This window comes from Bos taurus, chromosome 29 (assembly GCF_002263795.3).
Source record: "Bos taurus isolate L1 Dominette 01449 registration number 42190680 breed Hereford chromosome 29, ARS-UCD2.0, whole genome shotgun sequence".
NCBI lineage: Eukaryota > Metazoa > Chordata > Mammalia > Artiodactyla > Bovidae > Bos > Bos taurus.
The window spans coordinates 24374037-24648787 of NC_037356.1; the positions used below are offsets into that span (position 1 = coordinate 24374037).

Consider the following 274751-nt stretch of genomic DNA (forward strand, 5'->3'; position numbering starts at 1 on the left):
ATAAATCATTACCCCCTTGGATTCGAGTTTTAAAGGGACATCAGCTGAGAGTACACTGGCCAGTTGTCACTCAGGCGGGAGGGGGCTGCGTGTTCGGCGTGACTCATGTGGGTCTGATTACTAAACCGAAGCCGGCGGGAGGGGATGACAGTTTTCCTCCTCCTAATTAACGGAAACATGGGAGGGACACGTCCCACTGCACCCAAGCCGAGGCGCAGCCACCAATGGATCGGATTGGGCTGCCGAGGTGGGTGTAGGGGAAGGAGTTAAATCACTGTCGTGTTTCCTTCTTTCTCCTCGGCTAGATCCCCTTGCCACCTCTCGAAACCTGCAGGAAGAAGATCCCGCAGTATTACGCTACAGAGATCGAAGGTCTGCATGAAGCACCACAGACCTGCAATGGCTGTGCACAGGGCCCCTGCATTTAAAAGGCTGTACCAACCTTGTCTGTACCTGACTTCAGATTCCCAACCTCCCTGTCAATTGGTGTTGGGGGGATCCTTAAAAAATAGGTCTTCGCTTAAAAAATTGAGGTCTAGTGTTTGCATTTCTACGTTATCTCCATGAACACAATGAAGAGACATTCCTAAATAAAATTAGGATTATTCTCATTGCATGTTTTAAGCTCTTCTGACAATATTATAGAGAAATAAAAAAGAAATTATTCCCAGCACTGATCTGGTTCTTAGGTTACTTTCAAAGTCAAAGGAACTCCATTCTTTCTTCCTGTCCCTGTTGATAAAAATCCACCACAGGCAGGGAATGACGCACAAAGTGTAATAGACCCTCCAAATCACCATCCTCGGCAGCTGGGCAGCAGGGCTGGCCCTCCGGGTGCCAGCAGAGGACGTTCTACCATACTGAGGCTAGGGTGGCCGCGGTGAGAAAAAAAGACGGGCTTTCCTGTTGGTATAAAGCAATGACTGCAGTCATAAGACAGGAAAGACACCTTTACAAAAGGGATAGTTTGGAGACTGGCAGGGGGATCGTAGCAAACGCTCCCCCTCTGGCCGAACCGGTTCTGGGAGCTCCAGGCCTTGGAAACGGGGAGCTCCGCAAAGCATTCTGTCCCTACCCTGCTGCCCGCAGCCGTGCCCACTGCCTCGGGGTCGGCGGCGTCGCAGTCGACTGGGCTGTCCCCACGCGGCGTGAGGACAATGCCGCGGCGCCCGCTGGCGAGGCTGCGGCGGCAGATTGCGGTGGGCGCCCAGGGCCTTCCTGCCGGGTCCCTCCCGCCTCCTTCCGAGCCGCGCCAGTGCACGCGGATGCCTCAGCTCACTGGCTCTGCCCCTCCAAGAGCAGCCGGCTAGGGACCCACGGTCTGCAGGATGATGGAAGGGGGAGAGGTTCCCTGAAGTGCCATTCCTCCCCAAGTTTCCTGGGGGTGGGGGGAGCTTCAGGCCTCTTTCCATTGTAGTTTTGATTGAACATTTATTAAGATCTCAACATTGAACAACCGTTCAAGGGCTTTCCATGAATGGGCTTTTCCATTTAGCTTCAAAAACAGTTTTGGGGAAACTCCCAGTTAGAAAGCGGGAGACAGAGGTTCAGAAAGTCACCTTCGAATCCTGGAGAGTCTTCCCAACCCTCCCACAAGGCCGTCTGGGGGCCCGACAGCGCTTTCCAGGAGGGAAACCCAGCTAGGTGGCAGAGAGGGGAAGAAGGCAAGTGGAGTGGGACTGTGGTGGGCTCTCGTTGCAGGAGGGTGAGAAGAGCAGGTGAGGCCAGGAATCCCACATGGGGCGCTTGCTTCGACCCTGGCGGGATCGTGGAAACACCCTGGACTCCCGGAGCCACGGGGAAATCCAATGGGCTCTGCCAGGCGCTTCTTCCCAAACAGTCCGCAAAGAGTCAAAGCAGGATTCGAGAACTTAGGTAAACGGCAGGCAAGGCAGCCCTGAATTTCTGCGCCAGGATGCGCACCCTTAGATCCGGGTAGGCCTTGCCCTCCCGGCCCTGGGCTGACTTCCAAAAGACAGTCACGACTTCTAAGTCAGTTTTCGCAATTTGCATTCGAGCCGCCCCCGCCAAGTGCCAGGTGCCAACGCATCGACGCTCCGGGGCGCACGGACGTCCCGGCCCGGGCGGGAGAGAGCAAAGTGCGCAGAGGCGGCGGCGTGCTGCTGTCCTGCCGCCCCGAGCCCTGGCTCAGCCCCCCACCCCCGGGTCTGACGTTTCCTCCGCAGGCCCTCCCCGGCCAAGTGCGCACTCGGTTCCCCCGCGTGGGGCCCGACGTGCGTCAGGCCCTTTGGAGATGATTGAAGCGGAGGCTGCAGGGCGTTAGCGGAGGCGCTGCTTTGGCTTCCCACCTCCTCCCCTTCCAGTGGCTAGATCCTGCAGAGGAGGGGCCGCGTGGAGAGGGCAGCGGGAGTGCGGAGCGGGGAGACCTAGATGGGTCGATCTGAAGTCGACTGGGGTGTGGAGGGGCGGGCATCAGCCTAGCAGCAGGGCAGGGGTGCAAGGGCTGGGGAGAGCGCGGGGCGGTGGAGGGGAGGCGAGGGAGAGGCGGGCAGCGCCGAGGAGGGAGCCGCAGTATTAAAATACGAGAAGGCTCCGGTCCTGCCATTGCAGGCCTCCATCCCCCGCCCTCTGCCGCCGCCTGTTTGGAGTGATAATCTGGCTCTGAGCACCGCCGCCGAGCAGGCCGTAAATCCGCATCCATCAACGCGCAGCCATTCGGTCGGAATTAGCCAGTCACTACGGCCTTAATTACTTTGTCAAAGATGAAAAATAGTAATTGATTTTGCCCTGGATCGCTCTGCTCCCCCTCCTCCTCTTGCAGTTAAGCAAATAAATAGCTATTTTTGAAAACTCGTGTCTCCCCGGCGGGATGTGGAGGTGGGGAAGGGGCAGAATTTAGTGAAAAAGAGGCCATCCAGTGGCAGCCCTGACGCCAGCGCTTGTATCAGTCGCAGGGGGCAAACTGGGACCCAGGCAGGGGAGGACTAGGACCTCAGCCTTGCGCCTTCAGGATGCTGCCTTCAACCGCGCTAGAGGAGGAAAGAAACGGCAGAGGAAGCGGCGTGTAACAAGCCCTGGCTCTGGTGTTAGCCCGGCGCTTGCGGTGCCAGATTCCTCGCGTCCGCAGGGCAGCAGGTGACAAACAGCTGCCCGGCCAGTTTGACAGAATGGCGAAGAAACTTGCCTAAGGTCAGAGCGCAGAGCCAGAATTTGAGCCCACGTCAGTGCTGACTCTGGTCCATTGTCTGTATCTATGTTCAGATGATTTTGCTGTGAGCCACAAAGACCTAAAACTTCTATAGATGACAGGTGCATGGACTCGATGTGGGTTTCAGGTGACAGTGACAAAACAGTAGGAAAGCCATGCAGTATTTTTGTCCCTCTTGTCTGCTACCGCGTGGTTCTACTGGAGTGCTGTTCTCTGTTAAGAATGTGGGTTCTGCCAGACACACTACAGCACCTCCTGGCTCTGTGACCTTGGGGAGAAATTCTCAATCTGTAAAATGAGGATAATAAGAATATGTATTAACCTCCCTAAAGGGTTGTTTGTGGATTAAATGGAAGTATGCCTGTGAAGTACCTACACTGAGGCTGGATGCCTGGTATTCTTTCAATAAGCAATGGTTATTTTCCAGACTTCAAGAATTATCTGTTTGAAGCCCCTTAGATTTAACAAATAAATCTTTCTTTGTTTGAAGCCCCTTAGATTTAGCAAATAAATCCAGTTCTTTCTCCCTGGTCCAGAAGATTCACTGTTGGTAGACACGCACAGAATAGAAAGCCTAACAAGGGAGATAATCACTGTGCAACACTTGGCCGCCTCAGTCAGTGCTGTGGTCACGTGACAATCAAGTATTTGCCTCATTAAAAGACAATTGAGAGCATCCTGAGAAAGTACTCAAACACAGTGCCTGCTCTGCCAGGAGTGTGTCCTGCTTAGGTGAAGGCACATCTCAACGTACTCAGCAGAGCCTTAGATCTCTGTAATCAGCTTCACCGTCCAGTTCTCCCTTGAACCTTGGGTATCAGGGGGACACCAACTAATCAGGGCATGCCTCCCTCACCATAGCATTTCAGAGGAGTCTGTAAGTAACAAGTCTGTGTGTAAAATGTACGTCCAAAATAACGAGACTCAGACAGGCAGGACGCTTGTTCCTGAGTCAGCAACAGTCGTCGTTTTCAGTTCACTGCCGCAAAACGCAGGACAGTGGGCGCAGGCGCAGAGGCAGAGGAGTTTAAAACGAGATGCAGAGGACGTTCAAGGTCATCTGTAGTCCCATATGTCTGCTTTACAGTGAGGAAACGGAGGCCCAGGGAGAAGTGAGTGTTCAAGGTCACTTGCAAATTAAGAAACAAAGTCTAGCATCATCTCTTTTTTTTTAAAGGATAAAAAAAATCCACATTAGATCAAAAGTATGTCTAAGGCATGAAATGATTTTGTAGCCTTGAAAAGAATGGTTTAGAGCCATACAGTTGGTTTGGACAGATTCTCATGAGGTATTAAATAAGAATGGCAGATGCACTAAAGTGTGTATATCATTCCTGTGTGTGTGTGTGTCTGTCTGTCTGTCTATCTGTCTGTCTTCCAGTGAAATGCAGAAGCACACACACTATGTAGAACCTAGGATTACTGGTGGGCAGTGTGGGCATTGATGTGAACAGAGAGGAGAGGGCGAGAGGTGAAAAAAAAGGAAGAAAAGGAAAAGCCTATACTTTGGAAAAAATGGTTGTAATGATCACATGTGTAAATTTATGTTAAAATGTACATAAACAAGTTTTAAAAGAAAAAATTCAGTACTAAAACCTACTGCTTTAATTAATGAGACTATTCACCAGGCTACTTTCATTAGGAAGTATTAAGCCTACATCTATTTGACTGTCTTTCTCTGAGGAGCAGAACTCAGAAAAATGGATTCAGTTAATTAAGGATCTCAGCTACCGATATTTGGCTAATCCTCCTTCCTAAAGTCCTGCTGTTTGTCTCCTAGCTCTGCTGGGCTGGAACCAGGGTCTAATCAAAACCTTTAGGGGACATAGTTTTGGAAAATATGATGATTTTCTGCTCACCTACCCCCATTCTTGCAATGTCCATTAAGCTATAAGATAATTTAAACTCAAACAACACTAAACTGAAATTTTCTGATTTCTTATTCCATAGTGACATTGATATTTTCTGAACAACATATTCACTCCTTTCCCCTGCCTCCCCACACCCCCCGTCCTTTTTTAAATCATTCTTTTGGTAGACCTGCTTTGTGAAAAGCATGAAAGTGTTAGTCGTTCAGTCATGTCCAACTCTGTTCGATCCCATGGACTGTAGCCCACCAAGCTCTACTGTCCATGGGATTTCCCAGGAAAGAATACCGGAGTGGGTAGCCATTCCCTTCTCCAGGGGATCTTCCTGACCCAGGGATCAAACCTGGGTCTCCTACATTGCAGGCAGATATTTTACTTTCTGAGCCACCAGGGAAGCCCTAAGACCTACTTTAACAGTTGCATATGTTTGGGATAACTACTTAGTAATCAATATCCAAGTTTAAGTCTTCTGTGTTTATTCTGCTTTAAGTTCCCAACCAAAGTTGGGGAAACACGTTTTGAAAGAGATCAGGTCTCAAATATATTCACTATTAAAAAAAAGAAATTTTCTAATACATGCGGTGGGCTTCTCCGGTGGCTCAGACAGTAAAGAATCTGCCTGCAATGTGGGAGACTCAGGTTCAATTCCTGGGTCAGGAAGATCTCCTACTAAGGAAATGGAAACCCACTCTAGTATTCTTGCCTGGAGAATTCCATGGACAGAGGTGTCTGGGGGGCTACAGTCCATGGGTCGCAAAGAGTCAAACATGACTGAGCAACTTCACTTCAATGCATGGGACAAGATTGCATAGGATTTATTAAATCGTAGTAAATAAGAGTCTTTTTTCTTTCTCTCCTGAATGTCCCTATTTCCCCTGGCCTTCTGTTGCTGTCCTAATTAGTGGGGATTGGGGGGGTGGTGAGATTTGAGTTCAATGTCAGGCAAACCTAGCAGGAATTCCCACAAGTAGAGCAGAACAGATGTTGGGAAGCTTTACTGTATAGTCAGTTGATGGAGTTAACTCAAGGCTATTGAGTCAAATCTGAGCAAGGTTCAGAAAGACACAGTGGTGAGGACAGTGGCCCAGAAAGTGGGACGTTGAAAATTCAAGATCTTTTATACCAGTGGGAGCTGCCAGGCAGCATAGATAGGTTTCTGAACCTTAGATTTTGTCATTTGGTAGTGCCCTTGTAAATCAGGCCTAGGGGACATGGACATTGGCACTAAATTTGGTTCTATTGGTTCTAGTAATCTACAGCATTTGATATGGTATGAGATCATATCGAACAATGGCCTAGAAGAGTTCAGCTCAAAGAGTTCAGCTTTGATAGACAACTCAGAGTTCGTTAATCATGATGGTAGCTGTCCCCTGGGATGTCACCATTAGGGCTTAGAAATGAACCATGATATGTTTAAAACTAAACTCATGGAGTCTGCATTCCACTACAGAATGTTTCTATGTTCTATTTAAGCCTGTTTCTGGGTGGGTTAACATGATATGCTCAGTGGTGTCCGACTCTTTGCGACCCCATGGACTGTAGCCTAGCTGGCTCCTCCGTCCGTCCATGGGATTTTCCAGGCAAGAGTACTGGAATGGGTTGCCATTTCCTTCCCCAACAGTGAAAACAGGGCTTTAGAATTAGCTGAGTCAGAAGTTTGAATCCAAGCTAAGCTACTTACTAGCTGTGTGTTCTTGGGCAGTTACTTATCCTTCAAGTCTTGCTTTCCTTTTTAGTAAAATGTAGTAATTAAATGAGATTAAACATATGAAAGCTTGAGCTCTTCCTACCTTGAGGTTGTGGGTTTTGATTGACACTATTCCCCAAGAGATGTAACAAAAAGACTCCTTCCTCTAGAGCTAAACGTTACTGGATTTTTTGGCCAAATTGTATTTTCCCCATCCTTCTTAAGGAGACATGAGTTTTTTCTGGTGTCTTTTTCTGTTTTGCTTTGTTGTTTGTTTTCTGAGCTTTTTCTGGTATCCTTTTTTATTTGCTTTTTGTTTTGTCTTTCTCAAAAATGCCAGGCACAGTCATGACTCTATGCCTTTGCATCTGCAATATCCTTTGTCTGAAATTCTCTTCCCTTCAGAGTGAAATCCTAACTACACCTTTAGACTCATTGCCCAAAATGTATCTCCCCTCAGAGGCTGTTTATGAACAGAATATCTCCATGCTCTGTGCTTCTCTAGCACTAGTGTATTATAATTATTTCCAAATATGCCTTTTCTTCTATAGATGCCACTAGCCACATGTGGCTACATGCATTTAAATTAAAATTAAATATAAGATTCTATACCTCATTCACACTATCTATATTCTTGGTGCCCAATAGCTAATGTCCAATTGCATTGGACATTTCCATCATTTCAGAACATTCTATTGGACAGTGCTGTTCCAAATTGTAAAGCCTTCCAAGGCAGAAGAGCTTGATTTTTTCAAAGCCTCTATACTTCTACTTGTATGACATAGAGTAGGCCCTTAGTATTTTCGAATGAGTGACTTAAAAATCACAGGATAACCTCTTGATTTCTTATGTCACCTTACTGCATTTTCAAAATCATATTATTCTACCTATTTGCTTTTTCATTTTGTTTTTCAGGTTATAAAGATAACATAGGCTTATTACAGAGAATCTGAAAAAACCCAAAGAAGAACATGAAAGTATATATTCCCAACACCCCAAAATATAGCCTATTAATATTTTGGTATAAGGCCTTCTAGACTTTCATATTATGAAGTTTTTGTTTTCAGAAAATTGAGATCATGCTGTTTGTGGCAAATAGGTGGAGAAAAATGGAAACAGTGACAGACTTTATTTTGGGGGCTCCAAAATCACTGTGGATGGTGACTGCAGCCATGAAATTAAAAGATGCTTACTTCTTGGGAGAAAAGCTATGACAAACCCAGAGAGTGTATTAAAAAAGCAGAGACAGCATTTTGCAACTAAGGTTGGTCCATATAGTCAAAACTATGTTTTTTCCAGTATTCATGTATGGATATGAGAGTTGGACCATAAGGAAGGCTGAGCACCGAGGAACTGGTGCTTTCCAACTGTGGTGTTGGAAGGACAGATGCTGAAACTCCAATACTTTGGCCACCTGATCCAAAGAACTGACTCACTGGAAAAGACCCAGATGCTGGGAAAGATTGAGGGCAGGAGGAGAAGGGGGAGACAGAGGATGAGATGGTTGGATGGCATCACTGAGTCAACAGACATGAGTTTGCACAAACTCTGGCAGATGATGAAGGACAGGGAAGCCTGGTGTGCTGCACTCCATGGGGTTGCAAAGAGTAGGACACAACTTAGCAACTGCCTTTTCTTTCACTTATATTGTAGATTTAGCTCTGCCCCATTGCCATGAAATCTACATTATTTTTAATCGCTGCACAGATTTTCATGATATGAATACACTATAATTTAACTAAAAAGTAATTATTGTACATTTGAATTTTTTCCAGTATTTATTATAAATACTACTGCATCATGTATCTATCTATATATCTTTGCTCACAGCTCTAATCTGGATTCTTAGCACAGATTTCTAAATATGGAATTATAGTTTAAAGGAATTACACATTTTTGAGAAGCAGAACCATCTTATTTGGGCCAGTTTTGTTTCACTGATGCTTGCCTCAAGATACAGACATGGATCTGTGTATGAAAATGTAACCATGCTCTGAGTGGAGGGCGACAGTGCTCTGTGTTTTTCTCCATTCCTCTTCCCAGCAATACCCAGCAATCTGTGAACGCTTCTGGCTATAAAAAAGCCATAAGAACATAAAGCCTTAGTATGTTTCTGTAAAGACTAAACCAGCTTTCTCTTTAGCATAAAGGAATTTTTAAATGGAAAGAATATTACTTGGTAAATATAAATATTTGTAATTATCAGTATGCACAATATCCAGATTTTATTAATATAACTATTAGGACCAAACAAATAAGCCCATCTGTTTACACAGGATTTATAATGACTAAATAGTTGTGAGAAATAACACAAACATTGTTAAAACGTGCAGGATCAGTGAATGCTTGCTCTGCAGTGGAAATGCCTAGTTCAGGGCTCTCCCTGGATTCTGCAGATTTCATGGATGATGACATGGTTTTCCAAGTCATTAACTAGGGCACAGCTTTGGGGCCAAATGAGAAGTAACATCCAAATCATTCTAAGAGTTGGGGCGATTGGTGGAGCTGACAAAGGAAATACCCTCTGTCATTCAGCACTGTGGGAGCATTTGGGGAGTGTGCTTGCCTGTGAAGACTCATGGTTCACTGAGTCCATTGTTTCACAAAGGCCTGGTTTCGCTGATACTAAGAGAAGAGGGTGAACTCTGCCCACACATGGGCTATTTAGGTGACACTGTCAAAGACATTTCCATTTTTTTTTTTTTTCCTTAGAACCTTATTCTGCCGTTTTTTGGCATACCACACAACTTGAAGGATATCAGTTCCCCAATCAGGGACTGAACCCAAACCATGGTAGTGAAAGTGCTGAATCCTAACCACTAGACCACCAAGGAGCTCCCCTATTCTGCCCACTTTCTTTTTTTTTTTTTTTTAATAAAAAGCTTTTGTGTATTGCATTAAAGAAAAACATAAGCAAAAAGAAGAAAATAAACATCACCCCACCAGGACTCTTTTGCTGGCAAGAGATAGAAACTCAATTCAAAACTAGTTGAAATTCAAGATAATTTATTGACTATGCCAAAGCCTCTGACTGTGTGGATCGCAATAAACTGTGGAAAATTCTGAAAGAGATGGGAATACCAGACCACCTGATCTGACTCTTGAGAAATCTGTATGCAGGTCAGGAAGCAACAGTTAGAACTGGACATGGAACAACAGACTGGTTCCAAATAGGAAAAGGAGTTCATTAAGGCTGTGTATTGTCACCCTGTTTATTTAATTTATATGCAGAGTACATCATGAGAAACGCTGGACTGGAAGAAACACAAGCTGGAATCAAGATTGCCCAAAGAAATATCAATAACCTCAGATATGCAGATGACACCACCCTTATGGCAGAAAGTGAAGAGGAACTCAAAAGCCTCTTGATGAAAGTGAAAGAGGAGAGTGAAAAAGTTGGTTTAAAGCTCAACACTCAGAAAACGAAGATCATGGCATCCGGTCCCACCACTTCATGGGAAATAGATGGGGAAACAGTGGAAACAGTGTCAGACTTTATTTTTCTGGGCTCCAAAATCATTACAGATGGTGATTGCAGCCATGAAATTAAAAGACGCTTACTCCTTAAAAGGAAAGTTATGACCAACCTAGACAGCATATTGAAAAGCAGAAACATTACTTTGCCAACAAAGGTTCGTCTAGTCAAGGCTATGGTTTTTCCAGTGGTCATGTATGGATGTGAGAGTTGGACTGTGAAGAAGGCTGAGCGCCGAAGAATTGATGCTTTTGAACTGTGGTGTTGGAGAAGACTCTTGAGAGTCCCTTGGACTGCAAGGAGATCCAACCAGTCCATTCTGAAGGAGATCAGCCCTGGGATTTCTTTGGAAGGAATGATGCTACAGCTGAAACTCCAGTACTTTGGCCACCTCATGTGAAGAGTTGACTCATTGGAAAAGACTCTGACTCTGGGAGGGATTGGGGGCAGGAGGAGAAGGGGACGACAGAGGATGAGATGGCTGGATGGCATCACTGACTTGATGGATGTGAGTCTCAGTGAACTCCGGGAGTTGGTGATGGACAGGGAGGCCTGGCATGCTGCAATTCATGGGGTCGCAAAGAGTTGGACACGACTGAGCGACTGATCTGATCTGATCTGAATGTCTAGGTCAAGGTCAGAGTGGAGTTGACCTCAAGGTGGGCTGAATCCCGGGATGCTCACAGCATGAGAATTCTCTCTCTAAGTCTTGGACTCTGTTGGTCCATCTGTCACATGTTTTCAGACTCTCAGATTGCAGAAGTCATGCCACCAGAATTCTAGATTTCATGCTCATGGATTATCATCCAAGGGGAAAGAGATAGCTACATCTGTACCTCAGTTTGGGAAGTTTTGGGAACAGACCCTAATAGATTAGACCCTGAGACAAGGCTTTTGGTGCAGGTAGAGTATTTGGGAAAGGGTACAAGGGAGCACAGATGAGGGGGCAAAGAAAGTTCACCAGATGGGAGAAGAGTCAACAGGGTGTTAATGAGTGAGTTACCACTGTGGGCAACTGGAGTGCAGGCCTGGTGGGTCCCTCAGGGGCACCATGTGGAACGTAGGTCAGAATTCTCCCACCAGGGGACAGGGAAGCCAGGAGGCGATTTGTACACAGACTCTCACCCCTAATTGGCTGAGGATGGTCTCTGAGGGTGTCAATCCCCAGCACTTGTGAACACTCTGCATTTGGGTTGAGCCAGGTTTCTATAGCACTGGAAAAATGTCTGAGATAGAGAAACAGAGAGACATGGGTGTTGGAGGTGGGAAGCTGTCAGTATCCTGGGAATGCCCAGCACTGCTGCAGGTGAGTTCCGAGAAGGGACAGAGCAGTGAGGGTGGGATATCAAGAGCACTTCAGTTTGCTGCACACTGAGACCATCACGCCAGACACTGATTGGCCCAGGCTTGGTCACATGTCCATTTCTTGGGTACAGTGAGGCAGCATGCTGCTAATGGAAGCTCCATCCTGACCTCATGGAGAGGGAAGAAATTTCCCACCCAAAAAAGGAGGACAGTCAATTACAGTTATCAATATAAGTGCAGGAGAGATGATGGACATCATTATAATTATAAAAGATATTCACTTCCAAATTTTAATTCTATTATAGGATTATAGCCATTGAATATCTTAGTAAATATCCTTCTAGATTGTATCTGTTTATGCATTTTTCTTTCTAAACTGGAAACATGTCATCTATGTACACCTTCGCTTTTTCTTAATAGGATGTAATCCTTTCAATATATAGTGAACACTTTTCTCTATATGAAGATATTGTAGAAATATAAAAAACATATCAGTCAATATATTAAAAAAAATTTTGTACTAAATTATTTGATTAAAAGTGGAGTTGAAGGATGAATATATGAAATCCCATCCCCAGTAACCTCTCTGCCCAGATGAAGAAGTGTTAGTGAACTGAGGGTATCAGAGGAAGCAATGCTAAAAAAGCACTAATTTTGGAATTATAGGGCTTGGGGTTTGAAGTCTAATTTTTAATATGGCCTTGGTCAATGTATTTAACCTTACAAAACCTCATATCTTAATTTACACATAGTAAAGGCTAAGTATTTAGCCTTTATTAACTTCCCTAACTTTACTAACTTGGGGCTTCCCTGGTGGCTCAGAGAGTAAAGCATCTGCCTGCAGTGCAGGAGATCTGGGTTCGATCCCCAGGTCAGGAAGATCCCCTGGAGAAGGAAGTAGAAACCCACTCTAATACCCTTGCCTGGAAAATTCCATGGATGGAGGAACCTGGTAGGCTACAGTCCATCGGATCACAGAGTCGCATACAACTGAGCAACTTCACTTCTCAAAGGCTAAACAAAATGGCAGCTCTTACTATTATCCTCTGTAATATAAGGTCCATTACTTCTTACTGATAGCATTGTTCTAAGGCTTGAATTAGGTCATTCAAATAATATGCCCAGGAGAGAGCTAGAGACATAGTGGGTCTTAATTAATGATAAAATGTTGCTGTGATCCCTTGATCTTACTTTAAGGCAGACTTTCCTGCCAGGAAAAAATTTTGGGCACCATAGCAATCAAAGGAGTTGTTGTTCAGTTGCTAAGTTGTGTCCGACTCTTTGTGACCCCATGGACTGCAGCACACCAGAGTTCCCTGTCCTTCACTATCTCCTGGCATTTGATCAGACTCACGTCCATTGAGTTGATAATGCCATCCAACCATCTCATCCTCTGTCACCCTCTTCTCCTCATGCCGTCAGTCTTTCTCAGCATCAGGGTCTTTTCCAATGAGTCAACCCTTCACATCAGGTGGCCAAAGTATTAGAGCTTCAGCTTCAGCATCGGTCTTTCCAATAAATATTCAGGTTTGATTTCTTTTAGGATAGACTGGTTTGACCTCCTTGCAGTCCAAGAGCCTCTCAAGTCTTATCCAGCACCATAGTTTGAGAGCATCATTCTTTGGTGCTCAGCTTTCTTTATGGTCCATCTCTCACATCCGTACATGACCACTGGAAAAACCATAGCTTTGACTATACAGACCCTTATCGGTAAAAGGAGTGTGTTATGCCTAAAGAACCTTCCAAACTCAAAGATTGTTTACTTGGCTACTGACTCCCCTGAAATTCTACCAATTCAAAGTTCATTTAGGAGCATAACCAAGTTTTTTTTAAAAAACTTTAACATACTCCATGAACAACTAATTACACATTCACATCCCGGTGTAAACTTTATTATATGGCTTTCCTCCTTACAGCTAGTTGACACCTTCTGTATCCATAAACAAAACCCTTGTTAACAAAGATAGGAGTGGACAGACAGTGTTGTACCTAAGCTATCGTAGTGGAGGCCCCAAACAGTAGGCATAGTTGTGCTGTCAGAAGAGAACATGATGTTTCTGATCCTGGTAGCTTTTGGAAGAGAGGTATCAGGAGGTGCAAAGATGCCTTAGAAAGGTTAAGTTTCTCTCTGGTTTTTCAACTACTTTCAATGTGAGAAAGGTAAACTTTCTGTCTTGTTTTTCAACTATTGTCAATCCCCTAAAATTACTAATAAGAATGAATGAATTTGTTCCAATTGACTTGAGTTCCAATTTTCCATCTTTTCCCCTAGCTGTAGATGGAAATGCTCTAAATTAGGTATCAGATGCCCTGAGTCTAGCACCAATGAATTGTGCTGCCTTGGATAAATTACACATTTCTCTGAGACTCACTTTCTGCAGTTGGAAGGAGATAATAAATCTTGTTGTGCCTAACTCTCAAAGCTGAGGTAAAGATCAAATAAGATAATAGAATGGAGCAAGCTAGGTGATTATAAACTACCTTGCGATTGTGGGAATCTGAAGCTCTATATTCCAATATTTAAGGGCCTAATGCCCACACCTCTGGGCTGAATCACAAGGGTGTGTGTGTGTGTGTGTGTGTGTGTGTGTGTTTTGCAGGAGAAGAAAGTGAAGGTAAAAGTTGCTCAGTCATGTCTGATTGTTTGCGACCTCATAGACTTTATAATCTGTAGAATTCTCCAGGCCAGAATACTGGAGTTAGGCACAACAAGATTTATTATCTCCTTCCAACTGCAGAAAGTGAGTCTCAGAGAAATGTGTAATTTATCCCAGTGGGTAGCCTTTCCCTTCTCCAGGGGGTCTTCCCAACTCAGGGATCGAACCCAGGTCTCCCACACTGCAGGTGCATTCTTTACCAGCTGAGCCACAAGGGAAGCCCAAGAATACTGGAGTGGGTAGCCTATCCCTTCTCCTGTGGACCTTCCCAACCCAGGAATTGAACTAGGGTCTCCTGCATTGCAGGTAGATCCTTTACCAACTGAGCTATGAGGGAAGCAGGAGAAGCGTGTTTCTTAAAAAGGAGCATAATCAAGGTTACTTACCAAGGAATGGACCGTTGTCAGGCCCAGAATGAGAAAAAGATGCCATGAGCTGCATGAGGCAGTCTGCTAGCTGTATTCCTCACTCTTCTTTTCCCATAATAGTTAAGTTTAGCTGGGCACATGGCAACCCAGCTAAAGATGACATATCTGAGGGACTTCCCTGGTGGTCCACTGGTTAAGAGTTTGCACTTCCAATGCAGAGAGCACGGGGAATTGGTCAGGGAACTAAGATCCCACACACCATGCAGTACAGCCAGAAAAACAACAACAACAAAAAGCCAACTGTATCATGTGTTTGTATGACTGAATCCCTTTGCTGTCCACCTTAAACTGTCAGAACATTGTTAATAAGCTATACTCCAATAAAAAACAAAAAGTTAAAAATAAAAGAAATCCACCTGCCCCCCACCCAAACACAACAGCAACAACAAAAAAAGGATGTATCTACGCCTTCCTTATACTCGGTGGGCCCTTGTCACTAACTTCTGGCCAAATGAGATATAAGCTAATGATGGGTGAACTCAGGGTCTTAACTTAAACCCTTGAGCATACGCTCTCTGTTCCTGCGAGATAAGAGACGATGACCACCACTTTGCGCCTACAAGGAAGAAAGCCACATGTCAAGAACAGCAGGGCTGCCTATCAACTTAGCACCCCTTCTCTCATGTCTCTACTATGACATAAAGACAAATTCTTATCTAGTTTAAGGTACTGATATTTGGGGTCTGTTGGTTACAGCAGCTCAGACTTTACCCTAGCACACTGGACATTCCATACAACATCAACAGGCCCCTGCTCCCAGTGGGAGCAAAAGTCTTTTGTCAAATTGAGGCAGTGTCCATGCAACTGACTGAAGGATTCTTTGCCTCCTTGATTTACTGGAAGACTGATGAGACATTTTTCTTGAAAGCAATATCTGTCAGGATGGCCTGCCAAGGTCACATCCACGAGGCGAGCAGCATCTGCCTCAGATTGAAAGCAGAGCCTGAGTCGCCGCCTCTGCTCCTTTATTCTGTGCTGCTGTTGAGCTGGACTCCCAGGGGCAGAGTGGAGTATGTGTTCATTAATTGTATCCACCCATAATGATAATGCATCTCTGCATGCCTGCTAGCATCCAGACAGAGTTTGGTACTTTATATCCATATCATTCCCGGGTAGCTCAGCTGGTAAAGAATCCACCTGCAATGTAGGAGACCCTGGTTTGATTCCTGGGTTGGGATGATCCCCTGGAGAAGGGATAGGCTACCCACTGCAGAATTCTTGGGCTTCCCTGGTAGCTTAGACCATAAAGAATCTGCAATGCAGGAGACATGGGTTTGATCCCTGGGTTGGGAAGATCCCCTGGAGAAGGGAACAGCTACCCACTCCAGTATTCTGGTCTAGAGAATCCCATGGACTGTAATTCATCATCATTTAAGCTTCCCTGGAGGCTCAGATGATAAAGAGTCTGCCTGCAATGCGGGAGATCCAAGTTCAATCTCTGGGTGGAGAAGATCCATAGAGAAGGAAATGGCAACCCACTCCAGTACTGTTGCCTGGAGAATTCCATGGACAGAGAAGCCTGGTGGGCTGCAGTCCATCAGGTCACAAAGAGTCAGACACAACTGAGTGACTAACACTTTTACTTTCATCCATAGCCTTAAGGTAAGTGATATTTTTTGGACCAAGAAACAGTCTCAGAGACGCTGAGTGAGTTCCCTGAGGCAACACAGAGCCTAGATGATGTCAAGGCAGATTGGACTCATTCTATAGCCTCTGCTTCTTCCACTCCATGGACTGCCTTCAGACAAGCTGTCTACTTCAAAACATGGTTTAAGGGTTGCTGAGCAAAGCTGGCCTCTTCCTATTGGGATAAGAATCCAGGGGTCTGGACGCCTTTTCTCACCATCATTCACTACCTGCTGCCCACAGTTTGGGCTTTGACCTTTTCAGAGGGTTTTAATCTTTGTGAGCATGTGTGCCTGGACATGCATGAATGTGTATGCTGGACACTTCTGGAATCTGATGAAAGCTCTGAAAATATCCACAGCGTTATGGATTGAATTGTGTCCCTCATCTCCCAAATATGTTGGAGTCCTAAGCCTCAGAACCGCAGAATGTGGTCTTACTGGAAGACAGGGTCTTGAACAGAAGTGATCAAGTTAAAATGAGGGTGGCCCTAACTTGATACGATCTGTATCCTTGTAAAATGGGGACATTTGGACACAGAGATAGACACACATAGAGGGATGGTGCTGTGAGAGATGCAGCAAAGACAGCCATCTACAAGGAGGGCGGCCCAGGACAGACTCTTCCTACCCCACCGGCAGTGCTGTGCTGCTGCTGTCCTGGCAAATGAATGCATCACTCAGTTTATGTACATACACACCAAATATCACACACAAATTCTGGGGATTCATAATTCACCCCAGAATATCCACAGACCCTTATTGAAGGACCCTAGCAGAGTTCTCGGAGAAGGCGATGGCACCCCACTCCAGTACTCTTGCCTGGAAAATCCCATGGATGGAGGAGCCTGGTGGGCTGCAGTCCATGGGGTCACGAAGAGTTGGACACAACTGAGCGACTTCAATTTCACTTTTCACTTTCATGCATTGGAGAACGAAATGGCAACCCACTCCAGTGTTCTTGCCTGGAGAATCCCAGGGACAGGGGAGCCTGGTGGGCTGCTGTCTATGGGGTCGCACAGAGTCAGAAACGACTGAAGCGACTTAGCAGCAGCAGCAGCAGAGTCCTATTTCCTGAAAACCTTCCAATGCCTACAATGATAATACTATCAAAAACAAACAAAAAGCATTTAGGCCTACCTTGATAATCCAGGATAATCTTTCCATCTCAAAACTCTCAATCATATCTGCAAAGTTCTCTGTCTCTCTCTCTCTCATCATATGATAACATTCACAGTTTCCAGGAATTAGACAAGGGCATCTTTTAGGGGAACACCATTCAGTCTACTGTGATCTGTCTTCTGGGCTCCAAAGATGCATGCCTGTCCCACACAGGCAAAAGGCATTGACCCCCATCCCTACATTCCCCCAAATTTCAACCCATTAAAGCATCAGTGCATTGAAACTCCCATCTAAATATCATCAACTCTGACTTCCCTGGTGGGCCAGTGATTAAGAATCTGCCTGCCTGTGCAGCTAACATGAATTTGGTCCCTGATTCAGGTGGATCCCACATACTGTGGGGCAAGTGAGCCATGCACCATACATAACTATTGGGCCCCCATGCTCTAGAGCCTGTACTCTGCAACAAGTGACACCACGAGAAGCCACCGTGATGAGAAGCCCTCACACTGCAACTAGAGTAGCTCCTGCTCACTACAACCACAGAAAGTCCACATGCAGTCGCAGCAAAGACCCAGCGCAGCCAAAACTAAATACATACATAAGTTAATTAAAAAATAAATATCATCAGCTCAAAATCCCCAAATCTCATCGTTTAAATCATCTAAATCAAGCATGAGACTCTGTATGATAACATCCTAGGCCAGAATTCCCCTCTACCTGTGAACCTATGAAATTAGAAAGCCAGTCACCTGCTCCCAAAATGCTGGGGTGGGCAGTGACGGACATTCCCATTCCAAAGGGAGAAAAGGCAAAGAAGAAAGAGTCAAAACCCAGCAGGGCAAATTCCATTAGGTTTCAAGGCTTGGGGATGATCCTCTGGGTTGGAAGCTCTGTTCTCAGGGCCCATGACTTGAGGCAGGTGCTATTATTATGTTCACTTTACAGATAAGAGCAAGGAGGTGAGGAACCTGGAGAAGATCCTACAGCTAGGGACAGCGGACAGAGGAGATGTTACCAGCAGTCTGAGGACAGGGCCTCGGTCCACAGAGGTTCTCTGCGTTTACAGAGGGCCCCAGAAAGGCATGGGGGGTTTGGCTGTTGCAACTTACAAACATTTGCCTAGACATAGAAAATAGACTTGTGGGTGCAGTGGGGGAAGGAGAGGGTGGGACAAATTAAAAGAGTAGAGTGGAAACAGATACACTACCATATGTATGGAGAAGAGCCAGCCAGTGGGAATTTGCTATAGGGTGGGAAGTGGGAGGGAGTTTCAAGAGGGAGGGGACAAGTTTATACCTATGGCTGACTCATGCTGATGTGTGGCAGAAATCAACACAATATTGTGAAGCAATTATCCTTCAATTAAAAATATTTTTTTTAAACTTAAAAAAAAAAGCCCTGCCCAATTACATAGTCTTTAAAAATGTTTCTGAACTCAGCAAAGCATATGCGGAGCTGTACTTTGCCCTCTCTGCCTAAACACTTTCTTTGCGGCTATCATTTTGACCAAAACCAGGCTTCTCAAACCATGAGAACTTGAATGGGAGACCCCTGACAAAATGGAAGCAGTTTTGCAATCGTCCAGAAAACCTTCCCATACTGGTCATGCATGTTTTGAGTTTTCAGGCTGGTTGATATTGTAGGCTTTCGAGTCAGACCTAGTTTGGGGGTCTTAGCTCGTCTACTTTTTAGTTCCATGACCATAGGTAAGTTATTCTTAACCTCTCTCGGCTTTAGTTTCATTTTTGAAAGTGAGGTAATAATGGAACCTACTTCTGGGTTTGCTGGCAATGAATAATGTAATGACATATGCAGTACTTAGCATGATCCTTAATAAACATGATCAATTGCTAATATTATTACTGCCGCTGTTGTTATTTCTCTGTTATGGAATGATCTCTGGAGCTGACATCCTTCCAGAAGGATAGTTCAAAGTCTCTGGTCCAGAGACTAAAAATCTTTTTTAAATACTTTTTTTTTTTTCCTTTTTTCTGGCCATGCTGCACACGTGGCATGGAAGATCTTAGTTCCCTGACCAAGGATGAACCCAAGCCCCTGCAGTGGAAGAGTAGAGTTTTAATTGACATGGACCTTGAGGGAAATCTCTAAAACAGATTTTTGAAAAAAACTCCCTCATGTAGCTTTAGCAGTGTATTATTCAAAATATCAAATCCCTGTGCCCTTTTCACATTCTTCCTGAAAAACAGCAACTAGAAATATTAAATAAATTCAATTTTCATACTTTTAGATTTCACGAAAATGTGTACTTTCCCCCTTCCTCTTCTCTTTCCCCCCTTCCTCTTCTCTTTTCCTTGGTTCTATGTGTGATAAGGAAAAACACTTTTAGTGAATAAAAAGTTAGCAGACTGGTAAACAGGTTTTCCAATTACTGAGCTTCTATAATAACAACCAAAAAAGAAGCCATAATAGCTCAAGGTGAATGGAAAAGAGATAAGAAAGTAAATTATCATGAAGATCGATGATAGCAGCTTTATAAAGACCCAGCTAGTACTTTTCCCATCTTACTTGTCAGCAGACATGAGGGAATAAAACTGCACACTCACCACAAAATACACACATGCAATCATTCTTGCGCTAGATCTTCCTTCACTGCTTTTACACAAACACACATACATGCAAACACACACTACAAAGAATAGCTTGGTCAGGTGGTTCCAGCACAGGTGAAGGTTAAGGATGAACTGAAAGTCCTGAGAGTGGAAATGGCCCTGCTAACAGTGTGAGTGGCAAGAGGAAGCATCCTGAGTCAAAATGAAAGATGGAAGATCCTGGGGGAGTGATTATCTGGAATCAGCATGCTTTGATTCATTGGTATTTCCCCCGTTCCGTCTTTGATTACAGACTCCATCTTCAGAAGGCCAGATCTGGACAAGGACAGGGAGAACGGCTAAGGCTCAGCACTGACTGCTGAATAGCTCTTGGCGGCTCTACTGATTATCTTCTTGACTGAGTGAAGTTGGATAGCCAGGGGCTTTACGAGTACACGGGTATTTGTCCTTTGAGCCAACTATGGAAATTTTCCTGCAGTAGCCCTCTAGACTAGGTATGACCTAAATCAAATCCTTTATGATTATACACTAGAGGTTAGAAATAGATTAAAGGGACTAGATCTGATAGAGTGCCTGATGAACTATGGACGGAGGTTTGTGACATTGTACCGGAAACAGGGATCAAGACCATCCCCATGGAAAAGACATGCAAAAAAGCAAATTGGCTGTCTGAGGAAGCCTTACAAATAGCTGTGAAGAGAAGTGAAAAGCAAAGGAGAAAAGGAAAGATATAAGCATCTGAAGGCAGAGTTCCAAAGAATAGCAAGGAGAGATAAGAAAGCCTCCCTCAGCAATCAATGCAAAGAAATAGAGGAAAACAACAGAATGGGAAAGACTAGAGATCTCTTCAAGAAAATTAGAGATATCAAGGGAACATTTCATGCAAAGATGGGCTCGATAAAGGACAGAAGTGGTATGGACCTAACAGAAGCAGAAGATATTAAGAAGAGGTGGCAAGAATACGCAGAAAAACTGTACAAAAAGAGCTTCACGTCCCAGATAATCACGATGGTGTGATCACTGACCTAGAGCCAGACATCCTGGAATGTGAAGTCAAGTGGGCCTTAGGAAGCATCACTACGAACAAAGCTAGTGGAGGTGATGGAATTCCAGTTGAGCTCTTTCAAATCCTGAAAGATAATGCTGTGAAAGTGCTGCACTCAATATGCCAGCAAATTTGGAAAACTCAGCAGTGGCCACAGGACTGGAAAAGGTCAGTTTTCGTTCCAGTCTCAAAGAATGCTCAAACTACCACACAATTGCACTCATCTCACACGCTAGTAAAGTAATGCTCAAAATTCTCCAAGCCAGGCTTCAGCAATACATGAACCGTGAACTTCCTGATGTTCAAGCTGGTTTTAGAAAAGGCAGAGGAACCAGAGATCAAATTGCCAACATCCGCTGGATCATCAAAAAAGCAGGAGAGTTCCAGAAAAACATCTATTTCTGCTGTATTGACTATGCCAAAGCCTTTGACTGTGTGGATCACAATAAACTGTGGAAAATTCTGAAAGAGATGGGAATACCAGAACACCTGACCTGACTCTTGAGAAATTTGTTTGCAGGTCAGGAAGCGACAGTTAGAACTGGACATGGAACAACAGACTGGTTCCAAAAAGGAAAAGGAGTACGTCAAGGCTGTATATTGTCACCCTGCTTATTTAACTTATATGCAGAGTACATCATGAGAAACACTGGGCTGGAAGAAGCACAAGCTGGAATCAAGATTGCCGGGAGAAATATCAATAACCTCAGATATGCAGATGACACCACCCTTATGGAAGAAAGTGAAGAGGAACTAAAAAGCCTCTTGATGAAAGTGAAAGAGGAGAGTGAAAAAGTTGGCTTAAAGTTCAACATTCAGAAAACGAAGATCATGGCATCTGGTCCCATCACTTCATGGGAAATAGATGGGGAAACAGTGTCAGACTTTATTTTGGGGGGCTCCAAAATCACTGCAGATGGTGACTGCAGTCATGAAATTAAAAGATGTTTACTTCTTGCAAGGAAAGTTATGACCTACCTAGATAGCATATTAAAAAGCAGAGACATTACTTTGCCAACAAAGTACCATCTAGTCAAGGCTATGGTTTTTCCAGTGGTCATGTATGGATGTGAGAGTTGGACTGTGAAGAAAGGTGAGCACCAAAGAATTGATGCTTTTGAACTGTGGTGTTGGAGAAGACTCTTGAGAGTCCCTTGGACTGCAAGGATATACAACCAGTCCATCCTAAAGGATATCAGTCCTGGGTTTTCATTGGAAGGGCTGATGCTAAAGCTGAAACTCCAATATTTTGGAAAGGACTGGGGGCAGGACAAGAGGATGACAGAGGATGAGATGGCTGGATGGCATCATCGACTCGATGGACATGAGTTTGAGTAGGCTCTGGGATTTGGTGATGGACAGGGAGGCCTGGAGTGCTGTGATTCATGGGGTCGCAAAGAGCTGGACACGATTGAGCGACTGAACTGAACTGAACTGAACTGAACTCCTCTCCTGGCCTCATGTTAAAAAGTGAAAGTGAAAGTGAAGTCACTCAGTCGTGTCCGACTCTTAGTGACCCCATGGACTGCAGCCAACCAGGCTCCTCTGTCCATGGGATTTTCCAGGCAAGAGTACTGGAGTGGGGTGCCATTGCCTTCACATGTTAAAAAAACCCATCCCAACTGGATTAATACTGCCCTCTTTTTTAAAATAGAAGATAAGTGTTTCACAGTGTTGTGTTGTGTTGGTTTCTGGTGTACAACAAGGTGAATCAGCCATAAGTATATATACATTCCGTCCCTGTTGAGCCTCCCTGCCATTGAGGGAGTCAATTCCTAGGCAGGTTGATAAGAAGTCCAAGGTCCCTGAGGTGGAGAAAGGGGTCTGGGGCTCTTGAAGTGGAGATAGGGGTCTGGGGTTTTCAAGGAGAAGGAAAGGACAAACTTTTTTTTTCCTTTACATTCCTTAGTCTTAGCCACATTTTCTTTAAGCCTGGAACTGATGATTATACAACAAACAACTCAGTTTAAACTCTGTACTAGGGATTATGTAACAACAGTGTATCCTACTTGAGGACAGTTTCTCCTTCCTGAAAACCTTCTGGCTAATCCTGTTACCTTAAAATGTATATTATGGGAGTGGGTCTAGTAAGATCTTTACAACCTTGAGACATTCTTTTGATTTATTGTAATAACTAATTAAAACAGTATGTAACTCCCTTACTAACACTAGTGAGGGGGCACTCTGCACCCCACTTCTGATGTCTGTGTCAGAAGCTTTCTCTGTCCCTTTTTATACTTTAATAAAACTCTGCTACACAGAAGCTCTTGAGTGATCAATCCTGGTCCCTGGTCCTGAAGTTAAACCTTCTTCAGAAGTCACAAACCCAATGCCATTCACCGTAAGCTGCCACCACCCTGCCTCATCTCACGCCTCTTTGACTTGGTTTACCTTCATACACAGTTCACTTTGTGTGACACATATTTATTCAGTAAATGTTACTGAATGCAGTGTTCCAGAGAATAGTAAGGAGAGATAAGGAAGCCTTCTTAAGTGAACAATGCAAAAAAAAAAAAAAAAGAAAACAATAGAATGGGAAAGACTAGAGATCTCTTCAAGAAAACTGGAGATACCAAGGGAATATTTCATGCAAAGATGGGCACAATAAAGGACAGGAATGGCAAGACCTAACATAAGCAGAACTATACAAAAAAGGTCTTTATGACCCAGATGACCATGGTGGTGTGATCACTCACCTAGAGCCAGACATCCTGGAGTGTGAAGTCAAGTGGGCCTTAGGAAGTATTACTATGAATAAAGCTAGTGGAGGTGATGGAATTCTAGCTGTGCTATTTCAAACCCTACATGATGATGCTGTTAAAGTGCTGCACTCACATGTCAGCAAATTCAGAAAACTCAGCAGTGGCCACAGGACTGGAGAAAGTCAGTTTTCTTTCCAATCTCAAAGGAGGCCAAGGCCAAAGAATGTTCAAACTACTATACAACTGTGCTCATTTTACATGCTAGCAAGATAACGCTCAAAATCCTTCAAGCCAGGCTTCAACAGTACGTGAACCAAGCACTTCCAGATGTATAAGCTGGATGTAGAAAAGGCATAAGAACCAGAGATCAAATTGCCAACATTCACTGGACCATAAACAAAGCATGGGAATTCCAGAAAAAAATCTACTTCTGCTTCATTGACCACACTAAAGCCTTTCGTTGTTTGGATTGCAACAGACTGCAAAACTCTTAAAGCGATGGGAATACTAGACAACCTTACCTGCCTTCTGAGAAACCTGTATGCAGGTCAAGAAGCAGTAGTTAGAACTGGACATGGAACAATGGATTGGTTCAAAATTGGGAAAGGAGTACGTCCAGGCTGTATACTGTCACCCTGCTTATTTAACTAATATGCAGGACATCATGCAAAATGCTGGGCTCAATGAATCACAAGCTAGAAGCAAGACTGCCAGGAGAAATAGCAACAACCTTAGATATGCAGATGATACTCGCTCTAGTGACAAAAAGGGAAGAGGAACTAAAGAGCCTCTCGATAAGGGTGAAAGAGGAGAGTGAAAAATATAGCTTTGAACTCAACATTCAAAAAACCAAGATCATGGCATCCAGTCCCATCACTTGATGGCAAATAAAAGGGGGAAAAGAGGAAACAGTGACAGATTTTATTTTCTTGGGCTCCAAAATCACTGCAGATGGTAACTGCAGCTATGAAACAAAAAGATGCTTGCTCCTTGGAAGGAAAGCTTAGACAAACATAGGCAGCATATTAAAAGCAGACATTACTTTGACAACAAAGGTCTGTATAGTTAAAGCTATGGTTTTTCCAGTAGTCATGTACAGATGTGAGAGCTGGACAATAAAAAGGCTGAGTGCCAAAGAATTGATGCCTTTGAACTGTGGTGCTGGAGAAGACTCTTGAGAGTCCCTTGGGCTGCAAGGGGGTCAAACCAGTCAATCCTAAGGGAAATCAGTCCTGAATAGTCATTGGAAGGATTGATGCTGAAGCTGAAGCTCCAATAATTTGGTCATCTGATGAGAAGAGCCAACTCATTGGAAAAGACCCTGATACTTAGAAAGACTGAGGGTAGGAGGAGAAGTGGGGGGTGGCAGAAGATGAGATGGTTGGATGGCATCACTGACTCAACGGACAAGAGTTTAAGCAAACTCCGGGAGATGGTGAAGGACAGGGAAGTCTGATGTGCTGCAGTCCGTGGGGTGGCAAAGAGTTGGACACAACTGAGCAACTGAACAACTCCTTTGATTGCTGTGGTGCCCAAAATCTTTTCCTGGCAGGAAAGTCTGCCTTAAAGTAAGATCAAGGGATCACATCAACATATTATCATTAATTAAGCACCTACTATGCTACAGTCCATGGGGTCTTGAAGAGTCAGACACAACTTAGCAACTGAACAAGAAAATATTACTGGGCAGTATCTCTAGGCAAAGTACCCCTGGGAATACAATAAACGTGACAGATGCCTCTCTTCATTCATTAACCTTATTCATACACTGAATAAAATTCACTCATTAATCTCAGGGAAGATGACTCTTAGGCTATTGTAATACAGTATGATGAAGCTTGTATTAAAAACAAGAAACATTAATTGAATGATTATCCGGAGCCAGATACGAAGTATATTACATACATTAACTCATTTAACCCCTATGACAATTAGATGAAGTTAGTAACATTCTCACCCCTATTAAATAGATAAGGAAACTGAGGCACAGAGAAGGCAAATAACTTGTCCAAGGTGACCAACTAGTAGGTAGGAGAGCTGGGCTCTGAACCTAGACAGCATGGCTTCAGAGCTGGTGCTTTTTCCATTATGTTGGTACATAGAGAAGCTCTAGGCGCACAGGGTCAGGGGACAGAGTGTTTCAATCTGGTTCAGGTGGTAACTTTGCTGAGTATGGTAGGATGAGCAAGATTTAGTTTGGGAAGGTAGGTATATCCAGAATAAATGCTTTAGGCTTTAAGAAATGCCCAGTGAACAGTGTCCTAAACAAAGAGGAGGTTATTTTTCAACATAACAAAATGTCTGGCAGTCAGGGGTCTCTGACATTGATGCGGAAGCTCTATGAAGTCTGGGTTCTAGTCACCTTCCCTCTCCTTTCTCCCACTGGTCAACAGCAGGTCCAGTTTCCAGGGAAGAGAGCTAAGAGAGCACGGAGTTGAGTTTTGACTGACATACCTTCCTCTTAGCAGGAAAGGAAAATCTTTCCATGTGTTCCACAGTGACTTCCTCTAATAAACATTGAGAATTAGCCAGAACGAGGTTACATGCCCACCCCTAGACCAGGGCTAAGGCTCGCCTTCAAGGGGTCTTCAGGATTCTGTAGGCAAAAATCAAAGAGTTTTGATTAGGCAACCAACAAAGTCTGCCAGAGGGAATCCAACATGCAAAAACTTGACAGAAAAGCAGAGCATGGCAAAAATGAGAGGTGGGAAGAGGCTCACTATCTGGAGGTGAGCTTGACAGTGGGCAAGAGGTGAGTCTGGAAAGGTGAGAGCCCAGAGCATGAGGGACCACATGTGCCATCCTATGGAGCTTACCCTTTGTCCTGTAGACAAAGGAGAATCAATAACTGATTTTAGACAGGGCCACGACCTCAGATGACTTGTTTAGAAAGATCATTCTGGGATCTCAGTGAAGATTAATGGAGGGGAAGAAGGAAGATGAGAGGCAGGGAAACTAGTTCAGAAGATGCTGCAGTGGTTCCGAAGAGCGACGGCATCCTGTGCTCTTGCAGGGGCATGGTGGTGGAGAGAGGTGGACTGCCGTGGTTAGGAAGTAGAATCAAAGATGACGACTGGATTTGGGAATGAGGGCCCAAGCAGCATGATGAGAGCTACTGATGAATACTGCTCCATTTCCACCAGTGAAAACAGCAGTCATGAAAAGACGAGATTGCTGAAACCAAGCCTGAGGATGCAAGTCCAGGATCGTGAGTTGGCAGTCACCACAGAAGGAAATCCAAAAGGTCCATTCATTTTTGTAAATCTGAATTTTATTTCTGTTACCCATACCCACAGCTCACATCGAGTATTTTCACCAGGTTTACAATAAGAAGCCTCAAGCCTTTGTCCCAACTCACCCCACTGCCTTCAGAAGAACGCATTAGCTTCTTTAATGATATCACTATTCTTGAATACATCTGGTCCTTCTGGTCCAGTGTGGAGTGGTTATTCTCTCAGTCTGTGGATCAGTTAGCTGTTTCTACATACTAAATCATCCTGACATTTAGTGGTTAAAAACAATAATCATTTGTTTAGCTCACAGTTCTGCAGGTTGGATTTAGGCCTGAATTCAGCTGGATGGTCCTCCTGATCTCAGAAGGAGCTGAACTCCTTCAGGCATCCGTAGTTAACTGCAACTCTGCCCGGGGAAAGGCTGGGTAGCTGGCTATTGGACGGCATTCCTCATGGTCTCTTATCCTCCAGTAGGTTAGGCAACACTTCATGGAGGAAATAAGGATCCAAGACAGAGAAAGGAAATATGCACGCCTTCTCGAGCGCAGGATTGCTCCTGGCTCACCACAACTCCTATCACATTTCATTGGCCAAACAAGTCACAAGATCAGAATCAAGAACAGAAATAGATGCCCCATCTTGATGGAAGAATCTGAAAAGCCACTCTGCAAAGAAGATGGATACAGGAAGGTCATGAACTGGAGCCCTCAACTCAAGCGACCCACCAGCCTGATGCATAGCTATTGCCCTGGAATCTCCTGTCACTAGTATCCTTGGAGTTCTTATTTTTTATTGTTGGATCCACCATATATCAGTCAGGCTTCAGAAGCCATACCAGTTATTTTATCTGTGGGTATGGGACGTGAAGGAGGTGGCTTAGCCAGTGCTGGTATCTCTAAAGGGCCATAGTAAAGTTGCTTCTGCAAGTGTTGGGAAAGCTGCAAACTGGACTCAACTGTTGCTACAGGAAGGAACTGGTTCTGCCGGGGTGAGGCCAGTGTGATTCTCTCAGGAACTACAAGCACACAGGAAGCAAACAGGAAGGAGCAAGTTCCTTCTTCCTTCTCCAGTCTCCCTCTAGTAACCGCTCCCCATTATCTAGTTTAACAGGGGGCTAGCTGGCCAAGGCAAAGAGGTTTTTAGAGCCTTGGCCTCAGCACCACACAACACAGTATAGAAGTGGGGTTGAAACTAAGGGTCAGTAAGCTAATACCTGGTACACCTGTTCTCAGATTTCTAGGTCTTCCTCATTTCTTGTAACTCTGTTAAGAAAGCATGCATGTAAGGTATATTTCCTCACATCTTTAATGTCTAAAATATGCTTAGTCTACCATCACAATTCTGGTTTGGCTAAGTATGGCACTCCAGTGTGCAAATTATTTCCACTCCTTATTTTGAAGGCATTGCTCCATTATTTTCCAGCATCTCCTGTGGCCACCAAGTCTGATGCCATGTGGATTTCTGAACTTTTGTATGTCACCGGTTTTCCTTCTTGTCTCTTGGATCTTTTCTCTGTGGAAGCTTTCAGGATTTTCTCTTTATCCTATCCCTGGTATCCTAATACCCTGGTATCCACTTCACAATGATTTGCCTTAGTTCTGTTCATGTTTTTTTTTTTTTTTTTTAATTCATCTGCAAAGTGCACTAGGTCTTTTCCAACTCATTTCCTTAAGTTCTGGAAATTTTTATTGAAATGTATTCAAGTCTTTGATAACCTCTTCACCTCCTTTTTTTCTGTTTTCTTGTTCTTTGGAATTACTATTAATCAGTTGTTGCTGCTGCTGCTGCTGCTGCTAAGTCGTTTCAGTCGTGTCCGACTCTGTGCGACCCCATAGACAGCAGCCCACCAGGCTCCGCCTTCCCTGGGATTCTCCAGGCAAGAATACTGGAATGGGTTGCCATTTCCTTCTCCAATGCATGAAAGTGAAAAGTGAAAGTGAAGTCGTTCAGTCATGTCTGACTCTTCGCGACCCCACGGACTGCAGCCTACCATGGGATTTTCCAGGCAAGAGTACTGGAGTGGGGTGCCATTGCCTTCTCCGTTAATCAGTTGTGGAATCATCTAATTTTCTCAGTGTCATCTGGCTTATCTCCCTGTTTTCAGTATGGTCCCCCTACCTTTAGCAATGCCTGATATCCCAATATAAGAATCTTTCCATTTTTACCTCTCCAGACTATCCCTCAATCCTGGGATATGGAAGAGTATTCAGTTGATCGTGTGGGGGCAGCAATAAAGAAGGTCAAGACACTACCTCTTACATAGACTTTCAGCTTATTCTTCTGTTTTTAGTCACACTTGCACTCTGAATTTCAGATGCATTTGGTGCCTTCAATTTCTGAGTCTTTAGGATTCTATAGAATGAACCGGTCAGGCTTTGGTTTCCATTTTCTCTGATCTGCTAAGTTGGTCTTTCTTGCCCAACTTTTTTCTACTTTTCATCTCTTTTAATCTAGCTTTGACTGTCAGAAACACTGGGTAGCATCACCATTAAAAAGAAACAAGAGACATGATCATCTCAATTGGGGAAGATGGTATATGTGGTTCATAGCTTGTGGTAGACTGCTGCAGTAATGAACCAGAGAATCTGTGACCTTGTGTAGATCCCTCCCATATTGAGTCTGGGCTTGTTCCCTGAATCTGTGACTTGCTAATGGGATATTAGCAAATGTGAGGCATGCAGAGGCTAGTATACTGAGTTTTATCCTCTGGTGAACTGGGTGGAGAAGCAAAAGCCAGCATCCTGGATGGTGAGACCACATGGAGGGAGAAGTCAAATCATCCCAGCAGAGCCCAGCACTCAGTCATACCAGCTCCCAGCTGACTGCAAATGAGTGAGCTAGTTAACTCCAACAGAAGATCCACTTACTTGAGCCTAGCCCAAATCACTGACTCACACATTTGTGAGCAAATAAAATGATACTTATTTTAAACTATTAAGTTTTGGGGTGGTTTGTTACAGACGTGATACTGAATCAGAGGTGTTACACTGAGGTTCTCTTTGGGTCCCTTTGCATTTGTAGGCATCACATATCAAGGCTGTGCTGCTTTTGTTCTATGGGTCCTTGCAGGTTAAGCCTTTTTTTAGCTCTGTAATACCACTTTAGTGTGGTTTGCTAAAGGAGTGGGCTTCTCCGATAGCTCAGTTGGTAAAGAATCCACCTGCAATGCAGAAGACCCCAGTCCATTTCCTGGGCTGGGAAGATCCCCTGGAGAAGGGATTACTCATATATGTAAATTATACCACATTTAATTGGAAGTCTCCACTCCTACTTCATCAGCACAACAGGTTATTTATTGAGCATCTAGTAGGTATCAGCAGCAACAGGCACTTGTAATGTGACTCTCACTTAATCTTTACAATAACATTCATTCGTCTCTGGTTTCTTCCTTAAACTGTTATGACCACATCTCAAAATTAAGTGGCTTGCTGGAAGTCAACAATTAGAAAGAAGCAGTTAGGATTTGTGCCCTCGGCTGAGTGTTGACAGAACTCCAATAGTTGCAGTAAACTCTGTTGATCTAGGAAATACACATTAGCAATGCACAGAGTGGGATGAACAGAAGACCCATCACTGAGTAGACCTGACCCACAGCTCATTAGATATCCTGGCTTCCCTTATAGCTCAGTTGGTAAAGAATCTGCCTGCAGTGCAGGAGACCTGGGTTCAATTCCTAGGTAGGGAAGATTCCCCAGAGAAGGAAATGGCAACCTACTCCAGTATTCTTGCCTGGAGAATCCCATGGACATATAAGACCCATCGTTGAGTAGACCTGACCCATAGCCAACTAGATATGAGAGATGATAGTAACAATGTCTGTGATTCCAGCTCCTACAGATCTGCCTTTAACCCCATGATTGCTCAGGGACAGCACCACCAACAAAATGTAACAACAGAGGCATGGACATCTTAATTGGGGAAGATGGGGGAATTTGCTTCTAAGGGGCTTTCTTGGGTCTTTCTCTCTGTTCTCCTCGGCATGTTCAGATGAAGGCCCCTCTGAGCATTGTCAGCATTGCTTGCGGTCTGCCCTTATTGGGGGAAGATTGGTTGGTGATACTTACAGGGCATTTTCCCAGGGTAAATGGTAGTTTCCGATCGAGCTCCTCAGTGGTGGGTGGGGAGCTAAGCCCTGTGAGGCTCAATATGGTTAATAGCTGTCGAATGGTTAAAACCCCAGGCGTTGCCTGGGAAGTATTCCCAGAAGGCCGCCAAAATGCCTTCAGTGCTCCATGTAAGGGAAATTAAGTGCCGAGAAAAGAGTGTTCAATTTAGATCCATCTGGTTTGTGTTGTTTCTTTTCCTTCTTTTTCTCCAGGAAAGAGACCTATTCAAAGATACTTGTGATCACTCTAATCTGCTAGGAAGCTAGGGTATTGCCAGCCCAGCAAAATGAAGAGCAGAGAGAGAAACTGCTCTGATTCCAGATTAGCAAGGAGACCTCTCTGAGTCGTAGGGGTGGGGTTTGAGCAGAGGGCAGTATCAAGCCTGTCTTGCTCACCACTCTAACCTAGTATCTAGCACCAGGTCTGGTCACATAATAGGAACTCCTAGGGGTTGATGTGGACTTCTGTAAGGGCATTTTTCAGTGTCACAGTGATTAGAGGCTGCTTCTGGAATTTAGTGGGCAGGGCACAAGAATGTTAGATATCCTACAGTGTCCAGGAAAGTCCCTCACAGTGAAGAATTATCCCATACCCAACACAGCTGTCATAGGTGCTACTGGACACAGGGAGCTGAAGAACTTATTCATAGTTATCTGACTCTGGAATGTAGCTCTGCTTTAAATATGAACGCAGGACTTCCCTCTCCCAATGCAGGGGACGCGGGTTTGATCCCTGGTCTGGGAAGATTCTACATGCTGCCAGGCAACTAAGTCCATGTGCCACGATTACTGAGCCCACGCCCTAAAGCTCACCAGCTACCAAAGCCCAAGCACCCTAGCGCCTAGGCACTGCCAGAAGCCACCGCAGTCAGAAGCCCGTGCACCATGAGGGAGCAGCCCCGGCTCGCCACAACCAGAGGAAAGCTCGAGCGTGGCAACAGAGACCCAGTGCAGCCGAAAACCAACAAAAATAACCGCTGGGATTTAAAAATGAATCCATCTTTGAAAAATTAGGAACACAATTCATTTTTTCACAACCTGTACACACTGAATTTTTAAAAAACAGAATTACCATGTAAATCAAGGATAAAGTACACTTACAGTATGTAAATCATAACTATTTTTCTTTCTAATTGAAACTATATTTCAATTAGAAAGAAAAATTAGAGAAACACAAAAGACTACATACTGTATGATTCTATGTGAAACTCTAAAAAATAAAAGAGAAGACAACTAAATTCATTCATTTTACATACTATAAAATCCACTCATTTTTAAAGAGTTAACAATTCAGGCAAGTTTTTAATCAATTCAGTGATTTGGTAAAGTTGATAAGTTGGGCTACCATCACCAAAAGGCGATTTCAGAACATTTCCATCCTCCTAAAATGTTCTCTTTGGTCTCTTTACAGTTAATTTTCATGCCCACCTTCAGCCCCAGGAAGTCACTGATCTGATTACTGTCTCTATAGAGTTGTCTTTTTTTTTTTCCCCAAGTCGTCTTTTCTAAAATTTCACATAAATAGAATCATACAGTATATATGGTCTTTTGCATTTCTCTTCTTTTACTGAGCATATTTTTTTGAGGTTCATCCATACTGTGCCATGGATCATTATATATAACTAAGGATATAATAGTGATTTTTTAAGAATTATGTACACAGGTGAGTTTCACTTCAGGATTGTAAGGAGGGTATTATAAAGAAAGAGTTTCAGGACTGGTGATTTTAAGGACTTTGATACCTGTGAATTTTTAAATCCTGTCCTCAGAAAGGCTTAATTAGAAGGGTAACTGGTAATCCAAATTTGAAGCAAACAACAAATCTAAGCAATTGTCTTGCACCAGTTGCTTTGATCATCAGACTGTGGCCTAGATTCAGATTCAGGCCAGAGTCAGAGAGACTGAGAGGGATAAGCAAACCCATGAGAACCATCATGAAACTTACAGAAAGAGCTTCAGATTCTATAACTCAACCTGGGTTTCAGCGTGAATAACAGCTCAGACAGGCTGGTGCAAGAAGTCCAACCCTGAGAGACCCCTGTGGAGGTCTATATTCCACACATCAGAAAGGGAGGGCTGGAAGAGGAGTGGGGTTGGGGGGATGGACCAGCCCCACAGCCAGACCAGGTCTGGGGGCTCCAGGGGGGCCTGGTAATTAGATGCCTCTTCAGTCAGACATTCTGTAGTCATTTAGAGAAGAGTCTGGGCAGGAGACCCAGGTTTGATCCCTGGGTCGGGACGATCTCCAGGAGAAAGAAATGACCATCCACTCCAGTATTCTTGCCTGAAAAAGAAGCCCGGTGGGCTATACTCCATGAGGTCACAAAGAGTCGGACATGACTTAGCAACAAAACCACTAACACTGATCCATGTGGGGGATGGCTGAGATGGAGAACGCGGAGAGCAGAGCTGTATCCCCTTCCTTCCTCAAGCAGCCCCGGCTCAGGCTTGCATCTCCTCCAGTTAACCTGACCCACCTTTCCAGCCCAGAAGGCAACACTTATCTGCTGTTACTCTGGAAATGGTGTTAAGGTCTCCCCACCTGCACCCACTCTTGGTGATTTATCAGAGTATGCCTGTGTTCCTTTACCTCCATGGAGTCCTGGAAGAATATACAGAATGTTCTCCGTTCCCTTAGGTTTACTGCTGCTTTCTGGGCACTCCTTGTTGCAGGGACTGGAGACAGTAGATTTGCCTTTTGACCTGGCTCTGTGCCCAGTCAGGCTCTTCTCTCTCCCGGCAGCCTCTATAGTTAAAGCAGAGATGAGCATTCATTAGAACAGTAAATCTGACTCTGAGGAGATCAGGCCATGCAACAAGGTAGGTCAAGGGTAGCCCTGGAACCCTCTCTCGACCACCCCTTAAATCTGTGGTAGACAAGGAGTCCCAGGGCTGGGCTCAGCCCTTCCCGGGGGGGCCCTCACTGGAAGTGAGGTGTGTGGAGGGGCTGAAATCCAGTGCTCCAGGCTGTTTTGACATCCCAGATGACATCATCATGTAACTTCAGTTGTGGGGTTTTGGAATTTTTAGAAAACACAGACCTTGGCACTTCGTTCACATAACCCGCAGCTATCTTCAAAGGAGGCATCATTCCGAAGAGACCTCTGGTACCCAGAGCAGTCCATGGAGAGCCTGTGACTGCGGCTGCACAGAGATGCAGGCGAGGATGGGACAGGATGGCAGACTCATCTCACCTGACAGACCGCCCACTGGGTGCAGACCCAGATACCTGTATGGAGCTGGCAGTTCCTGCCCAGGCTTGGGCACCGACCTTCCATATAGCCACAGCAAGCTCCAAAGCTGGACTGGAGTTAAAAGCAGACATGCAAGTCCTTTTGTGGGTTTAAGTCCTTTGTTGGGTTTAAGCTTTGGCCTGGGCCTCCTGGGTGAGCAGCAAGAGGTGGGCGGAGAGGCAAGTGCCCTGCAGCCTGGGCTCTGATGCCAGGACAGCCCACGGCAAGGGCTGGCAGCACAATTCCTGTCTCCTGCTGCTCACCACATTCCCAGAGTCATTTTCCATGTGTTTATGATGGAGGAATCACTGGCTGTGGAACAGTCACTGTCTTGCAAACAAAGCATTATGTTTGGAGGTGAGAGGCAAAACAAATAGCAGGCACTTTAAAATCTGGCTCTTGTAATGCATCTGTAGCAAACTTCCCAGGTATGGGGCGATTGGAGTTTCTGGAGCCCAGCAGGAAGCTGCTGGATTAAAGACATTTGCACAGGAAAGAGAATAGTCATCCTGGTTTAGATGAGCAGCACACATCTAGCTCTGGGAAGCCTGGAGCGTGTGCCTTGCAAGCAAACAGCAGTGCCTGTTTGAGCACCGAGAAAGCTGAATACAGGGCTTTTAAAAATGAAATGATCATACCCACTGCTTTCAAGAACTAGAGCAAGAAACGATAAGGTTATTTTTAACTCAGTTATTTGCTCACTGCTGATGAAGCACACGCCTCCTTGCACCCAGGTGGATGTAGACAGAAAGCAGTAGAGAGAAAGCTGGGCAGGATGGAGGGAGATTAGGACCATAGGCCTTGGACCACAGGTCAAGCTGTCTGCATTTGCATCTGACCCCTCAACTTTCTATCTTTGCAATCCTCTGATATTGTTTCTGATCTGAAGCCCCAAAGGGCTTTCGTGAAGATTAAATGAGATCCACAGAAAATGCTTGTGTGTGTTAGTCGCTCAGTCATGTCTGACCCTTTGCAACCCCACAGATTGTAGCCCGCCAGTCTCCTCTGTCCATCAGAGTCTCCAGGCAAGAATACTGGAGTGGGTTGCCATGCCTCCACGAGGGGATCTTCCCAACCCAGGGATTGAACCTGGGTCTCCAGCATTGCAGGCAGATTCTTTACCATATGAGCGACCAGAAAATGCTTCAGTTCATTTCAGTCGCTCAGTCGTGTCTGACTCTTTGGGACCCCATGAACTGCAGCAGGCCAGGCCTTCCCATCCATCACCAACTCCTGGAGTCCACCCAAACCTATGGCCGTTGAGTCGGTGATGCCATCCAACCATCACATCCTCTGTCGTCCCCTTCTCCTCCTGCCTTCAATCTTTCCCAGCATCAGGGTCTTTTCAAATGAGTCAGCTCCATCAAGTGGCCAAAGTATTGGAGTTTCAGCTTCAGCATCATTCCTTCCAATGAACACCCAGGACTGATCTCCTTTAGGATTGACTGGTTGGATCTCCTTGCAGTCCAAGGGATTCTCAAGAGTCTTCTCCAACACCACAGTTCAAAAGCATCAGTTCTTTGACGCTTAGCTTTCTTCACAGTCCAACTCTCACATCCATACATGACCACTGGAAAAACCATAGCCTTGACTAGACAGACCTTTGTTGGCAAAGTAACGTCTCTGCTTTTTAATATGATGTCTAGATTGGTCAAAACTTTCCTTCCAAGGAGTAAGCGTCTTTTAATTTCATGGCTGCAGTCACCATCTGCAGTGATTTTGGAGCCCAAAAAAATAAAGTCTGACACTGTTTCCACTGTTTCCCCATCTATTTCCATGAAGTGATGGGCCTGGATGCCATGATCTTCGTTTTCTGAATGTTGAGCTTTAAGCCAGCTTTTTCACTCTCCTCTTTCACTTTCATCAAGAGGCTTTTGAGTTCCTCTTCACTTTCTGCCATAAGGGTGGTGTCATCTGCATATCTGAGGTTATTGATATTTCTCCCAGCAATCTTGATTCCAGCTTGTGCTTCTTCCAGTCCAGCGTTTTTCATGATGTACTCTGCATATAAGTTAAATAAGCAGGGTGACAATATACAGCCTTGACGTACTCCTTTTCCTATTTGGAACCAGTCTGTTTTTCCATGTCCAGTTCTAACTGTTGCTTCCTGACCTGCATACAGATTTCTCAAGAGGCAGATCAGGTGTTCTGGTATTCCCATCTCTTTCAGAATTTTCCACAGTTTATTGTGATCCACACAGTCAAAGGCTTTGGCATAGTCAATAAAGCAGAAATAGATGTTTTTCTGGAACTCTCTTGCTTTTTCCATGTTCCAGCAGATGTTGGCAATTTGATCTCTGGTTCCTCTGCCTTTTCTAAAACCAGCTTGAACATCAGGAAGTTCACGGTTCATGTATTGCTGAAGCCTGGCTTGGAGAATTTTGTGCATTACTTTACTAGCATGTGAGATGAGTGCAATTGTGCAGTAGTTTGAGCATTCTTTGGCATAGTCAATAAAGCATTCCAATCCCCTTTATTTGGGGTTGGAATGAAAACTGACCTTTTCCAGTCCTTTGCCCACTGCTGAGTTTTCAAAATTTGCTGGCATATTGAGTGCAGCACTTTCACAGCATCATCTTTCAGGATTTGAAAGAGTTCAACTGGAATTCCATCACCTCCACTAGCTTTGTTCGTAGTGATGCTTCCTAAGGCCCACTTGACTTCACATTCTAGGATGTCTGACTCTAGGTAAGTGATCACATCATCGTGATTATCTGGGTCGTGAAGCTCTTTTTTGTACAGTTCTTCTGTGTATTCTTGCCACCTCTTCTTAATATCTTCTGCTTCTGTTAGGTCCATACCATTTCTGTCCTTTATTGAGCCCATCTTTGCATGAAATGTTCCCTTGGTATCTCTGATTTTCTTGAAGAGATCTCTAGTCTTTCCCATTCTGTTGTTTTCCTCTATTTCTTTGCATTGAACTCTGAGGAAGGCTTTCTTATCTCTTCTTGCTATTCTTTGGAACTCTGCATTCAGATGTTTATATCTTTCCTTTTCTCCTTTGCTTTTCTCTTCTCTTCTTTTCACAGCTATTTGTAAGGCCTCCCCAGACAGCCATTTTGCTATTTTTGCATTTCTTTTCCATGGGGATGGTCTTGATCCCTGTCTCATGTACAATGTCATGAACCTCATTCCATTGTTCACCAGGCACTCTATCTATCAAATCTAGGCCCTTAAATCTATTTCTCACTTCCACTGTATAATCATAAGGGATTTGATTTAGGTCATACCTGAATGGTCTAGTCACCATGAAGCATTGGTGACTGTCAATCACGTGACCACTAATTTGTATACTTGGCAGCTAGCTTGTGAATTATCTAATGCTTACAGAGGTGGCATCCTGTCATGTACGCAGGTGAAGTTACCCACCCCTTCTCCCTTCTTGATGCACTCACATGGCCAGGGTCATTCTTTTCCAGTAGGGCCTGGCTCCATTCTAAGATGTGCTTCTCATCCAGAAAATGTTAAATTGGGCAAGATCCAAATGAATCATCATGTCCAGACCATTTAGTTTTTTAAATGTACAATTCAGTGGTTTTAGTATATTTTCAGAGTTGATCAACTATTACCATAATCTAATTTTGAAACATTTTCATCACACCACCCCACAAAAATGGTACCTGGGAGCAGTCATTCTCTAGTTCCTCTCCTCGCCAGCCCCCAGCCCTGGGCAACCACCCATCTACTTCTGTCCCTATAGATTTGCCTATTCTGAACACTTGATAAAAATAGAATCATATAATATGTAGTTTTTTGTCACTGACTTCTTCACTTAGCCTAATGCTTTCAAGAGTCATCATCACTTTATACCCATCGGTTCAGTTCAGTTCAGTCACTCAGTCGTGTCTGACTCTTTGCGACCCCATGAATCGCAATAAAAAAGACAATAACAAGTGTTGGTGATGATGTGGAGAAATTGGGACATTCATACATTGCCAGTGTTAAGTAAAATGTCTCAGCCACTTTTGGAAAAGTTTGGAAGTTCCTCAAAGGATGAACGTAGAGTTACTATAAGCCCTAGTAGTTCCAATCCTGGTACCTAAGAGAAATGAAGACATACGTCCACACAGAATCTTGTACATGAATATTCACAGCAGCAATATTCATAATAGCCAAAAAGTAGAAACAACCAAATGTCCGTTGACGGACGACTACTCTTTTATTTTCTTGATGGTGTCCTTTGAAGCACAAAATTTTCAATTCAGATATAGTCCCAACTTCTCTTTTATCACTTACACACTTTTTGTCATATCTAAGAAATCATTGCCTAATCCAAGATCATGAAAATTTACTCCATTGTTTTCTTCTACGAATTTATAGTTTTAGCTTCAACTATTTAATTTAAACCAACAGGGAAACTAAGACCAAGCGAAGGTATAATTTGCTCCAAATTACATTGCCGCTGCTGCTGCTGCTGCTGCTAAGTCACTTCAGTCGTGTCCGACTCTGTGCGACCCCATAGACGGCAGCCCACCAGGCTCCCCCGTCCCTGGGATTCTCCAGGCAAGAACACTGGAGTGGGTTGCCATTTCCTTCTCCAATGCATGAAAGTGAAAAGTGAAAGTGAAGTCGCTCAGTCGTGTCCGACTCTGAGCGACCCCATAGACTGCAGCCTACCAGGCTCCTCCATCCATGGGATTTTCCAGGCAAGGGTACTGGAGTGGGGTGCCATTGCCTTCTCCAAATTACATTGCTAATAAGTGTCAGATAAGTAATTTTAAAAAATAGTTTAATTTTGTACAATCTTAAATCAATATAACTTTAAGACCAAAGAGGGTCTCAAGTCATGTGAAAAAAAAAAAAAAAAATCAGAGTCTAAAACCCAATTTATATTCACCCTTAAATAGAATCAACCTTTTATTTGAGGCCAATAATGATAAGAACACAACCCATTTCTTGAGCAATCAGTCTGGGTCAGGCACTGTGCAACATGTATTCTCTAATTCTCAAAGCCACATAGTATGTAAATCCTATTATTATCCTTATTTTAAAGATGGGGAAATGCATGCTCAGAAAGCTTTTAAGTAAGCTTTCTTAAAGTTCCCACAGTTAATAAGAGGCAGAGCTGGGTTTTAAACTCACGGCTCCTGCTCTTCTTGTAGGGTGTCCTTTTAGAAAAACTAATGATGGTTGCTGAAACCCTAATAAGTGGCTTCTAACAAGATAGGAATCTCCTGATGACTTGAACTGGGCCCCAACTGTCATGCCCATTCTTTGTCACATCTGTGGTAATTTCTCTTGGTGGGGTTGTGTTGATTTGTGGAGGCGAAAACCCAGACACAACAAGCATTTGGGTTGCCATGAAGTCTTGATCCTTTTCCTTTAAATCCAATTTTCCACTTGGTTTGGCCAGGGCAGGAGGATGTCAAATTCTGTGGCAGAGGTCAGTCCTATAAGGTGTTTATCTCTATTTACATAATTCATTAGAACATTTCATGAGGGGAAAATCCATCTTCCCTGACATGAGTCTTAGGATGGAGAGAAGCAATCCTAGGCTTAGCCATGCACAGAGGTCTAGGTTTGCAGTTTCAATCAGGCATATTATTTACATGTGGAAATTCCCAGTGGGAAGCTGAAGAACACAACTTAGGAGTGGTCCCCAAGTGAGAAATTGAACAGTACACTGAGCTCCTTTTATTTCCATTTAATTTACCATCGGTATCATTACCATTATTTTCTTAATCATTTCACTAGCAATGCTGTAACTTGGGACCAAGGTAATTGCAGTCAAATGGGGAAGATGCTTATCTGCAGTATTTAGTTAGCAAAGGCTTTCACTCACCTTTTTAGGGATGGGTATTAGTTCTTTCCTTTATTCATGGAGCATAGAGCTGCCTGGAAATGCCAAAGATATTAAGAGCTCCCTGCAGCTTAATGAACTCTATATTTGGTAGAAGAGAGATTTCTGTAATTTTTAGCTCACTGCTGCCTGAAAATGTATCACAATACACAGGAAGTGGCTTCCTGAGACTCTAAGAAGCCTGTGTGAAACAGGCCAGGCCTGCCACACGGTCAGAGCAACGTGGAGTCAATGATCATAACGTTGCCTTCAGTGACCTGACTCTACTATTTGACCGCTGTGTGACTTTGGGCAAGTGACTTGTGCTCTCTGAGTCTTGGTACTACTTTTCTTGGTACTACTACTTATCTCACAGATTGTTGGGCAGTAAATGAAGTAAGATGGGTAAAGACTCAGAGCATTCCTTGGCCCATAACAGGTGTCCATTAAATGCTCTTTCTTTCCTGAGAAAGTGCTGGTGTGGAGGACTTTTCTGCTGAGTCTCAGAATTCTTTGAGAGCCAAAGGCAAGAAAAGTTTTGAGGACTGACTAGATAGGAGGTACCTTTTGGTTGGCAAGAATGAAGACCTTGGCAGGGCGACAGATGTGTTGGTGAGGGGACTTGGTCTCCATACTCACCATTAGACTCCAGGGATCATCTTGGCTGGGGAGCTGGAAACCCCATGGGACCCAGCCCCACCCACCTCTGCATGTCACCCTTGACGTCTCCCCCACTTGCTCCACGCATTCCCCTCACTGTCCACGCCCCCCCCTATTTCCTCTGATGTGTTAGACATCCCTTCTCAGGGTCTTTGCATACATAGGCTCTCCCTCAGCCTGGTCTATTCTCTTCCTTCACTCCCTCCACTTGGCTGGAGCCTCCTCATCCCCTTGGTCTTGTCTTCTTTGTCATTTTCTTTGTCATGTCCTCATTGAACAAGCCCCTGATGGGCTCTCAGAGATCACCCTGTGCTTCTCAACAGGGCACAGATTGGGTTTGTAGCTAAATGGCTTCTGTTTGTCTGGGATTTTTCATTTGAAACCCCTTCACCACCACCTAGCACTCCATTACGAGGCATATACCCTGAGCAAATCATAACAGAAAAGGACACATATACCCCAACGTTCACTGAAGCAATATTTACAGTATCCAAGACATGGAAGTAACCTAGATGTCCAATGACAGATGAATAGATAAAGTTATGGTACATATACACAATGGAATATTACTCAGCCATAAAAGGAACAAATCTGAGTCAGTTCTAAAAAGGTAGGTGGACCTACAGCCTGTTCTACAGAGTGAAATAAGTCAGAAGAGAAAAACCAATATCATATAGTAACACATATATATGGAATTTAGAAAAATGGTACCGATGAACCTATTTGCAGGGCAGGAATAGAAACTCAGACGGAGAGAACAGACTTATGGACACAGCAGGGGAAGGTGGGGTGAACTGAGAGAGTAGCATTGAAACATATACATTCCCACATGTAAAACAGATAGCTAGTGGTTATATAGCTAGTAGCACATATAGCTACATAACACAGAGACCTCCGCCTGGGGCTCTGTGACAGCCTAAAGGAGTGGGATGGCAGGGGGTAGGAGGGAGGTTCAGGAGGGAGGGAACATATGTATACCTATGGTTGATTCATGTTACTGTGTGGCAGAAACCAACACAATACTGTAAGGCAATTATTCTCCAATTAAAAATAGACAAATTTAAAGTAAAAAAATACCTTCACCACTAGCCAGTTTGTTCCTTGAAGGGTGGGTCTGGGAGGATTTTCCTTACAACATCTCCCTTAGAGGTGTTCAGTCATACTCCTTGAATGGATGAGTTCAATATTGGGGAAAATGACAAGGGGCCTTTGATGCTGTTGAACCCTCACAGTCTTGGGCTAAGACTTTTAAGCAAAGGCAGAATGAAATGATTGATGTTAACGGACACAGTGCACTTTCTATCCAGCCAGGACTCTTCTAAGTACTTCTGTGCGTTATCTTTGTCGATCTTCATAACCATCCCATTGTTACTAGTGCCCCCACTGTGAAGATGAGGAAGCTGAGCACAGACGTCTTTCTCAGGTAATAAGTGGCTGAGCCATGACTTAGACCTGGACACTCTGGCTGCCCAATGCACGCGCTTCACCCCTACATTCTACTGCTCAACAGGCATTCCTTCTCCCCTAGAATATGTTCTCCTTCTCCAATTCTCCCCTTCCCACCACACCCACACATTTTAGGCCTCGGGTTTGAGGTGAAATAGCCCTTCCTCAGGGAGACATTCTCACCTCCTGAATTTCCCATCCACAAATCCTGACTGGTTATTTCCTTGCTGATGTCAGGGCATGTCTTGTTTATCTTTGGACTCTCTGTAGCGCCTAGAACAAGGCTCAGCACACAGTAGGTACTCAAAAACTTGCTGTCAATGTGCAATGCTCCAGTGTTCCCAGAAACCAGCTGTTAATAATACTGTACCCACTTTTGGTGATATGTCAATACATGTTAAATATGTGTAGGTTTGACCCAGCGAGCCCACATCTAGGAATTTATCCTAAGGGGATAATCAAGCAAGTTCAAAAGGATGTGGATGCAGGAATTGTTGACACTGGGAAAAAACCAGGAACAATCTAAGACGGTGATCAATGGGGGACTAGTTGAATAAATTATGTTCTCGCCATATAATGAAAGCATATGCAGCTATTGAAAAGGATAATATAATACAGGTGATAACACAGAACTTTACCCATGTTATACTGGTGTTTTAAAAAAAGCAGACTAACAACTCATGCTGAAAGATTACTGCCAGGCGCCATGCTAAGCCCTTTTATATACATTAGCTCATTCAATCCTCACATTGGTCCTGTGAAGTAGGTTTGTTCTATTATGATCCCTAATTTATAAACCAGTGAACTGAAAAGTAACTGGTGAAGCCAGATTTCAGTCCATAGTCATCTTCAGAGCCTGTAATCTATATTATACTGTCTCTGTGATCCTGTTAAATAATATTGCATAAACAGTATGACAAAGACTGCAAGATACCCCTTCATATCCCACTTGCTGGGCACATGGCTGTCAGAATAAGGACTACATTTCCCAAAGTCCCTTGCAGCTGGGTATAACCATGTAACTTAGTTCTGGCCAATGGGATATAAACAGAAATATTATGTATTCCTTTGGCATTTTTCCCTCTCTCTCTCTCTCAATCTCTCTTTTGTTGCTTCCTCTTCCTGCTTTCTAGAATGCAGATGCTGTCCTTTGGACCATGAGGTGGAGGCCATAAACAGTATAATAAGAAGATGGCACAAGCCTGTACAACCAACATCAGGGAGAACCTTGCCATCCTGAACCACCCACCGAGAGCTGCGTGTGAGAGAGGAATGAGCTGCTATCCCATTTCCATCATCAATATTCTGGTTATCCATCATTTGTAGCCAAGCATAACCTAACGTGTGCACACGCCTAAAAACACGCCTGCAAGGATGTCCATCATCATGTTGACAGTGACTGCCATAGGAGTGCAGGGTTTGTAGTGATTTTTATGTTATCTTTATCGTTCTCTGGGTACATGGGCCACTTCTTACAAAAGCACTACATCAAAGAAAAATATAGCATAATAACCTCTACCTTCTGCCCTACAGTTTTGGTTCAGTGGCCAAATTCTCACCTGCCCTCAGCCCATCCGTAGCATTGTGACTCTGGCTGACAGCTCACTGTGACTCTGGGTGACAGCTCACCGTGACTCTGGCTGACAGCTCACCATGACTCCGGGTGACAGCTCACCATCACGCTGGGTGACAGCTCTCTGGGGCACACTTCTGTCTTGCCTCCACTGAGGTTCAAGCTCACATCTGCAAAAATACATTTGCAGTACACCATCATTTTAGGAGGGAGAAGAAATATTAGTTCCATGCCCTCCTCCCCAAGGAGGGGAAGAAAACCAGAAAATCAAGCTAGTGTCTCCAAAGAGAAGACAGATGGAAATATGCTTGGAGTTCATTCATTTATTCAATAAATATTGAAGGAGGGCCTATATCTGTCCCAAGCTCTGCTCTAGATGTGGGGATACAGCAGTAAGCAGGAAGGAGTTTTTGTTGTCATGAGTGCACAGCCTAGAGAAAGGGACAAATGTCACTCAGCGCACACTGAGAGGCCTCCATGTTACCCTGCCACGTCGAGCTGGTCTGTGTTTGAACCCATCTGTTGGTGACAGTTCTGCTTTCCAGAAGATCTCAATGTCTCATTGCCTCCTTCAATCACTGGAAAAACCTTTTCTGTGTGCCTAGAAGCTCCAGGTTGTAAACTGGGAATTTAAAAGGCAAGCAGGATAATCTGTTCTCAAGATGCAGCCAGTCTGATGGGAGTGGCAGCACTAAAAATGCAGCAGCTGGGACTTTCCTGGTGGTCCAGTGGTTAAGAATCCACCTTGCAATTCAGGGGACAAGGGTTTGATACCTGATCGGGGAACTAAGATCCCACATGCTGTGGAGCAACTAAGCCTGAGCACCACAACTACCGAGCCCCCGAGTCACAACTAGAGTCTGTGCGCTGCAACATTTAACATCCCACATTATGCAGTGAAGACAATTAATTTAAAAATTAAAACATGAGTGGCTGCCACCAAGTCAGACAGGAGTCAGATCCCCCACAGGCCTCTGTCTGAAGATCAAAAGGAGCCCTCCACTCGTCTGGAGAAGGGGTGCCAAAAAGGCTTTGGGGCCACAGGGGCTGAGCTAAGTTCTGAGAGTGAATGAAAGCCACTGGGCTATGTCTCAGGGCCAGTGAAAATGATTCCACCTGAAGCACAGGCATCAGCAGTTGTAAAATTCCTGGGGACCCTTTATCAGTCAGGTATGCCAAAGCCTTTGACTGTGTGGATCACAATAAACTGGAAAATTCTGAAAGAGATGGGAATACCAGACCACCTGACCTGACTCTTGAGAAATTTGTATGCAGGTCAGGAAGCAACAGTTAAAACTGGACATGGAACAACAGACTGGTTCCAAATAGGAAAAGGAGTACGTCAAGGCTGTATATTGTCACCATGCTTATTTAACTTATATGCAGAGTACATCATGAGAAACGCTGGGCTGGAAGAAACACAAGCTGGAATCAAGATTGCCGGGAGAAATATCAATAACCTCAGATATGCAGATGATACCACCCTTATGGCAGAAAGTGAAGAGGAACTAAAAAGCCTCTTGATGAAAGTGAAAGAGGAGAGTGAAAAAGTTGGCTTAAAGCTCAACATTCAGAAAACAAAGATCATGGCATCTGGTCCCATCACTTCATGGGAAATAGATGGGGAAACAGTGGAAACAGTGTCAGACTTTATTTTTTGGGGCTTCAAAATCACTGCAGATGGTGACTACAGCCATGGAATTAAAAGACGCTTACTCCTTAAAAGGAAAGTTATGACCAACCTGGATAGCATATTCAAAAGCAGAGACATTACTTTGCCAACAAAGGTCCGTCTAGTCAAGGCTATGGTTTTTCCAGTGGTCATGTATGGCTGTGAGAGTTGGACTGTGAAGAAAGCTGAGTGCCGAAGAATTGATGCTTTTGAACTGTGGTGTTGGAGAAGACTCTTGAGAGTCCCTTGGACTGCAAGGAGATCCAACCAGTCCATTCTGAAGGAGATCAGCCCTGGGATTTCTTTGGAAGGAATGATGCTACAGCTGAAACTCCAGTACTTTGGCCACCTCATGCGAAGAGTTGACTCATTGGAAAAGACCCTGATGCTGGGAGAGATTGGGGGCAGGAGGAGAAGGGGATGACAGAGGATGAGATGGGTGGATGGCATCACTGACTCAATGGACGTGAGTCTGAGTGAACTCCGGGAGTTGGTGATGGACAGGGAGGCCTGGCGTACTGCGATTCATGGGGTCACAAAGAGTCGGACACGACTGAGCGACTGAACTGAACTGATACCAGAAGACTCAGCTGAAGTCTAAAGATAGGATTCTGCCATCCATGAGATGAACAGATGAGCTGGGCTTCCTAATCCTGAAATGTGGCTGGAGTTAAGGGGGAAAAACAGGGTTGGGGGAGGGGGTCTGCTCAGCTGCTTGTCCCCGCCTGGTCCCGCAGACTCACGTGTGAGCCCTACAGGACAGGCAGAGGCTGGAGGAGTGGTTTTCCTGGGGCTGCGTGAAACCTGGGGAAAGAGGAGCTTGCTGAATGGACAAGCAGTGACCCCGCTGGTGGGAGGGGGAGACAGTTTGGCAGTAGCTGTTAAAATGTAAAACCTTCAAATATCGGGACTCAGTGGTTCTGTTTCTCAATATGTCCCTTGGAGGAGCACCCACACTAGCCTATAGGGATGCCCATAAAGCACGGTGACTCCAGCATTGTTTGTCATTTCTACACAAACAAGACAAAACAGCAACAAATATAGAAGGACAGGAAGCTGCTTCAAGGCTGGTCTATAAATAAACCTGTGTTTGATATTATGCAGTAATATGCAAAACAAGAAGAGTGTGAAACTAACATTGTAAAGTAACTATACTCCAGCAGGAAAAAAAAAAAAATTAAAAACCTTCATGAAACATAAAATAAGTTGCATATGTTACTACATTTCAAAAAAAAAGAAAAGTGTGGTGGTGTTATGTACTGACATGGAAAAATCCATAACACACACCCATGGGTAAAAAAAAGGGTAAGTTGTAGAATAAAAGAGTATGATACCGTCACAGGAAACAGTAATCAATTGTTCCCATAGAAACTGTATAGAAGAGAGCCTGGAAACATAAATGCCAAATTGACAGCATAAATTTGTGCTGGGGAAAGGGAGACAAGAATCACTGCTGGGGAACCCCTGTCTTTACTGCTCTGGCTTGTTTAGAAAGGCAGTGTATTTGTGCATGACTTGTGTAGCCTTAAAGATTTTTTTTTCAAATATTAAAATATATTAGCAGTCGATGGCTGGCAGTCTCCCCTTTTCCTAGGCTCCAAAGAACAGAATTCCTACTCCAGGATCACCCCAGACCACCCGCTCCCCACAGCATGGGCCTCGCCTGGCTCTGCACTCAGGCCTCTGCCTCCCACGCCCATCCCAGAGGCCAGGCCCTCACCATCCCCTTTCAAAGATTCCATTACATTTGTTGGCAGTGCCTTGACATTTGTTCACCCAGAGCTAACTGCAGGGCAATTCTACAATTACAGTGGAGTCTTATTTTTTCAATCAAGAGAAAGGTTGAACTTGTAATGTTAACATTCAAGCTGGTGTAAAAACATTTCAACCCAAAGACTTTGGAAATTGATTTTCGTGGTAAGCAACCTGGGAAACATTTGTTAAAAAGTTGCTCGTGTTTTGAACTATGAACTGGTAAGAGGTGGTGTGGGTGTTCATTGAGAGCAGTGGTTCTCAAAGGGTGGCCCCCAGATCAGCAGTATCTGGGAATCTGTTAGATATGCACATAGTCAGGCCCCACCCAGACATACGGAATCAGAAACTCAGAGAGGGACGGTCCAGCAGTCGGTGTATTAACAGGCCCTCCTGGATGATTCAAGGGCACACCAAGTTTGAGAATCTCTGATTTATACAGCGAGATATAAATGGCCTCTGGGACAGCTGATCTGTGCATCTACGGAGTAATAGCCTGAGCTAAACTCTGGTCACATTTCTACTCTCCTTCAGATCTCAGCTGAATCATCACTTTCCCAGGAAACATTTTCCAGTTCTATGCTTCCATCACCTCCTGTATCACAGGCATATGTTACATTTATTTGTATGCACATTAGATTCATATTTGTCCGTCACTAAGTCACACACACACACCCTAATCTACTTGAGGAGACTAGCGTGCCAGGCACATGGCAAGCACTTCACACATTTGTGAATAAATGAATGAATGAACAAATGCTTCATAGAGAGTTTTCTCCTGACTTTTCAATACATTTCAACAAACAGATAATGAAGATCATCACTATTTTGCCTGACCAGCATTCCCACTGCCGGCCGTGAGCCAAGCTTGTCACTACACTCACAGGTCAGGCGAGCAGGCTTTCAGTCGACTCCAATCTCATGTCAGCCTACTTGGTGAATTTCCTTTAACTACTGTATTCACTCAAATTACAGATCACAACGATTAGTATCTGATTAGCATTTTACAATGGCACCCAACTCCAGTACCCTTGCCTGGAAAATCCCATGGACAGAGGAGCCTGGTAGGCTGCAGTCCACGGGGTCACTAAGAGTCGGACATGCCTGAGCAACTTCACTCTGACTTTTCACTTTCATGCATTGGAGAAGGAAATGGCAACCCACTCCAGTGTTCTTGCCTAGAGAATCCCAGGGATGGGGGAGCCTGGTGGGCTGCCGTCTATGGGGTTGCACAGGGTGGGACACGACTGAAGTGACTTAGCAGCAGCAGCAGCATTTTACAGTTTCCAGAGTGCCTCTACTTAAATGAAAATATTAGCAATCATCTATTGGTGTCTTTCGTGCCAGGTGCTGAAGTGATTCCTATGAGTATGACAGAGATATTTGTTATTTACTCTATGTCTTCATGAAAGGAGAAAGCCAGAGGTGGAGGGGCTGAAGTAACTGGAGGTGCACAATTTCTCAGCTCCTAAGTGCAGGTGTAGGATTTGACCCCTGATTCTGGCTGATTCTGTGACCTATGCCCTGTGCTCTAATGCTCTCTACTTATCTCTTATTCACAGACCCTCAGGTATTTGGATTCTATAACTGCTGCTTCCAGGTCACTTCTCCATGTCACTCCTTCTTCTCACAGCATGCAATGAGAAAAAGTGTGTATTCCAGAGAGAAGATGAGCTCTGGACACAGACTGGGTTTAAATCCAAGCTGTGTGAAAGTACAAGTCGCTCAGTCATGTCCGACTCTTTGCAACCCACAGATAATAGTCCATGGAATTCTCCAGGCCAGAATACTGGAGTGGGTAGCCTTTCCCTTCTCCAGGGGATCTTCACAACCCAGGGATTGAAGCAGGGTCTCCCACATTACAGGAAGATTCTTTACCAGCTGAGACATAAGAGGAGCCCGAGAATACTGGAGTGGGTAACCTATCCCTTTTCCAGAGGATCTTCTGAACCTAGGAATTGAACTGGGGTCTCCTGCATTGCAGGCAGATTTTTTACCACTGAGTCACCAGGGAGTCCCCTCAAATGGTTGCTATGAGAACCAAATGTGGCTGTGTATGTACTGGCATACTTGGCATAAGCAATAATCAATGCTAACTATATTACTGTATCTATTTTGAGTTCTTTATACATCAACTCTGATCTCTAGACACCTTTCAAGGTTGCATGTAATCTAGGCTCCTCTTTTCCTAACATTTCTCTTTATTCTACAAAGGTTCATCTTTTTGTTCTCCCAGGACAGGACATATGATAATCATTGCCATTGCCCTATTTCCAACTATAAAATGGGTGGATGCACTTTGAGAAATAAAATCAAACAACACACAAAACTACAGAGGAAAGGAAAAAATTTCCAGATTCCAGCCCCTCACCCACCTAAGAAATAACCACTATAAAACATCCTTTCTTACTTCTGTGTGTGTATGTTTGTGTGTGTAATTGTGCCTAGATAGTGTTCTGAAATCTGGTTTCTTTCACTTAATAATATTGAATAGACATCTTTTTATGTCAGTAAATATTGATCATATCACCATTTATAACAGTTGCATAGTATGGTTTACTAAACTATGTTCTACTGATAGACTGTATTGGATAACAGTGTGCTACATAACCATCCTCAAACTCAGTGACTTAAAACAATTATAAGCAATATACATATTTGTATAAATTATACACATTCTATGTAAATTTCATTTATATATCACATGTCTGCAGGTTGGCTGGAGTTTGGCTGACCTAGCCTGGCCTCAGCTGGGCAACTCTGCTTCCATCTATAGCTGCTCTATTTATAGATTAGCAAGGATGGCTCTTCTCCGTTATCTCTTTATCCTCTCTCTGGGGCCAAAGAGCCAACTGAGGAATGCTAGAGAGAATACAAAAACACAGGCGGGAAAGCAGAAACACTTGAAGCCTCTTAAAATTTAGGCTTAATGTCACTTCTGCCCACATATCACTGATCAAAGCATACACATGGCCAAGCCCAAAGTCACGGGGTGGGGAAACAGATATTGCTTACAATAATGACATATACAGATGGAGGTGAAGAGGCCAACCATTCAATCTATTATACAGATAACTAGTATGGTTGTTCAGTTGCTACGCTGTGTATGACTCTTTGTGACCCCATGGACTGCACCACGCCAGGTTCCTCTGTCCTTTACTCTCTCTCAGAGTTTGCTCAAACTCATATCCACTGAGGCGGTGATGCTATCTAATCAGCTCATCCTCTGCTGCCCCCTTCTCCTGTTGCCTTCAACCTTTCCCAATATCAGGGCTTTTTCCAGTGAGTCAGATCTTCACATCAATGGCCAAAGTACTGGAGCTTCAGCTTCAGTATCAGCTCTTCCAATGAGTATTCAGGGTTGATTTCCTTTAGGATCAATTGGTTTGATCTCCTTGCAGTCCAAGGGACTCATAGTTTCCAATTTTTTCTTATTATGAGCCACTACGAACCTCTTTGAATGTATATTTTTGTTTACATGTTCAATTTCTTCTTGTAGTAAATTTCTAAAGACCAATTGTTATGTCAAAGTGCATATGCATTTTAAATACTGAGACATATTATTTGATATTATTCCAAAAAGGTTGTATACTCCAAATAACACTGTATAAGGTGCTAATTTTCTCACTTTTGCCACTGCTAGGTTTTGTCATCTAAAAAAAAAACTTTGCTCTGATAGAGGAAATACGACATCTTAATTTTATTACATTTCTCTGATGACTAGTGAGGTTAGAAATATTTTTATGTTTGTTGGCCTTTTAGATATATATATATATTTTGAATGACTTCTTCATTGTCTTTACTTCAACTCACTCCTTTTTGAATAAAATCATTTTCACAAAACTAGGATGAAGTCACTTAAGCTTCTCTTAACCCAGCCCTTATGGAATTCTGTATACTGTCACCTCACCACCATCTCCTTTACTGAGAAGAATGCAATCAGCCAAGTTGGCAAGAAGACAAAGCACTGGAGCATTCATGCCCTTCATTTGACTGGGAAAAAGTCAAGGATATGAGATAGCTATGGGTCTGAACCTGGAACCAATCCCTTATGAAGGGTAACAATTCTTGCTCCTGATGATGCTGACTCAGAAGGAAGAAGCCTGCTAAAAATCACAATTTTATTTTTTTTCAAAGGAAGGGAAAATTCCTCTATAACCAGTGTCATGGGATATCTAAATGGTTTCCAGTTAAGGGCATTTTTATTTAAATATATGCACATCTAAAACCACAGTCCCAGTTGGCAGGTTCTAGAAAGAAACTGGTAAATCCTATATCCTAGTGTGGTTAGAAATGCTTTGAACTCAGAAAAGAATGTCAAGAGATGCTTCCTTCCCATCCCTCTGCCTTCTTCCAGATCACTTGACAGGAGATCTGAGAGTTGGGGAGACTGGAATGATTGGGCTGGAAGCCGAATGGCATGAGAATGACAACGACAATATAAGCTTATACCAACACAGCACTTTTTAGATGCCTGGCATTGCTCTAAGAACTTTACTTGTATGTTAACTCATTTAATCTTAACAACCATATGAAATAGGTACTACAGGCAGACCTCATTTTTTTTCCTTCAAAAAGTAGAATTCTTTTTTTTGTGTGTGTGATTCAGTTATACATATACACATATATTATTTTTGAAGTTATTTTCCATTATAGGCTATTACAAGATATTGACTGTCATTCCCTGTGCTATACAGTAAACCTTTGTTGCTTGTTGCATATCTATTCTTCTAAATTAGAAATATAGCATTCTATTCATACTAAGTCAAACAAGTGGCATCAAAATGTCATAAATTTTTAATTAGGCAAAAATTTATAAGTTTTCTAAAATATATTATCATACATATCATTTATATACATGTATACAAAAGTTTTTCTATTATGCTTGATAAAGGCTTGAGAAAGAACATCTAATAAAAGGAGAGATAGAGAAATTGGAAAACATAAAATAAATGAAATGGGAGCACTGAATGTAAAATAGAAAAAGTGAAACAAACTAGATAAAAGATTCTCATATAGTCCAGTTGTTTTTAAACATGGCTGCTCATTAGAAACATATCTTGAGCTCTGGAGGAAAAAAAGCAATACCTGGGACATTTGTACTTTGCAAAGAATTTCAAGATATTTCTGCTATGTATCTGGATTTTAAAAAGTGATTACAGGTTTTTCTACTGAATGGTAGTTTTGGTGATATAGAATTCTATTATTTTTCCATTGACCAATCATGATACAATGGCACTGAGTAATAGTTACATAATCACAATAGTTAAATCTTTTACTGTTTAGTAATAGTATTTTCAGTTGAGTTTAGTTCAGTTCAGTCGCTCAGTCATGTCCGACTCTTTGCAACCCCATGAACTGCAGCATGCCAGGCCTCCCTGCCCATCACTCCTGGAGTTCACTCAGACTCACATCCATCGAGTCGGTGATGCCATCCAGCCATCTAATCCTCTGACATCCCCTTTTCCTCCTGCCCCCAATCCCTCCCAGCATCAGAGTCTTTTCCAATGAGTCAACTCTTCGCATGAGGTGGCCAAAGTACTGGAGTTTCAGCTTTAGCATCATTCCTTCCAAAGAACACCCAGGGCTAATCTCCTTTAGGATGGACTGGTTGGATCTCCGTGCAGTCCAAGAGACTCTCAAGAGTCTTCTCCAACACCACAGTTCAAAAGCATCAATTCTTCGGCACTCAGCTTTCTTCACAGTCCAACTCTCGCATCCATACATGACTTTACTATTTACTATTATTACTATCACTATCAGTTTTCATATAGTCAATAGCCAGAAAAAAAAAAAGATAATTACAATTGCAAGCCATAATGGGAACATGATTAACCTAACAATATAAATTACATATAATTTGTGGGGGGGAGTGGTCAAGCAGAGTGATGTGGTAAGTAGAATTGCTTACAAGCACATGTTTTCATCAGCTCAGCCAGTCTATGTCTTTTGGTTGCAGACCTCATTTTATTTTACTTCACTTTATTGTGCTTTGCATACAGTGCATTTTTTTTTTTCAAACTGAAGGTTTGAGGCAGCCCTGTGCTGAGTAAATCAATGGGTGCCATTTTTCCAACAGCATTTGCTCCCTTCATGTCTGTGTCATGTTTTGGATAATTCTCACAATATTTCAAACTTCATTATTATTCTATTTGTTATGGTGGCCTGTGATCAGAGATCTTTGACATTACTCCTTCAACTTGCTGAAGCCTCAGATGATAGCTTTTTTAGCAATAGTATTTTTAAAACATACACATTTTTTTAGACATTATACTATTGCACTCTTAATAGACTACATTATGGCATAAACATAACTTTTATGCCCTGGGAAACCAAAATATTCATGCAACATGCTTTTATTGCAGTGGTGTGGAACAATACCTGCAGCATATCTGAGATATGCTTATAATTATTATACCTATTTTATGGCTGAGGAACCGAGACAAGAAGGTTTTATTTGCCCAAAGACCCACAACTCGTAAATGGTGGAGCCAAGATTCAAGTTGTCTGGTTGGCTCCAGAGTCTATGCTTTAATCAACCTGCTAGATTTTGCCCAAATGCAAAGCCTGTCTCCAAGGGAGTTCTAAGGAACAGAAAGGAATCTTTGGGTTGAGGATATCAGGCCTCTTTTCCTTGGCACTTCTTAGGACTCAGTGGTAGATTTTAAAGAAGAAAATTAACCTTGCAGCATTTCCCTAACACATTTGATCCTTTAAAATCTTGTTTCAGGAGATTCTCAAGAACTCATATTCCATAGACCACGTGGTATTAAACACTAGGATAGAGGGTTTTGGGGTCAGATGCATGAGGCCACTGGAGCTGGTTGGCATCAGCTCATGAGAGCCAACTGTTAAATTTTCAGAAACTGTGAAAGCCAGTTGTTAAACTCAATCATTATTAAAAATTAAAATGGATAAAGGGCTTCCTTTGTGGCTCAGCTAGTAAAAAATCTGCCTGCAATGCAGGAGACCTGGGTTCAATCCCTGCATTGGGAAAATGCCCTGGAGAAGGGAAAAGCTACACACTCCAGTATTCTAGCCTAGAGAATTCCATGGACTGTATAGTCCATGGGGTTACAAAGAGCTGGACACGACTGAGCGACTTTCACTTTACTTTTTACAATTAGATTATATAACACAGGTAATGGACACTCAAAATTTACCACTTCCTAATTATTTTATTATACCTTAATCTGTGCTCTTAAGGTTATTTCTGTCTATATGTCTATTTATGTTGTCATATCTACAGGATAGAAATATCTGTGATCTCTTGGGCATCTCTTCCCACCTCCAAGTGCAGTGATGTCATGCTAATAGCTTGAAGTAAGCCATGGAAGAGCATCACACCATGGAAGAGCATCACGCCATGGAAGAGCATCACGCCATGGAAGAGCATCACGCCATGGAAGAGTATCACGCCATGGAAGAGTATCACTAAAAAGCAAGAGAATTCCAGAAAAATGTCTACTTCGGTTTCATTGACTATGCTAAAGCCTTTGACTGTGTGCACCATAACAAATTGTGGAAAATTCTTAAAGAGACAGGAATATCAGACCATCTTAACTGTCTCCTGAGAAACCTATATGTGGGTCAAGAAGCAATTGAAAGTGAAGTTGCTCAGTCATGTCCGACTCTTTGCGACCCCATGGACTGTAGTCTACCAGGCTTCTCCGTCCATGGGATTCTCCAGGCAAGAATACTGGAATGGGTTGCCATTTCCTTCTCCAGGAGATCTTCCCGACCCAGGGATTGAACCCGGGTCCTCTGCATTGTAGGCAGATGCTTTACCATCTGAGCCACCAGGGAAGTCAAGAAGCAATAGTTAGAACCTCATATGGAACAACTGACTGGTTCAATATTGAGAAAGGAGTATATAATTCTATATATTGTCACCCTGTTTATTTAACTTACATGCAGAGCACATCATGCAAAATGTCAGGCTGGATGAGTGAAAAGCTGGAATCAAGATTGCTGAGAGAAATATCAACAACCTCAGGTATGCAGATAATACCACTCAAATGGCAGAAAGCAAAGAGGAACTAAAGACCCTCTTGATGAATGTGAAAGAGGAGAGTGAAAAAGCTGGCTTAAAATTCAGTATTAAAAAACTAAGATCATGGTATCCAGTCCCATCACTTCATGGCAAATTGAAGAGGAGAAGGTGGAAGCAGTGACAGATTTCCTCTTCTTGGGCTCTAAAATCACTGCAGATGGTGGCTGCAGCCAGAAAATGATTGACTCTTCAAAAGAAGGCTATAATAAATCTAGACAGTATATTAAAAAGCGGACATCACTTAGCCAACAAAGATCCATATAGTCAAAGTTATGGTTTTTTCAGTAGTCATGTACAGATGTGAGAGTTGGACCATAAAGAAGGTTGAGTGCCAAAGAATTGATGGTTTCAAATTGTGGTGTTGGAGAAGACTCTTGAGAGTCCCACTGACAGCAAGGAGGTCAAACCAGTCCATCCTAAAAGAAATCAACCCTGAATACTCATTGGAAGGACTGATGCTGAAGCTCCAATACTTTGGCCACCTGATGCAAAGAGCCAACTCATTGGAAAAGACCCTGATGCTGGGAAAGATTGAAGGCAGAAGGAGAAAAGGGCGACAGAGGATGAGATGATTGGATGTCATCACCAATTCAATGGACATGAACTTGGGCAAACTTTAAGAGATGTTGAGGGACAGGGAGGTCTGGCATGCTGCAGTCTATGGGGTCTCAAAGAATTGGACATGACTTGGCAACTAAATAACAACAGAGCTGAGGCAGAGACAGAGTCCCCCTGCTCCTCACAGCTACTTTGTGTCTATTATTCTCTGTAGTAACCAAACTAGGCCAGGACCATTTCTCTATGCCATCTAAAGGATGTGCAAATACACAGTTTTGGAATTGTATTTAATAATGTTTTTTTTTTTTTTTACTATCAGGAGCTTTTTAACTTGTCTTGCAAACAAATCTCAACAGCAAGGCCGAGACACCAGGATTTAAGTACTACTGCTGCTGCTGCTGCCGCCAAGTCGCTTCAGTTGTGTCCGACTCAGTGCGACCCCATAGACGGCAGCCCACCAGGCTCCCCCACCCCTGGGATTCTCCAGGCAAGAATACTGGAGTGGGTTGCCATTTCCTTCTCCAATGCATGAAAGTAAAAGTGAAAGTGAAGGCGCTCAGTAGTGTCCGACTCTTAGTGATCCCATGGACTGCAGCCCACCAGGCTCCTCTGTCCATGGCATTTTCCAGGCATTTAAGTACAGGCCGCTCTAATTCCCCATGCATCACTCACACCGGAAAGTGCAAGTTGCTCAGTTGTGTCCGACTCTGCGACCCCGTGGACTACACAGTCCATGGAATTCTCCAGGCCAGAATACTGGAGTGGGTAGCCTTTCCCTTCTCCAGGGGATCTTTCCAACCCCGGGGATCGAACCCAGGTCTCCCAGATTGCAGGTGGATTTTTACCAGCTGAGTCACCAGGGAAGCCCAAGAATACTGAATGGGTTGCCTTTCCCTTCTCCAGGAGATCTTCCCAACCCAGGGATTGAACCAGGGTCCCCTACATCACAGGTGGATTCTTTACCAACTGAGCCATCAGGGAAGCTCCTGAACAAGGCCAAAAGCCAACCAAAGCTGATGCACTGAACCAGACCCCTGACCCAGACATCCCAGAAATCATCCTGCCTCTCCAGCCCATCCCAGCCTCATTTTCAGAGGGGTCACTAGTTTTGGCTCAATTTTAAATGTTTTATTACATAGAAGATATATCTATATGACCATACACATTGGTTACAAAATAGAAAACTATAAGAGATCATTGTAAGAAGACTCCATTTTCCCATTCCGCTTCAACTCCACCCCTCCTTCCCAGAACCGACCTATTTTAACTGGCTTAACAATTGGCTTTAAAATTTTCTTGCCATCATCTTTAAATCCTTAAATAATGTAACTGTTTTTTGACACAATCATTTTAGGCAATATCCGTTACCGTCTTTCTCTACAGTAGGAGAGGACTTTAACCTTCATAGCATCTAATATTCTTCCTATGTCCATAATTGATTACTTCAAACACCTTTACACATAAAGTTTTTTTGGCTTATCCCATTGACACTAGATTGTGTTTTGAGTTACTTCAGCAGAATTTTAGTGTCCCTGCTTTCTCCTCTGCTTTCCTGCACACACTCCTTTCTGCTCCCAGCTTGTGGCTTGTCTTTGCACGTTATGAAGGCTAGGTGGGCTTTTGCGAGATATAACCTGCCCAGCCACGGCTGAGATTTGAACTTAAGTAACCACTGTGATCTTCCAAGCTCAACATATTCAGGCCCGTCAGCAAATATTGGTCACATATAATGGCAGGAAACAGAGAACATAATTTTGAATTTCCTCAGCTATCTATTTAAGGAAAAAGGCTTTTATTTTTTTTTTCCTGGATCACAGGAGTTGACTCATTAAACCAAACATCATAGCACAGCATGAGAAGCCAGGGCAGATGAAGGTGTAAGGGGAAGAAATCCTATTAGGGTTCCCAGCAGGAGGCTCCTTGGAGAGACACACACGCTAATGAAATAAAGACCTGGGGCTGTATTCACATTCACGCGGACTCAGCTCCAGTCCCCGAGGAGGAAAAAACGTGCTGTCTGCTTCCAAAAAGCACTCCAAAGGCCCTGCTTAAACCACACAAGACCTTCTGTCTTTCTAGGGGTAAACATCCTCTAGGGTACAGATGGGGACAAAAATTTGACTTAAAAAATTCCTTGCTGTCACTGTTATAAAACTCAAAATTTCTCATTAGCTAAAATGTTCCTAATTATTAATGTCATTAGTTTATGTAGCTGTGTGCTGAAGAGATTTTGAGTCACTCATAATTGTGTCCTTATTTTTTAGCTATTAATTCCTAATGAAGAAAAACCGTATTGTTTTAGAAATGACTTATTGGATTTTTTTTAATGTTTTAAAAGAAGTTTAAACTACATCTGTGTGCTGTTTCCACACACTTACTGAAACACCAGAGTTAGCCTTTGCCAAATCTAAATTACACAAAATTATCTACTTTTTGAAAAGGATCAACATACAAATCAATTACAAACTATGTGAATGTGTATATGTCGATTAAACGACTTAACCATTTGCAAACCCAGGGTTCTGTGGGCTCAAAACCATGTGATGGTCACAGGCTCTGAAATTTTAAAACATCCAAGTGGTTGAGAAAAATAAACATTTAAATATGTAAAAATGATATGCAAGAGATTTCCTAATTCAGAAAAGCAAAAATAAATTCATAGATAATAAAATAATTAAGTAGAAGAAATTGGCATAGTATCATTGGTTAATTGCAGTAAACCACTCATCTAGATGATCAGCCCGTTAGATGATGCATTCCTTTTTTTGTTTCTTGATTTTAGTTCTCCAATCAGGGATTGAACCCAGGTCACAGCAGTGAAAGTACCAAGTCCTAACCACTGGACCACAAGGTAATTACCTGCATTCATTTTTAAATTCAACAGATACTTATTGAGCTCCTACTATATGCCAGGGCACAATACAGCAGTTAATAAAATACACAAAAATCCTTTTTCTTCTGGAACTTACATTTCTGGACTAATTCTATTGAATAACAAACACACACATTGACAGGAATAACATTTTTTAATGAAAATAACTTTTGCAAAATAGTATTTAATGATGAGTGGTATTATGTAACATGTTTACAAATCTCTATTATCAGGTTTGGAATAGCACACAGCTGGATTATCATAGTGGCTTCTGCATTCGGTCTGCTATGATACACTGTTTTGGTTGAACTATATGAAGAAAATATGTGCTGTGTGCCTAGACACTCAGTTGTCTCCAACTCTTTGTGACCCCATGGACTGTAGCCCACAAGACTCCTCTGTCTATGGGATTCTCCAGGCAAGGATACCGGAGTGGGGTGTCACTTCCTCCTTCAGGGGATCTTCCCTACAGCCTCATATAATCTTCAATACTAAAGCCAAACAGGACCAACAGTTTATCCTTTGAAAGAATATTTGTCAACATTATGCAATTTGGTGCTGCTGCGGGGTATAGTTTTAGCTCATCGAATCATGCATATCTTCCAAGATTGATGTTTTATTATACAGCATCAAAATCAGTTATTACACCACTGTTACTGGTTCACCATATGTGACCTCCAAATATGGCATCTTGGCAAAGTGAGTATTTCAAGCTAAAGAAATCTGAGAGATGGCATGTGAGGGGAAGAGTCTTTTTTTTTTTCTATTTGCTTGTCTGTCTAACTCATTGCTTCTCAGTAAACAGGTGAACTGAAACCCACAGTGTCCAACAGAGGCCATTAGAATAAACATTGATTTGTTTTGGTGATTTCTTTCATCTTCAGGAAGGACTTCCGAGGCTTCCCCTGAAGCAGGTCATAACACCCTCACGTGAGAGTCGTGCTCCCAGTGCCCAGGGGAAAGGCACGTCCTTATCTCCAAAGACACTGGGATGCCAGGAAGAACCTGATCAGTCAGGTCTTGCAAAGTGTCCCCATCTACTAAGCTCAGCTCATCTTTGTCCTATGTCTTCCCGACTTTCCACTCTTCATTCAGCCTAACATAAAACCACTTGGGTTTTTTTCTTCTTCAGGTCTTCATTCACTTCCTTGCGAAGGTTTGTGTGTCATATAAAAACTTCTGTTAAAATACATCCATATGCTTTCCTCTTGTTAATCTGTCTTTTGTTACAGAGGTTTCAGTTGAGAACTTCAAGTGGTAGCTGCTGCTGCTGCTAAGTCGTGTCAGCTGTGTCCGATTCTGTGCGACCCCACAGACGGCAGCCCACCAGGATCCCCCATCCCTGGGATTCTCCAGGCAAAAATGCTGGAGTGCGTTGCCATTTCCTTCTCCATCAAGTAGTAGCGTAAGAGGTTTTCCTTCCTTTTCCCACGTACATACTTTCCAAAATTATAACTTCAGCTTAAAAACTGGAAACTAGAAACAAATTAGTTGTCTTCACTTAAGTGATGTCACTTTTTTTCTTTCCAGGACAATGTCTGTCATAGATATTCCTTCCAAGTAAAAATGTTACATTAAAAAGTGGCCAGATCAGCTTGCAACTGTGTCACACAAATGCTTTTGTGGAGACAGGTATTTTTATTGCCATATGCAATAAAAGTGCTTTATTAGTATATCATATAGAATGTTAACAAGATGAGTACTCAAGGGTCAAGATTTAATGAAATGTTTTTTTTTTTTTAATCAAGGACATTTTAAATCGAGTATGTGGCAGTGAAGAATACAATGACTATTAGTATAGTTTGGTGCCTTGATCTGTGCCAGAGCCAGCAATTTTACGCGACTGCTTTTGTACCATCGGTGTAAATATGAATACAGTGAAAAAGGCAAATACCTTAGTACTATTGCAAAAAGTTTCATTTCCTGGACTTCCTCTAAGAGGTTTTCAGGGGTCATGAGGGGTCCGCTGACCACAGTTTGAGAACCAGTGATGGAGGTAAAACATGATGGCAGCTTGGACTAGCATGGCGTAGTGAGATCTGTTTTGGTTCTGGACATATTTTGAAGGTAGATTATGTAAGACTTGCTGCCTAACTTGGATGCAGAGGGAAAGAAACGGGTCAAGGATGTCTCTCAGTTTTCTGTCCTATAGATGGAGGAAAATAGCAGGGTTTGGAGAAGATCAGAAATTCAGTTTTGAATGTTATTTTGGAGATGCTCAGGAGGCATCTCGGAAAAGGCAATGGCACCCCACTCCAGTCCTCTTGCCTGGAAAATCCCATGGACGGAGGAGCGTGGTGGGCTGTAGTCCATGGGATCGCTGAGTCAGACACGACTGAGCGACTTCACTTTCACTTTCATGCATCGGAGAAGGAAATGGCAACCCACTCCAGTGTTCTTGCCTGGAGAATCCCAGGGACGGGGGAGCCTGGTGGGCTGCAGTCTATGGGGTCACACAGAGTCGGACATGACTGAAGCGACTTAGCAGCAGCAGCAGCAACAGCAGGAGGCATCTATATAGACATGTTATGTGAGAAGTTGGATACAGACTGCCATGGTGATAGTTTTAGGAATCATCAGTGTCTTGGTATTTATAATCTTAAGTCTGGATGAAATCACCAAGGGAGGGAAGATGGACAGAAAAACATTCCCAAGACTAAGGTGCCAACATGTAAAAGGTGAAAAGGTGAGAAAAAGCCAACAAAGGAAACTGAAGACTGGCCAAAAAGGAAGGAGTGGGGAAAGCCAAGCCCAATGTTTCCAGAAGGGTGATCATCAGCATTGAGTACTACTGGTGGGGCAAGTAAAACCAGGGCTGAAAATTGGTCACAAGCTAACTGGATGGAATTGGCAACATGCAGTTCACTGGTGACTTTGATAAGAGTAGTTTCAATGGAGTTGTGGAGGCAAAAGTCCTGGTGAGGGCAGGCTCAAGCAAAGAGTTGTACACAAATGTTCATAGCAGCTTTATTCACAATACCTACAACCTGGAAACAATCCAAGTGTTCACCAACAGATGAATGGATAAACAAAGGAGCAGAATTCCATTTATAAAGTGGAATATCCAGTAATAAAAAAAACATACTACACACACACATCAACATAGATGAATCTCAAAAAAAACTATGCTGGAAATGAAAGTACATACTATATGATTCCATTTATATGAAGTACTAAACCAGGCAAAACAAATTTATATTGATAGAAATCAATTAGTGTTTGCCTAGGGAGGGGATTGGGGAGAAGTGTTGGCAGCATAACTTTTTGGTACTTAGGAAATTTCCATGAACTGCAGCACGCCAGGCTTCCCTGTCCTTCACTATCTACTGGAGTTTGCTCAAACTCAAGTCTACTGAGTCGGTGATGCCATTCCACCATCTCATCCTCTGTTGCCCCCTTCTAATCCTGCCCTCAATCGTTCCCAGCATCAGGGTCTTTTCCAATGAGTTGGCTCTTTGCCATCAGGTGGCCCAAGTATTAAAGCTTCCACATCAGACCTTCCGATGAATATTCAGACTTGACTTCCTTTAGGATTGACTGGTTTGATCTCCTTGCTGTTCAAGAGACTCTCAAGAGTCTTCTCCAGCACACCAATTCAAAAGCATCAATTCCTCGGTGCTCAGCCTTCTATATGGTCCAACTCTTTATAGTTGTTTAAATAATGGGAAGAGAGAAAACACTGAACACTGACAAATCCTTTCTGTGTAGTCTCAATGTAAAGGGAAGGTAGAACTGTGACAACAGTGGGAGGCAGAAGTGGGAGTTGAATTTTTTTTTTTTACTGTAGGAGAAACAATATCCTTTCTGAATGCTGATCGTATCTGGACAATGGCTCAGACAGTAAAGAATCTGCCTGCAATGCAGGAGACCTGGGTTTAATCTCTGGGTCAGGAAGATCCCCTTGGAGAAGAGAATGCAATCCATTCCAGTATCCTTGCCTGGGAAGTCCCATGGACAGAGGATTCTGGTGGGCTACAATCCACGGGGTTGCAACAGGTTGGACAAGACTGAGTAACACTTTTCACTTTCATGCTGATCATGGAGCAGCAGAGGGAAAACCTGGTGACACCAGAGACACGCTGAAGCAGTATCTGAGTGACTGAGGGAATGGCTGTGAGGCACAGGGCGAGGAGCTGGCTTGGCCAGATGTGGTGAAAGTTCACTCAGTGGGAAGCCCGTACATGGGCATCAAGGTTGGCTGGGGAGTATAGTATGGAAACCTGTTAAGTTCTCCTCAGACTGGCTCGATTTTCTTAATAAAATAGGAAACAAGGACTTGAGCTGGAAGAATGAGGTTTAGACTACTGTCGATTACCTTAATTTTAAATAACTCAGTGATAGACAATCTTTATGTATGTATTTAACTATACTCTAGATGTAAATGAATCTTAACCTATTTCATCATTCTGTGTGGAAAAGTTTACCTTTTTGGCAAGGAAACAGACACAAGATCTTAAAGCAACATGGTTTTGGGTTTTCCCTGGTGGCCCAGTGATTAAGAATCCACCTTCCAACACAGGGACGTGGGCTCAATCCCTGACCCAGGAAGATTTCACATGAGGAGGAGCAACTAAGTCCATGCGCCTCAACTACTGAGCATGCACACTGCAAGTACTGAAGCCCGCGCACCTAGAGCCTGCGGTCCACAAGAGAGCCGGCACTCCACAACGAAGAGCAGCCCCGGCTCGCTGCTGAAACTACAGGAGGCCCACGGACAGCAACGAAGACCCAGTGCAACCAAAAATAACTAAATGAACACATCTTGGGAAAAAAAAAGCAACCTGGCCTTATCTGATAGCTGGCAAGGGACTTCACATACCTTCCCAGGATGTCTAGTACCTTAGTACAAAAGCAATGCCACATTTTAGGCTAAAACCAAGCAAGGAAGGCACGGAGGAGCCTCAAGCATGTTGAAAAGTACTGATATAAGGCCATTCCCCCAACTGTCTTTCCTACGGTTGACAGTTAGGGGCCCTAAGTCTCTTAAAAACCCAGAGGTTAATGAGCTGCATGCGACTTCTTTTAGGCTCAGAAGTCATTCATTAGCTGACTCTGCTTGCAGCTTGTGGGTAAGGTTCAACCATCTCTAACTGTGAAAATTTGTCCATTTCTCTACTCTTTTTAAAAACTTTCTACGTGAAGCTGATAATCAGCTAGTTTCAACTTATTGATTCCTGTTGCAGAGCATTAAATGTTACAGTTTAAGACATCAGTCTCATTAATACTGTAATGTTAGGTACATCTTGGTCAATCCTTGAAGTCTTCATAAATGGAAGTCTCCATATTTTAAGAAATAGTCCTTATTGTATCTTCTCTGCCATGGCTGTTAGTGAGTCATATGAAGAAATATGATTTCTAAAATATTGCCTATCTCAGGTTCAGTAAAATTTTATTTACCGAAATGAACAACATGGTGGAGTTGGCTCTGGCCTGTAGCTCACCAATCCAATAGTAGACAACACTTGACTTCCGCTGTATCTTACTTACCTAACCTTTCATAATAGGCTGAAACTCCATGACAGTAACTGCGTAAGAGATATGCATTTTGAGGTATTTCACTACACAGAAAAAGTCTGAATACCGTAACGTTTAGATTTGTTATGGTCCAGCAGCTTAATATATGGCCAGCAGAAGCTAAACAGGGCCTCATCCTGTTTCAATTTTTTCTGTTGGATGCTCTTAGAGCACTGTTATCCTACTTCCTCTACTTGATAGCATGGGCATGATCAGTGAGATGAGTATAAAGTGATCTCAAATCCATAAGGTCACACAGTACATTTAAAATATTCCATTCTAATACGTGATAGGGGTAGAATGCTGAAAGACACAGGTGAACCAGACTACAATTCAGATTAAGTGATAAGAAAGAAAAAAACTCAATATTTAAACAGTATTACTTATTCACCTCCACAAAGAGGAATTATTTCAAAGTTATCTGACAGCTCCCTGATTCACTATGAAGTGTGTTCCTAGCATTCAGGGCTACTCACTGGACCACCTTGTCTATGCAATGCTGTACACCTGCAGTTCTGTTTTCTTGGAACACTGCTTCCAAAGTCCTCTGTTTAGAAAATACCACTCTACCAGAGATGACTATTAACCTTGGATGAACCCCACACATTATAACATTAGTTTTCACAAAGAAAAATAGGAGAAAAATGTATTTTCTTAATGGGAATAAGATTCTTGGGACAGAGCAAACTGCTATCCCTAAGTGCCCATCTGCCACAGCAGGAAAGAACGCTGTATTTATCACTATAAAGAGCTACAAAGTACTTATTTTCTATAGCAGTTTAATGGCTGAAATTCTAACCAAAGAGCTAATATTCAGACTCTCACATCTCAGAAAATGTTTAGGTACACAAATTGGGATGTTCCAGCCTGGGGAGGCTACCAGGAGGAGAATATCAAAAGAGACACTGGCTGAAAATCCCCTGAAAATCAAACAAGACTTTTAATGAGAAATCATTTTTGAGAAGTACTTTTTTAAATAGTAAAAAATACTTGTTAAGAAAGAAAAACAAACAAAAAAAAAAGTTTTTCGGTTACTTTAAAAATTTAATGGTAAATCTTCATATATGGTAAATCGGACATATATATACCACCACTAGATAGCTAGTGGGAAGCTGCTGTGTAAGCACCAGGAGCTCAGCTCGGGGCTCTGTGATGACCCAGAGGGGGATGGGGGGCAGGAGGGAGCAGACAGACATATATACATATAGCCGATTCACGCTGTTGTACAGCAGAAACTAACACAACATTGTAAAGGAAGTATATGCTATTAAAAATTTTTTAAAAATTAATGGTAAGTCTTTTTACTTTTGATCCATCATCCCATTACTCAAATTGTTACATGAAACACCCTAGACAGAAATTTAAAACATTTTGAGCTGTATTAGCAGCAGTACACATTTCCAGTAGTGGCCGGAATCCAAACCATGGTGAAAACAAGCTGACTAGTTTGGCTCAGTGAAAAAAGAAACCATGCTTATGAAGAAGAAAGACTTACATTAAGGTCTGAAATACCATCGTTTGATGGGGCTATTTTTCCTATTGCTGGAACTCCAGTTTTCTACTGAAGACCAAAAGACAGTTTATTTTTGATGCATTTTTTTGCTAAATAAATATTAAATTCTCTTGTAATCTTCCCACTCACTCACACACTACAGTAGTATCTCATAAGGTTGACAATTCTCAAACTGATCTAATGCAGATGCCACTACAGTCTTTGGAAGGGGTCCTTGACTGGTGATGATGATATCACTGAGCACGGACTAAGTGTTTTCTATGTACTAGGCACATAGAAGTTGTGAAATGTATCAGTTGAAATGTACACATTTCAGTAGTTGAAATGTATCAGCTCATGAATTGGCACATTTATGGAGGGAGAGAGAGGTTAAGGAACATAGGATTACACAGCAAGTAAGAGCTGCAGCCAAGGCTTGAACTGGCTCCAGAATTCATGCTTCTCAACACAATGCTATGCTGCTTTGTGTGTGTGTTGTTGTGAAAATGAACCAGCTGATGAATGGAAATGAACCATGTGATCCACCTCGCCTTAAAATTCCTATTTTCTTAAAAATGATTCCTTTGCTAAGACTTGTTGTAAATGCTTCTAATTTTGTAAACGGCTTTGGTATGTGGAAATGTCACTTTATAATACTAATGGCTGTTGTATACGTTTATTTGAATGTTTTCTGTATTTCAAACTGGGTCAATAATTGTAAATTACACAAGAGTATAAAGTGATAAAAGTACATTAACAGTTACATGTTTAACTTTGTACATAAATCTAGTTTGAAAAAAACGATTAGTAAATAAATACATATTTATCCCAATCTTTAAAAATTTTTTTTTAATCTAGGGCAAATGTATTGAAACTAGATGTCCTGGGCAGTAATAGAAAACTATATGACTGAAGAATATTTGCAAAGAGAGAAGAAGCTAAAAAATGAGAACAGAATTATATACAACAATCAACTAAGCTGATTTCAAATACAGTTTGTGTGGTCTCTTTTCCACATTTTAGTTCCTTACACTTGCTCTACATTATATCCTGATATTCTAGCAGATACAATTAAGACTATTTCTTAGAAAGGAAATTTTCAATAAAATGTGTAATACCTTGTGTACAGTTACTAGTTTCATAAAACATTATCCAAAAAACAATTACTAGTGCTTAAAATTTATAGTAAGAAAATTATTAAAAACAACAAAAGATTATACCTCTGTTCCAAATTTAGGCCAATTTGAATGACTTTCAATACAGCTGAACTCAATGCAGGGATTACATTTTGTTAAATCTCACTGACCAGACTTTCAAGAATGTGATTCCAGAGGTGGATCACGAGGATCAGTTCCCTCCGTAGCTGAATTACCAGATTCAAAGATTCAACATCCATGTGTTCACATAAGCTTCCTCCCCTACTGCCCGCCCCTCCCCGACCATAAAAGCTGCAGATTAGTTGGCGCATTTGTAGCCTTTTTACTGGAGACCATAAGTTTGAGTTGTATTGTTCAATGTGAGGGCCACAATGAGAGAACGTGGATCTTTCTTATTCTTGTGCACTGTGATCTTTCCTTTCAAGGCTTCACCTATAGAAGAAAGGCAAAAATTGGGTTTCAGAATTCAAGGAATACAGTGCAGCAGAAAAGCAACATGGTATACTTAGAATTGATACTTCTTATTTTTTGTTGTGAGATGTTTCACTTTTTTTTTTAACTTAAAAAATTTCAGGACAATTTTATGTTTAATTTTTGAAGAAAGCAGATCTAACTTAGCTAGCATGGGTGTCAAATGCTTGTGAAAAAGCATAACTACAGCAGTCACTGCAGGGTTGGGGACTGTTTACTGGACTCTTCAATATGAGGCCCTGAGGTATGTCCTGGGCATATTATAAAAGAGACATGGTCCCTGACCTCAAAGCGTTCACAGTTCAGGGCGAAGAAAACAGAGGTGCTGACAACTATGCAAGAGGTCTAACAGGGTATGCTGGCACAGAGGCCTGGGGATGGCTGGAAGGCAGTAAAAGGTAAGGCTTCACAAGACTTAATTCACATGCTAGCAAGGTAATGCTCAAAATCCTTCAAGCTAGGCTTCAACAGTATGTGAACTGAGTATTACCTAGATGTACAATCTGGATTTAGAAAAGGCAGAGGAACCACAACAGATCAATTGCCAACATCCATTGGATCACAGAAAAAGCAAGAGAATTCCAGAAAAATATCTACTTCTGCTTCACTGACTATACTAAAGCCTTTGACTGTGTGGACCACAGTCATAATCTGGAAATTCTTAAAGAGATGGGAATACGACACCACCATAACTGCCTCCTGAGAAACCTGTATGCAGGTCAAGAAGCAACAGTTAGATATGGAACAATGGACTGGTTCAAAATTGGGAAAGGAGTACGTCAAGGCTACATATTGTCATTTATTTCACTTACTTGCAGGGTACATCATGTGAAATGCAGGGCTGAATGAAGCACAAGCTGGCAAAGATTGCCGGGAGAAATATCAACAACCTCAGATATGCAGATGACACCACTCTTATGGCAGAAAGCAAAGAGGAACTAAAGAGCCTCTTGATGAAAGTGAAAGAAAAGTGTGAAAAAGCTGCCTTAAAACTCAACATTCAAAAAATGAAGATCATGGTATCTGGTCCCATCACTTCATGTCAAATAGATGGGGAAAGAATGGAAGCAGTGTCCGACTTTATTTTTTTGGATTCCAATCACTATGGATGGTGACTGCACCCATGAAATTAAAAAACGCTTGCTCCTTGAAAGAAAAGCTATAACAAACCTAGACAGCGTATCAAAAAGCAGAGATATTACTTTGCCGACAAAGGTCCCTAAGGTCAAAGCTATGGTTTTTCCAGTAGTCATGTACGGATGTGAGAGTTGGACCATAAAGGCTGAGTGTTGAAGAATTGATGCTTTTGAATTGTGATGCTGGAGAAGACTCTTGAGAGTCCCTTGGACTGCAAGGAGATCAAACCAGTCAATCCTAAAGGAAATTAATCCTGAACACTGATTGGAAGGACTGATGCTGAAGCTCCAATACTTTGGCCACCTGACGCAAAGGACTGACTCCTTGGAAAACACCCTGATGCTGGGAAAGACTGATGGCAGGAGGAGAAGGGGGCAATAGAGGATGAGATGGTTTGATGGCATCACTGACTCAATGGATACGAGTTTGAGCTAACTTCAGGAGATAGCAAAGGTCAGGGAAGCATGGTGAGCTGCAGTTCATGGGGTCGCAGAGTCAGACATGACTGAATGAATGAACAACAAGAAAGGGATAAATCATCTGAGGACTCAAGCAGCCAGAATAGAAGACTGCTGAACACTCAGGATGATTCACTAGAGACTCCAGGCTACAGTTTAGTGTTAAACCGCCCTAAGAGTAAAGTCAACACCATTGCTCCTTAACAAAGCTTTAAAACATTTTTTTTGGTAAAGATCAAGGTAATCTTTAAATAACTTAACTGTCTGCCTAAGCAAACTTCAACGCTTTTAAAAGAAAATAACCAAAATCCAAACATTCAGCAAAACAATATTTCTAGTGTTTGACATTCATTTAAAATGTCTAGATTTTTAAATAGCTGCAAATTGAGGCTTATAAGCAGGAAAAAAAAAGTTACAGCAATAACAAAAACACATTTAGGCATATCTTAATTAAATTCCTGAAAACCAGTGATAAAAACAATAATCTTTAAAACTTCCAGAGGGGAAAAATGAAGATATTACATATAAGAGAAAAAAGAGCAACCTCAAAATTTTCATCAGCTAGACATATTTTTGAAGTGATGAAAGAAAACCTATTAAGAATTCGATATCTAGCAAAAATCCTTAAAAAAATGAAAACTAAGAACAAGTTTTTATTTTTATTTTTTTCAAAGAAACAAAAGCATTCTTTTCTGGGAGGCCTGCACTGTAAGAAATGTTAAAGGAAGTTCTTTAGACAGGAGGAAAATGACACCAAAAAGACACCTGAATCTACACAAAGGAATAAATGGTGCTAGACTATAGTAAATATCTGGTAAATAAAAGATGTTTTTTCCTTTTGAAAACTTATTTAATAGATACAGATCTTAATACATTTAAACATACAGACATCATATAGATTACGTTCTCTGACCAAAACAGAATGAAAGTAAAAATCAGTAAATCCCAAAATATTTAGAAATTAAACAACAGATTTCTAAATATTCCATAAATCAGGGACCTCCCTGGTGGTCCAGTGGGTAAGACTCCGTGCTTCTACTACATGGGGTGCAGGTGCAATCCCTAGTCAGGGAACTAAAATACCACATGCCATATGGTAAAAAAAAAAAATTTCATAAATCAAAATAAAAATCAAGAAGAAAGTTAGATGACATTTTGATTTGAATGATTATGAAACCAACATATAAAAATAGGTGGCCTATAACTACAACACTGCTTAGATGAAAAACCATTAACTTTAAATGCTTATATTAGAAAAGAAGACAGACACAAATGTCTTCACTGGGGTAATTCTATCCAACGGTTAAGGAAAAATAATAACAAATGTATAAAAAACAGAGGAAGGAATACTCCTCAGTTCATCTTTTAAGGGCAGCATTACCCTTATACCAAAATTAGATAAAGTTATTTGAAGAAAACTACAGAGATATATATCCCTCATGAACAAAGATTCAAAAATTCTTTGAACAAAAGAGAAAAAACATGATTGTGTCACACAAATGTAGAAAAAGCCTCTGCTGCTGCTGCTGCTGCTAAGTCGCTTCAGTCGTGTCCAACTCTGTGAGACCCCAAAGACAGTAGCCCACCAGGCTCCCCCGTCCCTGGGATTCTCCAGGCAAGAACACTGGAGTGGGTTGCCATTTCCTTCTCCAATGCAGGAAAGTGAAAAGTGAAAGTGAAGTCGCTCAGTCGTGTCTGACTCCTAGTGACCCCATGGACTGCAGCCCACCAGGCTCCTCTGTCCATGGGATTTGCCAGGCAAGAGTACTGGAGTGGGTTGCTAAGCCTCTGACAAAGTTAATTTCTAACAACTTTCAGCAAGCTAGGAATAGAAGGAAACTTCTTTAACCTGATAAAGAAAATCAATGAGAAACTATAGATAACATCATTATTAACTGAAGAACTGAAAGGTTTCTTCCTAAGACTGGGACTGAAGTAAGGATCTTCATTCTGACTGCCTCTAATTAGTATTCTATTGGATGTCCTGGTCAGGGCATTAAGATGCAGAGGAAGAAAAAAAATATAGATTGGGGGAAAAAATGGTAAAATGGTCTTTATTTGCAGACCATATGGTCTTACACATAAAAAATTCTTAAGCACTATGCAAAAAAAAAAAAAAGGAAAACAGCTACTAAAACTCTCAGAAGGTTTAGCAATCTCAGAACATAAGATCCATATAAAAAATTAACTGCATTTCTATACATGAGCACTGAAGAATTAGAAACTGAAATAACAATAGCATTTATAATAGCATTGAAAAAGCGTATAATTCTTGAGATAAATGTAACAATATATATGCATCATTTAGTTATATCAAATTATGAAACACTGCTAAAGATGATCTAAGTAAATGAGACATATTGTTTGTGGATGACACTCAATACTGTTTTAAGATGTTAATTCTCCCCAAAGTAATCTATAGATTCAACACGGTCTCAATCAAAATCCCAGCAGGACTGTTTTATTTGGGCAGAATTTAAGTTGACTTTAAAACGCATATGCAAATTTAAAGAGCCCAGAATAGTGAGAGAACAGAATAAAGCAGGAGGATTTATATCATCTTACAGTGTCTTACTGGCGTAAGAAAAGACACACAGATCAAGGAAACAAAGTTCAGAAACAGACATGCATACATGGTTAGTTAATTTCTGACAAAAGAGCCAAGGTAATTAAACGGGAAAAGAAAAGTCTTTTCAAGAAATGATGATGAAACAACCTAATATAAATTTGGAAAAAGATGAATATTACTTTTAAAATCAACATGAAATAGTTTATAATCCTAAATGTACAGGCAAAAATATAAAGCTTTTAGAAGAACCGTATAGGAAAAGCTGTGATGTTAGAGTAGCAAAGATTTCTTAACTTAGGCCACAATAGCACAAAGTTCAAAAGACCTTAAGAAAATGAAAGGAAAAACTAGGATTGAGACATAAATATCAGCAATGCGTATATCGGACAAACAACTTGTACCTTATTAAGATTCTTATAACCCAGTAAGATGACAACCCAACCAAAATTGAGCAAAATATCTTAAAAGAAACCTCACCAAAGAAGACATACAAATGACCAATGAACATATGAAAAGATGCTCAACATCATTAGTCATGAGGTAAATGCAAATTAAAAACACAGCTGTCACTACATACACTTATAACACAATGACATATTAAAACATATTAAAATGACTGCCCTTTTATGTAAGTGTTGACAAAGATGTGCAGCAAACAAACCCACAACAGTGTAGGAACCTTGAATAGTATAGTCATTGTGAAAAAGTTTGCCAGCTTCTTATGAAGTATTTATTTATCGTAAGACCTAATAATTCCACTCCTACGTATCTGCCTAGGAGAAATGAAAACATATGTCCACACAAAAACTTTTACAAAAATGTTCATATTAATTTTATCCATAATGGTGCCTGACTGAAAATAATCTAAAAGTCTATCAGCAAGTGAAAGCCTATGTACATTACAGTAAGTTCATACAAAGGAACACTACCTGGCAATAAAAAGGAACAAATTACTGATTCACAGATGCACTTTAAAATATGCTAAAAGCAAAGCTGGAGTATGTTCTATATAGTAATTTTGATATAAAATTCTAAAAGAATACTAATGCCTTACTATTATTAATAGTAATATAATACGTAGTGACAGAAAGCAGATCAATGGTTGTCCAGTCTGAAAACTGAAGATGGGGATGACTGACTGCACAAGGGATCAACAAGGAAACTTTTTAGGGTGAAGTAAATATTCTATATCTTCAAAGACATGGGAATACCAGACCACCTGACCTGCCTCTTGAGAAACCTGTATACAGGTCAGGAAGCAACAGTTAGAACTGGACATGGAACAACAGACTGGTTCCAAATAGGAAAAGGAGTACACCAAGGCTGTATATTGTCACCTTGCTTATTTAACTTTTTTGCAGAGTACATCATGAGAAACGCCAGGCTGGAAGAAACACAAGTTGGAATCAAGATTGCCAGGAGAAATATCAATAACCTCAGATATACAGATGATACCACCCTTATGGCAGAAAGTGAAGAAGAACTAAAGAGCCTCTTGATGGAAGTGAAAGAGTGAAAAAGTTGGCTTAAAGCTCAACATTCAGAAAACGAAGATCATGGCATCTGGTCCCATCACTTCATGGGAAATAGATGGGGAAACAGTGGAAACTATAGCTGACTATTTTTGGGGCTCCAAAATCACTGCAAATGGTGACTGCAGCCATGAAATTAAAAGACGCTTACTCCTTGGAAGCAAAGTTATGACCAACCTAGACAGCATATTAAAAAGCAGAGACATTACTTTGCCAACAAAGGTCCGTCTAGTCAAGGCTATGGTTTTTCCAGTAGTTAAGTATGGATGTGAGAGTTAGACAATAAAAAAGCTGAGTGCTGAAGAATTGATGCTTTTGAACTGTGGTGTTGGAGAAGACTCTTGAGAGTCCCTTGGACTGCAAGGAGATCCAACCAGTCCATCCTAAAGGAAATCAGTCCTGGGTGTTCATTGTAGGGACTGATGTTGAAGCTGAAACTTCAATATTTTGGCCACCTGATGAGGAGAGCTGATTCATTTGAAAAGACTCTGATGCTGGGAAAGATTGAGGGCAGGAGGAGAAGGGGACGACAGAGGATGAGATGGCTGGATGGCATCACTGACACAATGGACATGGGTTTCGGTGAACTCTGGGAGTTGGTGATGGACAGGGAGGCCTGGCGTGCTGCGGTTCATGGGGTCACAAAATGTCAGACACAACTGAGCGACTGAACTGAACTGAACTGAATAGAGTGGAACATACATTTGCCAAAATTTATTAAACTGTATAAATAAAATGCGTAAATCTTTACTGTATGTAAATATAGAATAAAGTGTTTTTAAAATTGTGATGGCTTAGGAATAAATTCATAGATAAATGGAATAAAGATTCATTATAGAGATTCAATACATTTTAACTGGGGCATTTTACATCACTGAGGAAAGAAAGGAGTCAAAAGAAATGTATAAATTTAGTAACACAGTATTTCTTTGTATGGAAAAAAAGTTAGAAACCAAAAGGAAAAGGCTGATGATTTGTTTATACAAAAATGAAACAAATTCTATAAAGCCAAGATACTTTAAAAAGGCATAAAATGTGTTCAATTTTTACATTCCAGCCATCTTTACCAAAATTTGGCTGTTAGAATCCAACCACAACAGAAAAAGAATGAAAGAAACCAGTAACAAACAACAACCAGTATCTGACTGCTCTGATTTGCATTTTGGTGATTATCAGTAGTGATGCTATTATTTCAAATGTTTAACCGCCATCTAAAAAGATTCTTTGAGCATTTTATTTAACTCAGTGATTTTCTTGTTGATGTGCCCTAAGGGTAGTTGCTCTTTAAGCGGCTTTAGACATGTTAAAAATGTTAAGTTCACTTGTTTATAAATGTCCTATTCAATCCTTAGTGTAGGGTCAAAATGGAAATGTTCTCTGGTGCCTATAAAGCAGGTTATCAAATACTGCATTTCAAGTTTAAAAAATATGTTTAAAAAGAAGAATGTATTTAAGAGGTTTATGTATCCCTTAACTTAAAATACAGCTCAAGATGCATGAATAGCAGATAATTTTGTTAAATTTTCACAGAAGAAAAAATTTTCAGCATCAATATTAAATAAAATATTTGAGTAATTAAAAAGTCTTAACACTGTCTTATAAGCTGATATTGTAATTTTCATGTTTTAAAACAAAATACAAGCAAAATAACTCTTGCTGTAATAGTTATTTTGTAAGCTTAATTTCAAAATGGAGATGTAAAACAATACTTAATTATACAGCATGAAGGGTCACAGTAATAAATACACAGTTCACACTGCTGCACCCACTTCAATTGTTCAAGCCTGGCAAAAGTGCCAAGGTAACAGCTCTAATGCAGTAGAGATAGGAGTAATTAATCAGTGTCAAATAGATATAAAATGACTGATGTTGTTAAGTGTGTAAACTGGTGAGAGCTGCAAAGGACAGTCTCTATGCAGCTGAGCTGTATCACCTTGTTTTTATCATCAGCAGACGGCTATTAGTATATCACAAAGCAGCACTGCAGTTCAATCAAGAACAAAATTGATTTCATTTCAATTTGGTCCTAGTGGTTTTTTCAAATTAGTTTCTTCCAGAGCAATAAAATTTCATTCCCCACAAGGGAGATAAATAAAAATCAGTATTATCACTACCAAAGCTTAGAGTTAAAAAAATGAAAAGAAAAAAAAAAAAGAAAAGGATGCTCCATCACATAAAAGCTTACTAATAACATGTAAGTGACTGAACTGAACTGAATAACATATAAAGAGATCTAAAGAGTATGATTTTAATAATATTTTTCAAAGACAAACCACAAGAAAAAAAATCTGGATCTTTAAAATAAATACTGTCACATAAGTTTGTACAATAAAATTGTACATTATTTTTTAAAGGAAAAGGGGGAAAAAACACTCTGAATTTAAACTTTAAAATTGACCTTTAAATCCTTTAAAAGTATTCATTCTGGGAGGCTAGTCTCTAACTCCCACAATGCTGGAAATGCTCAAATGTTATAGAATATTTCTTTGGAAACTATTGTTAGAACTATGTTGTGAAAATAACAACAACAAACAAAATCCCAAACCAAAGCAAAAACACATTAGTTTCATCATCTTATAGTTACCTTGTGCTTTTGGTCAACTGTAAAATTCCTATTCTGAGAAATTTCCTATTCACACTGTCTTTTTCTTTGCTTTCCAAATATCCTGTCTGCCCTCAATGATAGATTTTGTTGTTGTTTAGTAGATAAGTTGTGTTCAACTCTTTGTGACCCCACAGACTACAGCCTGCCAGGCTCCACTGTCCATGGGATTTCCCAGGCAAGAATACTGGAGTGGGTTGCCATTTCCTTTTCCAAGGGATCTTCCCAACACAAGGATCAAACCCATGTCTTCTGCATTGTCAGGTGGATTCTTTACCACTGAGCTGCCAGGGAAGTCCAATGGTAGATTTACCATTACCAAAAAAAGACTTAACATTATTCAAAATATTAACATGTACACATACACACACACACACACACACAAGCTGGGTGGAATAACTGTATAGGCATGTTCACAATATTTTGTTAAAAAAATCTTGTCACATTACTGTTTGGACAGTAAAATAAACTTTATGCACAACAGCAAATTGTCATGATTAGACACTTGGCTTTATTTATCTAAAAACTGTACACCATATTAAGTCAAAAAGTAGTTTTTGACTCAAGCTATTTTTCGACTCAACAATACTCTCCTCAGCCATGCCACAATTTAAGAGAACATCAGAGTTGACAAAATGGGGCAACCAAATACAGCAACTAGATAATTGCCCCTGGCATGTGTCACCCACGGTGATGAAAGGAAGTTATATTTCAATGACAATGCATATTACTGTACTTATTCATTCATTCAGGAGGGTATTTATGACATGCCAAATACTGCACCAGATAAAAAAGAAGTGAGAGGGGCAAATAACTCATCTATGAGAACCCCTTATCAGAGCACACTGGTATGTTATAACACAGATATACGTATGAATTGATCTGGGAGAAAAAAATAACAGAACAGTTAACTTTTTAAGACAATGAGGAAAGATGTACAGAAATAAGCTGGGTTATAAAGCGAAAAGTATAATTCATCAAGTGAAAGAGGTCAAAGTAGTTTCCTAGGTAGAGAAGTATCTCAGATAAAGGCAATGAGGAAGAAAAGATGGGAAAACTAGCTAAAAAATGAGCAGTACAGCTGGAGCATATGATGGGCTTCTGTGGGGTTCTGACAGGTTAGGGCTGGAAACGATGAAAAACGGTCAGACTGTAAAGGGTCATGGAAAGAATCTGGATTTTATCCTGGATATACTTAGGGTCCAGTGAGGGCTTTTTTTTAAATTTTAAATTAATTAATTAATTTTAATGGAGGCTAATTACAATATTGTAGTGGTTTTTGCCATACATTGACATGAATCAGCCATGGGTGCACATGCGTTCCCCATTCCGAACCCCCTCCCACCTCCCTCCCCATCCCATCCCTCAGGGTCTTCCCAGTGCACCAGCCCTGAGCACCCTGTATCATGCATCAAACCTGGACTGACGACCTATTTCAGATACGATAATATACATGTTTCAGTACTTTTCTCTCAAATCATCGCATCCTCGCCTTAACTTTAGTAAGGTGTAGTTTATATATAATAAAACTATAACATGTAAAATTGCAGTTCAGTGAGTTTTACTTAATATTTCACTTTTGTAAACTTTCACCTACCTCAAGTATCAAGATGCTTCTCTTATGTTATCTAGAAATTTCACAGTTTTAAGCTTTTATGTTTATGTCTATTATCCATTTAAAGTAAGTTTTTATATATTTGGTGTCAGATAAGAAGAGTCATTATTTTCCTTTATAAATATTCAGTTGTTCTAACACAATTTTCTGAGAAGACTATCCTTTTCCAATTAAATTTATATTGGCCCTTTGAAAAAACTTAATTGACTATACAAAAATGAGGCTATTTCTGGATTTTCTATCAGTGTATTAATCTATATATTCATCTTTTATATGTCAATACTACACTGCTTGTGTTAATATAATTTTTAAGTTCAGAATTTACATAGTGTAAGAAGTACAATATGGTTCTTAAAATTGTTTGGCTACAATAGTCTAGATCATTTGTATATAAATTTTAGAATCAGCACATTAATTTCTCTTGCTAAATTCACTTACTAGCTCTGTATTTTTTTTTTTTTTGGTAGATTTCCTAGAATTTTCTATGTATACATTATCTATAAATAATAACAGCTTTATTTCTTCCTTCCCAATGCTTTTTAATTCTTCTTCATTGCTTATCGCACTGGCTAAGAGTTCCAGTTTAAGAGTGCAGGAGTGCAGACATACACACCGTGGTCACAGTGTATTTTCTTGTTACACATCACTGGATTCAATTTGCTACTATTTTGTTGAGGATTTATTCCTGAGGGACATTGGTCTGTAGTTTCATTTTCTTGTACCATCTTTGTCTAATTTTTGCTTAGGCTAATATACAAATGAAAAGATGCTCAACATCACTTATTATTATATAAATGCAAATCAAAACCACAATGAGGTATCATCTCACACCAGTCAGAATGGCCATCATCAAAAAGTCTACAAATAAATGCTGGAGAGGGTGTGGAGAAAAGGGAACCTTGTTACACTGTTGAATGCAAACTGATACAACCACTACGGAGAACACTGGGAAGATTCCTTAAAAAACTAGGAATAAAACTACCATACGACCCAGCAATCCCATTTCTGGGCATATACTCTAAGGAAACCAGAACTGAAAAAGACACATGTACCTGAACGTTCAATGCAGCACTATTTACAACAGCTAGGATATGGAAGCAACCTAATGTCCATCAGCAGATGAATGGATAAGGAAGTTGTGGTATATATACACAACGGAATATTACTCAGCCTTTATAAAAAGGAATGCATTTGAGTCAGTTCTAATGAAGTGGATGAACCTAGAGCCTATTATACAGAGTGAACTAAGTCAGAAAGAGAAGGACAAATACTGCATATTAATGCATATATATGGAATCTAGAAAGATGGTACCAATGATCCTACATAAACAGCAGCAAAGGAGACCCAGATGTAAAAGAAGAGACTTTTGGACTCAGTGGGAAAAGAAGGTGGGATGATTTGAGAGAAAACCATTCAAACATATACACTGTCATATGTAAAACAGATAACCAGTGCGAGTTTGATGCATGAAGCAGGGCACCCAAAACTGGTGCTCCGTGACAACCTAGAGGGATAGGGTAGGGAGGGAGGCAGGAGGAGGTTCAGGATGGAGGGAACACATGTACTACCTATGGCCGATTCATACTGATACACGGAAAAAACCATCACAATACTGTACAGTAGTTATCCTCCAAATAAAATAAATTTTAAGAAAAAAAAACCAGTGTAGGAGTGGAGCAAGTAGACACCATTGCCTTATCTCAAATTTAGTCTTTCTTTATTCAGCATGATGCTAGCGATAGGCTGTATGGATGCCTTCTGTCAGGATGATGAAGCTCTCTTTTGTTTCTAGTTTGCTGTATTTGTCATGAATTGATATTACGTTTTGTCAAACTTTTTTTTTTCTGCATCCACTGATACAATCATGTAGCTTTTCTTCTTTAGACTGCTAGCATGGTGGACTACATTATATGATTTTAAAATACTGAATCAGCCTTGAATTCTTGGAATAAAACCCATTTGGTCACAGTGTATTTTCTACACATCATTGGATTCAATTTGCTACTATTTTGTTGAGGATTTATTCATGAGAGACACTGGTTTGTAGTTTAATTTTATTGTACTCTCTTTGTCTAATTTTTGATATCAAAGAAATACTACCCTCATAAAATCAGTTCTTTTCTTTTTCCTGGAAGAGACTGTGTAGAGTTGGTGTTATTTCTCTAAGTGGTTGGCTTCTTTCACTCAGCAATATGGGTTTAAGATTCCTCCATGTTTTTTCACAGGTTGATAGTTCATTTCTTTTTAGCACTGAATGAAATTTCATCTTCTAGATGTACGGACCATTTATATTTAATACAATTATCAACATGTCCCTAGAGCTCTTTTTTCTGACTAGCTTCTATCCCAATACTCTGCCCCACAGCTTCTGGCTTCTATTTATCAGTAATACCATCAAAGGCTAATGATTAGTAGAGTTAAAAAAAATTCTTATAACTGAGAATGACTATTTTTCCTTTCTTTGAAATTTTGTTTTCACAAACTTTCCTCAGGTTATACTCTTTTAGGAGAGCCTATTGGACTTATGTAAGTACACACAATGGCAATAAAAGAAATACAGAATGTAGATGGTGCCACGGGGCAACATTAGAATCATATATCTTCTTCACAGTATTCTGAGAAATCAATTACTCGAAGGATTACTGTGTAAAGAATAGTTAGGATTTCAAATTTTCACTAGGTATAAATAATATTGTGTTGCAATTAGGTAGGAGAAAATTCAAAGGCTATCTTAAATCTCTCTCAAGATTAAAACATGAAAGAATTAGTATAGCCTTTAGAATTCTAGTAGTAAGACAACAAATGGTCACAGTGGGGAAAAAGCAGTATTTTCAATTTTCCCAAAGTTAATCCAAATATCAGAGTTAAAAAAAAAGCAAAGAAACATAAATGAAGATGTCTTTGCTTCATTTCAGTTTTGCTGTGCTATAGCTTTCCAGAGAAAGAGAAAATGACACCATCAAAGTTTTATTTCCATAGCATTACAACCTCAAAGTGAAAGAATGACAACACAGTGCTGCTTTACTCTAATGGTGTTAATTTGCATCTACTAAATTCCTTTACGCTTCAACAGTGAAATAAAAACTACATTACAATTTTATGAAATATTTTAAACATGGAGAATGATGTAACGACCACTTGCTCAGTTTTGTCAAATCTTGACATTCTGCACAGTTCCTTCAGTTTTTCAAAGAAATAGTTCAGATATACGGCACTAAAGCCCCTTTCTGCAATCTTATTTCTATCCTTCTCTAGAGGTGACCACGTCAATGAATTCAGTGGTTATCATAAGTGTTGCTTCTTAATTTACTATGTGCGTGTATAGACTGTTGTTTTACATGTTTTTAAAACTTCATATAAATCAAAACCATATATTTTAGAAATCCTTCTGCAAATCTTTGCTCAAAGTAGCTTTTAAGAGACATACAAATAATCTGATGTTGAGTATCTCTGCACTGAAGTTTGGTGTGCATTCAGTTTTCCCACAGTCAAGATGCTTTCAGTGAAGATGGGACAAGACATACGTGTAACAAGCAGTTAAAAAAAAAAAAGTCCATAATCAAATTCTAACTTTTGGTGTTAGATGTGTAGATATATAAGAACTATAGGTGCTCATGTAAGTGAACAATCAACGAGATGTAAGACAAAGCAATGCAGCATCGGATCAGTCTTTAAACACTAGGCTAGATCTGAGGAGGTGGATCCAGTGGAGAGCATTCTAAACAAATATATTTTGAATATAATAACTACTGAATGACATTCTCTTTTAATTTACACTTTACTTCTATTGGTAATATTTCTGTTTAGTCACTTGGGAAATTAAAATATTTTCTTTTAGTTATAGTTTCAACTTAGTATATACTAGTTAATGCTTAACGAAAAATTTTCTGAATTACTCTGTAGTACTCAACATAAGAGCTACATAATGGCACATACATTGTAACTGGCAGACATCAGATTCAAATAAAAGTTTTAACTTACTTCTTTAATGAAATGATATGCCACCTAAACTTTATGTACATGGTAAACTCTAAGAACTACTTACCTTAGTATGCTATATTGCTTCAAATACAGTGGGCACAGAAAAAGTGTTTGTAGAATGGATGAATACTGTTTATTTCAGAATGAATAAGACACCCACCCCCCTTTCTTACCTGCTTTAACTGAAAATGGCTTTTCCAATAGAAATACTGTTTGCTTCCAGTGTGTTTTGGTGCTCAGTGGGCCCGTAGAAAACACAACCTGCATTGGTAGAGTTCAAAAATGTCTGATGAAGTACAAGATTTTTAATATCACGGTACATTAATTTACTACATCAAATACAAGCTCCAACTACTTACAAAAGCAAAATGCTTATGATCAAATGCCTTGGGGCACAAAGATAAAATACTTGCCTAGTTATGAAATACCTACCTTGTTGTGGCAATTCTTCTCAAAATATATATCGAAGTAGCCAGCAATTGCCTGTTTTTTTTAAAAAGAAGTAATATAAATAATTATTAAACAAATCATGTAACAATTGATTTCATGGTCTTTTAAGTCAAGGCAAGTAAGAAACCATTTCAAAGATCAGACACTCTTAAATAAATGGCAGGTCACTATTTTCTCTAGAAAAGATGTTATAAATAAAAATAATGTAACTTGGCTTTTCCCCATATAAACAAGATAATAAGGGTAACAAGGCTAATCAGATACTCAATACGTGTTCACTTAGAGAAACGCCAGTGCTGGACCACTGAAAAGTGAGAATCTACATGGAGCGAGGCTCACCCGGCCCCTTACCCATCCAGACTCCCCCACTGAGACGCTGCCGTGTGAGTCAAGTCTCCATACAGCCGCAGCAGTGTGAGACAGCCCAGGAGAGACCAGGAGAACTAGGATTGAACTAGACCAGCAGAACAATCCAGACTACAGAAACACAGACAAATAAATCTACATGATTTTGACGTCAAGACACTAAGTTTTGGGGTGGTCTGCTACACAGAAATAAATAATTGACACATACTCTTTTGTACAAACCCAGTTCACTTCATTTCTTCTGATTTAATTCATCCAATTTTAAAGTAAAGTAGTATGATTATTTTTATGATGAGATAAATGAAATTTTAAAATATTACATATTTTGTTTCTGAAAATAAAAATTACATCATTCAATAAAACTTATGTTTTAGGTATACACACAAAGAAGAAATCTGATGTAACTCTAAGGTTCACTGTAATTATATAAAAGGCTGCTAGAAGAAATTAATATGTTAATCAAATATAAATTTTAATTTCTTTTTGTTTAAAATTTAAATGATCATTCCTTTTTCTTTCACTAGTGGGACAGGCTTGACTCAACCTATTTTAAAACTGGCATTAAATAAAGCATATAAAGTGTTAAAAATTAGAAACTGATTATCAAAAAGTCATATAAAGCTGATTTGTGTACTTTCCTGCTTTTGTTAAAAACGTGGAGTTTTACTGATTCCACAGGGTTAATGCAGATTGGGCCCAAACCAAATTCAGTATTTAACCTTGAGGTTCATTATGCTTCAGATACCAAAAGAGAATCAAAATACTATTTATAATTTTGTCAAACAGAAAAAAACACTGGTCTCAGACCAATTCCTAAACTGTGTTCCTGCAGGAGAGAACCCCAAAACAGAAAGAACAGCACACTCTTAGAGAGCAGAAATGAGGTTTGAACCACTGTCTGCTGAGACACTGCTGACAGAATTTATGTCCTGACTTTAACTGCACTGGTCGCCTGTTAACATCAAACATCAATAAGGTCCAGATGACGATAAGTCAGCAAAGAGTCCACAATACCCAGGATACAATCCAATACTACTCAGCATACAAAGTCCAGGAAAATGGAACCAACTGTCAAGAGGAAAGACAGTCAACAGATGTCAGTGCTGAGATGACCCAGATGCTGGACTATCAGACAAAGACTTAAAGCAGAAACTATAACTATGTTGGTATGAGTTAACAGCAAAGCCACAGCAGAGACACACTGAAATGAATCAAAAGAGAGATTCTCAGTGGAGAAACAGAAATGACAAAAAGAGAACCTAAAGGGAATTTCAGAACTGAAAAACACAATTAACTGAAACAAAAAACTTCCTAGGATGAATTGTAGAATGGAGAAGATACAGAGGAAAAAGTCTGAATTTGAAGTGAAACCAATAGAAACGAACCAATTTTTAAAAACAAGGGGAAAAGATTGAAATAAAATTCCCAGAGACTCGGGGACCTATGGAATTAACAAACATCTGACTGGAGGTCCAGACTGAAAAGAAAAATATGATGGAACAGGAGGGGGAAAAAAAAAAACACTTTTAAAATTCTATATCCAGGAAAAACATCCTTTAGAGAATGAAGGATAAAAATATTTCCAAGTGAAGGAAAATTACAGAATCCATTGCCAACAGGCTTTTTAGAAGACATTTTAAAGGAAGTTCTTTAGGCTGACAGGCAATAATATTGGAAGGAAACCTGAAATATCAAAAATAAGAAACCAAAAGAAATGATAAATAGTTGGGTAACTATAATCCCCTCTGAATTTGATACCTATGATTATTTAAGGCAAAAATTATAACATCATCTGGTGGGCTTTTCAATGTAAGCACACATAAGCACAAAGATCAGTGCAGGGGCTGGAGGGTAGGAGGAAGAATGAAATCTAAACAATAAATAATGTCTATAAAGTCTGCAAATAAAGAAGGCTCTTAAGCATCATACACAAGGCAGAAACTTAATATAAGAAAAATTTAAATTTTAGAATCAAAACTAAAAGATAAGCAAGAGATCGGAGAATATTTGCCACACATATAACAAAGGGTCACTGTTCTTTGTATATTAAGCTACTACAAATTAGTAAGACAGCAATGTATCAAAAGAAGCTAACAAAAGACAAAGCAAGAGATTTACAAAAGAAAAACAAATGATTAATAGACATGTTAAAAAAAAACTGTTTCACCTACTTAGAAAAAAATAAGTAAATTAAGACAACTGGATACAATTTTCCTTGACTGTGTTTTTTAAATGACAGTATTCACAGCTAGTGGAGAAAGAAGCATTCATGCTGGGAAAATAAAATGAAATAACTTTTCTAGGGAAAACAACTAATACATATTACAAAGAAATCAGATGCAAAATAGCACACGTGATATGACTCAGTTTATACACAGAAATCCAAAAATAGCAAACCTAATTCATAGTGTTACAAGTCAGAAGAGGAGTTATCCTTGCAACAAGGATAGAAACTGGAAGGGATTCCATGGTGGGCTCCTGGGTTTCTGGTAGTATTCTGTTTCTGAAGTTGAACGCTGGGTATATATACATGAGGGAAAAATCACTTTGTGTAATTTTATTAAACTATTTATGACTTGTATACTTTTCTGTTTTCATTCACTCAATTAAGATTTTTTACAATGTAATACTGGTTGACCCAGTAATTCAAAACTTCCAAAAAGTTATTCTAAGGAAATTATTAAGTATGCTTGCAAAGATTTAACTATGTCAATTTTAGCCCAAATTTTCAACAACAGGTAATCAGTTACTAAATCATAAAATCTACAAATAATAGAATACTATTTGGCCATCAAAAGTAAACCTACAGGTAAGTATTTACTGATTTGGAAAATGAGTTGTGGTATACTATTAAGTGAAAAAAATAATATATATTTGTTTGGGGCACTTATTCTGTGTTACACAAATGTGAATATATAACTATCTGGAAAGATCTGACCAAGCTATTGAAAGTAACAGATAGATTTGGAATATCGATATTCTTCATGTTTATCTATCCATTTCTCACAAATATGAAGAACTGTGATAAGTTATTTTTAATAGGACTTGAGCTAAATAATCCATAGTATTGCACGGAGAAGCATTCAATTCAGCTGTTATCTCTGATTATTTCCCTTAGTGACTCTCAAAAAAATCAGTCCTCTCTGTACCTCAAAGGCTAGGGTAAGTGTCTAACATGTAAAAGGAACTAAACTAATTTAAATAAAAAGAATGACAAGTTTTCCCCAGCTAGTAATTCTAGAAAAATAATATTTTCCAGGGCTTCCCTGGTGACTGAGATGGTAAAGAATCTGCTTGCAGTGCAGGAGACCTGGGTTTGATCCCTGAGTCAGGAAGATCCCGTGGAGAAGGGAATGGCCACCCAGTTCAGTATTCTTGCTTGGAGAATTCCATGGATAGAGGAGCCTGGTGGGCTACAGTCCACAGGTCACAAAGAGTTGGATATGACTGAACGACTAACACACACACACACACACACATTTTCCAATGAGGAGAGTAGCAAAAGTGAAAGTTTAGTCACTGAGTCGTGTCTGACTCTTTGTGACCCTATGGATTGTAGACTGACAGGCTCCTCCGCCCATGGGGTTTTCCAGGCAAGAGTACTGGAGTGGGTTGCCCTTGCCTTCTCCAGAGGATCTTCCCGACCCAGGGACTGAACCCGGGTCTCACACACTGTAGGCAGACACTTTACCGTCTGAGCCACCAGGGAAGTCCCTAAAATTGCAAATAGAGACGAAAAGATGCAAATGGGAAAGCAACAGTAATAGAAATTATTGAAACCCTCTCTATATGTATATATATTTTTTATTATAAAATCGTTGAAAAATGAAAAATTTTATTTGTATTGGTTTGCATTAATTTTTATTGAAGAATAGTTGCTTTACAATGTTATATTTGTTTCTGCTATACAGCAAACTGAAACAGTTACATGTATACATATATCCCCTCTTTTTGGATTTCCATCTCATTTAGGTCTCCACAGAGCACTGAGCAGAGTTCCCTCTGCTAGCTAGTAGGCTCTCATTAGTTACCTATTTTATACATAGCAGTGTATATATGGGGATGGGCTTTCCAGGTGGCTTAGTGGTAAAGAATCTGCCTGCCAGTGCAGGAGATGCAGGTTCAATCCCTGTGCTGGAAAGATTCCCCTGGAGTAGGAAATGGCACTTCACACCACTATTCTTGTCTAGATAATTCCATGGACAGAGGAGTCTGTCGGGCTGCAAAGAGTCAGACATGACTGAACAACTGAGCAAGCACACAGTGTATATATGAAAACATTATGAAGACTTCTAGGGTTCTAGAGGGAGAGGGTTACTTTATAATTATTCTTTAAGTTATACATATGTTGTATACTCTATGTTACCAAAAATGGAAGTGAAGAAAGAAAAACTTCAGTGACCTAATAAAACCTTTTGTGGAAACAACAAATTTGGGCTGAAAAGCAGCTCTTACAACGTTATCAGAAATGCGACCAGAGTTTGAAATATATAAACTATATGAAGAGAAATGGCCTATTTAACTCTGGTGAAAAAAAAGGCAAAAACAGGCCGGTAATGTTAATATAACAGAACATTACATAACTATAATCATGGAGTATAGGTCTTAATGAACACAAGAGGCTGATACACAAGTTTACAAAAAGTTAAAAAATAAAAAAGATCTGAGAATATAAAGGCATTTTAGAATTGTCTTTCAATCCCTAAATATAATTTTCTATGAAATTTAGTTCTCAAAAAAGAAACTAACCCAAAAATACAGTGAAAGAAATACTGTGTAGTTTAGCATAACCAAAAAACAAATAGTTTATAAACCCAAAGACAAATAAATAAAATAAGAAAGAAAAATAGAAGACATATCTATATCATAGTTCCCTGTGAAGGACATTATAGGATCTCCAACTCTTCATGCAGATCTACCTTCCTAATGATGTTTGTTTAAGGGTAGTGTTAAGATCAGTTCCACAGCAAACATTAAGCAGAAGCTTGAGAAGTCAGGAAAAAATTCACCTGGGATTTAAAATCACATGCACATAATGTACTCATCAGAGAACTAAATGGTATTTACCCTCTAATACAAGCAATGCCTAGAATGCCACTTTAAGGAAAGAGCTTTTTTTTCTTTTTAAATATATAAGTGATCCTTGATAATTAAAATAGAGATGAGGAAAAAAGAGGAAAAAAATCCTTAAACTTGAAACATCATATAAACTAGTTGAACTATGATTGCTGTTTTTATTTCTGCAAGGATGTTATAAACAGTCAAATATGTCAGCTGATTTGGGGACAAAACTATTCATTTCGCTGCAGAATATAAACATGCAACTGTTTTTCAATTACAGTTTAATCTCCTTGTTACCACCACTTTGACACGATATCTCTAGGTGTTTTAAATGTTAATTTCAATGAACTCACACTCTCTCTGTGGAAGTCATTCAAATACAAGAATAAACAATCAGCACAGGAAATTGAAAATGATGCCAAACAGGCAATGGCGATAAATAACTGGAGCACAACTTGACATGTGCTTAAGAAAGATCAGATAGATTGGAAGACCTGGCCACAGAATGAATTTCCCTTTTGTTTCATATATATCTCTAATTAGGGGCAAGGGGAATGCTAAGGAGAGAAATAAGCATTTAAATTAAGTATCTATAGGAGCTAGGTTAGTTTGCAAAGGCAAGGTCACAATGAAATAAATAAAATTCGCTGCCTTATACCACAGGCAGAAAAATACAGGTATAAAGTCACTAAGACTGAGAGAAAGTTAATAGTAATTAAGAACAACAGTGATAACAACATAAACAGAATGAAAGGAAAATATATGCATACAGTAAATTTCTGGGATAGTTTGATCATGCTTATAATTTGGTGAGAATATTCCATAATTACTCTGAAGTACATAGGAAAATAATACAGACATGTAGCTTTTTTGGGCATCTTAAATATTCTGAAGTATTACAAGAGAGTTTCAGAATGAGCTATTTGTTTCTGCTTTGTGGATTTCACAAATCATTTCATGTGTACATTGAACCGGTTCAATTTAAAAAATCTGTTTTAAGCTACATTTTGTTTTTTCATCCCATACATACAAAGTAGTATGATACATGCTCATTTGAAGAACAATGACATGGAATAAAAATGAATTGCTTTCTCATGTATTTTAGTGTGATGAGTATTTCTTTAAAGAGGACATATCATGTGTGTATATAACAGGATGGCAGCCAATGAAGTGAGATCAGACTAGACCTTATGAGGAAGAAGGAAATTAAAAATTATCATTATCACTATCACCTGCAGGGAGTAATTTATCATTTCTGTTCTTCATTGGTATCATGTTCCAGCAGCGTGTGGTTACAGCAGATACAATTAGGCAGCTGGCCACAGAAATAGGAGGATAATGTGCTTTTGATGGAGTTTATCCAAGCATGGAGACAGAGTGCTTGTAATCCATGCAGCAGAATCACTATAACAAAAATACAATTCATTTTTTGTTGGAGTATTTCTTTCAAAACCTTAACATGGAATTCAAAAGCTAACTGATGATGAGTCTGAAGCAAGTAAAGCAAGAGTAAGAAGATAATGCATAAAAAAGATTATACATTTTAACTTACATCATTGTCTATAAACCAATCAGATGAAAATACAAATACAGGCCATAAAAAGCTGCTGCATAGAGAGCATGAACTCTGCTGGTGATGACTGGTATTTAAGAAGACATAACCAAGAAAATGAACCAAGAAAATGAAAATTACATGTTACATTATTCTCCCAATATTAACTATAGCTTAAATTATAGACTCTTCCCTCTTCAATTAATTTTCTATTTTATCCCAAGAGGAAATTTGCATCTTTTCTTTCTTTCATGATTCCTCTAGGGAACAATACACATTAAGTGCCATATACTTCTCAAGGGTATCACCAAACTGAGTATCGTTTAGAAATGGATCAAGCAATATGGAAAGCATCAAAACAGACAATAGGTCTAAGAATATTTTTTAAAAGGTACTTTTACTAAAAGAAACTCAACATAAATCATTTTTGGTCTACTAAAATATTCCCAAAGTACAACTGAAATTCCTTTAAAATTTACTAAGATTGCTCCCTTGTAGTTTACCTACAAAATTACCTAAAAAGGCAGTTTTAGAGAGCAGAAGGGATCACTGCTTCAGAGACTAAAACATAGGTACTTGAATTCTGACATTTCATAAATCAATAGCTTATATGGCCTTACTCAACACTTCTTCCTAGCTAGAAACACAAGATACTATTAATTTATACAGTCAATGATGTAACCAACCTAACAATATATAATGTAAGGTGTGCCATGTGTTCATTTGATACGCTTACATACCGCAAAACGACTACCACCAGAGCATTAACTAAATCTCCATCATGCCACATCATTATTACCTTTTTTTTTTTTGCAGTGAGAGCATTTAAAATCTACTTTCAGTAATCTTCAACTATATAATATAGCATCATTAACTATGGTATAATAACCTTGATGTACAATGGATCCCCAGAACTTCCTCAACTTCTAACTAGAAGTCTGTACTCTTAACCAACATTTCCCCCTTTTTCCCAGTTCCCAACCCACTGGTAACCAACATTCTGTTCTCTGTTTCTGAGTCTGGCCTTTTTATTTAGGTTCTATGTATAAGAGTTATTTGTTTCCTTCTGACTTCTTTCACTTAGCCTAATACCCTCAAGATCCATCCATGCTGTGGTAAATGGCAAGATTTCCTTCTTTTTACAGTGGAATAATACTCCACTGCATGTGTGTGTGTATATATAATCTCGTATCTTCTTTATCTAGTCCATTGTACACACTTTGGATGTTTCTGTATCTCGACTATTGTGAATAATCAAGACCCTGTTTTCACTTCCTCTGGATATACACCCAGAAGCAGGATTGCTGGGTTATATGGTGTTTCTATTTTTAATTTTCTGAGGAACCTCTGTACTGTTCCTATAGTGGTTGTACCAATTTACATTTCCACTAAAAGTGTACAGAGTTCCCTTTTCTCTACGTCCTTGCCAAGACTTCTCTCTCCAATTTCTAAGCGCAGATTCATTTTCCCTATTACATGCTTCACCAATATCATAGTCTTTTGTGCCTAGCTAATTTTATTATTGTTTTTGACATTCACTTATACGATTGCATATTACCTAAATAGTTATATGGCTCTAAGACATATGTGACTATACAATTTATTTATCCAGTCTACTGTTGACAAGTACTAGGTGCCGTTTTTATGAACATTCTTTTATGAACCTATTTTGATGAACTTAAGCACTCAGTGCTGTTGGGTACATACCTAGGAGTGGAACTACTGCTATATGCACATACACCACTTTTGTTCACTTTCACTGCTTCCTGTATTTCTGGACTTCCATCTAGGATCACTTTTTGTCTGCTTTTATTCCCTTCATTAATCAGTTTCCTGGGGCAAATTCTTTTTTGTTGTTGTTCACCTTAAGTATCTATTTCAGCTTCGTTCTTCATTTTTCAGTTTTGTTTTTGGCCGTGCTGGGTTTCACTGCTGCATGCGAGCTTTCTCCAGCTACCGTGAGTGGGGCTACTCTTTGTTGCAGTGCACAGGCTTCTCACTGAGGCGGCTTCCCTTGTTGCGAAGCACAGGCTCTAGGGGTGGAGGCTCAGTAGCTGTGGCGCATGGGCTCAGCTGCTCCGTGGCACGTGGGATCTTCCCAGACCAGGGATAGAACCCATGTCTCCTGCACTGGCAGGTGGGTTCCAATCCACTGTTCCACCAGGGAAGCTCTCAGCTTCATTCTTAAATGTTACTTTCAGTTCAGTTCAGTTCACTCAGTCGTGTCTGACTCTTTGTGACCCCATGGACTGCAGCATGCCAGGCTTCCCTGACCATCACCAACTCCCAGGGCTTACTCAAACTCATGTCATCCAGTCAGTGATGCCATCCAACCATCTCATCCTCTGTCGTTGCCTTCTCCTCCTGCCGTCAATCTTTCCCAGCAGCAGGGTCTTTTCCAATGAGTCCGTTCTTTGCATCAGGTGGCCAAAGTATTGGAGCTTCAGCACCAGTCCTTCCAATGAATATTCAGGACTGATTTCCTTTAGGATTGATGAGTTGATCTTGCAGTCCAAGGGACTCAAGAGTCTTCTCCAACACCACAGTTCAAAAGTATCACCCTTGGCGTTCAGCTTTCTTTATAGTCCAACTCTCACATTCACACACGACTACTGGAAACATCACAGCTTTGACTAGACGGACCTTTGTTGGCAAAGTTATTTCAGTTGGGTAAAATTCAGGGTTGGCAGTTATTTTCTTTCAGCACAGTGAGGATGTCATCACTGAATTACCTTTTGTCTTTCCAATTCTATTGTTCCTGCGGAGAAATCATCTATTTATTGTTCTTTTGAAGATAATTTCAATGTTCTTCTTACAACCCCACTGAGGCTTCTAAGATGTTCTCTTTGGTTTTAGTAGAATGTATCTAGGGATATTCTAGGGAAAGTCTTCTCCCTTTTTAGATTAAAATACAATTCACATACCATAAAAATTTCCCCATTTAAGTAAACTGTATAATTCAGTTTTTAAAAAGTATATTCTGAATTGTACAACCATCACCACAATCTAATTTTAGATTTCTATCAAACCCAAAGAAACCTTGTATCCATACTGCTCCTTTTATCCTCAGTTCTCAGATTTGCCTATTATGAACATTTCAGATAAGTGGAATCATAGAACTGGAACATCATATAAATGGAATCCTCTCACAGCAGGCCTTTTTTACTTAGCATTTTCACTCATTATCTCAGGGTTCATACATTCTACAGCATGTATCAGGATTTCACTGTTTTCTATACCCACATAATATTTTGAAGTTGGTCTCAGTAAAAGGGTTACTCCATTTTACACAGTCTGCTGTTATAGGAGACAGATTCATCACTGGACTGTTTTAGGTTTTTTTCCTATCTAAGGTCTGTCATCGTCTAACCTAGCTTCTTTTCACTTGTTATGTCTCAGTTTAAATGTTACTTTCCCTGAGCAGCCTTCCCTAATTCCGCAGAGATTATAACATACTCATTAAATGTTCCTGCGTGTCCTCTAACAATATTCATCATATTCATAATGCTTTCTGTTCGACTGAAAATCCCAATAGGCCCTTTAGGGCAATCTCTCTGTATCTGTGCTTACCTCCCTATATTCACTGCCTAGGCACAATGACCGGGTGTTCAATCTAAACATTTAGTGAAAACAGCCATGCAGTTACAAGGGCATGAAATAGCCTGGGATGTTCAGGGACCACAGGAAATTAATAAAGATTTGTTCATTGAGAGAACAATTAAAGAATGAAATGATATAATATGCTCCACTCCTATCAACCTTCAGGAAAAGAAAACTACAATGTTTTACTTCTCTTATAATTTCTTACTTTTTATTCAAAACTGGAATTTGATGTCAACTGCTCTAGAGGAATATTCCTTGATGTCTGTACTAACAATTAATCACTCTGCACTAATTTAGTGCAAACTGTATGATGAAGGCTTTTTAGAAGAAAGTCATGCCTAAGGTAAAACCTTAAATGTGAGTGAGAGTTTGTCAGGTCAAGGGTACCTTTTACATATGCCTGTATCATTAAAATTCTATTACAGAGCACATAGTACAATTATCTGTTTATATGCTGACCTCTCCTACTAAGTGAAGGTCTCTGGCATCAGAGACTATTTTCTGTTGCCCTCACGATGCCTAATACAGCACTAGAATCCAATACATGTGTGAATAAAAAGTCATCGTGAAAAGGTGTGTGGGTGTGTGTGTGTGCTTGCTTGCTTGCCATTTAAGAACTCTTGCAGCAACTGCTTCTCGAGCTTTCTATCTCTTGGTTCCTCACGTCATCAGTTTCTCACAGCTCAATGTCAATGGTTACTGTTTCATTATATTCCATCTTCCATGCTGCTTTCCAATATTCCGTAAAAGCTTTAAGAACTACATGGCCCATTACTCATTCTTCAAATGCCAGAAAATACTATCAATGGTAAGAAAACATTAAATTTAAAAGTTTAAGAACAAAATAGTAGATAAACTGAATTTAAAAAATCAATGCAGAACAAAAAAAATTAGTTTTCTGCTACAGAGGTTTAAAATTGAAAACTATTAAAACTCATTTTTGTGGCTAGGAGATCAAGCTCTACAAGATACTTCTTGTCTTTATAAACCTTCAGAAGTATAAACTAAGAGATGGAATACTGAAAGAAATCCTGACAGACAGGAAAGAAAAAGGAGGGGCAGGTAGAAGATGTGATATACTTTAATTTCCAGGAATGAATAGGGCTGTTTTTTCTCTCTTGAAATGTGAACTAAAAAGATAGCTATTACCGTTCCATTAGAGCCCTTCTAAGAAGCATCCAACATCTGAGGTGAGAACTAAAAATCTAGTTAGTAGACATTCAGATTTCTTTTTTTATTGTGATCTTTGAATACTAAGTGAGACTAGCCCATCCCATATTCATGGGGTTGGATGCTGAATAAAAGGATGAGAAGAAGAGAAAAAAGAAATCAGATTTAAGGCTATGGTACAGTCTTCAGGGACAGCCAGGACATATCACCTACTGTAATAGTTATGTCACTGTCTTAGTGACCTAGAGGGGAAAACTGTGACTCTGAAAAACCGTAGGCATTAAAGAGTGATTTTGCTTTGAGAAGCACCTGGCTTGCATAAATGTGGCATTTTGAAAGAATGTCTCATTTCTCGAATACATTAGGTATTCAGGGATATGAACAGCTTACAAAGTTTACTGCATATCTCTGGCTGTGAAGAAACTGGTACTGACAGACACATCAGGGCTTCCCAGGTGGCACTAGCGGTAAAGAACCCACCTGCAGTGCAAGAGACATAATGAGATGTGGATTCGATCCCTGGGTGGGGAAGATACCCTGGAGAAGGGCCTGGCAACCCATGCCAGTATTCTTGCCTGGAGAATTCCACAGACAGAGGAGCCTGGTGGGCAACAGTCCAATGGGATGCAAAGAGTCGGACATAACTGGAGCAACTTAGCACGCACGATAGACAAACCAGTGACACTTATTTAATCCTGATGGAGTAAGTAAATTCAGCCTATGAAATCACACTCCCCATAAACAAATGAATAAGTTAAAAATAAATAAACAATCCCTTCTTTAAAAAGATAGGGAAGTGAATGGAAATATTAATCAGATCATTTTATGAGCATTTTCTATGTGCCAGACATAGTGGTAAATGCTTTTATGCACTGCCTCATTTCACCCTCAAAATAACACCCAGGAGGTAATTACTGGCGTTATAATCTCCACTTTTCACATGAGAAATTTCAAGGTCAGGTGAAGTTAAATGCCTTTTCTAAAGTCATTCCGGGAAAAAAAAATCATACTGGTAAACGTGGCACACTGGGTTTAAAGCTTGAAGTTTTTAACTGCGGCACTATGTTACCATCATCTAAACTTTCCTCTTTGATTTACATTATTCTTTAGAAAACTCTATTTTAAGACTGATCCTTTTCTCATCTAGTCTTCTAGAAAAGAGAAAGACAGATTAAGGTAAATATTAAGTTCTGAGCCATCTGGTATATAGAACAAAAATTTATTTTTCCAATTCTTGACTCATCTTTCCACAAGGACTGATCGTTCCTATGAATACATACATACATACATATATATGTCTGGAAACATTGGATGTTTTAGGATTTTTTGAAGACCTGGATGCCAATATTAATGATGGTTTCTGCCAGAACATAAGTCAAAGGGAATTTGAACTGAGAAAATTACTTAGAGGTCATTACTCCAGGGATAACTGCCTGAATCAGAGAGGAAAATACCTGGTCAAACTCATTTACTATCACAACATAACAATGCTAATTGGCAGCCTCTGAGATAAGAGTGGGGAGAACTCCCCTGACATCTCTAATCAAGAGTTCACTAATACTGATTATTTCATTTTTATGCTTATTGCTGTGCTGAAGACAATATTTTAGTCCTGCTTCAGTGTGATTATTTCTCTCATAAATGTATTCTCTCCCTGGGCTAACTTCAAGCATGACCCTATACCTATTTAGAATTAAACTGTGATTGTAATGTAGCTTAAGATTTTAACATTGCACTCTAATTGTATTTCAGAACTGATATTAGAATCCTTTACTCAATTTCAGGGTTCCTCATTTTGTGGACTTCTGCACTCTGTCTGCGTTGGTTAAATAATGGTTTAATATTGCTGATTATCCCTTCCACTATTCTATTCAATGAACGTGAAAAGACTTTAATAGGATGCTTTGTCTCTTATTTGAAGGGATTCAAAGTTAATATGAAGTGTGAAAGATAACTTTTTAAAATTAAGTTTTTATTAATGATATGTTTCCAAGGACAGAGAATGGAAGTAGGTAAGAAGGCAACTAAACATAGAGAATGGGTTTAAGAAATCTAGATTTTAAAAGGTTAAAACCCTCAGGGGTCCAGTTTCCCTCTGTGGCTGGGAAGACTGAAAACTAAGAGAGGATTAAGTGGAAATGTCCAAAATTTTGTAGACAATGCGTAGGGTACACCTGGATTTTAATCAAATATAAAAAAATGAGAACTAACTAGAATCCCTTCAAATAAGAGACAAAGCATCCTATTACAGTATAGTCATATATTATATAATGGGTAAGTCACATAAGGAAAAATCTTAAGATAATCAAAATCACTCAGGAAAATCCCTTAAGGTTTTGCACTGGAGAGTGAAATATAAACCATTCTTCAGTATGTTCAAGACAACCAGTTCTCCTGGCAATGGCAAAAATCAACATTTCTTTGGTTGGAATCCAGATGAAGTAGATGGCTTTCGGGGTGTCATGCTGTATTAAAAATACAGTACTCCCCACTTACCTGCAAGTTTTCTTTCTTTGGTTATCTGCTACCCAGGAAAGTACTGAATGAAAACTTCCAGAAAGCAGCAGTAAGTTTTAAATTTCAAGACCTTCTGAGTAGTGCGACAAAACCTCATGCTTTCCTGCTCCATTTCGCTCAGGCTGACAATAATCCTTCTGTCCACAGTATCACTGCAGTTTACCCTACTTATTAATTAAAGTGTCATTAATCACTTTAATAGACAACTCAGTTATCAGATTGTTGAGTAAACCTTACAGTATTTAGTAATGGCCTCGAAGTGCAGGAGTATGATGCAGACAGTTTGAACATTCCCTTATTAGGTCTAGTTATAAATTAAAGTTTACCACAGGTATGTATATATAAGAAAAAACACAGTGTATATAAAAAGTATGGTACGATCCTTGATTTTAGGCATGTCTTAGAATGTGTCCTGAGCATGAAGGTGACTACTGCAAATACTTTGAGACAAGAATCACATGCAATCCAGCAATATATTCATACTACTGATAAACTTGCAAACTGAACATAACTGAAGAAAGAACATATGTGTTTCCCACCTCAGGCTCATTCTAAGGCACATATTCATTAAGTAAAATGGAGGGTAGTATCATCTGCACTAATTAGACCATTATTTCTCTCATGGACTCTTTTTCTTCTACTTGAATAGTTAATTTGGATTAAGTTCTATTTGCACATGATGCTACTCCACTGGATTTGATTATTAAAAAGAAAAAAGAGAAAAAAAAAACTTCTAGAGCCTATCAACCTTGAGAAGTACCACAGGTTAGAAAATGCATCCTAGGTCAAGAGCAATTTGTGTAATTTTATGATTGCTTTTGCTTCCACTATCATATATCATATCTGGATGGAATATGTCACAAGTCTGACTTGACAGAACCGACCATGGAAGAGTATCCTAATTTTCAACTGGAAATCACCACTTGGATATCTCAGAGGCATTTCAAATTCAACACACCAATAAATGAGCTCTTATCCTTAACTCTAAACCTGTTCTTCCAGGTTTCTTTGTCTTACAAAATAGTATCATCATTCTCCAAACAGTAAAAGAGAGAAACCACAGAGTCACCATTGTGAATTCCTTCCTTCATCCCTCCCTATCTAATCCATCCTCAAGTCTGGACATTTTACCTTCTGCTGCTGCTGCTGCTAAGTCACTTCAGTCGTGTCCGACTCTGTGTGACCCCATAGACTGCAGCCCACCAGGCTCCCCTGTCCCTGGGATTCTCCAGGCAAGAACACTGGAGTGGGTTGCCATTGCCTTCTCCAGTGCATGAAAGTGAAAAGTGCAAGTGAAGTCACTCAGTCGTGTCCGACTCTTAGCGACCCCATGGACTACAGCCCACCAGGCTCCTCTGTCCATGGGATTTTCCAGGCAAGAGTACTGGAGTGGGGTGCCATGGCCTTCTCCGTTTTACCTTCTAGGTAGCTCTCAAACACATACACTTTTCTCCATCTCCACTAAAGCTATCTTTATGTAAGTCTATTTCTTGTCTGAGGTACTGTGACAGCTGACCCATCAGTTCAGTTCAGTCACTCAGTCGTGTCCAACTCTTTGCAGCCCCAGGGACTGCAGCATGCCAGGCTTCCCTGTCCATCACCAACACCCAGAGCTTACTCAAACTCATGTCCATCGCGTCAGTGATGCCATCCAACCATCCCATCCCGTCATCCCCTTGTACTCCTGCCGTCAATCTTTCCCAGCAGCAGGGTCTTTTCCAATGAGTCCGTTCTTTGCATCAGGTGGCCAAAGTATTGGAGCTTCAGCTTCAGCATCAGTCCTTCCAATGAATATTCAGGACTAATTTCCTTTAGGATGGACTGGTTTCAACTCCTTGCAGCACAAGGAACTCTCAAGAGTCTTCTCCAACATGACAGTTCAAAAGCATCAACTCTTTGGTGCTCAGTTTTCTTTACAGTCCAACTCTCACATCCATATATATACTCTAGTCTCCTCATTGTTCTTCATATTCCATCCATGATCTTTTCAATGTGCCCTTCAGGTCACATCATTCTCTTTAACAAAAACCTCCATTATTTCCCACTGATTTAAGGAAAAGTGTAAACAGCACAGGTGCTAAATGACCTGGACGCTTACCACTTTTCTTCAACAGTAGTCTACGTCTTCCAGCCACACTGGGCTTCTCTGAGCTCCTTTCACTCGCCAAGTTTCAGACCAAAGGGGGCCCTTTTGTGGTTTGTTCTTTATAAACTTTTTAACCGAAATATTATATACATGCACAACTAGAGATGTTTCTTTTAGCTCAATGTAAGAATCATTTATTTTAAAAAAATATTTTACTGAAGAATACAAGAATAAAATATACAACACACATCTAAGAGTAAGGAAATCATTGATAGAGCCCAGTGAACTTTACAGTGAGCCTTTACAAAGTAAAGACACTCAACTGTTACCCAGATCAAGATGCAGGGCCTCTATTATTCCCCTTCCAATGATTAAGCTATTTCAAATCCTAAAAGATGATGCTGTGAAAGTGCTATACTCAATATGCCAGTAAATTTGGGAAACTCAGCAGTGGCCACAGGACTGGTAAAGGTCAGTTTTCAGTCTAATCCCAAAGAAAGGCAATGCCAACGAGTGTTCAAACTACCACACAATTGCACTCATTTCACATGCCAGCAGAGTAATGCTCAAAATCCTTCAAGCCAGGCTTCAACAGTACATGAACCAAAAACTTCCAGATGTTCAAGCCGGATTTAGAAAAGGCAGAGGAACTAAAGAACAAATTGCAAACATCTGGATCATAGAAAAAATAAGAGAATTCCAGAAAAGTATCTACTTCTGCTTTATTGACTATGCCAAAGACTTTGTGTGTATCATAACAAACTCTGGAAAATTCTGAAAGAGATGGGAATACCAGACCACCTGACCTGCCTCCTCAGAAATCTGTATGCAGGTCAAGAAGCAACAGTTAAAACTAGACATGGAACAACGGACTGGTTCCAAATTGGGAAAGAAGTATGTCAAGGCTGTTTACTGTAACCATGCTTATTTAACTTATATGCAGAGTATATCATGCGAAATGCCAGGCTGGATAAAGCACAAGCTGGAATCAAGACTGCCGGGGAAAACATCAATAAGCTCAAATATGCAGATGACAACACCCTTATGGCAGAAAGTGAAGAGGAACTAAAGAGCCTTTTGATGAAGGTGAAAGAAGAGAGTGAAAAAGCTGGCTTAAAACTCAACATTCAAAAAACAAGTATCATGACATCCAATCCCATCACTTCATGGCAAACAGATGGGGAAAGAACGGAAACAGTGACAGACTTTATTTTCTTGGACTCCAAAATCACTGCAGACAGTGACTGCAGCCATGAAATTAAAAGATACTCGTTCCTTGGAAGAAAAGCTATGACAACACAGAAAGCCTATTAAAAGCAGAGATATTACTTTGTCAACAAAGGTCCATCTAGTCAAAGCTATGGTTTGCTAGGGTTTTTCCAGTAGTCATGTACAGATGTGAGAATTGGACCATAAAGAAAGCTGAGCACTGAAGAATTGATGCTTTTGAATTGTGGCATTGAAGAAAACTCTTGGGAGTCCCTTGGACTGCAAGGAGATCAAACGAGTCAATTCTAAAGGAAATCAATCGTGAATATTCATTGGAATATGATGCTAAAGCTGAAGCTCCAACACTTTGGCCACCTGATGCAAAGAACAGACTCACTGGAAAAGACCTTGCTGCTGAGAAAGATTGATGGCAGGAGGAGAAGGGGACGACAGAGGATGAGATGGTTGGATGGCATCACCGACTCGACAGACATGAGTCTGAGCAAGCTACAGGAGTTGGTGATGGACAGGGAAGCCTGGTGTGCTGCAGTCCATGGGGTCACAAAGAGTCGGACATGACTGAGCGATTGAACTGAACTGAATCATTAAGTCCTCCCACAAAATGTAACCATTATTCTGATGTTTATCACTATACTAATTTAGCTTTTTATGAAAATTTAAAGGCAAAAGCTTTTGTGTATTTGGCTTTCTCCCTTCCTTTTTCATGAATGTTCTATTCATGAAATTCATCCACGTCATAGTGTACAGCCAAGATCCCATTTTTCTCCCCACTCATGTATATTACCTCATAAATATCCTGCACCATTTATCCATTCTACTACTGATGAATGTCTGGCTTACTCCTAGTCTAGGTTTCCAGAAACAATGCTGCAAGAGAATTCTTGTATAGGTCTTTTTGGTGAACATATGAACACATGTCTAAGTGTGAAAACGTGAAGCACAGTGCAAGCGTGTGTTTAGCCTTGGTAGCTATAGCAGAGAGCTGAGTTTTGCAGAAACAATGTAGGCTAACACCTTTGCCTCATCACTCTTATGCATTTCTTAGAATACTGTTGTTAGTATGATTGTTTAAAAAGATCGGACTATGAAAAAACTTCAAACATATACATGATTATAGAACCTGAGCACCTATCACCTATATACAACAGTGACCAATATTTGGCACGTTTGCTCCATATACTCTCCCTCTGCTTCCCCCTTTTTGCTCAACTACCTTGAAGCAAATGCCTGACACGTCATTTCTCCCTTACCTGTGTACATCTCTAAAAAATATGAACATTTCCTTATATAACTACAATACCTTTATCACATGTAACTAAATTTTCAATAATTCCTTGGTATTATCTAATATCCACAAAGTGAACTTTAACATCTATCTCCCCCATTAATGCCTCATGAAGAGAAGAGCTGCTTGTTCTGGCTTATTACTATATTCCCAATGCCTTGTAGCTCTTAACACATCCTACTACTCAAAAACCAGTTCATGGAAATAGATTTAAGTATTCTCAACAACATCTAAGCCTAACTCCAAAGGTTCACAGAGAGAACAGGAAGTTCAGGACCAGGCTCTAGACTGTATGGTCATTCATTAAAGTAGAAACCTAAAACTGACTGTAAAGGTGGAATCTCATTAGAAATGCTCTCCCTCTAAGACATAAAACTTACTTAATGAAGCCTGTTAAAATATATAGCAGATGTCCCATTAAAATCTATGATGCAAGTTCAAGACAAATCTTACAATTTTGAAGCAGTGCAGATGTGTTTTAATAATTAGTTTCTTTAGCTGATTAGCTCTGCTGGGTCAAAATTAGGTCAATTTGCACCCAAAAGTACTAAGAACTGATTCAATACCAAGGAATGAGTTTAAAATTAGTAGGCTTCAAGTGTCAGGAATTTTTCAAAAGCTTTAAAAGAAGACTTAAAGAATACAACTGCAAATAAATGGGCTCATTTTCATGTTTCTTCTTAAACCATTAGAAAAATTTAAAGCTTAATTAAAACATAAAATGAAAACAGGGAGTACCATGAGTACTCCTTGAGAACCATGAAAGTTTGAATGGCAAACATTTTAAAGTTTCTTTTATAACATCTATATTATCCTTAAAAAACTGTAACTCAAGACCTGTTCTAGTACCAGTGTCTCTTAAATATGTTTCTACTGTTTATGAAGTATATCATACTTTTTTAAAATAGAAAAAAAAAAAGAACAGAGAGAGAACACATAATTCAGTTTCAGTTAACTTTTATTTTCATAAAATTCTACTTTTCCTAACTTAAAATCATAAATACCGTAACTTTAAAAAAATTTTTTATTTACTCTTCCTAACTTAAAAAAAAAAAGTTAAATAAGCAGACACAGATTTATCTTCCAGATTTTTAAAGATTTATCTTTAAAAACCCAAGGTTTTTAAAACAAAGCTTTCAGGGACTTCTCTTTCCAGTGTACAAAAGACCCTCTTCTCAATCTGATATAGCTACTACAACAAAACACTGAGTAAATGGAACAACTATATTTTTCAACCATCAAAGAGCTTTGGATACAAATAAATAAAAGTAAGGGATTAGCACTTCCTAGTTGAGCAAACAGTTGCTTTCACCTGAGAGCATCTATCCAATGCAGGGGCAAAGAAGCAAAAATGTCACGGCATAGCAACCTTGCTGGTTCAAGGAAAAACCAACCGATTTTTAATGTCCAAGTCTGGGGTAGTATGGTACAGTGGCTTCTGGAAAATTCTCAAAGGCTTGGCTAGTCCTCTCTGCAAGCTAAGAAAGCTGATGAAGCTGGTGCTTATACTAGAAAGTAGGAAGAAAGAGGTTTTCTTGTGGTGTTTAGATCGCAAAGCCAAAATCATCTGCAACCACACGGTTCACTGGCACCATTAGCATGGTCTTGCTATTCAGCTCTCTTGTTATTCCACAAACTCTTGTCCAGGAAGATGAGGCAGTTTGTTTCAGGTACCTTAAGAAAATCCATGTATATGAACAATAACCCTGTTTCCAACTAACCCTGACAGTAAAATACCCTCTTCTCAAACAGAAGGCTCAACTACACTGTTAACTCTTCAGAACTCAAGCTGAAACCCAACCATTACTATGTCTATGGTCAACCAAAAAAAAAGCACAATGTGAAAGTTGCTGCTGCTAAGTCACTTCAGTCATGTCCGACTCTGTGCGACCCCATAGACAGCAGCCCACCAGGCTCCCCTGTCCCTGGGATTCTCCAGGCAAGAACACTGGAGTGGGTTGCCATTTCCTTCTCCAATGCATGAAAGTGAAAAGTGAAAGTGAAGTCGCTCAGTTGTGTCCGACTCTTAGTGACCCCATGGACTACAGCCTACCAGGCTCCTCCATCCATGGGATTTTCCAGACAAGAATATCGGAGTGGGGTGCCACTGCCTTCTCCTGTGAGAGTTGTGAGTTATCTTATTTGGGACAAAATGAGGACTAAAGCCCAGGAGACAGCATCTTAAGACAGCTCTAAGGAATTGCTTTGAAGAGATGGGGTGGGGAGGGTTAGTACACCTGTCATTTTGGTGAAGGGGGACATGTGCAGTCAAGGACACATTTGGGCAGAGGGTTGCTGCTAGTCACGAGAAAGCTGTTGCTAGCCATGAGGAACAGATATCTCCTTCAATGATTTTAGTGCTTCTCTAGATAAGAGGGATGCAAGAAACTGGTCTCATAAAATCTTACCAAAATATCTATCTGCACGCCCCTGTTTTTCCCAGAGCATGGAGGGCATCATTCCACTCTGAACTCTTTTATAGAGTGTTAAAGGTCAGCGACTGCAGTAGCTAGTGACCTTGTGGAGGCAGAAGGCAATTGACAATTTTTGACTGGCATCACGAACCATGCCAAACCCAGAGCAGAACCTTTCCTCTCCCCTCTAATCCCTTGCTCTGAAATGAGAGATCCTTCAAAAATCAGATCTCCTAAACCTTACAAATATCCTGATTTTGTTCTCCTCCCTGAAGTCAGCTTCATTTTGATGGTCTTTCTATGAAGTTGGAAAAAGGCAGAAGTCTAATTTTATGCTCAAGACCAAGTAAATTAACTGCAGTGGAATCTAGACCCAATCAAGCTAAACTTCAGATACGATAAAAGGGATCAGGTCCTCAGAGTAGCTACCAGACAGAGGTAAGTAAAGGTCCTTCTAGGTGAAAATATTAGATAAGTCTGTACTATCTTTTAACTTGTGTTGGTCAAAAAGTTGGTTCAGATTTTTCTATGTGATCTTATGAAAAAAACCAGAGCAAAGTTTTTTGCCAACCCAACACAATGACTAGCATAAAATACAAAGGTATGAAAAATGAGAAGAAACAGGAAAATCTGACCCACAGTCAAAAGAAAAAGCAATAAAAGTACAATCACAGGCAGCTCATAGAATCAGTAAACAGGTCTTAAAAGAATTATTATATATATGTTAAGCAATTAAGATAAAAAGATTAACCAAAGTGGTTAGAAAGACAAAATATAACTCAAAAAAATCAAAATAAGAATGCTAGAACTAAAAAACATGATATTTAAAATGAAAATATTTATTGGTGACCTTAGCAATAGAAAGAATACAGATAAAGAAAAGACTAGCGAATTAAAAATTAGGTGAACAAAAATTATCCCAAAGTCAAGTTATTACATGGCTACCATACCTCAGCTTTCTATCAGTCTTTTCATTCTTGGAAACAGAATAGACTTACTTGTTTAAAATACAAATCTTTTTTTTTTTTGGAGGGGGCAATGATCTTTATCTTTCTTTGTCATGAAATCTTGGCTATAAAATCTGATCACCAACTGTAACTTTTCCATCAGAAAAATACCTCACTTCTGAGCCCCCAAACTCAGACCACCCTATTCATCCCTCTATATTACTATCTTCACTTTTCATACTAAAAGCTAGTCAGTCAGTACCTGCCTCCTCTCCCTTAAGTGTCTTTTCAGGATACAGGAGAGATTTTTTGGTTGTTGTTATCTGTGACCAAACATTTCAAACAAGTATCTGGCACATGGTCATCATTTCATATTTGTTTAACAAACTTAAATATCTGTTGATACAAAATTTTACATTATTATAAAGATTTTAAAAAGTTACATTAAAAACCAAATAGCTCTCAAATGCCACTGAACTCTTGCACTTTGATAAAATTCAAAATAAAGACTTTATTGTAAGAGATCATTAAATCCAAAATAAAGGTTACTAAATCCAAATATTTAAAAAGTCTGATTTTTTAAATTTAATCCACTGTTTTATGTTTAACAAGTGCAGTAAAAAAATGGCTGGAAAAATATTCTTCTTTAAATGAGGTTTAAAATCATATTAAGGAAAGTTTATACAAACTGAACATTATTCTAGTCCATGCCAATATAGAGGTAGAATAAAAGAAAGCATAATGCTAAAATTAAGATGTAAAAATGATCGCTTTAAGAGATGATGCATTAAATAAAAAATCTTTACATGTCAAAGACATTATGTATGTGAGCATGTAATCTGATATAACTAGCTTAAGTATTTTCATTTTTAAGGTATAAACAACTCATTTTTATATGAAAGAACTATGAGAAGTCATTTAATGTATACCCAGGATTAGGAAAAAGGATGCTTTTCTGTATCTTTATGGAGCTTATTCAGACCTTATTCAGCTTATATTATATTATCAATATAAATGCTGCTAGAATACAGAGTAAGAGAACATTACACAATTATATAAATGGCATTAAAAAATAAACCTTAACTCACAAGATAAAACACACTGGTTCTAAATTATATAGCTTTAAATCATTTGCTTCTGAACACCTATGAAACTTCCATGAAAATAATGGACTTTATTGTTCATTTACTGCAAGGTTAGACAGGCTGATATGATAGGTAGGAAGTCAGTTGCTAACTAAAGCTGCATTCACTTCAGTTCAGTCTCTCAGTCGTGTCCAACTCTTTGCGACCCTATAAATCACAGCACACCAGGCCTCCCTGTCCATCGAGTCAGTGATGCCATCCAGCCATCTCATCCTCTGTCATCCCCTTCTCCTCCTTGCTCCCAATCCCTCCCAGCATCAAAGTCTTTTCCAATGAGTCAACTCTTCACATGAGGTGGCCAAAGTACTGGAGTTTCAGCTTTAGCTGAAACTTTGGATTTCCTTCCAAAGAAATCCCAGGGATGATCTCCTTCAGAATGGACTGGTTGGATCTCCTTGCAGTCCAAGGGACTCTCAAGAGCCTTCTCCAACACTACAGTTCAAAAGCATCAATTCTTTGGTGCTCAGCTCTCTTCACAGTCCAACTCTCACAGCCATATATGACCACTGGAAAAACCATAGCCTTGACTAGACAGACTTTTGTTGGCAAAGTAATATCTCTGCTTTTGAATATGCTATCTAGGTTGGTCATAACTTTTCTTCCAAGGAGTAAGCGTCTTTTAATTTCACGGCTGCAGTCACCATCTGCAGTGATTTTGGAGCCCCCCAAAATAAAGTCTGACACTGTTTTCCCATCTATTTCCCATATAGTGATGGGGCCAGATGCCATGATCTTCGTTTTCTGAATGTTGAGCTTTATGGGCTTAACTACTAAGAGAAATTCTCTATCTTATTTTTTAGCTACGCATTCAGGTTTCAAGCACAAGAAAGAAAGCATTTAATGTATTTGAAGGTTTGTACTTAGCAATACAAAACTGGGTACCTTTCTCTTAACTCTAAGAAAAGCACACCTTTTCCTCCCAGAGCAACTTTCTCCACAAAATCGGGTACCTTTTTCTTCACTAAGAAAGCCATACCTCTTCCTCCCCAGAGTAACTTTTTCCATCTCTTTACCAGACATTGCTTTTTATTTCCCATATTTTTAATTAATTCTTCTGATTATGTAACAGAATAACTAAATTCCAATTAGGCACTCATCCTCTCTTAATACCTTTATTAATGGATTATTACCAAGTAACCAGGCAAATAATCTAAAAAGTAGCCTTGAAGACTAGGCTTGCAGAGTAGCTCCAGACAGTTGTTAAGTGAAGAGGTTAAGGAGTTGGCACTCTGTCACAGAGCAAATGCTAAATGCCAGGCTGGATGAAGCATAAGCTGGAATCAAGATTGCCAGAGAAATATCAATAACCTCAGATATGCAGATGATACCACCCTTATGGCAGAAAGCAAAGAGGAACAAAGGAGCCTCTTAATGAAGGTGAAAAGGAGAATGAAATAGCTGGCTTAAAACAACATTCAAAAAACTAAGATTATGGCATCTCGTCCCATCTCATAGCAAGTAGATGGGGAAACAATGGGAACAGTGACAGATTTTATTTTCTTGGGCTCTAAAATTACTGCAGACTGTAACTGCAGCCATGACATTTAAAGACTCTTACTCCCTGGAAGAAGAGCTATGACAAACCTAGACAGCGTATTAAGACAGCATATTAAAAAGCAGAGATATCACTTTAATGACAAGGGTCCATATAGTCAAAGTTAAGGTTTATGCACTAGTCTCATATGGATATGAGACTTGGACCATAAAGAAGGATAAGCACCAAAGAAGTGATGCTTTCAAACTGTGCTGTTGGAGAAGGCTTTTGAGAGTCCCTTGGATTGCAAGGAGATCCAAGCAGTCCATCCTAAAAGAAATCAGTCCTGAATATTCATTGGAAGGACTGATGCTGAAGCTGAAGCCCCGATACTTTGGCCACCCGATGTGAATAGCCGACTCATTGGAAAAGACCCTGATGCTGGGAAAGATTGAAGGCAGGAGGGGAAGGGGATGCAAGAGGACGAGAAGGCTGGATGGCATCACTGATGCAATGGACATGAGTTTGAACAAGCTCTGGGAGATGGTGAAGGACAGGGAAGCCTGGTGTGCTGCAGTCCATGGGGTGGCAAAAGTCGGATACGACTGAGTGACTAAACAACGACAACAGCAAAAGAGCCAAAGATACCTAGAGTAGATATGGGTGGATGGTTGAGATTCACAAACAATGAAAATACAATACAAGCATTAGGCCATAAAATCTCACTCAAGTCAGGTTCATGTTAGAGTAACATACTTGGAAGCAAAGGCGGGTTTTACGAAATGTACGTGATTAATCAAACAACTATAAGCTTACTCTGACAGCGTAAATAAAAGATTTTTCTAAGATATACTTTTTCTTTGCTGCAAAGAGGATGGACTATGGGGCTTATTGTAGCCTATGAGTCTGTCAGTCCCACCCCGGATAAAGAGCACACTGTGATCATACACATTCTCTTCCCTCTCCCTCTCAACAACTGCTAGACTACTAGCTGGGAATAAGATTTTTCAAACCTGTTTCAAATAGAGAACATGCAACCTCCTGTCTTTCACACCTGGAAGAACTCATAACGTTTCTCAATGTTCCTTTAATAGTTTGTATGATCCCCCTATGAAAGTTTCTTTGGGTTAGGAAAGAGTAAGTGTATTGCTCAAAATATTACCGTGATTTATCTTTTTCTTCACCCATAAAATGGGAATATTAGTATCCATGTAAACTAGTCATTATGCAAACTAAATGAAATAATGCTTTTAAAGTGATTAGCACATTGCCTGACATACAAATGTTCAATGCCTGCTGGATATTATCACCATCAAAGATAATTTATATTGACTATTTGACCACATAGTATCAGAGGAGTTAGCATAAACGTTGAGTACTAAAATTTTTATCTTCAAAACTTGGCACGCAACCAATAAATATGATTTAAGACTATACATTCCTCTCAAGGTGAGTTACAGAACTATGTTATTTAGCAGTGTGATCACACACATACGGGTCCCTTCCAATCTCCTGCCACCTTTCTCTCAAACTCTGGGCCAGTCTCAATCCAGACTTTTACATTACAATCATTCAGGCAAGTTGGGAATAAAAATGTAATTCTAAATGGTTCTTCACAGATATGGAACTCCAAATGTACAAGGACAAATGCAGTAACACCTATTTGACACATTATTTTTCAACATAAACATTTTGATTACAATCTTTGGATTAAACAGACTACCAGTTTTTTCCCTTTTTTCATTCTATTTTACTCTTTTAAATATACAAAATAAAACTAAGATCATCAAAGGATAAATACAATTTCTTTTAACATAAAGCTTCTTTCTTGTACTCTATCCCAAATAACAATAGAAATAATTCTATATAGGTATCTCCTGCTTTTCAAAAGTTCACTTTACACCATGTCCCTTTTAAAAAAGACCTACATTACTATGTTTTCCCTAACAGAAATAAATTTGAAGAGGATTTTTGCTTTTACAAAAAACGGTGAAAAGCAAAAGTAGCATTCAGTGTTTGTTCTGGAGAGAGTGCCACACTTCTTTCCCAGGATTCACACTAGGCATCTCAGCATCAAGCCACCAGAGCTATGAATTGCATCTACACTTTATACCAATTTAGCTTATGCATCTTTAGCAAGATGTGGTTCTAAGGTAGCTTTCTTCGCTTTACACCACTTCAGTTTACAAAAAGTTTCACAGAACACTCTACTTTCAGACAGCAAGGGAACCCAGCTTATGTGTTATGATACTTTCTCCAGCCTAACACTTCTGTGGCTAAAAGTATTCTCCAAGACTTTCTGTAACTAGGGTACAACATAATCTGCATTCAGCTATGTAGAGGTGTTGAATCAAGATTTGTAAGGAGGAACTGGACAGCATGAGTTGGGTGGTGGGTAGAGGACAGGAACAGAATGGTAGTGAAGTGGTTATGCATCTGGGGCTGTCAGTGGTGGTACCTCAGTGGGCCAGGGGTACTGGGGCTTATTGGGCCTGCAGTGGGGAAGACAGCTTTTGTAGCAGGCCAGTTCTAAGGTGGTGTGGTTCTATAAGTTGTTTCTGGAAGTTCAAAATGTAGCCTATCCTTTAGCTCTGCCACTGTGTCTGGAAATCCTCTTATTTTCTTTAGCAAATTCTTTCTGCTTAAACAAGCTTATCTGGATTCCGTTGTCTGAAACTAAGAACCTCAACCCATACCCAGAAAATAAAAAACATTTCAATAAAACTCAATAAACTCATATAAATAAAGTTCAAAAATATGCACAACTAAAAACAAACACAGTCTTGAGGTCTTCACCAGTTTCATATTTGCTCTACTTTGATTTGTGTGGAGATCACTGCAAGTAGATTTGAAATAATATTATTTAATAGTAGTGGTAATACAACAAGTAACTTCTAAGAGTTACTTTATAGATCAATGGCCATTAATCAAGGTCTCTTTTAGACAGTCTCTCTTCAGCAAGCAGTGTAGGCAAAGTTGGACAGTCAAATGTAAATCAATGAAATTAGAACATATCCTCACACCATACTCAAAAATAAACTGAAAATGGCTTAAAGATTTAAACATAAGGCATGACCCCATAAAACCAGAAGGGAATATAGGCAAGATATTCTCTCACATAAATTGTACCACTGTTTTCTTAGGGCAGTCTCCCAAGGCAATAGAAGTAAAAGGAAAAATAAACAAATGGGACCTAATCAAACATAAGCTTTTGCACAGCAAAGGAAACCATAAGCAAAAGAAAACACAACCTACAGACTGGGAGGAAAGATGACCACCACCACCACCACCACCACCACCACCACCAAGGGACTAATATCCAAACTATACAACAGCTCATGCAACTCAGGAACAAAAAACAACTCAACCAAAAAGGGGCAGAAGACCTAAATAAACGACCTAAATAAGGACCTAAATTTCTCCAAAGAACAAATACAGATGGCCGACAGGCACATGAAAAGATGCTCAATATCACTAATTATTAAAGGAATGTAAATCAAATCTCAGTCAGTAAAGAGTCTACCTGCAATGCAGGTGCCCTGGGTTTGATCCCTGCGTTGGGAAGATCCCCTGGAGAAGGGAACGAGTACACACTCCAGAATTCTCGCCTGGAGAATTCCATGGACAGAGGAGGCTGGTGGGCTCAGTCCATGGGGTCACAAAGAGTCGGACATGACTGAATGACTAACTTTCACTTTTCAAATCAAAACTACAACAAGGTACCACCTCACACCAGTCAGAATGGTCACCATTAAAAATCAACAAATAACAAATGCTGGAGAGGGTGTGGAGAAAAGGGAATCCTCCTACATTGTTGGTGGGAATGTACATTGGTATAGCTACTATGGAAAGCCATATGGAGGTTGCTAAAAAAACATGCGATTCAGCAATCCCACTCCTAGGCACATATCTAGAAAAAACTATAACTCAAAAAGATACAGGTACCCCTATGTTCATAATAGCACTATTCATAATAACCGAAACACGAAAGCAACCTAAATGTTAACAGATGAATGGATAAAAAAGATGAGGTACAGATATACACAACGGAATACTCCTTAGCCATAGAAAAAAAATGAGATAATGCCATTTGCAGCAACAAGGATGGACCCAGAGATGATCATACTAATTGAAGTAAGTCAGAGGACAAACATAATATGACAGCAATTGTATGTGGAATCTAAAATATGACACAAATGAAATTATCTACAAAACAGAAACAGACCCATGGATACAGAGAACAGACTGTGGTTTGGTGTAGTGGGGAGGGATGGAGTGGGTGGTTGGGATTAGCAGATGCAAAGTATTATATACAGAAGGGATAAACAAGGTCCTACTGTATACCACAGGGAACTATATTCAATATTGTATAATAAACCATAATGAAAAAGAATATGAAAAAGAATGTATATATATGTATAACTGAATCACTCTGCTGTACAGCAGAAATTAACACATTTGTAAATCAACCACACTTCAATAAAATATTTTTTTTAAAAACGAGGTCATTTTTAACACTCAAGGATTATGAATATCAAAACACAGAGTAAGTCTAGGAGTTAAAGGCTGTAGTCTGTAATTTCAACTGACCAAATAACTTCAGTTTCTATTAATAAAAAGCAGAATTAGAAAGTCTGGGATAAACAAATGGGAAAAATGAAATTTTGCTTTTCACCAATTAAATACATTAATATAATGGGTGCTTAACAATCATAAGTCTGGGATTTAGATTTTTTTTTAAACTATAAAACCAACTTTGATGAAAAAAAGACTTTCTCATAACATCAAAGAATAGCTAAAACATTTTTGGATATAAAATAATTATTGGCTCAAAATGAACTGAAAAAACTCTTGAAGAAATCATATAATCTTTGTACGCTGATCTGAGCAAAGTATTTAAAAGAATCAGGTTGAAGAGTCAAAGTTTACATGACTATAATCTGTTTCACAGTTTCTGACGATACGGTTTTCAATAAAATTTTTCATTTTGAAGATATAGTTAGTATTTTTTAAACCATGTAATTAAATTTTAAGATGATAAAAATATACCTATAATACCTATGTAAATTTATACGTTGGTAAGGAAAGGTCCACATTTTGTTAACATTCTAAGTCTCCTGGTAAAGGTATATACTGTAAACTTAGTGTTAATACACATTTAGAAATTATTTAAGAAAAATTAATGTATTTTAGTAACATTTCTGGCTACATTGTAGGTGTTTTCACATGTTATATCTCACTAATCTATACAATTAGTCTTCAACACAGAAAGAATAACCATTTTTCTTAAAGCAGTTAATTAGTCTGCAGTACTTATTACCTAGGTAAGCTGAACAAAGTAACAAACTATGGAGTGGCAGAACCAAATGTGAATCTAGATTTGTCTAACTTTTCTAAAACATCTACTTATTTCTATTAGAGCAGGCTGAATCTTTCAAGACAGGTACACCATCAGTTTCTTCATTATTTTTCTCACAGGAATATAAAATATTACACCAAATGATCATCTTATTTCCATCTAAATTGAGTGTTAAGAGTCAGTGAGAGGAGCAGGGCATTTCCCTTTTATCTATGAAGATAAAGTTGAGTGTTCTCCATTAATTATATAAGTAACAGTGAAGAGTTTATAAAGAAATATCACTATGTAAACATGGTTTCCTAATACTCTCTCTTCTCAACTTTCTGAAGTCTACTGACTTATTAAAACAGATCTATTCAACAGACAGATTCGATAGACTGTCAAAGGCAATAGTCTTTTTCATTTATCACAAGTCTGGTAATTAATTCATTAGCCTGCCAATCAACCACACTACTAGAGAGATTTGTGAAAGTAGAATGAAATAGCTTACCGTGCACAATGATGTCTCTGTGATTTTTAGGGTAAAATCTGAAGAAAATTCCAAATCTGAGACAGATGTCGTATGACAATCTATATGCTACCCATGAAAAAAAAAGAGTAGAGGGAAGGATTTAGTAAAAATAGTAAAAACAAAATCAGAAACACATAAATATTTCTTTTTATGCAAAAAAATTACTGTAAGCCAATGCTTTGCAAACTTTAATCACCCACACTCCACTTTGGGGATTATTTCTAAACTTAAGGGCTACTAGCACTAATATATAATTATATCTTCTTTTAATCAAATTAGTATTTTTTACTTAGACTTGTTATATGAATAATATATATCAAATCATGACTCTGTTGTGCTAAAATTTTTTCTAAGATAGATTAAGATACTCTCAAATAAAAAGTGTTTTCCTTGTTCCAACCAAAATCATTTTGTAAACCACCAGTGGTACACATTGACAATAAATTATGTGGTAAGTCAATCTTTTTTGTAGGAAATGCCAACTTGAAAACATATGCTATTTAGAAGAACAAGATGTTTTAGAATTCATTTTTGCAAGTGCATTTGAAGTTTGTTAGACATTAAGAACAACCATAACAATTCCAAACAATGAACAAAATCAACTATGAAGATTCACTTCAGGGAAAAAAATGGCCAAATATCCTTATTTTCCTGTTCTGTCCTAGTTCAAAGCTTTCTCCATTTCACTATGGAGAGTAGATGGACTTGGGTACAGCAGTGTGACCAAAGGATGCTGCGCTGTGAAGGCTGTCATTGGCATTTGGCTGACCATGAATAGGTTGTAACACAGTGAACACAATTCACACGACTACTTGAGGCATTACTCTATTTTAAACAGTGAGGAAATTTTAAAGAAGCTACATTGTGGTTGCCTTTTATTTATAACAGGATTGGGGAATACAGAACAGGCAACATTTACCTAAACAAACAAAAAGAAAAAGGATATGTATACTTTTTAAACACCTTGGTTTATCAGTCCTAAATTTTCTATTTCAACTATCTTATTTACCCATAGCATTTTGGGGAATTAAGCCAAGAAATAACTAGAAAGAGAAATTAGCACCACGACATGGGACCCTTCTCTTTCTGTTCCATCTTAAGACTGAATTGGCTATAACCATACACCCTTCCCTGAGTGGAAGAATCCAAATAGATCCTTTACACTCAGTGTACCAGGGCACTGAACAGTCCTATAGTCATTAACCATGCTATATTTTTTTTTCTTAAATGAACGCAATTTTAATCAGCTTGTTTTCTTGTTGAGAAACTTTACATATTAAGACTTTATCCACTTAAGAAAATTAATGAACTTTTACTGAGTATCTACTGAATATTTTGTGCCAAGAATAATTATTGATACTATGAAAGTAACAGTGTGACTAAAAAGAGACAGTGTTCTGAATTTAATACTAAACAAGCTATATTTATTTAATTATACAATTGAAATAGATAAATTAAGGAGTCTTTCACCAAAACCAACAGTACTATCACTAACGGCAAATACTCAACCTATGCAAATTCGACATAGCAAATTGTCAATAAAACTAGAGATTAACATGGTGAAAAATATAAAATTTAAAACAGCAGGGTTTTAGTCTCATGGACATTGTCACTATAATTACTTAATCTGAACGGAGGAAATCTGAATGAGAAGTTAAACTGTGTGAAACATACATGAATGAATAACCTGGCTGTAAATAAGAAGCTTAGAACTAAGGGCAGGAGGTGGTGGTAAAGCAGAAATGACACTACAACAGGACTTTCTGCCTTTACTAAGTCAATGATTCAAGCCTTCAGTGTAAGAAACTTTACTACATAAAGAGAAGTGATTCCAAACGGATGGCACAGTCAACTGGTAAATATTATGGCATCAAGTTGCTTTAATTAAAATGAAGAATGATTAGTTTTGAAGACCCATACTTAAAATCAATTCATTAATTTGAAATACTAACCTCATAAATGAAAAATAATAAAAAGCCACATCGTTAAAGAAAATTAGGTAAGTACCCACCTTAATACTACAGGCGTCTGAAATAAGTGTCTTTGGATCTAAAATATCCACCACAGCCTCCGGAATGACTGCCTTCTTCATGCAGGACATGTTGAAGCCATAGACGTCATCCCAAAAAGCAATTCTATCAGCATGCTTATTCATATCACTTACTGCCACAAGGCTGATAGTGCAAATATCAGGGTAGACTGTAACAAATAAAACACCCAGCAATTTAGTGTTATCTGCCTTTATAACAAAATATAATCATTAGGCTAACCAGAAATACCAAATCCAAAGTAGAGATTACTAGCAATTGATTACTAGCAATGGAGGGTAGTAAGATTAAAATAAGGATTTCAATGATGAGCTCCTATTCAAATTATTTTAAAAGGATGACACAATCTTGAAATTATTAATATTAAACATGCTAACTGTAAAGAGGTACTAGATTTTTACCTTATATGTTCTTTTGAAACGTGTAAAGACAAGTCATTTCTAAAGATGTTATGTGACATGTAAAGAAAATTATGGGACAGAATTTTATAGTTGTGCAGACCAGTTCATATTACCCTCTCTTATTTATTATAAAAGGTAAATATTTATGAGCACTAAATATGTGCCAGTAAGTTACTCTAATTTACAGACTGTGGATACATGACCCTATTCAAACTTACATTTATATAATTTTGACAAATAAACTGACAATTATTTGTGATGTAATAAATACTAAGAAAGGGGAAGCATAAGGTACTAAGAGACCTATAGAAAAGAAAAACAAAAAACAAAAAACCCCAGCTAACTCAGGTTTGTTTATGGCAGGGAAACAAATTATTACAATGAGAGCTGAAGAACAAGTAAGTTTGGAATGTTTGGGGGGGAGGGGGAAGATATGTTCTAGGTAGGGTGGGCAGTGGGCATCTAGGGACATAGTACACTCCAACTTGAGAGGAATAAGTAAGGAATACTAAGCTACAAAGCTAAGTAAAACCAAAAAAAATAAAGCCAGGGCTGAGTAAACCACATTAATAAACTGGACTTTATTCTGAGAATAAGGATAAGCCAGTGAAAAATTTTCTATGAGGAAGCACCTGGTCAAATTTTGGTTTCAGAAAAGCCACCTGGAGTGCAATGTGGAGAATAAATGGTAGGAAGCAAGACTTAAAGAGGCACTTGTAATAATTCAGCTGATCTGAAGCAGAGTGACGGCTGTGGGAATGGAAATGAGGAGATACAGTCAAGGTAAGTTTAGGAGGCAGAACTTACAGACTGTAAGACAGGCTGGCTAAGAAAGCGAGAAAACAGGAAAGAGGCAAGGATGACACGATTTATACTTAGTGACTCGGCAAACTATGGTACTGACCAGGGAAACAGCAAATAAAATAAGGGCAGATTCAAGAGGAATACGGGAGTTTAATGCTTAGACAAATAGGTAAAAATATCCAAATACCAGCTGACACATAGGCCTGGATCACAAAAGAGGTGATCTGGATTCAATACCAAGAGAGTAAGTGTTAAGAGAGGTAGGGGAATAGTGTGTTCAGAGAGACTTCTTTTTTTTTAGTTTCGGCTGTTCTGGTCTTCATTGCTGTGTGTAGTTTCAGAGAACAGAGGCTACTCTCTAGTTGTGGTGAGTGGGCTTCTCACGGTGGGGGCCTCTTTTGTTGCGCAGCATGAGCTCTAGCTCAGCAGTTGTGGCGCATGGACTTAGTAGCTCCATGGCATGTACGATCTTCTCGGATAAGGGAATGAACCTGTGTCCTTTGCATTGCCAGGGGGATTCTTTACTACTGAGCCACCAGGGAAGCTGAGAGAAACCCTCTTCTAGTAACAAGTAAAAGTCTACAGCACAAAAATTTTAAAACAATACTGATGCTTTTTGGACTAACAATAAAATTAACTTTGTCCTTCAAATGTCAACATTTAGGGAATTTGCGAATTAAAATATAAAGTACACATTACTGTATCAACACACCGAAAGCAAGTACATGTGTGCCACAGAAACAAAAGAAATAATTTCACTATTATTAACTTAGCCTTCAGACTTAAACATCAGAGAAATAACCCTCCTTCCTCCAAACTTTCTCTCCACAGCTGTAGGAATTTTATTATTCAATGACAGCAGTAATAAATTATCTTCTAAATAAAGCCCATGATAAGATCTGTTGACAACGAAGCAACTGCTTCTTCCAAACCTGACATCTGAGATACCCAGAAAAAAAAACCTGGTGCTATGATACTGATACGTTTCCCAAGTCTTGTCTAAAGCAGCAAGTGAGTCAGGTGTGACAGCTCCCCTGGGCTGGAGTTGACTGCTGGGTAACCTGGATTACTTCTATTTTCCTCTTCCTCCACTAATGTGGTAAGCCTCTTGACTTGTGTTTAAATTTCTGACTGATATAAATTCTTCAAAGTAAAAGATATGCTACTGCAAACGGTGATTCAGCAAGAGTTATCTGCTATAGGAAAGGTATGCATGTTTAGTTTCTGAACCAGGTCCTTATGATGAGGAACACTGAAGAAGAAATAGAAGCAACTTTAGATATCTGGGTCAGGAAGATCCCCTGGAGAAGGAAATGGCATCCCACTCCAGTATTCTTGCCTGGAGAATGCCATGGACTGAAGAGACCGGTAGGCTATAGTCCATGGGGTTGCAAGAGCTGGACACAACCTAGCAACTAAACCAAAACGAAGTTTTTTATGTACACTTTGTCAGACTTAATATGACCATCACAGAAGCTTTCCAACATTATGTCCTGTAGTTTCACCCTTAAAGAGGAACATAATAGATCAGGGGTCAGCAAACATTTTATATAAAGTGACTGTATTAGGTTTTGTAAGCTATATGGTCTTTACTGAAACTATTAATCTCTGGTGTGCTATGATGTAAAAGCCCCACAGATAATTATAAATACATGAGCATGGCTATTTTCTAATAAAACTTTATCTACAAAAATAAGCAGGACACTAGGTATCAGTTCAGTTCAGTCCCTCAGTCATTTCCAACTCTCTGCAAACCCATGGACTGCAGTCCTGCACACCAGGCTTCCCTGTCCATCATCACCAACTCCCGGAGCTTGCTCAAAATCATGTCCATCGAGTCAGTGATGCCATCCAACCGTCTCATTCTCTGTCATCCCCTTCTTCTCCCACCTTCAATCTTTCCCAGCATCAGGGTATTATCAAATGACTCAGTTCTTCGCATCAGGTGGCCAAAGTATTGGAGTTTCAGCTTCAGCATCAGTCCTTCCAATGAATATTCAGGACTGATCTCCTTTAGAATGGACTGGTTGGATCTCCTTGCAGTCCAAGGGACTCTCAAGAGTCTTCTCCAACACCACAGTTCAAAAGCATCAATTCTTCGGTGCTCAGCTTTCTTCATAGTCCAACTCTCACACCCATACATGACTACTGGAAACACCACAGCTTTGACTAGACGGACCTTTGTTACAGGCAAAGTAATGTCTCTGCTTTTTAACATGCTCTCTAGGTTGGTCATAACTTTTCTTCCAAGGAGCAAGAGTCTTACGGATATTCCTAATACAGATGAGGCAGTGTATAATTCTTCTATTTTAGAATATTATTAAAAATCTAGTGGACTTAAAATACTATCTAGCCTTTTCTAGAAATGTCCAAAATCAGGCACTGAATCAAGTAATATGATGTACTCATTAGTAATAGCATTAAGAAATAAGGATAACTTTTCCACTGTTTTTATAAGGAAAAACTCAGTTACTAAACTAATTAAAAAGCAATTCTGATATTAGAGAAATGCAAATCAAAACTACAATGAGGTATCACCTCACACTAGTCAGAATGACCATCATTAAAGATTCTACAAACGATAAATTCTGGACTGGATGTGGAGCGAAGGGAACCCTCTTGCTACTGGTGGGAATATAAATTGATACAGTCACTATGGAGGACAGTATGGAGATTCCTTAAACAACTAGGAATAGAACTACCGTATGACACAAAAATCCCACTACTGGGCATATACCCTGAGAAAACCATAACTGAAAAAGATGCAAGTACCCAAATGTTTGTGGCAGCACTTTTTACAACAGCCAGTACATGGAAGCAACCTAGATGTCCATCGACAGATGCATCTTACAGAAATCGTGGGGTGTGTGTGTGTGTGTGTAATGGAATATTACTCAACTATAAAAAAGAACACATTAGAGTCAATCCTAATGAGGTGGTTGAACCTAGCCTATTATACAGAGTAAAGTAAGTCAGAAAGACATTGTATATTAACACATGCGTATGGAATCTAGAAAGACAGTACTGATGAACCTATCTGCAGGGCAGCAAGGGAAACAGAGACATAGGGAACAGACTTGTGGATGCAGCTGGGGAAGGAGAGGGTGGGACGAATCGAGAGAACAGCATGGAAACATATATATCACCATATGTAAAGTAGATAGCAAGTGGGAATTTGCTGTGTGACACAGGAGCTCAACTCAGTGCTCAGGGACAACCCAGAGATGTGGGATGGAGAGGGAGATGGAAGGGGAGTTGAGGAGGGAGGGGATATATGTATATCTGGGGCCGATTCATGTTGATGTATGGCAAAAACCAACACGATAATGTAAAGCCATTATTCTCCAATTTAAAAAAATTGCTCACACAATTAGCAGATTATAGGAAGTAACAATAACATATTTTAACTGTTAAACAATTTAAAAAATATGTTGGTAATAAGAAGAAACAGACTAAAGAGGAATATGATTTAATTTTTTGAAGTTTATTTTTCAAGCTAATTATCGAATATATTTCACAAAGATATAAAAAATCATGGCCTCTGTATGTGTTAGAATTTAGAAATAAGTTTTTATCTTTCAGTTAGTAAGATATATGAATATTCATGAAAGACCTACTATCAGTGCTATAGGTCAATTTGATTCTTTATCCACCTCCTCACAGCTGGCTAACATTTTGGGCCACCTGCCAGAATCCTGACTAACCCTTTACTTCACATTCTGACACATTTGTCATCTGATTTTTGTCAGATGGAAGCATAATTGAATAATTATTCCCTCTTGTAGGTGAAATTAACAAAGCACTGACTGGACAAAAGCCTTCTCTTAGCAGACCATTTATAAATTCATGGCTTTGACATCTGTGTCCTTCTCGATTCATTGCCCAGAATTCATTTGTCACTAGAACAGCTCACATGGTGAACAGATAAAGATGGGAACTCCTTTATCCCTTAGAAATGCCTCACAAACTTTTGAACACTAAAGGATAAGACTGAGACGCATGAAGAAACTACTCCTAGTAAACACTAGCATCATTGTTTGTATGTAAGTAACCAGAGAAGGAAAAGGTTTATAACAAAAAGGAGATAATAAATAAGTCAATATAGACTGTTCTTTTCACAGTATATGAACCACATAGAGGAAAACTTCAGTGAAATAATAGTCAATGATAAAATGACTATCATACATCAAGGAAAATGTACTACTAGGTAACTACATCATCAAATAATCGCAGAGTTTTAAAACATTAATTTCAATTTATATAATAAGGTTATCTTAAAAATCAATTGTTTATTTGGAAATTGCAACTTTTCTCATCATTAACTTATAATAAATACTGACTGGGTCCACTCTAAAGCTTAGCTAGGCTAAATTGTGGCTGTAATATACACCGAAAAAATTATACTAAAAAAGGTAGAAAATGACAGTACTGCAATATCACTGAACAAAACCAAAATAATAAATGTGGGCAAAATGAATCTGAAGATGAGGAAGTACACAGTGAATTATGGAAATACTGAAGGAAACCTCTAAGCACTATGACACAGACTCAGTGACTGATTATACTGAGATAAGTTATGTAAAAGTACTAGACAAAAGACAGGTGAAAATGCCTAAACTGATTGCAAACTTTTATAATGTATAAACTTAACATGAATCTCATGTTTATCAGCTAAAACTCAGGAGTGGAATTAACTTTTATTGAGCAACTACTTTATGTCCAGCACCTCATTTAGACTTTTGACTGATTCTATAAAGCTAGATTATAATCTTCATTTTTAAGATAAGGAACCTGAAGTTCAGAGGAATAAAGTAACTTTCCAAAATTACTGTTAATCAGCTAACTAGGTAGATGACTAGGTAACTAGTCATCTGATGAAGCAGGAATTTAATTCGAGGTCTGACTGCAAAATTTTGTGCTTTCCATTATTCATGATGCCACATTTTGTGCTTTTCAAACAGAGAAAAAGTAAAGAGGAACTCAACTGCCCTAATGAGCACCTGTTGGAAAAGAATGAGGAAAGAGAAAAGTGTTGAGGAAGATTAGAGATAATAAAAACTTCAGGGCAAAGTGAGGAAAATGGGAATGTTCTGCCTTACCCATTCCATCTGAGTAAAGGAATAAGGTGATAAAGCAAAAAGAGACACTAAAAAGGAGAGCAACCAAGCAGAAATGGGGGAGGAGTCAATACACTCTAGAGTTCAGCTTGCAAGGGAAAGGCATTTGTAAACCTGGAACTCATAACAGAGGCAATTTCTTATTAGCATAGACCAGGACTCCAATGTATGTATCTGCCACTCTGTTCTGCTGCCCTCTTCTGAACTGTGCATGAGATTTCCTGTTATGAGACAGATCTGCTTTCTTTTACAGAAGCTGAAAATGAGAAAAAGTTGCTTTCCCTCCTTTGCAAGTTAGGCACGAGTCCATGACTGAGGCTCCACTAATGATACACACCTAAATCTCTGCCTACTTTTCAGAGGCAGCAATACCTACTACTGTGTATTGTTGCTGTTTACTTGCTAAATCATGTCAGACTCTGCAATCCCATGCACAGTAGCCCTCCAGGCTCCTCTGTCCATGGGATTACCCAGGCAAGAATACTGGAGTGGGATGCCACTTCCTTCTCCAGGGCATCTTTCCGACCCTGGGACCCAACCTGAGTCTCCTGCTAGGCAGGCGGATTCTTTACCACTGAACCACCACGGAAGTCCACTACTGTGTACACCTTAAATAAATTTGAAAAACAGGATGATTCCCCAAGTTTTAGGTCAAAAGTATCTGATGTGGTTTTTGGTTCCAAAGTATCCGGAATTCTAATAAAAGGTCCCAGACATTGTGATGGTCTGTCAAGGTCAGGAAATGACGACTTAGGAAACGGCTGTCTTAAAACTCTGCTTTGCATAAACAAAGTTCTCAACTTGATAATCCTGACAATTTATAAATTAGAGAAGTGGTATACTGAGAAGGACCTCATAAGGAAGTTGAGTTTTGTTCTGACTGTATGAGAGGGGAAGAAAACTTTCATTTTCCTTGTAATGAAAGGCAATGAAAATAACATTCTTTTCCAATACCAGAGAAGATGTCTCCTTTAATGGGCCTCTACATTTCTACGCAACATTATAATTTTACAAAACCGTTATCAGTTCTGAGGATGTTTCAAAGAAACAAATTATTTCTTCATGCTCCAACAGTATTAATTAGTCCAATTCTCGAGGATGCGAACTCTGATTACGACTAAAAGTGGAGTCTGCTAGGCTTCTACAGATAAATTTACTATTTTCCCTTTTATAATGAGAAGATATTTCATGGGGGAGATTCTCAGAAACAAACAACTTAAGTATGCCATTCTTAACCAAATTTTCAGATTGTTTACGTATTTTATATACATCAACCTTTTCAGTAGCTATGAAGATGGGCATGATTTTGCTCCTTAGTGCTAAGCCCTATTTTTATGAATAATTATATATTTTGCCCATATTCCCTTTTGTTAGGTATCAATAATGTAACTGTATTTTCCTCTTTGCTTGAGTATCTTTTTTTTGTCCTGACTTTTCTATGTAATTTTGTTTTAAGTGTACCACAGAATCAGGGTTTCTCTTGTGTTCCACCGTAAAAATTTTTTTCTTTTATAGTTTAGTCCATGTACATTATTGATATGAAAACTTTTCTTGTTCCTATCATGTTACTCTGTATCTATAGTTTTTGTTTTATTGTTTTTTAAGCAGTTCAACTGCACAGTCTTTTTCCTTTTTTCTTAAATATTCTTTTATTTACGAAGTCTGCCTTTTTTGTGCTAATAGCTAACTTTATAATTACAACCTTACAGAATATCTTCTGTTTCTCTTTTTAATAGTATTTACTAATCTCCTATCACGAGTAATGATAAACAGTGTATTTACTTGGTTCTTCCCTTTCCTTTCCACTTCTTAATCACCCAATTATTTTTTAGTTATAGAGAGATACATTGATAATACTAACAAAAATTACAGAAGTGGGCATAAAGTTAGTACATAGCTTTATTTTTCAAAACAGCTAGAAATCATATTATATCATGATTCATTTGACCTGACGGAGGTAATACTGCTTCATTTTTTTTTAAGTCAATTCTACTGAGGTAAAATTTATATGCAGTAAAACTCACTCTCTTTGCCCTTTTCGGTGTATAATCCTATGTGATTTGATAAATACTCCAGTTATACAATCACCACCACAATCAAGACACAGACAGGACTGATGACCATAAGCCTCACCATTCAATTTTAATCAACAGTATCATTTTAACATTACCTTTGTAGTACTAAATGTACTTATAATGCTATGATGTGAGTTGTCATTTTTAAATGACATAAAACAGCCAACCCTTGAACAATGAAATAATGAATTACATAAATTCCTATTAAAGATAAATCTGTGTAGGTATTTTGACACTTTTAGTGTATAAAACATTTATATCTATGCTTCAATCCTAAAATATACATTGGTTTTCAAATTCAGTTCAGTTCAGTTGCTCAGTCATGTCCGATTCTTTGCTTAATTTCTTGTAAAAATATGCACTGGTCATGATCTAACATTTGCCTGGTGTTCCTCCTGAGTTTTTGGTTGGTTGAATGTAAAAACACTACGTTTCTGATATACAATTGGTAAACTGATAATAAGCAGAAAGTAGTAAACCCACTTTCAGTAACTTTACAAAACTTAAAAAAAATTATTTTATTTTTAATTATTTTATTTGGCCTCACCACATGGCATGTGGAATCTTAGTTCCCCAACCGAGGACTGAACAAGGGAACAAGGCAGTGAATGCACCGCGTCAGCCTAACCACCGGACTGCCAGGGAATCCCCACGAAGTTTTATTAGTGATAACAGCAGAAAATGAACACCTCTAAAGTACTGTGGATTACTTGGTGACTAGGAGAGTGACTACTTAAGCTATTGGCTGACTATGTTTTATGAAGGCCTTGCCATTATATATAAAGTGAGACACAAATTGAACTAAGATTCCTGTAAAAATAAATTGTGGTCCCTTCATGCTTATATAGTCTTCAATAGTCTGTTTCTCATAATTCAGTTATTCTTTCTTAAATCTTTACACTACTAGTAGCTTACTAAATCTTTCATTAAGAAAAACATAAAACTCTTATTTGCAATAAAAGAATGAGCATCTAGATGACCAATGATATTCATCAAAGCATGCTCAAATACACAAAATAGGCTAAACCACTTCATGTTACTCATTTCTGTCTTTTCCTACTTTTTTAATTCTGTTGACAAGTAACATTCAATAGCACCACTGATGCAGTTGAATGCTGACCTCTCTTTAATACACCCCTAGAATATCTGAGTGCTAAAAGCAGCTATATAAAAATATGGAAAGAGATAGATTTATGTGTCTCTACTTTATCCCTCCGATGATGGAAAATAGCTCTGCCACTGTTTCAGCTACAATCTCTTTATTCACATGGCTGTAAGTTCTTAATGAATTTCATCAAGAATTCAATTTAAATGTATTAAACTGCTGTCAGTCCCTCAGTAAGATCAATGAACACCACTCAGGGAGGTATGGAAACAGTTTTCTGAATCTTCCCCTGAAACAACTTCAAGGCAAGAATGAGATTCAATAAAATGCACTTTAGTAAAGAAACAACAAGGAACAGTCAATAGAACATGAATACTAGAGTCTGGCAGATCTGTGTTTAGAAAAACAAGTTCAAGGCTTGGATATTTAAATGTACCATCCAGGACATCTATGTTTCTAAAATCTCAAAGGGCTGTTGTGACGATTATATGTAATACAATAAATAAAGGTAGACTGTATTATTTGGCTGCTACTAGACAAAAGTAGCGGAGAAGGCAAGGGCACCCCACTCCAGTACTCTTGCCTGGAAAATCCCATGGACGGAGGAGCCTGGTAGGCAGCAGTCCATGGGGTCATACAGAGTCGGACACGACTGAGTGACTTCACTTTCACTTTTCACTTTCATGCATTGGAGAAGGAAATGGCAACCCACTCCAGTGTTCTTGCCTGGAGAATCCCAGGGATCGGGAAGCCTGGTGGGTTGCTGTCTATGGGGTCGCAGAGAGTCGGACACGACTGAAGTGACTTAGCAGCAGCAGACAAAAGTAGATAATATTAGTTTCTAGTCATTAAATATAGTTGTCATAAAAAAAACACTGCAATTATTACAAGATATAGCCAATTATTACAGGGTAAAATATATCTAAAACATTCTAGCCATATTCATGTCACAGATCAGAAACATATCTTGCAATGGTTACAGAAAATACAGCGATAAAATGAGAGCATTCTGCAAAAGAAAGGCAATCCACTTAAATGCTATTATAAAAAGACCTCAATTGTCCTGGAGAATTTTCTGTGCACTTTCTGTTTTGGCCTTACTGATTTTTACTGCCAAAGTAATTTCATAGAACACGAATGCGCAGGAGGCATACGTATGCTCAAGTGCTTTTATGATATCAGTTCAAAATGTATCCTCCTTTTCATCTACTTTTATATAGCAGTTTTATCAACTATACTCTGACCACAGAAATGACTTACTAATTCTAAAGCTTTGAGAAAGGGAAGGTCCAGGGAAAGGTGAGTGAAGGGAGACAGATGCTATTCAACTCAGTTTTAATGATTCAATGCAATAAACATGTATTATGATCTATCTATAGTCCAGGAGCTGTAGAGCTCAGTAGAGAGCCAAAGATGAGCAAAACATAATCCTGAGGACACTCTATTTGTATACAGCTGTTTACAGCAGAAAGCCTATAAAACACAATCTCACCAAGTATGCAGATAATGTGAGTGAAAGTTCACTACAGACATGAAAAGGAAGCCTTCCACATTTATTGGGATCTATTTAAAAATACTGACTGGTATGCGGTGCTTTATAAATTTAACAGAAACCACTATTTAAATGTTCCTGTTAAATCACAGAGAAGACAGGTTTATACATTTAGTGAAGTCATGGAAAATTTGCTACCAAAGTGAATGATTTCCAACCTAGTATGAAACATTCTTTTGGGGAAAAACAACAACTAAATGTCATAAAAACAAACAAACAAATCAAAAGACTCAAGTGTTCAAGAGAATAGCATTAACTTGGGAGTCCTGCATATCTTATATTAATATAATGTTCTACTACCAACAGTACACTAAACAAATGTCTTAAAGCTTCCTCTAATGGAAACATCTTTCATCTCTATTGGGAACTTTCTCAGTCATGCATAGTTTATTTGAAATCCAAAGGTTCATTTGGTTCTGCCAGACTAAAATTAGATTACTAAAACTAGAATTTTATACTCACCCGATCCTCCTTTTGCCAAGTATTTGTTCTTTGCATAAAGGACAGAATCTAACATAGACTCAAAGAGAAGAAAATAGCCCTATATAAATAAAAAGGAAAAAGTGGTTTTCAGAAATGTGCAATATCATAAGCAGATAACTTTAAATATCTAGGCTAGTATTTCAGCAAAAAATAATTTTTTGTCTCTACCATATAATAGTCTTCAAAGTTTGAAATTACCTTTTGCAGGAAATTCCCCATGTAATAATTAAATCAAGCCAGGGTACTAAGTGGATCGAGAATGTTTATTACAGTAGAATGTAATGAACCTTCTCTACCTGTGCTTCCACTTCCTAGACTATTGTTTCTTCCCCATTAAAAGCAAAGTTTCACATAGAAATTGCTAATGTATTGTATAACTTCCTGGAATACTGTAGTATGAATCTAGACCAATTGTTCTATTTGCCCCCAGAGAACATTTTTGATTGTCACAACTATTTAGGAGGTAAACATCCTTTACTGATAAACATCTTTTACTGACACAGGATGGCCCCCCAAACAAACAAATGTCTGATCTCAAATGTCTATAGGGTTAAGGCTGAGAAACTGGTCTAGAATATCTTTTCCCAAAGTTATTTTCTGCCCAAAGACATTCTCTTTGAAGAGTTTTTTTTTAAAAAAAGAGGGCAGGGGACTTTTAATCAAAGAGGTGAGGAAGATCAGATGTTCTATTCTCCTCGGAGAGATTTATAATGCACAACAGCACATTAACAAGTTCTGAAAAGTGTTACAGTGAAGAGTATGGCTGAACATATTTTAAATAAGTATTGTCCACTTTCTGACTAGAGACCTTTCTTTTCCTATGTAACATATATCAACATCTTGCACAACTCTGTTGTCTGAAACACACTGCGTGAAACTTGGCTCCAGTGCACTCCAGATTCTGGAGAACACCGCTGACTCCTTCACCAAAAAAGGATAATCACAGCACAAATGAAAAGATAACTCACCACTTCAGTAAGTCCCCTACATATGAACCAGTTCCATTCTGAGAGCACAGCTGTAAGTCCGATTTGTAAATCCAACAAAGTTAGCCTAAGTAACAAGCTAACACAACTGGCTATATAGTACTGTACTGTAACAGGTTTATAATACATTTCATACAAATAAAACATAAAAAACAAAAAATTAAGGAAACATTTTTACTCTTACAGTAAAGCAACCTGAAAAGTACAGTAGTACAGTGTGCTAGCTTGGCACACTTGAATCTTTCAAAGTTCGCTACTTGAAGGTTCGTATGTAGGGGGCTTACTGTATCGGTGTCACATACACAGCACATTCTAGTAGTATGCTACACGGTTTATTATAGAAATGATAAAGTAATTATAAGTGAGAGATCAAAGCCAGTTTCTATTAGTCTTCTTCTGGGGCCTATCTCCCAATAGCCCTGAACAGTAGGGAAAGTTAAGTCTTCAGTACAGTGCTTATTAGCACACAGTAAACACTATTATTGCTAAAGGTGAATGAATATGAGTGTTACCCTCACTCAGCATTGTGAAACAAAACTGTTTTCATTCATTTGCTCTGTGCACAAATTAAGTGTCTAATAAAATCAATATACAACACAATGAACAATGTTTCAAAGGTTTCTGCTGCTGCTGCTGCTAAGTTGCTTCAGTCGTGTCCGATTCTATGCGACCCCATAGATGGCAGCCCACCAGGCTCCCCCATCCCTGGGATTCTCCAGGCAAGAACACTGGAGTGGGTTGCCATTTCAAAAGTTTCTATACAACCAGAAAAACCTGTAAAACCACAATGCGTAATTTTCCCAAGAGATTAACAACAAATTTAAATTTACAGAAAATACAGCTCTCATGTTTGAATCACTTATAACGGAACCTAATTAAATTGCTGCTAGCAACTCTACACTGGCATTTACCTTTTCCCCCCAACTCACTAATTTATTGATAAGAAAATAACTGCCTACAAAACACAGACTTAGCAACAAAACTCTTTTATTAATGTGTTTACTTAGGAAAATTAAGGATTTGGACTTCCCTAGTGGCTCAGACAGTAAAGACCTGCCTGCAATGGAGGAGACCCAGGTTCAATCCCTGGGTCCAGAAGACCCCCTGGAGAGGAAATGGCAACCCACTCCAGTATTCTTGCCTGGGAAATCCCACGGACAGAGGAGCCTGGCAGGCTACAGCGTGTGGGGTCTCAAGGAGTTGGACACAACTGAGTATGCATGTATACATGCATGATAACAAAAGCGACAATAACAACGGTATTCTGTATCATAGTGCTGTTGAGAGATCTAAATATGTTAATAAATGTAAAAGGGTTTACAGCAGTAAATCTTATCAGTTTAACTAAATAAGTACTTAAAATTATATTTGTAAAGGCTACGGAGATTTTTTGAAATTATGTTTAATACATTAGAAGGAAGGTTTACCAGATTCTTCAGAATCATATAGTATTTACTTAGTGAATGGTCCTTTATTCAAATCCTTGAGTCAGAACTAAAATTCCTTTTCTTTTTTTCCCCAGGAGTCACTTTTTCCCAGACTATCCAAGACTATGTATATGTGTGTGCATACAAAAAATAAAAAGACTCTTTTTAAAATCCTTGAAATTTCTTTAAAATTCATAAACAAAATTTTAAACCCAATCAAAATAATCTGATCAGGTTGGCCAAATTAGTGCCAATTCCAACTTCAAGGTTCTCAGAGAGATTTTTTTCCCCTGGGTTAAAAATGTCAACTTTTCTTAATCCTCTGAAGTTTGGTATTTATACTTAAAAGAATTTCCTATATGTCTACTTCTATTCAAAATAAAAAATATCAATAAGCCCTTTTCCACATAACCCATGATGATTACCCAGAATCCTGATCAAACAATATTAGAGAGAGCTTCTGAGGTTCTAACTATTTAAACAACATAATTTTCACATTAGAGAAATCAGCACCAGCGAGGTTAAGTGACTTATTTTAGGATATGTAGCTGGAAAAATAACTCTGGACAATCTTCAAATCCCATCATAAACACTGGCTTTAAGATTCAATTCCAAATGCTGCTAACCAAACTCAACCTGAGATAGAGGGCAAGCAAACAAAAGAAGGATAATCATCCCTCGAAGCTTGAACATCCTTTCCTAGATGCCATGCCTTTATGTCAAAATTTTTAGAGTGAGCCACCATTATTAGGTAGGAGAATTTCTGAAAGCAAATAATCAAATGTTTTTGTTGATACATGTAAAGGATTTAGCACAGTGCCTGGCACAGAGTTAACACATAAAACCTACTAAAGACTGTATCACACGACTCTCTTTTGGCAGAAGTCATATGGGGTCTACTACTATGGGATAGAACTGGGCTACAACGGTAGAAGCAAAAGGTTTTCTTCTTTCCCCATTCCTTTCCCCCCCACTCCTTTTTCTCTCTTCATTGGTGTATAATTAAAAACAATACTTTAAATCTATTTCTTTAACTTTTTAAAAATAATTTTATTTTGGTTGTGCTAGATGTTCACTGCTGCACTTTTCCCTAGTTACAGCAAACAGGGTCCACTCTCCAGCTGTGGTGCACGGTCTCACTGTGGTGGCTCTGTTACAGAGCACGGGCTCAGGGGCAGGGGGGGTGGGGGGCTTCAGTAGTTTTGGATCCTGGGCTCTAGAGCACAGGCTCAACAGTTGTGGCAAATGGGCCTAACTGCTCTGTGGCATGTGGGATCTTCCCAAAACAGGGATCAAACCTCTCTCCAGCACTGGCAGGCGAACTCCTCACCACTGAACCACCAATAGACCCTATATCTATTTCTGATAATACCTTTCTTCATTTCTGTAGCAAGATATTTGAATGGACATGAACTTGGGCAAACTCCAGGAGATGATGAGGGACAGGGAAGCCTGGCTTGCTGCAGTCCATGGGGTCACAAAGAATCGGATACGACTTGGCAACTGAACAACAAGTAAGATATTTCTAGTGTAAGTATATGACAAGGGTTCTATTCTGTCAGAGTACTTTTCTAAACTTTATGAACTTTATGAACTAGCAAATCAGTAGAACAGCATTTCTTCAAAACAACAACGGATTACACATATTCATATTTAGCCTATCTACTAAATATGCCACATTATTATTATTATGGTCTAATTTTGCAGCTAGTGGGCTCTTAGTTCCCCTATCAGGGATCAAACTTAGGCCCTGGCAGTGAAAATGCTGAGTCCTAACCACTGGCGTATGTGCGTGCTCAGTTGGGTCTGGCTCTTTGCAAACCCATGGACTGTTTAGTCCACAAGGCTCCTCAAGACATGAGATTATCCTGGCAAGAATACTGGACTGGGTTGCCACTTCCTCCTCCAGGGGAATCTGCCTGACCCAGAGATTGAACCTGTGTCTCCTGCACTGGCAGGCAGATTCTTTACCACTGAGCCACCTGGGAAGCCCCTCTAACCACTGGACCACCAGGGGAAACTCAAGCCACATTATTTAATACTTGATGAAGACTGACAATTTTACTAGTCATTTATTTCACTTAGTATCTGGATATCTGTTCAACTACTACCTCCTCAAAAAGCATTTTCTTGATTCTCCATATTAAATATCTTCTTTCCCCACCAAACTCCATCTCTTTATTCTGCTTTGTACTCCATCATGGCACTTGAACGAAAACTAGTTATTTTTAAATGCTGTTTTGCTTTCTAAAATTAATTTTCAAATGTTAATAGTGGTAAATATCATCACAGTAATATTAAGTGTCCTTTATGGAATATCTTATTTAATTCATCCCTAAAGCACATGTTATTATTTTCATTCAGCTGACAAGGAAACTAAGGCTTAGAAATGTTAAATAACCTAAAATCATAAGACTTAAAAAAAAACAGCTCACAGTTAAAGAAACAGTTGAATGAGTCAGAATTTGAATACTTGTCTATCTGACTATAGAGGCCAAGTTCTGAGTAACTATTCTCTGTTGCTTCTTGCTGATTTAACCTGAGTAAAAGTAAGACTTGGTATTCATATTATATTATGGGACTTCCCAGGTGGCTCAGTGGTAAAGAATCCCCCTGCCAATACAGAAGATGCAGGTTTGATCCCTGGGTCAGGAAGATCCCCTGGAGGAGGAAATGGCAGCAGTGTCCAGTATTCTTGCCTGGAAAATCCCATGGACATAGAAGCTCAGTGGCTACAGTCCATGGAATTGCAAAGAGTCAGACATGACTTATCACACACATTTGTATTATATTATACTACATTTGTAATTAAGGACTCAAGTGTTCTGAAATAAAAAATACCCAGCACATATTAAACAAGATTAGATTTACAACAGGTACCTGATTGATAATATTTCAGAGTGAAAGGTTAGTTGGCAAGTGGCTGTTAGCCAGCATTCACTGTGAAAAATATTACTTTAGAAAATCCATAAATATATGTAGAAACAAAACTTAATTGTGAGATAAATTAAAATGTCTAGTTAAGTATATTAGCAGATGAAAAGATTCATATATGGACTGCTTGCAGTTATTGTCCTTTCTCGCAACTTTCCACTTTGCTAAACTTCATTTTACTATAGGCTCCCTACGTGACAGAATGGGCTTTAATTTCCTGGGAATTGTCCTTGGTTCTGAACCAAGTCATTTATTACTGATATCAGAAGGCTTTGCTCCAAATGCCCTGCTTGTCTGCAGTGTGATTCAGACTGTAATTTCACAGGCTGCTGCCTCACCTGTAGGGGTGCCATCTGGAAGAGAATTATACTCCATACTTTCTCCCATGATGCTCATGGAGCACTCTTCTTCCCAAATTGACATTCATTTTTTAAAATTAAAATTTGCATTTACACTTCAAAAATTAATTACTACTAAAGGAACACACTGGATCAAATCTGGAACTAAAAGAGCCATTAACATTATTCACTGAAATAGGAACATTATTTTAAAATGCCTGTTCATGTGATACCTTCAGAATAAGGTGCTTCTCCTGACTCATTTTTTTTTTCAGTTCAAATAACTCAATTACTGATACACTCTTAGGCAGAACTAACTAGTTAAAAAAGTGAGGCTAGGGGAAAGCAAAAATAAAACAAAAAGCTAGTCTGTAGAAAGTCTAGTGACAAACAGGCAATAATATGGATTTAAAGATAAAAATAAAAAATTATTCCAAAAACTAAACAAGCCTATAAAATCTAATCCCAAATTCTTTTTCATATTCTTTTCCATTACAGATTATTACAAGATACTGAATACAGTTCCTTGTGTTATGGGCTTCCGAGGTAGCTCAGTGGTAAAGAATACTCCTGTCAACGCTGGAGATGCAGGTTCAATCTCTGGGTCAGAAAGACCACTGGAGGAGAAAATGAACCCATTCCAGGATTCTTGCCTGGAAAATCCCATGGCAGAGGAGCCTGGCAGGCTACAGTCTATAGGGCTGCCAAGAGTCTGACGTGACTGGGCGTGTGCGTGCACATACCTTGCGTTATACAGGAGGCCCCTGTGGTGTATCTATCGTATATACAGTAGTGTGTATATGTCAGTCCAAAACTCCCTATTTATCACATTCCCCCTTTCCTCTCTGGTAACCATAAGTTTGTTTTCTATGAGTCACTGCTGTTTATAAGTAAGTTCACTTGCCCCATTTCTTTTAGACTGCACACATAATATCATGATTAGCTGTCTTTATCTGACTTACTTCAGTTACTATGATAATCTCTAGGTTCATCCATACTGCTGCAAATAGCATTATTCTTTCTTTCTTTTTTATGGCTAATATCCCATTGTGTGTATACACACACACACACAGTTTTTTCTTTTTCCATTTATCTGTCAATGGACATTTAGGTTGCTTCCATGACTTGGCTATTATAAATAGTGCTGCTATAAACACTGGGGTACACGTATCTTTTCAAATTAGAATTTTCTCCAGATTTATTAGCCCAAGAGTGGAACAGCTGGATCGTATGGTAACCCTATTTTTAGTTTCCTAAGGAATTTTCATACTATTCTCCATAGGAGCTGCACCAATTTCATTCCCACCAACAGTGTAGTAGAGTTCCTTTTTCTCCATACCTTCTCCAGTATTTTTATTTGTAAACTTTTTGATAATGGCCATTCTGATCTGTGTGAGGTGTACTTCATTGTGGTTATGATTTTCATTTCTCTAATAATTAATGATACTGAGCATTTTTTCATGTGCCTGCTGGCCACTTGTATGTCTTCTTTGGAGAAAGATATATGTGTATTTCTGAAACAATATTCCCAATCCCCACAGTGATTGAAGAAAATTGTGAATTTTAACTGGATATTCTACTTATAAAAATATTACTTGCTAGCACTTTTATTAAAGAGAATTATTGACATATTAAGTTACATTTATATAACAGGGTAGTCATACAATATTCATAAGTTATAGATATTTGAGACTACAGGAAAGATGAACTCTATTAACAGTATGATTCAAGGCTTGAAGAACAAGATCACACTCTGTTTCCTGCAAAAATGCATTTTAGAAGCTACTGATCCTCTGAGTTCAACAATACCAGAAGAAAGAAAACAGACCATCTAGTTAGATGCATCAGTAAGCTGGTTGTCACCCTGAGAGTCATTTGCTAAAGCTATTATAAACTGAATAAACTGGGAAACAGGAGATAAAACCTATCATCCAGCCAAAGTGAGGGACAGAAGAGGAAATGACCCTAAATAACAAAACAGAGACAACCAAATATATCTGCAGAGTAAATATAAACTTAAAATCTCATCTGCTGCCACCTTGCCCCCTCCCTGCCAACCCAGTTGAGAACCGTGGTCAAACATGTATCTCCTCCCCACCCCAACACCATTTCCAATAATTAACTTAAGCTAGTCCTCTTGTTAATTCACCACGCTAATTTACAATGTCCAGGTGGCAAGAAAAACTTCAATCATTTAAAAGTAATTCTGCAACATACTTTGTTGGTAAGACTGAAAAAACAGGAATTCTCATACTACTGTTGGCAAGAAAGCAGAATGGTAAGATAAGTGCTAAGAAGAATTTGGTAAAAACTGTTAATACTGCATATGCATTAAGTCTTTGACCCATCAATCCCACCTCCGGGAACATGAAATAAAATGAATAATGTATAAGAATATGCAATACATTATTATTTGTAATAGCAAAAGAATGATAGACATTTTCATGAATGTTAGTTATTTACATTACATTTATCTAGACAATGGAATATTATCCAGCCATAGAAAAGAATGAGGAGTATTTCTCTATAATGATACAGAATGATGGTCAAGATATAATTTTAAATTAAAAAGCACAAAGCATAGAACAATACATAGAGTGTGTTAACTCTGCATAACACAAGGGTAAAAATGTAAATATATACATATCTAATATTTCAAAAATAAGCCAAAAGCTAAAAAGGAAACAAAAATTTATCTATTAACTAATGGGCAGAAGAATGGAATCACTGAACTTTTTTGTAATTAAAACATAAATTTAAACTAAAAAGAAAAAAAAGAAGCAATTCTTCCAAACTGAAGAAAAAGAAAACAAATACATCTGAAGGTACGTCAGGTTGGTTACATAACCAAAGGAAACTAATTACTTCAAATAACTTTGTGTGTGTATGCTCAGTTTTGCCTGACTCTTTGTGACTCCACGGATTATACCCCGCCAGGCTCCTCTGTACATGAAATTTCCAGGCAAGAATACCGGAGCAGGTTGCCATTTTCTACTCCAGGGATTGAACCCATGTCTCTTGCATCTCCTGCACTGGCAGGCAGATTCTTTACCACTGCATCACCTGGAAAGTCCCCCTCAAGTAACTTTAAAACACAGTATTTAGACTATATATTTCTCATGAGATATATATTCTAGGACAAAAGAAAATATAAGGAAATCATAAATGAAGTTATAAAACTTCATTTACAAATTCTGTTACTAGTAAAATTCATGTAAAATTTTTGAAACTATTATATAGATATATGATAGAACAAATAAGCAATTATTATTCTAAGAATCAAGATTTTTCTACAAAGAGATACAGTATAAAATTAAAGAATTAAAAATTCCATAATCTTAAATTGGAAATATCAGTGTAAACTCATGGCTTTTTTAATATTAAAAAAAAATAGCTATATCTGTCTACTAAGAATAACATACAACGAACCCAGACTGTGATCTCTAAATACTGTTTCCCAATGAAAGAATCAGGATTCTTTGGTTCCTTCCAAGTTTAGGCAGTATAAAGTGACTGTAAAGAGTTTTATACTATCAGAAAGTATAATCTGAAATATAAACATACATTTTTTTCTTCTCATCATTATACCGAGGATAACTAGAAATTGTTAAAGGGATCTAAGAGGTTAATTCAAATGCTTATCATTAGCTAAACATGGGCCAATTCAAAAATCAAAATAATAATTACAATGGTTCAAAACATACCAAATGAGTTCATAATGACACTGCAAAAAAAAACAAAAACAAAAAAAAAACCCTCCAAAAATCTCTTTAGAAAATGCTGCAGAATAATTCATTATTCTAAAAATGTTAGGTAGAAAATATCCAGCATTTATCGCCCTTTCAACTATAAGCTATAGTTCATAACCAAGTACTTGATGAAAGTACTTAGTAACAAATAAAGAAAAAATGATAGAATACCACAATTTTGTAACTTCTAATGAAATAATGAATCTAAGAGATCATTTTCAATGAATTTTAAACTCTTTAAGTCAAACACTGATAGGGAACTTTTTTTTCCTGTTCTGAATTCCAACTAAGATCCTGAAAACAGAAAAAGGGAGGGAAGGAAGGGGAGAGTGTTCCACCATGACAACCCCACTAAAGCCACATGGAACAGAGAGAAATGTCGTGATGGGCAAGTGGTGACTTCTGAGAACTAAATCCGTGACTAGTTTGTATGATTCAATTTTAAAAGAACTGAAGAATTAAAACAAACAAATCCAATTAAAAAATGGGCAGAAGATCTGAATAGATATTTTTCCAAATAAGACATACAGATGGCTAACAAGCACATGAAAAGATGTTCAATACTGCTAATTATTAGAGAAATGCAAATCAAAATCACAATGAAATAAATATCACTCACATCTGTTACAATGGCTATCATCAAAAAGTCTACAAATAAAAAATGCTGAAGAGGATGTGAAGAAAAGGGAACCCTTCTACACTGTTGCTGGCAACGTACATTGGTGCAGCCATTATACAAAACAGACTGCAGGCTCCTTAAATTACAAACAGAACTACCATAAGATCCAGCAATTCCACTCCTGGGTGTCTATCCAGAAAAAACAGAAACACTAATTGAACAGGATACATGTACTCCAACGTTCACAGCAGCACCATCTGTAATACTTCAGACATAGATAGTGAAGGACAGGGAAGCCTGGAGTGCTGCAGTCCATGGGGTTGCAAATATCAGACATGACTTAGAGACTCAACAACAATAAGACATAGAAGCAACTCAAGTGCCTAGGAAGATGTGAAACACACACACACACGACTATTACCAGCCATAAAAAATAACGAAACACTGCCATTTGCAGCAATGTGAACAGACCTAAAGAATTTTATGCTTAGTGAAATGTCAGAGAAAGAAATACTATATAATATCATCTATCTGTGGAACCTAAAAAATAGCACAAATGAATGTACATGTACAACAGAAACAGACTCACAAACTTGTAATCACCAAAGGGGAGAGAAAAAGAAGAAGGGACAAGTTAGGGGTACAGACTAACAGGTACAAATTGTGAAGTGTTAGTCACTCAGTCCAGTCCCACTATTTGTGACCCCATGAACTGTAGCCTGCCAGGCTCCTCTGTCCATGGAGTTCTCCAGGCAAGAATACTGGAGTGGGTAGCCACTTCCTTCTCCAGGGGATCTTCCTGAACCAGGGATCGAACTCAGGTCTCCTGCATTGGCAGGCAAATTCTCTACCGTATGAGCCACCAGATACATATAAGCAACAAGGAAATACTATATAACAGATGAATTATACCCATTATCTTATAGTAACCTGTAATGGAATATAATCTGCAAAAATCATGAATCACCATGCTGAAAGTAACACAATATTGTAAATAACACACATATTTTAAATAGCACAATATTGTAAATCAAACTATCCTTCAATTAAAAAAAATATCTAGAGAAGAGGCTATAAAAAATGGATGAGTTTAACAGATGGTGAAAAATAACTTCAGAAAAAAACAGGTGGACTGAAAAATTATCCAGAGTGCAATTCAGAAAACCAAAACATTAGAAAATATGAAAGAGGTGAAGAGGCATGGAAAGTGGAGAAGTCTAATAAATATACAATGGTAATTTTAGAAAGATTTATTAAAACAAAATACAAAAAACTCAAACCATAAAGAAGTTTGATAAATTTGATACACAAAGTTAAGAATGTCTATTCATCAAATTACACCAAAAAAAGAGAGAAATGACAAGCCACACACTGCCAACAAATAGAGAATAATGTATCTGTAAGACAAGCTAGGTTACTCTGCACTAACAAACACCCAAATAACCAACTAAAACCAAAACAGACTTCTTTCTGATATGACAGATTGACAAGAAACATTGCTTATTATAATCACTCAGGGATCAGGGAAGTCACAGGGCCATACCTAACTTCAAAGGATACAGAAGAAACATTCTATTATGTGCCTCAAAACAAAGAGAAGCAAAAGATATGAGCGTAGGCCAAGTAACAGTTTGATAATTATAACAGATAAGACACTCTTTCAGAAAATAATAAGACAAAAGTCACAAACAGAATGATAAGCAAAAGAAATGAACAGAAATTTTATAGAAGAAAATGCTGAAATGAACTATAAGTTCATTTAAAACTGCTGTAGTTTTGATTTCCATTTATCTAATAATGAGCAATCTTGAGCATCTTTTCATGTGTCTACTAGCCATCTGTATGTCTTCTTCAGAGAAATGTCTGTTGAGGTCTTCTGCCCATTTTTTGATTGGGTTGTTTGTTTTTCTGATGCTAAGCTATATGAGCTTCTTATATATTTTGGAGATTAATCCTCTGTCAACTGCTTCATTTGCAATTATATCCTCCCATTCTGAGGGCTGCCTTTTTATCTTGTTTTTTGCCTTCCTTGGCTGCAATTTTTTTTAAGAGGTAAAACTCTGTTTGCAGATGGCATGATACTATACAGAGAAAACCTTAAAGATACTACCAGAAAATTACTAGAGCTAATAAGTGAATATAGTGAAGTCCCAGGATACAAAATCAGTACACAAATATCCTTTGCATTCCTAGACACTAAGAGTGAAAAATCAGAAAGAGAAATTAAGGAAATCAACTCACTCACCACTGCAACAACCAAAAAAAGATACCTAGGAGAAGAGTTGGACTATAAAGCTGAGCGCCAAACAACTGATGCTTCTGAACTGTGGTGTTGAAGACTCTTGAGAGTCCCTTGGACTGCAAGGAGATCCAACCAGTCAATCCTAAAGGAAATGAGTCCTGAATATTCACCTGAAAGACTGATGCTGAAGCTGAAACTCCAATACTTTGGCCACCTGATGCCAAGAACTGACTCCTTGGAAAAGACCTGACGCTGGGAAAGACTGAAAGTGGAAGAAGGGGACGACAGAGAATGAGATGGTTGGATGGCATCACCAACTCAATGGACATGAGTTTGAGTATGCTCCGGGAACTGGTAATGGACAGGGAAGCCTGGAGTACTGCAGTCCATAGGGTCGCAAAGAGTCGGACACGACTGAGTGACTGAACTGAACTGAGGAATAAACCTATCTATGGAGACAAAAGAGCTGTATACAGAAAACTATAAGACACGAATGAACAGGTGGACAGACATACAATGTTCTTGGATTGGAAGAATCAATATCGTGAAAATGACTACAACCCAAACCAATCTACAGATTCAATGCAATCCCTATCAAATTACAATGGCATTTTTTCACAGAACTAGAAAGAAAATTTCACAATTTGTATGGAAATGCAAAAGACCACAAATATCCAGAGCAATCTTGAGAAAGAAGAATCGAGTTGGTTTTTGTGACTTCAGACTATACTACAAAGTTACAGTCATCAGGAGAGTACAATACTGGCACAAAACAAAATACAGACCAATGGAACACAATAGAAAGCCCAGAGATAAATTCACATACCTAGGGGCACCCTGTCTTTGACAAAGGAGGTAAGAATATATTAAGACAATGGAGAAAACATAGTCTCTTCAATAAGTACTGCTGGGAAAACTGGACAACTATGTGTAAAAGAATGAAATTAGAACATTTCCTAACACCATACACAAAGATAAACTCAAAATGGATTAAAGACCTAAATGTAAGACCAGAAACTATAAAACTATTTGAGAGAAACATAAGCAGAACACTCTTGGACATAAATCACAGAAAGATCCTCTATGACCCACCTTCTAAGGTAATGAAAATCATGGCTTCTTTAACTTGTCCCTTGAAGTACTAAGAATAGCTCAAGGGAATGAATTGAAATTCCAAGGAATTAGGGAATACTTAACTAAAATCAGCTCTGCAAGGGCTCAAAAAAGTATGGAAGCCAGGTGTTTTATCTTAAGAATCTGTGAGAATTTTGTATTTCACTCCATAAAAATAATAACGATGCCCCCCTTGAAGCTTCATACAGATATAATTTGTCATTTCTCAAACACATGATTAGGGGTTTTCTAAAGCCATGTTGTGAAGCACTGGATCAAGAGTATTTATTATAAACTGGTGCAATTTATATGATTACTCATGGCATATGAATCAAATATCTGTCCCAGGATAATTCTTTAGTAGAACCACTTCATACTAATTATTATAATAATTATGACTGAGCCAACTCAGTTACATGAAACAGAACTTGTAATGAACACCCATCTGCTTGCAAATCTAAACTGTTAAATTTTAGGAGCTTACTTTCATTCTCTGGAAGAGGTAAACAGTATTATTGGAAAAAAAATGTTTTAAATTGCTATACAATGTTAGAGTTTGAAATCAAAATTAACAAAAACTTCCTGTTCTCTGGCTAATATACTGAAAAATTTTTGTAAGGACAGTTGATTCATACTTCTGAGTAACTTATGCCCTTTACCTTCATAATTAGAATAATTTACAACTTATTGAGCAAACATTTTTTTTTAAAGTAATGCATACAGGACTTAAGCACAACTAGAATCCAACATGGCACAGGGAATTACCGAGAGCCAAAAACAAATAAACCAATCAAATCAATCATATATCATATACGAGCACAGAATCTCTTGGTAAATGCAACTTTCAGAACTTTGATGAAAGAGACATAAAACATCTAAAATATATTTCAAAAGCAAAACCTTTATCCACAATACGTAAGTGTTTCAATATAAACACTTTGCTTAAGGGACTAAATATTTTCACTTACATTTGGTCTCAAGCCCCAAAGTGTTAAATTTCTCCTATAGCTTTCAAGATTACAAAACAGCCTCCTCTCTAGAGTATGAAATAAAATGGCTGCAGAGTGTGATCTAAACTTTAAACAAATATTAAGATTAAATAAAGGAGAGGCTGGGGAGTGATTAAGAATGCAAGTAAGAACATATATAAAGATTATAAAACAAATAATTGAACATAAGAAGCCTATTCTTAATTATATTTTTACTGTTTTCATTTTATTCTTAATTCAGAATAAAGAAAAAAAATACTTACAAACCACAATTTTCGATTCAGCATTCAAGTACTGTAACTATTTCTCTGTTAATATTTAAAATACTAAAAAAAAAAAGCCTATTGAATGTGTATTTTATACTTTACCTGAAATCATTATGTAATATTAGTACTGTCTCTAATTTACTTACAGAGCAGCAAACTCAGAATTACTCTTGAAATAGACATATAATACATTTTAATATGAAGAAAAATATAAAAAACCCCAACCCCAATAATCCACATTCATCAGCTGATGTTTGTATTTCTTTGCATTCATTATAGGCAGAGTCAATTAGTAAATACTAGCCATTGAAATAGAGGGTCTTCTGCTTTTACAAAGGGCTCAAAAGCCAAGAGAGAAGCACCAAGTATGTTCTTCCCTCAAGTATTAATATTCCTGATTTCACATATATTATCATTTCCAGCTTTTATTAACTGAATAATCTACTCAAGTAGCCCATTCTTTAGTTAAAGAGTCCTTAAAAGTTTGTACAACTTTCAAAATGAGTGGCTAATTACTGAGATCTTATTATGTGCCAGAATGTTTTATGAAATTTCCATGTATTAATTCATTTAATCCTCACAAAATCCATATAAAGTAGGTACTATTGCTGTCCTCATTTTAGAGAGAAGGAAACTGAGGCACAGACAGGTTCAGTAATAGACCCAAGGTAACAAACCAAGATGCAGCAAAAGAGCACCAAGAATTCAGGTGGCCTGACTCTACAGCAATAAATACTCTTAACTCTGTCTCATCTGTGCCTTCCTCTGAGGTAGAGAAAATTATAAATAAGATTGAGTCTGTGGCCAGTGAATTTCTATCTGGAAAAGTTCTCTTATATATTCTCTCATCATTTACTCATACTGATCCCTTTGACAAATTCTGACCATATCAAGTAAAACCTGGTTCCCAATCTTAGAGGATGGAGAAAGGTTTATCAACAATGAATTCTAATACACTGTAAAAGTATATAATAGAAGCTTAAACTAAATTGCAAAGAAAGGGGGAAAGAGATTTTTTATGTGATCAAGGGGCAAAGGGAAAGCTGCACAGGTGAGGTGATGTCTGAAATGAGTCGTGCAGAAATTGTGGCAGGTTGCCCGACAGGGACGGTAGAACACATTAAAAGAAATAAGTCAATCTGCTAACACTTATTTCTCTCATCATCAGTATATTCCATTAAAAGACAAATTATTTGTCAAAAATATAAATAACATGATTTTAGAAAGAGAAATAAAGGATACTAAAACAACAGTAGTCTCTGTAATCAAAAGAACATGTTTTACAATTAATTTTATGTATCTTATTTTTTATTTTGAAGCATTTATTAGCTTCCCAATGGTAAAGAACATGCCTGCCAATGCAGGACACATAGACATGGCAACCCACTCCAGTATTCTTATGTGGAGAATCCCATGGACAGAGGAGCCTGGCAGGTTACAGTCCAAAGGGCTGCACAGAGTCAGACACGACTGAAGTGATTAAGCATTTGTTTTTTTAATTATCATCATATTGACTGATATTAAAAAATACCACAAGTCGGGCAATAAAAAGATGACTTTTTCTCTGATGGAACAACAAAAAAAAAATAAGAAAAATAAGGGAAAAAACTAACCAGAGAATATAGAGTTGAAAGTTACATCTTACATTTCCTTATCTTGAACCACTAGACATTAGATTATATCTACTCTTAAGTAAACAAAATACATACTAGACATAGACAATTTTATTTTGCTTAAAATTTTCAGGGTAATATACATAAAAGAGAAAAAAGAAGACTAAAAAAATCCTTAAATTCAGGTCATAAGCATATTTTTTATCAACAACTGGAAAGGCAAAAATGTACCTGTACGATTAAAAATTTGTGTTGCAAATCAATCTCTTATGCTTTCCCTAGCACTAAGATTAATTTAGCTTATATAACTTACTCAACTACTTACATAATTATTATTACATCATTTAAGGTAAGAAGAGAAATCAGGAAAGGCCACCTAATCTTCATGGCAGTTGGCTGACATGGCATGGCTTCACTGCTAGACCAAACTAAAAACAACAAAAACATTCCAACAGTTGAAAATGTAACCTATGACACGCTTCACGGCCCAGATTCTACAGTGTTGATAAACCAAATGACAAGTCATGTTTCTAAGTGATAAAGTCTAAAGTGATAAAAGCCTGAAAAGCTATTTACCAACAATAAAGAGTATTAAATGTGAACGAAAGATACCCCATCATTGTGGGTGTGGGCGGCACATGCATGCACATTACACAGACACTGGTGCTGGTGAAATGGGATGGGAAAGCTGAGAAAATTTTAGGTCACTTCTGTGAAAAGCAAGTCTAGACAGAAAAATTACAAAGGACAATCTGAATGTATACAGTACGTGATCGTGACAATGTAACTTAAAGTTCACCTAATGTATAATTTTGCTGATGGTCCTGATGATAGAAAATAACATGTCCAAACAAGATTCATCTCTGGCAATTGTATTATGCAGTGCCAGGATCTTATCTATGTAAATATTTGTAAGGAGACCATGCTGAAAACTTAGATGGCAAACAACAACATCAAATCAGTCTATCTGGGCTTACTGGCTCACAGGACAAGAATCAGGGATGCTTACTTTGAACAGCATCATTAGGCCATCAGAAATGAGAGGTCATAAAGAATGGCTCTATTGGTACAGTAAAATGTAAAATATGAGAACAGATATTCATAGGCATGCATAGTAATATCCTATAGAAATTAAACTTTCTATTTAACTGATAATTTTATCAAATAGAAATTTCATTCAATAAAAATGAAAATGTCAAAGAGAGGCCTAAAAATGGAAATTTCTAAATCTAAGAGGCAAGTTTATTAAATGACACGCTAACAACAATGATTTAGGTTTTAAAAACACATTCTTATCTGAGAACATGTTGCAAAATAAAAGCAAAGTTCATGAACAGCTGCAGACAAAAAACATATCTAAATTAAGCCATGAAACAGCGGACCATAGTCGAAGCAAACAGATGTACATCTCTACAACATATGATGCCTACATTGCTATACTGGATTACAAGTTCATTAAACATCTGTGTCCAATTCTTCAAGGTACATTTTTTTTTTTTTTTTGGTTCTTTCTGGTTCAAAATACTTTTAAAAAGAAAAAAAAAAAACACTATGCCATAGTTTAAATTTGAATTATTCTAATTTTTGAATCCCTACTGCTATATGTAAAAAAAAAAAAAAGAAAAGAAACTTCCAAAGACAGGATTCTATGCAAGGTATTTTAATTCTAAAATGCTGGTCCAAGAAAACATGGCTTTAAAAATCATTGTTTAAACAACTTGGGTTTAAGTAGGAAAATGCACTGGTCCTAACAAACACCCTCTTCCCAACAACACAAGAGAAGACTCTATACATGGACATCACCAGATGGTCAACACCGAAATCAGACTGATTATATTCTTTGCAGCCAAAGATGGAGAAGCTCTATACAGTCAACAAAAACAAGACCAGGAGCTGACTGTGGCTCAGATCATGAACTCCTTATTGCCAAATTCAGACTTATATTGAAGAAAGTAGGGAAAACCACTAGACCATTCAGGTATGAACTAAATCAAATCCCTTATGATTATACAGTGGAAGTGAGAAATAGATTTAAGGGCCTAGATCTGATAGAGTGCCTGATGAACTATGGAATGAGGTTCGTGACACTGTACAGGAGACAGGGATCAAGACCGTCCCCATGGAAAAGAAATGCAAAAAAGTAAAATGGCTGTCTGGGGACGCCTTACAAATAGCTGTGAAAAGAAGAGAAGCGAAAAGCAAAGCAGAAAGGGAAAGATATAAACATCTGAATGCAGAGTTCCAAAGAATAGCAAGAAGAGATAAGAAAGCCTTCTTCAGCGATCAATGCAAATAAATAGAGGAAAACAACAGAATGGGAAAGACTAGAGATCTCTTCAAGAAAATCAGAGATACCAAGGGAACATTTCATGCAAAGACGGGCTCAATAAAGGACAGAAATGCTATGGACCTAACAGAAGCAGAAGATATTAAGAAGAGGTGGCAAGAATACACAGAACTGTACAAAAAAGATCTTCATGACCCAGATAATCACGATGGTGCGATAACTGACCTAGAGCCAGACATCCTGGAATGTGAAGTCAAGTGGGCCTTAGGAAGCATCACTATGAACAAAGCTAGTGGAGGTGATGGAATTCCAGTTGAGCTATTCCAAATCCTGAAAGATGATGCTGTGAAAGTGCTGCACTCAATATGCCAGCAAATTTGGAAAACTCAGCAGTGGCCACAGGACTGGAAAAGGTCAGTTTTCATTCCAATCCCAAAGAAAGGCAATGCCAAAGAATGCTCAAACTACCGCACAATTGCACTCATCTCACACGCTAGGAATGTTCAAAATTCTCCAAGCCAGGCTTCAGCTGTATGTGAACTGTGAACTTCCTGATGTTCAAGCTGGTTTTAGAAAAGGGGGAGGAACAAGAGATCAAATTGCCAACATCCGCTGGATCATCAAAAAAGCAAGAGAGTTCCAGAAAAGCATCTATTTCTGCTTTATTGACTATGTCAAAGCTTTTGACTGTGTGGATCACAATAAACTGGAAAATTCTGAAAGAGATGGGAATACCAGACCACCTGATCTGCCTCTTGAGAAATTTGTATGCAGGTCAGGAAGCAACAGTTAGAACTGGACATGGAAAAACAGACTGGTTCCAAATAGGAAAAGGAGTTCGTCAAGGCTGTACATTGTCACCCTGTTTATTTAACTTATATGCAGAGTACATCATGAGAAACGCTGGACTGGAAGAAACACAAGCTGGAATCAAGACTGCCCGGAGAAATATCAATCACCTCAGATATGCAGATGACACCACCCTTATGGCAGAAAGTGAAGAGGAACTCAAAAGCCTCTTGATGAAAGTGAAAGAAAAGTTGGCTTAAAGCTCAACATTCAGAAAACTAAGATCATGGCATCCGGTCCCACCACTTCATGGGAAATAGATGGGGAAACAGTGGAAACAGTGTCAGACTTTATTTTTCTGGGCTCCAAAATCACTACAGATGGTGACTGCAGCCATGAAATTAAAAGACGCTTACTCCTTGGAAGGAAAGTTATGACCAACCTAGATAGCATATTCAAAAGCAGAGACATTACTTTGCCAACAAAGGTCTGTCTAGTCAAGGCTACGGTTTTTCCTGTGGTCATGTATGGATGTGAGAGTTGGACTGTGAAGAAGGCTGAGCGCTGAAGAATTGATGCTTTTGAACTGTGGTGTTGCAGAAGACTCTTGAGAGTCCCTTGGACTGCAAGGAGATCCAACCAGTCCATTCTGAAGGAGATCGGCCCTGGGATTTCTTTGGAAGGAATGATGCTAAAGCTGAAACTCCAGTACTTTGGCCACCTCATGCCAAGAGTTGACTCATTGGAAAAAGACTCTGATGCTGGGAGGGACTGGGGGCAGGAGGAGAAGGGGATGACAGAGGATGAGATGGCTGGATGGCATCACCGACTCAATGGACGTGAGTTTGAGTGAACTCCGGGAGTTGGTGATGGACAGGGAGGCCTGGCATGCTGCGATTCATGGGGTCGCAAAGAGTCGGACACGACTGAGTGACTGATCTGATCTGATCTGAAAAAATGTTGGATGTATTTTAGGAAGCATACTTGCTTCTTGTTTAATTACGTAATTAGAATTTTCCAGCATCCAGGCTCAGAAATTCTAGTATATGTACCGAAGTTAGGAGAGGATCTAGAATATATTATAAATGGTATTGCCAAGCCACAAAGATGACTCTATAACTGCTATAAGTTACAGTGTCTAATGCTCCTTCTAATGTGTTTAACAAATCTACCAGACACCAACCTCACTGATGCATACAAGGAAAGGCTGACAGCAAGATGATGCAAACTCTAAAATTACACCTTTGTGCAGAGAAAAAGAAATTTCTTAGCCATCACATGCTGGACATATGTTTTTTTTCCCCTTTCTGAAGGGTTTCTGAAAGAATGTTTGTGAAAGCATCTCAGAATGCACCTTTTCATCTCGGGTTCCAGTGACTCAGTATTGCTTATGTGACGCTGCCTTCCTGATAGAGGCAGAGATCATTCCTGACCAAACCCCCAAAATAAAAAAGTACTGCAACAAGAGCCCAGGGTCAGGGTCACACAGTGGATGCTGGAATTATGAGTGGTTTGTCAGGTAGGAATTGGAGCCACAAAACAAACAATTTCTGCCAGCAACACCACCAAAGGCCAAAAAAAAGAAAATGCCCTGGCTTCTCCTTTCATAAATCTCCCATTAGATTTCCCAAGCCAGCTGAAGTTGGCTGTCACAGGAGCCGAGGAAAAGCCACCTGCAGTGTTAGCCCTTCTCCATCAGACAGCAGAAAACAGAAGGGTGTAAAATGAGTCTTAGGGAAACAAGCCCAAGACCAGCACACCTTTCCATAAAGCTCACATCATACCTGTGACAATCTCATAAATTCACTCAACCTAGCTAGGTTTTTGTTATTATACCAACTGGCTCTAAGATTTCAATTTCATATTAATACTTCTCTTGAGAGTCCCTTGGACTGCAAGGAGATCAAACCAGTCCATCCTAAAGGAAATCAGTCCTGAATATTCATTGAAAGGACTGATGATGAAGCTGAAAGTCATATACTTTTGGCCACCTGATGCGAAGAGCAGACTCACTGGGAAAGACTCTGATGCTGGGAAAGACTGAGGGCACGAGGAGAAGGGTACAACACACGACAAGATGGTTGGATGGCATCACCAACTCAATGGGCAAGAGTTTGAGCAAACTCCCACAGTTAAGGAGGGAAGCCTGGTGTGCTGCAGTCTGTGGGGTTGCAAAGAGTCAGAAATGACTGAGCGACTGAATGACAATACTTCTAGACAGTGTTTCAAGTTTCAAAATGAAAGTTCCTGAAACATCAACATCCAGAAGGATAATTCTGCTAACCTGGTCAAGAACTACCAGCTAGTTAACTGAGGTGACAGGAAGTTTTAGTAAGGTCTATCTTTTAGTTTGCTTACAGTGTAATTTGGGGTAATTTAAAAGATGCATTTCCCAAGAAAAATAAAATGATTCTTAGAGAAGTAAGGACTACATTAGGCAATACTTAGTACAAACTACTTAAAGCTGCTGTCAAGCAGATGCCTCATATGCACTTTTTCCAAAGCACCTTTTTGTGGTCTTTAAAGAGATGTTAGATTTTCAGTTATATATAACTAAATTACTTCTCACTCAATTTTAAAGGGAAATCAGAGTACTGATACACATTACTTGGTTAAGAAGAACAAGGGTATTATGATCAAGAATTGTAAGAAGCCAACCTTAGCATGAAAAAACTCAACATACTGTTTCAGATGCAAAAGAGTAACTGCCAACAACAGTGACTGTCATAGGGTTAGGGTCTATGTCATAGGCTCTGAACTGAAATCACGACATTAAATCTGAACACTGCAAAAGCACTCTAATTCTAGCTATTTTGCTAGAATTGTTATTCAAAAGTTATAGATAATTACAAAGCAAAACTCATTCTTTTCAAGAAATTTTGATAAATTCACTTAATTAAAAATACAGGTATCAAATACAGTTTCTTTAAAAAAAAAAAACAAAACCTTAACACTTTCCAAATGGCTATCCAGAACTACTATATACTAGTCTTAACAGAAGTAGCGTATCAACAGGTCAAATCAGTTGACAAATACCATTAATTTTACTTTACAGACACTTTAAATACTCTGACCTTGATTTGTGGTTTCAAAAGCAAACTATAAAGCTATATAATAATATACCTTTACTTCATTATTTTAATAATGCCAATAAATACTATTTTATGTGGTATAGGTGGAAAAGCAAATGGCAACCCACTCCAGTATTCTTGCCTGGAGAATCCCATGGACGGAGGAGCCTGGTCGGATACAGTCCACGGGGTCACAAAGAGTCGGACACGACTGAGTGACTTTACTTCAATAACTCATGGAGAAGGCAGTGGCAACTCACTCCAGTACTCTTGCCTGGAAAATCCCATGGACGGAGGAACCTGGTAGGCTGCAGTCCATGGGGTTGCTAGGAGTCATAACTAAGTGACTTCACTTTCACTTTCACTTTATGTGGTATAGGACACATGACTAAAGAGATCAGAAAGATAGGCTATTCGATATGACAACAACAGTAGCAACATCACATTATTTTGACATGAACAGTCTTAGTAAATCCTTAAAGAATCCTTGCAGGCTTTTAGGCAAACACAGTTAGGTCTCAACAAATCTAGAAAGTAATATTAAGACTTTAAAATTAAAAAAGATAATTTATTCTCTTCTTAAAGATTACAAATTGCCAGTAAATAAGTGCCGCTGCAGAATAAACTACCATAAAAACACTGTAGCTATTTTTAAAATAATGCTATCATTCTGCCATTTATCAAATATAATAAAATGCATAATACTTGCTACTTTATTCATTGCCTTTAAAAAAAATTAATAAAAGTAGTTCTGTGTGCAAACACTTACCATCCACTCGGATATAATAACATCCACTTTTTCTACAGGAAGACGAACTTCTTCAATTTTTCCTTTAATTAGTGTAACAGTATCTTCAAGTTTATTTAATCTGAAAAATGCCATAATGAACAAATTGAAACAAATTCTGAAAACTAGTCAAACTACAAAAATTCTTGGCAACTGTTATTACTTTATAGAACTCAAAGTATGTTTGTTCAAAGTTTTCTTACTCCCTGGCATTATAATTGCTCTTTGGTCACTTCATGAATCCCCAAGAATGTTTGTGGTTAATACCACAATACAGCTGAACCAGTGTTTAAAAGTACAGCATGAAAAGAAACTCAAACCCTATTAAGAATACATATCAATAAAGTTAAAAAAAAAAAAAAAAGTTTTTAAAGGGAGAGGTGGAAACAGACCAGTATATTTTAAAGAGAAGTAGCTTGCCACAGCAGCAGAGAGTTAGGCCCAGAAGCTTTACTCTGAATTCCAGGTCCTCTAGCACTTGTCAGCTAAGTGATTTTCAACAAATTATGTAACATCTCATTGAGCCTGAAATCAAGTGTAAAACAGAAATAGATACCTTCCCAAACTATTAACACTTCTATTAACAGTCTATTATGAAGATGAGACATTTGTGAAAGCTATGTACACATCCTCTAGCACTATGCAACAGCAAGGTATTATCATGAATAACAGTAATATTCCATGTTACATAAACTTGAAACTTTCCTCCAATCATAAATTATTTAACTTTGTCCAACAGCATTCATTAGATACTTTTATATGCTTGGTCATAAGATTAGCACATATTTTTCATCCCCTTCTTTTGCAATTTCAAATAAATAACAGAGAATTTCAAAAAGCTAAAAGTAATCTACTAAGTTTGTATCTAGTTAAATAAATTTGCAGTCTTCAAAGGCTGTATATCTGAATTACAAAAGATTTTTTTCTGCAAACAATGGAGCGATTTTCCTCCTGTAAATTTCACTGAAGTATTATATACATAAAACTAAATGCATTTTTAAGGGTAAATTTTTCTGAACTAAAAAAAGAAAAAAACAAGAGATACCTGAGTAGCCACCATCATCATATAGATTATTTTATGTAAAATATTACAATTTTCTCAAAAAGATGCATTACTGCTCTTTCCCACAAAACCCTCCTATCCACACCCAACTACTGATTTCTTTCTTTTACTACATATTATGATTTGTATTTTGTAGAGTTTTATATAAACAGATCATATTGAATGTACTCCTTTGTGTCTGGTTTCTTTCAATAAGTGTACTTTTTAAATTAATGCCTATTTTTCTGTATATTGGAAGTTCAATCCCTAGTTATTGTTGAGTAGTATCCCACTATATGAATAAAACACTTTTTGTCTATCCACACATCTGACGATGGATTTCTGGATTTCCACTTTTGGACTACAATGAATAAAGCTGCTATAAATATGTATGTACAAGAAGTACTCCGTCAAATGGAAGTGATAGAGCTTTTTAAGAAATTGCCAGTTTGTTTTACAAAGTTCATATATGATTTTACATTCTTATAAGCAATATGTGAGCATTTCTATTGTTTCACATCCTTGTAAACTTAGTATGAAGTGAAGTGAAATGAAGTTGCTCAGTTGTGTCGGACTCTTTGCAACCCCATGGACTGTAGCCTACCAGGTTCCTCAGTCCATGGAATTTTCCAGGCAAGAATACTGGAGTGAGCTGCCATTTCCTTCTCCAGGGGAATCTTCCCAACCCAGGGATCGAACCCGGGTCTTCCGCATTGTAGGCAGACGCTTTACCATCTGAGCCACCAGGGAAGCCAGTATAGGATCTTTTTAATATTAACTTTTTGGTAAGATCTCATTATGGTTAAAAATTGAACTTTCCTAATGCAAGTCTTTTTTCCATATGCTTACTAGTCATAATTCCCTATTAACTTTTGCTCAAACATTTTAACCATTTAAAAACTGGATCAGTTGTATTCTTATTTTTGAATTTAAAAAATTCTTTACATTTCTGGATAAAAACTCTGGAAGAAAATAGTGAATATTTTCTTCCAACCTGTGGCTTCTTTTTATTTCTGTAATAATATGTTTTAAAGGCTAAAGTTTTTTAATTTCGATAAAGACCAATTTATCATTTTTTTTCTTTCATGGTTCATGCTTTTGGTGCTTTTCATATCCAAGAAATTTTTGCCTACATCAAGTATTTTGACCTATGCTTTCTTCTAAATTTTTTTAGTTTCCATTTGAGTTGATTTTTCCAATATATCATCATGATCTTTTTCCCGTATATAATGAAAAAACTTTGTTAGAAAAACTATCATGAGTGATAGCTGCAACTGTTGAAGAAAAAGTTTCACCAACCCACGGAATTACTTCAGAATCATTGTCAAAAACCAGCTAAGCATAGATGTGTAAGCTTATCTCTGGACTTTCAATTCTGCGCCAAGATTTAGATGCACGTCCTCGCACTAATACAACATTTTCTTGATTCTTATACTTAAAGTCATAAAGTCTGACAGAATATATCCTTTAACTTCATTCTTCTTTTAAAATTCTTTTGGATATTCTAGGCCATTTGTTTCCATATGAATTTTAGAATCAGCTCATGGTATCATTCTACATTTTTTAGTGTTTATGTCTTCAACATATTTTGCTAAATTTACCCCTAAATGTTTAATGATTTTGATTGCATTGTAATGGTATGTACTTTTTAAGTTTCAATTTCTAGTTGTTTACGGATAATAACAGAAGCATAACTGATTTTCATATTTTGACCCTGAATCCCACTGACTGTCATAAAGGGTTTAGCTTTAGCACAGTTTTAGTGGCTATATTATAGATTTCTTAGGATTTTTACGTGTACTTGATCATGTCACTTGGGAGTAATGAGTCTTAGTTCTATTGTATTTACTGCCATTTATTGCCTTCCTTTAAATGTATTTATGGCACTTGTTAGATCCCCCGAGACAATGCTGAATAGAATTGGCAAGAGTGGACATTCCTTGTTTTATTTTCAGTTATAAGGGGGCAGCATTCATTTACTGTTACTTAAGATACATTTCCTAATGGTCCAGTGGTTAAGAATCCATCTGCCAATACAGGATCCCTGGTTCGGGAAGATTCCACGTGCTGCAGAGCATCTAAGCCCACATGTCGTAACTACTGAAGCCAGCCTGCCTAGAGAGTGCAAGCTGCAGCTACTGAGCCTGCACGCTGCGACTAGGGAAACCTGTGCACCTGGAGCTTGTCCTCTGCAACGAGAGAGGCGCTTCAGTGAGGAGCCCCGCACCACAAGGGAGAGCAGCCCCTGCCCGCCACAACCAGGGAAAGTCCGTGCACAGCAACGAAGACCCAGTGCAGGCAAAAATAAGTATTTAAAATAGCCTCAAAAAAAAAAAAAATCAGAAAACATTTCTACTGAGTTATTAATAAGTTTTGTAGGGAATGGTTCAAATCCTGGTGACCATGAGCATCTTCACGGGCTTTTTCTTTGCAGGTATCACTGTAGAAAATGTTGCAAGATACCAGAGAAATACATGGCAAGGAAATATTGACCAATGTCAGAGGGTACACTGGGGAAGAAGCTGTTAAAACAGTTCATGCACAGCACCTACTGGGGGACATTCATTTCATGGATGTGACTTAGCATCCTAGCATTGTCTGAAAGATTGTTAGAAATATGAGAAATACACTTTGATATGCTTTAATTTTCACTGATATGCTTTAATTTTCACAGTGTTTTTGTGTTTTTTATAGAAATACAACCAATTTTTACATACTATGTTTTCGTACTATGAACAATTATATGCCAACAAACTGAACAACCTAGAAGAAATGGACAAGTTTCTAGCAATATATGCCTATCAAAACTAAATCAAGAAGAAATAGATAATCTGAACAGACCAACCACTAGAAGTTTAACAGAATCTGCAAAAATAATAAAAAATTCCCTGCAAACAAAAGTCCAGGAACAGATGGCTTCACTGAGGAACTCTACCAAACATACAAAGAAGAATTTACATTGATCCGTCTCAAACTCTTCCAAAAGACTAAAGTGGAGGGAGCACCCCCAAAGTCATTCTATGAAGCCATCAACGCAGTGATATCAAAATCAAAGACAATACTTAATATATATATATAAATAAAATTAGAGGCCAGAATACCTAATATATATATATTTGATCTCTAATATCTTTGATGAATTCATCAAAGAAGCCAATATCTTTAACGAATATAGATGCAAAAAATTTTCAACAAAGTATTAGTAAACTAAATCCAAAAACATATAAAAAAGATCATACGCCATGATCAAGCTGGATTCATCCCAGGGTCAAAAGGATACTTCAACACACTCAAATCAATCAATGTGATACACCACATCAACAAAACACAAGACAAAACCACATGATCATCTCAATAGATGTAGAAAAAGCATCTATTGAAAAAAATTCAACATAAATTCACAATAAAAACTCTTATCAACGTGGTGACAGAGAGAACATATTTCAAATAATAAAAGCCATTTATGAGAAATCTACAGCCAACATATACTCAATGGTGGAAAAGCTGAAAGCCTTCCAACTGACTACAGGAAGAAGACAAGAATGTCCACTCTCATTGCTTCTGTTTAGCATAGTATTAGAAGTCCTAGCCACAGCAATGAAACAAGAAATAAAAGGTATCCAAATTGGAAGGGAAGAGGTAAAACTGTCATGATATACAGATGATATGATACTTAACTCTAAAGCCTTCACACAAAAACTACTAGAACTGATAAACAAATTCAGGAAAGTAGCAGATTAATATACAAAAATCCACTGCATTTCTTTACACTGAAATAGGGAAAAAAAATCTCTAGAAATACTGAGGATAAACTTGATCAAGGTGAAAGACTTATACACTGTGAACTATAAAACACTGATAAAGGAAACTGAAGACGATTTAAAGAAATGGAAAGATATCCCATGCTCTTGGACTGCAAGAACTAATATTGTTAAAATGGTCATACTACCCAAAGCAAGCCAAAGATTTAATGTGATCCCTATCAAATTACCCATGACATTTTTCAAAGAACTAGACAAATAATTCTAAAATTTATATGGAATCACAAAAGGCTCAGAATTGCCAAAGAAATCCTGAGGAAAAAGAACAAAGCTGGAGTTCCTGAAATTCAGACTATGCTATAAAGCTACAGCCATCAAAACATAGTATTGGCACAAAAAGAGACATATGGGTCAAGGGAACCGAAAAGAGCCCCAAAATAAACCACATACCTTCAGTCAATGAATCTCTGACGTAAGAGGCAAGAATATACAATGGAGAAAAGACAGACTCTTCAGCAAGTGGTGGTGGGAAAGGTGAATAACAACATATGTATCAATGAAGTCAGAATACTCCCTCACAGCATATATAAAAATAAACTCAAAATGGCTTAAAGACTCAAAGACATGACACCATAAAATTCCTAAGAGAAAACATAGGCAAAACAATCTCTGACATACATAACAATGTTTTCTTAGGTCAGTCTTCCAAGGCAATAGAAATAAAAGCAAAAATAAACAAATGGGACCTAATCAAACTGATAACCTTTGCACAGCAAAGGAAACCATAAATAAAACAGGAAGACCACCTACAGACTGGGAGAAAATATTTGCAAATGATGCAGCAGACAAGGGCTTAATTCCCAGAATATACAAACAGCTCATACAATGACCAAAAAAAAAAAAAAACAACCCAAAAAACAATTCAATAAAAAAAATAGAGATAAGACCTAAATAGGCATTTCTCTGAAGAGATACAGATGGTCAACAGGCACATTAAAAGATGCTCATTATCACTACTAATTATTAGAGAAATATAAATCAAAACTATAATATTATACTACCTCTTTGATCTGAATGACCATCATTAAAAATTCTACAATTAACAAATGCTGAAGAGGGTGTGGAGAAATGGGAACCCTCCTACACTGCTGGTGGGAATGTGAATTGGTGCAGCCACTATGGAAAACATTATGGAGGTTCCTTAAAAAATTAAAAATAGAACTACCATATGATCCAGTAATTCCACTCTTAGGTAAATATTAAAAAAAAAGAAACATTAATTCAAAAAGATACATTCACCATCATGTTCACAGCAGTACTATACACAGAAGCCAGGACATGGAAGCTACCCAAGTGTCCATCAACAGATCACTGGATTAATAAGATATGGCAGGGACTTTCCTCATGGTCCAGTGATTAAGAATCTGCCTTGTAATGCAGGCTCGATCCCTGGTCGGGGAACTAAGATCTCACATGCCGCAGAACAACTAAGCCTATGTGCCATGACAACTGGGCCCTCACACTGTGGAGCCCGTGTGCCACAGCTATTGAAGGTCGAGCACTCTGCAGTCTACGCGTGGCAACTATTGAGCCCTTGTGCCACAACCAGAGTCTCTAGGCCACAACAAAAGATCCCATGTGCTACAACTGAGTCCAGGGGCAGCCAAATAAATTTTTTTTTTAAGATCTCACACACACAGAGATACACACAATGAAATATTACCCAGCCATTAAAATATGAAATGTGGATGGACCTAGAGCATACCACGCTTAGTGAAGTCAGAGAAAGATACTGTATGACATCATTCATATGTGAAATTTAGAAAGTAACAGAAATGAATGTATACACAAAACAGAAACAGATTCACATAAATAGAATTCAAACTTATGGTTACCAAAGGGGAAAGGCGGCACGAGGAGAGGGCAGGAATAAATTAGGAGTTTGGGATTAGCAGATACAAACTGCTATATATAAAATAGATACAAACAAGGTCCTACTGAATAGCACAGAGAACTATACTCAATATCTTATAATAAACCATAATGGAAAAGAATATATATATGTATAACTGATTCACTCTGCTGTACACCAGGAACTAATACAGCACTGTAAATCATATCAATTTAAAAATTATGTATCACATTTAAAAATACATAATAAAATATTAAGCACCTTAATACTTTTACTGCTGTAATAACTTATTTATAGTTTATTTCTGATATCTATATTCATAAACATACTACTAGGGAACATGAAAAGTCTTGATCCTTCATTTCCAATTCTTGTATCTTTCTTTTATTGCCTTGTTCCATTGTCCAGGATCTCCTTTACAGTGTTGAATAGAAGAGATGATGGCAAGTGTCCCTGTCCTGTTCCTGAACTTAAATTTTCAAAGCTTCATCAAGTTGTGGGCTGTAGTTTTTGTTTTTGGATATACACTGTATCGTGTATGATATAACACATTCCAATTCTAGTTTGCTAAGAGTTTAATATATAGACTGAAAGGATATGGAATTTTATCAAACTTTCTCTCCTGAGATACATCAATAAATTTTTATGGTTAATTTTCTCAAATTAACCAAACTTGTATTCCTGGGATAAACTTTATCTTCCAGTATATTGCTCGAGAGGCTTTCCCAATAGCTCAGAAGGTACAGAATCTGCTTGCAATGTAGGAGACCCAGGTAGGGAAGATCCCCTGGAGAAGGGCTTGGCAACCCACTCCAGTATTCTTACCTGGAGAATTCCATGGACAGAGGAGCCTGGTGGGCTACAGTCCAAGGGCTTGCAAGAGTCAGACACAACTGAGCAACTAAGCACACACTGCTCAATTAAGTTTTCTAATAGTTTGAATAGGATGTTCTCCATATATGTTCATAAATGATTGACCTGTAAGTTTTTGTCCTGCCTTAGCAGAGTTCTGGTATAAAGGTTATACTGGCCTCATATATGTACGCTTGATTCCTGACAAAGATGACAGTACAGGGTAGAGGGGATAAAATGGTCTTTGGAAAAACTAGGTCATTTTTAAACAGATTAATACTACTATTACTACTGCTACTAAGTTTTAAAAAGTTGGACCACTACCTCATACCATATACAAAAACAATGCCAAGTAGATTACAAATCTAAATATTTTTTAAAAAACTATAAAATTTTACACAAGAATATAGGAAAACACCTCCATAAGGATTTTTACCCAATTCACATATAGTGATAACCATAAACAATGATGATGATACATGAAAACTGAGAATTTCAGTACATCAAAAGATACTTGGAGAGAGTAAAAAAGCAAAATAGAAGAATTTTTTCATTACATAAAGCTTACAAACATTTCAAACACACATACAAAATAAAGACTGTCTACAAATAAATAAGAAAAAGGCCCAAGTCAATGGAAACGTGAACAAAAGACAAACACATACTTCACAGAAAAGGAAATCCAAATGCCAATAATCACAGGAAAAAGTGCTCAGTCACATTAACAATCACAGAAATGCGAATTTAAATTTCAATGAGACACTGCTATACAACCAACTGGAATAAGTTCTTAAAGGTAGGCAATACCAACCCAAACTGTTACATACTACTGGTAGAAGTATAAATTGGTATTACCACCATATTGCCAAGTATAAATTGGCAATACCAGGAAAATCTGAAGACATGTATTCCCTAAAATCTGCACTATTTTTTAAACATATACCTCACAGATGTGTACCAAGCACATGGACAAAAAGGTTCATAACAAAATCGTTCTAAATAGACCTAAACCGGAAAACACAAAAATTCCCGTCAAGAATAGAAAAGATAAATTGGGATATACTAATCAATACCATTCTATGTAACAATATACATAAATGAACGCTAAAAATAATGTTGAACAAAACAAGCTAGACTAAAATAATGCATAATAAATGATTAAAGTGAAATATAAAGCAATATTAAGGAAGTGATTACTACAAAAGCCAGGATGGTCATTACCCAATCAAGCATGGAGAGCATCTTACTGAGAAAGGACAGATGGAGAGGGGAGGAAATCTAAAGTGCTGGAAATATTCTTTCCTATTACTTATTTGTACTTATGTTACCACGTAATTTATGTGCTATGTACTTTTTAATATGTGCATTTCAGACAAAGGTTAAAAAGGATGCTTATATCATATTTGAGCTTTTTAAAAGAGGTATTCAATAAAATTCTCTATGATGAAATTGCTGTAGTTGATTACATTTACTGAAATATTTTATTAAGGCTTAACAAGTACAAACACTTCAAAAGAAACAAAGAGCAATATTCTTAGAAGATCACAATGTTCCTACTGCCTTAGAAATATTTTCAGGATGCTCATGCTGAAACAAGACATGTCCTGTAAAAGGCCATCTGCTCAGGCTGTTTATTGTCTGCTACAAGTCATCATCCTATCTGCCTCAGTAATTACTTGTTGGAATATAAATACAACTGGAAAGATTAAGATTTCAGGGAATACACAGAAAAACAGACAAAAGGCCATAATTCCCAGTGATTCTGTATTAAAACATTGCAACACAGACGTGATTCACAGAGATAATCCCATTTGCGAGCCTGCTCATCTTAATCACCACCTGATTTTACCATTCATGAAAAAAAAACTATAGATTTTTACTTACTTTTCTTCTCTCAAGAGGCCAATCACTAAACATTACTTTAGCATAAAAGCATTCCAAATGAATTCTATCTCTGAAAACACCTGCTCAAAAAGTAGCATAGCTTTAATTTTCAGAAATACAACACCATAATATAAAGGGTATGTTAAGTAAGTCTCTTAACTAATCCAATAAACACTGAAATTATTTTTCCGAGTGGATATTTTGTTAGAGCAATAATCACTATCTTATATTATTTCCTATCTCAGAAGCAGCAATTTAACTTTTATCTCATGATACAGGGACATCATCATGAGTAATTATCTGATACTGGGCTTACAGAGATAAGAGAGAGAGAGTTCATGCACTTAAGAACATGGTCTAAGGCACTGAGAAAGGTAAAGAACACAGGCTTCATAGGAGCTAATATAATAAGACCTTAACTGAATGACATTCGATTTTAATCAGAAAAAGACAGAGCATCCATAAAGATATGTATGAATATGGGGGTAAAAAAGGGTGCCTCATCTATGTATGCACAAACTGCCTGTGTGTGTATGTGTGTGTGTATGGAAGACAAATCGCAAATGTGAAGAGCTAAAAATAGTTTAGTATGATCAGAGCAGCAAGAGGCAGTATGTAGTGACAAAGATGGGAAGTAGTCAGAGGTAATGCTAAGGAGTCTAGTTTTTAGAGGCAGTGAGGAACCATTTCAGGATTTTTAGAATGAGAAAGGAGAAGGCAATGGCAACACACTCCAGTACGCTTGCCTGGAAAATCCCATTGGACGGAGGAGCCTGGTAGGCTGCAGTCCATAGGGTCGCAAAGAGTCAGACACGACTGAGCGACTTCACTTTCTCTTTTCACTTTCATGCACTGGAGAAGGAAATAGCAACCCACTCCAGTGTTCTTGCCTGGAGAATCGCAGGGATAAGGGAGCCTGGTGGGCTGCTGTCTATGGGATCGCACAGAGTCAGACACGACTGAAGCGACTTAGCAGCAGAATGAGAAAACAGGATCAAATTTGTAATGTACTTCTGCCCAATGCAATTTTGATTTAAAAAAGACACAGTCTAGATTCTAACGAAGAACAGGGTCTAGCAGGGAGACAGATGTGTAAACAGCATAAAGTACCACCAAGTGTTCATACAATGAACATCTTATCAATTAAATGACATTTAAAGTTGGTGACAAAATGACTATAAAATTCACCTAGAAGAATACCTAAGTAATAATTTTTTCAAAATGCATATGGGGGTGGGGTGGGGGGAATACTGTAATACAAAAATATACAAGGCATAATATTGTTTTCAGTTCACTATGGCACCCAAACATACATGTTTCTCCCATTCCCCAAGCATGCCAAAATGACAACAAAGTAATACAAAATGTAACAAACTGATAAATGCATGGAGATTTTAGATGGTACTATCAAAGAACCAAAGATATAATTCAGTGGAGGAAAAAAGGGCAATCAAATCATTTTGGTAAACGTGTGAGGAAGGATCCAGTGCTCAGTGCACACATCAGAGAAGACTCAAGTGTTGCCCAGAACAGATCTCCCTCTTTTCTTCTGAGGCAGATAACAGAAAACACATACCAATTTCCTTTATTAAGTGTATTTCATGAGCTGTCTCCCTCCCAAATGTATAATTTCTGTTTATAGGTTTTAGGCATGTAGCTAACACTGAGGACATTTACTGTTTTAAGTTAGCAATAGCTTAGCTTCTAATAAAATGGGGGGGTGCGGGGGAAGGTTAGAGAATAATGCAAATTCAAGCAGAAAGATAATGGGTTTTCAGCAAGCTTTGAATATTTCATGTCCTGGGTCTTGAAAACCCATTCACTAATTCAACAAGTATTTACACTGAATACCTGCATGCCTGGTACCCTTCCAGATGGTTGGGGTATGTCCATGAATAAGAAAAAAATCCCTGTCTAACCCTGGAGAGCTGATATTCTAGTAAAGCTTACATTTTCATGTGATAAGTCTTTAAAAAGCCCTACCAAAGTGCTGATAGTGAGATCTCATACCAGGATCAGAGGTAATTTTTAGTCTCTCCATTTTCCTCTCACATCTTCCCAACACAAAAATATCTTTTCACTCCCTTTCTTCCTTTATTTATTTAAAAGAGATGAGAAATGGTAGGAAATCAACCTGGCCACACTAAGAGAGTAGATAACAGAGAGCCAAATAACTCAGCTACTTATATACAAATGCATTAATTCAGATAAGTATATAAAAAATACAAGAATGTGAATGAAGGCATAAATTTAAGCTACATCAAGGAGTAGAAGAAGGATGGATTTGAGAAACAGCAAGGATTCTCACGAGGACTCTATCTCCAGTAAGTCTGCTGGTAAAAGAGAAGGAGACGTCAAGTATCAGCCCCAGGTTTTCAATTTTAACCTGTGAGAAGAGTTAATGCAGGTCTGTTCTCTTGGTTCCTATCTCTGTAACCATGGCAATAATTCTTGATCAAATCCTAAAAACAAAACTCCTGAACACTCTTATATTTACTGGTTAATGATGCTATTCAATACACCTGAAGATGTACTGCTGCTGCTGCTGCTAAGTAGCTTCAGTCATGTCTGATTCTGTGCAACCCCACAGACAGAAGCCCACCAGGCTCCGCCACCCCTGGGATTCTCTAGGCAAGAACACTGGAGTGGGTTGCCATGTCCTTCTCCAATGCATTGAAGTGAAAAGTCAAAGTGAAGTTGCTCAGTCGTGTCCGACTCTTCGAGACCCCATGGACTGCAGCCTACCAGGCTCCTCCGTCCAATGGGATTTTCCAGGCAAGAGTACTGGAGTGGGTTGCTATTGCCTTCAACACCTGAAGATGTGAACCAAGACAAATCAGGAGAACAGCATGTGTGAAGTTAACAGGAAGATTCCTGATACGCACCTGGCATCTGACACCACTGCACAATGGCTGATCACACAGCGGTCATGTGCCTATGCCACCAGTTAGTTCTCTTTGAGAACCATAAACTGTTAAGACTCGAACTTGCTTGGGTTGAGGCATCTCTTGAGAATCTCTGAGGTTCACAGCTAGAGGGAAAATCACATCTTGTGTGACTCTTGCAAAGAAAGGATTTTGTGGGAGCCTGTAATGTGACCTCTTTACTGATGGGTATCTTTTCTTTGCTGTCCCTGGACTGTATTCTTTGCTATCATAAATCTTAGCAGTGAAGCTGTGAATACAATTTTATACTGAATCATGTGAGTTCTTTCAGTGAATCACTGAACTAGTAGGTAGTCATGGGATCCCCAAGACAGGACCATTAAGTAGACAGGAAATTAAGGAGGTGGCAAGATGTGAGAAAAACAGAATTTAGTCTCCATGTAAACCATCTTAATCACCTTCATTAGAAGACTTTTGAGCAGCAAATTGTTTTTAACCATTTTTATCCTCATCACTGCTTCAAAGTTTCCTTCAGCTTTTACTTCCTTTTTTATTATTTCTATTAAATTTAGAGGACTTCCCTGGTTGTTCAGTGGTTAACAATATGCCTGCCAGGGCAGGAGAGATTCAGACAGAAGAGACTTATGGACACAGGAGGGGAAGGAGAGGGAGGGAGGAATTGAGAGAGTGGCACTGAAACATATACATTACCATGTGTAAAACAGGGAACTAAAGGGAAGTTGCTGTGTAGCACAAGGGCTCACCTGGTGCTCTGTGACAGCCTAGAGGGGTGGGACGGGGCAGCAGGTGGGAGGGAGGTTCAAGGAGGAGGGGACACGTGTGTACCTATGGTTGATGTAGGGAGAAACCAACACAACACTGTAAAGCAGAGTTAACCTCTAAGTTAAAAAAAAAAAAAAAGAATCCACCCGCCAATGCTGTTAACAAGGGTTCGATCCCTGGTCCGGGAAGATTCCACATGCCACGGAGCACCTAAGCCTGTGCACCACAATAACTAAGCCCACACCCTAGAGCCCGCAAGCAACTCCTGAAGCTAGTGCACTCTACAGCAAGAGATGTGCCCACAGTAAGAAGCTGCCACCTCCATGAAGAGTAGCCCCCACTTGAGCAACTAGAGAAAGCCTGCACACGGCAGCAAAGACCTAGCAGAGCTAAAAATAAATAAATAAATGAACAAAAATAAATGAATTCAGAAACAAGATATGACAGAATATCCCTTACTTCAAGAATATATCCTAGTATATTTTGTGATCTTGTTCCAAATCTTATATATACCACCACTATCTTTAAATTCATTGTGTTAAGTTACTAAGTGCCTAAAAATACTAAGAAGATAAAGCTCTTGTCCTGGAATCTAGAGAAGAACACTTACATGAATATGACAACAGATCTAAGCATAAAAATGAAACAGATCTGTTTCATTTCTAACAGTATTCTAGGCACAGGTAACATAAAAGATTGCATCTTTAAAGTCATAGTGAGATTGAAAGTACTGCATTACAGTCATATGACAGATCAACCTTTTCATGAAAATTTTGCAAAAACATCCAAAAAGCTGAATAATGAGCTTTCCACTGCAGAGTCAAGGCGAAACCAAAGGCAGTCAGAGTAAAGGTAAATATTACCAGAAGCTACCTTTGCTTCCTGAGGGTGAACACTGGATACGATAGCCTGACAACTGAATAGCTTTGCTATCCTCAGGACATTTATGCTTCTGGAATGATTATTCACCGGAGAGTGAGAGTAAGAAAAAGAAACAATTTTTCATTCCTCCCACGTATGACTTTGAGTTCTATTTGCCCCTACTAATAAAACATCTTTCATTTCTTTAGAAATGCTACATCTCCTTTTTAAATAAAAGAGATAAAATTATTTTATCATCTTTTTGAGCACAATTCAAGGATTAAGTTGAATATGCTTAAAAGAATATGAAACATGTAATTATTCATCTTTTATGTATGGCAGGAACCAACACAATTCTATAAAACAATTATCCTCCAATTAAAATAAATATATTTAAAAACAAAACAAATCTCTTTCAATCAGTTTGACTTAAAATAGCCAGTGGTAGATTTTATTGGTTGAAATCTAGTTCCATGACTGGTACAATAAAAATTTTTTCCTACTTAAAGAGGGGGGAAAAAAAACTATCCATCTTTTAGAATTTAAAGTATCTTGTTACAGATGTAAGCTTAGGGAATTTTACAGAAATTCTGCTGTGTACAAATTTCTAGCAGCAAAAGCAGCCTCAGAATTGCTAAAGACAATTCACAGCCTGCTAATCAGAAGAGCTGCTTTCACTGATTGATGATGGTTCTAGAAAGCCCCAGTGCAATAATAGACAAGTATAAGAGAAGCTAAGAGTAGATTTCAAGGGAGGAGAGTGAATACATAATAAAGCTGACTAAAGCTTGAAACTTTATGGTATAAAAGAATAGAGATCATGAAACAGAATACAGAAAAGAGAGTCAGCATATGTTGGTGGGATAGCGGCAAGAAATGATCATTTCAGAAACATAACCAATCAAATGTAAAGTATTACTGGAGGCATTGGTGCCAAATCAAACATATCACTATAATTATCTATTAATATTATCATAATTACTACTAACATTTAGTAAGCAGTTACATGTCAACCGGGCTGCTCTGGTGGCTCAGACTGTAAAGAATCCACCTGCAATGCAGGAGACCCGGGTTCAATTCCTGGGTTGGTAAGATCCCCTGGAGAAGGGCAACAGCTACCCACTGCCAGTATTCTGGCCTGGAGAATTCCATAGACGGAGGAGCCTGGGGTCCATGGGGTCACATTTGAGTCCGTGGGGTCGCAAAGAGTCGGACACGACCGAGAAACTTTCACTTCACTTCACTTACATGTCAGCCACTTTGCAAAACACTGTAAGTGGATTCAATCTTTATAACAATCTTATGAGACAGATACTACCATCAACCTCATTTTATAAATGAAGAAACCAGGGTTAAAGAAGTTAAGCAATTTTCCATTAGCATAAAGCTAGTCAAAAAGCCAAAGTTAGAAATCAAGTCATATGGTTCTAGATGCTGAGAGAAGTATGCTATTCTGCTTTCTCATCTGGTAGAAAAATGAGCCAGAAAATGCTGCAGACATTAACAATAAACTGTTTCATGAAAATTCTTTTATAGATAAATCCACAAACAGAAGAACAGAGGTTATTTCATCCACAGTGTACATTTCAAGTTTTTGAATGGAAAACAACGGAGAGATACTATGAACACTACGGAAATAGCTATCTTATCTTTTCACAATATAAAAAAGGCAAAGGAGAACATCTTTGAAGAAAAGTATAATGTTGGCTCATCCAAAACAAAAAGGTCTAATATTCAAACGCTATAGGTTCTAAGTAAAGCAAACTACTGGCCACAATAAATATGTGCCCTGTGAGCAGTGCAGTGGAGACACAGCATAGTAGACTGGCTGTCAGGATCAACTATGGGATCCAATCCTGGCACTACTACAAATAAGGAAACGGATGTGCTCTCCATGTCTCAATTGCTTAATCTCTACTAAAAAAAAAAATATTATACTGTTTTTGTACCTACCTCAAAAAAAAAATTCAATAGAAAGTACTAAGTTAATGTTAGCAACTTTTATTAAGTTGAAGTGCCTAAAACTGAATACTAAGTCACTTTCAATAAATGCTCTCATGTAAAACTTCTATACATTCCAGCACTAACTTTTATACACAAAGAATCTGAATATAATCATTGTAAAAATGTATTTCTAAAACATCACTAGGAATTAGGGCTTCTGTGAAATAAAATGAAAACCAAATGAGTGGTATCACCATCTTTTTCTTCCACAGAGGAATTACAATGAGAGTACATTGGACCCTCCTGGTGGTGCAGTGGTGAAGAACCCGCCTGCCAACGCAGGGGACATGGGTTCAATCCCTGGACGGGGAAGATCCCACATACCACGGGGCAACTAAGCTCATGCACCTCAACTACTGAGCCCGAGCTCTAGAGCCTACGAGTACCAACTACAAAGCCCGAAAACCTAGAGGCCATGCGCCACAAGAGAAGCCACCACACTGAGAAGCCTGCACACCACAACACAGACAGACCCCACTCAAGGCAACTCAAGTCGGCACACAGCAACAAAGACCCAGAGCAGCCAAAAATAAATAATTTTTTAAAAGTATTCTTAAAAAAAAATGAGAGCACATCTAGTCTCACAGAAATCAAAAATGACAAATAAACATATACATGAACATGGGTCTCCCATATTTCTAATAGAAATATCTTACCATAATCTTACTATCAACAATAAATTTTGTTAATTTATGTAAAACAATCTCTTCTCTGGGATATCAGTTCTCATACCTGTTTGGAAAGCAAGGTGCAAGCAAGACAGGGTGCTATTTACAGAATCTGCAAAATGATGTTGTAGTTAATGGTAACAAAAACTAAAAAAAAACTTTCCCAGATTATGGAATTGTATACACACATGCAACACATATGCACATTCTCCAATATGAAAATAATAACCACCATCCTCTATCTATGAAAAAAATATAAGCAAGACAATGTCATTTTTTCATTAACATTCATTTGGTGCTTGTTAACAGTAACAGTTGTTAACTTCTGAATACCTACTACATGTCAGGTCAGGCAATATGCCAAAGAGACTGAGGTGTGTATTTTACTTACCACTTATTTACCTTGTTCATAACCATTACTGACTCCTTATCATCATTACTCTCATTTTTACAATGAAACAGCTGAGGTTTCAAAGAGGTTAGATATTTAATCGAAGTTCAAACAATGGGGAAGGCGCAGAGCAAGGACTCAAAACTGTCCAACTGAAACGTTTCATGTATGTGCTTAGTTGCTCAGTCATGTCTGACTCTTTGCAACCCCATGGACTGTAGCCAGCCAGGCTCCTCTGTCCATGGGATTCTCCAGGCAAGAATACTGGAGTGGGTTGCCATGCTCTCCTCCAGGGGATCTTCCCAAGCCAGGGATCAAACCCAGGTCTCTTGCCTGCAAGCGGTTTCTTAACCTCTGAGCCATGAGGGAAGCCTGAAACTTTGCATGCTTAACCACAACACTACACTCTACACTATGCAATAAAATTGTAAATTTAAACATTTTACACAATTGTATTTATTTAAATGTTATACAAACCAGAAAAGATCAACATTAATCAATTTTAAGAATAAAATATACACATCAGTGAGAGGACCATTGAAGGATCACTGCCAAGAATGTAACGTAAGCATGGTGAAAGTTGTTTAGAGAGTATACCTTTAATGTTCTCCCGCTAAAATAGAAATGGTAATTATTGGGTTGGCCGAGAAGTTGATTCGGGATTTTCTGTAAGATGTAAGGGAAAACCAGAACAAACTTTTTGGCCAACCCAATATTTCCTGTGACACAATGGAGATGCTAACACACACTACGGTGGCAGCTGTTATGTTAATACATTAATGTAGCAAAGAAATACACTTATAATTCGTTTTCATTAAAGTCACACAATGTTATGTGTCAATTATATCTTAATAACCCTGGGGGGAAAAAGAATTGCTGAGAAGCCTGTTATTAAAATTATTTTGGAAATTACTCAAGAGTTGCAAATGTAACATGCTTTGGTTAAGTACACAACTAACCAAATCTAGTTTTATAAGTTGTAATTCAAATAAAGGTCTTCTTACTAGAATATAAACCAACTGTAAAATCAACCACTGGTCAATTAACCTAACTTAATTCCTCAAAGAGAGGATGTATTTTTAGAGAATAAAATTAAGTTTTAGGGGATAAACTAAATCCACTCTAATCTGTGTGTAGCCATTTTGGACTTCACATTTTAATTTGAGGAGGCACAGGGCTACCAGTACTGTTAAAAGGAAAATGATAACCTTTAGTTTTCTTTTAGCTGAACTGTTATCTGGTAAACAAAATACTACTGATATATTGACTTTTGTAGCCCATTTTCTAACATTACCCTATACATCCATGATTTCTAATTTAATATTATTATAATTAGCATATCCATAGTCATAATTGAAAAGATAGAAAACTATATAAAAATAATTCTCATAATAAAGAGAGTGAAAAGACTGTTCATACTTCAAACATGTTTAGGTCAATTCAACTTAAAATCTTACTGTGCTGGAATGAAATTTTACTCAAAGATAAGGGCTTTAGGTCTGCACTGGACAGCTCTTAAAGACAAGAAAATCTCCTAATTATCAAATTTAAAAATAATCTTAACTCAAGCCTTAAAATGCATTTACCTAATGATATCCATTGCCTGGTAAAGTATTTCAGACTGATCAACTCCAAGAACCTTCTTTGCCCCTGCTTTAGCAGCAAACATAGAGAGAATTCCAGTTCCACAACCAACATCCAAAACTACCTGGTATAAAAATAAAAGAAAAAGAATACATGTTATTGAGAAGGTCTAGTACTCTTGCCTGGAAAATCCCATGGACGGAGGAGCCTGGTAGGGCTGCAGTCCATGGGGTCGAAAAGAGTCAGACATGACTGAACGACTTCACTTTCACTTTTCACTTTCATGCACTGGAGAAGGAAATGGCAACCCACTCCAGTGTTCTTGCCTGGAGAATCCCAGAACAGGGGAGCCTGGTGGGCTGCCATTTATGGGGTTGCACAGAGTCGGACACGACTGAAGTGACTTAGCAGACTTAGCAGCAACACTTTAAATCCTATTCATACGTGATGATGTTTCTGGCTAGGAATAGACAACAAAATTTAAACTTCACCAAACATGGTAATAATTTCTACTTGGGTAAATGGAACATATAATTACATTATTTTAAATTCATAACTGTTTTGGCCACAGTTTATTGTAATCATATGCAACAATGTAAATTTAAGAAATGTTTTATATGAAATGAGCAATTTCCACAGACTAACTAGGGAAGTAGTCTGTCTTTTATTTCCTTATTGTATGTATGCTCTAATTTAGGTTCAGTAATCCTAAATTTTAACAGAAATAAGCTTTCTCAAGTTTGAGTACCAGAAGTTAACCTAAGCAGGATAGTCTGATCCAAACAATTTAAAAATGGTTATAATATAGAATATTGTCATACCCACTCCACTTCCAAAGTTTAATATTTAACTCATTTAATTATAGAGATACAATAAAAAATAGGCTTTTAAGAATTCAGTAACTTGAGAATTTAAGTTTTCAAAAGATATTCATTACCAATGGTAGTAACAGTAAGAAGAATGAAATTTAATATGTTATTGGGGATTGGAATGTAATAATTATTTCTAATCAAGAATTTCATATGGTTCTTCCCAGAATAATAATAATGAAACCTGCATGGTTCACAGTAAAATAAATAAATAAATAAACAAAACAAATTACCAAGGAAACACATTAAGCAAAATACTCAGAAACAACCAAAAATAGATAGTAATAGGGAATAGTAGTGTGATAAAGAAAACTCAAGCACAGAGCAGAGCTTAGGGCAAGGGGAGAGGACACACACACTCTTTTAGAATTTTAAATAGGTCCATGAAGCGCTTTTCCTAGCAACAATATTGGAATGGATTTCCATTTCCTTCTCCAGGGAATCTTTCCGACCCAGGGATCAAACCCATGAGACGTCTCCTGCTTGGCAGTAGATTCTTTACCACTGCACCACCGGGGAAGCCACCGTAAGAAAAACACACCTAGAATTTACCTATCATGTTGTTCAATCTACAGGGCTTCCCTCGTGGCTCAACAGTAAAGAATCTGCCAGCAACGCAGGAGATGCAGGTTCAATCCCTGGGTTGGGAAGATCTGAAGGAGGAATTGGCAACCCACTCCAGTATTCTAGCCTGGGAAATCCCACAGACAGAGGAGCCTGGTGGGCTATAGTCCACGGGATTGCAAAGAGTCAGACAAGACTGAGCAACTGAGCAATGTTCAATCTATGTAAATGAATCTTTGTAAATGAACTTATTTACAAAACAGAAACAGACTCACATGCTTAAAGAACAAACTTATGGTTGCCGGAGCAGGGCGAATTGGGGGAAGAGATAGTCAGGAAGTTTGGGATGGATATGTACACACTGCTTTATTTAAAATGGAAACCAATAAGGACCTACCGTATAGCACAGGGAACTGTGCTCAATCAAACAGCCTGGATGGGAGAGGAGTTTGGGGGAGAATGGACACATGTATATGTATGGCTGAGTCCCTTTGCTATCTATCTGAAACTATCATAACATTGTTAACTGGCTGCTGCTGCTGCTGCTAAGTCACTTCAGTCGTGTCCGACTCTGTGCGATCCCATAGACGGCAGCCCATCAGGCTTCCCCATCCCTGAGATTCTCCAGGCAAGAACACTGGAGTGGGTTGCCATTTCCTTCTCCAATGCATGAAAGTGAAAAGTAAAAGTGAAGTTGCTCAGTCGTCTCCGACTCCTAGCAACCCCATGGACTGCAGCCTACCAGGCTCCTCTGTCCATGGGATTTTCCAAGCAAGAGTACTGGAATGGGGTGCCATCGCCTTCTCCGTTAACTGGCTATACTCCAATATAAAATCAAATTTTTTTAAAAAGAATCTATTACATTGTTCAACAACTACTTTTTCACTAGGTAATATATTCATTTTTCCACAAGCCTAAGAGAATCAGCTTGTCTATTTTTTTTTTAAGTCTTAGTATTTTTATGGGGACTGAACTAAAACATAAATTTATAGAACACAATTTCATTTTGTGTTTTCTATTCAGGAACATGGTAAGAATTTCAATTTGTTTTAATCATCTTTTATGTTCTTCAGGAGTTTGGCATTTTTTAAAAATCTTTTTCATTTAAGTCCTGCATACTAAAGTCTGTTCCTATGCATTTTATCTTCTGCACTGTTTACTAGTATAAGGGAAGTCTGTTTCATTACATTTTTAAAATATACCAGAACTGACTCCAGAGGAGAGAATCTAAATAGTCTTAATTTCTATTGAAGAAATAAGGTTGTCAAAAGGCTGCTACTCTGTGTCCCCTATCTTCTCTGCCCCTCTTAGAAGGTTGAGGCTGCTTAAGGAGAATGCGACTGTCCCTGACCGTAATGTTACCTGTTTGGGTGAGTCAGCACATTTTAACATAACCACTTCATACATTAAGAGAGTTCAAAACTGTAAAATGAAATCTATAAAATACCACTGCAAAACCATTTTTTTAAGTTACAAATAAATATACTAAACACATCATCAAGTAAATACTATAACGCAGAGCATATATATTTACAGCATGGTTATAGTATATCAACCTGAAATGTTACATGGCATAAAATAATAAAATGTAAAAATATATACAACACAACAGTAAGTGATGACTTCCCAGAAACTTTCACTGAAATATTTGCAAAGTTAAAAATAAAAGATCAGTGCAGAATTTACCAAGTTTGACAGCACAGTGCTTTGGCAATGGTGCTTGGGAATATTGAATATCAACATTCATGCAGTTTCTGGAAAGACAAGCTGGCAGCACGAACTCCATCCAGGGTAGAACCTTTCTGAACCAGAGAGTTCTCTGCAAGAATTTATCTTATTATTCTATTCCTACATTTATAAAAAGATTTTTAATATTTTATATTTTTACATGCATTATTTCTAATATAAAAAATTAGAACTATGACCAATTTACACTGAATTTTTGAGCCATTAAAATAACATTAAATAAGGGATTATCTTAGAGAAACTGCTAAGTGACAACAACGAAGTACAGCAGGATATATATCATGTACTCCAATTAGAGTATGTATTATCTTGTAAAACTACACACACACATAATTTATATGCATATATATATATAAAATCTTACTTAATTCTTTCTGAAGCAAAGAGAGCTTTAGAGAAAGAAACAGATTCAGGATCATACACTGGGTAAATTAAAGCTTGACTCAAACATAGGTCAAGCCGCTTTTTTAAAAGTGCATACTTAAATTATATTTTTAGTTGCATACTAATTATTTATTACATCTAGCTCAGAGTTAGGTATTTGGGCAAATAAACTAAAACTTGATAGAACCAATAAACAGGGAGAATGATAATAAAATACACTATTTTATAAAACAATGAAGGAATGTATATAAAACATTTTAACTGTAGATAATAATCAAAAGCATAAAAAAGGCACCAAACTGTGAATGTCTTCAATGAACTACAAATAGAAATTAATTATAAGTGAGCGATAACAAGATTATGCCACCGAAAGTTAAATTAAATCTGAGAAACCATATGGCCTCCACAGGAGCTTTGTGAATTAAAACAATATTAAGAAAGGAAAGAAGGAAAGGAAGCAGGAAGGATGGAGGGAGAGGAAAAGAAATTTTAATCCCTTTTCTGAAAAATCAACTTCTACCATGCCCTAAACAATATATAATACAGAAGCTAGAGCTGTGATATGAAATTTATCTACCTAATGAAGAAAAATGAAAACAAAAACAATGGTATAAAACTTAAGACATTATTCCATACATTTTTTAAAAGAACTATATTTAAGAAATTTCATGATCATGTTCTGTCATGCCACACAGGACCTATGCATGAAAAATAATGAGAATTAAAAAGTCATTAATGAATCCCACCCTAATTATTTTCTCCTTAAAGTACAGGGGCACAGGGTTAAGGGCACTAGACTAGGACTAAAACCTTCAAGTCCTGTTTTTTTAGTTGCCTATTTTAGGACAAGTCTTTAACCTATTGGTTTCAAATTCCTCATGTATTAAATGGAGATAAATACCTACCATCCCTAGTTACGGTATATTATACAGCAAAGAGACAACACATTTGAAAATCTATAAATTATCAAACACTATTTAAATGTATGGTAGTATATTTTCCACATCTGCAGCCATAGTACAATACAAAGAAGAGTATTCCAAATCACATAAAATCTCCAGATTACTACTGTTAATTATGGAGAATTATATCCTGAATATGCTTTAAAGAGTTAGAAATTGATACATATTTGATCAATTTTTGAATTACATAAGAAAATAGTGAAAAGACAAAAGTATTAGTAATCATAAGATTAATCAGGAAATTAAGTAATTATGCATATTTCTATGTATATGAAACACATCTTACTGGGTTCATAGACCTGTACACAGTCATTATCTGCTTTTAATTTTTTATTTGTAACTTATAGAAATACTATATTATACACTTTTGGACAAAATACATGACCATGGAAAATATATAAAGTTTATTTTATGTTGTACCTACTGCTTTTACTGAAGAGATTAAATCTGCCACAGTTAGGAGAGGGATTCTTAATAAATTAGAAGTATTTTTCCTTAGTATTTTGGCTAACATGCTTTCTTTTATCAATGTGTGGTTAGGTTTGCTTGGCATTTATGGTTTCTCAAGAGTATATATGTGTTACTCCAACCAACATAAAACTCAGGAAAACAGTCTTTTCAATATATTAAGGTTGTGGGTCACTACTGCAATATCATATAAGGTCCATGAAATAACTTTAGAAAAGTTATCTTTTAAAATGAAGGCAAACTACGAAAACCTGATGTTACCAGTATACATAGTCTTGAAGTAGAAAGTGTGTGTGTATGTTAGTCACTCAGTCATGTCTGACTCTTTGCAATCTCATGAACTGTAGCCCACCAGGCTCCTCTGTCCATGGGATTCTCCAGGCAAAAATGCTGGAGTGGGTTGCCATACCCTTCTTCAGGGGATCTTCCCGACCCAGGGATTAAACCCAGGTCTCCCGCACTGCAGGCAGATACTTTACCATCTGAGCCACCTGGGAAGACCCTGAAGGAGAAAGAGAGGGGGAAAATTTCCAAGCAAAGGTATGTGAGTGGCAGAGACAATCATATACTAGACTAAATTAGTGGACTAACTTCCAGTAAGGTGGAACAAATAGAAAACCTGAACTCTTAGGTACCATGCCAATGTAGAGAAGGAGGTAAAGAGAAAGTGAAGAAAAAATGGAAAAATTCACAAGGGAGGAAAAAATATATGACACAAATTTCACACATATACTCATACACACCATGAAAGATCATCTCTGAAATAACCAGAGGCAATATAAAGACTAATTGTAAAATATAAAGTATCTCATAAAATGGTCTCAAAAAAAAGCACATAAAATAAATTCTACCTGAAAATATTTGACCCTATTTACCAAGTGAGTTTTTAAACTAAGTTTTAACTAATTAATGTGAACTAAAATAATAATTAAATGCTTTGATATGGGGTTTATCTTGTACATTTGAAATTAACAAGAATCACAGTAAATCAAAAACATGGTTTAAGAAAAACTTACCTGACTGAGCAAAGTTTAAGTTAAATCACTATAATTAATGAATTTCAATTAAAAAAGTGTAATGAATAACACCAATCAGCATTTCTGTTATCAGTATTCTGCACCACAGATCAGCATCACAAAAGTCTTCCATGAAATAAAGCCAGTATACATGAAATTGGGCTTCCCTGGTAGCTCAGCTAGTAAAGAATACACCTGCAATGCAGGAGACCTTGGTTCAATTTCTGGGACAGGAAGATCCTCTTGAGAAGGGATAGGGTACCCACTCCAGTCTTCTTGGGCTTTCCTTGTGGCTCAGATGGTAAAGAATCCACCTGCGATGCGTGAGATCTGGGTTTGATCCCTGGGTTGGGAAGAACCCCTGGAGGAGGGCATGGCAACCCACTCCAGTATTCTTGCCTGGAGAATCCCTGTGAACAGAGGAGCCTGGCGGGCTACAGTCCATGGGGTCGAAAAGAGTGGGACACGACTGAGTGACTAAGCACAGTACACACATGAAATCAACTGCTGTCACAATGACCCAAGAGAGTATTTCTGCTACCCAAAATCCACATGAAACATGTAATTCTATAGCCTGTGCTACTCACCTTGTCTTTGAAGATATGTGGGTTTTGGTATATAAAATCTCGGTAACTTTCTGTTCGTACTCTGTCCTAGGGCAGAGAAAGGAAAACATCACATTATACTTACAAATAAAATTTTTTAAGGAAGATATCTGCTAATTATCACATACGTTTCTATAGCTACTTTTTGCCTGGAAACCCATGTTTAACCTTTTTTTGCTAGAAGAAAATAATAGGGACTTCCCTGCTGGTCCACTGGCTAAGACTCCAAGCTCTCAATGCAGGGGACTCAGGTTCGATCCCTGGTGGGGGAACTAGATCCCGTAAGCCACAACTAAAGATCTCATGTGGTGAAACTAACACCCAGCACAGACAAATATTTTTTCAAACAGAAAATAAGAACAGTAACAGCAACAACACACAAAGAAAACATTTAATAACATCACTGAAAGTCAAATAAGACCTAAGTTCTTAAAAATGTACATATTTTTGTCTTGACGTGCACCATCACTATAAGACTTCAAGTGATGATTAATACTAATGGGCCTGATTCCCTGTAGTAGAACTAGGTTAAAATATGAGAGAAAAAAGACAAAACAGACAGATGTGAAAATTACAGTTACATAATGAAAAATGACGGAGAAGGCAATGGCACCCCACTCCAGTACTCTTGCCTGGAAAATCCCACGGATGAAGGAGCCTGGTAGGCTACAGTCCATGGGGTCGTGAAGAGTCGGACACGACTGAGCGACTTCACTTTCACTTTTCTCTTTCCTGCATTGGAGAAGGAAATGGCAACCCACTCCAGTGTTCTTGCCTGGAGAATCCCAGGGATGGAGGAGCCTGGTGGGCTGCCGTCTCTGGGGTCGTACAGAGTCAGACACGACTGAAGCGACTTAGCAGCAGCAATGAAAAATGAAGCTAAACTGAGTACAGTTTTCTAAGAAAGTCATCGATCAGCACCTACGTGATTTATAATCCTGTTTTGTTTCTAGAACGGTCTGTAGTAGGAAATGATGCTTAAAAGCCTATAAGCCTAAAAGTAAATCATTGGAGCCCTACAGCCCACATTATGAGACTTCACTCCAGAGTCTCACATGACCTGTAACTCAGGCAGGCACTGAACGTTAACATTTATGTTGGTTCCTGAAGAGTGCAGATTCCCTTTTAAATCACCTCAGCTGAGGCATGTACTGACAGCAAATTAAGCAATAAGGGCACAGTTGCTAAGGGAGTAAAACGAGTCTGATAAAAATATCTCAAACCGGGAATTTTAAATTTCACACTTGGTAAAAAGTAGTTAACATCAAATACTACAACATTTATACCATTCACATCCCTGACAAAACCATGTTCATGCCAATATTGGAATTAAAAAAAAAGATATATAAGTCTTAAATTAGAAGCTGTTTTACAGGGGGAATTCCATAATTAATTCCATGTTTTATGACAGTATTAGTTCTAACTGCTTTACAAACAAAATTTTAAATCAGGTTTATTAAATTTATGTATTTTAATATTTATTATGAGAATCTAATACTCAAATTAATTTAAACATACTATTAAGTAATTAATTTTACAAATCTTTAAAAAAAATACCATTTCCTACATTCTTACTATTTTTATACTCCTCTTACACTATAACCAGTGATTTTTGCTGACACAACAAAACCCACAAAGGGTGAACACGTCAAGAAGGCAGTCATTCAGAAAGCTCTCACCAATCACACTGCTCTACTTTAATCACTAGCGCCCCAACTCCTGTCCTAAGTCCATGCACTGCTGCTCAGCTCAACCATAATCTTTCATCCAGCTCTTCCTACACCTCCATTTGCTTTCACTCATATGCTCACCCTGGTGCAATGGAATTCAAAGTATACTAAACACAGTGCTTTGGACATAGCAGAGCTTTGATTTAATACATGAATGTTTGAGAGGAAAATCCACTGAATGTGAAAATCCAAACAAATTAAAGACAAGCCCTCAAACCATTCCTAAAAATTTATTCTAACAAAAGACTAAAACTGTTCAATATAAAATAAGGTAATAAACAAAAATAAAATAATCTTTTGCACTCACCTATTAAAACTAAGAAACACAAAAGAACGAGAGGTTCTTCTGCTTCTCAATATTAGGAAGCAAAATAATCTTTTAAGACTAGGACATGGTGTCATGGAATTATTCCTACAAATATTTTAAAAATTTAAGTATGAGACTAAAGACAACAGAAAAATTATATACTATAAATTTTACTGATATAAGTAACAGCATGTTTTAAAATACAGGCTCATGAAGGTGGACAGAATGCCTGAGTCAGCTACAAATACAATGAGGAAAATGAAGTAAAGAAAAATTATTTAATGGTATTATAGTTTGGATAAATGTTCACCAGGATAAACAATGTTTTTCTTGGGGGGAAAAAACAGAGAGAGAGAGAGAGAGAGAGATACATCTCAGATTTAAAACATCAGCAGCAACTCCTATCAGAAAGATAAAGTGGCAAAGGATTTTGAAAGTTCATGTCATCTATTCTGCGATCAACTACATCTCTGGAATTCAAAGTTACCTTCATCTTGATTCTAAAAAATAAGATTACAAACTATCCTTATTTATAATCACTAAATAAGGCATATCCAAAATAGTGTCATTAAAATACTGTATCTGAGACTAAGCAACAAAAAAACCCAAATAATATTTTTATAAAAGCCAGGCCAATTCTAAGCATAAAAATAAGTCCTGTATGTATGGCTTCTCAATTTTAAATAATTTGTAAAGATCATGTGAGATTCTGGTAGTAGCACAACCTTGAACAAATTGTATGTGCTAAGAATTGTTTTGATAGGAAACAGAAGAAATACTGTGTGACATAAGGCAATATTTCATATTTGCCCACAGTATGTAACTCAGCAAAATATAAAATGGACAAATAGTCTTTTTGAATGAACTATATCCATATTTCCTATGATCCAAGGAGAGGTGATTATACTATATATCAGCTAAGGTGAATTAAGGCATGGGAAGTTATATTAATAAGAATTCTTAAGTGATTCCAGATCTAAAAGTGAAAAGACAGCACTGGGAACTTTCAGCTGGAACTTCTTAATGTATATCAAACGGACTTAAAGATACTCTATCAGGTATGAAATCCTCTAGTTACTGAAATATAGCTACAAGGGTCCAGGAGAGAGATTTGGAAATAAGTCCAAACTGGATTTCCCAGATGACTGAACCAAGAGCACTCAGATGTACTATCTTCTAGGAGTCTCAATAACTTACCAGTCTGAAAAATCCAATACAATTTCCCTATCAAAAGCATTAAAGGTTCATGGCATTGAAACTGACGGGGTGATTTAAAATGACGAACATGGGCAAAGAAAAACTCCTTTAAAGAAAATATTCTAGACACAATAAAATTAATTTTAATGAGGAAAAGAGTGTATGTCCATTTCTTTTAAATAAATTCATCCTGGACTTAAAATAATTTATTACTTATAACTGTTATTTGCAATCCTATGCAACTACCCAAGTAACAACAAAAAGCACAACCAACCATGACAAGTCATTAGTGAAGAAATGACATGACATTGCTTTAAAAGACTCCAAATAATCACAATTACTGTTAATCAGCAAACCTCCAACTCTGCAATCCTGCAAAACTGACTCAACAAAATATATACATGTTATTAAATATTCCTGGTTATTTTAAATAGGTATGTTTCAAGGAACACAGTCTTCAGAAGAAATAAATCTTCTGAGGAAGGATTCAAAAGGGAATTTTTCTTTTGTTGGTTTTAAGAAAAAAAGAAAAAAAAAAAGGTAGTGACATCTAAAATTGACAGAGATAAACATTGAAAATTTTCAATAATTTTTAAACTCCAACTATTTGTTAGATATTTTCACTTTTACTAAATTAAAAAATTACACTTTGATATTTTATAATTTATAATAGATGATAAAATGTATCTATTATACCAGGTACAGCTAGAAATCTACTTATAGTTTATATAAACATTACCATTACAAAAATTAAAACCAAGTTCAAGTATCTGATCTGACTTAGGAAATTCTATCATTGATTTCAAATGTAAAAAAGTTATAACTGTGAGAATTATCTACAACTTTGTACCAAATAATTATTCTTTGCCTAAACTAATGACAGTACTGCCAATTAAAACACTAATTTCTCCTTCACACATTAAAAGGCAAACATAGAATTTATTTCTTCCTACTTAAAAGTTGCTCATGAGAAACCTAAAATCATTAGCAATTTTTCCCATTGTTCTATTTTAAGCAAAAGTAATCTCACAACAAAGATTAATAATGATCTTAAGTAGAATTTACAGTAATTCTGATGCTTCTATAATCTTTTCAACGTAAGATGAGCTATCAAGTACCAAAAAGATCTAAAAAGCAGTTCTCAAAAAAAAGAAAAAGGCAGTTCTACCACAGCCTGTGTGTTAAGAACCAGTTTCACTCTATCTTTCCTTCAGTATGGACTTTGCACATTTGTGCTCTTTTCTAACCTTGAGCATTTCTTCGTGTATCCCATAATGCCCGTAGGAGCTGAAATAAACACCATCCTCATCCTCCAGGAGATCTGCAATGGCAGTGGTAGATGACGGGCAGGCTCTGACATCTGCGTTCATCACAAAATCCTGAGCAAATTGTCTGTAATCAATTTGAAATACACCCTTGAGACAAGTTTATTGGACCATGAAAAAAGGAAAGGCTGAGGCAGAGGTAGGAGGGGAGTGTGGAGTGTGATGAGCCTCTAAATCACGCTCCACCTTAAGCAACGAAAAGCTCCCCCTGCTGGATTTTAAGCAACGGGCATATTCAAACCCAGCTGGAAGCATTCCTTCTGCAAACCACAAAAGCATAGCCAACTGCAAATTATGGCTGTTGATACCTTTCGACCAACAAAATAAGCATACTATGACTCTATTCACTTTTCTACTGTTCCAAAATCTTATTATATCGTGGAAGGGTTATATGGGCAAATCCAAACTGGAAATTATTTACACACACCAACACCATCCACTCAGGCTCTAACTCAGTTCCCTCTCTGATCACAACACATCAGGAACCTATAACGTATACATGGGAAAGAAGTGTAAAGATGCAGATAAAAGAGTTGTTGGTTACTAGGTTACTCAGCGTAAAATATCAGAAAAGGGGAAGGGAAACTACAATTCACTTGACTTTTTCCTGCTGGACATTCTGGCAAATGGGTACTCAGGCAGTAGCAAACAACTTACAAATCTAACAGGTTAAGCTGGAGGTATATATACATGATAGAAAGGCAGAATCTCAGACTCTATTCAAGGCCTCCTGAATCAGAATTTGTAGTTTATTGTGTTACCCAGGTGATCTATATACACGTAAAATTCTGACAAGTACTAAGCCAGCAGAATGCTAATTTACACACTGTAGAAAACCATCTTATGGAGCTAGTTTTCTGATTACATACTTCACCATAATTATCATTTGATTCTTTAAAAACAAATACTTCAACTGCGTATTTTCCCCAAGTCTAAAAAGTACTAATCCCTATACTTTAAAAAGCCCAGGAGAAGAAAAGTAAAGTGGAGAAAGCTATTAGAAAGAAAGTAGTATTAAGGAACAAAAGCACTCAAGAGGAAAACACTCCTGAGGACAATTACCATTAATATAAAAGTAATTATATAGAAGTATATGAGAATAGAATTTTATGTTAATTAGTTGTAGCCACAATGTACAAAAATACTGCATATCCTCAATATTACTAAAATTAAATATCTACACTGTGCTTTCTAGTACATGAAATATTTTACTGTATTCCACTTGAACTGTATTATTTGGGGGATCTAAACCATTAATTTTCTGTAAGATTGATAAATTACTTCATTTTTTGCAGGTCCTCACGTGCTCCAGCCAATGCAGCTTCAGCAGATAGTGCCCTAGTTTCCATGTGTTTCAATTTTTCAAGAAGAGACGCATTTTCACTGAGCCCATTGGGATATGAGAATGGGACTGAGACCGGTTCATAAAGATCTTCTACATCTAAAAAAATGAATGGACATTATTTTCAGGCCATCTTATAACAACGAAGCACATATACATGTGTTACAAATAAATATATACTAAGTGCCTATTATGCAGCCAACTGAGAAAAATCAGTACAAGTACATTTAATTAAATACTTAATATCCAAATTGTTTTGAGTTTATAAAGAACATGCTATTAGTCTAAGTTTTTCACTAGTTGGCTAAACTGAACACACAAACAAACAGTAATTGCACTGAATCAAACCCAGGACAAAGCAAAAAAGTAGAAGGAAAAAAAATGCTAATATTTACTGATCGGGTATGTTTGAAATTCATGTATCACATCTCGTTTCATCTTCAAAACAAACCTAAAATATAAACATTTATCCCTGTTTTAAGACATGGGAAAAATAAATTTCAGAGAAATTGACTGGCCCAAAGTCATACAGCTGTTGAATAAGGGAACTATGATTCAAACCCATTCCTGCTTCTAGCCCATGTCCTGCCATCACAGAGGGCCACCTCTAGTTTCTGGGTCTTTACCTGTAGAAAAACAGGTATTACATTTAGATATTCCTTAAGAACAGCATGGAGGTAAGGAATTTTGTACATTCATTAAGTTTTTCATCTTGGGTAAGGTGGTATGCAATCTATACACTGCCTTAGTGCTGATATTGTTAAATATCCTAATTCCTAATATTATTAAAAATTGATTTAAATTTAATTTCACTATATGTAAATTAGTAACTTCTGCTATAGAAGTTAATGTATATAAATCATTAATTCTGAAAACAGAAATTAATATACGGAGCTAGTGAGTTGTATAGAACTTCAATGTCCATTGACTAGTCTAATTAACTTTCACATCAACCTAAAGCTATAAAAACAATGCAGGTATTATACTGTTTCCTCAGAGCAGCACTGAGGGAAACAGGACTTTTTTTTCCCCATTCAGTCTTTACTTGCAACAATTCTTTAGAGCTGGGACAAAATACTAAGTTTAACAAATTCACAATGTTATGTAACTTAAAGACTAACGCATAAATTGAACTTGTTATAAAAGCAGTGCAGGATAATCAGTCTGGCAGAATACTGACTCTTTGCTTTAAAAACTATAGATTCAAAAAAAAAACAAAACTATAGATTCATCCACCATTTAATTCACCCAAAATTAACAACAGCAACAAAATACTGCCAAACTGTTAAAGGATAGTGTGCCATTTCTCTACTTCCTACTACAACTCTCATTGTGTATCTTCTCTTCAAAATTCTTTGAACTGTTTGCAAACCACCTTGTTAAAGAACTGAACAAAGAATTGACTTGTTTCAGCTAGTTTCTCTGTTTTGCTTTCTGCTGCAATTAAGTTAGTCAGAATAAAAACTTTAAGTATTAATAATACAGTTGTCCCTTGCTATCTGCAGGGGCTCTGTTTCAGGACCTCTCTCAGGTACCAAAACCCACAGATGCTCAAGTCCCTGTATAAAATGGCAATTTACACTTAGCACTTTAAATCATCTCTAGATTTCTTATAGTAACTAGTAAAATATAAATGCTATACAAATAGTTGTAAATACAATGTAAGTAGTTGCCACTGGGCAGCAAATTCAAGATTTTTTTTTAATTTTCTGGAATTTTTTTTCCTGAATATTTTTGATCCAAGGTGGGTTGAATCCAAAGATGTACAACTCCTGGATATAACAGGCCAGTTGCACACAGATAATTATAAATTAAAGGTTAAGTGTACAGCTTTGAAAATGAGAAAGGATTCAGTAAACATTAACATTCATACCTATAGTATACCAAAACAGTCTAATTCAAAGTCCTAAACCACACTCAGGAAGGACTGCCACATCTGTATTCTACCTGAGGAAGTTCAAATCACCTGGACACTCCATCTTGGCAGCTGGAAACTACCACAGAAGACAGTCAGTTTATCATGAAGACCTAACAATTATGAGAATAAATCTCACAAGAGAGCTTCAAAATACATGAAGCCAAAGCTGACAGAATTAATGGTAAAAGCAGAAAATCCTCTAATAATGGTCAGGGATTCAAATATACCTCAATCAACAATTGATACGGGCAGATTTTTAAAACTCCAAAAAGACATAAAAGATCTGAAGAAAAATACTAGCACTGTGACCCATTTATACAATAATGTGCCCAATAACTATCTTGACACTTGTGAAGAACACTCATCAGTAATTTTGTAGAATGTTCCTCAGCCTAGGACTGTCTGATGAGCTTTTCACTACTGGAATGAGGTTATACACTTTGGGCAAGGACAACAGAGAAACAATGCTGTCTCCTCAGAGCATTACACAAAGGGGTTCATGATATCAATATGGTTATTACTGGTGATGTTAACCTTGATCACTCGGTTGTGGTGGGGTCTGCTTGGCTTTTCCACAAAAGTTAACATCTCCTTTGTAACAGATTTCTTAGGGGAGATACTTTGAGCTATGCAAATCCTATCTCACCCACCTAACAACAGCTCTGTAAATTAGATATCTTAAGAAAAGTCAATTATCTGATGATGTAAAAACAGCAAATATTGCTAAATTTACTTAAATCTATTAAATATTATATCTGATTTAAATTTTTTAATTTAGATTTAAAAGTTGTCAATTTGAGTTACATTAAAAATTAGTCTGCCAACTAAAAATTACTCTAAACTTTCCTATGTTTCCAAACATCTTATACACAATGTTTATCCCAAGCTCATAGCCCTCCCTGGTAATTGTTAGCGTGACTCACTTTTCAAGTGACTTAACTTACCTACTGAAACCAACTACCCAAAAGGTCTTTCGAGAATCAAGGACGTTACATATCTCCTGTAAAACCTAACCACTATTCTGCCGTAACAAATGACCCTACTTTAAAGTAGATGTCGAATGTTCAGCTTACCAAATTGAAGTAAAAGGTCATCTTCTAATACTGGCTTTAAATATTCTTCTTTTTCCCAAGGCACTGGGTTGTATATGGAATTCATATATTCAACTGTAGGATTCTGGAAATAAAATCAATTGCATATTTTTTCACTGCACATAATCACACAATCCCCCTACCAAAAGAAAATTAAACAAAAAAGGAAAGCATGTCTACATTAACACAATTGCTATTTAAAATGAACCTGTGTTAACCTGCCATTTCATTAACTTGACTGAATGATTGCTTAATTGTGTCAGTGCACAGTTTTATGCAGTTTGGATTTGGGGGAAATGGCAATATAAATATCAACTGACCAGAACAAAAAAAGAGCAACCAAAGCACTTAAAAATCACACTAGAAATCAGAAATTTCTGCTTTTACAGAAAGACTGTATTCTTTATCTGACACTGAATTACTTTGCCACATAATACTGATTCATCTCTCACGTGCAATTAAAAACCATACTCAAGCATGGTAAGTACGTATGGTACCACACGTAAGTACGGTACTTGTGTATGTATGTAAGCACCACGCATTTACCTGGTGCTACGTGTTGTGCTAGTTCCTAATGTCCAAGATTCCAATATGATGACTGTCAAATTTAAAACACTTCCTTATACAGCAGCTCTTTATAGTCTCTTAAAAATGGGTGCACTGATAATCACTGCAGTATTTCTTTAGGTTTTAAACGAAACTGTAAATTAAGCTACCATCTTACCTTAAGTCTAATAAAATTTATCAGTTTAATGTATCCATAAAATTCAAGTCCTAAAAGGGAAAAAAAAATTCACTTATTTCAACATGAGTTTTGTTTCATTGACTTGCTCCAGAGATGCTTCTCTGGTGAGACAACAGCCATAGATAACAAATTTCTAAATGCCTTCCTTGCATTTCTAGAAAATGGGAATTTTTAGAATTCTACTCTTCTCAGAAAAATACCAATAAGGAAGATTAGGCCCTAGATTTTACCAAGTATTTGGCAGTTGACACTAGAGCCAAATTTTCTAATTTCCCAATTTTTATAGTATCTACCAAACACAGAGTACACAAAGTCTACTAGCTTTTACATTAAGTTAAATGATACAAATGAAAAAACAATAAGGCTTGTATCTGGTTCTCATCTTTTCAGAAATGAAGCAGCATTTAAAATAAGGGAGAGCAAATAGCATGCCCAACCAATTATTATTTGTCATGAGAAAGACTGTTACAAGAACATGTGCTGTGCTCAGTCACTTCTCATGTCTGACTCTGTGCAACCCTATGGACTGCAGCCTTCCAGGTTCCTCTGTCCGTGGGGTTCTCCAGGCAAGAACACTGGAGTGGGTTGCCATGCCCTCCCCCAGGGGATCTTCCCGACCCAGGGATTGAACATGCAGCTCCTGTGCCTCCTGCACTGCAGGCAGATTCTTTACTGCTGAGCCACCAGGAAAGCCCTGGCAAAAGACTGTTATGAGAACATACTGGTATATGAAAGTGTTTCATATGCATAACATACAAAACCCCCATTTGATAAGTGAAAACATAAAATTATATTAAACATGATTCCAATTTAAAAAGGCACATTAGAAATATAAAAAAAACAAACAATGCAACAGTACTTTATGTCTTACAAAAATAGTTGCGGTTGAACTTACGGTTCACAAACATAACTGCATCATGTGTGTATCCAAGACCTAAAATCTGCCTATTTGCTATTCTTCAGTAACGTCCTTTCTAGTTATTAGTAAATACAGGGACCAAAAAGTCAATTCTCTACTGAATTAATTTTAGTACCATACTGTAGCTCTTCAATATTTATTTAAAGTAGAAGGCTTTAAGTATGTCTAGTACTCTTGCCTGGAAAATCCCATGGATGGAGGAGCCCGGTAGGCTGCAGTCCATGGGGTCGCTCAGAGTCGGACACGACTGAGCGACTTCACTTTCACTTTTCACCTTCATGCACTGGAGAAAGAAATGGCAACCCACTCCAGTGTTATTGCCTGGAGGATCCCAGGGACAGGGGAGCCTGGTGGGCTGCCGTCTATGGGGTCGCACAGAGTCGGACACAGCTGAAGTGACTTAGCAGCAGCAGCAGATCCAAGTTAGAACAGAATCATCATCTGAACCTCTGGCTACCACCTTAAGTTTACCACTCCCTACTTCCATACTCTCTTATCGAACTCCTTATGAAACCCAATCTTCTGTGCCCTGAAGTCTACGTTACGCTCTGAGCCGGTAAGTTGTCTCTTTATGAAGAGACATCTGCCTCCTTTTCCCAAGTCCACCTTTACCCTTGTTCTCCCTAATTCTAACATCCCCCCTTCTCTTAAAATGATTACAATGCAATCACGTGCCAAGGGTGTTTTTTTCCTTTTTAGCTGTGAAGCCAATTTAAGCTTAAAAACAGTGACTCTTATCTAGAAGAATGACTTATTAATCTTTCCTCAAAAGCCACTTGCCAAAAACACCTTATTTTCATAAACTGTTACTATATGTTTCACTGTATTAGACTTGTATAGAAAAAGAAGAGATGTGGAAAAACAAAGTTTGAATTTGAATTTCATTACTAAAATTTTCTTTATTCTAAAAAATACTTACCATGTTTATGAACCATGTTATCAATACTAAATTGATGCTCCAACTTACAGTGTGAAAATGTTTCTTCAGCAGATGTAAATAACCTGAAAAACCAAGCAACAGCTTCATGGAATAGTCCCCTAACAACTCTCAGTATTGATTTCATACTTAATCAGATATAAACTTTTCCCCCTCACTCTACAAGTTTCCAGTTTTACTTCCAATTAATAATAATAAAAACCACCTGTAAAGAGGATCCTAGCACTTCTAAAGGGAATTAGTACTTCTGAGTTCCACTTTACACCTAAAACAAACTATCCTTTAAAGGTCAAGATTAATTTGCCGAACAATAGCAATGAATTTATCACAAAGCTTTTGAGAGAGAGAAATCCCTTTGATAATCTCTCTCTCTCAAGACATGAACATTCCCCATGTAAGACTCTTTTTTCCTCAAAGTATCAACTCTTGTTTTCAGAGGCTCTGAACTGGCACAGCTCAAACATCTTTTAGAAATAAAGCATAAAATGTAATTTTATAACTGGCACATTTCCTAAGCGCCATATTTCAAAAAGTGGTCTTATCGTGCTCCACAAGGATTTGCATTACAGACACTAGGAGGCCCAAGCTTCTTTATTATGTTATCTGCAAAACTGAAGGATGCACAATAAGTTAGGAATTTACAACAGAGACACATCTTTATGCTTAGCACATAGGCAGCAGTTTTAAATAAACATTTACCAAGACGGGTTATTTTTGTAGTACTTACGAAGCCTACCACAAAGAAGCACCTCCCTGATACTCAATAAATATTATTTTGTGACTAGAGTATATATGCACACATCCCTTATTTACCCAAATGAGGCTACATGTGGAAACTGACGAAATCAAGAGAAGCTAATATACCATCAATCAGCACCATACACAAACTCAGGGGGAACTAGTAAAATGTTTATTAAAGTAATACTAGTCAATGGCAATCAGTCCTCTTTGATCTCCACTTGCCCAGAGAAGCAGCCAAAGTTTGTTGAGATGCAGAGGCAGAATTTTAAATGTAAAGAACACTGTTTTGGATATAAGACAAACCACAGCTCTGCAACTCTGAACAAGTTACTGGTATTGCAATGTCTTTCTCTCAAAGCGAAAAAGGCATCAATTTCCTTCACCTTCTACAGGTGGGGATCCTATAATAAAGGTGATTTTTAAATGGTTCAAATGGAACTATTTACACCTGAAAAGCTTTCTACTTGTCAAACAAATACAGAAAGGGAGAGCTGGAAGGATTCTGAGGGATTAATCCAGTTTAGTGACTGCCTTGTTATTCTTTAGAATCACTTCGGACAGTGTCTTTGTTAAAAAGCAGATTCCTAGACACTAACCCTGATTTAGAAGGGCAGAGGTGCAAAATCTAGCATCTGTTACTTTTTTTTCTTAAGTGTTTTAGGTGACAACCAGACTAGGGAACCACAGATCCAGTCCAGAACACTTTTTACACAAGGGGAAACTAAGGCCCGTCGAAGATCAATAGTGTAACCTGGCTTCCAGTTCATGGCTCCTCCCTCTGGACAAACCCTCACTCCCAAACACGGGTTCCACATTTCCAGGGCAGCCACTCGGGTTACAGACTCCAGCTGAACCGATCACGAAAACCCACGTGGCTCGGCCACCTTGGGCTTTAGCCTGGCGCTGAGATGGACGAACCTGTCACAGAACAGGCAAGGGGTCTGCTGCTCGGCGTGGGGGAGATCTGCGTCGTCCTCATCCTCCCAGCTGGCCTCATCTCCGCTGTCTGACAGGCCTGGCGGGTCCTCCTCCTCCGCGGCGCCTAGCACACGCAAACGGTCAGACGGCCTCGGACACCAGTGCTAAACGGGCGCACGAGGAGCAGGGAGCGGAGAAGGCTTTGGGCCTGGACGGCCCTCCCCCACCCCCGCACCTCCCCGTCCATCTCCGCTGGGCCCCTCCGCCCCGACCAGGGCGCAGGGGGAGAAGGGGGCTCTCAATGGCCCCACAGCGGCGCGGCCTGCGCGCTGAGGGGTCGGGGTACCCACCGGTAGCGCCTGACGCTAACGAGCACATAGCTAAGGCGGCCCTGGGAGACCAGCGTGCCTCGGGGAGGGGAACGGCCGGAGCAGCGCGAGCGTAGCCGCCTCAAAGAAACGCCGGTCCGGGAACTCCGGAAGTACCGTGAGTGCCCAGCGGCGCCGTTGCTCGGGGAAACCTCGAGGAAACCTCGGGGACGCCAGGAAACGCGAGAGCGCGCGCGCCGGCTCGCGACAGCTTCCGGCCTCAGGAGCGCGGCGTCGTTCGCGTGAGCTGGGGTGGGCGGGGCGAGGGCGGGGCTCCGCCCCCCCAACGCAGGGTGGGCTCAGCGCGCGCCGAATGTGCGTGGAAGCCTGGGCTGGGCCTTGCAGCTTGTACGTACTTTTTGTGTTCTCCTCGGACTGCGGCAGACATGAGCGTTGACGCCCTCGCCTACAGCCCAGAGCCAACAGCGGCTTCGCTCCCCTAGTCCATTCCTTATTCGAGGGAAGACCGGCTAGTGGAGGACGATCTGCTTGCAGCGCCCTCTGGTGGCGGAGAAGGTCAAGCGCAGGCGAGAGCCTGGGACTCCACCCTGGTTCGGGGCCTGAGGCGCCTCTAGGGTGCGCCTCGGGAAAGGGAACTGCAGAGACCACTGAATGGAATGTACCAGGGGCCAAAGCCTGAAGGGCTGTTTTAAGCAGTTTTGTCTTTGAAGTATATGTCCCAAGTTCTAGTACCAAATGTTAGCACTGGGCTTGGCACAAATTTATCCAGTTAAACTGACCGCTATGGCCTGCCCAGGCTCTTATTTTGTCTAACATCTCAACTCATGCCTCCTCCTTGGGCCCTGCTCTCCAGGGACTTCCCTGGTGGCTCAGATGGTAAAGAGTCTGCCTACAGTGTGAGAGACCTGGGTTCTTCCCTCAGTTGGGAAGATCCTCTGGAGAAGGAAATGGAAACCCACTCCAGTACTCTTGCCTGGAAAATCCTGTAGACGGAGGAGCCTGGTAGTCTACAATCCAACACGACTGAGCGACTAAACTTTCACTCCAGCCTTTCATTTGGTGCCACCCTTTTTCCCACCTGGTAGGTACTTTTTGTCTTCGCAAGCCAGTCTCCTCAGACCATTTTTCTAAAGTAGTTTCCACTGTCATCCTAGCAGCCTCCAGTTTCTTAGCACCTGTGTGTGTGCTGTCTCTTCAGTCGCCTCCGACTCTTTGCGACCCCGTGGACTGTAGCCCACCAGGTTCCTCTGTCCATGGGATTCTTCAGGCAAGAACACTGGAGTGGGTTGCCATTTCTTTCTCCGGGGTATATTCCAGACCCAGGGATCGAACCCTTGTCTCCTACATTGCAGGTGGGTTCTTTACCACTAGCGCCACCTGGGAAGCCCTTTTTCCTTTCTTCTTTCAGTCTTTAGCCACAGTACTGTTTGAGCATGAGGGAAGGGCCATGTCTCTACTTTCATTTCTCTGGCACATAATATGTGGCCTAACTTAGATACTCAATAAATTTACTGAGTGAATAAAAAAAATTCCTTAATGAGAATTCCTTGTATTATTGCTACACTCTTCTGAAGTTTACTCCTTTTACTGTAACCTCTAGGGGACAGAATCCATCAAATACTAGTTTTGAGGTCCCCTTATATCAGGATGTGCCACTCTGCCATGCTTAAGTCGCTCAGCCGTGTCCAGCTCTTTGCAAACCTCAATGGACTATAGGCCGCCAGGCTCCTCTGTCCATGGAATTATCCAGGCAGGAATACTGGAGTGGGTTGCCATTCCCTTCTCTAGGGGATCTTCCAAACCCAGGGATTGAACCCAGGTCTCTGGCATTGCAGGCAGATTCTTTACCGTCTGAGCCAGCAGAGAAGCCCAAGAAAACTGGAGTGGCCTATCCCTTCTCCAGGGGATCTTCCTGACCCACAAATCAAACCGGGGTCTCCTGCATTGCAGGTGGATTCTTTACCAGCTGAGCTACCAGGGAAGCCCATGTTGTAGGATACTGCCAGACTATCTGCTGGCTTCGCTGGGTTACTGTTCACTGTTTACTGTTGTAAACCCACTGCCTACATGTCCAGTGGCACATAGGAGTGCCACATATTACTGAATGAACTAATGAATTCAAAGTCATTTGTTACCTGGGCTCATTCAGCTTTTTCCTTCATCCTTCCAACACACTCTCCAGCAAGGCTTATCTTTTCCCTGTCTGCATAACATCTGGAGGAAAACGTGCTAAATCCCATTAACACCCCAGGTAGCTCAGTGGAGCCACAGGTTTGATCCCTGGATTGGGAAGACCCCCTGCAGAAGGAAACGGCAACCCATTCCAGTATTCTTGCCTGGAAAATCCCATGAACAGAGAAGCCTGGCAGACTACAGTCCATGGAGTTGCATAAGAGTCGGACATGAACAACATAAGAGACTGAACAACTCCATGTTAACAGTAATCAAAATAACACCCAGTCTAGAGGGGTGACAGGGTCAGAAGTTTATCTGTCACCACAATGCTGGGCTTAGCAGGGAGCAGCTTTTTTCTTTACTCCAAAGATAAAACACAGACCATCTCCCATCACCCCGCTTCACTACTGAGATCAGAATAGAATGTTGAAGACCCGACAAAAGGTTTGTGGGTAAGGAAATAACAAACAATAATTTAAAACTGGGCACTGGGCATAGCTGCTCTTAGAGCCCACCAGCCTCAAGATATCCTCATGGGGTCCTCTCACTTCACGCCACACTTCTTGCAGCCCATGCTTGTTATCACCCACACAGACTCTTCAAGATTTCAGCCCCAAAAGAAACCAACCCTCCATGAAGAAGGAAGATGTTCTACCTCCTTCTTAAAGCCCACATTCCAAAATCTTTTCTCATCCTAAAATATGCCTCTTTCCCAGATGATTGACACTGGGCTTATCTCATCCTAAGATATGCCTCTTTCCTAGATGACTGACATTGGGAATGTCCATACCCTCTTAAGACAGACAGACACATGCACGCACGCGTGCGCACTTCCCTTATGGATCAGATGGTAAAGAATCCACCTGCATCGAGGGAGACCTGGGTTCCATCCCTGGGTTGGGAAGATCCCCTGGAGGAGGGCACGGCAACCCACTTGAATATTCTGGCCTGGAGAATCCCCATGGACAGAGGAGCCTGGCGGGCTACAGTCCGTGGGGTCACAAAGAGTCCAACATGATTGAGCAAATAAGCACAACACACACACACCCATTAAAGGGGATAGCCTGTATCTTCTGGCGTCCACTGAAGCTTGAGATTCACTACTTGGCTTCCCCCAGCACAGAAGTTAAGACGAATTTCACTGCTATCCTTTGCCCCATGATGTGTGCTCCTCTTGACTCTGACCTTTCCTTCTGCATCTTCCTTTCCTTCTGCATCTTCCTTTCCTTCTCCATAATTTTTAAAGTGAAGCACTTTGAGACATGTTAACTGGCTATGTGAACATTTTGTGGTTAATCATTAGAGAAATCCTAGACCAATAGAGAAACTCAAATATTTCTATCTTATGCATCCATGGCATGTACTGATCCAGTAACAATTAGGTGGAATTTCCTGGAAATACACGGACACTGGACCCTCTTGCCGAGTGGCTGAAAACAGAAGCTATGGATTCAGGCTGACTTGGGTTAGAATCCTGGTTCTGCTATTTCCTGGCTTTAGCTTTGGGCCTTTGGGCAAGGCACTTAGCCACAGTGAGCCTCAGTTTCCCCATCTGAGATATGGGGATGATGTGAATTATAAGGATTGCTTGGAGGGTTAAAGGACAGACAGCACATATAAAGGTTGGCATTTCGCAATCCCCTGATAAATATTAGCTGCTATTCTATCACCCCACTGGTCAATGCACTGCATATTCTGAATGAAACCTGGGCATTTTCTAACAATCTAAGGGCACCCACGACTTATCCATTCATATTAATTATTCTATTTAATTCTCCCATGAATTATATAAGCTCGGCTACATAGTAACTTTTATTATATATCCAAAAGAAGTAGTAAGGCACAATATTCACTTACACATTGAACACTCAGTCAGCACAGGGTAACTCAAAGACACAAATGTAAACAATTTTAGTTCAGAACTCATCTGCATGATACATAAAGTGTGCACTGCTGCTGTGACTTTGCAGAAAAGCATTTCAAAGCTGGCCTCTGTGCCAGCGGCATCAGAACATTAAGCTTCAACAACAGATTCCTGTGCCCATAACGCAAAAGTTCTGAGTCAGAAAATTCTGACTCAGGCCCTCCTATGAACCCCTTATTTCTGTGCAGAATATCAGACACTAGGCCACCAGAGAGCTGGTGGATCTCTATTTTTGAAAGGCTCCCCAGGTGATGTCTACTTATGTACAAGCAAGCAAATGTTAGTTGCTCAGTCATGTCTGACTTTTTGCAACCCCATGGACTGTAGCCCACCAGGTTCCTCTGTCCTTGGAATTCTCTAGGCAAGAATACTGGAGTGGGTAGCCATTTCTTTCTCCAGGGATCTTCACTACCCAGGGACTGAACCTGGGTGTCCCACATTGCAAGCAGGTTCTTCACCATCTGAGCCATGAGGTAAGCCCCAGGTTCTAAAACACTGAGGCAGAGCACAATAATTTTTTGACTGGACAAAAACTGAAAACCATAGTCAAAGCACATTTTTTTTAAGACTCTGAAATTACCAATTAGCTGGTAGGTGTTGAATCTGACAATAAAAAAAAAAAAAAAAAAAAATTTCTCCAGTGTGGTCATGGCTTGAGAGAGTCATCAGCTTTCCCCAGGTCATGGATGGCCTTGTTATCCAGCAGTTCCTTCTTCTTGTCACTTGGTCTCACGACGTTGTTCAGCATTGCTCTGACCACAGTTATCACTGGCACAGAGTGCCCACTGGCCCAAGATTCTGGTAAGGAGCCAAAGAACTTCCTAACCAGCCATTCACCTGGGCGAGATTCCTGCCTATCACATAAGAGAACTCTAAAGAGAAAAAGAAAAGCAGGGGAAGAGATGGTAAATTGCATTCAGACCATTGTTGTTGTTGCTCAGTCACTAAGTCGTGTCCAACTCTTTGCGACCCCATGGACTGCAGCACACCAGGCTTCCCCTTCCTCCCCTATCTCCCGGAGTCTCACACCATACAGGATGTTAATTGAACTGTGTCTCCCCAGATTCATGATAAAGCCCTAATCCCCAGTGTGACGTCACCCAACACTAACCCTGATGGTACCTTGATCTTGGACTGGTAACCTCCCATTCTGTGGTGTTACTCTGTTAGGACAGCCCAAACACCGATCCAGTGTGAAAACAGTCTTATTTGGGCATGAAGAGGATTCTGAAGAAGGCAGCAAACGCTACCCAGGAAATTCCAGACTATTCTGAACGTGGCACCAACAACGTAGCATCTACCCCTTTCTTGAAAGCCCAAAGCTGGGTTCTTCGAGGAAGTGCTCTCCCTCCATACAACTTCTATTCACATCATAGATATCTTATTTGTCAGTCTCTTCAAACGAAAAACCAGCTCCTAGAGAATAACCAACTTAAAGGGGTACTCCTAGGCAGTAGGAATACTTACCCAGGCCTAAATATGGAATAACGATCAAATTTTAACTCTTCAACTCTAGCTTCCACTTCCCCCTGTTAGCAAAAAACACATTTATTATGCAATCAAGACCAACTTGCTGTAATGCTAACAACAAGAGTAACTTGGGGTTTTGAAGACAATCTGCTTCTGCAGGTCTCAATATTTGTAAATATCCTCTTCCAGAGTTTTAGATTCTAGAGTCTGGAGAGTGAAGGAAGAGATGACGTGCAGTAGAAAATGAAAAAAGATGTGCTGAACTATCTCAAAGTCTCTTCTAATGCTAGAGTTCTGAGGATCTTTAATACCAGAGATGGCAACATTTCATTTCATGCTAACCAGATAATCAACAAAGGGGAAGACACTGGAAATTACCTTTCAAATCACTCTTGATTACTAAATATAGCCCTGCAAAAGAGCAGTCCCTGCAGCTATAAAAAATGCAAAACATAATGCATTTAATGCATTTTGGTATTACCTAGCATTTTTATATTATTACTGCCAAAAAGCCAGGCTTCCCCAAAGTACATAAAAGACAGAAACATGCACAAACCTTGACTTGCAGATATAAAAAATTGCTTGACTTATCAGCTCCCTTAGAGGAGAGCAAGTTGAAATGCTTGCACCCTCCAGACTTCGCCAGCTCTGCAGACTTCAGGACATAATCACGATCAACACGGACAAATCCCTCCTAAGGGCAAAAAGAATGAGTTTTTCCAAACAGCTGTGAGTTCATCTTAAAAATTACTCCTCAGCTTGGGTGGCAGGTAAGCAGTCAGTGGTGGGGAGGGGAGGGGATCCAAGCAAAATGAATCAGAGTAAAACATGAACATCAGGCTCAGACCCTGGGAAGGGCTCCGATATGACGCTCAGGACGGATGTTCCAGCTTCGGTAGCGAGGCCAGACTGTGAGAAAAACAAGGACAGTGACACTGAAACACAGACACCGAGCAAATCTGCAACGAACAAAAGGAACGATAATATCATGAGGCTTGGAAACGGTGTTTAGCCTCATGTTTCTGTGTCTTTGGTCACTTACAGTCTTACCACCCTCCTCCTGTCTTCTCTGTTTTTTTCAGTGTTAACTTTAACATGGTAGTGTCTCAGAAGAATGGCTGCCAACACCATCCAGGCACTATGAGAATGACGTCTATTTAACTTCCAACTTTTATGTTTTACAACATACTTTACTTCCCGGGTGGCTCAGACGGTAAAGCATCTGCCTGCAATGTGGGAGACCCTGGTTCGATTCCTGGGTCGAGAAGATCCCCTGGAGAAGGAAATGGCAATCCACTCCAGCACTCTTGCCTGGAAAATCCCATGGATGGAGGAACCTGATAGGCTACAGTCCATGGGGTCGCAAAGAGTCGGACATGACTGAGCGACTTCACTTTCACTTTACATGTTAGTAAGGAGTACATCTGCAAATTTTTTACTGACAGGTGTATAAGCAAGGGGGTTTCCCAGGTGGCTCACTGTTAAAGAATCTACCTGACAGGCAGGAGACATAGGTTCGATCCCTGGGATGGGAAGATCCCCTGGAGAAGGCAATGACAACATGCTCCAGTATTCTTGCTTGGGAAATTCCATGGACAGAGGAGCCTAGTAGCCTACAGTCCATGGAGTCACAAAAAAGCTGAATAAACAACAACATATAATTAAGAATGTTGGGAGACCCCTGATCTAGACTCAGTCCAGTGAGGGTAGCAGTTGGGTCTTTCTTAGTTCACATCTCAGCATCTGTACACACCCAGTACATGGTAGGTGCTCCAAAAATACTGGAATGAATAAAAGTCCAGTGAAAGCAGAAAAAAGGCAAATCCAACGAGGAAAAAAATAAGAGGCAGTCAAAGGAGGAGGGGAGAGGATGCTGTAAACAAGAGAATACGGATTCAGTTTTATTTTTAGGGTCTAACTGAAGGACACATGCCTGTATCCAGAAAAGAGAATTCCGTGTAATAGCTTCTTGGGACCACCACAAAGCCAGGCATCTTCAAATTCAGGACAGCTGAAAAGAAGTCTAAAGTCCACTGAAGTTGAACTTCACAAGTACCCACAATTATATAATGAGGTTACACATAAGGAAGATTCCAAATCTGAAGGCTGGATTACTGTCCCAGTGACTTTTTGTTTGTTTGTTTTTAATTAAAAATCTGCTCAGAGTCTCTGTAACCATTTACAGGGATTCGAAGGGGAGAGATATGGGAGGGAGGTTTGGGAGGGAGGGCACATGGGTGTGCCTAAGGTTGATTCTTGCTGATGCTTGACAACAAAACTCCTTCAATTAAGAGTAAATGAATTTTACAAAATCTGCCCTCTCGTAGGTTTTGACCCTAAATGTATGTATCTTTCACAGGATAGACAGAAGGCACTTTTGGAAACATCACAGCCAACCCCCTCACTGTGGAGATGTGACCGGCCACAAGGTCCAGCAATCCAAGAACTCCCAGCTAATAAGGGAGAGAGCTGAGAGCAGGATGCAAATTCCCGACTCTCTAAGCAGGGCTTCCCACTTGTACCCATGTTCCTTCTTACCTCACACCATCTCCAGCTACTGACAGGACTAATCCATTGTTGTGGCAGGCAGAATACTGGCCCCTCAAAGATGCCTACATCCTAATCCCCACACCTGTGAATGTGCTCGAGGCTGCACGGCCAAGGTGAATGAAGGGTGCAGGTGGACTTACGGCTGCTAACCAGCTTTTTCAGTCTCGTCTTTCACCCTCATCAAGAGGCTCTTTAGTTCCTCTTCACTTTCTGCCATTAAAGTGGTATCATCTGTGTATCTGAGGTTGTTGATGTTTCTCCCAGCAATCTTGATTCCAGCTTGTTATTCACCCCAGCCTGGGCTTTTGCATGATTTATTCTGCATATAAATCAAGTAAGTGGGGCGACAATACACAGGCTTGAGGTACTCCTTTCCCAATTCTGAAACAGTCCTTTGTTCCATGTCCGGTTCTAACTGTTGACCTGTATACAGGATTCTCAGGAGATATGGAAGGTGGTCTGGTATTCCCATCTCTTTAAGAATTTTCCACAGTTTGATGGGGTCGCAAAGAGTCGGACACGACTTAGCGCCTGAACAACAACATTCAGTAACAACAACCTTGATGCTGAAAAAGCTTATTCTGTATTATCCAAGTGGGCCCAATGTAATCACAAGAGTCCTTATAGTGGAAAAGGGTAGCAGAAAAGGAGATTGGAGTCAGGCAGTGTGAGGGGCACTGGATCCCCCATTGCTGGCTTTAAAGATAGAGGAAGGGACCATGAACCCCCGCAGGCTCTAGAGCCAGAAACGGTAAAGAAATGGATTCTCCCCTAGAGCCTGCAGAAGAGAATGCAGCCCTGTCAACACCTTGATTTTATCTCAGCAAAATCCACATCAGCCTGCTAACCAGAAGATGATAAATTTACATTGTTTTAAGCCACTAACTTTGAGGGAATTTGTTACAGCAGCAATAGGAAACTAATACAGAATTCAATTCTAAAACAAGGGGCCCAAGCGAACTTTCCAGACTTTGTATGGCAGTAGATCATAAAAGAAAACATATTCTCAGTATAGGACTGGCTATAAAGTGTTCATAAGCTAAACGTCTTCTGCAACCACCTCCCAGACCCTGAAACAGAGCATCACTGTTACCCCAGAATCCTGTTTTGTCCTCTCTTCTCATCACTCCCCACAGAGAATCTTTGACTATGTCCACGACCTGCAGGACAGGTCTGTTGTTCCTTTGCCTTTCCTTTTTTTAGATGATATAACCTTAACTCTTAGCCAGGTTATCATCCCCATCTCCTTTTGGGTTGTAGACTTTGAGATTCAATCCTAATACTGGACTCGAAGACCCACCCTACACACCGAATGCAGTTCCCTCTTGCTGCTTTTCTTAATGGGTGTGCAGCACGCTGACTTTAATACTCAGCACACTCTGAGAGTGGGATGAGACTGATCTCCTCTGAGCCATTCTCTGAATTGAGATTTTACATGTGCTGAAAATGTGCCAAGAACCACCCAAAATGACACCGAAAAATTCGAAAACACTCTACTTCTCTTCCATATCTATTTTCTTCCCCTCACTCCAATTCAGCAGAACTCTGATTTTGGTAACAGGTCCATGATTTCCAATAAAATTACACTGGTGACTAGTGAAATTCCTTTTAGTTGCTGCTGCTGGTTTAGCACTATTTCTTAGAAGGATTATTAGAACTATCTGTTAAAAAACGTTTCTTCTTTCATCAGCGTCTTTAAAGATAAGGGAAAGCTTTAGCCAATCACAAGGCTCTAGACCGACGCCGTGCCTCTCACTTAATCCAGGGCCAGTAAAGGGATAATTTGATTAAACTGAGACCCCAATTTATTTGGCTTTAGTTCTGGATCAACCTCTCCTTAATAGAGTCCTGTCGTCTCCGATTGTTTGATGAAAATTAAAGTGACATAAATACCACGGGACTTTTTTCAATCTGATTAGTCAGCTAAGGCACATCAATAGCACCCCAGCCATCAGCCTCTGGCGTCCCTCCTGTCACCCGCCTGGCAAAGGGCTGACAAGGGCTCCTTGCGGGACGAGCACCCACGCTGCTGCTGCTGCGACCCCCACGCTTGGCCCATCAGCCCTGCTCAATGGGCCCTGTTGACAAGGTGCCCATACCTTTCTCCACCGCTGTTCTCTGGACAAAGCGAAATACTGTTTTATTAGCAATCAATGGCTGTTAATCCAAAACGATTTCACAAATCCTCTGAGCCCTCAAGCTGATTATAAATACGCATTTTTCCAAGCCCACAAACTTTGAATTTCACTTCCCCCACCCTGATGCGTGGCCTTTTAGCTGGTGAATGAAACTCAAAAGCAAAGGGGTCAACGGCTTTCAAGGACTTGGAAACCAAACTAAACGTGGATCCCAGCGACGGAGTCAGAGACACCGACACACAACTGGTTTTCTCTGGAGTGAGGAAGATGCTGTTTATAGACCGAAGGGAGCTATCTTTAAAATCTAATTATTAACACCCTTTCTTGTTCTCTAGCAACTCAAATAAAAACGCAATAGAAAAAGAAACCAAAACACGCTACTCCATATCCCAGAAACACAATTTTCAGAAAAATCATATTTAGTTTCCCTAACCATATAGCAGGAAAAAAAAGACGTCTCTTCTGAGAGCATTAAGTCCATTATATTATTGTGTCTTTACGATCCACAGTCAGTGTGTTTTACCCTAAGAAAGGAATCAGAGTCCTTCTAGAAAAAGGAATTGATTAAATAAATTGCCACTATAAATTTCCTTTTCCAGTACCAGCTCAAAAGAATAAGCACAATATATTTATATGACACAGCAGAGAGAGCTTTGTGAGCTCCACAAACATCTAAGGAGATAAATTCTCTAATTACTCTTTAAGTCTTATGACAATCCAAAGCTACTAAGTATTCTTTCTAATCTGCCAACGCCTGCACACTGGGAACACTGTGCCTTAGGAATAATTCATCCTGACACAGTACTTCAATTCTGACTGATAGGACAAGCAAGCAGCGGGAATGACGCAAGGTCAAGAAGAATCTTTTCCAAGAAAGGAGGATCTATCATCCCGCAAAGGGTCCCACTTGGCCATATTTCTGCTTCAGATTCTTTCTCCTCCACTCCCTTTTCAATCCAACCCTACAAATCAGACTAGAAAACAAAGAGATGCTGACCAACAATGGACGGTATGACCTGAGACCCCATTTGTTCCTGTCCTGGAGAGCACATCTGTACTTCATGTACAGAGTAGGAAGCAAGGTCTTGGTGAGCAAAGGAGCTCTGGAGAGAAAAACAAAATCTTACAGAGATTCCTGAGTCAATCTCCATGTTCTCACACATTTTTTTTTCCATTCGGAGCACTCTTTTCTCTGTGTTTTAAAAGTCAAAGAATTTTGCAGGCCAAAGGAGCTGCAGTGGTCATCTCCCTCTCAGCACAGACAAGGAGGCCGTGGTCCACAGGAGCTAACTGGCATACCCAAGGCCCCATAGCCACTCGGTATCCAAACAGAGCCTATACTCTGGGTTCCCTGAACCATCTGGGACCTCATCACTTCACAAGTCCCCTTCTAGACATCAAAGAAAACAGTAGAGGTGACAACAGGGGCTGGCAAACTTTCCCTCTATAGGATAAGACAGTAAATATTTGCAGATTTACAACTGTAATTACACAGCTCTGCCATCATTGTGCAAATGTAGCCATTAATAATAGATAAAGTAATGAGAATATTTCAATAAAATTTTACTTATGGATACAGAAATTTGAATTTCTTACATCCTCATGTGTCATGACACATTTTTCCTCTTTGAAAATTTTTAACCACTTAAAAATATAAAAACATTCGTAGCTCAAGGGCTATTCAAAAACAGGCAGGCTGTATTCGGCCCACAGCAGTGTGCAAGCGCCTGGTTTAGAAGAGTGTATTATTAGAATCAGAAGCCCAGAGATTCAATGATGCCTAATAAACGTGACAGTAGCTGTGTTAATCACATTAATGGCACCGTTCATTTGACAGACTCCAAAAGCCTGGACTTCGGAATCCTGTGCTGAGCTGGTGAGGAGATAAATGAAAAGAAGAAACTACAATAACACCCCCTTCAAACTCACTAACCAAATCCTTCTCTTAATAAGGAGAAAGCCCCATTCTCAGTGGCACCTGTGAGTTCTTTGCACTTCACTTACAGCCAATGTAGATCTGGTTTTCAAGGGATATTTCAAAGTTCACTGGCACGTAAGTTACATACCAAAGCAATGTGAAGGTCACCTGGGTCAACAGTTCCTGGAAAACCAGCAGGTGAGGAGGACTAACACTGCCCAACGCCTCCTGAAAGCAGGCCCAGCACGAGGAAGAGAGTTGGCTGCATCAGAACCCCCCAAGAAGTCTATTAAAAACACGCTTTCAGATACAACACATCTGGATTAGGGCCAGGTCATGAAGTCAACCTCTGATACAACACATCTGGATTAGGTCATGAAGTCCCTGCACTGATTAGACAACTATGGCGTGTGAATGTGAAAAGAAGATCAGCATCTCACCAGCTGCTGCTAAAGGAAATGGTTTTGCAAACAGCTCAAGACGGGCTAACAGACCCTAGCACCAGTGTCAGTAGAAATCTTGGTAGACTGTATTTGAGGTTGCAACATCAAAATTCATATGTTGAAGGCCTAATCCCCAGCTAATGTACCCTTGTTTGCAGATGTAATTAGTTCAGATGAGGTCATACTGAGTAGTTGCTCAGTCATGTCCAACTCCTTGCAACCCCATGGACTATAGCCAGCCAGGCTCCTCTATCCACGGAATTCTGCAGGCAAGAATCCTGGAGTGGGTAGCTGTACCCTTCTCCAGGGGATACCCTCCAGGAAGCTATACCCTTCTGACCCAGGGACTGAACCCAGGTCTCCCGCATTGCAGGCAGATTCTTTACAGTCTGAGCCACAAGGGAAGCCCCATACTGAGTATGGTGGTTCTTAATTCAGTTCGACTAGACTTGTTATAAAAAGGAGAAATTTGAACACTGCCACAGGCAGTGGCACTAGTGGTAAAGAACCCACCTGCCAGTGCAGGAGACACTGACTCCAGTTTGACCCCTGGGTCAGGAAGATCCCTTGGAGAGGGGCCTGGCAACTCACTCCAGTATTCCTGCCTGGAGAATCCCACGGACCGAGGAGCCTGGCAGGCTATAGTCCATAGGGTCGCATAGAGTCAGACAGACTGAAGTGACTTAGCATGCACACACAAGTACGTAGGAAAAACGCTATGAGAGGAGACACAGGGAGAAGTCAGCCATCTGCAGGTCAAAGAGAGAAGCCTGGAAAGCATCCTTCCTTCCCAGCCCTCAAAAGCGACCAACACTGTCAATACCCCAATCTCAGATGTGCAGGCTTCAGGCCTGGGAGATATGAAATTCCTGTTGTTTCAGCCACGGGGGTTATCATTTTTTGTTATGACAGCCCTAGCAAACTAATACAATGAAGGTCAGAGGGAAATAAGTGGGCTACTCTGATGACCTCAACACTAGAGATAGAAACCCTGAATTTCTTGAAGTTCCTGTACTGGAAACTCGGGTTCTAGATGAAAATGTGGGCTATTTCAGTTACAAAACAGCTACAGAATGACACTTAGCTAGCCACCAACTTTGCAAAAGCCATCCAATGACCTTTTTAAAAAAAAAACCAAACTGACAGGGTTCCTGACCAGAATACCAGGTAGGGTGAGGCCCCCATCAAACAAGTACCTAGCCACTTGTGAACTGTCACTTCTTTTAAACTGCCTTAAGTCATCACAACCTCCAAGCTTCATACTGCATCCAATCTAAATTAGTTTCAAATTAAAAACAAAAAAGACTTTCTGGAAGAAATGTCAGCTTATTTCCTGTCACTATCTTAAACCATTTATGCCTTAACTAATTTCTGAGATTATATATTTGGTTTACTAGTCTTTTCCTTACTCATTAGTTACTTTTATCTTTTCAAACTGTTTGGAGAATGAAAGGTATTGAGCAGCCTGTGGGGTGGAGAAAAAACTCCCTCCCCCAAAAAAATATTCTAGATAGGGAACACACCCAAATCCTGATTAAAACTGCATTATGCAATCTGAATGCAATAAAACAATTTAGACCTTCCCCTGGAGAGCCCTATGAGATTTGCCTTCTGTCATGAAAATCAACCGCTCTATGCCTAATGCAGTGTTTTTTATTTTGCTGAGTCACCACCAAAGTCAGGTTGGCAGTTGAGACCGTGGAACCTGCAGTGTACTAGAACAAAAATTTTTCCATGCTTTTAGAGGACACAAGGCTTGTGACTGTCCCTGGGAAAGAAAAGACTGCATGAGCTGCTCGGCAGGAAAATGACCCTTCGTTGGAAAGATGATATGCCAATTCCTGGGAGAGTCAAACTTCTTGATAATCCTCACTTCTCAGCAAAGAACTCATAAACCAGACTGTTCCTCTGGGCACATGGCAAAACTACAGAAAATCTGGAAATTCATCCCTAATGAAAGCATAAATACAATTATTCTTTGGATTGTCCAGAGAAATATATCTGAGCCTAACTTCTTGGTTGGTATAAATCAATAGTTCTTAACTGTGTGTTCTCTGAATGATTCTGATGCCCGGGCCTGTTTATAAACCTATGGTAAGCCCGCATGGGACCATCGTCGTCCTGCATATTAACAGACATGTTTAACTCCAGCAAGTAAATTCTGTCAGAGAGATAAACTATAGTCAAGGTATGAATCAAATAAGATGTATGCATTAACACTTCCCCAGGATCTACATAGTAAGCTTTGATTTCTAACTATATAGTAAAGTTTGACTTCTAGATAGAGGCCAATGCAATTTAGAATGCAATTTATCATTAAAAAGCAAATAAAATGTGTGTGAAGACAGTTCCGAGTCAGTTAAGGCTGAATCACCACAGGATCATCGCTGGAGGCTGAGTCATCACTGGAAGCTAGCTGAATCGTGCCTCTGTTCTGATGTTCTAGCACAGAAGCTTAAGGCTCTGCATGGAAATAGGTTGAAGCAAATCACTCAAGTGAGAGAGATCAATTTAAATCATTTATAAAGAAACAAAAACACTTACTGCTAAGAGCATGAGCCAGTTACTTTTACTCAAACCTTAGTTAGAGGATGGAGTGACCACAATATTTGCAAAAGGCAAGACCATGAAATATCTATGATGGGATATGAACTCAAGGATTATGTTGAAGGAAAGATGAATTTATCAGTACTATTCAAAGTATAGCAAATACTAGGGCAGCACATGGAATCTTAAGTGTTAAGTGCTAATATTAGCTAATTAATGTGCTAATTAAGCACAGCAAATAGAAAGCAAAAGGGGGAGCAAAAACAGAATCTTTGACGTGACTGACAAGAGAAAAGGGAAAAGGGTGTATTTCTTCCTTACCGCCCCAGCTTTTTTTCTGGTGGTACCCAGGCAACAGAATCCAACATCATGACCTTGAAAGGCAGAAGCATAGTCATCCAGTTTCTCAAAGTCCACCACTTCTTGATTCTAGACAACAGAGACATAGTTGTATATTACTTGATGTTATTAAAACAAAACAAACAGGAAAAAAATACCCCCTCTAGATTTAAAGAATAAATGAGAGAATATTAGTAGAGTCAATTCACTTAACATCACATTTTGCAAGCTCATTTTCTTCCAGAAAAAGCAATAAATCTAAATTTAAACATCAACAATGTACTTAAATGTCTACACTACACACAACTGGACTACAGGTGATCTAGCTCTCTTAAGCCAGGTTCAAATATAATTTTCTCTCTGGAAAAATAAAAGACTTCTCTGTATATTACCAGGAGAAATACCAATGAGGTATAATGTCAAGGAAGGAAATGGTTTCTGGAATCTCAAAACCTAGGTTTGAGTCTTAGGTTTGCTGCTTACTAGGCATGATAATCATTTTGGCCAAGTTATTCATATGCCTTAGCAATAAAATGTGTTCCTTCGGCAATAAAATGTGAAAGATAATCTTTCTTTCAGTCTAAACCAGCACTATAATCAGGCAGCAGGTGCTTGACAAAAAGCCATATTCCTAGGTCTCATGCCAACACTGCACTTTTGATAAGCACCCTTGCTAATTCTCACACTCATGAACATTCATGAAACACCATCTAACCTCTTAAGTTTGCTGTGAAATTTAAAAAAGAAAAGTTTCAGAAGTTCCCATCATCCAGGAGTTTACATAAAATGTTGCTTTTCCCTCTCTTTCAAAAGCATTTTCCTGGCACTGTACCCAGTGCTGAAGAAAAGAATGCTTACAGAAAGTGCCTGAGCAAAAGAAGTGCCACCAAAACTCGACCATCAAAGCACAGAACTCCATTTGTTTCTAACGGCCAGAAGTGTCCGACTTCATGCCCCATGAAGTCAGACTATGAAGATCACATATTACCTGCCTACATCTGAACAAAGATGTCCATTTGGAACAGAAAAATCCTGAGACCAAAAACATATGCAAAATGACCTGCAGGAGTCAAGGGCATTCATCTGTTAGACAGTTGTTAACTGGAATGTTCCACCTGTGAAACCTGTGGCAACAGTTGGGAGATATCAGAATTACACCACAGTTTAATTTACCACAGTTTACAAATTACTTCCTTTACAAATTTCCACCAAGATCAAGCTTCAGATATTTAGAGAATTAGCACCAGACTGCAATCTGCTGTGTCAGTGGGTCAACCAAGAAAGTGTAAGTGACAGGAAAAGGATGATTCAACTTACAGACACAAGCCTGCAGCCCTAAGTCAGGCAGGGCAAATTCTTGCAGCTGAAAAACCGCACCTCTCAGTGCCAGAAAGTGTTTCCCACTCCACAAACTGATTCACTGACATTAGTGTGGAGTGGACAGGTAAACAAAACAAGCAATGGGGTTGAGAAAATTGCCCAAGGACTGTTTTCTCTAGAAGCCATGGCAACGTGGCTCTTCTCTTCCTCCCTGGCCTCCCTTTCACCTAGGCTCCACCTTATGGGGGTCTGGACTGAAAGAAGGGCTTTGTTCAAGTGAGGAGGAAGCCCACTCGGACATACAATCCAGCTTCCAGTAAAGCCTCTCATAGACCAATAGTGGTCACACTTGCACACCTCTTGAGATGAAGTGAAAGTTGCTCAGTCGTGTCCGACTCTTTGCGACCCCATGGATTATACAGTCAATGGAATTCTCCAGGCCAGAATACTGGAGTGGGTAGCCTTTCCCTTCTCCAGGGGATCTTCCCAACACAGGAACTGAACCGGGGTCTCCTGCATTGCAGGCAGATTCTTTACCAACTGAGCTATGAGGGAAGTCCGAACACCTCTTGGGGCCACCGCAAGCCATCCCGCAGAAAATACCCTCACCCTGCAGAAACACTGCGGGGACACTTTTGAGTCACAGCGCAAATACCCACCACGTTTTTATAAGCTTCCTCGTCCAACGTGAGCTTCCTCCGGCCAATCAGCGTGACTTTGGAAAACAGGCCCTGTTCCAGAATTTCTTTCAAGAGCACTCTGCCGGTTTCCCCGCTGGCGCCCAGAATAAAGACGGATTTATTCTGCATCCTGAAGTCTTCCCGAAGCTTCGGCAGGGCTTCTGTCTCGGCCATGCTGCAAAAATAACATTAACAGGTGCTGGTCTCGGGACGTTTAAGGGGCGGCCGTGCTTCCCCCGGAACAAAGGTGGGTGGGTTGGTCTGGAGGAAGGTACGGTTCTTCTCCGCAGTCGGGGCCCAGGGGAAAGTGCAGAGTCACCGGCAGGGCGTGGCTCCCTGGCCGTTCCCCAGCACCTGAGCCAATCCACACCTCAGAAGGGGCTGGAACAGGGGCTGCGCCAGGTGCCACAAATTGCCGTTACCAGGGAGCCCGTGTCCCCGACTCTGGCCCCTCCTTCCTCCAACCACAGGGGGTACGGAGCCTCCTCGGTCCCCCAAGCGGAGGGGTTACCTGAGGCTGGCCCCCTGCCCCACGTCCTCGGGCTGCAGCAGGAGCAAGGCGGCTACTAGCGCCGCCACCCCCGCCGCAACCGCGGCGCTCAGCGCTGCGCACCGGGACATCTGGCCATCCCTCCAGCCCCGAGTTCCTCGTCCCCTGGCACGCCTCGGCGGGGCCCCTCCCAGCTCGACGCCTACCGGGACTTCGTCTTCCGGGTGACTTCCGGGTATCGCTGCTCGCCCCGCCCAGAGGGATGGGGCCCTGTGGGGCCAGAGGGTGCGGCCCAGGCGCGCCTTGAGCACGTGGCTGCGCCCATCTGGGTAGAAAGCTCGGAGACCTCTACCTCAATGTCGGGGATCTCTGGGCTCCTCTCTCCAGCGTTCTTCCTCACCCTCTGGGCTGAGCTGGCCTGCATCCAAGGTCTCCGGCCAGTCGCCTTGACCTGCGTTTGACCCTTTTCAAAACCTATAATGTCAACTGCGTGTTGAAAATCTTCATCTTGAATTCACATTGAAACGTAACCCTTCCCTTCCAGCCGCCCCCAAACAGCAGTAAAACCAGTCTGCTCCTTGCCTCTCTTGGGTGTCACTGTCTATTCATTTGCACAGTCTTCACCCCTTCCCTCTCAAGTCAGAAATTCCGATTCTCCCCTTTGACTCCTTTGGCAGGCCTTTCCACATTCTAGATTAATCACCAAGGCCTCCATCCTCTCTGCCTTTTAATTATTTCTCTTATGCAATTCTGGCTCTCACCTTATCTCACCAGTACAATTGGTTTCCCTGCTTAGGTTCTAGATGGTTAAGCCAAAGCAACCTTCTACACCCGTTCCCCTGTACACTCTTCATAGCCAAGATCCATGGATTAGAACATAGCTATCTACACTGGGACTGTCCCAGATTTTGGAAGTCCTGGACAGGAGTTAGAATCATAAGCCAGAACCTGTACAACAGAGATAGATTGTGTTGTGGACTTTGGTCATTTTTGGCTGCCCAGCATTCAAATACTCTTATTTTGTGCTGTGCTTAGTCATTCAGTTGTGTCCAACTCTTGGCGACCCCATAGACTGTAGCCTGTCAGGCTCCTCTGTCCATGGGATTCTCCAGGCAAGAATACTAGAATGGGTTGCCATTTCCTTCTCCGAATCTTATTTTAGGGAATTCCAAAATTAATGGGATACAGGGCTCTACCTCCTACTCTAGAAGTCAAGTAAAACATGTTTCCTCTCCCAACTGCCAGGGAATTATTTTACATGCAGGTGAGACCTAGGCTCAGCCAGTCAGACACTTCTTATCCAAGTTTTTCACTTTGGAAGGTTATACAATGATGCTGTGGGAAGCTGAGATAGAGTTTGGTTGGACAGAGCAACTGTATAGGGTAATGGCATCCTGGGATCTGCCAGTGATCTGATGGTCTGATTGGTTGCTTCACTTTCTTTAATTCCTGCCTGTGTTCAAAGGCTGTTTATTATACTTCCTCTTATTCTTTTCTTTCTTTCCTTTCTATTTTTTTGACAATAGTTTCATTTTCTGCTTTAGCTAACCAGAGCTATTTTCTGTTGCTTGCAACCAAAAACCTTAACTGATACAGAGCAGAGTGTTTCCTTCCCTGCTGGTCTGCCACAGTGTTGAATTCTTCTATTAGAGTTCCTAGAGCTTTTCTGCTAAAAGGCAACTTAAAACCATGCCAGCTAACACTGTCTCAAGAATTCATTAATCAAATCTGTTGCAGAGATGATTAGCATTGTAGTGTTAATTCTCTTTAAAAAAAAATGTGTCATAATTAATATACAATAAAATCAGTTAGGTTCAGTTGCTCAGTTGTGTCTGACTCTTTGCAACCCCACGGACTACAGCATGCCAGGCTTCCCTGTCCATCACCAACTCCCAGAGCTTGCTCAAACTTATGAGCAAGTCAGTGATGCCTTCTAACCATCTCATCCTCTGTCATCCCCTTCTCCTGCCTTCAATCTTTCCCAGCATCAGGGTCTTTTCCAGTGACTCAGCTCTCCACATCAGGTGGCCAAAGTATTGGACTTTCAGCTTCAGCATCAGTCTTTCCAATGAATATTCAGGACTGATTTCTTTTAGGATTGACTGGTTGGATCTCCTTGCAGTCCAAGGGACTCTCAAGAGTCTTCTCCAACACCACAGTTCAAAAGCATCAATTCTTCAGCATGGATACATAGAATAAAATGCATGGATGGAAAAAGTCCTGTTCCATGCTTTTAGATAATTGTGTATTCATCTTCACAACCACCACTAGAAACAAGATACAGAACATTTCTGTCACCCCAGAAAGTGCCTTCAATCCCCGCCATCCCAAAGGCAACCATTTTCTAAGCTATCAGTAGGTTAGTTTTGTCTGTTATAGGACTTCATTAAATATAATCATACAGCACATACTCTTTTCTCTCAAGTTTTTTGCTCAGCATAATGTTTTTAAGATTCATCTCTATTGTTTGTAGGTCTGTGTTATGACTTTCATGGATCCCATGCACTTCAATGAGCCCCTTCCTTCATAAAAAATAAAATTTATCTCTTATAACTGTGTTGCTATAATGACAAATATATATTATGTAATAAAACATTTTCATCAACCTAAAAGTTCATTTTTTCCTTCTGATTTTAAAAGAAATTAAAACATTTTCATGGGCCTGGGTGCTGTGCCTACTATGCTAAATGGGTAAGTCAACCTTGGTTGCTTCATGTATCAGCAGTTTTGTTCCTTTTTAATTGCTGAGTAATAGTCCATTGGATGAATAGCCCATGACATGTTTAAACATTCTGTTGATGAACATTTGGTCTGTTTCCTGTTTTTGGCTATTATGACTAAGACTCCCGTGAACATTTATCTCCTTGTCTTTCTGTGGACACAGGTTTGATTACTCTTAGGTAAATACCTAGGATAGGAATGACCAAGGATTTCTCCCACCCGCTCTTTTAAAAATTTAGTCATTTCACTGGATATTACATGGTCTTTCTTGTCTTTAACAATAGAGCTCTGAGTTTTATCAAGCCACACGGCTGACCATTTATATTCTATATTTCCCAACATCACTTGCAAGTCCATTTGAACATGTGACAATGTTTTAGCCAATTAGCTACAAGCGGAGATAATATGTGCGCACTCAAGTCACATTTTAATAAGAAAACTACCTGCTTTCCCTTCCCTTTCCCTTTCCTCCTTTCCTTATGCCAAGATGTGAACGTGGTATGAGTGAGCCAGCTCTAACCATAAGCAGAATGGCAGAGTAAGAAGCTGGACCCTGAGTCCCTGCATCAATTCATAGAACAGAGCTACCTGCCTACTACCCTGGACTGTTCGCCCACTTCCGGGCTGTGGGATAGGTCGACTTCTGTCATGTTGGAGCCACTATCATGTGTCACAGCAGCTTCCTCAGCATTTTGCCTAATATAAGATGCTTTGAGTCAATCATATCGATGGATACTCACTGGATACTGGACACTGATTCTCTAATGTGAACTAAATACTGTTCTAGGTACTAGAGACTTTTCCAGGATGAATCCGATACAAGATAAATGTACTCTCACCTGAGATGGTAAGTTATGAATACTCGGGGAGCTAAATAAAAGTACAAGTTAACATTATCTAACATCTCCCAAACTTTCATAGGGTAGCATGTGCTAAATGCAAATGAGTGACAAGGGATGGAAACTCAGAAAAAGATAAGCCCATGGAGAAGGCAATGGCACCCCACTCCAGTAGTCTTGCCTGGAAAATCCCATGGACGGAAGAGCCTGGTAGGCTGCAGTCCATGGGGTCGCTGAGTCAGACACAACTGAGCGACTTCACTTTCACTTTTCACTTTCATGCATTGGAGAAGGAAATGGGAACCCACTCCAGTGTTCTTGCCTGGAGAATCCCAGGGACAGGGGAGCCTGGTGGGCTGCTGTCTCTGGGGTCGCACAGAGTCGGACACGACTGAAGCGACTTAGCAGCATGACTTTTCTTCTCTGACAGTTGGTGAGCATCAGTGCCCTTAGATAAACGGACACAACCTAGACTACTAAGGCAGCAGGGCCACAACATTTCAGAGCAAATAGGAAGGGAAAAGCATAAGGGAAGGAGATAAGGGAACACAAGAAAGCTGGGGTAGCATGGAAAGGCCCTGGGCCAGAAGACCTGCCTGCCAAGTCCACGTTTGACATTACCTTTGACTTAGATGAAGTTTCTTCATTTATCTTGGCATCCATTTTCTTATGTGTAAAATGGGAACTGTTTTATGATGTTCACTTTGCTCCAAGAAACAGAGACTCACTAATGCTAACTACAGTAAAGACAATGAATATTGTAATACCCACATAGTGTGTATGGGAGACAGAATCTCAGAGAAATCTGAAAACAGAATCAGCTGTAGGATCAGGCCTCAGGGAGAATGGAACTAGAAGGTAGTTCTGCATTTAAGTCAGATGTAGAGTCTTTACCATCAGGGATCCAGGTGTCTTTTCTTTAGAGCTATATTTTTAGTAACACCTTCATTAAGACTTCTGTTTCAAGCTATTGAAATGTCAGCTCAAGATGTTTTGAGCAAAGAAAAATATATATACTGGATTACATAATAAAAAACAAAAATTCTGTGTGTGAAAGCCTTGGGCATCACTGAAGTCAGGCGGTCAGCCAGTGGAGCTAGGACTCAGTCCCTCTTCCTCCCTTGGCTCCTCTCTCCTTCATGTTGGCCTGACTCTCAGACCTCACAAGGTGACTCAAAGGTGGTGGGAAGGTCCAGCCTATCACCCCCCCCCCCACCATTTTAATCAAGGTTCAAGATAGGAAAGACATGGCACTCAAAATGGGTAATTGAAGGCAAGGGTACTAAATGGATGATGTTTCAAAGAGCAAAAGAGAAGAGGGGATCAGTTCATCAAAACTTAGACAGAGAGGGCTGTCTTATAGGATACAGTGAGTTTGGAGCAACTGCACAGAGAAGGAATTGAGGGAATAATAGCTCAACCTCACTCCCTTCCACCTTTTTGGTGCAGCTTGTGGGACCTTAGGTCCCTGACCAGAGATTGAACCCATGCTCCCTGCAGTGGAAGCATGAATTCCTAATCACTAGCCGGCCAGGGAATCCTCTTCCCCCTCCCTTGATCTCCTGCTGGTACTAATTGATCAGAAGGAGCTTAGACTGTGCAGACCAGTTTTATTCAGGGCACAGAGCCAGGGGCAGGGATGAAGAGAGTGGATTATTCAAGATATCAGTGCATCCTCTGAGATTTAAGTCCAGTGGAAAAGGCCAAATCACAAGCAAAAGTTCCTTCTTAGTTAACTGCATCTCCTTAGTTCTGACTGAGAAGAACTAAGGAGACCACCCTGACCATCAGGGTAGACAGAGGAATGAAGCCCGCTGCTGCTGCTAAGTCACTTCAGTCGTGTCCAACTCTGTGCGACCCCATAGATGGCAGCCCACCAGGCTCCCCCATCCCTGGGATTCTCCAGGCAAGAACACTGGAGTAGGTTGCCATTTCCTTCTCCAATGCAGGAAAGTGAAAAGTGAAAGTGAAGTCGCTCAGTCTTGTCCGACCCTCAGCGACCCCATGGACTATAGCCTACTAGGCTCCTCTGTCCATGGGATTTTCCAGGCAAGACTACTGGAGTGGGGTGCCATTGCCTTCTCTGGAATGAAGCCTAGATGAGGTCAGCTCCTCATGTCTGAAAGTACCACCTCAAGGAAAGCAGCAATTTGGATTCCTTTCTTTTCTTCTCTGATTGCTGTGGCTAGAAAATAGAGGTCACTATTAAAAAAGAAAGAAGAATGGGTTTAAACAGTATTCAAGGTGGCCATACTTCTTCCCCATTTATTATCCCATTTATTCATAAATATGTATGCTGGATGACTTTTTTTACAAAGGAGAGCTGTAAATAAATGTAGCACTATTAAGCTATCTGGTGGGGCACAAAGAATTTAGATTTGGTAAAGATAGGTGTTTAGAAGAAAATTTTGCTATATTCCTGTCACAGAACAAATACAGGCATGAACTGCATTCAGCAATTTAGGTGCTGATTTGGTGTATTTTTCATGTTCTTGACAGTAACTTTTTTCCCTTTTGGAAGTTGTAGAAGTGAAGAGATGCTGGCATATGTACCCACATGTTTCCTGCTACCATGCTAATTTTTGTTTCATTTTATAGATGAAAACTGAGTCACATTTCTGTTAAATATTTTATGTAAGATCATAGAATTAAAGTTTGATACCAGGACAAGACCTTGGATACCCAGATCAATGACCAACTGTTTAGTGATTCCAGTACAATTCTAGAATAGTCTTCAGGAAAGCATAGTTTCTCTTGTTTTTAGCTGATTGTCCTGTATGTGTTGTATTATTCAGTTCCCTAGCATTTTTAAGAGTGTTCTCTCATTGGCCAATGCTAAAGAATAATCAATGCAAAGACACTGTAGTCGGTGAGAGTATGGCTGGTTTTGAGGGCCAAAAATCAATATGGCTGAACTGGAGGGATAAACACCTGGAGCAGGGGTGGGGACAGGATAAGCAGGCAGGGCCAGATGGTACCTGACCTCAAAAGATAAACAATCACTTATAATTATTAATTTTAATTTTTAAATTTGGGGAAATTATTTCTTTTCATTATATTTTTATTGGTTTTCTTCTATTTAAGGTAGCCACATATTACCTGAATTACTAGTAATACATTTATTAGTTGTTGTTGTTCAGTCTCTGAGTCATGTCTGACTCTTTGTGACCTATTAATACACTTAATAAGGTATTTAAAAGTGAGGACATTTAAAAAATATTAAGAATAGATGATTATATAGGATACATGGGATATGATGAATTCAAGAAGGTAATATCTGAATGGGAAAAGTTTGTGAAATGCTGGTGTACTGGGCATTTCTCATTTGCCCCATCATATCCACTTTCTACCCTCTATGCCCTTCTCTCTGTGACGGCAGAGCTGACCTCTAAAGCCTGTAATATTCTGGCTTGTCCTCTAGTTTCTAGTTGGATTTGGCCAATGGGAGGCACTGGTTATCTGAAAGGGGGAAGAGAGTGAGCTAAGGGTCTTTATTTCCCCATCTCCTTCTCTACAGAGTCACTGGGGTTGGTCCTCTGCCAAGAGGCACAACTCCCATCATTCAGATCTCCCTCACAGATACAGACACCCTCTCCAAGTTCTTGGAACCACCTCCCGCCACACCTCTTCAGACCCAGCTATTGTTAGCACTGGGACACAGCACCATTCCCTGTTGGATTTTCCTTAACCCTCCCCACACTTATAAATCTTCTCTTATTAAATTCTCCTCCACTGTCCCATTTGAACAACTCTCCGTCCATGGGGTTCTCCAGGCAAGAATAATGGAGTGGGTTGCCACTTTCTTCTCCAGGGAATCTTCCCAACCCAGGGATCGAACCCAGGCCTCCCACATTGCAGGCAGACACTTTAACCTCTGAGCCACCAAGGAAGCCCTGGTCCTGCCAGAACACTGATCAACAGGCCTGATGTGGTGGAAAGCGTGAACTTTGAAATCAGACAGAAGATTTGAATCTTGGCCACTTAAATAGCTTATGTGACCTTGGGCAAGTCCAGGTAGATAAGCATGGTATTCATCAACCCAGGAAGACTACCCTGTGAGTCCAGGCACCACATCTATCTCACTGATATAGTCCTGGTTCTTGGGGTAGTGTTTAATACTTATGTTAACTAAAAAAGATGTGCAACTTGAGAGTTGTGAGTTAAGTTTTATTTGGGGCAAAATGAGGACTGCAGCCCGGGAGGCAGCATCTCAGATAGCTCTGAGAGACTGCTCCAAAGAGGCAGTGGGGGAAAGTCTATAAGGTTTTGGTGAAGGGGCAGTTCAGTACCATGAAGCACTCATTTTACAAAAGGCTTTTTGTTAGTCATGATGTCACCATGAAGGGATTTAGTGCTTCTCTAGATGCAAGGATTAAGATCATAAAATCTGTTCCTAAAAACATCCAACTGTCTAAAGACCTGTCCCACCAGATTCCCTGGAGCACAGAGTGTCTCACTCCACCCTGAACTTCCTCAGGGGTTGCTGAAGGTCAACAGCTAGAGCAGCAAGGGGTTCAATCTCCATAGAGGCAGGTGGCAAATGCCTTTGTTGTTCAGTTATTGGCAATGCTCTTGGTTAAGTGCGGATTTGTAGTTGACACTTAGCTGGTACTCATGAAAAACTTTCGTTTTTTATCTTTTATTTCATCTTTTATGTGACCCCTAAGGAGAGGAAGGAGTCAACTTGTCAAACATTCTTACTTTGCAGTACCCAAAAATGAGGTATAAATTGTGCAGGTAGTAACCCTCAGATGTGCTCTTTAATGGAAACAATACAGAGAGGGATTAAAGTGGGGAGGGGGGGTGCCCTTTCCTGATGGTCTAGTGGTAAAGAATCCTCCTGCCAATGCAAGGGACACGGTTTTGATCCCTGGTCCAAGACCCCACATGCTGCAGGCAACTAAGCCCATGCATCACAGCTACTGAGCCAGCACGCCTAGAGACCATGCTCTGAAACAAGAGACACCACCACAATGAGAAGAGTGGCCCCCACAACTAGAGAATAGCCCACGTGCAGCAATGAAGATCCAGCCAAAAGTAAATAAACAATTTTTTTTAAGAAAGGAGAAAACATAGAAAGGAACTCATGGGCAAATGGTGCTCTGCTTACACACTCTGTCTGTCCTTACAGAGTTCATCTCCTTCCCTATGTTACCCAAAAGCCAGTTCCCTTCTGAGGGGGGACTTCTGTTGCCATGGCATGTCTTCTTTCCAACAAAGAAGCAACATGAGGGATATCACATAAAGGACCCGAGGGTCCCACGCAGAAGGCAGTGAAGGAGTCCCAGAAGGGCTGAGGGTTTATTTGAGACACAGAGCCAGATGAGCAGGGAAGCCAGCGATGTAATGAACCCTCAAAGTCAAGAAGAGGTAAAGAAATGGTATATTAGGTTCCTACAGCTGCCATAACAAATTCACTCTGAGTGGCTTATAACAACAGCAGTGTATTCTGTCACAGTTCTGGAGGCTCGAAGTCTGAAATCAAGGTGTTGGTGGGGTACTTTTGGAGGTTTGCTTCTTCCAGCTTCTGGTGGCTTCAGGGATCCCTTGGCTTATGGCTGCGGACATCAGTCTTTGCCTCTGTCTTCACATGGCCTTCTCTTCTGCCTTACAAGGATACTTAAGGCTGGATTTAGGGCCAACCCAGAAAAATACAGAATGATCTCACCTAGAGATCTGTAACTTAGCTACACTTCTTTTTTTCCAAAACAACAAAACATTTCGAGATTTGAGAATAATGGGAAAATTAAGTAATGGGAATTGGACCCTTATCGGGGTCTTCTGGGAAATTAGAAGCACCACCCTCTTCTGCAGCTCGACGCTTCTCCAGTTTGGCGATCAATTCTTTCGCTGGATTGAAGACTCCGTTGGTCTGCTGGTCACAGACGTAGCAGCGCGAGGTGGTGCGGAAATGCTGAAGCGCACAGCCCTCACAGAAATAATGCCTGCATTTGGTGACCACAGGGTTTTGGAAGGTCTGGCGACAGATGAAACACTTGAATGGTAGTTCCTCCTCATCCCTTGCCACTTCATAGTTTTCATCCTCGTCGACGCCATAGCGACCTTCGTCGAGCTCGCGTTGGATCTGCCACCCGTGCTTGTAATCTGAGCGGTCATGGAGGAATTTGCAACTGTCTCCGAAGCCGCAAAAGCCGGTCTCTTTGTAGTCCTTACAAATGTCGGGCTGGTAATCCCAGCGCACTGTGGCACGCAGATGCTCGGGAGCTCGAATGGGGCCCTTCCTCGCCATTCCTGAGGAATCACTACCCGCAGACGCGTCTTTGGGCCTCATGTATTTCTGATAATTATTCATTCCCCGGTAGATCTTATCATCTTCCTTGCCTCTCAACTCCTCCCGGATCTTCCGGCTGCGCTCAAAGATGGCTTGTGCGTCACGCTCCTTCTCCGTGTCTAGCTCGTACACAGCGGTCGCCCCCATGTCCTCCGGCCCCACGGGTTTCGCCGAGCGAGTGGACTTATAGACCACGCCGAGACTCTCGGGCTCCTCTACTTCCTCCTCGCTACTCCGGTTCCCGGAAGCCCCTTTCTGTTTACCACCGCCCCAGGTCTTCTGGATCATCGGAGTGTGGATCGCCCGCTTCTTTTCAGGACGAACCACCCTGTTGCCTTCGTCACCGCTGCTGCTGCTGCTGCTGCCGCCGCCGCCGCCGCCGCCGCCTCCGGACTCTTGGTCGCAGATCAGGCGTTTTCTGCGGCCTGCACCCCCCTTTCGTCCAGGCTTTCTAAAAAGAAAGGTGCACACCTGGTCCGTCGTCTTTCCCGGGGAAAGCTGCTCTGCCATTTTAAAGACTCGCGAGCTCTGAAACTGTTGTGGCCTGCTGGGTGGCGCGGGGCTTCTGCGCGTCACTGCACTCGTGCGCTCTGCCACGAGGTGGCTGCAAAGCCGGTTGCGCAGAGGACTGTGGGAGCAAGGGTGCGCGAGAGCGTGCGCGTGCCACTCCTTAGCTACATTTTCAAAGACTCCCCCCGCCCCCCAATAAGGTCATGCTCACAGGTCCCAGGGGCTATATTTATTTATTTTGGAGGCACCATTCAACCTACTGCAAATGGCAGACAAAACAGATGTTAGCCAAATTTTAATCTAAAGAGTTGATTAATGAGCTCTGCATTTTGGAGAAGGAAATGGCAACCCACTCCAGTATTCTTGCCTGGAGAATCCCAGGGACGGAGGAGCCTCGTGGGCTGCCGTCTATGGGGTCGCACAGACTCGGACACGACTGAAGTGACTTAGCAGCAGCAGCAGCATTTAGTAGATGAAGAAACTGGAAGTAGTGTGCAGAAAAGAGATAAAGATAGAAGAGGGCTTTTGGTTGAAGCTCTTGCCAGAGGGGATGATGACATGGATCAAAGCAGTCATTGTAGGAAAGAGAAGGTAAAGCCTATGAAAGATCTTATAAAAGAACTATCTTGGTTTATTTGGGAGAAGGAAAGGACAACCTACTCCAGTATTCTTGCCTGGAGAATTCCATGGACAGAGGTGCCTGGCAGGCTACTCTTCAAAAAGTTGGACATGACTGAGCAACTAATACTTTGGTTTATATGAAGCTCTCTGTGACAGTAGAGAAAGAGAATAGGATTTCAAGTTATAAGAGCCAGGTGTAAGCCTCAGCTTGTACACTGACTGTGTATATTTGGCCCAGTCCTTAGTTTTAGTCTCTGCAGTTATAAACTTTGAATAATGGCAAAACCAGCTTACTGCACAGACTTATGTGCAAGTTTGTTTTTATTTTTTTTATGTGAAAGATTTATTCAGAGTTCAAATTAGACCCTATGTGGGAAGGTAGTCTAAGCTGCTAGTTAAATGTACAAGCTGTGGTATTGATCCACTGGGTTTAAAATCCCTGCTCTGCCACCAGCTATGTAAGTGACCTTGGGCAAGTTCCTTACCTATTTTCCTTGGTTTTCCCGTCTGTAAAGTGTGGATGACAGTAGTTAGCTAACTCATGAAGCTTTTGTTGGAGGATTAAAATGAGATGATCCAAATAAAGCATTCAGTATATAGCATATAGTAACCCCTGAATCAGAGAAGGCAATGGCACCCCACTCCAGTACTTTTGCCTAGACAATCCCATGGACGGAGGAGCCTGGTAGGCCTGCAGTCCATGGGGTCGCTAAGAGTCGGACACAACTGAGTGACTTCACTTTCACTTTTCACTTTCCTGCATTGGAGAAGGAAATGGCAACCCACTCCAGTGTTCTTGCCTGGAGAATCCCAGGGACGGGGAAGCCTGGTGGGCTGTTGTCTATGGGGTTGCACAGAGTCAGACACGACTGAAACAACTTAGCAGCAGCAGCAGCGGCAGCAATCCCTGAATAAATATTACCTTATTATGGAAAAGATCTTTGTCAACATCTAAGTACTACAGCAGTGACTTGTAGTTTTGGCTATAGATGAACATCTCTTAAAACTTCAGAAAAATAAAGATGCTTGGGCTTTGCCCTAGACCTGTTGAATTGGGATCAGTAGTTTTTAAAGATCCTTAGATGATTGTGCTGCACCCAGAAGAAATTCACCTTGGCTAGACATGTTATTAGGATCCATTTCATAACAATATCCATTAAGAGAAAAAGCATAATCTTCATCTTAGTGAGACTGTATAGTGGTCTGAACCAACCTAGGCTTCACTTCCTTTTGTAAAAGTACTTTTATAGCACTTAACGATATGCTAAGGAAGGCAATGGCACCCCACTCCAGTACTCTTGCCTGGAAAATCCCATGGATTGAGGAGCCTGGTGGGCTACAGTCCATGGGGTCACTAAGAGTCGGACACAACTGAGCGACTTCACTTTCACTTTTCACTTTCATGCATTGGAGAAGGAAATGGCAACCCACTCCCATGTTCTTGCCTGGAGAATCCCAGGGTCGGGGAAGCCTCTGGTGGGCTGCCGTCTATGGGGTCGCATAGAGTCGGACACGACTGAAGCGACTTAGCAGCAGCAGCAGCAAGGACCATTAGCTCATTTAATACGTGCAATATGCTTCTGAAGCAGGAGTTATTAGATAAGGAAACTGAGGCACAGAGAGATTAAGCAAATAACTGAAAGTCACACAGTTAGAAAGTAGTAGAGCCAGCACTGGAACTGTAGTCTTGTGGCTCAGACAATTACAGCAGACAGATTCTCTCAAAGCTATGGTGTCTCTCAAAGTATGTAACTTCTCTGCATCTCAGTTTTCTTATCTGTGCATGACAATTATAACACTACTTACTTCCTAGGAGACTTGTGAAAATGAAGCAAGATGCTGCCTGTAAAACATGAAGCAATGAATTTAGTGTTTATTGCTTAACTATTAAGCACTAAATAAAATTCAGTCATTATTATTAATAATTTTAATATCATCATTATTCAGTTTCATGGAAATATAATGCAGGTTCCAGCTAAAGTGTAATAATCTGAAACATCTGAGCCTGTTTAGCCAACTCCTGGGGCAGGACAGCTCGTTTAAGGCAGTGTAGAATCTATCACTTGCATTTTTACCTCGTGAGCCTCTACTCCTTTCCAGTGCTCACATGTCAGAGTCCAGTGATGCAGGGGGACATGAAAGGGGGACTTGAAAAGTGGTACCAGTGAACCAATGAAAACTCTGCAAGACTTTGATGAATAAGCAGCACCACCTCAGGGGGCCCTTTAGGTCAAGGACACGTAGATGGACTGCCCTCTTCCAAAGACAGCTTCTTGGAGCTTTAAATTTTTTTAAGGAAATCAGAGCCTTGACCCAAGGATGAGAGAGAGAGAGAAGGCAGTCCTGCCAGATAACCCAAGTCACACATGCTTCCAAAAAACACGTAAGTTCATTTTACAGGTTGTATGAATCTCTAGGAATAAGAGCTGGAGGAAATTCAAACTGGTTAGGTAAATTACAGCCTACCTGGTTAGGTAAAACCAGGTTACACAATATTTTACAATTCCTGACACAAGCACTGATTAGTGTAACATGGAAAGATGGGCAGAAAAGAGTTTAATCTCTAAGAGTGTGTGTGTTGAATTTTTTAAGATTGTTTGCCTTCTCAAGTCCTGGAAGCATCAGCACTTTGGATTAGTTTCCATGACAAAGCACAAGAGGGTGCCAGAGAAGATGGAAAGTTTTGTTTTCCAGGGACCCACTTTAGAAAGTCCTTTCTGATCTCAATATAGGGGTGTTTACTATTAGTTCTTTCCGAGTTTTTTAAAATGAAATAACATTGTGCCTAAGTTTGTTGGCTAATACTTTTGATCAAGGTGCTGCTGCTGCTAAGTCACTTCAGTCATGTCCGACTCTGTGCGACCCCATAGACGGCAGCCCACCAGGCTTCCTTGTCCCTGGGATTCTCCAGGCAAGAACACTGGAGTGGGTTGCCATTTCCTTCTCCAATGCAGGAAAGTGAAAAGTGAAAGTGAAGTCGCTCAGTTGTGTCCGACTTTTAGCGACCCCATGGACTGCAGCCCACCAGGCTCCTCCGTCCATGGGATTTTCCAGGCAAGAGTACTGGAGTGGGGTGCCATTGCCTTGAGTAGTTAGCAAATGCAAAGCTAAAATACTTAAACATTGTTGGAGAAAGCAGAGAGTAAAGAAGATTGCTAATGCTGAATCAGTTCAGTTGTGAAATATTTATTAGTTGCTTTCTGTGTGCACGCTGGTTAGATGCTTTGGGTGCCAAGATAAATGAGCCCACAATTTTTCATTGAATTTATTAGTCACATGAGAAGTCAAAATTATCTATAATACTTTACTTTTTCTTATTTGAAACTCTATCCTCTTCACCTATTAATTTCTTCAGAAGGAATCTGTATAATGGTTAAGCACAAAGGTTCTAAAGTAAAACAGTTTTTTGCTCTTTCCAGCTATTAACCTCCCTGTGTCCCAGTTTCCTCACTTGTAAAATGAGATGGTTATATCACCTACCTCACTGAGTGTTGTGACGATTAAATAATACAATCCATACGAAGTGCTTGGAACCGTGTCATATTTAAGAGCTCAATATTTATGAATTTTTACTCAGATATTACTTGTTCTTGGGAACACAGCTGAACTTATAGACAGAATGATTGGGTCCAAAGGCATTGTTTGATATAACTATGTGGACCAGTAACTTTTTTATTTCTGTCACCTGCAACAGAAAGCATCCTGACTGACACAGCAGTTATATTTAATTTCTTGATTTGTGTTAGTTACTGTGCTAAAATTTCCATATCTTATCTATCTTTTTAGTTTTCATAGTAGCTCTAGAGGTAGAGATATGATAGGTACTAATATTACTTCCATTTTACAGATGAGAAAACAGTAAAAACCACTGAGTAACACATCTCAGATCACACAACTAACAAAGAGAGGAATCAAGATCTGCATCCATTTCTAGTCTTACTCTTATAATAAAACTGATATTCCCCAAATGGCACAAATACCCTCTGGTATAACACACTTTAAAAAGTTTGACCTCAGTCACTGTGGTTCCATGTAACAGCAACATACTTCCTTGAACCTTCATTGACTTCTCCTTTTCCTGAGTATTGGCCATGGTCACTATGAAAAGCCATCTAATTTATCCCTCAAATACCTACTGTGCTATATACTACTTACTGTCTTGCTAGAATGAACAGTCTATGAAGTAGGACTTTGTTTTGCTCACTGTTATATCCCCAACACCTAGGATGGTACCTGACACAGCATAGACGTTAAATAAATATTTCCTGAATGGATGAACAAACAAATGTGGCTTTCCTTGATCATATTGCACAACTTGGAGAGCAAAATGTTTGAGAACATTACACACATGGTAGCACTGGTCAAAAATCCTTGTGTGTTTTTGTATATTGTCGTATCATAGGAGCTAAACACACATACACACACAGAAATTGACTGATAGATATATCAACTCTACCCTAAAAACAAGCTCAATTCCCTCAGATTCCACAGCAAAATTCTGTGAACACCTGGTTAGTACATTGAAACTGAGTGTAAAAGTTCCTAAACTCTGTTCTAGGCTCCACCCCTGAGGGCAAGGCAGGGTCTACATTCTTGCCACTATTGTGATGGAATTGGTCCCAGTATACAGCCTAAAGAAGCTTCGCTGGTGGCTCAGTGGTAAAGAACCCACCTGACATTGCAGGAGACTTAAGAGGATCAAAATCAGGTTTGATCCCTGGGTTGGGAAGATCCCCTGGAAAGGGCATGACAACCCACTCCAGTATTCTGCCTGGAGAATCCCATGGACAGAGGAGCTTGGTGGGCTGCAGTCCATGGGGTCGCAAAGAGTTGGATGCAACTGAGCACACACACATAGAACCTAAAAGATCTGGGGTCTCTAACTTGTCCACTAGCGAACCATGTGGCCTTGGACAAATCCTTTAGCCTCATTGAAACTTCATTTCCTCCCATGTAAAACAGAAATCATCTCCTAGCTTTTTGTGAGGATCAAATTACATGGTTATGAAAACACTAAAAAGTCAAGCAGTATATATAAGGGAAGACAAATTGAATTCATACATTTCTAGGTAAAAGGTTAAAAAAAACCCCTCATTTTGATGACTGAATTCCTTGTATTGATTGGCTTGTGTGGGTAGCATGGGATTTAGCCAAAGACAAATTAGAAACAAGTTCTCAAAATATGATTTGGAAGAAACAAGTTTGGTTGAAATCAAACTGGCTCAGGGGACAATTAGGTCAAAATAATAGTTTGAAGAAGCAAGTTTCTTAGTTTTTTTTTTTTTTTTTTAATGGTTATTTTGGTTTACTTTGGGAGTCTTTTACATGTCAGCATTTTTATCAGTCTAAAGAATTTCTCAGAGTTTTTTTCTTTCTTTTTAAAGTCATTTTAAGGATGCCTTGAATTAGGTTTCTCATTGGTTTGACCATTTGTCAAATGTGTTTCCTCTCAGACCTGATAACATTGATTAATTATTTATAACTGGGAATTCATAATTGTCTAATTATAAAAATGAAATACTGGAACACACACAACTTTGCAGCTCAATAGATAACGGCAGTTTCTCTTTCGAACATTTGAGCTCTTGGAAACTGGCTGCTTTGCTGTCTTTTTACCTCTTTTATACAATTTAGTATTAAGAGAGAGCAATGAAGAGGAGAAAATCTTGAGTGCAGGGGAGGAAGTGTTCAGGATTCCAGTGTGGACAAAGACACCATTCTCTGCCAAGAGCCTTCATAAACCTTCATTTAAATTTAAAACAAGCGGGCAAACTCAACTGTTGAAGTGCAAGAGGGAAGACTGAGTGCAAAGAAGGCAGTGAGGTTTTAATCGCCTTCATGCTGTGAATGCGGTCCAAAGCACAAGAGGGCAGTGCAGCGCTAAATATCTCAGCATCAACCTTGAAACGTACACTGACTTGCATCTAAACAGGCAATAAGCACAGGAAAAAAGCCGAGCTCGTAGAAACAAAAAGTAAACACGTGTTTATCAGGGGCTGGGAGGTTGGAGGAATGGGGAGGGGTACAAGCATTCTGTAAAATGGATATTTTGGGAACACAGGAGTCTTGGGAGGATTATCTAAGACAGTGTACGGGAAGCGCCTGGGACCTAAAAGCTGCAGCATAACTGGTAACTCTTATTATTGCCAAACATTAATTTCATAGTACCTACCATTTCTGAACAAGTCAGGTAATACACAATCTGATTACAACAGCCGATAGTTCACTTTTGTCCTCATCACGGGTGAAAATTATAATTAGTTTAGCCCCTCCACATTCATTCTCATGCTAAAAAATCATCTAATGATGATAGAGATCAGTATAATTCATTCAAATATAGAAATCAGAGTTCTAACAGAGCCACAGCAGATAAAAATGTCCAATTGTGTATTAAGATGATGTTAAGGAAAAGTTTCTGAGTAGAACCCATCAAGCCAAGAATCTATAATCCAGTTTTCTGTCAAATCCCAATACCCGATTCAATAACAAGAGCCATGATAATGACAATAGTTCCTGTTTGTCCAGTCAACAAAACTACTAAGCCTTAATTGGTGAGAAGAATTCACCTGGGCATCCAACAGTTATTCTGCACATAATGTCAGTCATGATAAATCACTGTGCTATGGTTAAATCACTCAGCAAATAAATATTGGCTGGTAAGAGTATAGAGAAAAAAGCACCAAGAAATAGAAGGAGTCATGGAAGCTTCCTAGTTCATTAGAGATTATTGCATGAGAATCTAAAATTTAATAGCAGTTCAGAAAGATTTCTACCATCACTGCTGACCTGGACAAATTCAGTGTTCAATCCAGTTTCATGTGGAGTATTACTCAGCCATTAAAAAGAACAAGAGAATGTCATTTGCAGCAACATGGATGGATCTAGAGATTGTGATACTGAGCAAAGAAAATCCGAAACAGAAAGACGAATATCGTACACTATGACTTATACATAGAATCTGAAAAAGGAGTACAAATGAACTTATTTACAAAATAGAAGTAGGGTCACAGATGTAGAAAACAAACTTATGGTTACTAAGGGATAATGCAGGGGAGGGATAAATTGGGAGATCGGGACTGACATATACACACTGCTATATATAAAATAGATAACTAGTAAGAACATACTGTATAGCACAGGGAACTATACTCCATACTCTGCAATGGACTATTATGGGAAAAGAATCTTTAAACAGAGAGTATATGTGTATATGTATAACTGATTCACTTTGTATACACTGGAAATCAACACAACATGGTAAATCAACTCTATTGCAATAAACATTTTTTTAAAAATTTCAGAAAGTATAGTTGGACCCAAAGACTGAATAAATACTCCAGACAGTAATCAGTGAGGTGGTATATATAGAATATAGAAAACACCTGTGTATGTGTGTTGAGTTGCTCAGTCATGTCCAACTCTTTGCGACTCAATGAACTGTAGCCCACCAGGCTCCTCTGTTCACGGAACTTTCCAGGCAAGAATACTGGAGCGGGTTGCCATTTCCTACTCCAGGGGATCTTCCTGACCCAGGGATGGAACTTGCGTCTCCTGCATTGGAAAGCAGATTCTTTACCACTAGGCCACCAGGAAGCCCAGAAAACACCTTAGCTGGAAATTATTCATGTCCATTCAAGCTGGATTTTCCTTAAATTGTTACTTTTACATTTGGTTACTATTTCTTTCTCAGGGAAATATGTGTACCTTTTTGAACATGGAGGCTGAACTAGCCTGAATAGCTCCTGGAAAAGTTTTTTGTATACATGAAAGTGAACTCATTAAAAAAAAAAAAAAAAAAAGGAATTCATTTGGGAATTGAAAAGTGGAAAGACTCAGGTTTACTTTCAAATTGTATATAAACAAAAAGAAGAGAGTGAAGTTAGCTGATAGTATTTTAAATTTATTTTGTTAATCTGAAATAATCTTTGTAAATTCATTTAAAAATCTTTTAAATTAAAAGACAGAATTCTGTGTTATGGAGTTTCCCAGGTGGCTCAGTAGTAAAGAATCTGCCTGCCAGTGCAGGAGATGCTAGAGATGCAGGTTCGATCCCTGGGTCAGGAAATCCCCTGGAGCAGGAAATGGCAACCCACTCCAGTATTCTTGCCTGGTAAAGTCCATAGACAGAGGAGGAGCCTGGCGGGCTACAGTCCATGGGGTCACAAAGAGTTGGACACCACTGAGTGACTGAGCACGGTTAACATTTTGCTTCATATTCTCTTTGGTATAAATCTAGCTATATGTAAAGAAATGAAATTAAATGAAAACATAGTAATTACATTTTAAAATAAACATGTGCTTGTTGTGTTAAAATAATTACATATGCTGATTAAGAAAAAACATCCAAAATACAAGTACGTATTCAAAGATAATGTATTTTGGTAATAGTTTCACTTTGCAAACACAACAAAAAATAACCCTCATATCTCCACTTTGAAGATGATTCAACATCTTCTCCAGTAACTTCAAATCCATCTGCTACAATTAGCTCTGCTTGTTAAAAGATTATCCTTCTGTTTTCTGCTACAAAAATGGTATATCAAAATTACTGCCTTAAATCTATTGTGCTTTTGTAATGAAATGCATGCTATAACTATCTAACTTTCAAGGACTGTTATATAGGATTATACAACAAAAAACAAAACTGTGCTCTTTGTAGGAAAACTAGTGATTTAAATCAAACCTACTCGAATTCAAAGAGAGGCACGGTTATCAATTGGATAACTGTGGTTAGTGGCCACAAGATGAATGACTTCATCTGCAAACCAAATTCCTCAGTTTAAAATTGGATGGCCTTTTCCCTTGAAATTGCTTGGAGGGGATCACTCACTTTCTACAGAGCCAGCATGAATTCATTTGGTTGGTATTACTCTCTTTTTCCAAGATAAGATGGACTGCCTGAGAACATTTGTTCCTTCTGTAGTCATGGTTCAAAAGTGGACCTGATTGTTAGTAAAACCTGCCAGTTGTCAGAAACAGATGCTTTAATACGGGTAAGTTATTCTTAACAGTGTAATCAAAACTCTTGGAATGATGATCTGCCCTTGAAATATGGATTCTCAAATTTAAGAGTTGAAGGAGCCTTTAAGTCATTTAGCTCTTCCTGTAGCCTCTGTTCGGATTAGGCTGGAGATTCTTCTGACTTGTAAAACTCTCTAAGGACGAAGATTCTACTTCTATCTTACTAATTGATTCTAAGTGCTTTTTAACACAGATGTCTAAGTCCTTTCCTAGAGTCTAAAGTGAAACTGATATTTTGGGGTCCCCATAAATTTCCAAATGTATATGCCATGCTGTTGTAGAAAGAGTATTGGACTTGGAATCAAAAAATCGGGACTTGACACTGCTTATTTGATCTTCAGCAAGTCCTTTATCCTTTCTGGGGTTCAGTTTCCTCATCTGCAAAGCTAATAACCCTTACCTGTCTCAAAGGAGGTTGGAAGGATCAAATAAGCTAAGACATATAAAAACCTGAAATAATTATAAAACTGCAGATTTTATCTTATGTCTTATGATAATTAGGAAGTTCAGAAAGAAATAAAGATTTAGGGTTTTTAGATCTTAAATACCTATGCTATTAGGAATCTTGGTTATGTCAGTTCTCAGGCTACCCTAGACATATCACTCTCTTAGGGGCCTGACCCCAGGCTCAAAATCTACAAAATTTCAGCATCCATTGCTCTCAGACTCTTCTCAAACAGTTTACGAACTGTAAGTCATCATACACATTAAGCTGTTACAAAAAAGCCAGTGAGTCACCTGTTTCAGAAAAGCCTGGGGTTAGATTGTCCAATAAGAGCTGGGCTGAGTTTTTTCTTGGAACGCTTAAGGTTTGCTGTTGTTCAGTTGTTAAGTCATGTCTGACTCTTTGTGAACTCATGGACTATAGCCCACCAGGCTCTCTGTCCATGGGGATTTTCCAGGCAAGAATACTGGAATAGCTTGCCATTTCCTTCTCCAAGGGATCTTCCTAGATCATGGATCAAATTTGTGTCTCCTGCACTGGCAGGCAGATTCTTTACCACCAAGCCACCAGGGAAGCCCGTAAAGTTTATCCTTTATGAATCGATCTCGTTACTGAGGAACTCAACTGTTCAGAGAATCACATAATCCTAACATACTTGCTAGTATCTCCATTCTGACAAGCAAAGTAGCAAGAAAAGTATCTGCTATTTGCATAGTTGCTTTACAGTTCTCTGCTGCTAAGTCGCTTCAGTCGTGTCCGACTCTGTGCGACCCCATAGACAACAGCCCACCAGGCTTCCCCGTCCCTGGGATTCTCCAGGCAAGAACACGGGAGTGGGTTGCCATTTCCCTCTCCAATGCATGAAAGTGAAAAGTGAAAGTGAAGTCACTCAGTCGTGTCTGACTCTTAGCGACCCCATGGACTGCAGCCTACCAGGCTCCTCCATCCGTGGGATTTGCCAGGCAAGAGTACTGGAGTGGGGTGCCATTGCCTTCTCTGCCACCTTCAGCTGAGATGACAGCAAACCCCACAAAAAGCCGCAGAACACATGGGATCTCCCCAAAGAAGCGGCTGCCGACTGTCGGTCCTAAACAAGATCCCACATCTTACAGTTCTCTAAGCTCTTCTATATATTACAAACCAAATATATAATGACTTTCATCATGGCAGTAATCTCAGGCATTTGAGAGGTGGCAACAAAAAGGAAAGAGTGAAAGATCATGAATTAAACCACTTAAATATCTTAAAACTATAAAATAAATACACAGATGTATGCCAAACTGAGATATGGTACTACCATCCACCAGAATGTAAATCTGTGCCATTCATACAAAGGATTTGTGCCCACTCAGCATTTATTTTCTTTTTTTTTCCCCCCATTCTTAACTTTTCTCATTGGGAAAACATCACTCGTTGTCCAGAATCTACGTATTGGGTTATCCAAAAAGTTTGTTTGGGTTTTTCCTTAAGATATTACAAATTTGTGTGTGTGTGTGTGTGTGTGTGAAGTTGTTTTTTGTCATGTCCAGCTCTTTGTAACCCTATGGACTATAGCCCACTAAGCTCCTCTGTCCATGGGATTCTCCAGACAAGAATACTGGAATGGGTTGCCATGTCCTCTTCCAGGTATCTTCCCAACCCAGGGATCGAACCAGCATCTCTTACATCTCCTGCATTAGCAGGTGGGTTCTCTACCACTAGCACCACCTAAGAATTTGACCAACCTAGTATTTTGTGTGGTACTGGAGAACTTTACTCTCCAGTAGAGCTGGAGAAAATAAAAGAAATATTGAAATAAACTATTTAAAAATAATTAAATTCTATGTCTGTAGCACTGAATCTGTTTACATAATGAATATCAATGTGGGTCCAATTTTCAGAAAGACTTAAAGAAGGTGGTGAAACATGAATCCAGTAAAAATAGGGGCAAATTTTTAATTTTCCTTAACAGAGGGTCCCTCTGCCTTGATAAGATTCACCTCCATGCATCTGACTCTAACTGCTTTAAATTAAGCAAAGATTCCAGCTTTTAAAGCTGATGTCATCATCCATAAAATAGGTATAATACTACAACCTTCTTCATTGGGTGGTGATGACTATCCAATCATATGATGTCTGAAATGAAAGTATTTTTATATCAGTTGGGGTGCGTTCAGTTACAAGTAAGAGAAAACCAATTTTAATTTTGGCATACATACTACAAGGAATTTATTCTCTTTCCGAAAGAGAAATACATTAAAACTATAGTAGATCAAGCAAGCTTCAGGCACAGCTTGATTGGGGCTCTAACTTCATTTTTCTCTGAATTTCTCTAATTTTTCCTTCTTTGTATAATGGATTTATCCTCAGGCTGGCTTCCAGATTTCTTCAGAGTATGGTTCTGAGACCATCTTCATCAGACTCTATTGAACCAGAATCTTGGGGTATATAGTAGGGAACGGATGTTCAGGAATCTTATGTTTGAACAATATTTCAGATAACTCAGACATGCTAAAAATTAGAAACCAATGGACAGCCCTGAAAGAGCAAGGCAGAAAGCACATAGTCCTATTCCAGATTTCCCAATCACAGCCTACAACGATTATAGGGCTTCAGCTAACCACTTACTAAAGCGCAATCCATTCATTCTTATTCCAAAGGCCTCAGAGAGAAACTGAGGTTTGAGACTCTGTTAACATGATGTTTCACTCAGGTCTCTTTTGCCTGTGTCCTTCCCTTCAGACATTTGACACATACACCACTGTCTTCACAGAGGAATCTACAGAGGGAGAGGCAGATGGAAAGTGAATTTGCAGAGCATATCACTGGGATATTTTATTGCAGCAATAAAAACAGATTCTGGCTGTATTAGAAAAAAGGGGGGTTCATTAACTAGATATTATTAATAGGTAGAGATGATGAGAAGGTGTTTGATCAAATGGTCAAATGAAAATCACATGTCTGTTCTTTTGCACATGAGATAGAGAATGAAATCTGGCATTTGGAGATTCTGAATTAAAAGCTACTCTCTTCTAAGAAGACTATATATATAAAAGGGAAGTATCCAGAGAAGAAATAAGAAATGAGGGCTTCTTACCTATAAGAAGGTAAGAAGGAAAAAAAAATTACCTGATTAAAACATGGGCAAAGGAAATAGGTATTTCTCCAAAGAGGACATATGAACAGCCACCAGGTACATGAAAAAGTGCTCAGCATCACGAATCAACAGGAAGATGCAGATCAAAACCACAATGAGATATCACCTTACACCCTACTTAGGATAGCTATTTTAAAAAAAAGATAAATATTGGCAAGAATGTACAGAAATCAGAACACTTGTACACTGTAGATGGGAATATAAAATAGTATAGCTCCTATGGAAAACAGCATGGAGGTTCCTAAAAAAAATAAAAATAGAACTAACATGTTTAGCAATTTCACTTCTCCGTATTTACTCAGAAAAATTTAAATCAGGATCTTGAAGAGGAATCTACTTTCCCATGTTCAATGGAACATTATTTACCATAGCCAAGATATGCAAACAACACAAATTGTCCAAAAACAGATGAACTGATAAAGAAAAGGTGGCATATAAACACAACAGAATATTACTCAGCTTCAAAAAGAAACCTTACCATTTACAACAACATGGATAAAATTGGGACAAATGATAAGCTAAATAAGCCAATCCCAGAAAGACAAATACCATAGGATTCCACTAATATAGTCAAACTTATAGTCAACCTTCTAAAAGCAGAGAGTGGAATGGTGGTTGCCAGGAACTTAAGATGGGGAGTTGGTGTTCAATGGATATAAAGTTTTAATTATGCAAGATGAATAAGTTCTAGAGAACTTCTGGGCAACGTTTGCAACCCCAAGGACTGTATCCTGCCAGGTTCCTCTGTCCATGGAATCTCCAGGCAAGAATACTAGACTGGGTAGCCATTCCCTTCTCTGAGGGATCTTCCCAATCCAGGTATCAAATATGGGTCTCCTGCATTGCAGGCTGAGCCACCAGGGATGTCCACAGCAACATTAAGAAGGCACATCTTGCATTAGGCATTCTTACCACAAAAAAGGATGAGGGAACACAAGGAAACTTTTGAAAGTTAAGAGTATGCTTATTACCTTGACTATGGGGACAGTATCATGGGTATATGCTCATATCCAAAGCCATCAAACTGTATACATTAAACGTGCCTTTTTTGTATATAAATTATATCTAGTCGTTTTTTTTAAAGTTTTGTTACTTTTCCCATATAATTTTTTTATTTTTATTTATTTTTTTAATTTAATTTTATTTTTTAACTTTACAATATTATATTGGTTTTGCCATATATCGAAATGAATCTGCCACAGGTATACATGTGTTTCCCATCCTGAACCCTCCTCCCTCTTCCCTCCCCATACCATCCCTCTGGGTCGTCCCAGTGTTTTCATTTTTATGCAGTTCAAGAATTTTTTCTTTTTGGCTGAATGCCATGTGTTGGGATCAGTTTCCCAACCAGGGATCAAACCTGTGGCCCCTGCAGTGGAAGCACAAAGACTTAATCACAGGACCTCCAAGGAAGTCCCAATAAAGTCATTTTTTTTAAAAGGAATGCGACTACATGCTGGGTAGCCAAATAATGACAAATGCCCACTGCAGAGATCTCTGGATTAAAGCATTTTCCAAGGAAAACTGAGCCTGCTTCTGGAAAACATCTCCCTGGGTGTTAAAAGCAGATGATATGGGTGATCAGACAGCACCACCAATGAATATCAAGAAGGAGCCAGAAGAAGTTCCAAATTCATATTCTTCCCATTTATATGACATGCAGGGGCTCTACTGTGCAAGCAAAACCTCTACAGCTCAGGAAAGATCCAGTAGGTAGGGATGGGTGAATGTCCTTATAATATTTATGTCTGAGATTCACACTTACCTTCAGTGAGATCTAAATTAAGAACCTGGGAGTTTTCAGAGATTCCTAGAAACTCCAGTCTGTAAAAATCACTAGAAATCAAATAGCACACTGGTTTGAAAACATTTTTGCTGCAGACACACTTCTTCAGAGCCTGATATGGAAAGCAGACAAAAGTGGGGTCACTACAGCTGATTCTTGTTGATATTTGACAGAAAACAACAAAATTCTATAAAGCAATTATCCTTCAATTAAAAAAGTGGTGAAAAGACTCATTAAAAAGTGGGGTACAATTCTAAGCCATCTGTTCAGCTTCCCCTACTTCATCCACACTCTCCCCACGCCCCAGACAACTCTCTTGAGTCACCTGTGTGATGCTATGAGAGTCATCTATTATTGCCGGATAGCTGGCCTAATAAGCCTGTCCTCAAACTCAGTGGTTTCTAACAATGAGCATTTATTTTAAATCGTGCAGTTCTACAGAAAGCATGGGGTGTGGCATGGATTAGGTGAAGGAAGGGTAGCTGGTTAGAGTTTAATGGGAGCAAAGAAGGCCCTGCTAGCTTAATATACATTGCAAATTGTTCCACCGATAATGCCCACCTTTGGGTCCTCTGCCGCCCTTCCTATTTCTATCACATTCTGCAAGTTTATAGACTAACTGTTCAGTGCTTGACCCTACCTTGTATACTTGAGAAGCAGAATTCAACCAGTGGTGGGAGCTTTTGGTACTAATTTACGCTAAAGAATAAATGACTTCTTGGATCTGTTCTCTGCATGACTGGTAGGACTTGTAACCACAGACAGCAAGGATGTCCAAGTAGACGAAAGCAGTAAGAAAAGACACTATTGCGTAGAAGTTGTTATTTAGTCACTCAGTCACATCCGACTCTTTGCGACTCCATGGACTGTAGCCTGCCAGATTCTTCTGTCTGTGGGATTTCCCAGGCAAGAATACTGGGGTGGGTTGCCGTTTCCTTCTCCAAGGAATCTTCCCTGACCATGTCCTGCATTGCCAGGCATACTTTACCACTGAGCCACCTGGGAAGCCCATTGTGTGGAAGGGCAGGACACAAACAGGGTGGCTGAAAGTCAAGTGAGCCTATTTTGCCAAATTCTGTATCTTACACTTTTTTAAAAAAAAGATATTTCCCAGGACCTGTAATGCAGAGCTGTATATTCAAATCATGAAATAAACACTTCATTAACTTGTTCATTCATCAAATATTCATGCACCTCCTCTTTCCCGGGCAGCTGGAACTTGTCAGCTGATTGATCTGCTAGCAAAACAGTGATTCCAAGAGATTATCATCATTTTTCTTCACCCACTACTTTCAAAGGGCATTGAAAACACAGATCTGACAGGGTAGTTAAAGGGCCAGGCTCTGTGAACTAGAGGGTTCAGTGCAAATATCAGAGATTTCCATTATCATCAGTATCACTGTAGATAGAGGAGGAAGGGGCTTTACACATGATCCCTGCTTCAGGTTCCAAGAATATAGAGTCTTGGAGGATGATCAAAGCTATTTTTTGATCATGTGATCATTTACTGTATCTCCAGGTACTATGTAAGTGCTAAGGATACAGCAGTGAATGAGACCGATGCATTCTGTGTCCTTGTGGAAATAAACTCTAGTGGATCGAGGGTTAAGGGCCATGTGGTGATTGTAATTTCTTTGAGTCAATATTTACTGAGTGTTTTTTCTGTACCAGCCTTGTGCTAGACATATAAAGATTAAAAAACAAAGCAAACCAATAACAACCATCCATCCTAACTTGCTGGGTACTCACAGACACAAAGACAGTAGCTAGGCTGACATGTGAAAATCGCTATCATCCAAGAAGTACTTTAGAGCTCCAGGGCACAGGTGCAGTTTCTATTATTTCTAACTGGGGAGAAGGAGTCAGAGAAAACCACAAGCATGTATTGACATGGAAGAGCTTGGAAGGACAGAGTAGAGTCCACCAGATGGATCTGTGAAGGCTGGGTTAAGATTTCATCCTTAGGGTTAACAATGGGCCATTCAAAATGTTACCACTTCTGAAAACATACCAAGAGAAACAGAAACAACTGCAGCAAAGCAGATTTAGGCTTCATTTGATTCATTTACAAGCACAGTTACTTAAAAATTAGCTTTCCCTCTGATTTTGTTATAATGTCCCCAGTGAGACCACTCCAGTACCAGTCCAGATATTGGGTGGATGTTGACAAGACTGGCTGATGTACTGACTCTTCTACTTATTTCTTTAAACTTACATGTTGTTTACTAATTTGAAAAAGAGAGAAAGGGAGGATGGAGAGAGAGAGAGAGGGAGGGAGGATAGAGAAGGAAGGGAGGGGAGGGAGTAAAGGATAGAGGTTGATTCTGGGGGCTCATTAATTTGAGATTAGAATCTAGTACAAAAGAGACACTAGTTTTATTTTTTTTTCATGACTTTTTGTAAGTGATATTCTTTTTTTGTTGTTTTGTTTTGTTTTTAATTTTATTTTATTTTTAAACTTTACAATATTGTATTAGTTTTGCCAAATATCGAAATGAATCCGCCACAGGTATACCTGTGCTCCCCATCCTGAACCCTCCTCCCTCCTCCCTCCCCTCCCCTCCCTCTGGGTTGTCCCAGTGCACCAGCCCCAAGCATCCAGTATCGTGCATCAAACCTGGACTGGCGACTCGTTTCATACATGATATTATACATGTTTCAATGCCATTCTCCCAAATCTCCCCACCCTCTCCCTCTCCCACAGAGTCCATAAGACTGATCTATACATCAGGAGACACTAGTTTTAGAAAGGAACAGCATGGACTGGCACCAAATGAGAAAAAGCATGTGGAAAAGGTGGAAAAAATAACAATCAAGTAAGGGACTGAAAAGCTCTGAGAGGAGTAAGCCAGAGAAGAAAGGTGACAAGCAGCACGTGGTACAGATGACCTAATTCCCCAAACAGCAGGCTGGGCTGTGGCTCTACTTACTAGGAAAAAAGGTAAAAAAAGAAAAAAAAAAAGTAAAATGTTACTTCTTTGCACACAATCACCTACAGCTAAAAACTGCTTCAGCAGAGTGAAGTCAATTAAATATTGGCAGTTTATAGGGTGGGAGTTGGGAGGGAGGTTTAAGAGGGAGAGGATGAGTGTATACTTACAGCTGATTCACCTTGTTGTATGGCAGAAACCAACACAACATTGTAAAGCAATTATCCTCCAATCAAAAAAAAAAAAAAAACTGGCAGTTTGCAGAGAAAGAAAATTAAAATTTCACATTTTGTGTGAAGTGAGCAGTCTGCAAACGGGCTCCTCTAAGCCAGCTGAGATTGTGCTCTGGGGGTCGTTGCCTTTAAAGGTCTACCAGGCTCATCTCCTGACCTCTCTGGAGCCTTAGGCCCAGAGAAATTTCCTACTTTGATGGTGATTCCTACTTGTCATTCTCTCTGGTTCCATTCAAAAATCTCCTTCGGCCTTTTTTTTTTTTTTTTTAACAAGAAAACAGTGGAAATAGGCTCCTGGGGAAGATGAAGCTATTCTATTTTTGATTGCTATGGCTGAGTCCTAGAAAGTTCCATTCCTTGAAATGTCTGGCTTATAGGCAGCTGCACATGACCTGATTTTCAAATAGAGTCCCAGACCACCTCTTCCCCAGGGGATTTGCCCTTTAAGCTGCACAGCCGACAGGCATCAAATGATACCCATCCCGACGCTGGGAGCCCAGAGAGAATTTTTCCGTTTCGCAGCTGAACCAAACTTCACAAATGCACCAGGGGAAGAACTGGTAAAAGGTTGAGCTGGAGTGACTGTCTTCAAATTGGAATACTAATGATGACCTTTAATGAAGCCTGACAGTACAATCTGTTTCTCATTGTTGTTTAAGTGCCGGCTCCCAAGCACACCCTGGTTTTCAAGGAAGGGACAGACTGGGATAAATGGGCCCTGCTGGTGTGCAGGCCTGAATACAGCTGATCTTTCAGCTGGGATTAAATTAATTAAAGTGATTCTCTTGGCCACAGAATTCGTCTTTTTATCTGTCATTATTGTATTGTTGATTAATCTCCAGTGGAGGCTAATTGGAATCTGAGCTTTCGGAGGCAAGGGATCTTGGAGTGATTGGGATGAAATTGCCCTCATTTGGAATGGCGAGAACAGGAAGGGTTGTCTTAGTTCTAGACGTGAAATGAGTTTGTTAATTTAAGACCTCCATCAGAAGACTACAACAGCCCAAGGCAAGAACAGTAAGGCAAAATGAACCTATATGGAGAAAGCTTTAGCTGTGTGGGCTTTGCCCCAGATTAATAATCAATAGAATAGTCGCTAAGAAACCTACTATAAGCATGACTTTGTGCCAGGAAATTAGAGGGACCCATTCATACGCCACGGCTCCTTAAATCGGGTGCACTTTAGTTAATGAGATGCCTGAGTCCTGTGCCCTAGAGGAATCTGGAAAAAACTTGAAAACTCATCTAGTTCAAACTCTCATTTTACACATAAGATGGAAACTACAGTCAGCAGTGACGATGCTCATCAAAGCTAGGGTATTTCTTGAAGTGGGAAAAAGGTGCCAGGTCATGACTGGAACATCAAGATATCAGCTGGGTTCAAAGAGAACACCGTTTCCCCTTCTACTCTGAAGGCTGGGATGAAACTGGAAGGATGACCCAAGGAGGGATATTGAGACTGGGAATCTATGAGAGAAAACAAGACAATCTGAGACAACTTGCAAGGGAAAAAGAGAACCAAAGTTCTGTTTCTATTAGTAAAGGCTTTTTAAGTTGCAAGTGGCAGAAATTTGATTGTTCTTTGCCTCCATGGCCACTCCAGGGAGGTATATTCTAGTGGAATTCCTATTCTGAAGGCTCTACTGTTAAGCCATTCTCTCCCATAAGTTTGAATTCTTGCGTCTAGGTATTGACCAAAAAAGCTGATTGACAAGGGGATACACACACACGTACACACACACATAAAATTATGACTGATTCACATTGTTGTGTGGCAGAAACCAACACAACACTATAAAGCAATTTTCCTCCAACTAAAAAACAAAAAGCTGATTGATTTCAAGACATTATTCTGCAAGCTTCTGACCTCTCTGGCAATAACAAAACGTAAAATTGCAGTTGGCTGCTCCTGTTAGTATTCTGTGACCGTGAACTCAGGTCCAAAGTCCGAGATCTTATCTGTGATCCTTAAATGTAGACATTACCAATGTGGTTTCTGTCTCTTAGCAACAGTCTTCCCACTTTAAAGAATTCCCACTCTGATCAGTAGGTGACACTTCAGCCTCTTCTAAGCAAAATAAAAGCCTAAGGTAGGAAACAGTTGATGTTTTCTTACCTCCAGGCTGCATCTCAGTCAATGGCTGTCTCCGACAGAGCCAGATGGAGGGTACTCAGCAGGAAGAAAGAATAGAGCAGGTCAAGCTTCCCTGTGCTATGGTTATACCTGCATCCCAATATTATTTTCTATTCTGTATTCCATCTCCTTCCTTTTTAAATTTATTTTTGCTCTTTTATTTTTGGTTGCAAAGGGTCTTCGTTGTTGAGTGTGGGCTTTCTCTAGTTGTAGAGAACAGGGTCTACTCTGGTTGTGGTGTAGGGGCTTCTCACTGCTGTAGCTTCTCCTATTGCAGAGCACAGTCTCTAAGTCCATGGGTTTTGTAGTTGTGGATTCCTCCCGAACCAGGGATCAAACCCATATCCCTCGCATTGGCAGGTGGATTCCTAACCACTGGGCCAACAGGAAAGTCTTGTCCCCTTCCTTTGTTTGTACAACCTAAAGAGTTGATAAAAGATTCATGTTTTCCAGCTCAGGCAGATACAACCACCTTGAATGGCTGGCCACAGCAAAAAGAGTATCTCAATAATGTACCTGTGTTGCACTTGGTGTATGTCAGAAACTCACAAGGGCTCAGTCCTGAAGCAGCCATCTCCACCACATGAATGTGGGGAAAAGGAAGTCCCTTCTTTGCTGGAACTCACCTGGTAGAGGGTGGGGAGAATCCCAAGAGCTTCACCCTCCTGGGGCCACTTCCGTTGCTGCTGCTGCCACACAGGTGGGGAGAGAGGTCTGCTGTTTCCTTACTGGCTCTCGCTGGGAGTAAGCCAGGGAACATTAAAAGACCTCTGTCCCACAGGATTCTCTCCTACAGGTCCTTGAAAGCATGGGCTTTCCTCAAAGCCTTTCATGTCTGTATCTACTTGTAGGTTTCAGGGCACCCCAGAGTCTGAGACAGGCTGTCCAGGAGGGACAAAGGCAGCAATCTAGGAGATCCACAGCTGGGCTGTCCCTCAAGGACTGGGTTCCCTACCCAGTCCTCCTGCTCTGATCCCCCTCGCAGAGTCCTCTGACAGTTGCTTTACACGTTCTACCCACAAGTTTTAGTTGTAGTCAAAGAAAACAATGGGGTGTATTATGCTTATTCCATTATGACCAAAACCAGAAATCTTCTGTGTTTTTTCATCATGTCTCCATTAGTCTTTGAATACATCTTTGCTTTTGGATTCAATAAGGTGTTCCAGGGTCAACTTATATTTTTCTTGTCCAGCTCTTGAATCAGTCATTTCTCAAAAGAGTTCTGGTTCTGTTTTATAGAGAATGGTATTTAGGAGCCAAGATCTGGGCACTAGATCGCTATTTGCTGTTGCTTCTACTTTGGGGTTTTGCTTCTTCCAGACCCTTTCATGGCTCTTGGGTCCTCTCAGTGATCAGACCTTAAAAGAAGCAGCCATGGTACCACAGATAATAGTGCTACCTGGCTATTTATATAAGTTTAAAAGAAATAAAATTTAAAATTTAATACCTCAGTTGCATGAGCTACATTTCAAGTGCTCAACAGTCACATGTGGCTGGTGACAACAACCTAAGACATTGTAGATATGGAACATTTCTATCATTGCAGTGCCCACCTAGATAATTTCTGCCCCAAGTTGTCTGCATTATTTATTTCAGTTTGCTTGTGAAAATGAAGCATAAAACTCAAGTCAAACTTTTCATAACATCGATAAATTAAATACACAAAAAGTTATAGTTATCAAAGGAGAAAGAAGGGAGAGATAAATTAGGGAAAAGGGGGCAGGATTAACCAATATAAACTATTTTACATAAAATAGGTAAGCAACAAGGATTTACTGTAAACACAGGGAACTGTAATATCTTAGTCTATAATGGGAAATAATCTTTAAAAATATATACATATAACTCAATCACTTTGCCATACACCTGAAACTAACATGATCTTGTAAATCAACTATATTTCAGTTAAAAAACTAATTATACAACGCCACCTGTAACAAGCATACAAACAACCCAGGATGGGCTTTAGAGCAAAAGAAAGAGCAATGCCTTCAAAGTTGCCTTCCAGGCTAGCAGTTTATCTACTTAAAGTCAGTTTTAGCTTTCAAAGGACACCAGAGATTCTAACAGAAACTTCTCAAGGATTCCCTCCAAGCTGTATTACCAACTAAAATGAGAAATTTTAATTTTCCTTCTCCATCTGTACTTTTTCCACTTACCCAATGAGGGAGGGAAGGATACTAAGTGAACACACTGTTGATTACAGAAGATGTATTCTATTAACAGCAGTTTGATGCATAATGCCCTTCCTCACCAGGGGACTGTAGGATGGACTTTGTCTTGATGAGCTGCTGAAGAAGCTAACATGGCTCTCACTATTTTAGCATTCGTACTCAAGTGTCATAAGTCTAGGCCTGCTGACAATGATTGGCCAGAGAGAAAAACAGAGGAAAAAAATGACATCAAAATTGTGTCAGAGATAAAAGAGGTATATGTCTATGTGTTCAGTAGCATCAGTCGTGTCCAATTCTAGGGACTGTAGCCTGCCTGCCTATTCTATCCATGGGATTCTCCAGGCAAGAATACTGGAATTGGTTGCCATGCCCTCCTCCAGGGGATCTTCCAAACCCAGAGATAGAACCCAGGTCTCTTGCGTCTTTTGCATTGCAGGTGGATTCTTTACCACTGAGCCACTGGGGAAGCCCCCAAAGGAGGTATATGTGCAATATATGTATTTATCAATAATATCACATATGTTATTGTATATGTAATATATAATACTATTATAACAATATAATTAAGGGAGATAATGCACATACAGAGTTTAGCATAAGACTCAGCACAAATAGTAAGCACCTGTTACACTTTAGCTATTCTTTTGATTGCCTTTTTTTAAAACATGAAAACTGGGTACAAGTATACTTCTCTTCCTCCTTCTTCTCCTATGATGACTAAGAGAAATTCCATAACTACTTGGCAACCATTTTGGCAAATGTTTTGATTGTATTATCTCATTTAACCCTGAAAACAACCCAGTGGGATAGGTAACATTGTTATACTCAGCCTCAGGAAGATTAAATAACTTGCTCAAGATCACACAGCTTGAAAATCATAGAGGAAAAATTCTGTGCATGTCATCTGGCTCTCAAACCAGGACTCTTAATCTCAGTGGAAGAAATTCTAAACCAAGTTGCAAAATACTTTCACACCAATTTTGTGTGAAAAGGTTCAGAAAATATTGATCTCAAGCTTTGAAGCCTTGGACATCATAACACAATACTCTATATACATATAACATGCATATTCTAATATCTAGTGAAAAGAGAGGCTGGGGACATAGATTCACAAACAATGAAGATGATAGCAGTCCTCCTTTGGGTGTTCAAGTCTCTCATATAAATGGCATAGTATTTGTATATAACCTACATATATCCTCCTGATACTTTAAATCATCTCTAGGTTATTTATAATTCTCAATACAATGCAAATGTTATGTAATAGTTGCCACTGGTTGGCAAGTTCAAGTTTTGCTCTTTGGAACTGTATGAAAAAATATATTTTGTAATATTTTTGATCTATGATTGGTTAAATCTGCAGACTCAGAACCCACAGATACTGAGGGCGGAATGTATAGTACTTACTTTGTGTCAGACTGTTCTCAGCCCTTTATTAATATTCATCCCATTTTCACAATAACCCTATTAGGTAGGTATTATTATTATGCCCATTTTTCAGGAAAGGAAACCAGGCAGCAAGATTTAGTGCCTCACACAACATCTCACACAACTAGTAAGTTTTAGATGTGGGATTTGAACTCAGATACTCTGATTCCAGAAGCCATAGTATATTGTCCCAAATGTGTGCTATCACATAGCTGGTGATGTCAGTTACTAAAGAAGTGATCCAACCACAACAACCATGGCCACAACTTAAAAATTCCCTAAAACTGAAGCTACAAAGTCTTTAGCTTTATCTTAAGAGAAGCATAAAAATAGAAAATTTAAAACAGTAAATCCAGTTGCTGTGGGTTTTCTAGTCCCATAGGCTACCAGGATTCTCATTCACTACTCCACTCCCACATTTTCTTGTTTTATCATTTCTTTATCAATTCACATAAACACACACACACACAGCTCCTTCAGAAAAACTCGACCACTATGTTTGTCTTTCTGAATTATTCTGACCCTTCACACTTGAGACTTGTAGCTCCTTGAGTAGCAATATGCCTGAAACAAAAGAGGAGATCAGTTGAAAAACATGAGTGGATTTTCTGAGAAAATTGCATGCTTCCATCACAGGGCTGTTGTGAGGATCAAAGTGGGAATGTGTGTGATCTCGCTTTGAAAATTCTGAAGGCCTTCAGAAATGGAAGGAGTCATTATTATCACCATACTAAAACCAAAACCCTAAGCTCTCTTCCCAAAACAATTCCCGCAATCACAAAATCAATGGGAAGGCCAGGTCTGTGGTTCATGGTTTTTCTTTATATTGTGTCAGACTTCAGAGTTTTTGTGGTTCTTTAGTTGTTAATATTTGTTTCACTGGCATTGCATAAGACTTGCACAAGCTCATGAAAAGTGTGCAGTAAGATTCATTTATGAATGGCCCAACAGATGACACTTTTTTTTTTCAGGGAAATTTGCATTTGTCATTGCAATAATTGAATTCACTGCTCAACACACAAGTAAATTCCTCAAAGAAGCCTTTGTGTTGTGCTTGGGATTAAGAGTATTTCTTTCTATCAAAGCAAGGCAAGTTTTGTCTGAAATGAGTTTCTTTTTGCAGCACACACACACAAAAGTAAATTAGAAAAAGATGCTAAGATGATCCTTTGGATATGATGACCTCAGTTGAACCAACTTGCCCTGTGGCCCAAGTAAAGTCATACAATTTATCTGGACCTTGGTTTTCCTCACTACAAAATGGGGAGGGTGAACTAGGATTCTGTGATCTGTTCTAACTCTTATTTTATGATTCTTCCCTTCTGATGTGCCCAAAAGATTAAATGTGGTGCACCTAGCACCTAACGATTGATAAACCTTAGTGTTCCAGAAGGAAAAGTGAGACTTATTCCACCTTCATTCTAATCAAAATACATTGTATCCCTCACTTTATAGTTAACAGTGTTTCACATATATTATTTCATTCAATCCTGGCCATAAGCCCTTGCAGTAGCAATTTTTATTCAGTTTTATAGACGATGATGGAATTGAAACTCAGAGGGAGTGGTTCAGTGTCTCTTTCAAAATTCCACATCTAATGAATGGTGAGCCCATTCATATAGGTCTGGAGTAGTGTAATTTCTACTACTCTATGATGCTTGATTATTTATTATAGGAGGAGAATTTTACTCCCTCCCTATGGATTGCAAATGTTGGTATTGAAAATTATGCTGGTGACCCATATCTTTTCTCATGAAATGATAGTAAGAAACTAGTTGAGCCAGAAAGTTTGAAATCCTATTAGGTCTATTTCATAAACACTGTAAATGTAAAATGCAAAAAATAAATAAATACTATATCTTGACATTCATTCATCCATTATTTCTTTCATAAATTAAGCACATATTTTTCAAGTGTCTATGATTGCTAGGCATGGTGTTAGGAGGCATACTTAATAAGGCCAAGCTCCTGCTCTCATAAAATGTATAACTTAACAGAAAAAAACATAAGCATTGTCATGAGTGTTCAGCTAGGAAATGGTTAGGGTGCTGTAGGAGCATACAAAACAGGGTTGTGACTATCTGAAACAGTTAGAATTGCTGCTGCTGCTAAGTCACTTTAGTCGTGTCCGACTCTGTGCGACCCCAGAGACGGCAGCCCACCAGGCTCCCCCATCCCTGGGATTCTCCAGGCAAGAACACTGGAGTGGGTTGCCATTTCCTTCTCCAATGCAGGAAAGTGAAAAGTGAAAGTGAAGTCTCTCAGTCGTGTCCAACTCTTAGCGACCCCATGGACTGCAGCCTGCCAGGCTCCTCCGTCCATGGGATTTCCCAGGCAAGAGCACTGGAGTGGGGTGCCATTGCCTTCTCCAAGACTTCCCAAAGGATGTAGGGTATAAACTGAGAACTGAAGGAGGAAGAGACTCCTGATAATATAAATGGTGACGGAGAAGTTCCATCTGGAAGAAAGAATATGTGCAAAGGCAATTGTGCTTTTATATTTGTAAAGTTATTGCATCTTTTTAAAACATGTTTCTAAGATTTTAAAAGTACAAAAATAATATAAGTATGTTGTGCCACATGAAACAACATCAGATCAGATCAGATCAGATCAGTTGCTCAGTCGTGTCCGACTCTTTGCGACCCCATGAATTGCAGCACGCCAGGCCTCCCTGTCCATCACCAACTCCCGGAGTTCACCCAGACTCACGTCCATCGAGTCAGTGATGCCATCCAGCCATCTCATCCTCTGTCGTCCCCTTCTCCTCTTGCCCCCAGTTCCTCCCAGCATCAGAGTCTTTTCCAATGAGTCAACTCTTCGCATGAGGTGGCCAAAGTACTGGAGTTTCAGCTGTAGCATCATTCCTTCCAAAGAAATCCCAGGGCTGATCTCCTTCAGAATGGACTGGTTGGATCTCCTTGCAGTCCAAGGGACTCTCGAGAGTCTTCTCCAACACCACAGTTCAAAAGCATCAATTCTTCGGCGCTCAGCCTTCTTCACAGTCCAACTCTCACATCCATACATGACCACAGGAAAAACCATAGTCTTGACTAGACGAACCTTTGTTGGCAAAGTAATATCTCTGCTTTTGAATATGCTATCCAGGTTGGTCATAACTTTCCTTCCAAGGAGTAAGCGTCTTTTAATTTCATGGCTGCAGTCACCATCTGTAGTGATTTTGGAGCCCAGAAAAACAAAGTCTGACACTGTTACCCCATCTATTTCCCATGAAGTGGTGGGACCAGATGCCATGATCTTCATTTTCTGAATGTTGAGCTTTAAGCCAACTTTTTCACTCTCCACTTTCACTTTCATCAAGAGGCTTTTGAGTTCCTCTTCACTTTCTGCCATAAAGGTGGTGTCATCTGCATATCTGAGGTTATTGATATTTCTCTCAGCAGTCTTGATTCCACCTTGTGCTTCTTGAAGCCCAGCGTTTCTCATGATGTACTCTGCATAGAAGTTAAATAAGCAGGGTGACAATAGACAGCCTTGACGTACTCCTTTTCCTATTTGGAACCAGTCTGTTGTTCCATGTCCAGTTCTAACTGTTGCTTCCTGACCTGCATACAAATTTCTCAAGAGGCAGATCAGGTGGTCTGGTATTCCCATCTCTTTCAGAATTTTCCACAGTTTATTGTGATCCACACAGTCAAAGGCTTTGGCACAGTCAATAAAGCAGAAATAGATGTTTTTCTGGAACTCTCTTGATTTTTCTATGATCCAGCGGATGTTGACAATTTGATCTCTGGTTCCTCTGCCTTTTCTAAAACCAGCTTGAACATCAGAAAGTTCATGGTTCACATATTGCTGAAGCCTGGCTTAGAGAATTTTGAGCATTACTTTACTAGCATGTGAGATGAGTGCAATTGTGTGGTAGTTTGAGCATTCTTTGGCATTGCCTTTCTTTGGGATTGGAATGAAAACTGACCTTTTCCAGTCCTGTGGCCACTGCTGAGTTTTCCAAATTTGCTGGCATATTGAGTGCAGCACTTTCACAGCATCATCTTTCAGGATTTGAAAGAGCTCCACTGGAATTCCATCACCTCCACTAGCTTTGTTCATAGTGATGCTTACTAAGGCCCACTTGACTTCACATTCCAGGATGTCTGGCTCTAGGTGAGTGATCACACCATCGTGATTATCTGGGTCATGAAGATCTTTTTTGTACAGTTCTTCTGTGTATTCTTGCCATCTCAATATCTTCTGCTTCTGTTAGGTTCATACCATTTCTGTCCTTTATCGAGCTCATCTTTACATGAATTGTTCCTTTGGTATCTCTGATTTTCTTGAAGAGATCCCTAGTCTTTCCCATTCTGTTGTTTTCCTCTATTTCTTTGCATTGATCGCTGAAGAAGGCTTTCTTATCTCTTCTTGCTATTCTTTGGAACTCTGCATTAAGATGTTTATATCTTCCCTTTTCTCCTTTGCTTTTCGCTTCTCTTCTTTTCACAGCTATTTGTAAGGCCTCCCCAGACAGCCATTTTGCTTTTTTGCATTTCTTTTCCATGGGGATGGTCTTGATCCCTGTCTCCTGTACAATGTTACGAATCTCATTCCATAGTTCATCAGGCACTCTATCTATCAGATCTAGGCCCTTAAATCTATTTCTCACTTCCACTGTATAATCATAAAGGATTTGATTTAGGCCATACCTGAATGGTCTAGTGGTTTTCCCTACTTTCTTCAATTTAAGTCTGAATCTGGCAATAAGGAGTCCATGGTCTGAGCCACAGTCAGCTCCTGGTCTTGTTTTTGCTGACTGTATAAAGGTCTATAAATGATAAAGTTAAAAGACTTCCCTGGTGGTCCAGTGGTTAAGACTGCTCGCTCCAGGGACAGAGGGTACAGGTTCCATCCCTGATGGAGGAAGCTCTGTATGCCATGCAGCTCAGCCAAAAACAACAGAATGGATAAACAACAAAGTCCTACCGTATGGCACAGGGAACTATATCCAATCTCCAGGATAAACCATAAGGGAAAATAATATAAAAAAAAGTACATATGTGTATAACTGAGTCACTTGTTGTACAGCAGAAATTAACAAACATTGTAAATCAGCTATACTTCAATTTAAAAAGATAATGGAACACCCTTTAAAAAAAGAATAAGTTAATATTCTCTTTATCTCCATTCTCTTTCCATTTCTACCCAGCCAATATGAATTACTTTTATGTGGAATCTTCCTCTTCCTCTCTATGAAACAGTTAATATATAGCTAAATTGTTTCATAATGCTTGGACCCAGACAGGATGGTATTATGTGTGTGTTGGTTGGTTGAAGTCACAAGCCAAGAACAGCTAGTTGCTGTGACCCAGATGTGGCTATTATAACTGCTTCAGTGATTTTCATCTTCTTTATGGACACAAGGACATCTGATTAATTGTTTAGCAAAAGTCAGGAATGGATTTTTCACAGGTAAAATGAGTAGATTTTAACATCATAGATGTTAAAATCACCTCTTATTGGTGAAATTGGTGGTATTCAATTGTATATGGCTTATCCAAAGTCTTTTAGAGACACTCCATTTCCTTGAATGGACAGAGACTAAGGCTCCAGCAAGGTCCGCAGCCGGCTTCCTTAGGGATGGTGTCTGAGGCCTGATCCTAAAGGGTACTGTCCAGTGTGTTCTGGGGGATTTCTGATGACCCGAAAGACCATAAAGAGAACAGAATCCCAGCCCTGCAGTATTGTCACATCTGGCTCAAGGGAACCTGCTGTGCAAGACAGTGAGTAAAGCAACAAGAGGGCTTAACTAAGCTTCCAGAACTAACGATAGGCTCTGTTTATGCTTGTTTGCTAAAAGTGTTTATTTATGCAGCAGAATTGAGTCAGACACTTGCTTTTACTATAGCCCAGTAGTGAGATTATCTGAGACTACCTACCTTTACCTGCCTGGAACTATTAAGAAGCTAGTATTGACTTCCTAGACCGATATGACCCTAAGAGTGGTGCATGTCTAAGTTGACTTAGATAAGTTCAAAATACATATAGATATACACACACGTGTATAGTTTTAAAAAGTAAAAATATGGCATGCCATATTCATTTCTGTTTTTTACTAAATACATCATGGTTCACCTGGGTTAAAGGATAAAGATAATCTACTTTTTTTAGAGGCTGAAAAATAGTCTATAGAGTAGACACACTCACTTATTTGACCATTCACCATATACCACTATATTGAATATTTCTAATTTTATTTCATTTTTGTTTTTATGATTATAAGCATTGTTATAATAAACACCCTTGAACTTTAAATCTTATTTTTGTTTTTGTTTCTGTGGAATGTATTTTTCTAAAGTAAGATTGTCAGGCCAAATGCAATTCTAACATATGAAAATGAAGAATATTTTAATAGATATTGCCAGACTGCCTTCCCAAAAGGTTGCAGTAATTGACAAATTTCCATACCGCATAAATTTATGGGAATGCTAGTTCTCTAGCATCTTCTCCAATTCACAACAGTATTGTTTTTTTTAGTCTTTGTCAATTTCATGAGTCAAAATGGTATATCATTGTTATTATATTTGGCATCTTCCTGACTATTAAGGTTAAGCCTTTTTTTCCTCGTGTTTTGAGACTTTGGGATTCCCTCTTACGTGAATTTCCTGTTCATATTATTTGGTAAATTTTAAGGTGCCTTTTAAAATTCGTAGGAATGTTTAGTGTGGTAGAAATACTGGTTTTGTTTGCCATACATTTCATATTTTTTCTAAGCTACTACTTGCTTTTTGATTTTGTCATGGTGTCTTTTGCCATGTTAAAAAAACATTTCTTTTCCTTCATGGCTTCCTGGTTTCCTGTGATGAAGATGGTCTCCCATATAACAGGTTTCCTTCAAATATTTTTCACATTTTTCCACTTAATTTTAAAATGTTGAAATATTTAATCCACCTGTAATTCTTACATAAGGTACGAGTTAAGGGGCCTTTTTCTTCTGAGAGGAGAGCAAATGCCATTTATAAAATGGAATATCTATGTTTACTGAGACGGAATGCTACGTCTCATATAATAAGCTCTCAAATGCACTGTATCTTTTTTTTTAGATTTTTCTATTTGGCTCCAACACTGTAGTTTTCTTTTTCTATGAGCTTGCCAATTCTCTGTTGTTAGAACAGGAGACTTATGGTAAATTTTGCTTTCCTTGGTTAGCTGTTGTTTATTAATAAAAATAAGTTAATCAAGTGAAAAAGCAAAGTATTGAAATTCTAAAGCTTATTATTCATATGGTGAAAAAACCAAGTGGAAACAGGCAATAAAATCAGTTTTACCTAACCAACTTCGGAAATGCCCTTTACTTCCCTCAACTTCAATTTGCTCATTTGTAAAATGGACATTTATAATTATCACCTACTCCACAGGTTCGTTGTAAGGAGCTAAATAAATCAGACATAGAAAACAGCTTGTAAATTCTAAAGCATGTTACAAATGCCAGTTATTGTTTTCACATATGTGCTGTTGTAATACATGTGACCCCTATTTCTTTATGGACTATTTCTGAGTATGTAAACATAAGGACATTTATAAATCATGAGCCTACTCTGGTTTCTCCCACTTAAAATAGAGGAACAGCCTACAAGGCCTTAAAAATCACATGTGTTTTCAAAGCCCTGGCCAATTAATTGGAAGAACTATAGAAAACAAATGGAGATGATGAACAATGCATTGTGGAAAAGCCGCCTCCCCAAATCCCCAGGTTAAATAGACTTAAGTATCATCCTATGTTGCAGCCTTCTCTGGGGAGGACTCTAAGAGGATCACTTCCCCATGGCAGGCTGGGTAAAGGGTGAAAGGTTAACAGGCCAATCCCAGGACAAGGTGTTGGCCCAAACGAGGTGTTTGAAACATTTGCTGAAGGACTTAGTCTGCCGAGTTCTTTATTTCCAACAGCAAAAGTATTTAGGGAACAAAAAAAGACTTTTGTGTGGAAGAATTCGGGAAATTTAGTTAGGTCCTCTCTTCTCCAAGGGAACCAAAAAGATTAAAAAGTTTCCCTGTATTTTGAGGACATTATTACAGATAAACACACACACAGCAGCTCATTTGTGTTCTGAGAACCAACATCATGCTGCAAGACTCCCTGTTCAATAACTTTTATTTGGAATTACTTTTCCTGAGAGCAAACAGAACCACCAAGAATACAAGTGGTTGCCTGATACCCTGACATCTGAATACTTTTAATAGCTCTTTTACTTTTAAGAGCAATGAATTTTTCAGTAAAAACTAGGTTTGAGGCAAGGGCAGGTAAGAAGCGAACAATTTCAGAGTACGAGGAAAGAAACTCACTGGACGCCTGCCCTTCCCCCACCCTCTAACCCTACACATTCCAAGGCCAGAAAAATTGTCTTCAGTCATGCATCGAAGTCCTTAAGCATTGGCTTTGGCCACATTGTTATTCAAAAGCAGTTCTGTAGGAATGAGATCAGGAACCTGGAAAATGACATTTTGAAGGGAGAAAACAGTATTTCTTTAGATGTTTGTACAACATACTCTGAAAAGGCCTCTGGTCAAATTTATCCAGAGCCAGAATGTTCATATCACCTTTCTGAATTCTGAAGATGTTAGCAGTGATGGAATGCAAAGGATCACATGGCAAATTCATACGAACATGGCACCAATCAGGTAGGAGTTCAGCTTGATTTTACAATGATAGGCCAGAAAATTTGTAAAACCAAAGTGACTATACAAGAAACTAATTCCAAACCCCATAAACTACAAAATTTAACTGTATGGACCTGGAAGAAAGGTGCCATTTGTGGGGAGAGGGTTGCTGGAAGCATTAGTGGCAATTATTCAATGCATAGGAAGGAATTGCAAATAGAACTCGGTTATATCCCCTTTTCTCCTTGCCTTAATGAAAAGAAAGGATAGAATATAAAATTATTTTTAAGCTATGATAACAAGTGTGTTATAATTGTGTATGCTTGTGGGCTGACTTTAAGAGACACCATGAAAAAATAATAAAAACAGTGTGGAACGGGGATTAGAGGTCATTTCGTCTCTTTCTCTCTCCCTCTCTCTTGGCTTTTTAGTATGTTACGATATTCCTTGGAAAATAAGTAACAGTTAAAAAAATTGACAAGTCCAACTTATTGTAGGATTGTCCCCAGGAGGATGAAAGATACCTCTTTCCATAATGGGCAGATAAATTTGCTATTTTCCAGAGGAGATATGCAGATGACACCACCCTTATGGCAGAAAGCAAAAAAGAACTAAAGAGCCTCTTGATGAAAGTGAAAGAGGAGAGTGAAAAACTTGGCTTAAAACTCAACATTCAAAAAACTAAGATCATGGCATCTGGTCCCATCACTTCATGGCAAATAGATGGGGAAACAACGGAAACAGTGACAGACTTTATTTTCTTGGGCTCCAAAATCACTGTGGTTGGTGACTGCAGCCATGAAATTACAAGACGCTTGCTCCTTGGAAGAAAAGCTATAACCAATCTAGACAGCATATTAAAAAGCAGAGACATTACTTTGCCAACAGAGGTCCATCTAGTCAAAGCTATGATTTTTCCAGTAGTCATGTATGGATGTGAGAGTAGGACTATGAAGAAAGCTGAGCACCAAAGAACTGTGGCATTGAAGAAGACTCTTGAAAGTCCCTTGGACTGCACGGAGATCCAACCAGTCCATCCTAAAGGAAATCAGTCCTGAATATTCATTGGAAGGACTGATGCTGAAGCTGAAACTCCAATACTTTGGCCACCTGATGCAAAGAACTGAGTCACTGGCGAAGACCCTGATGCTGGGAAAGATTGAAGGCAGGAGGAGAAGGGGATGACAGACGATGAGATGGTTGCATGGCCTCACTGAATCGATGGACATGAGTTTGAGCAAGCTCCAGGAGTTTGTGACGGACAGGGAAGCCTGGTGTGCTGCAGTCCATGGGGTCACAAAGAGTCAGACATGACTGAGCGACTAAACTGAACTGAGAAGAGATAGTTTGTAGAAAATCAAGTTATAACATAGCTTTTGTTATAAAGCTATGTGTTTTCAAAGCCCTGGCCAACTTACTGGGAGGAGCTATAACATAGGTGTTTTTTTCCCCCTACTAAAAGAAAATTAGAGAAATTTATAAATTACAGATGTAAAATTTTCTAAGCCTGATTTTGCTCATTACATAAACCCTTCTATTCTTTCTGTGTGTGCCAAAGATGACTTGCATTCCAAAGACCCTCATCCAAAGATGATTCTCACAAAGCACCGAGAGGTCCCCAGTTTTGCCCTGTTAGAAGAGTGAAGCTTCTTTGGCAGAGTTCTCGGGTTCACACTGCCGTGAGAACCAGAAAGAGAACATAAATATGGGGACTGAGGGAGTGTAAGACGTAAGGGAAGGGTGGGGCCTGGAATAATCTGAACATCAAACTAACTCCTAGGTGGGCAAACAAGGCTCCTGCCTGCTTCTGCAGCTTTACAATCTGTCCCTTGCCCCCATCGCTGCCCTCTGGCGCACACATCTCAAATCCAGACATACTGACCTTCTTGCAGAAACCCAAGAAAATATCCTCTTAGCTCACACAGTCTGTTTGGCCTTCCCTTTCCATCATCTTCATTAGGAAAACTCTTACCTATTCTCCAAGACAAATGATAATATTCTTTTAGACCAGTGGTTCTCAAACTTCTTGGTCTCCGGACTCCTAAACACTCTTTCAAATTACTGGGAACTCCAAAGGTTTTTGTTGATGAGGGTTATTATTTCTTGATATTTACAGTATTAAAAAACTAAAAAGTTTTAAAAATATTTATTAGCTTATTTAAAAAATTATATGTTTTATGAAAATAACCATTTTCCAAAAGAAAACATATTGGTATGCTTTTGCAAATCCCTTTAGTGTCTAGGTTAGTAAAAGACAGCTGAATTCTCATATCTGCCTCTGCATTGAGTCCATTTAAATAAATACGTTGTTTTTGGTTGAAGTGTATGAAGAATATCTGGTCTCACAGATATGTAGTTGGGAAAAAAAATGAGTATTTAAGTATCCTTTGCGGATAACTGGATTTTATTCTTGACATTATGCCCAAACTAGACAAACAGTGATTTCTGAAAGGTTAGTTGCCATGTGGAATTTGAAACCATGTCAAAGGAATTTTCATACTGTGTTAAATTAAAATCTCAGTCCACCTGACACTCTGAATGGATCTTTTATCCATGTCTGATTTTGTAACACCAGCATTGGTCATTTAAAAATATTGGTTCACTAAGTTAAGCAGATCTTCCAAATGTTGACACATTTCATTATGCAATATTGGAACACCATTGTCATTAATCTCACCACTAACTTTACTGGAAAAGTCTTTTTTATTGGGATATGTCAAGCTCATGATGCGGGGGGGCAGAGGGTGGGGGAGAGATACACGTTTTGAAATTTTAATTTTTGCTTGAAATCTCAAATTTTATCATTAGCAGGAATTACTGTCAATTGTTTCCCTTGAAATGACAGGCCCACCTCATTCATTTGCAAGAAAATACTCTTTCAAGTAAAAATTGTGTTTCACCAGAAGAGCAGTCCATTCAGCTCACAGGTTGAACAACCACAAAATGCTTTGCCTTGAGGTCATCCTCATGCTTTGGTATGAAGAATACTTTATATATTACTTCCCCGCTCACTACACAGAATGTTAAAAAAACATGTACTCAAGGGCCAAAATTTGACAATATGAATCATTTGAACTCCTCCCTCAAGGAAATCCATAAAAGAACCTGGAATGTTTTTTTCCCTGCCAGTGTGCAGTTGTGAAGAAAGCCTGTACTAGCAGAGCCAGGCCTTCATTCACACTAAGCCTCCAGTTTTATCACCATTGTTTTTGCACCATCAGTGCAAATGTCAACCAACATAGTGGGCAAAAGGGAAGTAGTATCTTAGAATACAGTGAAAATAGTTTTGATCTCAAAGACCCCCTCTGAGAGCTATTGCACGAGACTGCAAGTAACATGAGGGCGAGGTCTATGTCCAGTGGTGTGCTGAAGTCAGCTGGTACTGGCTTGCAAGAGCTAATGGTTAACTTTTCAGGAATTCTTGCAAGCAGATTGACATCACACTGGCTGTGTGATTATCAGCCAGGGTAGGAATGTAATCCACAGAAACCATCAGACATCACAAATCCGGGTCCTTATGGAGAATTGATTGTTAACTGTCTACCAAACACCACTCTCTTTGTGCCTAGTTCTTTGTAAATCAATGTCTTACATTGTTCTTGCCACATAGAGGTATTTAATGAAAATCTGTTAAATAAATCAGTTAATCTATTGATGCTACCTTCTCCAGGAGGTTTTCCCAGATTCTCCAGGCAGTCAGTCTCTCCATGTGTTCTATTTAACATCCTTACACTGGTTACGCATGCGTGTACATGCGTGCCTCTCCATGTGTTCTATTTAACATCCTTACACTGGTTACGCATGCGTGTACATGCGTGCCTCTCCATGTGTTCTATTTAACATCCTTACACTGGTTACGCATGCGTGTACATGCGTGCCTCCCCATGTGTTCTATTTAACATCCTTACACTGGTTACGCATGCGTGTACATGCGTGCCTCTCCATGTATTCTATTTAACATCCTTACACTGGTTACGCATGCATGTACATGCGTGCCTCTCTATGTATTCTATTTAACATCCTTACACTGGTTATGCATGCGTGTACACGTGTGCTCAGTTGCTTCAGTCATGTCCAGTTCTTTGTGACCCTGTGAACTGTAGCCCACCAGGCTCCTCTGTCCATGGGATTCTCCAGGCAAGAATACTGGAGTGGGTTGCCATGACCTCCTTCGGGGGATCTTTCTGACCCAGGGATCAAACCCACATCTCTTGTGTCTCCTGTATTGGTGGGACATGGCATACAGGATCTTAGTTCCTCAACCAGGGATGGAACCTGGGTCCCCTGACATTCAATGGGATAGAAAGATTGTAAGAAGTCTCACATCTGTTCATACCAGGCTTTTCTGCCAGATGAATTATTGAAACAAAACCAAAAAACTTTGATTTCCTGAGCTTTGGGGATTTCAGAATTGCAGAGAAGGAGTGTGGACCCTTTTAGGCTTTGTGTTGGCAGAGCTGGGCATCTGACCTGTCTGGTAGCAACCTCTCCAAGGAAACCACCCAGCTGAAGCCAGTCGTCCTCGGATTCCCATCCTTAGCTGCACGTTCTGCAGACAGGCTGTACAGGACTACAGGGCACGCCCCTCTGCAGATGGGAAACCGAGTCATTGTGTCGGGCCACCAAAAAAAAAAAAGATGGGCTAGGTACAACTCCCAGATAGCATCTGCCTGATAGAGTCTGGAAAGCCAGTAACAAGTGATGAATCATGTTGGTAAAATCCCCTCTCACTGCTTCACAGCTGTCTCTCAAGCCCTTCCCGCCTGTGGGGGAGGAAGAAAAGCCCCTCCTGGAGGCCACTCTTATGCTGCTGGGTATGCCTAAACACCCAATGGCCGGATTTATTAACTTCATATCTTTAGTAGGCCTTCACGTCAGACCCACCGCAAGCCTAAAGATGGCTCCCGCTGGGCCCCCAGCAGGAGGACAAACGTTGAGGCTAAGAGTGCAAGCCAGCATGAATAGGCCTAAATTAGGCCGGGCCTAATAACCCGTTTACTAACACCTGTATTAGTCCTGCAGCACTCGGGGCGAACCGCTGTCAGACAAGCTGTAATCCCATAAGCTTTTCATTTGCATACCCCTCATTAGCTGATGAAATCTTGAAGAAGGCAGGTTTCTGCAGCTGGTGGGCCCATTCCTTCACACCGCCTGCCTGGGTGGTTTTGGTAATGAAGTCATGTGAGTGGATGTGAGGTTTATATGTATGGAAGGGATTAAGAGTATTAGAATGTGTGTGAGCTGATGTTGCCATATTCTCTGTACCGGAGCCCAGTAATTGGATGGGAGGAGAAATGGCAGACCCATTAGTTCTGTCTGTTTACTCAGGAGCAGGGTGCTGGAGATTCAATTTTGCTTTCTTTGGCTCCCTTGGCTTTGTGAAGCGGGCCTGCTTTGTCTCCTCTGGCCCCCAGCACCTCCAAACCCCAGCCCTGCTAAGGCGATTCAGCCACAAAGGAGAGAGGTCGGTGCCTAGAGGCTTGGGGAAGAGAAAATGCAGCCCGGACTCAAGTACTACTTGAAGGCAGCCCCATCCCGCCTCACCCAATCCTGGGAGAGAGCGGAGAGATAATTGAAATTTATCAACACTTCTGAGGCCTTTTTTGATTATTTTATTAGTTCTCCACATTTGGGATTAACCATCCTCAGCATCAAAGGCACCGCAGCCTCCTTATTTGGGAAATGAATGGTTAGACATTTCAGAGACTTAACAAAAGCAATTGTTGTATTTGCTGGGTTTGCATAATTTTAATAGACAAAAAATAACATGAAGGAAAAAAAAAATCCATTTCCTGTGCTGTTTGTACAGCTGGAGACAGAGCTCCTTGTGCTCGGTGATGTCAGAGAGGCACCACTGTTTGCCCCTCACCCCAACAATGCGGTCCCACTAGGGTCATTCACAAAACTGGACCAGGCAATTCTGCAAACTTTGAAGCTAGACATTGTTTCTGAAATGTATTGGGCGCACAGATAGAATGATGTTTATTCATCAGCAGGGCTGGGGTTTGCAAAGCCCCAAGCTGAGACTCCCACCAGCAAAGAGTGAAGAAGGGAGGTGTGGATGAGCACGAGGCCAGAGCTTGAAGCCAGAGAAGGCAGGGGGGAAATGTGGACTGGGGAATTTTCTTCCTGAAAAATATTGGAGAAGCACAGGAGAACGCTTCAGCTCAGACCCTGTGAAGGTTTATGTTATACTTGTAGTTTTCTTTATTAAAAGTCACAGCCTTGACCCCTTCCAAATATTCTGATGTGAAAACTTTATCACTCCCTGAAATATTCCATTTCAATCGGGCTTACATTTTTAAATGAATTTAATGAAGGAAAAAAAGTCCACCAAATGCAAGTCTGAGTTAGGTCATTTGCAGGATTTTTAGAGAGATCAAGGTATTCAAGTGAGACCCTCATAGCAATAGAGAAACTGCAGTGCCAGTTGTTATCAAAGGTCTCCCTCAGTAAAATCCAACCTTTACAAACAAAGCAAACAAAACACCAAGCCAGTAAGTCAGGAAGCACATTTATGTGTGTTTGACCAATCAGTAAAAGACACATTTTGCCATTTCTACCTTCCTCTGTCTTTATGACTTTAATTACTTTTTCCATTTCTGTTAAAGCAATTGGATCCCCTGTGCTTGACACTCAATACAGTTAACATTTTTGAGTCCCTACTCTCTGCTGTGTTTAACGCAGGGTTAGAAAGAAGGTCACCCAACAAAGGCAATGGCACCCACTCCAGGACTCTTGCCTGGAAAGTCCCGTGGACGGAGGAGCCTGGTAGGCTGCAGTCCATGGGGTCGCTGAGGGTCGGACATGACTGAGCGACTTCACTTTCACTTTTCACTTTCATGCATTGGAGAAGGAAATGGCAACCCACTCCAGTGTTCTTGCCTGGAGAATCCCAGGGATGGGGGAGCCTGGTGAGCTGCCGTCTATGGAGTCGCACAGAGTTGGACATGACTGAAGCAACTTAGCAGCAGCAGCAGCAGCAGCAGCAACCAATAAAGCATGCAAAATTTCAACCACTACCCCATATTACCAAGTGGGCAATCAAGGAAATCTGGCTAGAAAGGTGGTGAGGAAAAGAGAAGAGGAGAAGTCTTATCCTGCCTCCTACAATGATTCTTAAAGATAGATTCATCAAATGTCAGCCTTAAAGATCCTCAAATCCAATCATGTAACCAATACTCTAAAATCCCCTCTAGCCAAGATTCAGTAGACCTCCTTATCTGTTCCAAGCATTTTGGACCTATCATCTTCTTCAATTTTTGTAATTCTGATTTTTAACTTGATTACAAATTATAGTTTTTGTAATTCTGATTTTCTAGTCACTTTGCTGCAGTCCATGGGATCACAAAGAGTCAGACATGACTGAGTGACTGAACTGAACTGACTAAAGCCACTTTGCATTCCTCTCAAGTTTATCTTTGCATAATATAGTCCTCATGGGGAAAGAATTTACCGTTTTTTGAGCACCTGTTTACACAGCAGGCTTCCCTGGTAACTCAGATGGTAAAGAACCTGCCTGACAATGCAGGAGATGTAAGAGACAGGAGTTTGATCCCTGGGTCGGGAAGATCCCCTGAAGAAGGGACTGGCTACCCACTCCAGTATACAGAGGCTCGGGGAGGCTAAGCCATGGTCCCAAGGACATACAGCCTTTAAGCAGATCAGCCTAATTACTACTCCAAACCTAGTGGCTTAAAACAATAGCCATTTTCTTATTTCTTATGGTTCTATGGCTTGGCTGGGAGTTCTGCTGACCTGGCTGGCGTAGCTGGGCTGGGTCATCTAGGATGGTCTCCCTCACATGGCTGGGCTTCAGCTGGGATGGCTAGGATAGCTGGTCCTCCCTCTGCTCATCCATCAGGAGGCTGATGGAGACTTGTTCAGATGGAGGCACCTTTTCAAGAGAGTGAGAGCAGAGGCTGCAAGACTTACTGAGGTCGAGGCTCAGAACTTATGGCAGAACTTATGGTCACTTCCCTGCACTCTCCTGATCAAAGCAAGACATGAGGCCAGACCAGGCTTACCAGGTGGGTAAACAGATTCTGCCTCTTGATAAGAGGAGTTGTAAAGAACCCAGGGCCATTTGCAATTGAACTTATGGTCTGAGGTTTCTGCTCTTTACTCTGAAGCCCAACAGTCTGTGTTCAAATCTTGGCTCTGCTAAGTATTAGCTGTGATGTCTTGGGAAAGTTAACTAACCTCTCCCTGCCTATTTCCTCATCTTTAAAATGAAAATAATAACAGGACCCCTTTAGTATTTATGAAGACTGAGTGGATATATATGCCTGATACAGACTCTGCACAATATAAATCTCAGTTATTGTTATTGTTGTTTTTAACCCATATGTTACACTGCCTATCTCTATAATTACTAATGTTTATTATGTGCTAAGGCCTGAGTGAGTGAGTGAAGTTGCTCAGTCATGTCCGACTCTTTGCGACCCCATGGGCTGTAGCAGGCTCCTCCAGCCATGGGATTTTCCAAGCAAGAATACTGGAGTGGATTGCATTTTCCTTCTCCAGGAGATCTTCCCGACTCAGGGATTGAACCCGGGTCTCCCACATTGCAGGCAGATCCTTTACCCTCTGAGCCACCAGGAACATTTAAAACAAGAAACTGGGAAAGATTTAATATTTATTTATGTAGGCTCTGTGCTGGGTACTTGACATTTTCATTTAATTCTTATAAGCATCCAGTAAGGTAGGTATTATTCTCTGTGGTTAGGTTACTAGGGGCTTCCCTGGTGGCTCAATCAGTAAAAGAATCTGCCTGTAATGCAGGAGACCACCTATCAATGCAGAAGACTTGAGTTCAATCCCTGGATCAAGAAGAGCCCCTGGAGAAGGAAACAGCAACCCACTCCAGTATTCTTGCCTGGAGAATCCCATGGACAGAGGAGCCTGGTGGGCTATACACTCCATGGGATCACAAAGGGTCGGACACAACTTAGTGACTAAATCACCACCACTACCATCACAGGTAACTAAGGAGAATAAGACACGGATCCCTTTTCTCAAAAAGGTCACATCCTACTCTGGAAGACATTACCTAAAAGTGGCTTTTAATTGGTTATTTCACAAAACACTCATTAAACACGTTATTAACTCACTGGAGCTCAATAGAATTTTTGTCAATACTGTGAAGCCGCTGAAGACAATGGTGTGCAGAGAAGGTACGCATCGGAAAGGCCACAGGCTGGAGAAGAGTCTGGACCAGGGCTGGGGTCTTTGGCCAGTCCACTGCAGGCTTCTCCATGATACCCACTGATGTCTCACTTATTTAAATCAGCAAGTGTCCTGTGAGGAGGAAAAAGATCTCCAGAAACTGCTAGGAAAAACTTGACTAGATGAAGGCAGAACAGCCGAATGTGGCACAAGCTGGCCAGCCTGGTACGTGCCACCCCCATCACATTTACAGCTGCTGTGCTTGTGCTTAGTCACTTAGTCGTGTCTGACTCTCTGCGACCCCAGGGACTGTAGCCCACCAGGCTCCTCTGTCCATGGGATTCTCCAGGCAAGAATACTGGAGTAGGCTGCCATTTCCTTCTCCAACAGCTGTTGGCTGAAATCATTTTGGATGTGGTGGGCCTAGGAAGCAGGAATGGCAACACGAAGCTTGAACCTCCATGGCCTTCTCAGGACTAGGGTTGTGGAGCCCAGTTCATGAGCGGAAACCATTCCACAGATGGCTTGATTTGTGATCAGCTCACAGATACAAAGCATTCATCAAAGACTAGGATGGTCATTATCTGAACAACTTTGGAAAACTAGGGACCCTCCACTTCATTTAGGATTGCCACAGATCCTGGCCAAGACTAGACTGGCACACACGGTTCCCTTTGCACACTGGAGGGGACCGACATGAGCCTTCAGAGAAAGCAGAGTCCAGCAGACTCTGGTGACACTGCCATGCACTGAGCAAGTCCTTCACTTGGTGGGCCTTGAATGCCTTGTCAGTGAGAAGAGCAGCTTTATTAGTGTGTCACTGTGTGGCTGTGTGAGGTGCTGAGCACATGGTAAATTCTTAACTGGTGATGGATGAACTGATAGTATTGGAGTAAAGAACCCAGGCATGTTCAAAGCCTGCCCTGCAATCACCACTTTGAAGGAAGATAAACACTTGAGGAACAAGGGCTGAATGGAAACCAAAGTTCCATTTTTGAGTTGGCTGCTTGTACACTCTGCTCCTGAGTTCTGGCAAAGAAATGGTGGAGCACACAGTTTGAGCTTGAGGATTAGGGAGAGCCTTCCCACTCTCCTCCGAAATTTAAATCTCAGCATGGTCTACCCTCTGGTGGATTCATGGGGGTGGGAGGTCAAAGAAAGGAAGAAGAAAGAAGTTGGCCAGATTTGGAAAGAGAGAGAGAAAATGGGGGAGAGAGAGAGAGGAAACAGGAGCAGGATGAGGAGGTGTGGGGAGAGGGAGAGAGAGGTGACCAGGGATACTTGCTATGACAGCTCTGGGTGGATCTGCTCACCACACAGTTTTGAGGAGATGCTAGCTGCTTTCTAACACAGTGACCCTATCTCCTGATAACCATGACCCAGTCCATGTTTTAGATTCTCATTATTCATATTAGCAACTCCTCTCCCTGTGCTATGGGTAGTAGAAGGTGAGTGGAGGAAGGGGCAGCATTGGGAGACAAGGTTGAAGACTGACCTGCCTGGTGGCACTTAGCATACCTTAAGCATAATTGCTGTCATTGTCGTCGTGGCTGTCATTACATCTATATGCTTGTGTTTTCACTATTAGTGAAAAGGAAATTGAATAGTGAGGGTTAAGGTTTCTTTCAGCTCTGCATTAATGATAGTAATACTTGAAAAAAATAAAACACTGATAAATAAAAACCTATCAATGCAAACTCATTGGTTTCCAATGATACATTGGGAGACAGTGAGCCATAAAAATAAAGCCTGAAGACACAGTTATATTTGGGCATATTATTTAACCCCTCTGAGTTTTAGGGAGAAGGCAATGGCACCCCACTCCAGTACTCTTGCCTGGAAAATCCCATGGATGGAGGGGCCTGGTAGGCTGCAGTCCATGGTGTTGCTAAGAGTTGGACATGACTGACTGACTTCAATTTCACTTTTCACTTTCATTCATTGGAGAAGGAAATGGCAACCCACTCCAGTGTTCTTGCCTGGAGAATCCCAGGGACGGGGGAGCCAGGTGGGCTGCCATCTATGGGGTCGCACAGAGTTGGACACAACTGAAGCGACTTAGCAGCAGAGTTTTAGATTCCTTATCTGTAAATAATGATAACTATTTCCCAAATTTGGGAGAATTAAGGAGCTAATGTAAAATAAAGCCTTGTTAAGCAGACAGAGATAGATATCCTATGATATAGCTTATTTGCAGAATCTAAAAAAAATTGATATAAATGAACTTATTTACAAAACAGAAATAGATTCACAGACTCAGAGAAGGAACTTATGGTTAGCAGGGGGAAAGGGTGGGGGAAGGGATAGTTAGGGACTTTGGGATTGACATGTACACACTGCTATATTTAAAACAGAAAACCAACAAGGACCTACTGTATAGCACAGGGAACTCTACGCAATGTTCTGCAATAACCTAAATGGAAAAAGAATTTGAAAAAGAATAGATATATGTATATGTATACCTGAATCACTTTGCTGTACAACTGAAACTAACACAACATTGTTAATCAACTATACACCAATAAAAAAAATTTTTTTAATTGTTTTAACAATCAAAAATAAAACACAGGCTTATACGTAGTCAGGTTCTAGAAATGGTAGATCATTATTACTGAAAATAGGATATAGGAATCTACTTTTTCATCAGTTCTGACCTGTATTATGCTATTACACATACTCCTATGTTTGCAGCTTTAGTTTTATCACGCCTCACTCACAACTCCACTACCACTCCGTATCCCCACAGGCCAGGTCCGGGTGGAGCATTGTAATTGAAGTGGCATCAGATTCAGATTCAGGGAGAACCAGAGATGAATCTAGGTTCTGTCGCTTTACAATTTTGTGACTCGGGACAAATAATTTACTTCTCTGGACTGCTTCCACGCCCAGATAATAATTCTGTGACCAAACTTCTAGCTGTTGACCCCAGTCTACATTCACTTCCGTATTATCTGCACATACTGCTGCCTCCTTAAAAGACTACATTCCCCAACGTCCTTTGCAGCTAGTCATGGTCACATGACTCGATTTTGGCCTCAAGATATAGCTAGGAGTATTACCTGGCATTTCATTCATCTTTCCTATTTCTAAGAACAAAGCCATAATAGCTGGAACTCAAAAAACTCTGTGGCCCCTAGAGATAATTGAACAGAGACCAGAAGGAGTCTAAATCCTGAGAAAGTGGGATTCCAGTACCAGATCTGTAGAGACTACCTCTGAACATCTCTTAAGAATAATTAAAAATAACCAACCTTGTTTAAATTAATCTTATTCTGAGTTTTCTGTCACCTGTAGCCAAATCTACATAAGATAATGAATGATAAAGTACTCAGCATTTTGTGGGCATTCAACAATTTTAGTTTATTTCTCTTATCTTCCCCATCAAGTCCATTCTTGTTACTGCAGTCAGAGAGCCTTTTAAAATTCAAATTATTAAGCAACAAACTTCATAGATGTACTCAATTATCCCCGTTGCAAAGTCATTAACTGGCTTATGATGAAGATCAAATGAAATAGTTCTGTAAAAGTAATTTGTATGTTGTAAATTCTACCTAAGTGGGAGGCATCAAGACCCTTCCCACTATGGCTACACCTCTCTGATCAGCCTTGTTCTCACTTTCTTCTCCTGTCTATCCTAACCCCTCCTTCCACATACCTCATTTTCCAGCTATATACCAAACTGAGCACCTCCTACATTAGTCTCAAAATTTTTAATTGGTGACAGAGTAGAATAAGCACAGACCCCAGGCATATCTGGAGACAAAGCCTGAAACAGCTTTATAGAAAAGTCCAGAATTTCTTGGAAGTATTAGATTTTATTTAAAAAAAAAATTTAATTTTCATTCTCCTTTACAATATCCTCCTATTTCCATTAGTACAACTATACTGTTTAAATCACTCAACCTTGAGTAGTTTGTGACTTTGAGAATTCTCCAGATCCAGATCCAAGAAGGAAGCCCAAATCTGTCACATCTCTGTGCATTTGGCGCTATTTTTTCTGCCAGAAACACCTTTCCTTGAACTTGGCCCTCCAAGCCTCCTCTGTAAAAGTATTCTTGATACCTTTAAGCGGATTTAATTTCCAGCAAGCTGTACATTGCTCCACTGTAGCACTTAAGAGATGATACTTACGCTTGTTTTGGGAGTGGGCTGTCTAAAGTGAACAGGCTGGCTCCTTCACTAGCCTACGACATGCTCCAGGAAAATGACTGCACTCTTGTACCACCATCACTGTTACCGCTGTTGAACCTCCATCCCCGTTAGGGCCTAGCACTGTGCCTAGCCCCTAAGAGATGCTCAGTAAAGACCAGATAGAATACATAAATGTCCAGCAAATAAGTCAAAGGATAGAAGCTACTTTGTGGACCTTAAGCTCAGATTTCACCCACCATGCACTGTCCAGTTTGACCTGGGTCAAGGCCAGTAGTGACCTCTTCCATGGATGCGGCTCACTACACTTCTAAACTGGATCCTGAACCCTACTATGTGTACAATGGAAACACAAAGGCAACCACCTTCAGCGCAAGTCAGTCCAGCCAGGAAAACCCACTGCCAATGTCCCAGTGGTCTCCAAAATGTCAATACTATTGAGGTTGACGCTAAGCCTCACACACCCCCACATTATCAAATGCCCGTTTGCTTCATGTTTTGTCTGGTCTGTCAGCACCATTTACTGCTGAGCAGGTCCCTTATCTTTATTGATCACTTAATTTATCTTTTCTTAACTTCCCTTGCACCGTCTGGTGCCGTGTGTCCGTCTGTTGAGGCTGTCATGACTGGTTTGCTCTTGACATAATAGGGGCAGCAGGTGGTGTGACTAAGTCGACCCTTGGCAGAATGGAGGATCATTCCTAGTCCCTGTCTCAACCTGCCAGTGCGTCTACACCCTCCCAGCTGTTCCACATTAAAGCAGTCAACTGTGACTTTACAGTCCGAGTTTTACACAACTGTTTTACAAACCGGGAAGAAGGTCTTTTGTCGCAAATCCTTTGTCAGGCAGTAGAATAGGGGGTGTGGGGAGCCAGTTCCGAGACTCGAGACTCGGTGCATTTTAATGACTATGCAGATAGATGCATATTGCTTTGCTTTAGTGTGGGTTGACGTGGAAGGCTGGCTGGGAAGAGAGAGGCCAGCTGACTCCTTGCTCTTGGGACGATTTAGTAAGAGGAGCAACTGTTGTTTTAACACTAATTTCAACTTCAAACAGACTCTCTACTCCGTAAGTCTTCATTCTTCTTGTAAAGTGAAAATAAGGGCAGTTATTTAGAGCCTTATGTCTAAGAGTCAGTACCCTGGGGGCAAGTGTTGCCCAAATGAGAAAACAGCAAGAGAATTATGCCTTTGGGATATAAAAGTCAAGTGTCTTTATGATTTAGGGCTTGTAATCACATGTGAGAAGAAATGAGACAAAGTGAAAAAAAAGCGTAGAGTTTTGAGTCAGACAGACCCAGACTCTAAAGTTAAGTGACTTTTGACATAGCTCTCTAGTAACAATATAGTGTATCAAAATTCTTATTTCCATTTTGCAGCCAATCAGGGGTTAATTTCCAAATTAGTTGCCATACTAACAGAGTACACAACTCAATAAAAAATAAAATAAAATGCAATCAAAAAATAGGCAGAAGATCTAAATAAACATTTCTTCAAAGAAGACATACAAAGGGCCAACAAGCACATGAAACAATTCTCAGTATCACTAATTATTTGGGAAATGCAAATCAAAACCATAATGAGGTATCACTCATTGGTCAAATGGTTATCATCAAAAAGTCTACAAGTAATAAATGATAGAAAGGGTGTAGAGAAAAGGGAACCCTCCTACACTGTTAGTAGAAATATAAATTGGTAATCGTAAAATGGAGAACAGTATGTAGCTGACTTAAAAAACTAAAAATAGAGCTACTATATGATCCAGTAATCCCACTCCTGGGCATACATCCCGAAAAGGTGCAAACTCTAATTCAAAATGCACTTTAATGCACATGTACTTTAATGGTCACTGAAGCACTATTTACAACAGCCAAGACTGGGAGCAACCTAAGTTTCTATTGATGGATGACTGGGTAAGATGCATTATCCAATCTCTCTCGCGCGCGTGCGCACACACACACACACACACACACACACAATGGAATATTATTCAGCCATAAAAATAATGAAATAATGCCATTTGCAGCAACATGGATGATCTTGCTACTGCTACTGCTAAGTCACTTCAGTCGTGTCCAACTCTGTGCGACCCTATAGACGGCAGCCCACCAGGCTCCCCCGTCCCTGGGATTCTCCAGGCAAGAACACTGGAGTGGGTTGCCATTTCCTTCTCCAATGCATGAAAGTGAAAAATGAAAGTGAAGTCGCTCAGTCGTGTCCGACTCTTAGTGACCCCATGGACTGCAGCCTACCAGGCTCCTCCGTCCATGGGATTTTCCAGGCAAAAGTACTGGAGTGGGGTGCCATTGCCTTCTCCAATGGATGATCCTAAAGAGTATCATAATAAGTGAAGTAAGACAAATACAAAAGTGAAGTAAGCATAATAAGTGAAGTAAGACAAATACAAAAGTGAAGTAAGACATACCATATAACTCATATGTGGAATCTAAAAAATAACATAAATGAATTTATTTACAAAACAGAAACAGCCTTACAGACAGAGAAAATAAACTTATAGTTACTAAAGGGGAAAGAGAAGTAGGGAAGGAGAAAATTAGGAGTATGGGATTAACAGATACACACTGCTATATATAAAATAGATAAGTAATGAGAATTTACTGTATAGCACATGTGTGCATGCTAAGTCACTTCAGTTGTGTCCAACTCTTTGCAACCCTACGGACTGTAGCCTGCCAGGCTTCTCTGTCCATGGGATTCTCCAGGCAAGCATACTGGAGTGGGTTGCCATGCCCTCCTCCAGGGGATCTTCCCAACCCAGAGTATGAACGAGGGTCTACTGCATTGCAGACAGATTCTTTACTACTGAGCCACCTGGGAAGCCCCACTGTATAGCACAGAAAACCATATTCTATATCTTGTAATAACCTATTATGGAAAATAATCTGAACATATATATTTATATATTCAGATTATTTTCCATAATGGAACCACTTTGCTGTACAGCTGAAACTAACACAACATTGCAAATCAATTATTCTTCAATAAAAATTCCTGTTTCTGATCTATTTCTGTCTGATTCCTTACAGCAACTTTTCTCTCCTGGGTGGTGTGCAGTATTAAATAAAGACTGCTGTTTCCAGAAGACCTATCTTTTTCTCTTTAAGATAGATATTTTTGATATGACATGTATCTGTTAACTAGAAGCTGATTAAGCAAAACCTTCAAATAATTAAAATCCACACTCCCTGTCTCTACACATACACATACATCTGCATTTTAGTTAGAAGTGACAAGGCAAGGAAAAGATTATAAACTTAATATTGTGAAAGGGTATATTAGAGTAAAAAAATCTTTCATTCTCTCTTGTTAATACTAACCAGCTGTAACCAGCTGGATGAGTTTAGGCATATCACTTAAGCACTGTGAGCTGAGTTGGGAAACTATTAAAAGTAGTTTATCTGTATGTGAACTGGAGAAGTGGATGGTAATGGGGGCAGTAAAAGAAGAGTGGGGTTTATGATCTCTCTTTCTCCTTTATATAGTCTGCAGAATGGCAATTTCTATTTTCTTTTTAGGTATCAGAATGGCACTGGTAGCCTTTCCTCTCAATGACCCCTAATTAAGGTAGGAGATGTCTAGTGTCTGATTCCTTACAGCATCTTTTCTCTCCTGGGTGGTGTGCAGTGTTAAAGACTGCTGTTTCCAGAAGACCTGTCTTTTTCTCTTTCTATTGTCTGGCACGAAAGCTCACAGGTGCAGTATTCTCCTTCCAGCCTTCATGTCTTTATCAGGGGTGGGAGGTGGGTGGTGAGAGTGATACTCAAATGCGACCTGCTGACCAGCATGTTTATGACTGACCGATGATAAGTAATGCAGACACTGTCATTAGTATTTAGAAATCTGTCAATCCATGAAGGAAGCCCACTTTTCACATTAAAAACTAAATACTGATTTAGCCAAGAGGTAAATGTATATATAACATTAAGTGTTTATATTGGAAAACAAGTAAGTCCTGTAATTAATAATCTAAGATTCCATCTTATGAGACTAAGAAAACAAGATCAGATTAAAACCAAATCAAAGAAAAGGACATAAAAAGATAATAGCAGAAATCAATAAAATAACAGAGACAATCAATGAAGTCAAAGTGATTCTTTGAAAAAAGCAATAAAATTGATAAACCTCTAGCCATGCTGGTCAGGAAAAAAGGAGGCAGACATAAATTACCAATATTAGTAAAGAAAGAGAAGATCAATATACAGAATGTTCAGAATTTAAAAGAATAATGAGATAATATCATAAACATGCCAATAAAGATTTTGATAGCTTAGGTGAAACAGATTCCTTTCAAGACATAAACTACTCAAGAAGAAATGGATAATCTGAATTGTCTTTATTTATTAAAGCAACTGAATTTACTGTCAAAAACTTTCCCACAAGCCATACTTCAAGTCTAGATGGGTTGACTGATAAATTCTACCAAACATTTAAGGAAGAAATATGCCAATTTTATACAAACTCTTACATAACTTAGAGGGCTTCCCTTGTGGCTCAGCTGGTAAAGAATGTGGGAGACCAGGGTTTGATCCCTGGGTTGGGAAGATCCCTTGGAGAAGGGAAAGGCTACCCACTCCAGTATTCTGGCCTGGAGAATTCCTTGGCCTGAATAGTCCATAGGGTCTCAAAGAGTCAAACATGACTGAGCAACTTTCACTTTGACATAACATAGAAGAGGAGAAAGTATTTCTGAAGTCATTTTATGAGGCCAGCATGACCTTGGCAGCAAATCCAGAAAAGACATTGCAGGAAAAACAAACAAACAGATATTCCCCATGAAAACTAACAGAGAAATACATAACAAGATTTTATCAAATTGAATCCATTAATATATAAAATATTATATATCATGATTAAATAGAGCTTATTCCAAATATGGAAATTTGATTCCACATTTAAAAGTTAATCAATCATGTCAATGGACTAAAAATGAAATGGTCTATGGGCATATCAAGATGCAAAACAAAAGCATTTTTCATAATCCACATCTATTCATGCTAATATTTTCAGCAAATTATAACTAGAAGAGAACCTTTTCAACTTTATAAAGGCCATCTATGAAAAACCTACAGCTAACATTATGCTCATCTTACAAGCTAGCAAAGTAATGCTAAAATTCTCCAAGTCAGGCTTCAACAATATGTGAACCATGAACTTCCAGATATTCAAGGTAGATTTACAAAAGACAGAGGAACCAGAGATCAAACGGCCAACATCCATTGGATCCATAGAAAAAGCAAGAGAATTTCAGAAAAACATCTATTTCTACTTTATTGATTACACCAAAGCCTTTGGCTTTGTAGATCACAACAAACTGTGGAAAATTCTTCAAGAGATGGGAATACCAGACCACCTTACCTGCCTCCTGAGAAATCTGTATGCAGGTCAGGAAGCAATAGTTAGAACTGGACATGGAACAACAGACTGGTTCCAAATTGGGAAAGGAGTACATCAAGGCTATATATTATCACCCCATTTATTTAACTTCTATGCAGAGTATATCATGTGAAATGTTGGGCTGGATGAAGCACAACCTGGAATCAAGATTGCCCGGAAAAATATCAATAACCTCAGATACTGCAGATGATACCACCTTTATGGCAGAAAGTGAAGAGGAACTAAACAGCCTGTTGATGAAAGTGAAAGAAGAGAGTGAAAAAGCTGGCTTAAAACTCAACATTCAAAAAACTAAGATCATGGCATCTGGTCCCATCACTTCATGGCAAATAGATGGGGAAACAATGGAAACAATGAGAGACTTTATTTTCTTGGGCTCCAAAATCACTGCAGATGGTGACTGCAGCCATGAAATTAAAAGACAGTTGCTCCTTGGAAGAAAAGCTATGACCAACCTAGACAGAATATTACTTTGCCAACAAAGGTCCATCTAGTCAGAGCTATGGTTTTTCCAGTAGTCACATATGGATGTGAGAGTTGGACTATAAAGAAGGCCAAGTGCTGAAGAATTGATGCTTTTTGAACTATGTTGTTGGAGAAGACTCTTGACAATCCCTTGGACTTCAAGGAGATCAAACCAGTCAATCCTAAAGGAAATCAGTTCTGAATATTCATTGGAAGGACTGATGCTGAAGCTGAAACTCCAATCCTTTGGCCAGCCGATGCGAAGAACTGACTCATTGACAAAGGTCCTGATGCTGGGAAAGATTGAAGGCAGGAGGAGAAGGGGATGACAGAGGATGAGAAGGTTGGATGGCATCACCAACTCAATGGATATGAGTTTGAGTAAGCTCTGGTAGTGGACAGGGAAGCCTGGCAAGCTGCAGTCCATGGGGTCGCAATGAGTCGGACAGGACTGAGTGACTGAACTGAACTGAACATTATACTTACCAGTAAGAAACTTGAGTACTCGCCTCACTAAAATCATGTAGAAGGCAAGGATGTTTGTTCTCACTCCTCTTATTCAACATTGACTGTAGCCAATGTTGGAGAAGGCAATGGCACCCCACTCCAGTACTCTTGCCTGGAGAATCCCATGGACAGAGGAGCCTGGAAGGCTGTAGTCCATGGGGTTGCGAAGAGTCGGACACGACTGAGCGACTTCACTTTCACTTTTCACTTTCATGCATTGGAGAAGGAAATGGCAACCCACTCCAGTGTTCTTGCCTGGAGAATCCCAGGGACGGGGGAGCCTGGTGGGCTGCCATCTATGGGGTCTCGCAGAGTTGGACATAACTGAAGCAACTTAGCAGCAGCAGTAGCCAATGTAACAATGCAAGAAAAAGAAATAAAAGACAAACAATTGTAATGAACTGAATCAGTCTTTACTGCATCATGATCATCTAAGAAAATCCCATGGAATCTTTTTTTTTATTTTTTAAGTCCTACTAGGGAAATAGATGGGGAAACAGTGGAAACAGTGTCAGACTTTATTTTTTTGGGCTCCAAAATCATTGCAGATGGTGACTGCAGCCATGAAATTAAAAGATGTTTACTCCTTGGAAGGAAAGTTATGACCAACATTTATAGCATATTCAAAAGCAGAGACATTACTTTGCCAAAAAAGGTCCATCTAGTCAAGGCTATGGTTTTTCCAGTGGTCATGTATGGATGTGAGAGTTGGACTGTGAAGAAAGCTGAACGGTGAAGAATTGATGCTTTTGAACTGTGGTGTCAGAGAAGACTCTTGAGAGTCCCTTGGACTGCAAGGAGATCCAACCAGTCCATTCTAAAGGAGAGCAGTCCTGGGTGTTCATTGCAAGGACTGATGCTAAAGCTGAAACTCCAGTACTTTGGTCAACTCATTCGAAGAGTTGACTCATTGGAAAAGACCCTGATGCTGGAAGGGATTTGGGGCAGGAGGAGAAGGGGACAACAGAGGATGAGATGGCTGGATGGCATCACCGACTCGATGCACATGAATTTGGGTGAACTCCGGGAGTTGGTGATGGACAGGGAGGCCTGGCGTGCTGCAATTCATGGGGTCGCAAAGAGTCGGACACAACTGAGTGACTGAACTGAACTGAGAAGTAATTAGTGAGTTTAGCAAGGTCAATATACAAAAATTGTTTATATTTCTGAAGTGAAGTGAAAATCGCTCAGTTGTGTCTGACGCTTTATGACCCCATGGACTATATAGTCCAAGGAATTCTGCAGGCCAGAATACTGGAGAGTGTAGCCTATCCCTTCTCCAGCACATCTTCCTGACCCAGGAATTGAACCGTGGTCTCCTGCATTGCAGGCGGGTTCTTTACCAGCTGAGCCACAAAGAAAGCCCAAGAATACTGGAGTGGGTAGCCTATCCCTTCTCCAGCAGATCTTCCTTACTCAGGAATTGACCTGTGGTCTCCTGCATTGCAGGCGGATTCTTTACCAACTGAGCTATGATACTAGCAATAAAAAATTAGAAATTAATTCTTAAATACATTTGCAATAGCATTGAAAAACATGAAATACTTATTGATAAGTTTAGCCAAATATGTGCAAAAATTGTACACTAAAAACTATAAAACATTGGTAAGAGAAATTTAACAAAAAACATGAAACATAAAAGAAAAAATAGATAATATGGACTTAATATAAAATTAAAATTTCTGTTCTTTAAAAGACGTTACTAAGAAAATAAAAAATGAAACCATAGACTGTAAGAAAGAAAATATTTGCAAAAAAAATTTTTCCATGAGTAAAACTATGGCTGCTTCATGTTGATGTTTTGTAGAAATCAACACAATACTGTAAAGCAATTATCCTTCAGTTAAAAATAAATAAAAAGAAAAAATACATTTATTAAGTTCAAAAAAATTTTTTGATAAACAATTTGTATACAGAATGTCTAAAGAACTCTTGATAATTTCATGATAAGAAAGAAAATTTTCATTTGTAAAAATATGAACACACACATCACAAAAGAAGAAATCTGGATGGCTAATCAGCACAGGCAAACATGCTAACATCATCAGTTACTGCATGCATGCTCTGTCATTCAGTCATGTCTGACTCATTGTGAACCCTGTAGCCCACCAGGCTCCTCTGTCCATGGGATTATCCTGGCAAGAACACTGGAGCAGATTGCCATTTCCTCCTCTGGGGGAATCTTCCCAACCCAGAGACTGAACTCACATCTCCTGCATTGGCAGGGGGATTCTTTACCACTGTGCCACCTGGGAAGTGATATGTAAATTATATCTCAATTAACCTGACTTAGATAAATAAGGAAAAAAAAATATATATATATATCAGAGAAGGCAATGGCACCCCACTCCAGTACTCTTGCCTGGAAAATCCCATGGACGGAGGAGCCTGGTAGGCTACAGTCCATGGGGTCGCTAAGAGTCGGACACGACTGAGCGACTTCACTTTCACTTTTCACTTTCATGCATTGGAGAAGGAAATGGCAACCCACTCGTGTTCTTGCCTGGAAAATCCCAGGGACGGGGGAGCCTGGTGGACTGCCGTCTATGGGGTCGTGCAGAGTTGGACACGACTGAAGCGACTTAGCAGCAGCAGCAGCATATATATATATATACACACACACACACAAATACTTACACAGAAGGAGAAGAAGGCGTCAGAGGATGAGATGGCTGGATGGCATCACTGATGCAATGTGCATGAACTTGGGCAAACTTCGCCTGGCATGTTCCATGGAGTCACAAAGAGTTAGACATGATTGGATGACTGAACAACGACAACATACAAATAACATTGATATATATAATGTTCACTTAAAGTGTCCATATATGCATTAAATGTGGGTAATTGCTATTTTACTCATAATTTTAAATTTTGTTATAATTCACAAGGAGAAAAATTATGAGTGTGATAGTGATTCTATATATTGATTGCCTATAGGCACACTTTCAATGAACTATATATAGTTTTATAGTACTTTTTTTAACCTTTGTTATTTGTTTTATTATATTAATGGAAATGTAATTTTTATCTGTTGGATCTAATAAACACTGCAATTTGGGTTTTGTGTGTCTTTGCTTTCTTCATTTCGTTTGTCTGGTAATTCATTTTTATTGCATTTGGCTAATTAATGGGTCTGCTATTGAATAGGAATAAAGAAAAGGAAAAACTGGTTCTTCACCACAGATAGTTACAGAAGCACTGACTGCCTAGAGCCTGTGCTCCACAACAAGAGAAGCTGCCACAATGAGAAGCCCTTGCATCACACTGAAAGAGCAGTCCCTGCCTGCCGCAACTAGAGAAAGCTCATGCAGAGCAACAAGGACCTAGCGCAGCCAAGAAAGAAAAAAGCACTACTAAGGCAGGTGTAGAGGCCCATGCATGTATGTGTGTGTGTGTGCGTGTGTGCATTAGTTGTTTCCCTTGTAATTGGTTTGGATCACTGTCTATCTGCAGATTCAACCTTCTATTCATAGCAAGCAGCAATTCTACCACTGAGTCTTAAGTACAAAATCATTTCCCAGTATAGCTCTCCTGGCAATCTGTGACTAATTCTCAACTCTTTCTGAAATTGGAGAGGAAGAGATATGATCAGCTATCTCAAATCCCAACATAAAGTTCCTTTCAATTTTAAAATCCTAAAATTCGATTGGGAGTTTATTTAAAAAAAAGCTTAGGGTGTTTGCCAGGGTCATTGCACAGAGAAGTCTCCTTAACCTAGTCCTTTTCACCAAGCCTAGATACTTTCCCTCAACTCAGTCAATGGTAACAGATACCGACTCTCTATAGGGCCCCTGCTGCTGCTGCTAAGTCACTTCAGTAGTGTCCAACTCTGTGCGACCCCATAGATGGCAGCTCACCAGGCTCCCCTGTCCCTGGGATTCTCCAGGCAAGAACACTGGAGTGGGTTCCCATTTCCTTCTCCAATGCATGAAAGTGAAAAGTGAAAGTGAATTTGCTCAGTTGTGTCCGACTCTTAGTGACCCCATGGACTGCAGCCTACCAGGCTCCTCCGTCCATGGGATTTTCCAGGCAAGAGTACTGGAGTGGGTTGCCATTGCCTTCTCCGATAGGGCCCCTACTCAGCCCTATAATAGAAAAGATGAGCAAGGCAGAGTCTGTCCCCTCAAGATTTTATAGTTCATCTTATAATAACAATTACTCTTCACAATGTTAATCCCAAAGCCTCTCTGCGTACATGCTCAGTTGTGTCTGATTCTTTGCAACCCCATGGACCGTAGCCCACCAGGATCCTCTGTCCATGGGGTTTTCCAGGCAAGAATACCGCTGTGGGTTGCCATCTTCTCCTCCAGGGGATCTTCCAGACCCAGGGATGAAACCCACATCTCCTGCATTGGCAAGTGGATTATTTACACTGAGTCACCTGGGAAGCCAATCCCAAAGTCAGTAAGATCCAGAATTATCAGGAAAAATTCAGTTGTGTTTTCTTCCTTAAGTAACAAAGTAGTGCCAGAAATGTTAGAAAACATATATGATTACAATAATTAAAATAAATAGCTCGTCCCTTAAATTTCAGTAAGGTAAGAATTAATTCTTACCCAAACACCAAATTCCTCAGAGTTTTTGCTCTTAAGCGACTTAGCAGCAGCAGCAGCCCACTTGAAACTGTTATCCAAGAAGGATAGAACCTCCCTTCCCAAAGGGAATAATTAGTTTGACATTGACCACCTGACCTGCCTCTTGAGAAAGAGGACCTGTATGCAGGTCAGGAAGCAACAGTTAGAACTGGACATGGAACAAAAGACTAGTTCCAAATAGGAAAAGAAGTACGTCAAGGCTGTATATTGTCACCCTGCTGATTTAACTTATATGCAGAGTACATCATGAGAAACGCTGGGCTGGAGGAAGCGAAAGCTGGAATCAAGATTGCCGGGAGAAATATCAATAACCTCAGATATGCAGATGACACCACCCTCATGGCAGAAAGGTGAAGAGGAACTAAAAAACCTCTTGATGAAAGTGAAAGAGGAGAGTTAAAAAGTTGGCTTAAAGCTCAACATTCAGAAAACGAAGATCATGGCATCCAGTCCCATCACTTCATGGCAAATAGATGGGGAAACAGTGGCTGACTTTATTTTTTGGGGCTCCAAAATCACTACAGATGGTGACTGCAGCCATGAAATTAAAAGACGCTTACTCCTTGGAAGGAAAGTTATGACCAACCTAGACAGCATATTAAAAAGCAGAGACATTACTTTGCCAACAAAGGTCCATCTAGTCAAGGCTATGGTTTTTCCAGTGGTCATGTATGGATGTGAGAGTTGGACTATAAACAAAGCTGAGTGCCAAAGAATTGATGCTTTTGAACTGTGGTGTTGGAGAAGACTCTTGAGAGTCCCTTGGACTGCAAGAAGATCCAATCAGTCCATCCTAAAGGAGATCAGTCCTGGGTGTTCATTGGAAGGACTGATGTTGAAGCTGAAAGTCCAGTACTTTGGCCACCTCATGAGAAGAGCTGACTCATTTGAAAAGACCCCGATGCTGGGAAAGATTGAGGGCAGGAGGAAAAGGGGACGACAGAGGATGAGATGGTTGCATGGCATCACCGACTCAATGGACATGGGTTTGGGTGGACTCCGGGAGTTGGTGATGGACAGGGAGGCCTGGCGTGCTGCGGTTCATGGGATTGCAAAGAGTCAGACATGACTGAGTGACTGAATTGACTGAACTGATTGATACACCCTTGTTTTCTCCCAGTGTCTTGGCTTTTTTGCTCACAATTTTTCTGTACTTACTTGCTTGTTTATAGATTTTTCTGTTGAGATACTAGACATAGCCCCTCTGGTTTATTGCTATTTTCAAGTAGTGGAACACAAGGTTTATATAGAAATCCTAATTTCCAGGCTTTTCTTCTGCTGAAATGTGAAGGCCAGGACCTTAAGAGATAATGGTCTAAATGGCTCTCATTTTGAAGCTAACAGTTTAAAACCCAACCATTTGTAAAGAAGTTCTTTCTAGAATTTGCCCCCACTCCCTGGAAAAGATTTGACTTTCCTAATGAGCCATGTACCTCCATTTACTATAAAATAGACATTCTGTAATTTATCCTATTTTATTTTGGCTTAAGCTAAATAACTATGTCTCTAGATCTCAATTACTCAACTGTTCCTCTATGTGATTTTTTCACTTCTCTTTTAACCTGTCTTACAACTTTAATCTGCCTCAAAACTTCTGTGGAAGTTAGCAGGTATACAGCACTCAAAAGTAAACATTAAATTAATAATGGCAGTTTAAGAATGGATTCTATTAATTCCTTCCTCTCCATTCACTACTAGTTGTATAATAATCAGATTTTGAGGTGTTTCAAGTGCCTAGATTTATTTCTTTTAGTG

The 274751-nt window shown here is 39.7% G+C and overlaps 3 protein-coding genes and 1 non-coding gene across 6 annotated transcripts; all 4 read right to left on the minus strand.

Annotated features, from left to right (window-relative positions):
• Positions 1 to 66258: 66258 nt before the first annotated feature.
• Positions 66259 to 188020, minus strand: PRMT3 (protein arginine methyltransferase 3). The gene is given in 16 exon segments (NM_001102076.2): positions 66259 to 67187; positions 81295 to 81382; positions 81554 to 81604; positions 112271 to 112357; positions 114303 to 114490; positions 125856 to 125934; positions 149069 to 149168; positions 167716 to 167837; positions 174310 to 174375; positions 178809 to 178953; positions 180168 to 180327; positions 183220 to 183322; positions 183962 to 184011; positions 185821 to 185903; positions 187498 to 187621; positions 187848 to 188020. Coding segments are annotated over 16 exon segments (1584 nt in total). The 5' UTR covers positions 187876 to 188020; the 3' UTR covers positions 66259 to 67077.
• TRNAC-ACA (transfer RNA cysteine (anticodon ACA)) lies at positions 150807 to 150878 on the minus strand. Its single transcript has one exon. It is a non-coding gene; the product is annotated as a tRNA-Cys (tRNA).
• Positions 188021 to 191795: 3775 nt separating the features above from the next.
• HTATIP2 (HIV-1 Tat interactive protein 2) lies at positions 191796 to 206203 on the minus strand. 3 transcript variants are annotated; one of them, NM_001040563.1, is given in 6 exon segments: positions 191796 to 192797; positions 193393 to 193454; positions 193952 to 194089; positions 203313 to 203420; positions 205310 to 205505; positions 205842 to 205954. In NM_001040563.1, coding segments are annotated over 5 exon segments (729 nt in total). In that variant the 5' UTR covers position 205505; positions 205842 to 205954; the 3' UTR covers positions 191796 to 192571.
• An 8215-nt stretch (positions 206204 to 214418) lies between these two features.
• On the minus strand, positions 214419 to 216332 carry LOC518027 (E3 ubiquitin-protein ligase RNF113A). The gene has a single exon (XM_005226772.5). The coding sequence runs from the start codon at positions 216180 to 216182 to the stop codon at positions 215127 to 215129; it is 1056 nt and encodes a 351-aa protein (XP_005226829.1). The 5' UTR covers positions 216183 to 216332; the 3' UTR covers positions 214419 to 215126.
• Between the last annotated feature and the right edge of the window lie 58419 nt (positions 216333 to 274751).

Coding starts and splice junctions, on each gene's coding strand:
- HTATIP2 (XM_005226759.4), bottom strand. CDS start 206,145: ATGGGCGCAGCCACGTGCTCAAGGCGCGCCTGGGCCGCACCCTCTGGC. Junction 203,421..205,309: donor AGGAAGCTTATAAAAACGTG/GTGGGTATTTGC, acceptor TCTGTTGTCTAG/AATCAAGAAGTGGTGGACTT. Junction 193,455..193,951: donor TTTTATATCTGCAAGTCAAG/GTTTGTGCATGT, acceptor TTTTGCTAACAG/GGGGAAGTGGAAGCTAGAGT.
- LOC518027 (XM_005226772.5), bottom strand. CDS start 216,182: ATGGCAGAGCAGCTTTCCCCGGGAAAGACGACGGACCAGGTGTGCACC.